Source organism: Gobius niger (assembly GCF_951799975.1).
Source record: "Gobius niger genome assembly, chromosome: 5".
In the NCBI taxonomy this organism is placed as follows: Eukaryota; Metazoa; Chordata; class Actinopteri; order Gobiiformes; family Gobiidae; genus Gobius; species Gobius niger.
This window is the reverse complement of record NC_136856.1, coordinates 7,464,258-7,752,615: the sequence shown is the minus strand read 5'-3', so window position 1 is coordinate 7,752,615 and position 288,358 is coordinate 7,464,258. Positions and strand designations below refer to the sequence as shown.

Here is a 288,358-nt window from a genome sequence, read left to right as displayed (position 1 = left end):
CTACAAAATGGCGCAAAAGGATAGTCCACACTCACTTTCTGTCTTATTTACTTTGACATCCAAACACGGGTGTAGTTTCATGTGGTTATATATATATATGCCTCCATTTAGATTAATACGACCTAATATAAGCAAGTGGAAAAACACAGTCTATGCATGTTTTTCTTACACAACATTTAACCATCCCCTGTATACTTTACTGCATGGAAACTCCGCTGTCATCCCTAAACATTTATGTATCTCAGTAACAAAAGCTGGCGGAGGTGAGGGCCCCGTTTAGCGCCCTTTTTTATTATTTTTTACAATGGTCTCTAATGCTGGTAAAGTTTACTGACTCTGCGCGGCGTTTCATGATCCGCAGACGAGCCGTAAACATCTGAAGGCTCCAGAGAAAGTGAAGTTATTTAGTTAAGAGCCCTTTTACGAGGAGCCCGCCTCTTCCTCGTCCTCCGCTGTGCCGGCGAGTTGAAAGACACGCGGTTCAAACGCAAAGGGACTAATTAAGGATTCGATGCGAGATGGGAGGAAGTGCCTAATCGATCGCACGTGACATGTCTATGTAGTGCGCTAAAGGTGAGTGGATCGACTGGTGGCGAGAAGATTAAAACTCCAAGTCCCATAATGCACTGGTGGTTCGAAGTTTAACATCTGGTTGACTGTAAGACCACAAAAGTGACAGTTACAGAGTGGTATCCCAGGCATTTTTATCGTCAAAGAGTCGTAGACCAAGTAGAATGTGTTCAAGCCTTTTCTCATTCGCTTGATCAAGTGGTTGTTGCTTCTTCTACTGCTGAAGTGCTGTGATCTGTTTTTTTCCCTGCATTTTTAACGACCAAAAATTTTTTTTTTTTAAACAATTCAATTTCCTTTTTAAATGGGACTATACGGAGTTTAAAAATGTTAAAATTAAGTATTTTCTTCCCCCTACATGTTCCAGCCATCTCCTACTGTGTAGAATGAGCCCCAACCTGTTCACCACAAATGCCTCTAAAATCCGGTGCTGTCACTCAAAAAGTTGTTACTTCGGGTCTGAAGTGCCGTCATGCACGAGCTTCAAGGGATATTTCAGAATTTCCTAGTTATCCAGAGTGTTGCTGATTTCTGGAGATATTTTTTTTGGTAATTCATGCAGTTCTTATGTTTAAAGAGTTTCGTGGTGCTCAGCTAGCCTGCATTAAAAACAGTGTGACCCACTCCACAGAGCACCTGAGGCAAATCACTTATAACACCAGACTAACCATATAAATGTCTGTGTCGATAGAATAATGTTTGGAATATAACTGACCTTGCATCACATGAATGATCGTATTTTGAGGGACTATTTTCTAGCAGATCACTCTGCCGCTGCGTAGCTTATACAACCACGAAGCTGATGCTGCTCAAATATAAGTTATTTTAAATGCAAAATGGTTAAAATTACTCCATCGACTCAGACATTTATATGGTTAGTCTGGTGTTATAAGTGATTTGCCTCAGGTGCACTGTGGAGCGGGTCAGACTGTTTTTAATGCAGGCTAGCTGATACCATAGAAATGTGCTAGCCTTGTACTAGCCTAGCGCCACGAAACTCTTTAAATATAAGAACTGCATGAATTACAAAAAAACATCTCCAGAAATCAGCCACACTCTGGATAACTAGGAAATGAGGCCCTATGTCAAAAATACTGAAATATCCCTTTACTATAGAAGCTGCAGATACATGTATGACCTGAGGTGGCAGTAGTGAGTATAAAATGGCCAACTTGCATCTAGTCCCTTTAAATTACCAATACCGGACATTCAATAAATACAAACAACAAAGTACAAATCCATACAACCATCTGTCTCCATCTGTCTGCTTTTTTTCAATTAATAAAAATGGTTATTTTCCAGCTATAAAGGCAAGATTGGTCATTGTACAGTCTCTTTTATTATGTAATTGAGCATCTCTGTAACCCACTAAACAAAGGGTAACATTCAATATTTTTGAAACTACTGTTACTACTTCACGCCCAAAATCCATCCCAGGACCCGCTCTGAGCTGTTAAAGTGTGTGCAAGCTGAAAGGGAGTGCTTGTTTCCATTGTTTTATTGTGTTTTATCGTGTCATTCCCGCTGCTGCCTGCAGAGGGCGCTCCAGGCCAATTTTGAAATCCTGACCAGCCCAGTCTCTCACCCCGCACTGTCTTTATTATTTCATAAAGGCAGTAAAAACAGGGGGAGTCTGTGTGGCTGTTACGGCGAGTGCTTTCACGTCAGATGAGAAGATTAAGCTCAGAGATGACGAAGTGTGTGAAGAGCTTTTTGGGAGCTGTTGCCACCAAAGAAGATCCAAAGATTACCTTAAGATGTGGCAGCTTTATGACATGGGGGAAAAAGCTCTCACTTTTTCTGCTGCATACCTTTCCTCTATCCTTTCTCCCTTTGAAACGTGATTATTTAGTTTCTGGCTTGTGCCTTTGGACCTAATCAGCGCTGGCTTCTCGCTGCCTGTTCTGACCCAGTTTGCCGTTTGCGCGCTTGTGTCATGAAGTAATTGGGGGGGGGGGGGGGCTGCGGCGGAGGGAAGGTGGGGAGGGGGGGAACCTGGGACTTTTCCAAACAATTCGCTTCCTGCTAAATCTAAATCCCCTCTGCTGCTCGCTCCTCGGAGGCTGAGTGCTCCGTACAATGCAGCTCTGCAGGAAGCATGTCATTTCTCACACTGTCAGCTGTGACTGGACGATCAGCAGAAATATATAGCTTTGTGTCGACGGCTGAGCTAAACACCAAATGTAAGTAGTGGTAGCAGAGCGGTGGTGGTGGTGGGGCATAGGTCCATTATATACAACATAATGGTAGGAAGCACGACATTCCTCACTTTGTCAACACTGTATGGACAAAAAAGGTTAAGTAGCAGCAATTGAGGGAGTTGTGGTTGTACTATCAGATGTGGCGGCAACTGTTACACACCGTGGAGATCTACTAAAGGCATTTACTGTTGCCTGACTAAAAGGAAGTATCTAACGACATCTCAGCGAATACCCAAGGAACTAGCATTACGGACAACTCGTATTCCCAGAGCATCAGGCCTACAACAAGGCAAAAGTTTGCTCTACAAACGGGAGTCAAACAGCTACATAACATAATTTAAAGCAGTACGCGTTTACCTTAATAAATCCTTTTCGTAGTCCCTGTGGGGGTAATACAAGTGTTAATGGGATGATTGGAGGGTCTTTCATCTCCCCCTGGTGTCTCTGGCCAGAAAACCGTGTTTGCAACTTGACTGCTACCGGGTCGGAGTCACCAGTACACACTAATGGAATCACGAAGAAGAAGCTAACAGGCTAACGGGCAAAGCTAACAGTATTTACAGCCAAGTTTGAGTGAAAACAATTATTTCCATTGTATAATTGGATGTAGAATAGCCCTCTCTCCCTTCGCCTTTTCTGTCAGCGTAGTATTTACTCTCCAAGACAATTAATAAAAAATCGCAACTTGCTACGACACCTGCAGTTGCGCTTATGGCCTCGAGGGGCAAGCGTTACTTAGTACTGCTTTAAACATCAGACTATTACCGAGCAGATGCATTTACCCTAAGCACAGTGATATGAGAGCATAAAGGAGTCGTTTATGTCCTGCTAAAGTGAACAACAGCGCTGAACCTGGACCGATGTGAACCGTGGTGTGAACATGGACTCACCCGGAGCATTGAGGAGCATCGTCTTTGTTTAGCCTCATTGAAACTCCATAAACACACAGCAGCTTCGGACTTCATCTTGTGTCGCCTGCGAAAAGTCCCGTTTTGAGGAGTCGTCCAAAAAAACAAAGATTATCTGTATAATCCACCAGGGGTTTGCTAGTTTCCCATAGTGTTTTCAGAGACCGCGTGCGAGTGAAAGTAACCAATGAGGAGTCTTCAGCGCGGGGAGCGTGTTCTGTGATAGGCCTGGACTCAGTCCAGGAGCCAAGTGTGTGTGATGTATATGTGTTGGAGGCGGGCCATCTATCAATCACTGTCATATTTCGTGTGCGTTCTCGGGACTAATCATAACTAGCTTTAATTTTGTTCTTGTGTTAAAAAATGTGATCAGATGTATAAAACTGTAATGATTATACACAGTATTGACATTGGGCAATTAGTTGTATAAAATTTAAAGCAGAACTAAGTAACTTGTTTGCCTTAATAAATCCTTCGTAGTCCCTGTGGGGGTAATACAAGGGTTTATGGGATGATTGGGGGGTCTTTCATCTCCCCCTGGTGTCTCTGGCCAGATAACCATGTTTGCAACTTGACTGCCTCTGGACCGGAGCCACCAATACACACTAATGGAATCACGAAGAAGAAGCTAACAGGCTAACGGGCAAAGCTAGCAGTATTTACAGCCAAGTTTGAGTGAAAACAATTATTTCCATTGTATAATTGGATGTAGAATATCCCTCTCTCCCTTCGCCTTTTCTGTCAGCGCAGTATTTACTCTCCAAGACAATTAATAAAAAATCGCAACTTGCTACGACACCTGCAGTTGCGCTTATGGCCTCGAGGGGCAAGCGTTACTTAGTACTGCTTTAAACATCAGACTATTACCGAGCAGATGCATTTACCCTAAGCACAATGATATGAGAGCATAAAGGAGTCGTTTATGTCCTGCTAAAGTGAACAACAGCGCTGAACCTGGACCGATGTGAACCGTGGTGTGAACATTGACTCACCCGGAGCATTGAGGAGCATCGCGTCCTTACGTCTGTTTAGCCTCATTGAAACTCCATAAACACACGGCAGCTTCGGACTTCATTTTGAGGAGTCGTCCAAAGAAACGTAAGAATATTCGTATAATCCACCGGTTTTGCTAGTTTCCCATAGTGTTTTCAGAGACCGCGTGCGAGTGAAAGTAACCAATGAGGAGTCTTCAGCGTGGGGAGCGTGTTCTGTGATAGGCCTGGACTCAGTCCCGGAGCCAAGTGTGTGTGATGTATATGTGTTGGAGGCGGGCCATCTATCAATCACTGTCATATTTCGTGTGCGTTCTCGGGACTAATCATAACTAGCTTTAATTTTGTTCTTGTGTTTATGGGATGATTGGGGGGTCTTTCATCTCCCCCGGTGTCTCTGGCCAGAACCACACTTGCAACTTGACTGCCACCGGACCGGAGCAACCAATACACACTTATAGAATCACGAAGAAGAAGCTAAAATTATAACGGGCAAAGCTAACTGCGGGCTAGCGTCACTTTAAACTGTATTTACAGCCAAGCTTGTGTGAAAACAATTATTTCCATTGTGTAAATGAATGTACAACATCCCTCTCTCCCTTCCCCTTTTCTGTCAGCGTAGGATTTACTCTCCAAGACAATTAAAAAGTAAAAAAAAAACGCATCTTGCTACGACACTTGCAGTTGCGCTTATGGCTCATAGGGGCAAGAATTTCTTCATTCTCGTCACAAAATGATAGGAGGTGCTTAGACCTACTAGTTCATTTAGACCAGCCATCCCTTACCATGAGGAATAATTATATGACTTTTCAAGCTTCTTGTAAATGGTTTTGCATTATTCAGCGATGCACCATCAGCCTTTCTGACCTGCACCAACCATTCAATCACACACTACACTCACAAATAGGCAATGTGGTCGAGGAGTCTTGCCTGAGGACACAACGGCAGATTGCACCAAAACAAGATGAGGATGAGTGCACCTGGTTTCAAATCAGTTAAAAAGTGTGCCCGTGTGCGTTCACCAACATGCGCTGTCCAAACAAACAGCAAGGACAAGGTGATCTTACGGGACAAAGCACGGAATGAGAACATAAGAGACGCCCAGATCTGAAATAAAAGTCTTTTATTGAACTCGGGATGCTTTTGTTCGACGCTTTGTGGTCTTCGTGTTTGGAATGTCAATTGAAATTAAAGTTACTCAAGTATAGGCCTAGCAAGCAACAAGCCCAACGTCATTTTGGGTAATTTAACCTGTTACTTGCCGTACTCCCTGACCAGGGGCTCAGGGTTAGGTTATGTTTGTTAGGATTAGGGTTAGGGACGGCAAATGTGGTGTAAGTTGTTGAAGCCTCATAGTGACAAAGAACAAACGTACAACCACAACATTCACTTAAACCAGGACCATAAACATTAACCAATAGGTCCGTCTTTAAATTTCACTCACAATTGTGGCTTTAACGTTTGTAAATTGTACATTTTTTATTTGAATTCTTCATCAGAATACCTCAGGCGGATTGTACCGGGATTCGCACCTCCTATAGAATCCATGGACAAGTGCAGTAACCGCTATTGGTAGTAGGCAGTAGCAGTAGTACTGGTAAATGTAGGATCAGTAGACGTAGTGATGTAGTAGCAGCTGTAGTAAGAGTAGTAGTAGGTCGTGGGGTTATAGCAGTAGTCATATTAATATAGAGAAGTAGTAATAGTAAAGTAGTGGCAGGTCCATAATGTATAGCAGTAGGTCTTGGTCCATAAAATGCCACAGGAAACATGCCATTTCTCACATTGTCAGAGCTGATTGGTCTATCAGCAAACCCATAGACAGTCTGGCAGCGAGACCCAGGCCTTTGTACCTTATTTCCGAAGCTAAACCAAACACCAAAGGGGGGGCGGGGGAGAAAAAGTCTTTATAAAAACATGTATTTCTCACGCCTGGAGGAGCTGATGTCACGACTGAACCACGGCCAAGTTTAAAGTGAATGGTGGGCCATAATGCTTCGTTGGTTATTGCTTCTCAAGGAGGAATTTTAAACATTACAAGGCACGGAGGAGAGGCGTATACTCTGCTGGCAAAGGCGCGTGTGGGGTCCTGTCAGTGTGAGCCATATGGAAAAGCACAGCACAGGCCATGGCGCAGAACTATAGAAGGACATTGTACTGCATATACTGTAGGTAGTGGCACTATAGTTCTTCTGCTGGTCAGGGAGTTGGAAGTAGTGGAAGAAGAAGACGTTTTGATAAAGTCCACTGTGCAGTTTTTGTCACATTTTATAGGTACTTTGAGTTCATTAATTGAGTAAAAGTACAAATACTGCTGGTGAAGCATTGCTCTAATGCAAGTTGCTCAGTGAAACTATTATTGAAGTTCATAGGTTTTGTGAATAGTAACTTTGTACCTTCAGAAACACTCCCCACATGTGCGGCAACACAACAAACCTTCCTTGTCGTCAGTCAGTGGCTTTGATATCTGCACAGCGCCACCTACTGATCGTCCGCCCTCTTTGCGTTCTATTGACTCAGCTGATACTTTCAAAAGCAACCTTAAGACACATTTATTTGTTCAAGCTTTTGATTAGCTGCTTTTGGGCGGCTATGATTTCTGTGTTGTCTTGACCCTTATACAGTGGGGGAAAAAAGTATTTGGCCAAAATCCAATTCAATGTCTATGTGAAACAGACCAAATACTTTTTTTCCCCACTGTATGTAATTTCTGCTTTGTGTTGTGAAGCACATTTTTTTTATTTTTTTTATTTAGCCTTTATTTAACCAGGTTAGTCCCATTGAGGTCTTAGATCTCTTTTACAAGAGAGACCTGGCCAAGATGGGCAGCAACACTTGGTTTCCATACATTTAAAAACATACACAGCATTAGTTAAAACATTCACACACAGATGATCTGGACTGGACCGACATCACAAGAGAAAACTAAAACTATTCAAAGAAATAAGGTCTGTGATTTTGAAGTCCTTCTGCAGGAGGTTCCATGTAAATGGAGCCGAATATCTGAAAGCATCTTTCCCAAGTCAGTCCGCACAACAGGCACAACACACTGCGAGGTGTCATGAGAATGAAGACGACGCTGACTCTGCTTCACTTTTAAAAGACAAGATAAATAAGAAGACAGCCTTCCAAGAAGCGCCTTGTAAATAAAAACATACCAATGAGAAAGTCGACGAGCCTGAAGTCCAACCCAATTCACTTTAGAGAATAACAAACTTTGTGGCCTTTGTCTGTGAAAGGTGCTATATAAATAAAGATGACTTACTTGCTTCTTACTTACTGTTCTGAATGTGTCTCTTAGAGTTTTTAATTCATTTTTACAACAAAAAAAGTAAAGTATACAGACCCTCACAGAACTTGTTACACACAACATCTGAGTCAGAAGCTCTTACTGGTCCTACTGACAGACATTTTTAATTTTAGTGTGAAATAAACTAAAGTTAGACTTTTCATTTAACTGCAACAATTATTGCAAAAATAGTATGCAGCAATGTCTGTCACATGTCTCTGTCTCTCTCCATTATCACCTCAAATATGTCTTGATTAATCATAAACTTCAACTGAGTGAGATGAGAGCAATGTTTAAGTGGCTTTGGGCTGGAAAATGTCAGCGCCATCCAGTTTCCTGTGAAAATCAATATTGAAACTATCACTTCTAAAATCTTCTTTTCCTTGACGCCAGATTTAGACCGAACCATGAGACACAACAAACTGAGCAGCAGCTGCTTCCTTTTCGCTTCATCGATTCTCCCTGATATCAGGCCGACATGCCCTGGTTTTACATTCAAAGGTTCATCCTGACCATGACCAACATTCGGTAAATATCCTCTGGTTTCCAACACTCCTGAAAACTTATTTTAGTCCCTGCGCTCTTGTTCTGCTGAGACTACTTTGTTTTCTCTCACATCTGTTGGACTTCTCAGCGTATCGGGTTTCTTCGGCGAGCAGCTAATCTCGCCGGGGACGGTTGAGCTAGTGGCAAAATGGAGCAATTACGTGATTGGTCTTTGATTACCCCGCGCTCCCGCTCGTTTGTCAGATGGCTAGACGTTGGAGGGTCAGATCTCATGGGACTTTTCCGACAGGTTTAGTCCAGGTTTAATAACGACACAGACACGAGCTACAGTGGACACATGTGAAAGACATCTTGGTGGCTGCAGTCGCTCCACAGAGTCCAACTGAGCTGTTTTGAAAGGATGGTGCAGTTTATGGAGGCCAAGCCATGAGCCTCTATTGATTGTGCAGCGGGTTTAGGATTAGGATTAAAATACATATTCTGGATAAAGATGGGACACATTCTGCTAAACAGAGGATATTAAAATACATAAATAAAGAATTGCAATCCTTTCCATGTCAATTCTGTTATTTTTTTTAGCCATAGTGGAGATTGGAGTAGAACAGTCACAGGTTTAAATTGTGAGTTTGAAAATACTTCTAAAAATTGGTCGACACAAACTAAATTATCCGAGGTCTGCACGAATCAAGCCCATGCCAGTCGCCCACAGAGCTTGATTAGTCCCGTTTTAAAGGATCTGTATCATGCTAGCCATCCCAAAGTAAAGTATAGGCATTTATATGATATGTTGCACCTCTACCGCTATGGAGTGCTATTTTTTGTGAGAAATATAAGTATTTTCTGGGGGTATTTTGCAAATGCGGAAGACAAGACGCTTCAATTCAGTTAACTCCGCCCCCTCTCTCCGAGCGGATCTGCCCATCCATTATTAGCAGTACAATAAATATAAATATCACAGCAATAAGTGAAGTTACTTCACAATACAGTTATAAGGAGTTTACATCTGCAACACAGCTTCATCATGGCTAACACACACGCTAACACACAAGCTAACACACACGCTAACACACAAGCAAACACACAAGCTAACACACAAGCTAACACACAAGCTAACACACAAGCTAACACACACGCTAACACACACGCTAACACACAAGCTACGACACACAAGCTAACACACAAGCTAACACACAAACTAACACACACGCTAACACACAAGCTAACACACACGCTAACACACATGCTAACACATGTTTTGACTCACCACCGCTCTGTCCTGGCCTCTCCGTCACATTGGGGACTCGCGTTGGTTATAAAAGTTAATCCACTTTGAGAAGATTCCCCAAACCTCCATCAGAGACAGTCACAGAAAAAAACTGCACCAAATGCACTTTTCTCTGTGACATTATCGTTAGGTAAGAATAAAGACCAGGTGTGTCCAGAGTAGGTTAGAAAGAGCTCCTTCTTCACATCCTTCAGTGCAAACATGACATCTGTTCAGACGCTCAGGGGTGCGTTTGTTTTGTGTTTGTTTTCAGGCCTGACGTTTCCTTTTTTTAAATATATATATATATTTTTTTAATGCTGTTTTATAAATTGAAATCAGGCCGTAAGGAATTACATTACAGAAGTTGGGCTCTTCCTGTTTGACAGTATGACGTAAAAAACGTCAGAGTGTCACAACTCAGTGGTTTTCCAGCAGAGGGCGGAGCAGCTGCTCAGAGCAGAATTAAGGAGGATTGCTGAGAACTGCTTGAATGAAGCCAAACACCATATCTTTGATGAGGAAATAGCAGAACAACATGGCTAAAAGCTCCAAAAAGTCGATTTTGCATGATATAGGCCCTTTAAAGTTACGTTACTGTTTCCTATACTTTCCATGCTCAATGCTGCTGCCTAGTGGTGATAAATAATGCTCTCCATGATGTGCTCTCCCTTGAGACTATATTAAACTTTATATTGTTTATATCGACACATTATTACTCCCATCTATCTCCGCGTTGTTAGTCTTGTTCTGTGCAGAGCTGTATGTGACGATATCCAGTCCCTCTCTTCTTTCTGGTCTAAACCCTGAGCTCGGACATTCCCAGGGTATAATTGAAGCCAGGAGCTGAGAAAATCCTGCAGGTAGGACAGGAATCTGCAAAATAAACCAGAGCTCAAATTCCATCACGCAGCGCCCGCTTCCTCACAGCCACCGTAGACTGAGCGAAACGCACTTTGCCTAAATATACCTTAATGCCTGCCATGCATGGGGAGGGACGTTTTAATGTCTGGCACGCACATTAGCATTAGCCCGTAGCTGCTAACCTGTAACAGTTACACAAAGATGTCTCCACCTGTTTACAGCCCAGAGTGGATGTGAAATAAAACAGAACCGCTAGAAATCGTACAGAAGGCAGGAGGGCTTTAAATCTTTATATGGAGAGGGAAACAGGCTCTTAGTGCTTCACTGGAAGAGCATAAAACATTACAGCTGAAAGGGAGAGTAATACTTCTCCAGGAGGATTGTGTTAGATATGAGGAAGCAAGAAATATATACTAATCCAAACAATCCTTGGTGAATGGGCTGTAAGTGAGTTCACCAATTAAAGGCACTATACCTGTTTTTATTGTAATGGAATGAAATGTGTTGGATAAGATAAGATTATCCTTTATTGATCTCACAACAGAGTTAAACAGTTAAATAGTAGAAAAAATCTTATGTACAAGAAGTAAAGCAAAAATATTAGGGGGTGGAATTATAACAATAAGGAAATAATAAATAAAAATGGGATAAAAATTAGGACAGATTATATAGGTAGAATATCGGGGTGAAAGTTACAATCCTAGTGCAGGTTGTCAATAAGAGACGCTGGTACAGGGAATAAAGTGCAGCTGATTATTGCACATGTTGCTTTCCAGTCTTGTTGTACAGTCTGACAGCAGTGGGGATGAAGGACCTGCTCCTTCTTGCACTGAGTGTGTCTCAGTCTGCCACTGAACGAGCTGCTCAGCCGCTCTACAGTCCCGTGCAGTGGGTGGGAGGTGTTGTCCATGATGGAGGTGAGCTTTCCTAATACCCTCCTGTCCCTCACCTCCTCCACAGAGTCCAGGGGGCTGCCCAGGTTTTTTCCTCCTTTAGTATATTGTAAATTCAGACATTTGTGGCAAAATAAAAAGGATGTGCATCTCAGGGCGATGTTGGTAGAGAGGGTTGGGGTTCGAATCGCAGCTCCTGAAGGTGACAAGACACTTCACCAGGGGCGGACTGGGACTTAAAAACGGCCCTGGACTCTGACCAGTGTGGTCAGAGTCCAGGGTCAGAGGTGATTGCAAGTTTTTGTCATGATTTTGTTGTTTTTTCATTACTTTTGTGGCTTTGTCATTGTGTTTTATCACTTTTTTTTGTGGCTTTTTTGTTGCTTTTTTATTGCTTTGTTGCTGTGTTTTTGTCTCTTTTTTGTTGTTGGTTGTTTGTCATGTTTTTGTTGGTTTTTGTCATGTTTATGCCACATTTTTGTCACATTTTTTGTTGCTTTTACTGCACATTTTTGTCCCATGTTCATCCTCATTTTCGTTTTCTTTTCTTTTGAGCTTTTAGATTTGGGCAAAGCTCGGTTAAGGCGTAAGATTAGAGGTTAAGGAGAACATTGAGAGGCCAAACCAGTGGCCCTAGAGCCAGTGGCCCTTCTGTGCTCTTCCAGAATGGACATATGGCCAGTCCGCCCCTGCACTTCACCCTCCTTGCCTCCAGTGTCTGCGTACATTGGTGAATGACAGTTTGAATGGGTGACACTGGTTCCTTACTGTTACGCTCTTTGGGCTTGATGAAGGTAGAAAAGTGCTGTTTAAGACTATTTACCAATTCTAAGCATTTGTATCAATTCCATGAACTCGCAGCTCCATTTCTTGCATTTCTGTGAAAGTGACCCTGCAAGTTGTTAAATGTGTCTCTGTGAAGAATTCTGATGCTACAAATATTCCAGGAGAGTTAAGATCTGAATTTACTAGCTTCTTCTTTCATTGTTTGTAATTTTCCGGTGTGTTGTAGCGGATACAAAACACAGGCTACCAGAGCAGGGCTTTAATAGTGTGACAAACTTTTATAACGTGTGCCTAAAGATGGAACGGCTGCCACTAAATAGGCTTTTTTTTGTGGCCTGTCCTCATCCTCTCACTCCCCACCAGCTGACTCATGGAGAATTGACTCTAATGAGCGTTTTAAGATGACTGCAGACCGCTACGAATGTTTAACTGGATACTCTTGTACGTCGTTGCCGTGTTTTTGTGGAGTTCGGTGGATTTTTTTTTTTTTACTTCAGAGAGTCTTTAGTGGTCCTGAAGTGAACAAAAAGTTAACTTCTCAGCTAAACCCATTTGAGACCCACAAGTTTCTTCTTCTGAGACACTGAAGAGGCACCGAGAGCCCCCACGCCTGCAGCACAGTGGAGGCGTCACAAGAGGAGCACCAAGAAACAAGGAAGGGACACATGAGGAGGTATCCAGGCAAGACTCCCAGCGAAGCCACACATGCCTTCTATTGTTCTGGCTAATGGACATTCACTGGAGAATAAAACAGACTATACCATGGTCTGGGTGAATACTGGATTCCGATTGGCTGGTGCATTATTTTGGTATAACCGCACACGTAGTCCGGTAGTTAAATCACTGGGATATCACTCCGCTGTGGCGTCGCCATAGCAACGCATGACACAGCTGAATCAGATAAAGGCGTAATTAGTGACTGACAGGAACGTATGAGATGGATTTTCTGTTAATTTCAACGTTTTTGGCCAAAACAAAACGTTTGCTAAATGTTTGTAGAGGAGAGTGAGCAGCTAGGTTAGCTACTGTTAATAACATATGAGCTTTACATTTCTATTGAAAACGGTTAAGGCTATTCATCATTTTCAGGCGTACATAAAATGATCCTGCATTGAAGCATATTTGTCTGGATTAGTAAAGTCAAACATAAAAGTTTCAGTTGGGGGGGCCCAGGTGTGAGCGACTCCACCGCAGCTGTTTCCATAAACAGTTGAGCTGGTTGAGCTAGCTAGCTAGCTTCAGGTTAAACGTGGTAAAAGTGAAATAACTCCTGCCCACGAGTGCCGCATATCGGTGTTTACTTCCAGGGAAAAGTGTTTCCGGGTTAGTCCTGTTGTGTTGTGATTCTGTGCTGATGTTGTGTCGTTGAGCCTGACTGAGATCCTCGTAATAGCTGCGGAGAATGACTCGCTCTGAGACCAGCCTTCAGTGACCGGCTAATAACCCACACAAAATAGTCCCGTAGTCTGGCATATTTAGTGAGTTTAGTCAATGAAAAAAACATTTATTATAAATGTTACGTTTGTGGGACCCTGGTATAAGCGGATTAAACAACGAGGAGCCGCATTAGACGTTATAATGCAGGAGGAACAACACTCCACTGCGCGTCGTGCATTATAACCGTCTAATGCACAAAGGCTCCTCGTTGTTTAATCCTTACTTAAATGCTAAGCTCTTCCCAGAATACGGTGAAAGGCTGTTGTGTAGCAGAGGGAGCTACAGGAGGAAGGAGGAGCTGACCAGTGCAGGACACCACGCTCTGAAACAGGGACAAACGCCTCCTGGGTTACCCTAACTCTAACCCTGCACCGTTTCAGAGGTTCAGAGGAGACTGAAAGCAGCCAGCCTGGTTCCCTCTGGGTGCTACGGTTTCCTCTGGGTTCACCAGGTCAGGTCGGTCCACAATGGCGGCAGGGCTCAGTCGCAGCAGCTCAGGACTAACACCTGAACACTATTTCGTTGTACGCTTGTACAATGACAAATAAAGTACTTGCTTACTTATACGTCTGTATTTTGATTCTTTTTTTTTACGCTTTTGGATTTGGGTAAAGCCAAACTGGAGAAAATGTGCTCATTTAAGGCAGGGGTTAAGAGGTTTATGCCCCTAAGCATAAAACAGTATTTACTTCAATGTCCCAGTGCTTAAAGATTAATTAAACCAGCCAATCCCATAGCTAGATATTAAATATAGTTAAAGTATTCACATTTTCGGACTCTGTGCACCTCAGTCGCGTCCTGGTGCACCTTTGAGACTCGGCTTCGGTGCCTCCGAGGCCTCCCACACTTGTCCAAACACGTGTAACTCGATAAATATTGTGGAGCGCGGAGAAAGCAGGAGCTGTTTCCTGATGTTCGCAGCACGGGGTGGACCTCTCTCTTTACTGCGGCACGAATACACACCATGGGAAATCACACTCGCAAGTTTGCAACCTCATGGACGGCTACTGTTTGAAGTTTATCACCTCTGGGTTTCACGCAGGAGAAAGTACAACCGATGAAGTACTCTTAAATCAGATCTGATATAAACAGTCATCATTGAGGAGGAGCTACAGCTGTAAGAGCAATGTAGTTACAGAATGATCTAAGAGTTTGTGATTTGTGGCCCCTCCTCCGGTTCTTGAAGTCTTATTTAGTGCGGCCTGTCTGTTTTTATGCGTGTGCGATGCGGTCTTTGGAGGCGGGAGGAAGCGGAGCTGTGGGGCTGCAGTATTTCTGTGAATCGTTTGAGCTTTAAGGTGTTTTTAAATGAAGTGTGACACCTGCAGTGGACCTCGGAGCAGCTGCGAGTGTGTGGGGAATGTTTTCTCACTCGGTTTATGTGATTTCAGGGTCAAAGTGTAAAATGGGAAAACAGAAATGTCCCGGCCTGTGCGGAGACACGTTCAAATACATTTCTCTGCTCACGGGCCAAATACAGAAATGTGGGTTGAAAATCTGCATCATTATCATCATCATTTGTGAGATTATTGTAATTCTGTGAGTTACTTGCTCTAAAAGGCAACACCTGCTCATTTAGATTGGGTGATATCAGAGATGTTTTGATCCTATACCAAGTTATAGTAGGTCTGGTATTGTGACCATACCGCCTTTTCTCTGCCCAATCCCGTCAGCCCTTGGAAGCTAAGCAGGGAAGGGCCTGGTCGGTACTTGGATGGGAGACACAGGTAACACCAGGAAGCCTAGCGAATGGAGTGAGTGAGTGGTATTAGTCCATGGGCCAGACCAAATATCGGTACCGAAAAGGTGGCAAAGGCTATCGTTGATTTTTAAGTAGGTCCATGTCTGAGGTTTATATTTTTGTATGATAGCCTTTTCAGAGTTACAGCTTTATCATAGTTTTCAGCTGTTGAAGTGAACCAACCCCATGTCAAAAAAGTCGCTTTCGACACTGGTCCATATTTTGGTTTAGGCCATTTCCAGCCCATTAGATACGGATTTACACCATTGTATTTGGTATCATTGTAAAGAAGACAGTTTCATGTTTGATTTGAGCCCAAATTTATTACACTGTGACTATTACCGTGGCAACCATAGCTCCTCAAACTCAAACCTGAGGACGTTTTTTCACCATTTTCGCAAAAACAGTTTTACTTTGTTTAACGCTGTTTCTTCAAGGAACATCACATAGACAAGACTCTGAGGATTCAGGAAATGTATGACATGTCAGTGCTTTCTCAGCTTAAGGCCTCACTGTGAGCCACGAGGTAAAAGAATGTCCACCTCGCATGAGCCTCTCCCATTGGAATAAGACTGGTTACCTCGCCTCCATCAGTCTACACCGGGGCAACTGTGGCTACAATAGTAGTTTACCACCACCGAGTATGGTGTGAAGGAATAATGCAATGTAAAGCGTCTTTGAGTGTCCAGAAAAGTGCTATATAAAACCAATGCATTATTATTTTTACTATTATTGTGATGTTGACCCAAAACCAATGCGTTTTGAACCAAAAAAATGCTTTGAAACCTGTGAAGTTACCAATATTGTTCATTATGCCTCTCGTCTGCGTGAACTGTGTGAAAAGGAAAGAAAAATAGTAAATACTAAGCACTGACCATTAACCATGTGATGAAAAACAACAAAACAGTCAATCAATATGAAAAAATCTATTTAAAGGAACAGGCCAAAGTGTTGATTCGTACCTGCCTGGTCTTCCACGCAGTAATATCTTCACTTTACTTTGCGGACGTCGAAGTGCTGCTGTTTGATTCCGCCTTACAATATAGTACCACTTTTTATCAGCTTAGAAAATCGACATGTAACCACTCACGTGACTGCATCTAAAAAGGTGGAAGAGCTCGGTCGCTTCTAACTTCACCCCCGTTTGGCCCCAGAGAGGAGAGGAGGAGAGGCTAAATTCTAACAACATCTTCGGTCTTTTTTGCGTGACTGAGGTCACGCACAAAAACCAGACAGGTACGCATCAACTCGTCTAAGCTAAGGCAAGAACATATCTCAGTGTGGCCTGTTCCTTTAAGCTGCCACATCACAGCGCTTCAGCCCCTCATGGCTCCTCCTGCAGGTGGGGTGTCGCTTCTTTGGTCTCAGCACCAGGCGCTCTTCATCTGACCTGTCACCTGAAGGGGGCACGAAGCCCTCGACAGCTAAGCTCCGAGGATGAATTGGCTTATCCACTACCTCCACCACAAAGAAGCTAAAGTCTCCAGCTTTAAGGATCAATAGTTTCAGTCTTGGCACCAGTATCAGTGCTGATATCAGTGTGATGCTTTGTCTTATAAATGTTTAATTCCTCTCAGATCATTTTCAGACACTGATTTGAACACGTCCCACTCCTTCTGATCCGAACCGTGGAGTTATTTCCCCTTCACCTCCTGGAATCTCTCCCCTGCCCTCCTCCCTCGGCCCGGGACGACCCCTGCTGCTGCCGCGGGTCAGACGGAGCATGTGAGGGCCCTTTTCCCCCCAATTAGTCCCTGCACTAATGAGGTCCAAGCCTCCAGACCAGCGCTGCCACCCACTCCTTAAACTCTATCCCCCCCCCGGCCCCCCCCAAACACACCCCTGTCCCAAAGCAGCAGACCCCCCCCCCACCACCCCTCCTGCTGAGCGCCGTTACCGCACAGCCGGCCTGTAAAAACCTGCTGCTCTCAACGCTCGATTAGGACCAGGCAGAGCAGGGGTGCATTCTTCAGCTTTCCATGGCCTGCAGTCTGATGACGCTAAAGTGACTCGTAACATGGTCGGACGTGTAAAAATGTTAGAGTTTGGCAACACGTCCACAAATCATTGTCAAGTCGTATGTGGCCAAAAGGAAAGAAAAAATACGATGCGGAATCCCTTGTCGTGTTCGGATATTTAAGTGAGGTGGCTGCTTACTGTTTCGAGAGCGTCACCAGTGCCATTATGTCTTCAAGGCATTAATATTATTGATAATTGAACACAATGATCAAACCACCAGCCACACGATCACGGTTTACACTTTCTCACGTGGGTGAAATGTCTTGCCCCACGACACAAAGGCTGTAAGAACAAGAGTAGAATATAGAGTAAAGGCTACAAGTGTCGGCCGCTGTAAAACCAGAGAAACTGACGCGGCAAGACTTGAATATGTTGATGCTAAACTTAAAACCTGAACCAAGCACATTTTCACAGAAATGTGATAAAAAAGTGATAAAAAAGTGACAGAAATGTGATTAAAAAGTGATAAAAAGTGACAGAAATGTAACAGAAATGTGACAAAAAAGTGATAAAAAAGTGACAAAAAATTGCTAAAAATGTGACAGAAAAGTTCTAAAAAAAAGTGACAAAAAGTGCTAAAAAAAATGACAAAAATCTGACATAAAGTGACAAAAAAGTGTGACAAAAACGCAATAAAAATGTGGCAAAAAATGTTTAAAAAAACATCACCATTTTTTTTTTCATGCGATGAAAAAAAAGTCCAAAAAATGACGACAACGAGGCAACAATGCGAGGAAAAAGCTGTAGCATTTTATATTTGGGTAAAGCTGAACCTTGGTTATAGCGGGGGGTAAGAGATTGTGGATCCCAGTGGAGGAGTTCAAGTATCTCGGGGTCTTGTGTGTGGGAGTGTGAGATCGACAGACGGACTGGTTTGGTCACTGTATCAGAACCGCTGTGGTGAAGGAGTTCTTGATTTGGGGTCATGATCCGGAGATCCCTGTCCTGACTGAAGGGACCAGATCACGGATACAGGCGGTGGCTGGGTCCAACCTTAGAGACAGGGAGAGGAGCTCAGTCAACCGGCACGAGCTCGGAGTAAAGATCTTTCTGTTGTTTTTTCCTGTCTGCCTGTGTGTCCATCTATCTCTCAATCAATCTGCTAAACTGCCCATTAAGCCTAAATGGGCAATCAAAGAGGAGATTAATATGTTCAAAGTGGACCGTAAAGTTTGTTGATGTGAGAAACGAGGAGAGGGTGAAGATGATTAACCGTAACCAAGCAGCCTTTGCACTGTACAATCCCTTTAGCGCCACAATTCAAAAGCTGTCAAAGTCGTGCACCTCTCTGAACCTCGTTTCCTACTTGTGTCATGGTTGAAACAGCCACCCTCCCCGTTTTGCGAAAGGTCATAGGTCCCACTTCCTGTTTCCTGTCTGCGAGGGTCGTAAGTGGGTCGTCCCGTGAGGCCTGGGACCTCCTCTGTTCCTCCTCTCCGCTTTGTCGGCCTGTTTGTTCGGTATGGGAAAGGGTTTTTGGGGGGGGGGTGCCTGTGTGAACCTGTCATTAGCTCTATAAGTTCATCTCTTCACGTGCCCCCCTGCCTCTGCATCCGCCGCCGCCGCATACCTTTCCCTTTCGGAGCTGTGACTTACGGCATTGTCTCCCTCGCCGTTTCCTCCCGCCCCTGCTCCGAACATTTCACTAACAAGACCCAACGCTATGACTGTGATTCGGGCGTTCTGCTCTCCCACAATTTCCTCCACTGAGCGGCGCTGTGATAAAAAATGACACCGTTCGTCTCCTAGCTGTCTCCTGTTACTATCATACTGCATTCAGACTGAAGGCGATGGAGACTTGTCTGTTCTGTTTCATTGCCATAATGGTTTGTGCAGCCCTGTGAGGCGACTCCTGGTGTTATATTGGGCTATAAAACCACGAGTGAGTTTAAATGTGTTTTGAAGCGTAGGAAGGAACTCTTGACTGAACAATAACTGCTGTTTTAGTTATAACTAGTCCCTCTTTGTTACTGCCATGTCCTATGGATCTTCAACTACAGCTCTACACACGATCTACGCAAGGATCTCCCTAGTATTTAAGCACATATCCAGCCCATGTGTCCGAATAAAGGACTATTATTTTTGCCTGTGGACAATGTTTTTTCCAGGTTAGCCCCGTTAGCTTGTTATAATCGCCTACAGCTCATTGTTGATGAAAAGTCCGCAATAAACCACCAATGCGTCGAGCCCGACTCAGTGTGTGATCATCTCAAAGGTTCTGCTCTATATACCCTAAATTCTCTAATACTGGCCTGTATTCCATTAGCGGCCGGGTCTCTGGCAGAGGCCGGGTTTCTGGCAGAGGCCGGGTCTCTGACAGGGGCCGGGTCTCTGACAGAGGCCGGGTCTCTGACAGGGGCCAGGTCTCTGACAGAGGCCGGGTTCGCGGCTGGCGGAGGCAAATTAAAGCCGGTCTCTAAAACAGGCCGGGGCTTTTATTAGAAACTATAGCGGTAGAAATAGTCCCCATGTTAGGAATTTGTCTCATACTCGTGTAAATGAAAACTCACGTGCAGGTGGTGGGTCCAGAGAAGGACGGCCTCATGGTTCTGACCGGGCCTGTTGGTCTCTCATAAGGAGCTTCTGAACCGCTCTTTGTCTGACCCGTCACCTATAGGACCTGTTTGCCATGAGAGAAACTACCAGGGGCACGAAACCCCCGACAACAGAGCTCCCAGGATCATTCAGGTGCTCAAACCCCTCCACCACGTTCCAGGATGAAATTTTGGGAGAGCAGAACGCCCGAATTGGCTTTCTTCCAATTCAAGAGTTTGTTAGTGAAAAACGCCCTCTCGCTCACAGTTTCTGCAGGTTAAACCGTCAAATGCAGACGACAAATCTTTATTTTACAGCCAGTAACGTCATTCTCAACCATAGCTCATTGTTGCCATGTTTAAGAGTTAGCCTGCGATGGGAAATATTAGCAAACAAATCAAAAGAATTACGTTCTCCACACGCTTGTACTGACATCTCCTTGATTCACTTTGTTTTCGAGAATGCCAAAGAGCGAAGTCATCGTAAATAACAACAAGCAGCATATCAACGCAGCTCGAGCTCGTCTTTGGGAACCGCTTCTTCGTTGTTTTGCGGAATCACGAAAGCCGACCGTCCGCTAATTCTGAGAAGAGATTGATTTCTTAACCTCGTCCGACCCTGGGAACCGTACAGCGGATGGACGGCAGACAGAGAGACATTGTCCGGGGGGTCTAATCTGATTTAAGGGAAAAATGGGATGTTTTAAACTATTAAACCTTATGCAGACAATCAGCCACATTCACAGACACAAGTCAAAGCTTTTTCATTGGGGCTGGCCTCCCAAACGAGATGGGAAATTGTTGTCATACCGCGTATATTTCATACCAGAGGGGCTTAACTCTTTTGTGCCTTGATCTCGGACAAACACCCGTGAACTACTGAAGCTGCAACTTGTTTCATCAGCTCTTTCCCACTGTGTAGGGAAGGTTTAGTCGTTTTATTACTTTCCCAAAAAGATAATCCGCCGGGGGAAGAGTCAAAACATCTCCTTGTGTTTCTACCAGAACCGGCGAAATCTGGAAATACAGTGAGTTCAGGAAGTGCTCGTGCCCCTTTGTTAATCCCTATGTTTTTTTTGATGAAATCCAACACTGAAATGATTTTACTGTTATTCCTTGGAAGCCTTTAAAGAGTCTGTCATGGTCAATGGACGCTCAGAAATGAGAGCAATCAGTCTGCAGTTGTTGAAGGTTGTGGGAACTGTGTGTAAACCAGCATTTTGACCCTTTTTTCCCCGTGTCATATCACAGAGGAAAGCCGTAAAAAGAAAGTCTGAAAACCGTCCGAATCGAGTGCAGGTTTATTGAAAATGATGGAGCGGACTCGCCCTCTTTTTTACACGCGACCGGAGACATTTCGATCGTTTCCAAGTAGAATTCAAACCAGGAAATGAGCGCTGTCTGTGAAAGGCGTGTGAGGCGGTGCTGCCGGTGCGTGACACGGTTTGGGACTGAAAGAAGCAGAACAGGAGCAGAAGAAAAGGTACTGGAAAGAAAAAGACAACGATATTTTAACCTCTGGCTTTAAAGAAATAGGCCACTGTTTTTTAAGGATGCACCGATGCCACTTTTTCCGATACCGAATACCGATACGAGTACAAGGCACTTTCTTCAACATACTTCCTTTTTCTTTTTTTTTTTTTACACCAGATTGGTTGTAATTAGTTAATTTACTCACTTACATTTCCTTAAGTAAAGTACGCTACACTTTTGAGAGAAGTTATATCAGAATTGTGCTGATGCCATTTATTTTCGAGTTCATTTCCTCCAGTTCGGCTTTACTTAAATCCAAAAGCTTCTGGAGAGCAATAGTTGAAACGCCTCATTTGAAAGTTAACCTCTTAACTCCCGCCTGAACCGAGAGATCTTTTTCCTCACGTCATCAGATTTTTTTTCCATCACTTTTTTTGTTGGGTGTTCAACTCATTTTTGTCACATTTTTGTCATTTTTTTGTTATTTTTTCGTCAATTTTTTGTAATTTTCTTGTCAAATTTTTATCAAATTTTCATCACATTTTTGTCATTTTTTCGTAATTTTTTTGTAATTTTCTTGTCAAATTTTTATCACATTTTTGTCAATTCCTTGTGACATTTTTGTCACATTTCCATCATTGTTTTCATCTCAGTTTTGTCGCTTTTTTCCAGAAGCTTTTGCACTGGGGTAAAGCCAAACTGGAGAAAATGTGCTCGGTTCAGGTGGGAGTTAAGGGGTTAAGACCTGCAAAAGTGATTGTAGCTTTTTGTCACATTGTCGGAGCAGTTTCTGTTTTGTTTTTGTTGTTTTTTGTGGCTTTTTGCTGTGTTTTCGTTGCTTTTTTTGTCGTTTTTTATCTTGTTTTTGTTGGTTTTTCATTGCATTTTTCATTGCTTTGTTTTTTTCCGCATCTTTACTTTTTTGTTGCTTTTCCGGCACATTTTTGCTCCGTTTTCATCCTCGTTTTCATCGCTATTTTGATTTGATGCTTTTCTTTTCAGCTTTTAGATTTGAGTAAAGCTCGGTTGAGGCGGGGGGTAAGAGGTTAAGGAGAAAACTGAGAGGCCAGACCGGTGGCCCTTCTGTGCTCTCCCAGACATACTATGGCCAGTCCTCCCCTGACCAAGATATTGTTAAATTTCCTTCAAGAAATAATAAAAGCACCTTCAAATTGACCCTGAAACACTGCATTAACCTTAAAACTGATGTCGTTTAGTCTGCATTACAGTCTTAAAACTTGTTCCAAGAGTGGACATAGAGGGCCGCGCTTTGAATGATTTGGATTCAATAAAAGTGGAGACAGAGAGACAGGGAGGGACCGCATTGTTACTGAGTAATATCTGGCCCGAGCGCAGGAGATTTATATCAATGTGTCACAGTGTTAGGGATTATGAAACAGTAAAAGGATTTTTGGCTATTTCCTCTGTTTATATGAAAGAGCAACATTTAATCCTTGCCAGACATTTCATGCAACATTTTTCTTTTAATTGGCAAAAGTGGTGAGTTGAGGTTTTTTTTTACCCACAATTGGAGCCGGTTGTGCCTCCGCTGCTGGTGTTCGTACAGTCACGGAAAAATCACATTTCGAGGCCCTGGAAAAGTTTTGGAATTTTGAGAAACGTACTTAAGAAACTCTGGAAATATAGTAGAAAAAAATGGGCAAATCAAAAGTAAGTTTGGAGTCACGGTGCACATTTATATTCAGGCAGTGGTTCGGACTGCACTATATTTGAGCTGGCTTCATAAATACACGGACACAAGACCAGAGGATGCAAAGTGGAGAAGCGAAAGTTTACTTCAGGATGGTGATTGTTAACCGTGCATGACCGTGGAACTACAGACAACTTGAATTTGGAGATTTTCCTCAGAGGGGTAAAAGAATCAAGGAACTTGTGACTGTGGTTCATCCTCTTTCTATGCTCTTGCATGTAAGTGTTTAAAGGAATGGGCCACCGTTTTTACATACTAGATATGTTCTTACCTTAGCTTTGACGAGTTCTTTAGGACCTGTCTGGTCTTCACCCCTGCCTTCAATCACGCAAACAGGAGTAGTTCGAAATCCGCGCAGTAGGGCTGAAACAACTAATCGATTAATCGACAACTAATCGATTACTAAAATAGTTGTCAACTATTCCAGTAATCGATTAATCGTTTTCTAGTAAACACAGACTAAAATTGAGCAAAAAAGACATGACAGTTATGTATTTTGGATGAAAACCTACTTTGTGTTTTTAAAGTTAGGGTCTGTAGTGTTTTGTACATCGTAAATTTCATAAATATCTGTCTTTGTCTCGTCCAATCAAAGCAGAATTAGCACAAAGAGCCTCCTACAAACGTTTACTTTAAGTTTACTCCATCCACGTGTCCTCAAGCGGCGCCACTTTAGCTTTATGTGATAAAAAAAATGAAAAAAATACCATTTCCATGCACCTTTCACAGCCAAGCGATTAATCGATTAATCGTAAAAATAATCGGTCGATTAATCGATTACCAAAATAATCGTTAGTTGCAGCCCTACCGCGCAGTAATCTTCACTTTACTGCGCAGTATTCTTCACTTTACAGTGCGGATGCCAAATTACTCCTGGTGTTATTACGCCTTACAATATAGTCCCCCCTTTTATCCGCTTAGAAAATCCACATTGTTTAATTTTGTGTAATTATACTTTGTAGTGGAACACTTCACGTAACCATATTTAAATAGGGAAAACGTGGAAGAGCTTGGTAGCTTCTATCTTGACCTGTTTTGGAGCTATAGTGGAGAGAGGGAGAGGCTAAATGCTAACGCCGTCTGCGCTGTGTTTACGTGACTGAAGGCACGGGGGAAGATCAGACAGGTCCAAAAGAACTCGTCAAAGCTAAGGTAAGAACATATCTCAGTATGTAAAAACGGTGGCCTATTCCTTGAAAGGGATATTTCAGGATTTTTGACATAGGGCCTCATTTCCTAGTTATCCAGAGTGTTGCTGATTTGTGGCAATATTTTTTTTGGTAATTCATGCAGTTCGTGGTGTTAGGCTAATGCAAGGCTAGCGCATTTCTATGGTATCAGCTAGCCTGCATTAAAAACAGTGTGACCCGCTCCACAGAGCACCTGAGGCAAATCACTTATAACGCCATATATAGAATAATTTTTGGAATATAACTGAGGGACTATGCATTATGAGGGACTATTTTCTGATGCTTATTTTAAATGCAAAATGGTTAAAATTACTCATTTATATGGTTAGTCTGGTGTTTTAAGTGATTTGCATCAGGTGCACTGTGGAGCGGGTCAGACTGTTTTTAATGCAGGCTAGCTGATACACTCTGGATAACTAGGAAATGAGGCCCTATGTCAAAAATCCTGAAATATCCCTTTAAACTGGTTCCTTCTCTGTATTTTGTCAGTAGTGTAATCTAACGTTACAACCTCACCATCTTATCCGGTTATGAATTTCACGTTGCTGCTCTGTTCCCCGTGGATCGTTCACATTCATCGAGGCTCCACAGCAGTTTCTTGCCTCACTGCTCCGTCATCTCGTCTGCCGTCTCCGGAGCTTCCTCTCATGCTCAGCGCCGGTTTCCTCTGCTGTAATTGTGATACTCAGCAGCAGCTCGTGCACATGCGGGGATTAGGAGCGAGGGGGAGTTAATTTCCTTCTTTATCAAGGAAAAATAGTCTCTGCTGAAAGGGCAACTGTCGGGCTTGCCTAACACTTTGACCGCTGGTATGTGCACTGCTCCGCTGAACATTCGGGTGTAGGCTTTGCTATCAATTAATGCTGGAGTGTGTTACACGGTTTAAACAGCTGACCGCTTGCTTTTCATTCAGCTTAACTCGAAGCTTAAGGGGAAATTATCGTCTGCCTTGATCCGGGGGTGTGTGAAGGGGGAGGCCTGGAATCTACTTGGTCAGTTACAGGCATTATGAGTGTCAGGAAGTTTAATTCAATTTTATCTATAGTAAATTGCAGAACTTTTAACGTAGGGAAATGGACACCACAACATGACATCCAGAATGCTGATGTCAGAGTTTTTAATACTCTTTAAGCCGATCTTGAGCCAGGATGTACTTTAGGTCTATGCGCGCGAGAGACACGTGACTTCCAAGATCTTGCGGCTAATATAAAAAAACAGCACAAAAATTAAACAAAAGTAAGCTGATCCCTGCACTGAAGAGCACCACAGTGAGATCTTTTGAAAGAACCATCCAAGAAGCACTCCTGTGTGTTTTAGTTTTCCTCCCCGTCCATGTTCCAGCAATGCTCTAATGTGTAGAATGAGCCCAGACTTATTCACCATAACTGCCTCTATAATCCTGCACTGTCAGTCAGAAAGGTGTTGATTCGGGTCCGAAGTGCCGTCATGCACGAGCTTAAAGAAATAGGCCACCGTTCCGCGCAGTAATCTTCACTTTACTGCGCGGATGCCAAACTACTCCTGGTATTATTACGCCTTACAATAGTCCCCCCTTTTATCCGTTTAGAAAATCCACATTGTTTAATTTTGTGTAATTATACTTTGTAGTGGAACACTTCACGTAACCATATTTAAATAGGGAAAACGTGGAAGAGCTCGGTAGCTTCTATCTTGACCTGTTTTGGAGCTATAGTGGAGAGAGGGAGAGGCTAAATGCTAACGCCGTCTGCGCTGTGTTTACGTGACTGAAGGCACGGGTGAAGATCAGACAGGTCCTAAAGAACTCGTCAAAGCTAAGGTAAGAACATATCTCAGTATGTAAAAACGGTGGCCCATCCTTCTTCACCACAGCAGCAGAACAACCAGCCCCTTCAGCCTCTGCATCATCTTACTACGGAGGTGTTTATTTTTCTCATCAAATCCTTCTCCACTAATTTGCTGCCGTCTTTGCTTTGACTTCACATCAATCCTGGTCACAGTGACTTTCTGCTGACGTTTTTTTTATCTCCGTTTTTAGATTGAGGTAATTGCCACAGAATTAAACGAGGATTACCCGTTGTTTGGACTTTTCCTAATTGCACTCCAGTAAAGGTTTTATAAGTAATCTCACTAAAGTGGCAGTTGTTTTACAGGCTATAATCTTCAAATTGCCGGGTTTGGTTAACCTGCTCAAAACCTTTGGTCGTTTATATCAAGAAACTGGACGCGAAGAGGAAAATTTGACTCTTCTTTGCTTTTCCTTTTTCATCTTGGCATTTTTGGGGCTGCGTGTTGTGCCATTGTCTTGTCTGGTAACTGGAGGGTCATCGGTTCGAGTCCAGCCTGGGCACATGTATTGTTATGGCCCTTCTAAGGCACATGACGGGTGATGTGTTTGCTGTTTATTTGACAGAGCAGCACAGGGTGAAAAGGGATGAAGAGCGGGGAAAGACATTCGGCAATTTGTTAAAGCCAGGAATCCTACAATGCTGAGGAAAGAACAGCCTTAACCACGAGACTATCGGCCTATTTGTTTAGTATTTTAATCATTATTTGACCTTTATTTGCAGGTACGGCTAGGGCCACTCGATTATAGATACGTATTTGTTGCCTTTAAACAAAATCTTTAATCTAAATATCTTCTATTGACAATTAAAAAAGCCCAAATATTCTCACATGTCTAAACTAATCCTCTTTTAAGGGCTCTATGTCTGTCCTGCCCCCTGCTGGCCAGCCCTCACACCTGCCCAAGCAAACCAAGCTGCGCGGACTCTACACGCTTGATAGCTCAGATTTTAGATGCATTTTCTGTTTGTTCTGAACATGCTGAACATAATCTGTGAACAGTTGGTTCAATATAGTAAAGTCAAGTCACTTTCTTTGAAATACCATCTTGGCAAGTAATTCTCCTGGGTGAACTCCACCTGAGTTGCGTTATGTTTTTGAACATAAGTAGCTCTCCAATGTTCATATTGTGTAAAAGTAGCTCGTTGGGTAAAAAAGGTTGGAGACCCCTGCTGTAGAGGCTTCTAAACTTCTTTTCTGCTTTCAGCAAAAGGTGAGCATTTATCATTAGCATTATCTCAAGAGCTAGTTATAAAAACATATTCAAAAGATCCACAACAAATACAACAGTTCTATAATGCTGCTCTGGTGGTTCAGCTGATCAGACGTGATCACACAAACTGGGCGGGGCGGACTTTCTGCGCTTTGCATGGACAACTGATAGAGCATCCTAAATATTCGTTTTATCCCAATTATGCAATTTTTTGTAATCATTTAGTAGGCGGCTGCATTCATGAAAAAAAAACACCTAACCCCCAAAAAATTGCTACAAAAGGTTTTTCAATGGTTTTCTGTAGCATCAGGTGTGCTTATTAACATACTAAAAGTCTACCAAAATCTGACCACTGGAAAGGTCTCATTTTCAAGATGGCGTCCAAGAGGGTGGCGAGATCCTTAAAATGCCCATTACTCCTTTATTATTCATCCTAGACAAGTAATCCAATGGGCTTGTTCAAATTGTAGTCACATGATCACATAATTGTATAACAGAAATCGTGGACAAATACTCTATATATTAACATTAGCGAGTTTGTCACGGCAACGGCACACATTTTCAACGCAACCTTACATCGCTTCCCAGAGGCTTAGAGGGGCATGGATGGGCTCGTTTTAAAGCCCCGACGCTCTTCTTCCCAACGCAATGAAAGGCACTGAAATGTCTCTACGACATTTACTCGCGGAGATATTCACTAAAGTCTGCGAGGTGAGCGACCACGTCGGCCCTGACATGGTGGACCTGGAAGGGTTTTAGCCTCTCTGTTATCTTAGCATTTTATCAATTAGCATTCGCGTTTGCCGTGACAAACTCGCTAATGTTAATATATAGAGTCTTTGTCCACGATTTCTATTATACAATTATGTGATCATGTGACTACAATTTGAACAAGCCCATTGGATTCCTAGACACCCAAAACATGGGGTTAGACACCAAAATGACTTGTCTAGGATGAATAATAAAGGAGTAATGGGCATTTTAAGGATCTCGCCACCCTCTTGGACGCCATCTTGAAAATTAGACCTTTCCAGTGGTCAGATTTTGGTAGACTTTTAGTATGTTAATAAGCACACCTGATACTACTGAAAACCATTGAAAAACCTTTTGTAGCAATTTTTTTGGGGTCAAACCATATTTTCAGCCGGCTATAATGTAATCATCAAAATCGTACTTGAATTCCGATTACTTCCACAGCCCAAGGTATGGCCAAATTTACATCATTTACAAAGGTGTTTCTGGCCAAGAGAAACACCGACACAGCTAAAAGAATAAAACTCTCAACACAAAACACACACACAGGACAGGTTCAGATATAAAATGTCCGTCTTGGTGTTTTTTCGTTTTTTTTAACGGTGCTGCAGTTTCCCTCATGAGTCGTAAACATGCACAGTAGGCTGGCTAAGATCTGGAGATGGCTCCCCAGGCGATGCACTGCGGTCGCCCACTGCTCGCGACAGATTACCCTCAGGCACCGGGTGAAGGATGAGCGCAATCCAGGGGGCAGATTTCCCTACAGGGAAAATAAACAGAAAAATCGTCATCACAAGGCATGACGCCAGGTCCAGCCACAAGGGGTCAGTAAAAGAAACCGTCAAATAGATTAATTATACAGAGATAAACATGCATAGTCTGCTTTGTGTGCCATCTTTTGATTATGTTTTGGCCAGGTTACTTTTTCTGCTGCAGCCTGTGTCATAGTCTGGGCTTCTCTCGATCAGATGTGCAGAGCGATGTGGGAGGCATTGACACGGCAGCACATATGGGCCCAGTCATAAGAAACTTGTTCGGACATGTCCCGTTCACAGAAGGACATAACATAAACCATGGAGCCACCGAAACCTTCCCCCCCCCTTACACATTTCTTCCCTCCTCTGCGCTCATCCGTCATCCCGGGACGCAGCGGTGAGCGATGAGTTGCTCTGTTGGTATTTCTTAAGGAGATTTCTCATCAGTGTCAGGCTGAAAACATTCACTGAGGTCAGGGCCCGAAATTAAGCTTCATTTGTTAACCCACGTAAGTCAAATAAAGGATTTTTGAAGTTGGCAAGAGAAAAATCAGTGTGACGACGGCTCCAATGAGAAAGACTCATGACCATTTTCATGTCACATGAAGCAAACTCCACTTTTTTCCAGAGTGTTGTTGATTTCTGGATATATATTTGTTAATCCATGCAGCCCTTATATTTGAAGAGTTTAGTGGTGTTAGGCTAATGCGAGGCTAGCACATGTCTATGGTAACTAGTAGCCTGCATTAAAGAGATATTTCAGGATTTTTGACATAGGGCCTCATTCACTAGTTATCCAGAGTGTTGCTAGTTTCTGGAGATATTCTTTTGGTAATTTATGCAGTTCTTCTGTTTGGAGAGTTACGTGGTGCTAGGCTAGTGCAAGGCTAGTGCATTTCTATGGTATCAGCTAGCCTGCATTAAAACAGTCTGACCCGCTCCACAGAGCACCTGAGGCAAATCACTTATAACGCCAGACTAACCAGATAAATGTCTGTGTCCATAGAATCATTTTAACCATTTTGCATTTAAAATACCTTATATTTGAGCAGCATCAGCTTTGTGGTTGTATAAGCTACGCAGCGGCGGAGTGATCTGATAGAAAATAGTCCCTCAACATGCGATCATTCATGTGATGCAGGTCAGTTATATTCCAAAAATTATTCTATCGACACAGACATTTATATGGTTAGTCTGGTGTTATAAGTGATTTGCCTCAGGTGCTCTGTGGAGCGGGTCACACTGTTTTTAATGCAGGCTAGCTGATACCGTAGAAATGCGCTAGCCTAGCACTAGCCTAGCGCCAAGAAACTCTTCAAATATAAGAACTGCATGAAATGCATGGGCGGCACGGTCCCAGGTTCGATTCCCACCAGGACGGGGCCTTTCTGTGTGGAGTTTGCATGTTCTCCCCGTGTCTGCGTAGGTTTCCTCCGGGTGCTCCGGTCTCCCCTACCACTAAAAACATGTGCAATAGGTGAATCCTCCAGCCAGGTGATTCTGACCATCAGCCTGGCTCCACATCATGGAGATGGGTCCCCAGGCACGGCACGGCCGTCGACCACTGCTCCTTACAGGTCGCCCCAGTGGCATCGAAGGATGGGTTAAATGCAGAGGACAAATTTCCCTACGGGGACAATAAAGTATACAAACAAACAAACAAACAAACAGACAATTACAAAAAAAAATATCTCCAGAAATCAGCAACACTCTGGATAACTAGGGAATGAGGCCCTAAGTCAAAAATCCTGAAATATCCCTTTAAAAACCACTTCAAAATCATGGGGTCGTCCTCCAAACGTTGCCATATCTGATTTGTAGAAAAAGCTCCTTTGTGAATTCCATGTGTAGTAGTGCCAGCGGCTGCAGGAAAACAAACTACCGTAGATCCGGTAACCGAGCAGATCACTCCGCCGCCGCGTAGCTACAACCAGGAAGCTGATGCTGCTCAAATATAAGTTATTTTTAATGCGAAATGGTTATATTCAGAACATTAAACAGTCAACGCAGACATTTATATGGGTAGTCTGGTGTTAGAAGTGATTTGCCTTTGACTGTTTTTAATGCAGGCTACTAGTTACCATAGACATGCACTAGCCTAACACTAGCCTAGCACCACGAAACTCTTCAAATATAAGGACTGCATGAATAAAAAAAACGAAAAAAAAAAACTATAGAAATCAACAACACTCTGGATAACTAGGAACTGAGGCCCTTTGTGAAAAATCCTGAAATATCCCTTTAACGCACTGTATTTGAGTTTAGCGTTTGTCATGGATCGCTGACAGTAAAACTCTTTCTCCACAAACAAGATCTCAATATCATCATTTATCATTGTGATGGAAACAACATGGACTTGGCCCTCAGCCTTGCAGATTCACAGATGTAAAGTAAACACACTGGTGACATGTTTAGTCAGCAGGGCTCAGAGCAGTAGCAGTGTTTAGAGGCAGCTGTGGCCCAGGCCCTGACCCTGAGAAGCTCATGTGGAGACGAGGCCACAGTGTCCCGAACATGTGTATCCTCGTATTTGTTCAAAAAAAAAAAAGTGCTTATCCAGTGATGGTCTATAATACAAAATGAATCATGTTTTAAGAGTATATTTTCTCTTGTAGTATCAAAGCTGTTCCTATTGGAGCATCATGCACAATTTTATGTTGCTGAAAAGCATGAAATAATTAAAGACTACCCAAACTATTTAAAAGGTGCTAAAGAGTAAACCTCAATCTAGTGCTGACCAAACATTGCTCAAGCTCCACAGATGCCTGGGAGCTGCACTAGAGTGTTCCACTGACCCTGAAATGTTGCCCCTACACCATTGATGGATGTGTCGAAAGCAGACGGCCAATTTCCGTCTGAGGACATTAAAGTATACACTTTCCATACAGAAGAAAAACAGACGCCACAATATATTCGATATTTCGTTGGACCACATCTGCTGTGGCATTGTTTCAATAAGCTTCTGCAAGGTCAAAAAAGATCTGGACTCTGTGTTGGCCTGTCACTGATAATAATAATAGTAATAATAATAACCAGACATTGACTTATCGTCCAATAAATGACTGAATAGAATCAATATTTATCCTCAGTGCATTTATTTACATTTTCCTTATTTTTTTCATCCTATTTTTGTTCTACAGGTCATTATTTTCTGATAGAGGACCTCTGAAAGAAATAATAACCGCTGCCAATGGTAATGGAGTTTGTGCTTGTAATACAGGTCTTTCATATCACTCCACAAGTAGTAGTAGCGGACACGATCTCTGTCAACGTCTGTGCGAGAGTCCAACTTTAAACTTACCCAGAGATTCACCCCATTCCTCCAACTGCACCTTCAACTAAGTAGCTCGGCTAGCAATAAGTAGCTAGCCTCGCTGCTGCTAGCCTCGCCACACTGCCTGGAATCACAACAAACGTTTCCAAGCAACTCGCAAACTTTTGGGAACTATTTGCCGCGGAAATCATTAAATAAACCTTTCGGCCTTCATAAAAGTGTATGACGTTTATGTTGTGTTTGCAAATGGCCATCTAATAAGCGGGATAATGTATAGAACGCTGGTCATTATCAGGAAAATAAGCACCTTCAGGGCGAACCGGTCTTGTTTCGCCCTGACGGTACTTATTTGTAAATGATTAAAGGGGTTGTTATGCAAAATCGACTTTTTCAAGCTTTCCATCATGTTATTCTGTCACTCCCTCATTAAAAACATGCCTGAAGTGTTGCCTTGGCACATTCACGTATTTTTGAGTAATCTGTAAAAACTCTGATGGCGGCCATTTTAGGGATAGGTTTGCCTGAGTCCTCCTAGGAACGCCCCCACCTCTTGGAGACGCCTCCGAGCTTTCGTCACCAGCCGAGTAACCAACCACTGCTCCTCAGCAGAACCCCCTCCCCACTGATGCCACAGACAGCGTGTGGAGGGGGCGTGTCGGAAAGGGTCAGAGGTTCTTAAAGAGACAGAGGCCTATTTCAAGACATTCACTACAGCCATTTTGAGAGAGACCTTTTATACAAGGCAGTTATTCTTATTTACTGCATTTACAGACCAACAGAAGGTTTGCTCATCATTGTAGTGTGATATAGACTGGTGCTATGTGATTGAAAAAAGCATAATACCCCCTCTTTAAAACTTGCAGTAATGTGGACCATTCAGTCTCAGTATGTTTTGGTCAAATCAAGGCGCAGCAGTGAATTGTTTTGTCTTCATAACAACATTAAAGCAAAAAAAAAAAAGTGGCTTCTTAATTTGTCTTTGTCTCAGAAAGTCTCCAGCCTCTGCCCTGAACCCCTAATTAAAACCACACATATCTCCTTTATCCTCCCCATACTTCCTTTGGGTTTGTGTAATTGCGGCAGACTCCGGTTCACTCCCTCTTGTGGTCACTGCGGATATCCCTCTCGACAGTTCCCCATCGCTCTGGCTCGGGACAGGGGGCATCGGTCCAACTGGCGCGGGCCACAACGAGGGGGTAGAGAGAGGTGCGCGCATGCCAACCCCCTGCTGGGACGGCCCGTCATTATACAGCTCATTTTCTCTGCGGTTTTCCTAAATTCCCAGTCGGCTTGTTACTCTCATCTGCTGCTGTTCACCGCCGCTGTTTCTATTCTCCTTCAAAAACGTGAAAGTCCCCGTTCTGTCACGGGTTTGAAATCCCGGCCAGCGGACCCATTTCTACTTCTGTCTTTGTCTAATCCAAGAATTTGTCTCTAAGGAAATGAGCTGGAGTTCCGAGGACCGGCGCAAACGCATGCAGAATAAATTGTCTTTGAACGCGAACCAGTCGGCGAGGCATTGCGTGAAACTTGTGCGATTTTGGGAAAGCAAATGCATATTTCCCCTCCACAGGATATTGAATCAAAAGAGAAATTTCAAAAGTGGTTTCCAGACATTTGGCCGGGACCTTGTTGAGATTTTATTCTGGTGCCGCAGAGCTTCTTTGGCCTTCGCATGACAAGGCGCGACACCATAGCAATAACTTTTGGGGAAGCGACTGTAGCCTGTGAAGCCGTTGTTATCGTTTCAGACGGGTTTCATTTGGAGTTCGGGATGAAATGTTTTTAACTTGATGCATAGAAACCCAAAGAGCACCGAAACCGCCCTCTTAAAGATTTTAAATGATTTTAGATTAAATTATGATTCTAAAAAGTTGACCGTGTTGGTTCTTCTGGATCTGAGCGCTGCCTTTGATACAGTCGACCACGCTATTCTTTTAACTCGTTTAAAACACATGGGCCTCTCTGGTGCTGCACACAAATGGTTTACTTCCGACCTCACAGACAGGACGTTCATGGTGAGTGTGGATAGATACAGACGGCATCTCGTCATAGAAGGGGGCGTGGCCTCGCCGAGGGGGAAAACACAATTTTTCACTCTTTTTAGCCATCTTCTGGTTTATTATTTATCACATACAAATAAAGTCAAGTGTAAATCGGGTCCATATGGATATTTTCTCACAGCAGATTGTTCAGTAGAAGTGAAAAAATGGCAGTTGTAGCTAGTGCTAGCTAACCGTTAGCATTAGCTCGATGCTAACATGTAGCATCATGTTAGCATTCTCAGTTTTTTTTAATGTTTTTATGGGCTGTTGAACCACTTTGCTGCTCTCCATGTCTTTGTATCTCTATTTAGTAGAAACTATATTCATAATTCAGCATTTGTTAAAGTAGTTTTTGAATAATTAGAAAAAGTTATATTTTTTCAAAATTGTTTTCCCCCTTGACTGTTTTCAAAGATGACCATGTATGGGTGATTCCAGAGATGCCGTCTGTATCTATACCTGCTCCTCTGAGGTGCATGGATGTGGTGTGCCCCAGGGTTCGATTTTAGGCCCAGTGCTTTTTAATCTGTTTATGCTCCCTCTTGGTGATGTCATCAGGAGACACGGGGTCGACTTTCACAGTTATGCTGATACACAGTTATACATCTCCATGTCTCCTGATGACACCAGGCCAATAGATGCACTTTCTAACTGCATTTTAGAATCAAATTCTGGATGGCAGAAAACTGTCTCCAGCTTAACCAGGACAAAACTTAAGTTTTAGTCATCGGTCCTGAGGCCCAGAGAGAGAAACATTTACTTTTTTTTGCTAGATTAGCAGTGTTTTGCTCTATGTTGTTAAAGAGGGGGTATTTTTTTTTCACTCACATAGCACCAGTCTATATCACACTACAATGATGACCAAACCTTCTGTTGGTCTGTAAATGCAGTAAATTAGAATAACTTCTTTGTATAAAATGTCTCTCTCAAAATGGCTGTAGTGAATGTCTTGAAATAGGCCTCTGTCTCTTTAAGAACCTCTGAGCCTTTCCGACACGCCCCCTCCACACGCTGTCTGTGGCATCAGTGGGGAGGGGGTTCTGCTGAGGAGCAGTGGTTGGTTACTCGGCTGGTGACGAAAGCTCGGAGGCGTCTCCAGGAGGTGGGGGCGTTCCTAGGAGGACTCAGGCAAACCTATCCCTAAAATGGCCGCCATCAGAGTTTTTACAGATTACTCAAAAATACGTGAATGTGCCAAGGCAACACTTCAGGCATGTTTTTAATGAGGGAATGACAGAATAACATGATGTAAGGCTTGAAAAAGTCGATTTTGCATAATACCCCCTCTTTAAGAAGCTGTCATGCACCAGAATGACATAGGTTAGCATTAAATTAATAATTATTAAACTATATGCTCATGTATATAATGTTATGAAGTCACATGCCTCTAATTCTGAAGTTTTTTACTCACTATAAGAGTAAAGCATTTTTTGTATGAGCCTTCAACATTATGCTCGGAATAAAACACTCTCCCCTAAAAGTGACAAACAACCCTAATGTTTCTATTTATTAAAAGACCTAGAGGAAGTCACATCTTCTGTATCAAGTCATCTCTTTTTGGTTGACCCTTAAATTATTCTTGGAAAGATTTGTGACTCCTTTGTTCCGAGTGGAGCAGGTGGTTTTAGCGGACAGACTTTTAACCAGCCCCTGTCACTGTTTCCTTCACTTTATATATTCAAAAACTCCCTGAACCACGTCTTTCCCTCGGCTTTACCGCTGTTTGTTTGGTTTTTAATTGGTCTGTGCTGCGCCCCTCCCCTCCCCTGCCCGGGCCGGGACGAAGTTGCCGGGATACGCTCCACAAGAAGGAATTTCAAGACCTCGCTAAATCTGCGGACAAATGCGCATAAATACGGGTGTTTCTATTACAAACGGGGCAGTGCGTTAAAGCAGCATTCATCCGGGCCAGTTCTGTGTCTGTGGGACGAGTGGTCGCGCTCTATGGGACAATTCAGCTGCCTGCACATGTCGTTCACTCTGTATAGGGACCTCGACGGTTGGACGTAGCTTTTTATTCACACAGCTTAACAGGCCCAGAGAGAAGGGCTGCAGAATCCAGGCAGGTGGGTGGTGAGCGATCACACCTCCAAGCAACATGGGTTCAATTTCTGAAAATGTGTGGGACTTTCTGTGTTAAGTTTGCATGTTCTCCACTAGGCTTAGTAATCCTGACCAAAACCTGCAGCACAAGATGTGGAAGAGGTTTGTTGTAATTTAGAAAGTATAAACGAACCTCTAGCTTCTTCGATTTACGGTGTTTGCCCATTTATAACAAAAACACGACTGATAAAAAGCCCAAAAGAAAGTGTCACACGCTCAAATGTTTGATTACAGCATTCACTGTGGCATTGTCACATTTTCATCACTTTTTCATCACATTTTTGTCACTTTTTTGTCACATTTGTGTCACATTTCCATCCATCCATTTTCTTCCGCTTTATCCGGGGCTGGGTCGCGGGGGCAGCAGTCTCAGCAGAGATGTCCACACCTCCTCCAGATGTTCTGGGGGGACCCTGAGGCGACACCAGGCCAGCTCGGAGACATAGTCCCACCAGCGTGTCCTGGGTCTTCCACGAGGCCCTGTCCCACTAGGACATGCCTGGAACACCTCCCGCGGGAGGCGACCAGGAGGTATCCGGAACAGATGCCCGAGCCACCTCAGCTGCTCCTTTCCACGTGAAGGAGCAGCGACTCTACTCCGAGCCGAACAACGATCATTAGGCTATTTCATTTCAAAACCTACTTATTATTTTTTTGATTGTACACTACCGTGATGCACCAAACCTCGGGTCCTGCACCGTGAACCAAACCGTTAGAGCTGAACCCCTAATATTTATCCATAATTATTCCACTGTCTCTTGAATCCTGTTCCCTGAGTTTAGCGAACATATTGTCGTTGTAGTTTATAAGAAAGGAGCACGGGTGCATCAAACACTCCAATTGCTGTTTGTTTGACATTATTTTTAGCATTCATTATTTTACACATTTGTAGTGGCCATAGCTTTTGGAATGGGTTGGGAACCACTGGTCTACAGCTGAACTGTGTGACGGGTTGGACATTTCTTTGTAATCACTCATAATCTCAGATTATCAAATGTGGAGACTAGCGAGGCCCGGCCGAAGGCCGGGTATCAGCTAGTGATTAAATAATAAACAAATACAACCACAAAAGAAAAAAATTACAAACAAATATAAAACTTTTTTGTGGGGTGGTTAGATTTTCACCCCCCATGGAACCGCCACCTTAACGTGGTGGAGGGGTTTGAGTGCCCGAATGATCCTGGGAGCTCTGTTTGGCTAATATGACAAACAGGTCCTAAGTGATGGATCAGACAGTTCAGAAGCTCCTTATGAAAGACCAACAGGACCGGTTTGAACCATGAGGCCGTCCTTCTGTGGACCCACTACTTGCCGGAGGAGCCATAGTTCCATTGTCTCACGAAGAACTCTTTAATTGAGTTTTTAAATACAGTGTAGGTATTCTTAGGTTTTCTTGGTTTATACACAGTACATGAATTGTGATGTACTGGCCTATCTAATAAAGCATTAAAATGATGATGGGAGAGTGTGGCCACTGCGCAAATCCCTCTCCAGCACATCACAAAGATTCTCAATGGGGCTAAGATAAGTGGTCTCAACTTATATAGTGCTTTTCCACCTACATTAGGCACTCAAAGCGCTTTACAGCAAGGACCCACTCACCCATTCATACTCAAGTTTCAAGTTTCAAGTTTAATGGTTTTGTATAGCCCAATATCACAACAGAAGTCGCCTCAAAGGGCTGCAACAAACATCAAGGCAATAAAACACAGCAATAAATATGACAATTAAAAGTTCAGGTGAATCCAGGCAAATATAATGTCCAAAGGTAGCGATGAGCGGCGTGGGCGTCCCCCGTCCTTAGACTCTCCAGTACGGCAAGGAAAAACTCAAAAACCCGGCAGGACAAAAGAGAAACCTTGGGGAGAACCACAGAAGGAGAGATCCACTCCCATGGACGGACAGGCTATAGAGACCCAGGGCCGAAGGATCCCTCAGCAGACGGGCCAAGATCACAGACTGTCCAGTCCTCGGATTCCAGAATGCTAGTTCCTCCGTTCACCCAGGTTCCTCCATTCGATCTAGACAGGCACTCCCGAGGGGGAGTGGGACAGGAGACACCATGTGAATAGTGATGAACAGACTACAGATAAATTAAGTATTGTATCATGATAAAACAAAGTCTGCAGTAAGAAGAAGAGGATAGCGCTCAGTGGACCGTACTTCCCACAGCAGTGTTTCTCCTGAGGCAGCTTTACTTCAGGCTGTGGGTTAGTGCTTTACCTAACTGACCTGATTATAAGCTAATTCGAAGAGGTACGTTTTGAGCCTAGTCTTAAATATAGGGACTGTGTCTGCTTCTTTAACGTGGGCTGGGAGTTTATTCCACAAAACCGGAGCTTGGTAGCTAAAGGCTCTGCCTCCTACAGTAATTTTGGAGACTCGAGGAATTACTAGTAACCCTGGGTTTTGAGAGCGGAGAGCTCTGGTTGGCTGATATGGAATGACAGCGTCTTGGAGATAAAGCGGAGCTAAACCCTTTATGGATTTAAATGTGAGGAGCAGGACTTTAAATTTTATTCTAAACTCAACAGGAAGCCAATGGAGAGACTTTAGCACAGGTGTAATGTGTTCTCTTCTCTTTGTCCGGGTTAACAATCTAGCAGCTGCGTTTTGAACTAATTGAAGACTTTTCAGGGAGCTTTTAGGGCACGCTGCCAGCAGGCTGTTGCAGTAATCCAGCCTTGAAGAGACAAATGCGTGAATAAGTTTTTCTGCATCGCTCTTAGTTAGGATATTTCGTATTTTAGTAATGTTGCGCAGGTGAAAGAACGCTATTTTACAAGCCTGGTTTATATGTGTTTTAAAAGAGAGGTCTTGGTCAAACAGAACTCCGAGGTTTTTTACTGTTGTGCTCGTTGATATGCTAATATTATCCAGGGAGATGATCTGTTGAGATAAAGACTCTCTCAGTCTTTGAGGGCCTAATATAATAACCTCGGTTTTGTCCGGGTTAAGAAGGAGGTAATTTGCTGTCATCCATGTCTTTATGGCTTTTACGCAGGAGCTAAGTGTTTCTAATTTATCTGTCTGACCTGGTTTTATTGATAAATACAGCTGTGTGTCGTCCGCATAACAGTGAAAATTTATATTGTGATTTCGGATTATGTTACCTAATGGAAGAATGTATAGTATGAATAAAATTGGCCCGAGCACTGAACCTTGTGGCACCCCATAGCACACTTTGGAACACGGTGAAGACTTTTGGTTTACATTAACGAATTGTTGCCTGTCAGATAAATAAGATTTAAACCAGGAGAGGGCTGTTCCCCTGATGCCTACGTCACATCCTAACCTCTGCAGGAGAATATTGTGATCGATTGTGTCAAAGGCTGCGCTAAGGTCTAACAAAACTAGGATTGAAGCTAGTCCGGCGTCAGCTGCTAATAACAGGTCATTGGTAACTTTGACTAAGGCGGTCTCTGTGCTATGATAACTTCTGTACCCTGACTGAAATTTTTCAAATAAGTTATTGTCCCGTAGGTGACTGCAAAGCTGCTTAGCCACTACTTTTTCAAGGACTTTTGAGATGAAAGGGAGATTAGATATGGGCCTATAGTTGGCTAAAATGTCAGGATCAAGACTAGGTTTTTTCAAAAGGGGTTTGATAACAGCGTATTTAAAGGACTTTGGCACATAACCGTTTTCTAAAGACGAGTTAATTATTTTCAATATGGTATCTGAGATTTCCGGAGTAATTTCTTTAAGGAGTTTAATTGGAATTGGATCTAGAAGACAAGTTGAAGGTTTTGAGGACATAATGATTGATGATACCTCAGCCTCATCTACAGTTATAAACCTGTCTAAGACTTCAGATGGAGTCAATGACTCAACTAGGTTTAGATCAGGATAAGATAAGGGAAGCTTATCGTTTATTTTATCTCTAATGGTTTTGATTTTATCATTAAAGAATTTAAGGAAGTCATCGCAGCTAAGGGTATTAGGGATTGAAGGTTCTACTGCGCTGTGACTGTTTGTTAGCCGGGCCACAGTACTGAAGAGAAACCTAGGGTTGTTTTTATTTGCTTCAATTAATGAAGAGTAGTAGTTTGTTTTTGCTTTCCTCATGGCTTGCTTATATGCGAGTAGGCATTTGTTCCAATATCTAAGAGATTGTTCAGTGCGCGAATTGCGCCATAACCGCTCTAATTTGCGAGTCTTCCGCTTAAGCGCTCGTGTTTCCGCGTTGTACCAGGGGGCGACACACCTTGGCCGAATAACTTTCTGTTTCAGTGGAGCCGCAACATCAAGGGCTGTTTTTAACGTGAGCATAACGCTGTCCACAAACTCATCACTATCATTTAAATTAGTAAGCGAGCTATTCTCTGTAATGTTAAAGACTGGTTGGATAATTTCTTTAAATTTTAAAACAGATTTTTCAGATAGTGTCCGTTTTAATTTAATTTTATCCTGTGGATTAGTGTAATCTTCAATTAAGAAATTGAATGTAATTAGGAAATGGTCAGAAAGCGCAGGGTTTTGAGGGAGAACGTTTAGGTTGCTAATTTCAATCCCATATGTTAAAACCAAATCAAGGGTGTGTTTATGACAGTGGGTAGGTTTATTCACATTTTGTGTGAAGCCAACCCCGTCCAGCAGGGCACTAAATGCCCTGCTCAGACTGTCACTCTTATTATCGACGTGGATGTTAAAATCACCCACTATTATAATTTTATTCCAGTCCAGCACTATGCTGGCTAAAAACTCTGAAAATTCTGCTAAGAAGTCTGAGTAGGGGCCCGGAGGCCGATAAATAATTGCTAGTAGTAAAGCTTTTTGATTTTTAAATTTGTGACAGGTGAGAGACAGCGTTAGACTTTCAAATGAATTAAACTTTAGGTCGTTTTTGGGATTTAGAACAAGATTAGAGTGCGATATCGCTGCGACCCCACCACCTCGGCCAGTGGTTCTAGCTGCTTGAAAATTGACATAACTAGGAGGAGTAGATTCATTAAGCCTAACATAGTCGTCCTGCTGAAGCCATGTTTCAGTCAGGGCGAGAAGGTTAATATTGTTATCGCAAATTAAGTCATTAACTAAAAGGGATTTTGAAGAGATTGATCTAATATTCAACAACCCAAACGTTATGTGCTTAGCACTTTGTTTATCGTTTTGTTTAATGCTTAGTTTACTTTTGGGTATTTGTATTAGGTTATTTGGTCGTACACCAGCGTTTGTTATGTTAGCTTTTAATGTTTTAGTGCTTGGTGTACGGGGGACAGACACAGTCTTTATTTGCTCCGGTATTTGTATTAAGTTATTTGGACGCACACCAGTGCTTGTTTTGTTAGCTTTTGATATTTTAGTGCTTGGTGTACGGGGGACAGACACAGTCTTTATTTGTTCTGGTATTTGTATTAAGTTATTTGGACGCATACCAGTGCTTGTTATGTTAGCTTTTGATATTTTAGTCTTTGGTTTACGGAGGACAGACACAGTCTTTATTTGTTCTGAAGAATCTACACACTTGATTTGTGACAATCCGGGAGCAGGGTTGGTGGTTACAGAGGAGCGTTCTACACTACTGCTCTGCGCCCGGAGCTCATATCTGGACCGTCAATTTAGGCCGCAACTGAGGCTATCGGCCACATTCTTAGATAAAAGGGATGCACCATCCAAATTTGGATGTATGCCATCCCTGCGCATGAGCTTGGGCTTTCCCCAAAAGGCGCTCCAATTGTTGACATATCCAACATCATTTTGCTCACACCATCTAGACAACCAGCAGTTGAATGATAAATGTCTGCTATACATTTCATCATTGACCAAATTGGGCAGAGGACCAGAGTATATTACGGTATCTGACATCGACTTAGCCAATTCACACACCGCGCCTACTTGCAATTTGAGAATCTCTGACTGTCTCCGCCGAATATCGTTACCACCCGCGTGGATCACGATCTGACGGAACCGCCTCCCTCCCTGCTTTAAGCGCCTAAGGTTACCTTCGATGTCACCAACTCTGGCCCCCGGATAACACCTAACCAAAGCTGCTGGGATCTTCACGTCCCTAACTATGGAGCTTCCAATCACCAGAGTATCAGGTTCAGCCGGTGTGGCGCTGAGGGGAGAAAACCTGTTCTGGACGTGAAGAGTTTGGTGCGCTACGGGTGTGCGCTTAGTACTTCCCCCACCCCGAACAGTCACAAATCCGTCCTGGTCTTGTCCCGGCTGCACGGGACCCGCTGCGGGGCTAGCCTCAGCCTGGCTAACCTCTCTGGCACTGTCAGAGCGGACTGCGGCTACGGTCCCTGTCGCTATCTGACTGTAGCTAACGCTAGCCTTCACCAAAACTCCGGACAGCCGCTCCTCTAACTCGGTCACCCTGGCCTCCAAAGCTGCCACTACACTACACCTAACGCAACTACTCCTATCGTCTTTGAAAGAGGCAGGGTTCTGACTCGACATACGGCAAACTGAGCAGAACAGCACTAAAGAGGCAGAAGTGGACGGGGCAGCCATGGCTAGGCTAGCGGGCTAAGCTAGCCAGCGAGCTACCACGTTACGGAGAAGAGAGAGAAGGGTTTTAATCCACGCAGAAGTGTTGGTTCAAGCGGAGAGTTGGGTCCGCGGAGATAATGGGTCAAATTAGATCTATAACAAGCTAGAGTGGACTCTAAAGCTACGTTTAATACGTGGATTAACAATAGTAACAGAGAGAGCTAATGTTCAACTTGCTCACAACGAGCGTCAAAACAGAATACACTCACCGGATGTGACGATTCCCGGATGTATACTCTCATTCATACACCAATGTACGCAGACACTGGGGGCAATGTGGGTGAAGTGTCTTGCCCAAGGACACAACGACAGTGTGCACCTTCTGGAGGTGAGATTCGAACCCCCGACCTTCTGATCATGAGACGACCCGCTCTACCATCTGCGCCACTGTCGCCCCGGTCTAGACTCAGTGGCCAAATCCATGTGTCAAAATCCCAACGTGAGCCTGATGAATCTTTGCATTGTCATCTTGGAATATATTCCCCTTGCCATCAGGGAAGAAGAAACCCATTGATGGAATAACCTGGTCATTCAGGATGTTTAACTGATCTCATTCTTTGGGCTCTTGCTGAACCGAGACCTGACCAACCGCAGCGACCCCAGAGCAGAACAGTTAGTTAAATCCAGGTGGCAACTTTGTTCTTTGGTCAGGCAGTGTACGTGCTGTTCATTATAAGTCAGCGAATACCACATTGCTTACCTATTCGTCTGCTACAAAAGAACAAAACAGTTAAAAGACCTTCAGCTCTCTGCAGTGCTCATTATCGGCCACACAGTCAGCCCTCGCTTGGAGACAGACAATGCCTCCGACCTGAGACAAAGCCCATATGAAGTTAATTTTCTCCAAAACAAGTGAAAACAACAGAAACACGGCGCTGACGTGTGCAGAGAGGAAGGAACTCATTAAAAGCACCGCCACACGGGAGGAGCGGGGCTTAAAACAGGTCCAGAGTCAGGAATGTCCCACATGTGGCGGTGCACAGGCCTCTCTCAGTCGTCTGTGAGGAGCAGACGGAGCAAGAAGGTTGTCTCCATTTTAACGCACATATGTTTTCTTAGCCAAGACCTTTTCACCTCATCCCAAAGTGATAAAGATTTGTATTTAGCTTTGTTGGTCTCTGTTTCCAAGATTCTGATTCTGAATTTCAACCAAGAAAGTGTTTAGAAAGGCTGGTGTGAGGAATAGTTGACCCAAGAGATTAAAGTAGTGGTTCTTTGACCTCACATGGACATCACTTGAAGGTCAGTTATCATGGCGACACACTAAAGGCCCATGTTCCCTTGTATTTCTGTTGGATTTATTGTCTCCCTCAGGTTTTGGGAACAGTGGTTCTATCAGAAAGACAGAAGTGCTGGTGTCCCTCAGTGACGTCTCCGATCCCACATCCAGATCCTAATCTTAACCTTAACCCAGTTGATGTTCCTTCACTAACGGGCCCAACATCAAACCTCTGACCCCAGTCCTAACCTCTAACCTTAGCTCTTTTCCAAATCCGTGGAGAAAACACTGAGCTAGAGAATCTCGTACTTCTGACGTCTAGAGGTGCCGCTTTTCCCAACCAGGGGCGGACTGGGACTGAAAAACAGCCCTGGACACTTCCACAGATACATAATGTTAAGGTCAGCTCACACTACACGACTTTTATACCCGATTTCGCTCTAATTCTCAGTCGTGCCGAGTCTAATCGAGTCGCGTCTAGTCGAAGGCGGTCACACGGAGTCGGGTCGTGGAGTGTGGGGGGTCACGACTGGACTGACGTTCGAATCGTGTAGTGTGGGCGGCAGAAAGACGCGACTAGACTGTTTGATTTTTAAGCCCGATTTTGGACGCGTGGGTGATTTTACCGTCCCACTGTGAATGACAGAGTGATATAAAGACAGAAAAACACCGCCACGCCTCCTTTTTTCACTTCTCTGTTAAACCAGCGGCACAAACAACTCATTTCCAGCTACATTTCAACCACAAACAGAGTTTAGCGGAACTTACTGTGTTTGGAGATGAACTGTTTAGCTTCACCTCGCTAACGGCAGCTAGCCTCCCTGCTTTCTCCTCCGTCTCCTCCGCTGTCTCCTCCATCCTGAGGTTGACGCCCGTCTCCTTTTCTTATTAAATCCACTGAAACACGTCCCGCTTCTTCATGTCGCCAACTTTTATCTCCATTTGACAGAACTATAGCCCAGTTGAAGCTTCGTAGTAGCATTAGCCTAGCGCTGCGTTGTTGTGACATTGTTGACTCTGTTGACCAATCGGGACACACACGTTATCCCACGCTCACAAACACAGGCCTGTCTTTATGGATTTTGGGGTCAGTTTTGGAAGCCGTAGAGACGACAGACGCGCTGTGTTATAAAACATCAGCTCTTTGTCAGAATCGTGTCGTGAGTCGCTCTTACGATTCTCAGTCGTTAAGTGTGAACCCCCAGACGTTCGAAAATCGCACTGAATCCAGTCGTGTAGTGTGGCCCCCCATTCTATATAAAATCGTTTACGACTAGAAAAGTGTAGTGTGTGCTGGCCTTTATATCAGCTTCTTGATAGATGTTTGTTTGAGAGGTAGATGTTTCTCCTTCTCTTCTACAACCTATGGCCACCTGCGCTGTTATGACGTCCACGTTTGCCCCAGAGTGAGTGGATCAACTCGATTTCTTGTAAACGTTTTTCGCTGACGTCTGCTGTATCATTCGGGAGTTGCTTGTACAGTATCACCGTGGCGACAGTAAACACATCTGCTTCCTGTTTCTCCGAGCGTTATGAGCTCCTGTAAATCACTCTAAATATGAGTCAAACAGCAACCCACATGAATGAATGGAGGCTTAGATGGTTTAATCAAGACATCAGCTTATTTTGTAATTCATCTTAGAGCCTGAAGGTTGTGTTTTCAGCTATGTATGTGTCAAAACAAGTCAAAACAAACACTAGATCAGGACCAAAAGTCAAAAATGTTGACTTCTATCTTTTCTATATAAGGCCTAGTCATATAATGGGGTTATATATCTCTTATAATGAGCTCTTATTTGATTTTCTTAATTCTTTCGCCATGTTTCTACCATCTCCATTCAAAACTTCAGCGCTAACTTCCCCCTCACTTTCTCTCTTGCGATGCCACTTGTCCCTGTTTTGTTGCCTCGAGACGGTGTTTCAGGACAATAAAGTTTTCCAGTAACAACACAATCTGCTGCGGTCTCCCTGCTCCCCTTTTAAACCCCTCCGAGCCACAGCCCTTTCGGTGAATCAGAACCAAAATGTCACCGATAACACCGCAGTTTCCTCTGTGGTTGATGTAATGGCGCTTTAAAAAAACATTTTATTCTGGAAAATCCCCAACTTTGTCATAATAATACACATTTATGTGGAGACGGCTATTTTCACAGCTTTTTTAAAACAGGGCCGTCTGACCTCAAAATGACAGAGGGAGTGTGACTTTTCTCAATGGATTTTTGCTCCTCAAACACTGAAGAGCTTACGTTACGTCAGTGGTGCTCATCTGGTTTGACAAGCCATGAAATGCGACTTAGAAAATTAAATAAGCCAAAAAAGCGTAAATTATTTGTATTAATTAACCCATCATTTCAACAGACTCAAGTGATTCTAATCTATGTATCTATCTTTTTTGATGTACATGAATATTAAAAGATGTTTTCTGGGTAAGGCTTGCGACCACTAAAAACTGTTTGGTGACCCACTTTCCGGTCCCCACTCTCCAGTTGAGAACTGTCTCACTGCAAAAAGTGGATTCTAAGCAAGTAAAAAATGTCTTACTTTAAAAAGTAATAATGTTTTGCCGAGCAAAGTTTTCTTGAGAAAAAAAATCTTGTTTTAGGAAATAAAATCTAGCCATTTCTTGTTCAGATAAATTTGCTAAAAACATGCTAATTTTTCTTGTAACAAGAAAGAAAAACTTTTTGAATCTTCTTCAGCTTTAGACAAAGAATATTATTTCTTATTTTAAGAAAAACTAAGATCACAACAAAGGGGCCTTTCTGTGTGGAGCATGTTCTCCCCGTGTCTGCGTACGTTTCCCCTACCACTAAAACATGTACAATAGGTGAGTCCTCCAGCAGGTGATTCTGACCATCAGCCTGGCTCCACATCATGGAGATGGGTCTCTGGGCGCGGGCAATATTTTCCTTAAATATTAGTATTTATTAAGAACATTTTTCTTAAAAATGTGTGTAATTTAGAACATTTTACTTAAATCAAGCAACATTTAAGTAGAACATCCCACAATTTTTCACTAAATAAGAATGTTTTCCTTAAATTATTCCATTTTCTGAGGACATTTTGCTTAATTCTAGTTATTTATTTGCTTAAATTTAGTGTTTCTTTCTTGTTTTATGATGAGAAAACTATTCTAGAAACAAGAATTCTTAGCAAGAAAAAAATGCTGACCCCATTGGCAGAATTTTTTCTTGTTTTTAGTAGGGCACTTTTTGCAGCGCTTGCCTTAAACTTGTTTTTGGAGAGTTTCTGCTTGGATTTCTTTGCAGGATGTCAGAATAGCCTCCCAGAGCTGCTGTTTGGATGTGAACTGCCTCCCACCCTCATAGAAGTTTTGCTTGTTGAGGCTCCAAAGGTTCTCAATAGGGTTGAGGTCAGGGGAGGAGGGGGTCCACATCATGAGTTTCTCTCCTTTTATGCCCATAGCAGCCAGTGATGCAGAGGTTTTCTTTACAGCAGGACATGGTGCGTTGTCATGATGAAGATGATTTTGTTCGGGAAGACACGGCTATTCTTTTGGAACCATGGAAGAAAGTGGTCAATCAGAAACTGTCATTTTCACACTTTCAGGGATCTTAAAGGGGCCGACCAGCTCTCTCCCCATGATTCTGGCCCAAAACATGACTCCGCCCCCTCCTTACTGACATCACAGCCTTGTTGGGACATTGTGGTCATTCACCAACCATCCACTACTCCATCCATCTGACCATCCAGGGTCACACGGCCTCATCAGTGAACAAGACTGTTTGTAAATGAGTCCTCATGTATTTCTGAGCCACTGCAGCCGTTTCTGTTTCAGCTTCAATGAACAGTTTAGGGGAGGCCAGATAGAAGGTTTTTGCACAACTGCAGCCTCTGGAGGGTCCTACACCTTGATGTTCGGGAGACTCCAGAGGCACCAGCAGCTTCAAATACCTGCTTGCCGCTTTGTAGCTGCTGTTCTCTTATCTGATGTATTTGTCTGGCAGAAACCGTCCTCATTGTGCCTTTATCTGCACAAACCAGAGTGTGTCTGAATCATCCACAACAGTACGATGACAGTAGTATGATGATGATAAGCTTAATCTTTCATGAAATATCGAAGGTTTTCATACCTAGTCCAAGGCATTCAACTTTTTCACTCTTTTCATCAGCAGAGAGGTCTTTTTTCTTTCCCATGTTGCTTGAAAATGGTGTTTACGGAGTTTGAAAATGTTAAAATGATAAACACCCTACATGTTCCAGCAATGTCCACAGCTGCCTCTAAAATCCTGCACTGTCACTCAAAAAGGTGTTAACTCGGGTCCGAAGTGCCGTCATGCATGAGCTTAATATTGAAACTGCAGTTACACATAAGACCTGTGGTGTCAGTAGTGAGTATAAAAACTATGAACTTGCATCTACTACCTTTTTCAGTAGTTTTTTCCCTTAACTCGGCTTACCTGACAACTAATCACGCCAGGAGTCTGAGATCGATATCAGTGATTCCAAGAGCCCTGAGACACAACATCATTCTTGAGCTTCATTGAAAAACTTTTTTTTTTTTTTTTTACCTTTATGACTCTGAAATACATTTACATAATCGTTTGGAACGCAGTGTAATTCCAACATAACTCCTCTCCCTGTTCTTTCCCCAGCTGCTGCGGATGGTGAGCATGTCCGAGAAGCGCTGGAGGGCGCGGTCCCGGCCTGAGGGGGCGGAGGACGGGGGCGACGGCTTCGGGAGCGGGGACTGTGACGATGAGGACGACTGCAGCGGGACGTCCGGACTGGGCCCACCGCCGAGACGCAAACGGCTCAGGGTGTTTGCAGGTCAGTGTTTTTTTGGGATGGGCGAATGAGATCCCACGCTACACAAACTCATCTTTTTTACAAATGCTGTGGCACAAAGTATCCTCTTTGTTTTAGGCTGAAGTTTATGAGCAAACCCTGTGTCATGTGGATGGATCGAGTCTAATAGGTGGCCTTTGATGCTAACGAGTGTTGCTATAGCGATTTGAGCATACAGGACAGCCGGCCCATGTGGTGCCTTTGCAATCAGGATTCAGCCACTTTCATGTATCCGTGTCCTCCTCGCTGCAGGTTCAAAGTTCTCTTTAAGGACAGTCCACTGATGTATTTTAGTATCTGTACTTTTGGTCTTAAGGCGAGACACGGCAGGTGAAAGTATTGATTTTTCATGTCAGATATAAAAATGACAAAACTCACCCGCATGATGTTTATTTTATGATGTTTTGTCTGCGAGGTGGGGGCAACCCGGAAGTAGCTGCTGCGCCGAGTAGAAAGGCCGTCTTTCCCGCGGGTTTTCATTCATAAATATTGACAGATTTTACATCCACGTGTCCTGCTAAGGGGCCCCGTGATGACGCTTTCACCCAAATATGGTGTTTTTCCTCCTACGAGACGCTGGTGCGGAAGAGTCGAAGAACGGGCCGAGCATGCGCACTCGCTACAAAACTTCAGGGCTGGTTTTCTCTGAATGAGAGAAGCCGCACTCGGGCAGAGCCTGAGCCCTTATAGAAGCTCCCACAGACTCCAAACTTTACAGTCGGAGACCTAATGATATTTTGATGTTTTTTTCAGAGGGATTTTTTAATATCTAATTCCTAGCCTGATTTATCCAGCTTTGAAACAAAAAAAAACAGGCGGAATTTGAGTTTTTACAGATTTTTTCACGGAGTGTTTTAAATCTCGTCTTAAGACCCATTTTTATTCTCAGGCTTTTAACACCGCGTGAGTTGTGTGGTCCCCGTGTCTTTTATTTATTTTATCTTGTTGATTTTATTGTTTTATTCAATGTTTTTAATTATTTTATTGTTTTATCTATTTTATTTTTATGAATGTCTTTTACGAACTATTTATTGTTTTATGCAGGTTTTAGTATATTCTTTTTTGTTTTATTTTAAACATTTTTTTTTTTTTTTTGTGGTAGAGCTAATAAGTATTGTATCTGTTTTTAGGATCTCATGTACAGCACTTTGGAAACATTTTTGTTGGTTAAATGTGCTATACAAATAAAGTGGATTGGATTGGATGAACCAGGTCCAAACATTTGCATTTTGACTAGAATTCGCGCCTGTCCCCCTCCATATTAAACTATAGGTTCTTTAGAATGACCTGTTTAAGCTACCAAGTAACTAAACGTGAATGTTGGAACTTTTGACGCTCATGTAACTCCACAGAGGGGGGGAAAAAAGTGTTTGAAATTGTTTCTATGGGTGTTATCCACATGTAGAGGTCAGATATGGTTCATGCGCTGTGACTCACAGTGCAAACACTCTCCCTGCTGTTTACACGGCTTCTGCACACGCTGACCCATCTCCCGCTCTCCTCTGTAAACCTCACATTTCCTCAGGTAGCCGCTTCGCCTCGACCTTTGACCCCAGCCCTGTCAGTCCCCCTCGGAAACACGTCAGACGCGGGGCGAAAAACACAAAGACACAAACCGTCGGAGCCGAAAGAAATCAAACACGCAGGCCACAGAGCCGCCCCAGCTGAGCAAACAGCGCAGAGGGAGTAGCCGGGCGCCGGACGGGATGTTGTGGAAGGAGGTTCTGGGTCTTCCAGGACTTGAAGCGGGGATTTGGGGTTAACTGAAGGGGCGCAGACAGTAGCGGGACGGGCCGTGAGAGACGGCTCCAGACACTGACCGAATTATAGGAAGGGTTAGGACAAGTCGTGGGACAGGATCGGGGTCAAGTGTTTCAGAAGAACCAAAGTAGACATGATTCAACTCCGCAACAATGTCAGAAACTTAGTCCAAATGCTGTCATTGTAATGCTCCAAAAATACACGGTGAAGAAGGTTTCCTCTCGGCAGACTGTTTTCCCCTTTCAAAAGCAGGAAAAAATGCTCCTGAGGCACTGGACGAATGGGCCCGTCACCAGTTTTTTAATTCAATTCACATGTTATCACTCTGTCAGATTTAAGACCAGTCGAGAGCCCATAGAAGTGTCTTTCCTAGATCACGCCTGCTCGGAGAAGAAATGCTGACAGTATCAACAGGTTCTCAGGTCATACCAGCCAAAACCAACTAAAAACAATCAACGTTGAGATGGTCAGTTTGAGAAATATTTTTGCCTCTGCCCTCAGTCTTAAAGAGGGGGTATTATGCTTTTTTCAGTCACATAGCACCAGTCTATATCACACTACAATGATGATGAAACCTTCTGTTGGTCTGTAAATGCAGTAAATTAGAATAACTGCCTTGTATAAAATTGCTCTCTCAAAATGGCTGTAGTGAATGTCTTGAAATAGGCCTCTGTCTCTTTAACCCCTTAACTCCCACCTGAACCGAGCAGATTTTCTCCAGTTTGGCTTTACCCCAGACCAAAAGCTTCTGGAAAAAAGCTGTGAAAATAGCGACAAAACTGAGACGAAAACAATGACAGAAATGTGACAAAAAAGTGAGGAAACATTGATGAAAAAGTGGCAAAAATGTCACAAGAAATTGACAAAAAATGGACAAAAAAATGACAAAAATGTGACAAAAATGTGATAAAAATTTGACAAAAAATTACAAAAATGTGACAAAAAAATTACAAAAAATTGATTAAAAAATGGATGAAAAAATTACAAAAATGTGACAAAATATGACAAAAAGTGACAAAAAAGTTACAAAAATGAGTTGAATACAAGAAAATTATGGGAAAAAAATCTGATGACGTGAGGAAAAAGATCCTCTCGGTTCAGGCGGTTCAGAAAATGTGCACATTTTCTCCAGTTTGGCTTTGCCCCAGTCCAAAAGCTTCTGGAAAAAAGGTGTGAAAATAGCAACAAAACTGAGACGAAAACAATGATGGAAATGTGAGAAAACATTGACAAAAAAGTGACGAAAAATTGATGAAAAAGTGGCAAAAATGTCACAAGAAATTGACAAAAAAATAAGGAAAAATGACAAAAATGTGATAAAAAAATTGACGAAAAAATGACAAAAAAATGACAAAAATGTGACAAAAAATGTCAAAAATATGTCAAAAGTTTGATAAAAAATTGACGAAAAAATGTGACAAAAAATGACAAAAATGTGACAAAAATGTGATAAAAAAATTGACGAAAAAATGACAAAAAAATGACAAAAATGTGACAAAAAATGTCAAAAATATGTCAAAAGTTTGATAAAAAATTGACGAAAAATGTGACAAAAATGTGACAAAAATGTGATAAAAAAATTGACGAAAAAATGACAAAAAAATGACAAAAATGTGACAAAAAATGTCAAAAATATGTCAAACGTTTGATAAAAAATTGACGAAAAAATGTGACAAAAAATGACAAAAATGTGACAAAAATGTGATTAAAAAATTGGACAAAAAAATTACAAAAAAATGACTAAAAAAGACGCACAAAAAAGACAAAAATGTGATAAAAATGACGAAAATATGACAAAAATATGATAAAAATGTGATAAAAAAAGACAAAAAAATGACAAAAATGTGACAAAAATGAGTTGACTACTTAACAAAAAAACGATGGAAAAAAAATCTGATGACGTGAGGAAAAAGATCCTCTCGGTTCAGGCGGGAGTTAAGAGGTTAATAAGAATGTCAAAAAGTGGCTTGTGGAGACACAGACTTGTGAGCACGAGTTATATTAAAAATGTATAGGTACATTAACATTGTATAATTTTGATTAATGTGCTCTGTCCCTTTTCAAATAAATAAATAAATAAATTAAAAACGGAGTCCTAAACTTATGAATTGAGGCCTGTATAAAACATGTAATAATTCGCAGCCGTTCCAACTGTTCTGAACCGGTTTGAGACAGTTTGGGGCTGTTGACACATTAAAAATCAGCTGAGTGAAAGATTATATGAGCTGTTGTTTTTCCTCCTCTCTCTGTGTCTCTGTGGTTCAGATCAGATGTTAGAGTTGCTCAATGGGACTGTTTGCAGACCTTGAGGAGTCCCTTGCTCATTGGCACAGGGTCAGATAGCCCCTGATAGCCCCTGATGACCCGGCTGAAGCACGCTGACCCCGTGCGCACAAGCCCTGCCCCCTTATGGTCAAATGGGGGTCAAAGTTTAACCCACAGAGCATGGGGCCTGGTGGAGGCGCGGAGGGGGGGGCTGTCTGTGCTCCACTGCCCCGGGACGGACCGTCTCTGGTTTCATAAAGACACCACACACACACACACACACACACACAGGAGAAGGGAAGTTCCCACAAGCCTCCCCTCTCTGGACCTATTAACACCGGGTTTGAGCAATTATAGAGTCTCACGGGTTCATTTGTCAAGAGGGGCGCGATTTGAAGTACATTTAAACTTGTAGTTCAAGGGTAAATGCTTTGCACCAGCACTTTCACATTTAACATTTGACTATAACCGGGTCAACAAACTGAAAAACTGTCACGCCCCCTTTTCAGCAGCCAAAACAATCAAGGAAATACAGAAATAAAAAGAGATCAAACTATTATAAAATGTATCAGACACAGTATTGCAAACATTTTGAAGATTGACACATCTCCCGCTGAAATCATGTTGTTTGACGTCTGTGTTGGCTCTCAGTCGTGCAGGAGTTCTCCATCCAAGAACCTTCATTGAACGTGTTGGTTAACGTTTCCCGGTGTTTGATGAAGGGTCTAAGGCAGGGATGTCAAACATACGATCCAGCCCGCGAGACCCTGCCCTGTAAAGCATAACTTCCAGAGTATTTAATAATAATAAAAAAAGTAAGTCTCTAGCCCATTCCTGTGCGGAGTTATGATATTTTAAAAGAATAACCAGAATGCTCATTCTCGCCACTAGGGGGCATTAAATGTGCAAAAAAGGAAAGAGTTCCACACGTGTCCAGCAGAGGGCACTGACATAATAAGAGCTCAGGATTTGAACGCCACATTATATCGCCACGTGGTAAATGGACAGTCTGCCCCAGGACGGCTGTGGCTTCAATAACAGCTTACCACCACCGAGTGTGGAGTGTATAATGACGATTATGTAGTACTTTGAGGAACTTGTGACACACATGGGCGCAGATAGCGGGGGGGACGGGGGGGACATGACGTACCCAGATTTTCATTCACCTGGATCCGTCCCCCTCACTTTTATGAAGAAAAATATCTTGCAAGCATTTTGCAATGTGCGAAACAGCGCCTCCCTTGACCATTCACTTTGATATGCGGCGAGAAACGGTATTGCGCTCATGTGTTTGTTTTGACTGGGCTGTGCGTGTGTCAAAATGCGAAACGCGAGCTGTTGGTTTACTTGGTTATCAGACAGTGTAGCCTACGTCAGGACTGCTTTTTCATACGTCATGTGGCATGCTTGGTGAGTGATTAGAAACCGTACCAATACGCATTATTGTCTTGCAATGATGGGCAATTAAGTTTGATAGGTTGTCATGCCTGAGCAGCTTTGTCCCCCCCAGTTTCAAAAACCTATCTGCGCCCCTGGTGACACAGGCTTGTAAAGTGCAATACAAGTGTAAGTGTACAAGTGTATTAAAGGAATAGGCCACCGTTTTTCCATACTGAGATATGTTCTTACCTGAGCTTTGACGAGTTCTTTAGGACCTGTCTGATCTTCCCCCGTGCCTTCAGTCACGTAAACACAGCGCAGACGGCGTTAGCATTTAGCCTCTCCCCCTCTCCACTATAGCTCCAAAACAGGTCAAGATAGAAGCTACCAAGCTCTTCCACGTTTTCCCTATTTAAATATGGTTACGTGAAGTGTTCCACTACAAAGTATAATTACACAAAATTAAACAATGTGGATTTTCTAAGCGGATAAAAGGGGGGACTATATTGTAAAGCGTAATAATACCAGGAGTAGTTCGAAATCCGCGCAGTAATCTTCACTTTATTGTGCGGATGCCAAACTACTCCTGTATGTTGAAGTTCACAAAGCTGCACCCTCTGCTTTGCACAATAAGATGAAAATGATGATTTATTAGGTCACTGTTGCTTCTCTGGCAGATCTTGTTTGACCTTATCTTGTTCTTGCCAAAATGTGTTCTTGGATTCAGTATTCTGTTGATAAAGCTGTTGCCTAACTCTCATTTCTAAATGCCAAGTCAGTGAGCTAGTGTTTGCGCTTATGTTTAAAAATAATACCTTGATGAAACGACATAAACACGCACGTTTGGAAGTCTCCATTGGCTTCTCCATTTGCCAAATCGTTGTGTCATAAATTGGAAACTTGCATGATTAAGGATGCAGACCGGGGATCTCCAAGTGATATCTCTGCAGTCCTTTCCCTGCCCAGCCGTCCACAACTGCTTTTTGTATCTGGTAAAAGTAGATCCGTCTGGAACTTTGCGAACAGACAGTCAGGATCTGATGTTGAGACGCAGATCTGTTCACTTTAGGCAGTAAAAATTGGCCCATTCCAAACATACATTGATTGAAGCAGCCCATACATATCTAATGTCTCCTCCTCTCATCATAGATCGTTTGTCTCCATGTTTGTTTGTCTTCTTTGTAGAAAAAAAGAAAAAAAATGGAAAAGTTTTGGCTGGCTTTCCATATCTCCCCACATGACCCCATGGATTGGCCACCACAGAGTCCAAATCTGAATTACTTAAAAGTAGCTCACTCCTGTGCTGGGCCGGCTTGTAAAATCAACACAAGCCAAACAAATAATACAAACTGTGACTTAAGTTGTCAAAACTAGCGGGCAGTTTTGGAGCCAAATGAGACAGATCAGGGGCGGAACTGGGACTGAAAAACAGCCCTGGACTCTGACCAGCCTGGCCCAACCACCCGCCTTAACGGAGCGCACTTTCTCCAGTTCGGCTTTACCCAAATCTAAAAGCTTCTCGACTGGAGAGCAACAATGTAACGGCTCATTTGAAAGCTAAGACCTGAAAAAGTGATTGTAACATTTTGTCATATTTTTGTTGTTTTTCATCACTTTATTGTGGCTTTTTATTATATTATTATATTATATTATATTGCGTTTTTGTCACTTTTTTTCTATCATTTTTTGTTGTGTTTTTGTCACTTTTTTTCTATCATTTTTTGTTGTGTTTTTGTCACTTTTTTCTATCATTTTTTTATTGCATTTTTGTCACTTTTTTTCTATCATTTTTTGTTGTGTTTTTGTCACTTTTTTTCTATCATTTTTTATTGTGTTTTTGTCACTTTTTTTCTATCATTTTTTATTGTGTTTTTGTCACGTTTTTGTTTGCTTTTTTCCTTGCTTTGTTGTCGTGTTTTTGTTGACTTTACATCACATTTTTCATCACTTTTTGCGTTGCTTTTCTGGCACATTTTTGCTTTCTTTTCATCCCCTTTTTTGACGCTATTTTTCTTTTTAGCTTTTAGATTCGGGTAAAGCTCAGTTAAGGCGGGACCGGTGGCCCTAGAGCCAGTGGCCCTTCTGTGCTGTTCCAGAATGGACACATGGCCAGTCCGCCCCTGAGACAGATCCCATAGCAGCCCGCTCCCCTCTGGCCCTCAGTCTGAGTCGGGCCCTGTCTGACCCCGCGCTGACCACAGAGCAGTTCCCAAAACCTCTGATGGATCCGTCCTGACACAGATTCCTGCTAATCGCTAACGCTAGCCCAACCACAACACACTTCCCCGTCCCGGCCAATCAAAGGGCCCGCCGCGCATTCCCCAGAGCATACCAGGCCGGGGCTGCTATTCCAGGACAACCCCCCCCCCCCAGCACTGTTACCCAGCCGGAGATACTGATCACTGCAGGCGGGGCTATATGGGTTTAGGGTCCTCTGTTTTGTCATTTTGTCATGAAGATAGAAGATAATAGCACCTTCACAAGAGGAGGGGGAAAACTAATCAAACTAAACTAATCTATATGGCCTTTCATTCACTTTTCCAAAGCACAACAGCGAAATACTCCATTCAGGGGTGGACTGGCCTTATGTCCATTCTGGAAGAGCACAGAAGGGCCACTGGCTCTAGGGCCACCACTGAGCTTTACCCAAATCTAAAAGCTAAAAAGAAAAGCATCAAAATAGCGAGAAAAAGAGGATGAAAACAAAACAAAAATGTGCTGGAAAAGCAACAAAAAAGTCACAAAAAATGTGATAAAAAGGCGACAAAAACATGAGAAAAACACGGACAAAAAAAACTACAAAAACGTGAGAAAAACATGACAAAAAATGATGGAAAAAATAATGAAAAAAAACCAACAGAAATATGACAAAAATTACGTCACAAAAAGTTACCATCACTTTTAGATTTGGGTAAAGCCCAGTGTAAAAAAAAAAAGAATCTAAAAGGAATTCCGTGGAGTATGGTGTGCCACAAGGTTCAATTTCGGGACCATTATTATTTATTATTTATATTAATGATTTTGCTTCTGTTTCTACGACCACCTTTCCCGTTCTTTTTGCTGATGATACCAATAAAAAAATAAATAAAAATAAAAAGTCGACCTGGGGAAAATGCACTCGGTTAAGGCGGGTGGTTAGAGGTTAAAATATGTATTTGTGGAAGTGTCACAGTTACGCTGATTTGGGCCAGGCTGGTCAGAGTCCAGGGCTGTTTTTCAGTCCCAGTCCGGCCCTGACTCCATTCATGATTCGCCATCTTTAAAAATGCTGACCCAGTGTCGCTAACTTAGCCGCTGTAATCGATTATCCGCAGTCCGCACGGTTCAGAGGAAACACACACAGTCACATGATCAAAGACACGCAATCATGTGATCAGTTGCGTTCAGAACCTGCTCTGACGTTTGGCACATTCGCACCGGTCATTACTGAGAAAACAAGAGCGGGTCGACCGTGGCCAGTCAAGGTCCGGCTTCAGGAAAGTGGACGTACGACTGTGCAGACTTTTTGGAGCTGTTAGCATGCGTGTTATGACATTCAGGAGTACAATTTTGCTTTACTCACATATTTTGGAGTAATCCTGTTTACCTGTACCGCTAAAGCACTATCTGTATTTCCTCTGCATACTTTAAGTCCATCAAGTCCATTACCGGTCTGAGATTTCTTTCATTTGTCCCGAAGGATAATTTTCCTACATTTTTGAGGACAGTCTCCTCAAATATGTGCTGTAATATTCTTTTACTTGTTTTTTCTGAAGCGGCGTTCATGTGCAATTCTCTGGGCAAGTGGTATTTACTATAATTACAAGACCACATGAAGGCAGCAGCTAGATACAGACGGCATCTCGTCATAGAAGGGGGCGTGGCTTCGCCGAGGGGGAAAATAGAATCTTTAGAGAAATGTTCCACTCTTTTTAGCCATTTTCTGGTGAAAAATGAACTTATTTATCACACATAAATAGAGTCAAGTCTATATCAGGCCCATATGGATATTTTCTCACAGCAGATTGTTCAGAGAGAAAACAGCACTTGTAGCATTAGCACGATGCTAACATGAAGCATTCTGTTGCATTCTCCGTTATTTATGTATTTATGGGCTGTTGAACCACTTTGCTCCTCCCCATGTCTTTGTATCTTTATTTAGTAGAAACTATATTCATAATTCAGCATTTGTTAAAGTAGTTTTTGAATAATTACAGAAAGTTCAGATTTTTCTCCATATTGTTTTCCCCCTTAACTGTTTTCAAACATGACCATATGTGGATGAGTCCAGAGATGCCGTCTGTATCGATAGGGCTAATATCAGTATCTTTTGTTTTTGTTTTAAAATCCCTTCAGTCGCAAAAGCCTTTGATGCTTATTGGGCTGCAGTCGCTCCAGTACCGGCTTCATTTGGGTCGAGGATCCTCCAGCCAATCAGATTCTCAGGATCAGGGCTGGGGGCCACTTGACTTTTTTGTTCCAAAACCCTCAGGATCTTTTAAGAAATTCAAAATGACTGCGTCTCACCTCAGAGATGGAGCGCTGTGAGAGGCCCTGCTTACAAACAGCTAAACAACCCAAACACCGTCTAACCGAGATTTTTTGTTTGCCTTTGCCATCAGGACATTATGACAGTGTGAATACCTGACAGAAAACAGCACTGAATTTGCACATTACACATTTGCACATTTTTAAACTTTTGAGGGACTGTATTATTTTGTTGCTTAAAGGGGCAAGATGTAAGTTTGCCATTTTATACTCACTACTGCCACCTCAAGCCATATGTGTAACTGCAGTTTCTATATTAAAGAGGGGTATTATGCTTTTTTCAATCACACAGCACCAGTCTATATCACACTACAATGATGAGCAAACCTTCTGTTGGTCTGTAAATGCAGTAAATTAGAATAACTGCCTTGTATAAAATGTCTCTCTTAAAATGGCTGTAGTGAATGTCTTGAAATAGGCCTCTGTCTCTTTAAGAACCTCTGAGCCTTTAGACACGCCCCCTCCACACGCTGTCTGTGGCATCAGTGGGGAGGGGGTTCTGCTGAGGAGCAGTGGTTGGTTACTCGGCTGGTGACGAAAGCTCGGAGGCGTCTCCAGGAGGTGGGGCGTTCCTAGGAGGACTCAGGCAAACCTATCCCTAAAATGGCCGCCATCAGAGTGTTTACAGATTACTCAAAAATATGTGAATGTGCCAAGGCAACACTTCAGGCATGTTTTTAATGAGGGAATGAAATAATAACATGATGGAAAGCTTGAAAAAGTCCATTTTGCATAATACCCCCCCTTTAAGCACGGTGGCGCAGCGGTTAGCGCTCACGCCTCACAGCTAGAAAGTCCCGGGTTCGATTCCCACCTGGACGGGGCCTTTCTGTGTGGAGTTTGCATGTTCTCCCCGTGTCTGCATAGGTTTCCTCCAGGTACTCCGGTTTCCCCTACCACTAAAAACATGTACAATAGATTCCCTTCTGGGGCCAGGACTCCCCTGAAAAAGAGATTCTTAATCTCAGTGGGACTATCCTGGTTAAATAAAGGTCAATAATAATAAAAATAAGCTTGTGTATGATGGCACTTCGGACCCAAAGTAACACCTTTGTGAGTGACAGTGCAGGATTTTAGAGGCAGTTGTGGTGAACAGGTCTGAGCTCATTCTACACATTAGGACATTACTGGAATATGTAGGGGGAGGAAAATATATAATTTTAACATTTTTAAACTCTGTATAGTCCCTTTAAACATCACTTCCTTTTCAGGCTCAAAAAGTTAATTTCATAAAGGTGAAAGCTCAGGAAAAAAATGCGGCCTGTGTCTTTAACTCAATCTTGCTATAACAAAATTGCATTATGGTTTCACATGGAGGCGTTTGGAAGCCAACATTTAACATTTCATAAACAGGATTAGGTGTGGTCAGTTTAATCAACTTGGCCTTTTGGCAAAAACAACTTAATGTGGTTGAAACTATAAAAAAAAAAAATCAGCTTTCCCTTTCCAAATACAACCCAACACTAAAGCTAATAAGCGCCATTTTAGACTTCATTCATGTTAATTACAAATGATTTTTATGTGTTTTTCTGGTTTAGATGTGGTTTTTCTGGTTTAGAGTCCAATTTTATTTGTTGCAGACACTTTTCAGTCCCGGTTTAGTCCTCATTTGATCTCGGCCTCATGTACTGGGAAGGTAAAAGTATATATATAGTACAGCAGGGGTAGGCAACGTCAGGCCCGGCCCTCCTGCACAGACCCTCTGGCCCCCAAGATGAATTTGCTCACAAACTGTACCTGCCAAAGTTGGGGGAAGTTGAGCCACTTTTTGCTTTGGTGGTTATTGTGTAAAAAACAGCATAATATAAATACAAAATGTTACTGTTTACATATGTTTTTGAACCTCTTAACTCCCGCCTGAACTGAGCACATTTCCCCCTGTTTGGCTTTAAACCTAACAGCCTCTTGAAAAGAAGGCATCAAAATGGCATCGAAACACAACAAAGTGACAAAAAAGCGACATAAACACAACAAAAGAATGACTAAAACCTGCCAGAAAAAGCAACAATAATACAACAAAAAAGTGACTAAAGAGCGATAAAAAGTGACGAGAAAAAAGGGCAAAAATACTTACTTAACCTCTTAACTAGATCCTCACGTCATCAGATTTTTTTCCATCATTTTTTTGTGGGGTGTTCAACTCATTTTTATCACTTTTTTGTCATTTTTTTGTCATTTTTTGTCACATTTTTGTCATTTTTTCATCTATTTTTTAATCACATTTTTGTCACATTTTTTTTTTAATTTTTTAGTCAAATTTTGATAAATTTTTTGTCATTTTTTGTCGAATTTTTATCACATTTTTGTCACATTTTAGTCCTTTTTTTTCGTTAATTTTTTTCACACTTTTGTCATTTTTTGTAATTTTTTTGTCACATTTTTGTAATTTTTTTGTCACATTTTTATCACATTTTTGTCATTTTTTCCATCATTTTTTTTTGGGTATTAAACTCATTTTTGTAACTTTTTTGTCATTTTTTTGTCATTTTTTGTCACATTTTTTGTAATTTTTTTTGTCAAATTTTGATTAAATTTTGGTCATTTTTTGTCACATTTTTGCAATTTTTTTGTCGAATTTTTATCACATTTTTGTCCTTTTTTTCGTTAATTTTTTGCACACTTTTGTAATTTTTAGTAATTTTTTGTCACATTTTTGTAATTTTTTTTGTCACATTTTTATCACATTATTGTCATTTTTTTGTCATTTTTTAAAATCAAATTTGTCATTTTTTTGTCACATTTTTATCACATTTTTGTCATTTTTTCGTCATATTTTTGTCATTTTTTCGTCATATTTTTTTATCCCATTTTTGTCATTTTTTGTCAAATTTTTATCACATTTTTGTCATTTTTTTGTCACATTTTTTGTCAATTTCTTGTGCCATTTTTGTGCCATTTTTGCCACTTTTTCATACATTTTTCGTCACTTTTTTGTCAATGTTTTCTCACTTTTTTGTCACATTTCCATCCTTGTTTTCATCTCAGTTTTGTTGCTATTGTCACAGCTTTTTTCCAGAAGCTTTTGGACTGGGGTAAAGCCAAACTGGAGAAAATGTGCTCGTTTCAGGTGGGAGTTAAGGGGTTAAACCTACTTAGAAACCCACAATAAAAACTTCAGACACTTCAAAAATTTGACAAAAGAGCGGCAACAACGCAACAAAAAGCTACAATTACTTCTGCGGGCCTTAGCTTTCAAATGAGGCACTACACTGCACACCACACAAACCTGCCTACCCCTGCAGTACAGTATAGGTGGCACTTGGTGAAACAGTTTTAAAAGTACATGTTTTTCATCTTTAACTTTCCAAGCCTGCACCTGAACCATTTCCCATGTAATAAATGTCCTTTTTTTAATGACCCATTACCAAATCAAAACATAATATTGGAGTCTTTGGGGCTCTAACATTCATAACACAGGCTCAATTCATCAGCGGCCGCAGGATAAAGACGGCCTTTTTGCGGTGAAGCTGCAGCACTCGCATGAACGTGTTAAATTACTTTTTAATGAAGTCTGGAAACGTTAAGTCTGGTTGGTGGTCTAGGTCTAAAGCAGGACTAAACCCGGACTAAACTGGGACAAAACCTGGACTCTGTTGGTCTAAACGCAGGGTCTTTAACTACTTTCCCAGAGTTGTAAATTGCCTCTTAAAATCGGTCCATTACCAATAAAAACACTCATAACAGAGGCTCGATTTAAAACCAACATGGAATAAATACATCATTTTATTTCACGGCAGAATTTAGGTGAAGAAACTGGCTTTTTGATGAAGTTTATAGAGTCTCTGGTCTTGATCACAACTCAATCTAAAACATAAAAGTGATTGATGGAAAACAGACACATAATTCATCTCTATTTACCCAACAGCCATAAAGCAAACACTAAGATCTGGTTTGTTTTGTTCGTGTTTGAGTAATTCTGCATTTTCATTTTTTCCTCATTAAAGGAATAGGCCACCGTTTTTACATACTAAGATATGTTCTTACCTCACTTTAGACGTGTTAATATATCCCCGTCTGGTCTTTGTCCGTGCGCTCTGCCAGGCAAACGGAGCACATACGCAGCCTCTCCCACATGTCACATAGCTCCAAAAAAGCTCACGATAGAAGCTACCAAGCTCTTCCACGTGTTCCCTATTTAAATAAAGTTACGTGAAGTGTTTTCATGCGAAGTATATTTACACAGAAATGTAGCATGTCGATTTTATAAGCAAATAAAAAGGGGGACTATATTGTGAGGCGTAATGATACGAGGAGTAAAACGTCCGCGCAGTAACTCCTAAAGACTTCCCCCGCTCACTTCCGTCAATAACCTTTAGGAGTTACTGCGCGGACGTTTTACTCCTCGTATCATTACGCCTCACAATATAGTCCCCCTTTTTATTTGCTTATAAAATCGACACGTTACATTTCTGTGTAAATATACTTCGCATGAAAACACTTCACGTAACTTTATTTAAATAGGGAACACGTGGAAGAGCTTGGTAGCTTCTATCGTGAGCTTTTTCGGAGCTATGTGACATGTGGGAGAGGCTGCGTATGTGCTCCGTTTGTGTGACAGAGCGCACGGACAAAGACCAGACGGGGATATATTAACTCGGCTAAAGTGAGGTAAGAACATATTTTAGTATGTAAAAACGGTGGCCTATTCCTTTAAGATGCTGTTACATGCGGTGATCTTCTGTGTTTTTAAACTCCATAAACTTGCTCCGCACTCAAATTGCTTTCACTACAAAACATGAGGTTATACTGTAGCAGCTACTGTATCGACACTCCACAATCTTCTGCTGTGAATGGGGCACAGAAGCTTGTTCTCAGTATCTTTTACATACTGTATGTACACAAAGGTTTAAGCTACTTTATTTTATTACAGATATTTTTATAGTTTTTTGTTGGTATTTAGTTTGAAAATACGGAAACCCGAATTAACACCTTTTTGAGTGACAGTGCAGGATTTTAGAGGCAGTTGTGGTGAACAGGTCTGGGCTCATTCTACACATTAGGGCATTGTTGAAACATGTAGGGGAGGAAAATACTTACTTTTAACATTTTTAAACTCTGTATAGTCCCTTTAATGAACATACATGGGTCTCATGCATGTAAACAAGCCACACCGGATTGTAGCCTTTCCATCCATCATCTCCCTTTATTGATAGAGACAATACAATACTTTTATCCAAATAGTTTTTTTATTTTACCTTTATTTAACCAGGAAAGTCCCTCTGAGATGAAGAATGGAGATGGTGCCTTGGTCCTAGAGGAGAATCTATTTTACATGTTTTTAGTTGTAGGGGAAACCGGAGTGCCTGAAACTCCACACAGAAAGGCCCCGTCCAGGTGGGAATCAAACCCGGGACCTTCTTGCTGTGAAGCACGAGCGCGAACCGCTGCTCTACCGCCCAAAATAAATCATCTATAATTGAGGACATTTTACTTTTTCCCATTATATAAATGACCTGTTTTCATGTTTCTTATGACAACACTGGCAACAAAGAGTCAATTCATAACCAGCGCTGAGTAAAGACTCTTATATTGAAGTTTAAATTGCAGGACTGCAGGCACTTGTTAAAGGATTCCTGAAAACATTAGTCTGGTTGGTTGGTTGGTGGTCCGCTGAGTTTTTGCTGAGTTCGTCGAAGTTAAGCCCAAATTCGTGTGAACGGGACCCAGCCCCAGACGCTCGGTCACTGCTGGGCCCCTGAAAGGGGAGGCGGGCTCCCTGTTCCCGGGACGTTTGTGTCGACTGCAGAGGTTAGCCAAATACAAGGTGGAAATATTCGTGTAATGTGAAACACGCAGCACTGGGATCACCTTATGGGGCCACTGCTGACTCCGAGGAGAACAAAGAGGCGAGGAAAAGGTGGGAGTGAGAGACGGGTTTTATAGCAGCCAATGCCTGAGGACTGAGAACAAGTGGTTGATCAGTATCTCTGGAACTATTCACCACTGATGAAATGTCTGGATATAACCTTTGGATTAATGTTCGAAACATCGCGGCTCCAGGGCCCCAATAAAAAGGATTCACTCTTTAACTTATAATGTTATTTTACATATGAAATGACAAATAATGCCCTTGAGTGCCTCAAGGGTCCATTTTAGGCCCTTTGTTATTTTCTCTGTATCTTCTACCCCTTGGTCTGATTTTAGAGAAACACAAAGTTAGTTGTCATTTTTATGCTGACGATCTGCAGATATATATGCCACTAAAGTCTAGCTCTAAGGGATCATTGAATCCTTTGTTGGATTGCATTCAAGAAGTTAAAATATGGATGGAGGCCAACTTTTTAAGTCTAAACAAAGATAAGACAGAAATTGTAATATTTGGACATTCTTCTAATGTTCTTGACAACTGTGACAGCGCCATCGGCCCTCTAGCTTCCTTCTGTCACCCTTTTGCAAGGAATCTCGGTGTGTTTGTAGACAATGAATTTAAATTTGAGAAACATATCATGTTGTCAAATCAAGCTTTTTCCATCTTAAAACTGTAAGCAAGGTAAAAAACTATCTACCTGCCTGTGACTTTGAGAAAGCCATTCATGCTTTTATAACGTCGCGACTTGATTATTGTAATTCTGTGTACACTGGTCTTGGTCAGCGTTCAATTCGTCGCCTCCAGGGGGTACAACATGCAGCTGCTCGTCTCCTTACAGGGACCAGAAAGCGACAGCACATCACCCCTGTCTTAGCTGCTCTACACTGGCTTCCTGTGTGTTATAGGATAAGGTTGTTGTCTTTAAATGTCTCCACGGCGCTGCTCCTCTGTATTTGTCCGAGCTTCTGGTACGTCACGCCCCTGCTCGGGCTCTGAGATCTGCTGATCAGCTGCTTTTAGAGGTTCCTCGCTCCAATTATGTGACCAAAGGGGACAGGGCTTTCTCTGTGGAATGACCTGCCTATCCACATCAGAGCTGCTCAGACACTGGACCAGTTTAAATCGTTGCTTAAGACACACTTTAATGCAAAAGCTTTTAACACTGTCTAGCTCATATCTGGCCAAATCTAAGCTGTCTGTTTTGTATATTGTGTTTTGTTTCTTATTTTTATATTTATATATTTTTTTCTGTACTGTAGACCTTTTGTGAAGCACTTTGGTCAACAGTAGTTGTTTTAAATGTGCTATATAAACACATTTGATTTGATTTGATAATGGCAATAGGATAAATACTGACGTAAATACTGCAGTTCCTCTGATCCCACTCTCCCACTCGTGCCCCAAAGCAGGTTTAAAGGGGGTCTAGACCTGGACTAAACCAAACAAAGTCCGGTCGTGGCGGTGGCTGCAGTGGACGATGGCGGTTTGTGGTCTGATCCACAGACAGACCCGACATTAACTTTCAGTGTGTTGAGTTCAAAGTCGTAAATGCCTTCACGGGCCTGATTGTCTCAGCTACTGCGCTGTCCTGCAGATGTGGCTGCCAGAGCAGGAGTGCGTGCCTCGGGTGAGCGTGAGGCGATCCCAGACGGGACAGATGTGCGTCCCGCTGCAGGTGGACGGGACAGAGGCAGACGGAGGACGATCTGGGCGCCCTCATAGGTTTTCAAAGGGAGGAGCAGGTGATGATACTGTCACTGTTGAAACAGTATCAAACGTTACCACCCTCGTCGGGCCTGTATCAGCGTCTGCTCTGTGGGATTAAAAACAACAGGTGAGCGCCACGAGCCACAGAACCAGGTGTTCACGTTCCCACAGTGACATCATCCGAAACTATTATAAAGCTGTCACTATTTCCAACACAGTCAATCTGATTCCTTTGCTGATTTTTAGGCCCATTTTATATAAGGCCAAACAAATATAGTTTTAGTTTCAGAGATAACAAGGCCTTGTACCAATAGACACAAGTTTATTAGAAATTCACCTTTTTAGTTATAGGAATTTTAGTCTTTTTGCCAAACCAACTTTGTTTCTGAGGATTGTATGACCGATCTCTGAAACAGTGGTTCTCACCTGGTCTGGCTTTGGGACCCTACATTATGGTGACAAACTACGACTCAAATAAAACTGCATTTGTGGTTTCTGTGTTCCACATTGTTTTACGGGATGCTTTGGTACATTTTTGTGGGGTTCGATGGATTTTGTTCACTGCAGAGAGTCCATAATGGTCCTGAAGAAAGCTGCTTCTCAGCTAAACCCATTTGAGACCTGCACAGTGCTTAATTTGTAAATGAGTAGTTTCAGGAACACTTTTGGTCTGATGTGATGGATTCGGGGATCAGGCCAAAACAGTTGCCGGAACACTCTCATTAAACACCATTATATCAGATACAATATTCACCTAAATACAGTAGTTCCCAGTGAGAAAGCTCCTCGGTGGCTCCGGGGGTGGATGAGATTCGTCCTGAGTACCTTAAGTCTCTGGATGTTGTAGGACTGTCTTGGCTGACACGTCTCTGCAACATCGCGTAGCGGTCGGGGACAGTGCCCCTGGATTGGCAGACCGGGGTGGTGGTCCCTCTCTTTAAGAAGGGGGATCGGAGGGTGTGTTCCAATTACAGAGGGATCACCCTCCTCAGCCTCCCCGGTAAGGTCTACTCCGGGGTGCTGGAGAGGAGGATCCGGCCGATAGTCGAACCTCGGATCCAGGAGGAACAATGCGGTTTTCGTCCTGGTCGTAGCACACTGGACCAGCTCTATAGGAAGTTTGGGCATCTCTGCTGAGACTGCTGCTCCCGCGACCCGGCCCCGGATAAAGCGGAAGAAAATGGATGGATGGATGGAGTTCCCAGATCCTTTACCCTGAAAAACTGAAAGGTGGGGTATTCTGCCTTAACTAGTGTGTCAACTAGCTTCACAGAAAGCGAACAGTCTCCAATAAAAGACCAGGAAGCGTCTTGCTGTTATTTACTGAAGGACTGTAAAACTGTAACATACAGACACACAAAGGGTCCATATTACAACATCATTTGGTGGAAAATATAAAATAAGTAGCTCAGAGATAACTAAAACGAAAAAAAAAAACGATCTCATTAGCGAGCGATTAGCACGATGCTAACTTACATGGGAAATAGGGCCATAGGGAAGCTAACGTAATTAGCGCCTAATATATTCTTGGAAATCACGAATTGGAAACTTACTAAAATGACTAAATGTGGTGTCTAATGGAAGCTAACATCAATATAATCTCAATACTTACAGATATTTTTGTAGAGCCAAATTAAAAGGTACAGGCTGGAACACTGTGGAGTTTTAGAGAGATGCTGTCAATGCTTGGAACATTACTCAAGTACGGAAGCACCAAAAGGACAAAATATGAGTTGTTGGGCAAAGCCGAACTGGAGAAAATGCTCACGGTTAAGGTGGGTGGTAAGAGGTTCACCCCTTAACTCCCACCTGAACCGAGCACATTTTCTCCAGTTTGGCTTTACCCCAGTCCAAAAGCTTCTGGAAAAAAGGTGAGAAAATAGCAACAAAGCTGAGACGAAAACAATGATGGAAATGTGTCAAAAAAAATGAGAAAACATTGACAAAAAATTGATGAAAAAGTGGCAAAAATGTCACAGAAATGTCACAAGAAATTGACAAAAAATGGACGAAAAAATGACAAAAATGTGACAAAAAAATGATAAAAATGTGACAAAAAATGACAAAAATGTGATAAAAAAATCGACGAAAAAAATGACAAAAATGTGATAAAAATTTGACAAAAAAATTACAAAAATGAGTTGAATACCCCCCAAAAAAATGATGGAAAAAAAAAATCTGATGACCTGAAGAAAAAGATCCTCTCGGTTCAGGCGGGAGTTGTGGAAGTGTCACATTTATGCTAATTGGGGCCAGGCTGACCAGAGTCCAGGGCTGTATTTCAGTCCCAGTCCACCCCTGTCCATTATTACAAGACTGGCTGGTCATTTTGAGGCCCATTTAAATAATCTATATCAGCTTCAAGACGTCATTACATTTACGGCGCTTTACACGAGACCTGCTTAGTTGTTTCTCACCTGACGCTGTTTACCATTGTTTTTTGGTTATTATTTTCGTCACATTCCAGTGTTCGGCCACTAAATGCGTGCCCCATTTTTGTCGTCAATTCCACCAGCCCACATAAGCGAGGATGAAGCGGAATTTGGCAAAGTTTCGAGCGTTGCCGCCTCTCACAGCGAGACGTTCTCCGTTCCCAAAGTAAATCTGTCTTCGTCTGTCATTAATAATTAGCCAATAAAACCGATCGAACTTGTTCCCACTGGGAGGTTGACAACGCGAACACAAACACGGCTTCTTCAGAGATGCATTTCAAAAGTACAGCAGGAAAACATGGAACGGATTTGATATTTTGAAAGACGTCAAACAGCGCGGACCGCAGAGAAAAGACGTAACTCTCAATGAAAATGATGTATTAGGATCTATCAAACCATTCATTTTCTTTGTTAAAGTCCCTCATTTTCTTGTCAATACCGTTCACCTCGACGGGTTTTTTACTGTTGCTAATAAACAAGTGTGATTTATGTTGTCGGGACAGACAGTGGATGCAGATGAAAGGGCAGATGTGCCGACTGTAAATCAAAGTCCTGACTCAAAAAAGATTAAGAAATGGTTTAAGGTCCAAATGTTTATGCGACTTTTGATTAACTGTGAGTTTAGAGCCTCCTCCTGAAATGCAGATGTCTTTCGGAGATGGCTGAACAGTGGGAGGTTCGAAGGGCTTTTCCGATGAATTACTGAAAGTAGATATGCCATAAACATAGAATTAAACTGATTTAAAGTCAAAAAGGAGTATCAAGCTGCAGGATTCCTGTGCATGTTTTTGGTTTATAGAGGAAGCTGGAGTTAAACCCAAGACATTAGCTCATTTTGCCCCGTCATGTCCACTGTGGTATAGCCTGCGACCCATCTCCAGGTCTTGAGCTGGTCATGAGGTCAGGAGTAGCTATTGTACATGAGGCAAATGCATTGAATAATTTGTAGAACTTTACATCACAATAACAACATGATAGGATGGATTTTGCAGTAATGGGACAACAAGGGATCAATAAAGTGTCACTTTGAAGGAATAGTTTGCCGTTTTTCCATACTGAGATATGTTCTTGCCTGAGCTTAGACGAGTTGATGTGTATAGATACAGACGGCATCTCTGGAATCGCCCATATATGGTCATTTTTGAAAACAGTTAAAGGGGGAAAACAATTTTGAAAAAATGTAAATTTTCTCTAATTATTCAAAAACTACTTTAACAAATGCTGAATTATAAAAATAGTTTCTACTAAATAAAGATACAAAGACATGGGGAGGAGCAAAGTGGTTCAACATCCCATAAATATATGAATAACGGAGAATGCTAACATGAAGCTACATGTTAGCATCGGGCTAATGCTAACGTTTAGCTAGCGCTTGCTACAACTGCCGTTTTTTCACATCTACTGAACAATCTGCTGTGAATAAATATCCAAATGGGCCTGATTTTCACTTGACTTTATTTATGTGATAAATAAGTTGATATTCCACCAGAAAATGGCAAAAAAGAGGGAAAATTGTGTTTCTCTAAAGATTCTATTTTCCCCCTTGGCGAAGCCATGCCCCCTTCTATGACGAGATGCCGTCTGTATCTATAGTGTTTGTCTCATTCCCCATATGTTTGTTTATGTGACATCACGCACAATAATTAGCTACTTCCAGGTTCAAACTGTTGAGAAAGGCAAGGCAACTTTATAATAAACCTTAGATAAACCTAATTCAAATAATATAGCTCATCATTTCTCTCTGCAAAGTGAAGATAAGCCATCATTGTGTTTGGAAAAACTAATTTGATAATTGTCAGAAAAGCATTACTAAAGAAAATCCAGAGTAAATGTGATATTTTAGTTTAGAGTCAGCTCTGCAGGTTATAATCAGCAACATCCCATTATAGTGAATAGGGCTAATATAAAGCTCTGTTTATCTCCATCACTGAACATATTGACATAACATGGTTGGCACGGCAACAGTTTAGAATTGTTTGCCTCCATCTATGTCACTTCCTGTCAGTGTCCAATAAGGAAGTGAAACTAAACGTCACAAAAATGGTCAAACTAAAGAAAGCTGGGTAAAATCTTAAAGAAAATTGTTTTAACAATGTTTTAGCAAAAAATGTGTCTAATGTGTCATATGCACTTTAAAGGCCTGTTTTTTTATTATTACAAACAATGAGCTACTGAATTAAAATGTTTGTTTTGGTCCAAACTCATTCCTAACTTTCCAAACACATTGCGTAGTATCCCAGTCCTTTACAGGGACGATTTTACAGGCATATTTCATTCCTTTCCGGGTCACTTTCAGGGTCACTGTCGCAGAAATGCTCCAAAACTCGCCTGAAACTTCATGGAATTGATACAGTGAGTCTAATTTAAAGATTTAAGAGATTTAGAGTCTATATACAGGACACAGGAGGGGAGAGATGGTGTGATTCGATGTGATGCAATAATGACGGCGTGTGACTGTTTGATTGTGACAAAGAGGTGACAGGAGGAAGCAACCGTGAAATCATGCCACAGCTTCATCAAAAGCGGGGACACATGTTTGCTCCATTTTCACAAATATTTAAATCCCTTTTACATTTTGACACAAACATATTGTTCAAATCACTGTGCGAAAAAGTACGAGTCTCTTAAGAGCCTTTTTATCACTTCAAATACTTGGCCTCGGGTCTCACCTAAATCAGTAACACACGAGGATTACATGTGCGGCCCATGTGCTTCACTCTGACACTCAGGTGCTTCAGGAGCATCTGCAGAGAAGCTCAGGCCTGAATATGACAGTGCTCTGCAAACTTACTTTAGTTTAGCCTTGTGTGCGATTGTTACAGATTTGTTTTGCCCGTGCACTGTAATCGTTCACTTTGCCATTTTGTGGGAAAATCCAGACGGTCTGGCCTGGTCGTGGGGCATCGTTCCAAGATGATTTTGAGACAACATTTTTTACATTGAATTTGATGTACATTTGATTGAAAACACCATTACCCCAGATTTTCAATGTTTTGCACTTTTGATTTTCATAAATGCCAATCACATTTTACAGACGGGGGTCCCAAGTTGGTTGATGTGAATCCCTAGTGTATGGATTCATTGGACTCTGATTAGAAAATGGTAAAGTAAATCAACTTAAAGGAATAGGCCACCATTTTTACATACTGAGATATGTTCTTACCTTAGCTTTGACGAGTTCTTTAGGACCTGTCTGATCTTCACCCGTGCCTTCAGTCACGTAAACACAGCACAGACGGCGTTAGCATTTAGCCTCTCCCTCTCTCCTCTATAGCTCCAAAACAGGTCAAGATAGAAGCTACCAAGCTCTTCCACGTTTTCCCTATTTAAATATGATTACGTGAAGTGTTACACTGCAAAGTATAATTACACAAAATTAAACAATGTGGATTTTCTAAGCAGATAAAAGGGGGAACTATATTGTAAGGCGTCTGCGCTGTGTTTACGTGACTGAAGGCACGGGTGAAGATCAGACAGGTCCTAAAGAACTCGTCAAAGCTAAGGTAAGAACATATCTCAGTATGTAAAAACGGTGGCCTATTCCTTTAAGGGTAAATTGGGCAAAGAGTAACTAAGACTAAAATATGTCAAAACAAAAAGTCACAGTAACGCTTTATAAAAAGGTGTGCTTGTTATATTTATACAGACGGCGTCTCTGGACTCGCCCATATATGGTCATGTTTGAAAACAGGGGGAAAACAATTTGGAGAAAAATCGAAACTTTCTCTAATTATTCAAAAACCACTTCAACAAATGATGAATTATGACTTCAGTTTTCTACTAAATAAAGATACAAAGACATGGGGAGGAGCAAAGTGGTTCAACAGCCCATAAATACATAAATAACAGAGATGCTAATGCCAGCTACGACTGCCATTTTTGTTTTTTTGTTTTCACTTCTTAACAATCTGCTGTGAATAAACATCCATTTGGACCCGATTTAGACTTGACTTTATTTGTATGTGATAAATAAGTTCATATTTCACCAGAAAATGGGTAAAAAAGAGTGAAAAATTTCCCAAACGATTCTGTTTTCCCCTCGGAGAGGCCATGCCCCGTTCTATGCCTTTTCCTGTAGATATTTCAGTCAAAGTTTATGTGAATCTGTAGAAATGACTGTTGTTTTGGTCATAGTTTAAAGCTGTGTTTATTCAAGATTCATTCAACATTAGTTCGTGGTGAAGTGCACCCCAGTTGAGAACCACAGCTTTAGCCTTGTATTTGTGGTGATGTTATTTTGTTGAAACTTCCCCCTCAGTTCCAGTGTGACCCAAACGGTGACAGACTATTCCGGCTGAACTCGTGACTCTGCATTGATGAAGTGTTTTGAGCGAACACTTCTCTGTCGTCATCGGCCTCAGCTCGTAAACACAGTCCAAACCAGGTCCTGCCCTGAAACACCCACCCTCCCCCCTCTCTCACGCCCCTCACAGAAATAATGAACCATATCTCCATCTGTGTCAACACGCCTCGCTCACAGTCCACTCGGCTGAAGACGCAACACAGAAAATACAGGCCTTTGGTCCTCACTTTATGACTTCTTTCTATTTTGCCCTTTTTGGCTTTTATTGATTTCTAATATACAAAAATGACCAAATGTTTAAGCTTCTAACTATGTTCAGTTACGAAAAACTGGAGCTGTGTTTGGTTTAATTCATGCACGTTCAGTCCCACCTGCTGATGTCATGAGGTGTTGCCCTTTTTCTCCAGGAAGTACTTCATGTCCAAACAACTTCCCTCAATCATTCCAGTGCTCAAATAGTGTTCTCTACAGATCTTGTCCTGAGCTTGGCTTCTGAATGGCACAAAATAGTTTGTCATGTCAACAGTCTCAGTCTGAGTCAGTGTTTAAACTGCTCAAGACGTTAGCATGCTACTGGTTAGCAACTGTCAACAACTGTCAATGGCTTCAATTCGATGTGTGTGGCTCACATCTATGAACACTGAGGAAATACTACTTAAAGGTATACAGGAGGATTTTCCCGAATTTTAGGAAAGAACCGCCCTCTCCACTTTAAAAAAAAAAATATGCGCATGCCGCATGCGCAACGCTCTACCTGCCTCCGAGGAGGAAGAATCTCCCAAAAACACTCTGGTCTTGTTTCTCTCTTCTGAAGCCTTTCTCTTCTTCTCATACACTTCGAAGACACTTTTTCTCTTGCCCCTCTGCCATTTTCAAACGACTCGGTGCGTTCTGCGAGCAGCAATGAACGGCTAACTGCGTAACTCTTCGTAACATCTTCTTCTGAGACACTGAACAGTGAAGAGGCACCAAGAGCCCCCACACCTGCAGCACGGAGGAGGCGTCACAAGAGGAGCTACAGGAAACAACAAAAGGGACCAACGAGGAGATGGTGATAGACTGTGGAGGGAGCTGTGCAGGAGGAAGAGGAAGGACGAGGTGGAGCTGACCAGTGCAGGACACCACGCTCTGAGACGGGGACAAGCTCAGGAGGCGGTGCACCGTTTCAGATGATCAGAGGAGACAGAGGGCAGCTACAGTTTCTCCATCCTCCAAGGTCATGCGGGTGGAGTGGCTGAAGGACAACGAGATCATCGACCCGGCCGAGGACAGGAACTTCTACATCACCGTGGACACAACCTGATCATCAAGCAGGCGCGTCTGTCCCACACGGCCAACTACACCTGTGTGGCCAAGAACATCGTGGCCAAGCGCAAGAGCTCCACCGCCGTGGTCATCGTCTACGGATTTCCCATCAACCAGTGCTCCTCCTGTGACCAAAACAGTGAAGATGGCGGCCGCGACACAACGATCTTTCACCAAAGAAAAAAAAGAGTGGTGCGCACTGAATGGGTGCTGCTGCCGGATGCTCTCTCATTGAATGCAATTTCTCCATCTATGAGATCAATAAAGTATCATCTTATCTTATCATCTTATCTTATCTTAACTCACATAGGCTTGAAAGTGCGCATGCGCAGAAATTAACAAGGGGCGAGCACGCACGACGGCTTTACGTAGGCATATCACCAGAATGATTGACAATTAGGAGGACCAATCGTCTTAATGATCCACCCGGAAATAGAACATCCTCCGCTATACCTTTAACAGCTCAGCTCTGACCTCTGTCACATGTTGTAGCCAAGGTTTGGAGTTTGGTTGTTGAAGCTAAATGCTAACCGGTAGCATGCTAACATCTTAAACACTGACTCACTGGTCTCTTCACATAAACGTGCGCTCTTCTTGAGTTATGATTACGAGTACATAAAAATGCTACTGTCCATCAGTTGTCTTTTATACCCTGAGTAGAGCTATTGTTACATGTTGTAGTACTGCATAATTGTACTTCGGCATTCAAAATGGCCGCCATAACAACAAAAGTCATATGACTGAAACGCACGTATACAGGCAACATCAAATGGTAAAGTAAGTGCAACATGCCCACAAAAACGCACCCACTGTTTAGCACCTGCCTTCCCGGAGTGATTTTGTATATTTTCATTAATAACTGGTGGTTTGCTGTCTGCTGTGTGCAATAGTATTTGTCAAATGCATTCGAAGGGCCAGAGGATATATGCCGATAAGTTGGCTACCCCTGATCTATGATGTAAATAGTCTTGAAATAACCTAAAAACCGGCACATCAAAAAAGCATTTCCCAACTTTATGATCGTATTTTAATTGAAATGCGTAGCTTCCAACTCCAACAAATGTAACAGTGGCGCACATGCGGATCAACCACTGAGGGCTATGTGAAACCGTCTGTCAAATATCCATGTATCGGATGTCAAATCCTTCATCCTGATACTACTTGGGCCCGGGACCCTTTGTTGGTCTTCGTCTGTGGATCTGTCCTAAATCCAGCGCGGGATCAACCTAAAGACGGGCTCAGAGGCAGGAAGTACAGTCCTGCTTCTTATTTCAGGGTCTTGACTTCTCTCTTCTCTCCTCTGAGGCCCAGCATTTGCTCCATTCGTATAGAAGAAACAGGTAGAATTACAAATGTGTAGTTTAATAAGTCCCTCACGCTCAAATTTAGCTCATATTTAACTGTTAGCTAATTATATTGAAGATTTTAGTTGACTCGGTGCACTGGTTTTGTTTTTACACTTGATGAAATGGGCTCAGGAAGCGACATAAGAAGAGCTGCAGTTCTATCCTTGGAATGTGGAGTCCATAATTATGTCCATATATGTTTTAGACCATGACAGTGTTAATGTTCATTTGTTCAGTCTATATTCAGTTCATAGTTGGTTTGAGCGCCTTTACCTTTGATTACAGCTCACACTCACTGTGGCATTGTTTCACTTAAAGATCCAGTGTTGTTGCATCAATTTTGTCATCTGCAGGATCTTGTATTGATGATGGGAGAGTGTGACTAGAGCCAGCTTTTTTGCTTCCAATACCGATACGATATGATACGATGCGATACTGGGGGTTTGAGTATGTGCGGATATACAATATTAACCGATACCATCTTAAAAGTGGCTGTCTCTAGGTGGAGAAAAGAGCTCCGCTTATTTTCATTGTGAGATCAATAAACTATTTTCTTGTCATGATGTTACAGATCGATTATCAGTTATATCTATTAATAAACTAATGGAAAAAACATTAAACAAGGATCACAAGGATTTTGACTCTGATTCTGACATTAATAACTCACATAAAGTGAACACTTGGATCCAGCAGTGGCCGATTTAATTTTATTAGGCCACTTTAGGTATTTCTATCATAGTTTCTGACCCAGCCATTAGTTGCCGTTAGCATTGGCATGCTCCCACTAGCTTTAGCATGCTGTTGCTAGCCGCGGCATTTTGCGTGGGCGATCAAAAATACGTTTGCGGAGGTTAAAACTAACTCAGTGATCGAATTCTCCAGGTTCTTCACAGCATGTCCATCCTCACTGAGATTTAGTTGGTGAAAGTTGTGTTTTTAAAGCGGTGAGAGCCAAAACTGGTATCGGATATTTGCAGCTGATCCCGGAGATCATAGTGTTTCCAGTATCGGCTGGTGTCGGATCGGTGCATCCGATACTAGTGTGCCCACTGCAGGGGCGGCCTGGCCATATGTCCATTCTGGAAGAGCACAGAAGGGCCACTGGCTCTAGGGTCACCAGTCCCGCCTCAACTGAGCTTTACCCAAATCTAAAAGCTAAAAAGAAAAGCATCAAAATAGCGAGAAAAAGAGGATGAAAAGAAAACAAAAATGTGTTGAAAAGGCAACAAAAACATGAGAAAAACACAACCAAAAATGATAGAAAAAATAATGATAAAAAACAACACAAATATGCCAAAAATGACGTGACAAAAAGTTTCCATCACTTTTGTAGGTCTTAGCTTTCAAATGAGGCGTTACATTGTTGCTCTCCTGTCGAGAAGCTTTTAGATTTGGGTAAAGCCCAGTATGAAAAAAAACATGAATCTAAAAGGAATTCCGTGGAGTATGGTGCACCACAAGGTTCAATTTTGGGACCATTATTATTTATTATTTATATTAAGGATTTTGCTTCTGTTTCTACGACCACCTTTCCCGTTCTTTTTCCTGATGATACCAATAAAAAAATAAAAAGTCTACCTGGGGAAAATGCACTCGGTTAAGGCGGGTGGTTAGAGGTTAAAATATGTATTTGTGGAAGTGCACAATTACGCTAATTTGGGCCAGGCTGGTCAGAGTCCAGGGCTGTTTTTCAGTCCCAGTCCGCCCCTGGTCCACTGTGCAGGGCCTTCTCCAGCACATCCCAAAGGTCCTCAATGGGTAATTGAGATCTGGACTCTGTGGCCAATCCATGTGTGAAAATAACGTCTCATTCTCACACTCTTTCACAATGTGAGCCCGTCAGCGAAGAAGAAATCCATTTATCAAATAAGCTGGTTTCATTCTTTGGGCACATAGTGTTGCTGAACCCAGTCCTGACCAACTGCAGCCGCCTCAGATCACAACAGTTTGTTAAACACCGGTCAGTCAGTTTATATTCTCTCATAACTGTGTCCTTTCCATTTAGTTTTTTAACACAAACACTTGTACAACATTGACGTGCTTTACTCCAAGGGTTGAATACTCTAACTCCACATACAGAGGGACTCTTCAGTGTTTAAAATATTCCAACTATTTTTCAGCTTCTTGCATGGACGGCCAAGGGGTTTGGCTCAGGCACTCATGCAAATCTCTCTTCTTAATCTACTCCCAGCCCTGAAAGTTTACTGAACGTCTCCTCCCGCTCTTCACACCCACTTCACTCACTCACTGCTCTGTTCTATATAAAGCCTATGAGCAAAGAAACATGCGACGTATTGAACTTCTAAACCTTGTATATTTAGATTTTTACCCTCCGACGCCACTGTACTTGGCATTTTGACCCTCTGAGGCCTCTGTAGTCCTGTTTTCAATTCCTCTCCTCTCGTACATCTGCTCTTGGCAGCGTCTGACGGCCTCCACAGCCCCGTACACTTCTCCATGTTTGCACACGCCTCTTGGAAAACCATGTGTTTGCTCTATGCCGCTTTATTTACATTTGCAGCACTTTTTGGAGGCTCCAAATTGGTTCCAGTCCCGGTCCTGGGCCGTGTCCATCAGCTCAGCGAACAGGGCCGCCTTTCTCTGTCCCCTCACGCCCAAAACACTACCGCCATTTTGAAGGGAATCTCTTAAAAAGCCTGTTGAACTCATTGGTATGTTCCAAGGAAAGTATGTCATGTTTTCTTGGGACTGGAGGACAGTTGTTTTATCGTCTCGAAGCATGTTGTAAAGAGATCATCTGAGAAAGAACAAGATCTTAAAAATCCTTTGACTACATCCTTTTGGAGATTGACATTTAATGCAGGGAAAATATCTGGTTGTAGCGCAAGTAGGTCAATAGTATGTTTGGATAGAGAGAGGTTTTCGCTTTAAGGAGGGGGCATTAGGTTTTCTTTCGCAGGTATTTGGTAATAACGTCAAACAGATAATTGATCTAAAACAGCTAAGGCCCTGTACATACACTGCAAAAAGTAATTTACTAGATTAGTTTAGGTGTCTCAATTTGAGCATAATAATCAAATGTTTTGTTGTTTTGACTAGTTAAGATGTACTTGGGCATTTGACCTAGATTATTTCACTTGTTCTGAGAGGTTTCTGACTCATTTCAATTCATTTCGCCTTTATTTCAAGTAAGTTTCTTTGCCAATGGGGTAAGAAAAATGGTCTTGTTCCACTTGCAGTTTTACTTTCTTATTTCAAGCGAGATTTACCATAGAACCAGTCTGAAATGCCATCAAACTAGCAAAATAATCTTGGTCAGATCCGGAAAAAGGGTCTAAATGAGTGAAAACCCCTCAAAACAACATATATTTCCTCAGTTCAAGTCTTTTAAGCTAATGCTTGATATTTACTTTTTGTAGTGTACGAAGTCAAGCTGAGGACCAAAGATATTTTATCAATCCAGTGTATCGTCCATACGAGCCCGGCGTTTTGGGGTCTGTGAACGAACACTTTCAAAACTACATCCCAGTGGAAAGATCTCAAAATGCCGTTTACGTGGCGCCGTTGTTACGACGTCTCCGCTCCTCTTTGCTCCACTGCAGTCCACAAGCCACAGGAGACAAGAAGTCGTGTCCTGACGAAGACCAGGAGGCGGGACCACATTACACCGGTTTTAGAATCGCTGCATTGGCTCCCCGTGTGTTTCAGAATCGATTTTAAAGTTCTTTTAATGGTTTTTAAATGTCTTAATGGTCTTCGTCCTTCTTATCTTTCAGAACTGCTTTTACCTCACAAACCTTCACGGCCCCTTTGCTCCTCCGGCAGGGGTCTCCTAGTTATTCCTAAACCACCTGAGGAGGAGCTCAAACCTGAGGAGGAGCTCAGGACTGCAGAGAACGTTCATGTTTTTAAGAGCAGGCTCAAGACCCACCTTTTTAGCTTAGCCTTTAACTGAATAATCTATTTATTTAATCTTAATATATAAAATATATATATGGGAGGTTGTCCCAGGCGTATTGTTTTAAATGTTGTAATCTGTAAAGCACTTTGTGATACCTTTCGGTATGAAAAGCGCTTTATAAATAAAGTTTGATTGATTGATTGAAGAAGAAAAACACGGCCGAGTCAGTAAATGTCCGGTAACTGACAGGTTTTTCTGCTTTAGTCCCGTTACGTCTGAAGAAAAAACTCGACTCCTCATCTCTTCTCTAGATCGTAAATCCTTGAATCAGTTTCATTTTCACTGTTTACATTCCACAAAAGTTTACTGTGCCCCTCTTGCTCTATTATCTGTGTTAGCGTCACAGCGCCTCACACAGGCCTGGAAGACCTGAGTCGACCCATGTGGACGCACGCATTTACTGACCTGGCTTCATGCTTACAAAGAAAGTTTCTGAATACGTTTTGTTGTCGTGTGGATATAGGCTAAATATCCAGTGGTTTCTTTACTTCCTGATTATTCAAACGATCTCGCTCTTAGCTCCTCCCCTCTTGCGCTCCTTTGCTGTGCTGTGGGAAACGTAGACCGCTGGCCCGTGTGTGTTTTTGGATCATTTATCATAATACTGTTTGAATCGTGTTGAAACCAGCGATCAACATTAATAGCTTCTCGACAGTCTGGGCACATTCGTCCAGGCCATTTGTCCCCGTCTGTGGTCTGTGCAGCTCGACGGGAGGAATGTGGAGAGTGGAGCATTTGTTGGGACAGCGACAGTGGCACAACAACCTCTGGTCTCAGTCTGTCAGCTGCGTTTCAGAGCCAGAATGTAACAGAGCCGTGTGTGACATTACAGAACCACAACCTGCCTTTTTTTTTCTCTTACATTTGTCTCTTGCAAAAGTGGTGGCAACTGTTCAGTTCTGTTTGCTGGAATTTCATACTGTCATTGTGCCATTGGGCAGGACACCTCACACCCCGTCTATGTGATTGTGATCGCTGGTGGTAGGAGAGGCTGCAAAGTCTTTTAAGTAAAATACAGGGGAACAAAAATAAAGAAATACATTGAAATACACGTAAAAGTTATCAGATGAAAGTTGTGTATAAGGAAAGTATAGAACAGGGGTGTCTAAACCTTTTTCATGAAGGGCCACATATTGAGGCGTACATGGGGCAAAGGGCCACAGCCTCATTACAGTGAAACCTTGTACAGGGTTTAAACCTCTGTTTAGCAGAGATTTAAACCGGGCCCCACACTTTTGTTTTGGCCTGAACCCGTAATGCCAGTTCTGTTTTACAAAAAGGTACATTTTTGAGGTTTTAATCATGTAGAAATATTAAACTTGTAGTAAATAGTGCCACATCTGGTGATGTGTGCCAATTCATCAAGAAGCAAGTGGCACAGTGGTTTGCGCCTCTGCTTCACAGATAGAAGGTCCCGGGTTCGATTCCTACCAGGACGGGGCCTTTCTCTGTGGAGTTTGCATGTTCTCCCCCGTGTAGAACATGGTTTCCTCCGGGTACTCCTGTTTCCCCTGCCCACTAAAAACATGTACAATAGGTGAATTCTCCAGCCAGGTGATTCTGACCATCAGCCTGGCTCCACATCATGGAGATGGGTCCCCGGGCGCGGCACTGCCGTCGACCACTGCTCCTTACGGGTCGCCTCAGCGGCATCAAAGGTTAAACACAGAGGACAAATTTCCCTACGGGGACAATAAAGTATACAAACAAACAAACAAACAAACAAACAAACAAAGCCTGAGGGTCACCAAAAATTGGTCGAAGGGCCGTGTTTGGCCCTGGGGCCGCAGTTTGGGCACCCCTGGTTTAGAAGTATCTTTCAAATGTTTTAGTAAAATATGATACAATTTTACACAGATTTTACATCTGGTGAATGAACCTTCTCCAACCATAAAGAGGATAATATAGAGGATTTAGCTTAGCTTTTAGCTGACATCTATTTATTTGACCCTAATATATAAAATATATGTATGGAAGATTGTGCCAGGCGCATTGTTTTAAATGTTGTAATCTATAAAGAACTTTGTGATACCTTTTGGTATGAAAAGTGCTTTATAAATAAAGTTTGATTGATTGATTGTAAATCAATACTTGCTCTATAGTAATGTATAAGTAAAAAAAAATATATATAAAATGGACAAAAGTAAAGAACAACTAAAGTAAAAGCTCTGTTTTCTCAAGCTTTCACCTGTACTGGATTGTTTAAAGAATGTTAAACAGTTTTAGACATATCCTCATGCAGTTGAGCATAAAATACATTTTATTTCTGACACAACAATGACTTTAACATGTGCCAAAAGAAATAGGAAAAGCACTGACACATAAAATGTATTTATAAAAATACATGCCTTTTTTGAATCGGAGGAACCGCATCGACTGAATCCTCTTTCCTGCCGACCTTTGTCCTCCGCTGTATTAATCCCAGTGTCTGTGACTATGAGAGCCCCCTGCCCCGTCGCCCTCTCCCCTCAGGCCTGAACAGTGACCCTCTCTGCTCCGTGCTCCGCTGGTGTTTCCGCTCTCACCCTGATAAGAGCAGCATTGTCCCGTGTGCGGACAGGGGCGCTGCTTAACTCACCTCTGGACCCCTGCACTGTAAAAAGTAATACGTGCAGCTATGAGAGGCCTCTTTGCTTCAGTCTAAAACTTGATTCTGGGCTCCCCAAGTGCTTCTGCATTGTGGTCGCCCATGTCGTCCCAATGGTATTGAAGGATGGGTCAAATGAAGAGGAAGTATTTTTCACATGAGATAAATGCCCAAAGTGCTTCACAAGAGACAGTTCTTCCTTCACGCCGCCCTCGGTTCATGAAGCTACAGTTTCCTTTAGGGTGGACTGACAGAATCCATCACACCACTCAAACACCACTCACCCTGGCACCTTATAGGACCAATGATATAATGATTTGGAGGCTATTTTATTTAACCTCTTAACTGAGCACATTTTCCCCAGTTTGGCTTGACCCAAATCTAAAAGCTTCTTGAGAAAAGCGTCAAAAGAGCGACAATGAGAGTAACAAATACACAATGAAAGGTTGGCAAAAATACGCAAGGAAAAAGATCAGTTTAGATTTGTTTTGTGGGTCTTAGCTTTCAAATGAGGCGTTACTCTGGCCTATAGGCTGTAAGCTCCAGTAGAGAAGCTTTTAGAATTGGGTAAAAACAAACTGGAGAAAACACACTCGGTTTAGGTGGGGGTTAAGGGGTTAAAGAGTTAAAGCTATACAACTACACCATACTATTCCCTGTCCATTCCACGCAGGATTTAGTCTGGTTACGGAGCAATTGGAGCAGTATGAACGGGCGGGCCTAACGCACTAATCAGCATTTACTGGACGTCCAATTCACAAAATATGAACTGACGAGAAGGCAGAGGCAAACTCCTCGACTGCTGGAGTCATTAGTGACAGTTCTCTGCTGATATTTGATATTGGACATGAGGATTTCAGCTGTCATGGTTTAACAGCTCACTATCTTTTCTCGTAAACTTCTTTCATAATGCTAAACTCTTTGGCTTTGGAGCAAACACTTCCTCTGATTTTGTGATCCCTGCGCGTGTTTGTGTTGTCATGGTGCGGGGGCAGGTGAGGAGTGTGTTGGGAGTGAGGTGGGGGAGGTGTGGAGCTCGTCTCTGCTACTGCAGGACGACGTTAGTGCAATGAGTCCTTCAAAGTCCACATGTAAATACACCAGAGTTTGCTATCATGGCTGATCAATGATTATCATCTGTGGCCTTAGGAAGCTGGAAGACGGGACCAGCCACACGACAAAAGCACAAATTCAAGATTGTATTTAAAGCAGAACTCATGCCCCTGGCAGCAGTGGTAATTTTGACAACATATTTTAGTTTAGTTTTAGTCTTTTGACTAAAATGTAATTTAATTTTAGTCGAGATTTAGTAAAAAAAAAAAAATTCAATTTTAGTCTAGTTTTAGTCGACTAAGATTGCATGTCAATTTAGTCGACTAAATTTAAGACTAATTTAGTCGACTCTGCATTGATAATATTCATCATAATCATATTTAATGTTGTTCCTCTGCTTCATGGAGCTGCTCCACATGAACAAAGCTCAGAGCTGATCCTTTGGCAGAGAATTTACATGATCTGAGGCTCTTTCAGACGGTCAATAGAAGTTTGGATGATTTTAGTCTCTCCTCTTCATTTTTATTTAGTCTTATTTTAGTCGACTAAAATATCTGGACATTTTAGTCATAGTTTTAGTCTCATGAAAAACTTTAAAACTTTAGTTTTAGTCCAATTTTAGTCATCAAAAATATCACTTTGACTAAAATTAAGACTAAATATTTGAATTGACAAAATTAACACTGCCTGGCAGGTAAACGCGCCACTGCAGGTGTCGTAGCATGTTACGGTTTTATACTCATTAACTGTTCCTTTAGAGTAAATATTACGCTGACAGAAAAGACAAAGGGAGAGAGGGATATTGTACATCCAATTAGACAATGGAGATTTTTTTTTTTACTCAAACTTGGCTGTAAACACTGTTTAAGTGGCGCTAGCCCGAAGTTAGCTTTGCCCTTTAGCCTGTTAGCTTCTTCTTCGTGATTCCATTAGTGTGTATTGGTGACTCCGATCCGGTGCAGGGAAGTTACAACTGTGGTTTTCTGGCCAGAGACACCAGGGGGAGATGAAAGACCCCCCAATCATTACATTAACACTTGTATTACCCCCTGAGGGACTAGGGGAAGGATTTATTATGGTAAACAAGTTACTGAGTTCTGCTTTAATTAAACAAGGTGCAATGTTTTTCTCAAAGCTTAAAAGTCCAGTCTAAAGCGGGGTGTCCAGATTGATCCCCCTCTGTATAAAACATATAGAGGGGAATCATTCTAGTCTCACCAGGCGGGGCCTTTAAATTTGTACACCTTACAATTGTGCCAGATAAAAGAACCACTATTTTAAGTAAAACCATAAAATAAGGCTAGTATTTTGTTTCCTAAGTCAAATTTTACAGTGCCTCCCTGAGACCCTGAGACCTCCTCGCTGTCCCGCTCCCGTCCTGAACACTGCCTCTGTATGCGCGGAGCAGAATCCCCTCTTTGTACGTTTGATTTGTTTTGGTTTTTACTCCTCACACAGTTTCCAGACGCGGCGCTCCGAAACGCGACGTCAAATTCACATTTACTCTGCTTCCCGTCTCTCTCGCCCCGATTTCCTCCGTTCGCGCCGTCGCATTAGCCGCGAGCGCGTGCTAAAAATACCTCTTAGTAAATCGAATTTGCGCAGCTGAAGGAGAGGTCAGTGGGTGCAGCGCTTCGGTCATGCTCCTATTTCTCTTTTAAAATAACAGCGCTGTCATGTATTAGCCCGGCACACCACGGTTTGCAAAGCGCAAAAAGTTTTGGGGGGAAGTCCAGAAGGGGAAGTCCAGTGGTTTTGGGTAAGAAGGTTCAAGACTAACTTTCTCATCCGCTTTCTATTTTAGGCAAAACCTGAGTGCTTTGAGAGATATTGCATTCGGAGGCGCTCTTTAAGCAGATCCTTGATATCGTAATCGGCAATAATAATTCAACTGTTCACACAAAGGTCGGTTTTTCAATTCCAGCTTCCTGATGGTACCTGCATATTCCAAGATGACAATGCCAGGATTCAGGGAGCATCAGGCATCAACAGAGTCCAGGTCTTAACCCCTTTGAGAATCTTTAGGATGTGCTGGAGAAGATCTTGGTGATAAATGAACACTGGATCAGGAGTCCAATGTAAATGTTAGAACATGGCGGTGTATGTTAAAGCAGAACTTTGTAACTCATGCCCCTAGAGGCCATAAGCGCCACTGCAGGTGTCGTAGCATGTTACGTTTTTTTCACTCATTAATTGTCCGTGAGAGTAAATACTACGCTGACAGAAAAGACAAAGGGACAGAGGGATATTGTACATACAATTACACAATGGAGATATTCAAGGTCAAGGTCAAGGTCAAAGTTTATTTATAAAGTACATTTAAAATACAGTTGACACTGCCCAAAGTGCTGTACATGTTTCAGTGAGAGACAAATATATATATATACAGTACAAATAACAACATGGAATGATCAACTCAGCTCGTGTTAAAAGCCAATGTGTAGAGGCGTGTTTTTAAGAGTGACTTAAAACTCTCAATGGATGAGGCTGATCGAATGTTCAAAGGGAGCTCGTTCCAAAGTTTGGGTCCAGCGACTGCAAACGCTCTGTCACCTCGGGTTTTTTTCTTAGAGCGGGGACAGGTTAAAAGCTGTTGGTCACATGACCGCAGGGCTCTCACAGGAGAATACAAAGTCAACATTTCAGTCAGATACTCTGGAGCCAGGCCATTCAGTGATTTAAAAACCAACAATAGGATTTTAAATTGTATCCTGAAGGGCACCGGGAGCCAATGAAGAGACAGGAGTGATGTGGTCATAGCGCCTGATGCCTGTTAGGAGGCGTGCAGCTGCGTTCTGTAGTTGCAAACGACGAATGGATGCAGCATCAAGGCCGATAGGAGATATTTTCACTCAAACTTGGCACCATGAGTCTTTTTGTGACTTTAGCAATAACTAGGAGACCCCTGCCGGAGGAGCGAAGGGGCCGTGAAGGTTCGTAAGGTCAAAGCAGTTCTGAAAGATAAGAAGGACCAAGACAATTAAGACATTTAAAAACCATTAAAAGAACTTTAAAATCGATCCTGAAACACACGGGGCCAATGCAGCGATTCTAAAACCGGTGTAATGTGGTCCCGCCTCCTGGTCTTCGTCAGGACACGAGCCGCTGTAAACCTGAGATCCTCTTTTTGGGAAGACCAGAGAGCAGGGCATTACAGTAGTGGATACGACTGGTGATAAAAGCATGCATGAGCGTCTCTGTGTTGGCCCGAGAGAGAATGGGGCGACTCTGGCTATGTTCTTTAGATTGGAGAAACCAATCTTTGTGATATTCTTAATGTGTGGAATAAACGCCAGCTCAGAGTAAAAGATCACACCCAGGTTCTTCAGGACTGTAGTTTGGGTAAAAGTTTCTCTCTCTGGGCCTCAGGGTCGATGATTAACATTTCAGTTTTGTCCTGGTTAAGCTGGAGAAAGTTTTCTGCCATCCAGAATTTGATCTATAATGCAGTTAAAAAGTGCATCTATTGGCCTGGTGTCATCAGGAGACATGGAGATGTATCACTGTGTATCATAATGGCATTGCTCAACTTTTTTTTTTACTGTATAAGCCCCTTGAAAATACAAAACTCATTCAGCTGCAGTTTTGGCTGAAATTTTGCACATTTTTCTGCTCAAAAGTTGCTTGTTGTGTCCAGTTCTTTGCGTTTCCTGTGCATTAAAAAGCATTAAACTTGACTGTTGTAGTAGTAGTAGTAGTAGTAGTAGTAGTAGTAGTAGTAGTAGTAGTAGTAGTAGTAGTAGTAGTAGTAGTAGTAGTGGTGGTAGTAGTTGTAGTAGTAGTAGTAGTAGTAGTAGTAGTAGTAGTAGTAGTAGTAGTAGTAGTAGTAGTAGTGGTGGTAGTAGTAGTAGTAGTAGTAGTAGTAGTAGTAGTAGTAGTAGTAGTAGTAGTAGTAGTAGTAGTAGTAGTAGTAGTAGTAGTAGTAGTAGTAGTAGTAGTAGTAGTAGTAGTAGTTGATTGCTTTTATTCTCTTGCAGTGTTTGTGTGTCTCACCAGTTCATGTACATCCCTGTTTTCCCAAATCCCTTCCTTTCTGAGGCTTATGCAAACACAGGAACTGACCAATTACACGCACTCCCACTGTGTCTCTCTCCCATAGTCCGCTCCTCTGTCCGCTCCCCGGCCTGTGACTCTCTCGTCCCACCGCTTTGCCCTCTGCTGCGTGGGACGTCCCGAGTGCACAATAACAGGGAGAGTCGGCCGGAGAGCCTGCTGCACTGCACAAAGGGAAAGACTAATAATAACATTCTGGAATTTTTAGTTATCCGTTGTCATGTGTTTTTGCTGCATTGAGACTCTGGTCTACACGTCCCTGTCCTCAGAAACCCCATCGTCCCGGAGCTGTCAGGTGTTTTGAGGTGCGCTGAGCAGGTTCATATGCAGCACCTGCGCCGGAGACATTCCTCGCACGTCTGTGGGTGAAAAGCCTTCGTGAGCGGCACATGTGCTGAATCAGAAACTGCTGGGCTTTAACAGTGTGTCAGATCATGATTATGAAGTGGGGCTGCACTCACCTCCAGAGGCTTTGAAGTTCTGATGGATTTATAGCGGCTAAAATATTTGGGATATTTATTATGTAACGCTCTGGCTCGCCATAACTCAACCCTATTGTTTTTGTATTGACTGATATTTGTCAGACGTTTTTGTTGAAATAACTCAACTCTACAGATCGGCACCTGACTTGAAAACTTTGTTTGAAATGTGTAAACTTTTTTTTACATCTCCAATTTTGTCCCGAACAACTGCCTTTAACAGACACTGCACAGAAGGAAAACACGTAGATTGATAATTGTTAAAAAAAAAAAGATGTTCAAACCTGTTGCACATCCAAATGTATCTTCACACTTTGTTTCACAGGCCTGTAGATAATTCAAATGCAAAGAAAGATTTCACTGTGGCCTCCACTTCCACCGCACGTTTATTCAGATTACTACAGTAACTCAAATTTAAAGGAACTAGATGAAAGTTGTCATTTTTATACTCGCTACTGCCTCCTCAGGTCTTACACGTAACTGCTGCTTCTATATTAAGCTCGTGCATGTGCATAGCGGCACTTCGGATCCAAAGTATCAACTTTTTGAGTGACAGTGCAGGATTTTAGTAGCCTGACCACCACCAATTCATGTTCTGGTAGGAGAGGTGTGGTTTACGATCGTCCATAGCCGTTTATTGGGCGATACGAATGTGTCATGCGTCTGCACGAGGCCACAGCCAATCGTATCATCGTATGAGATGACGTATGACGTACCCGCTGTAAACTTTTGAGCTATTTAGAACAAGGTCTAAAGCTTGATCAGAAAATACCATTGCGTCTGCTGCTGTCATGTTGGATCCGTAAATAAACTTTTTTTTTTTTTTTTTTAACTACAAGCTTCCGTATATTGAATAGCGCATCATCGTCTTGCCGTCCCTCCCCGTTCTGTGATTGGTTCCCAAATCCATGCAAAAATTTGGGCCTTGTTCCTTAGGCTGCTGTGCAGTTTCAAATGATTGGAGCGCACACAGCAGCATGGCATTAGCCAGGTTAGGATTTTAGAGGCAGTTGTGGTGAACAGGTCTGACATGGCTGGAGCACATACATACAAACATGCATCATTTAAACATTTCTGTCTAGTCCCTTTAAGATTTACCTTATTGATCCCTGTTTGGACCATCTGCATCATCTCCAGATGTCAAATCAGGCTAATGGTCAGAATCCCCTGGCTATTGAACATGTTTTTAGTGATGGGGAGTTCATGAAAACTCCACAGAGAAAGATCCTCGTCCGGCCCAGCAATCAAACTCAAGACCTTCTCACTGTGATGCACGAGCGCTAACCGCTGTGCCACCGTGCCGCCCAACTTGCAGCACTACTGAGTGCTGGGGGCCAATAAAAGTGTTCAGAGGGCGACGTTTGGCCCCCGGGCCATGGACTAAATCAACCGAAGCTTTGAAATGGTCATCGCAGAACTGTGGCCTGGACCTTCAGCCTGAGCTACACCCCTGCAGAGAGGTCACTGCTGTTCCCTCTCACTCCGGGACAGGCAGGCAGCTCATTGAGTGTCCTCTTTAACCACTGTGTCTCAGAGGGACACAGACATGAGAGTAAATCTAGAGTTTGTGGTTTTGTCCCGGAGCGGCGGAGGTTTAGGGTCGCCCCAGCAGGACAAACAGAGGCGCGTGTGCATCGTAACTCTTCACTTAAAGCCTTTCCTTTGGCCGGACAAGGGAAAAGAAGAAAAACACAGTGGCTTGGACGAAATATAAAGTTTGTTTTTCAGCAAAAGCTCAATGTTTCCAGGCAGAGTGTGACCTTTCAGACGGAACAGAAATCCTTCCTTCAGAAACCAAGTGACAAATCAAAACATTGCAGACTTGCCATTACTGTTGCTATGTTGTGACATCACATGCATAATCTCTACATGCCTTTCAGTGATTGCGATGTGACCTTTGTTGTTATGGCGGCCATTTTGAATACCAAAGTAGAATTATGCAGTACTACAACATGCAACAATATCTCTACTCAGGATATAAAAGAGAGACGACTGATTGACAGTGGCATTTTTTTCTTCTCCTAATCATTTCTCAAGAAGAAAACAGTAAAAACTCGGCCCCAGAGACGCACGTTTATGTGAAGAAACCAGTGAGTCAGTGTTTAAGATGTTAGCATACTAGCATACTACTAGCATTTAGCTTCAACAGCTCAGCTCTGACCTCTCCAAGAGAAAGCCCTGAACCACACGCCAAAACCTTGGCTACAACATGTGACAGAGGTCAGAGCTGAGCTGTTATTGTAGTATTTCCTCAGTGTCACAGATGTGGCCACACATGTGTTTATCAGGTTGAAGCCATTGACAGTTGATTGATGACAGTTGCTAACCGGTAGCATGCTAACGTCTTGAGCAGCTGACTCAGACTGACTCTGTCGACATGACAAATTGTAAGAATCACAGAGAAAGGTTTTCTGTCTCCTCTTTGATGTGTTAATTTAGTCGGAGGAGTGAAGCAGATCTTTTGTAAATCCTGCTGTGTTTTTACTGTTATCTTCATGAGCAATGATTACGAGTTCATAAAAATGCCACTGTCGATCAGTCGTCTTTCATTTATATTCTGAGTAGAGATATTGTTACATGTTGTAGTACTGCATAATGCTACTTTGGGATTCAAAATGGCCTCCGGAACTGTGCGTGATGTCATTGGAAACGCATGTATACAGTAAGGTGTCTCCATTTACCTAAAAGCAAGATTTGTTATGGTCTGCTAACTGCTAAGATAATATAAGCCTTCATTGATCTCACAGTAGAGGAATTCACTTACAGCTCACAGTTTTCCTGGTGATATCTAACCCATGGTGACACAGGGCAGTCCACACGGTCAGTGCAATACTTACAGCAACCAGATTTCCCAGATTAAAAATTTGGACACACATTTGGAAAAGAGGGGGAACTGGGAGAGCGGTGGGTTATTCATTTCAGACAGGGCGCAAAGACATGGAGTTCCAAGCTAAGTGCACTGGGCTTCATTACTTGAGTCCAGATGCAAAAGGTCAGATATTACACCCATAAAAGTATAAGTTGCTCTGTCAAGTACTAAAGTATTTGCTATAGAAAATAGTATTACAGGTAGAACGTCGGTGAATTAAGGTCACACCTGAATTCACCACCTGCACGACAACACAAAGAGGCAAAGCTTTTTTCTGTGTTGTGAGTTTAAGGTTTTTTACTTTTGAGCCTTTTATGTTGTGGAGTAGAAAGAAGTGAATCTTTCAAATGCAGTCGAGTAAAAGTAATCAGTTCTCAATAAAAAATACTAATCCGGTTAAGTACAGATCCTTAAAATAAAGCTAGTTGGTCCTGTCCCCAGCCCTCGCGGCCCGTCTGCTCAGTGTCCCCTCTCTCTGCTGTCTCTGGAGCACAGGTGCCTCTCACTAATTATACAGGAGGATATTATTAGCCCCTCGCTCTATCCCTGAGTGGGACAGAGGGGAGTCAGCATAGCGCTCCGTCCCAGTTGGGCTGTTTAAAACCTGCAGAACAAGGCCTCTCTGTGGGCTGCCCCTTGTCTGACTGTGATTTATTCTGCCGTGAATCTGTGGAGATGGAGAGCTTGGTAAATACAGTAGTAATAGACTTCTGTAAAGTCACGCGGAAAAGCCTAAAGTCTATGCCATTCATTTTTATTTTCAAGCTACCATTGACTTTACCTTTTATCTAGTTCATGTAGGTCAGGACTTCTTCATTGCGATGGGTGAAACGATCAATAATGGCGCAACAAACCTAGACAAACCTGGCTCATGGGGAATAGATAAATCATTCATCTTTTAAAAATATATAAATCACTATTTATTTATTTTAAAGCCGCACTGTGGAACATTCCAGGTTCTATGCCACTGTTTGACATAGAATGATTGACTTTTTCGAGCTTTGAACCAGGTAACAATATTGTTCTTTCATCTAAAACAGACCTGGAGCTGTGTTTTAAAGTACTGACGCATCTTTGAGTGATCTTCGAATCAGCGACAGCTCCCAAAAAGCCCTTCCTCCTGAAGTCCTTCTTATCCACGAAATGAATGCTTTCCTCACCTCTCTCTATTGCTAAGCTTAGTCCATTAATTGCAAAGTACAAACACTTGATATTGTTTCAGGTCTAAAGGCCTGTAATATTTACACAGGTGAAGGGCAGATTTTGCACATTTTTGTGATTCATGCATTTTTTTTTTTAGATACTATTTGTGAAAGTGTAATGCAGTTAATAGGAACAACTGGGTCCAGCATCCAGTGACACCATCACATTCTAGAATCTGAAAACAACCAATAGCTTCATTAGCCACGAGTTAGTTTGCTTAAAGGGGGGGTATTATGCAAAATCGACTTTTTCGAGCTTTCCATCATGTTATTATGTCATTCCCTCATTAAAAACATGCCTGAAGTGTTGCCTTGGCACATTCACGTATTTTTGAGTAATCTGTAAAAACTCTGATGGCGGCCATTTTAGGGACAGGTTTGCCTGAGTCCTCCTAGGAACGCCCCCACCTCCTGGAGACGCCTCCGAGCTTTCGTCACCAGCCGAGTAACCAACCACTGCTCCTCAGCAGAACCCCCTCCCCACTGATGCCACAGACAGCATGTGGAGGGGGCGTGTCTGAAAGGGTCAGAGGTTCTTAAAGAGACAGAGGCCTATTTCAAGACATTCACTACAGCCATTTTGAGAGAGCAATTTTATACAAGGCAGTTATTCTAATTTACTGCATTTACAGACCAACAGAAGGTTTGCTCATCATTGTAGTGTGATATAGACTGGTGCTATGTGACTGAAAAAAGAATAATACCCCCTCTTTAAGTAACCAGGATGTGAAACTGCTTGATATATTTTAGCTGTTTCAGATGCATTTTCTAACTAACAAAGTGGAAGATAGTGATGAGGATGTGTTTGAGATTATTACCAAGATTCAAAAAGTTTTTATTTTTAGATTATAAAAAAAAGGAAGAAGACCTAGCGAGCTGTATTTTAACGTCATGTTTGGCTGCCTGTAATCCAAGCAAATTATGAAAATTGTGCAAAATATTAATTACAAAAACATGTCATATTTTTGTCCGACATAACATGTAAACATTCACAGCAGAAATTCCAAAGGGTTCACATACTTCTCCCTCCCACTGTACCTAAAGAGTTTTGTATTTCGTGCCACGGGCCTCGGCGAAGTGTCTTGCCCAAGGTCTTCCACCGACTGCACCACGACCTGCATCACTTTGGCGACTTCGGCGTAAATTAACATGTCTGATCCCAGCGTTTGAACTCGGGCCCGTGGGGGCGGCTGACTCCTCCCTGCGGCGCTGTCCCGTTTGGGTGTATAGCTCTCTCTTTGGGATGTCCTGAAAGAGCGATTTGTCGGCAGCAGACTGGAGCACTGAGCCAATTAGGCCCGAGGTGCAACTCGATACAGCTTTTATATACAGTGGGATAAGGGAGCGGGGCGGGACGGGGGCGAGGGGGGGGTCGGCATGTGGACATTTGTGACCAGGCGGGAGGGTGTGTGGAGCATTTGTTTGGTATTGTGTGGTGTGCTTTACAGCGGGCATTAATGTGCCCGGGGGAACAGTGGAAGACGTCTTTTCTGGTCATTTGAAAGGAAACTTAACACCAGATCAACCTTTTTCACTGACGAGCTGCAGAAATGTTAAAGGAACAGGCCACCGTTTTTACATACTGAGATATGTTCTTACCTGAGCTGTGACGAGTTCTTTAGGACCTGTCTGATCTTCACCCGTGCCTTCAGTCACGTAAACACAGCGCAGACGGCGTTAGCATTTAGCCTCTCCCTCTCTCCTCTATAGCTCCAAAACAGGTCAAGATAGAAGCTACCAAGCTCTTCCACGTTTTCCCTATTTAAATATGGTTACGTGAAGTGTTCCACTACAAAGTATTATTACACAAAGGGCTAAATGCTAAATGCTAACGCCGTCTGCGCTGTGTTTACGTGACTGAAGGCACGGGTGAAGATCAGACAGGTCCTAAAGAACTCGTCAAAGCTAAGGTAAGAACATATCTCAGTATGTAAAAACGGTGGCCTGTTCCTTTAACTGAGGCCATTTCTTTTTCTGCATCATAAAGTACACTATGTTGGGCTTCCAGACTTTTATTTTGTAATAGATTGAACAGTGCTCCATTTTAAAGCAGTACTAAGTAACGTGTTTATCCTTTTCGTAGTCCCTGTGGGGGTAGTAAGTGCTTATGGGATGATTGGAGGGTCTTTCATCTCCCCCTGGTCACCAATACACACTAGTAGAATCACGAAGAAGAAGCTAGCAGGCTAACGGGCAAAGCTAACTGCGGGCTAGCGTCACTTTAAACAGTATTTACAGCCAAGTTTGAGTGAATTTTTTTAAATTTCCATTGTATAATTGATAAGATAAGATAATCCTTTATTGATCTCACAAAGGAGAAATTCACTTGTTACAGTCGGCGTTCAAGAAGATCACTCAGAGTTGATAAAGTTGGATGTGCAATATCCCGCTCCCCCTTTTCTGTCAGCGTAGTATTTACTCTCCAAGACAATTAATAAGTTAAAAGCAAATGCCCAACTAAATAAAATAAAGTCAAAACAACTAGAATTTGGATTATTATGCTCAAATTGAGACATTTAAACTAATCGAGTTTATCACTTTTCAGCTCAAAAATGTAGATAAAGAAACATTTTTGAATGACATTTTTTAACTCCCCATGGTGCAAAACAGGAACTAACTCAGATCCAAAACAGGGACTAAACTAGGTCCAAAACATGAACCAACTCGGGTCCAAAACAGGAACTAAACCAGGTCAAAAACAGGAACCAACTCGGGTCCAAAACAGGAACTAAACCAGGTCAAAAACAGGAACTGACTCAGGTCCAAAACAGCTAGACCAGTTCAAACCACTAAACTAAGTCTAAACTGGGACTAAACCAGTTCATTGTAGAGAGGTCACTAAAAAATAAAATACTTTTAACCCAATTTACTTACTACACTTCTTCTCACCCCACTTTGACGCTATACGTTCTTGTCCACAACAAGAAGCTTAGAATTTTAGTCTCTTTTTCAAATACAATACAAAAACATTACCGGCGCCCCCCCCTTTCTGCCGTGCGTTTCCTGTTTGACACGGCGCACCACACGAGCAGCTGCCCCGTTACATACAGTTGTTAAAGTCATTACTGTCGGCCACTGCAGCTCTGTCTCCTGTCTCCACCACACTGTATGTTTTGATGGGACACTTCCTCTCAGCTGACCCCCTCCCCCCACTCTCTCCTCGCTCAGCCCCCGGGAGAAACCGCCCCGATCAGATGAGGGCGATAATTTGATTGTGTCTGAGTTATTTTAGGAGGTTTTATATGACAGGGGCGTGTGTCTGAGGAAGGACAGAGGGAGAGCAGGGGAGGAGGTATGTCAGACATGCGACTGTGTCTGGTCTGTGTGGACATGACGAGCTGCAGGGGCTCTGTGGGCTTTCAGAAGGAGAAGACTGCCTTAAACATGTTCTCAATATAGTGCATATAACTGGAATATACTGTATGTAGCGGGTAAATGTCTTTTACTTGATATTCCCATTTTCAAACCATGAAGTTAGTTAAAGAGACTAGATGCAAGTTGGTCATTTTATGCTCACTACTGCCACCTCAGGTCATACATGTAACTGCAGCTTCTATATTAAGCTCATGCATGACGGCACTTCGGACCCGAATTAAAGGAACAGGCCACCGTTTTTCCATACTGAGATATGTTCTTACCTGAGCTTTGACGAGTTCTTTAGGACCTGTCTGATCTTCACCAGTGCCTTCAGTCACGTAAACACAGCGCAGACGGCGTTAGCATTTAGCCTCTCCCTCTCTCCTCTATAGCTCCAAAACAGGTCAAGATAGAAGCTACCAAGCTCTCCCACGTTTTCCCTATTTAAATATGGTTACGTGAAGTGTTCCACTACAAAGTATAATTACACAAAATTAAACAATGTGGAATTTCTAAGCGGATAAAAGGGGGAACTATATTGTAAGGCGTAATAATACCAGGGGTGGTTTGGCATCCGCGCAGTAAAGTGAAGATTACTGCGCGGATTTCAAACTACTCCTAGTATTATCACATTCCCGAACTCTATTAAAAAGTTTTTTGTAGACCTGGAAGTAGAGCTGTGACGTCACCACTTAACAAACGTATAGTCAGTATCTTATTGTGGGGTTAACCTTGTCATTCAGGATGCTGAAATTCCAAGTTATATGTTATATATATTAAAGAGCTCGGCTTAATGCTGATACAAAGCAAACATCTTTTGATCGGTAATACAATATTATTATAAGTAAGAAAAATGCATGTACAAAACTAGTTATTGAAGATGTAAATATTGAATGTGTCTCCGAAATCAAATTTTTGGGGTTTATCCTAGACAGCAAACTTAGCTGGAAGCCTCATATCCACCACATCAAAGGTAAAGTTAGTAAAAAGTATTGGTGTCCTATATAAGGTTAAACACACGTTGGATGAGGCTTCATTACAGCTTTTATACTCAGCCTTAATAGTTCCTTATATAACATACTGTATTGAAGTGTGGAGTAATGCATGCACCAGTTATACAGAAAGGTTGTTCTTACTCCAGAAGAAAGCGATAAGAACTGTGACTCTCAAAGGTCCACGAGACCACACAAACAAATTGTTCATAAAATTGCAGACCTTGAAATTTAATGAATTGGTCAAATTTAAAATACTACAAATTATGTGGAGAGTGAAAAATAAGTTGGTGCCAATACGTATCCAAAACAAATTTGTGTTAATCACAGATAGTAACAACAGAAGAAAGGGCAATTTCTGGGTACCATATTCACACACTTCACAAAAACATAAGGGGTTTCTTGCAAAAGGGATCAGTTTATGGAATTCTTTGGACATTGTTAAAAAATCATGTAACACAATCACTCAATTCAATAAAATGTATTAAAAAAATGTACTTGGAAAATCCGAAGGCAACGAAACATAAGAACCGATGTTTGACAAATTTATAACAGTCATTGATTTAGATGTAAAGTATTATTGTACCTTGATATAGGCTAAAACAAATCAAAAACCGTCTGTTCAGAGCCAGCTCAGATTTTGGAAATGTCTGTCTGTAATATCGCCATGGCTGAATAAAAAATTTGAACTGAACTGAACTGAATATTTGACTCAGTTCATTGTGTGGCTTTAAGGCCTTTCTTTAAATAGACTCTTAAATATAGGCGTAGGTCACACTAATAGAACAGTAGCGCATAGTCACAAGGTGTTTGCAAGTGGATTAGCAGCTCCCACCATAACAGCCACAAAAAATAAGAAAGCAGGGATGTAAACGCAACAAAAAAGTGACAAAAACTCAACAAAAATGTGACAAAAATTCAACAAAAAAATGACAAAAATTCAACAAAAAAGTGACAAAAATTCAACAAAAAAATGACAAAAACTTCACCAAAAAATGACAAAAATTAAACAAAAATTTGACAAAAACTCAACAAAAAATTTCAAAAACTCAACAAAAATGACCAAAAAAAAAATAAAAACACAATAAAAGGTGACACAACACACCTAAATATAGGCGTATGTCACACTAATAGAACAGTAGCGCATAGTCACAAGGTGTTTGCAAGTGGATTAGCAGCTCCACAGTCAGACGTTTAATTACTCAAGGGAACAAAACGTGATCCTTTTTAGATCATTTATAGATTCCTCACAAATTCATCCATCCATTACAGGGCAGCGGAGCAATGATTTGAAATGTGTCACGACGGATCCGCTTTCCTGTCGCCTTTAACGCAGCGTCGGATTGGCTGCTGAGTCATTGTTCCTCGTGATCCCTCTCGTTTCTGACAGCTGCTCTTGCCCCGAGGCTCCGTTTTATATCGTGAGTTTTTTGCCCTGGTTTTTATGACTCGGCGGGGAAGTATTTGAGAAATGTGTTTGCGTCTGCGTGCCGTGCGTCTCATAGCTGGCGTTCCTCCGTGCGCTGCCATTTATTACTGATATCCTCCTCCCGCTGCTGCAGCCTCATAACTTTAACCCACTTACTGCTGTCTGACCGACCCGACGGCGACGCTCGCTCTTCCTCAGTCATTCCCTGGGCATTGGAGATAACTGGGGTCGTCAGCAAGGGAAAGATGAAGGTTTGATCAAGAAGGTGAAATGAGTATTGGCAGTAGTAGAATCTTTTGATCTGTAAATATATATTGTGGTACAGAAATAATATTGTCTCGTAGGTGCCTCTGATGACGCACGGCCGAGGTTACTTAATCTTCTTTATGTGGAAGCATGGCCAGACTTGAATGGTCAGACATAGCACAGTGTGTTCCAATGTCCTGGTCCCTAGGATAAGTAAGGATTAAACAACGAGGAGCCGTGCATTAGACGGTTATAATGCACGGCGTGGAGTGAAGAACACCACGACGCACAGCGGAGTGTTACTCCGCGAAACGCACAAAAAAGTGACAAAAACTCAACAAAAAAGTGACAAAAACTCAACAAAAATGTGACAAAAACTCAACAAAAATGTGACAAAAATGTGACAAAAACTCAACAAAAAAGTGACAAAAACTCAACAAAAATTCAACAAAAACTCAACAAAAATGTGACAAAAATTCAACAAAAATTCAACAAAAAAATGACAAAAATTCAACAAAAATGTGACAAAAATTCAACAAAATAGTGACAAAAATGCAACAAAAAAAATGACAAAATTTAAACAAAAATTCAACAAAAAAATGACAAAAACTCAACCAAAAAGTGACAAAAATTCAACAAAAAAATGACAAAAATTCAACAAAAAAATGACAAAAATTCAACAAAAATGTGACAAAAATTCAACAAAAAAATGACAAAAACTCAACCAAAAAGTGACAAAAATTCAACAAAACAATGACAAAAATTCAACCAAAATGTGACAAAATTTCTACAAAAAAATGACAAAAATTCAACAAAAAAGTGACAAAAACTCAACAAAAGTGAAAAAAAAAGAAAAAGAAAAGTGACACAACACAGCATCAACGTGAGGAAAAAGATCAGTTTTGTGGGTCTTAGCTTTCAAATGAGGTACTACACAGGCCTGTATAAAAGCCAAAGAGGACAGAATGCATTTGGGTTTAGGCGGGTGGTAAGAGGCTGCGGACTGTGTGAGCAGCGCGTGAGAGTGACGTCACAGCAGAGTGTTTAACTTAAGAAGTGCCGCGAAGGGAGTGAGTGAAAGGAGTGGACGTGGGGAGTGTACGGGTTATCATCAGAGCAGATAAGACAGATTTATCAAAGACTCTGCCTCCTGTCCACACGTCCTCACAGGGGGCAGAGGGGGAGCAGAGACCAGGCCCGTCCCGCGCTTTGGGCTTTAGTGGACGGGCTTTCTGACACGTGAGATGTATGGATGGAGGATGTGAAGGCGACAGAAGGTCAAGGGCTGGTGATTCTTTTCCTCTGTCAGATCTCATCAAACCGGGACATGTTTCCTTTTGTGAATTTGAAGCACGGCTTTGTGTTGTTTATGTGGCTCCTGAATCAAAATGTAATTTGCAAAACATTCATTGATTTTAATAAACCAAAATGAAGGGGATTAAATCAATTTCCCCAAATTAAAAAAGACATTGCCTGATCTCATCATAAACATATTTGGTTGTTGGTTGCTGTTGCTGTGTTGGACTTCCTGCATTTTACTGTCCTGTAGGTAGAACCTGGACCTTTGCATGATGATAATTTAATATATTATACGGCTTATTACACGGCTCTTCACAACGTAAGTAGAAGCTCCGTTGATTTGAATGGGATTTCCCAACGTTCTACCGGTCATTATTTTCTGATAAAGGACCTCTGAAAAAAATAATGACGCTGCCCATGGCAACGGAGTTTGTGCTTTCATATCACTCCGCGCGTACGTAGTAGCGACACTATCTGTCCCCGTCACTGCGAGAGAAGTCGGGGGAATCGCTCGTGAAGTTAGCGTGAGTCTGACTTTCAACTTACCCAGAGATTCACCACCATTCCTCCAACTGCGCCTTCAACTAAGTAGCTAGGCTAGCTGCTAGCCTTGCTGCTTCTAGCCTAGAAAAACGTTGCCGAGCAACGCGCAAACTTTTGGGAACTATTTGTCGCGGAAGTCATTAAATAAACCTTTCGACCTTCATAAAAGTGTACGAAGTTTATGTTGTGTGTGTTCAGTTGGCAAATGGTCGTCTAATAAGCGGGATAATGTATAGAACGCTGGTCATTATCGGGAAAATAAGTACCTTCAGGGCGAAACAAGACCCCGACGCGAACCCTGTTGGTGCTTATTTTCCCGATAATGACCAGCGTTCTATACATTATCCCTTACATAGCTTAAGTAGAAGTAAAAATTACAGTGTGATAAAACCCTCATATCATGGTGACACCTAAACAAGCAGCAACCTCCCTCCCTCTTAGTACAGCAGTGTTTTTTTGCTTTCAGCGAACTGCATTTGTAGTTTCTTTGTTCCACATTTTTTTTACTGGATGCTTTTGTACATCTTTGCCTCTGATTTTCAGTGGATTTTTTTTACTCCGTACTAGTCGTGAAGGGAGCCAGGTTTTTTAAAAGTAAACAAAAAGCTATAGTTTATGAGCTAGGGCTGCAACTAACGATTGTTTTGGTAATCGATTAACGCTTGGCTATGAATGATGTATGCAGTTTTTTTTTTCCTGATTTCTGATTGGCTGAGACACAGACAGATATTTAGGAAATTTACACTTTACACACCCTACATGCCCTTTAAAATAAAAAAACAAAGTAGGTTTTCATCAAAATTCCCAAATTTTCATGTATTTTTTGCTCTATTTGCTTGATTAATTGATTACTAGAATAGTTGACTATATCAGTAACTGATGAGTTGTTTCAGCCCTATTATGAGCTAAAGACATTTGAGACCTACACATTTCTTCTCCTGAAACACTGAAGAGGCTCCACGAGCCCCCCCACAGCTGAAGCACAGTCGAGGCTTCACAAGAGGCGCTTCAGGAAACAAAAAAAGGGCAAACGAGGAGGTATCTGGGCAAGACTCAAGATGGTGAAAGACTGAACATACTTACTTAAGGCTCGTTTCCACCAGCCCTACCCTTCTCTTCTCTACTTGGTTTGGTCCTACTCTACTTGGCCTGGTTGTGTTTCCATTATTCTGTAGATACTGTATCCATGGTTACCAGGGCATATTCATGGATATGGCTTTGCTTTTGACTGTATCCATTGGAAGCAGTACCTATACTTTTCTTAGTACCTGCTTGGCCCTGGTACTAACCAGGGCCAAGCAGGTAACCGCGCCATTACTTCCTAAAAAAGTAGTTTCTTCCAAGCTTTACTGAAGTACATGCACTTGAGGAAATGCACTACCTGCCTTTGATGATCATAACAAGGATTGAACCGGCAACTTTTATGAGCAAAAACACTCTTCCAACCAGCCAAACATCACGTAGCGCTACAATAGACAGTCTGACTGGAGTTTGCGGTTTCGCTGACGGCAATCTCCTCACCACAGTCACCCGTGTTGTTATGAATGTCACATTTTCTCTCAATCTGAATTAAATTACCGTTTTACAGCTTCGTCTCCGGAGAGATGTTTGTTTATGGTTTTGGTTTTGACACGGCAGTTATTCACCCAAGTTGAAACAGCTTCTAAATTAAAATTCTGGTAAGCTACTCAACGCTGGGTTTCAAGCGTCTGACCTCAGGATTTAGCAGATGTGATGAATGGAAGTCGTAGATCTCGCTGCAAAATAAGAGTTTTGTCACTTGAATTTTGATTTTGCTCATAGTTTGTTCGTGTCTTGCGTCATCTTCACCACAGCTTTAGAAACATCAGCTTTCTCTCCTTGTTTACCTCTTAAATCTGATACAAGAGGTTAGATATATGTGTCTGCGTCTAAAAGAAACGTTTATACTAGGCCTGTCACGGGAAGAGCTTAAAATGCCGCAGAAACTAACTTAAAAGTTTCAAAATGACAGTAAAGATCTGTTCGAAGAGAAACTGAAATCCCACAACATGAAATACAATGAGACACAACCTACTTTGGGTAAAGAAAAATAAGTATTACATTAAAAAAAATGAAAATAAATGTACTGACACAGAGCCGTGGGAAGATGTTTTAGTTAGGGGTCGCTGAGGGACAAAATTTACCCCCAAAATACTTTTTCTGTGCATGAATCCTATTTATTAATCTCTTAACTCCCGCCTGAACCGAGAGCATTTTCTCCAGTTCAGCTTTACCCAAATCCTGTAGGCCAGTGTAACGCCTCATTTGAAAGACCTACAAAACTAAATTGATCTTTTTCCTCACATCAGATTTTTGTTGTTGTTGGGCAGTCGTCTCATTTTCGTCAAATGCTCGTGGCTTTTTTGTCACTTTTTCGTCAAATTATTCGTATTTTTTTTTTGTCAAATTCAATCACTTTTTCGTCCTTTTTTTCCGCAATTTTTCGTCAAATTTTTCTTACTTTTGTGTCAAATTTTTGTCCATTTTTGTCATTTTTTGTCAAATTTTTGACACTTTTTTCACATTTTCATCCTTGTTTTCGTCTGAGTTTTGTTGCTTTTTTCAAAGCTTTTTTCCCCAGAAGCTTTTGGATTGGGGTATAGCTGGAGAAAATGTGCTCGGTTCAGGTGGGAGTTAAGGGGTTAATATTGCCTGCGGTTCACAAACTATCCGCCAGGGGGTGCTGCAGTGCCCTCAGCACCCCGGGGTCCTACGGCCTTGTACTGACACTAAATATTGAGCCCATTTACTGTCATTTACGGAACGATAGATGGATGGATGGATGGATGGATGGATGGATGGATGGATAGAACTGCAAAGAAATGTGTTGTAAAAAATAAATGAATAAAAAGACAGAGGAAGTTTTGCTGAAGCAGTAGGCCACTAATGGGGTTCTTAATAAACATAAACATTTCTTGGGCGGAGCAGGCCTGAGTAAACAGGAACCGATCAGCGACGGACGGGCTTGTGTCGCTGTTGCGGCGTTTTAGTGATTCCACGTTTATGCTAGAACAGGATTATAAATCACAAAAGTCACACTGTCTATGTCCCGTCATGTGCGAACAACACGTGACGGGAGATAAACGGGAACATTGGAGTTTGTCTGGAGCAGAGAATGAGGCCGTAGTGGTCAGACTGATGTACAGAGGGGTTTCATTCTTCATTCTTACCTAAAACATGTGTATAATTAATTCCCATGAACATTGGGGATGTGCGGGATTGCGTAATCGAGAGAACCCAGAGCCGTCCCTCACATTATCTAAGATCTTAAATCAGCGGGCCCGTTCTGAGCAGGTTGTTGATTTGTTAGCATGCAGTTAGAAGAAAGTGAGGCAATTTTATAATAAGGATACATGAATTCATCCATGAATTCATCATTTGAGTTCATGATGCTTCATGATGAAATACTCATGAATTAACAGGCTCATTAATGATAATAGTTAATTTATCCTGATCATGATGAATTCTTGTTCTGAAAAAAACAGCGGTGGCAAAGACCAAACTTTGTATAAACTAAAAATGATCTCATGATTAGTTCATGGTGACTTCATCATGAATGTGCCCCTGTGTGTTGCAGCTTTGATAACGTGCATAAACATATGAGAAAATAGGTCGGTGGGTTGAATCAAGGCTCCCACATGTGCACACTGTCATTGTGTCCCTGGGCAAGACACTTCACCCCCCTTGCCTTGAGAATGTAGTGTAAGAGTGAACGTGTGGGGGTGATTGGAAAGAGCCGATGGTGCAAATAGGCAGCCTCACTTGTGTCAGTCTACCCCAGGGCAGCTGTAGCTACAACAGTCGTTTACTGCCACTGAGTATGGAGGGAATGAATAATGATCATGATGAATTCATCATTATCCTTTTTGAGTTCATTCTCTGAATTAACGGTGTGAATTCATGTGTTTTCCATCATGACAAATCATGACCTCACATGAATTCATGAAGTAATTCATGATGAAATTATGATGAATTGATGAATTCATGAATGATGAACACCCTTAAAGGGGGGGTATTATGCAAAATGGACTTTTTCAAGCTTTCCATCATGTTATTCTGTCATTCCCTCATTAAAAACATGCCTGAAGTGTTGCCTTGGCACATTCACGTATTTTTGAGTAATCTGTAAAAACTCTGATGGCCATTTTAGGGATAGGTTTGCCTGAGTCCTCCTAGGAACGCCCCCACCTCCTGGAGACGCCTCCGAGCTTTCGTCACCAGCCGAGTAACCAACCACTGCTCCTCAGCAGAACCCCCTCCCCACTGATGCCACAGACAGCGTGTGGAGGGGGCGTGTCGGAAAGGCTCAGAGGTTCTTAAAGAGACAGAGGCCTATTTCAAGACATTCACTACAGCCATTTTGAGAGAGACATTTTATATAAGGCAGTTATTCTAATTTACTGCATTTACAGACCAACAGAAGGTTTGGTCATCATTGTAGTGTGATATAGACTGGTGCTATGTGATTGAAAAAAGCAGAATACCCCCTCTTTAAAGCATTACCAAAAGGGAAACCTAAAACGTGAAATATCAAAGCTGAAGAGCACCAAAGAATGTTTCTGAGCCACATGACTGACTGATTGAGCACTACAACATCACCCCTGAGCTTCTCCCTACCGGAGCCGCAGCACGAGAACTTATATCCTCCATAGGACTGTCCTCTCATTCGTCTGTCTCTGCGTCTCCAGGTTGAAATATACGTCTGTGTGATTCAGCAACAATAACAGGCGACATCTGTTTAAAATGTTGTGCGTTTGTTACATTGTTTTTACAGCTGCGGGAGCCGTCGAGCGCCGAGGACCTGAGACATACCACACATGTTTTCCTGATTCCTCTGACGCTCTCAAACGTCCACAGCCTCTTTCCTCTTAGACACATATTAATCATGCTTTTGCTTATCTGGTGTTTGTGTCTCTGTCTCTGTCCAGAAATCGCAGACAACATGGATGACTTCACTTTCCAAGAGCAGCTCCTGACCCCTGGTCTGGCCACGGGCAGCATCGAGGGCGTGTCGTCGCGAGCCGCCGCCCGGGAACACGCGCCGGCTTTGATATGTTTCATTGTCGCTGGGCTTGGATTTCGGCTGCACTGACCGGCGGCACCTCTCGAGACTCAAAACTGTCCTGGGATGTTAAACATGAGATGGACTTTGGGCCTTTTAGCTGTGTACATATAAAGCTGCTTTTGCATTTTGGAAGCGCAGACAGTGGAGGGATAGTGGACCAGGGGAGGGCGTTAGGACGGGGTGTCGACAGGTGGGAGGACGTTATGTTACGTTAAAGTTCAAAACGACCTTGTGATGCGAAAAGCCTAACCTCTTAACTCCCACCTGAACGGATCACATTTTCTCCAGTTTGGCTTTACCCTAATCAAAAAGCTTCTTGGAAAAAAAGCACCAAATCAGCCACAAAGAAATGAGAAGAAAACAAGGATGTAAACGCAACAAAAAAAATCACAAAAACTGAACAACATTTTGACAAAAATTCAACAAAGATGTGACAAAAATTCAGCAAAGATGTGATCAAAACTCAACCAAAAAGTGACAAAAACAACAGACATAAAAGCTAAATTATTACACCATACCATCACGATACCATCACATAAAATATTTGACCTTCCAAGTACCTCCAGGCCAAGGTTGGTGGATCATGGTTAAATCAGGACTAAACTGGGGCTAAAAAGAGTCTAAAAGTAGATCTGACTTGGACTAAATTATGTCTAAACTGGTTGTAAACATTGAGAACAAAGTGCTTAAAGTCCACTTAAAGGGACGGGCAAACAAAACAAACAATTACAACAAATAGTCACAGTATATACAAGGAATTAAAATAATTAAACATACTATTGAACAGAGCCGTGGGAAGATGTTTTAGTTAGGGGGCGCTGAGGGACAAAATTTACCCCCAAAATACTTTTCTGTGCATAAATCCTATTTATTAACCTCTTAACTCCCGCCTGAACCGAGATTATTTTCTACAGTTCAGCTTTACCCAAATCCTGTAGGCCAGTGTAACGCCTCATTTGAAAGACCGACAAATCTAAATTGATCTTTTTCCTCACGTCAGATTTTTTTTCATCACTTTTTTTGTTGGGCAGTCGTCTCATTTTTGTCAAATTTTCGTGACTTTTTTGTCACTTTTTCGTCAAATTATTTGCATTTTTTTTTGTCAAATTCTTATCACTTTTTCGTGCATTTTTTCTAAATTTTTTGTCTCTTTTTTGTCTCTTTTTTGTCAAATTTTTGTCCATTTTTGTCATTTTTTTGTAAATTTTTTGTCACTTTTTCGTCAATGTTTTCTCACTTTTTTCACATTTTCATCCTTGTTTTCGTCTCAGTTTTGTTAATATTTTCACACCTTTTTTCCTGAAGCTTTTGGATTGGGGTAAAGCTGGAGAAAATGTGCTCGGTTCAGGTGGGAGTTAAGGGGTTAATATTGCCTGCAGTTCACAAACTATCCACCAGGGGGTGCTGCAGCGCCCTCAGCACCCTGGGTTCCCACGGCCTTGCTATTGAAGATGAACATGAGCCAGTGGATGTTCTGATGGGACTCCACGTCTAAACCTGATTAAAAACACCAAACTTAAATGCATTTCTGAAGAATATATTAACTGAAGCCCATTCCACCATTCAGCCTGACAAATATAAAGCCAACGTGAGCTCCTCCTAGCCTCGCCTGGTCCACCGTTTCCACAGCCTCCTCATCTTGACTCTTGTACAGTATAGGCAGCGGACTTTGACGGATCACTTGTTTTTGACGCACATTCAGACTCACTGGGCGTCTTTGCGATGGACAGACCTTTCTAAACCGTCTCTGCGTCCGGTCTGCAGTGAGTTATCGCTGCTCCCGGTCTTCATCTGGAGAAAGAGAGACGTCCCACTGACAAACTGAGGTCAACGTCCTCGTGTAACGCTGCATTGGACCCGAGACCCGTTCATTTTCCCTCGATTGTGTTCAGTGAGAGATGAGGCCACTTCAGATGATCCTCAGTGAGTTTACAAACCAGTCAGTCATTTTGATCTTTATTGGAATAGAAGTAGTTTAGATTTGGCCTAAACATTCAGCCCGACCTGACAAAAAACTATTACGTGGACACAGCTTTTTATATTTGATTAAGTAGATTTTTTGAGGGTCGGTACTTTACTTGAGAAGCTTTTGTGTTGAGAACTTACTACTTTTACTCCACTACATTTGAAAGACAGTTTCTATGAAGGTGTACATGCCTTTCAGTCATGTGACTTTTGTTGTTGTGGCAGCCATTTTGAATACTGAAATAGAATTATGCAGCAAGGCAAGTTTATTTGTAGAGCACAATTCATACACAAGACAATTCAAAGTGCTTCACAGTTGCATAAATACAAGAAAGCAAATAGAATCAATAAAAACATCAACATAAAATTAATCAATTACAGTAAAAGGCAAAAAGAACTGTTTTCAGCCAGGATTTGAACATTGTCAGAGTTGAGGCCTGTCTCACATCCTCGTGAAAACTGTTCCAGATTTTAGCTGCATGAAACTGAAACGCAGCCTCACCGTGTTTATTATTGACTCTGGGAACCACCAGGAGGCCCCTCCCTGAAGTTCTCAGGGCCCGAGATGGTTCATACGGCTGTAACATGTCAGAGATGTACTTTGGTGCTAAACCATGTTGTTACTACAACATGTAACAATATCTCTACTCAGGATATATAAGAAAGACAACTGATTGACAGTGACACTTTTATTTTCTCGCAATCATTGCTCAAGAAGAGAACCGTAAAAACCCGAAGAAACCATTGACAGTTGCTAACCGGTAGCATGCTAACGTCTTGAGCAGCTTAAACACTGACTCAAACTGAGACTCTGTTGACATGACAAACTGTAAAAATTACAGAGAAAGGTTTTCTGTTTCCTCTTTGATGTGTTAATTTAGTGAAGCAGATCTTTAGTATCATTTTTTGGGTTCATTTTGTCAGACACTAGGGTTAGAGATGTTGAAGTCTTTTACCTCTACATGTTTCAGCCTTCAACTGCAGGACGTCAGAAGTATCACCGGCGATACTTATTGGTTGTTCTTACTTCCGAGGCGTGACCAGCCTGACGGTCCCAACAGGTCTGACAGACTGTAACACAAGTAGACACAATGAACGGTACGAAGTTTAAATCTTTAGTAAATCCCGCTGTAGCTCGACAGACAGAGCTGCTACATCTGTGCCACATTGGCCCATGTTTTCACTGTTCCCTTCTTGAGCAATGATTACGAGGACATAAAAATGCCACTGTCAATTAGTTGTCTTTCATTTTCATCCTGAGTAGAGATATTGTTACATGTTGTAGTACTGCATAATGCTACTTCGGTATTCAAAATGGCCGCTGGAACTATGCGTGATGTCATTGGAAACGCATGTATTGTTCATTGTAACAGCCTCCAGGACAGCAGGTGGCGCTGTGTGCAGATGTACAGTCAAAGCCAATGACTCGTGACAAGAAAGAAAGTTTGTCCCCGTCGTGTTGCTGGATTCAGGCGCAATCTAAACTGTAAACCTGCAACATGCACAATAGGCCGAACTTCGAAGTCTGCACAGTAATATCGTCGAAGTGCTCCAGGTGTTTTTACTCCTCACAATGTAGTGACTGAGTAAGTAAGAACATATCTCAGTGTTTAAAGTCTCCGGAGATATCAGCCTTTTTATTGGCCGATATATTAGTCAGAACCTAAAATCTAAATAATGGACAGAGCCAGGTTTATATGTGAGGTTTTTTATTTTATTTTGCGACATATAAGTTGTGAATAAGAATTGCACAGAGGGATTTTGAATTGAGTGTTTCTTGGGGTTCAAAGCAAAAAAAATAAAATAATAATAATTGGAGAAAAGCTATTGAGCAGAAAACATGTTTAAAGGCCACTGGATGTGTAGAGTGTACACATAATATCTCCACTTAAAACTTTTAAAGAGCCTTTATTTGTAAATCTTGAGCAAACAGGAAGCTTTCAATGACACAGGAGACTTTATCGAAATCTCTCACAGCTAAAGACATAGGTTGTTCTTAGCTTTTTCTGCTTTAGTCAAACGCTAACATGAACACAAGCAGCTTTAACACGCAGAAGATGGAAAACCCTGCACCGATCACCGACTGCGTCACGCTGCGTCCCACGTCCACCCTGACTTTGGTTTGGGAAAGGACCCTTCGTCACGTCTGTCAGAGCTGCAAATGGCTCTCAAACAGCCTTACGCTCGGTACAGGCAGCTCCCAGACAAAACTGATGGAGCAAACTGGCCTCCTTACACCCATTCTGCGCTGTGGGAACTGCTCAGACCAAGAAGGAAGCGAAGAGAAGAGCATCCACTGCTCTGCTGCAGAAAATGGGCTACAACGTCCCAGAAAAAGACCTGCTGGACGTAACTCCAGCAGCAGGGGACAGGTCACTGCAGAACCTGTCCAAAAACACTGCTCCATCAGCCTTCAAGAGGAACACGGGGTCCTGCGTCCCGGCTGTCCACATCGGGCCGGACTTTGGCTTGGGAAAAGATCCCAGCTCTCGCCTTTCGGAGCTACAGATGCTACGCAGAGAGAAATACGGCGTGTACTGCACGTTGGAGGAGAAAATGGTGAAAAACAACTGTTTATTCACCATCGAGGCGTCGCTGAACCAGTTTACTGCGACAGGAACCGCCTTCATTAAGAAAGAAGCCAAGAGGAAAGCGTCTACAGCTCTGCTCTTAAAAATGGGCTTCACCGTCCCAGAGGAGGACCTGAACGTTCTCCAGAAACAGGTCACTCCTCCAGGAGAAGCTGTGGTAATGGACGAGACCGCTGAACGTTACTCCAGAGAGGAGCAACGTTTAGGAGAAATATCTCCTTCACAAGAGCAAGTAGGGGCCCTCCATAGTTCAGACATGAACGCCCTGGACCTCCAGGCTGACGATTACCAGAGCCAACAGGAGCATGGCACAAACTCTGAATGTGCAGAGAGTCTTGGGGAGACCCTAATCCCACAGGATGTCGAAGTCCTCGAGAAAACAGAACTCCCAGAAGACCCCACAGAGCAAGAAGGTCTGGAGGAAGAACTTTACAAAGTCACAGAGAGAGCTGGAGAGATCCTCCCTGACCAATCAGTGAAAAACATCTCTGTCACTTCAGCAGAGTCCAAAACTGGACTCAAAATCAGAAACCCAGAAGAGACCAGCTCCACCTCAGAGGACCTCCGCTCTATCTGCGCTGACAAGCTCTGGTTTGATGGGATTTCAAAGATATCCCAAAGTCCAGAGCTCTGTTTTGAATTTCACAGGTTAGACAGTCTTTTAAACACCTTCCAAAGTCTGGTGGAGGTCCCAGAAGGAGAGAGTGAGGAGGAAATCAGAGAGATGTCAGCAGACATTAGCTCTGAGGGCCGTCAAAGCCCATCAGAGACACAATGTCCAGAGGAACGAGAGATTCTGGACAAAAGCACAAACTCTGAAACAGCGAGAGTCTTGTGGAGACCCTAATCCCACAGTACATCGAGATCCGAGAGGAAGCCCCGGAGAAATCTGCTCTCAGGGCCACCAAAGCCTGGATCAGAGCCAAGATCCAGAACCAGCAAATCCAGTGGAGACCATAGTCCTAGATGGTCCCACAGCTGAAGAGGACTCCACAGAGAAACTTCTCACAGTCCCAGAGTTCACTGAAGCTCCTGACACTGTCCCTGACCGCACAACGTGATCTGGGTCATGGTGAAGAAGCTCTTCAAACATGAGCCGGCCCATTTGAGGTCCTACCACGACACACTGGTGGACCTGCTGGAGAAGGCCGCCCTGGACCACTTCGTAATCCCTGAAGGAGTCCGCCTCAAAGCGAAGGACGTGCAGAAGCTGGGCAAAGCTGCCGCCCGGGACTTGATGCACGAGTACGGAGGCTCCTTTAAGGTTCTTTTCGCCGCCGTGGGAACCAAGACCACGGAGCTCCAGGAGGACAGCGTGAAACATCTCAAAATCCGCCTCAACGCCTTCAATGAAGCGACTCTTCTCCAAATGGGACAAGCCGTATTATTAGAGCTCCAGCGTCGCCTCAGATCAGTTTTTATTAAGTTCAACCTATATTTTTTTTCATGTGTCTTTGGGTTAAGTTCATCTCTTTTATTTTAAGATAAGATAATCCTTTAATATGGTTTTGTTTGACTCAGCAGATCCAGGAACCTTCTTCACTTTCAGTTTGCTGACTTTGGGGGAGACCTGTGTTCTTGAAGTCAGCAAACGAATCCTGAAGAAGAGTCCTGGTTCTGCCGAGAAAAAAGACAACACAATCTAAAACTAAAATGGAATCAAACAAACTAAAACTTAACCCAGAGCAGATTCCAAATTCCTTTTTGCAGTTTAGTTTCCTTTAGGTCTAGCTTTTCTTAGTGACGCTGGACTCGCTTTAACCCCGTCTGCTTTGGGAGGAGTTCGCTCTGACGGATGATGATTCATCATTCACGACACAAACAATAAATACATCAATTTATGAATGAAAATTGTTCTTGTCACTTGTGGGTTTTTTTTCCAGACAAATAATTTCTTGATATAAAAGGTCATATTTTTCTCCTTTTCTCTGCCAAAAGACGCTATGTTGGAGTAATGTTGAAATATCAGACTCAAAGATGCAAAGGGAGAAAACAACACTATGGGACTGATATTGAAAAACGTGCTCCATCTTGTTCCATAACTAATAAAAAGAGTCTGTAACTGTCTGACAAATCATCTTTAGTACCTTTAGCTTTGACTTTAGTGTATAAAGCGTTCACTCGTGTGGCCTGCTCCATTGTTGGGCTTCGGGGGAGTTCTGGATCAAATTGACTGAACAAAAAGATCCGTCTCCTTTCACTATTGAGATCCGGTTCGAACCGTTCACCTGAAAGAGCCGCTCAAAAAAGCCACTCGGTCATTAACGTCACTGCTTTTACTGCAACATACAGGTTAAGGCTTTACAATTACTGGTAATGTGAACACCAGGGTTGCCAGGTCCACAGTTAAACGACAGGTTTCAGGCCAGTCACTTAGTCATACATCAGCTTGTTTAAATTTGTCCCAGTGCTCCAGAAATGGATCATATCAGATGAAAATCATGTTTCCTTTTAGTTCGAATTTGATTTTTTCCAATTGGACATGTTTCATTACATCATGCAGCAAATTAATAAAGGTTGGAGTTTTTTATTTATTACAATCTAATAGGATCTGTCTTCTAGCTTGCACTGAGACAAATCTAATGACAGTTTTCTGCATGTTAGCAGTTACTGGATGTCCTCCAAAAAGCACATGGTCAGGGTGTAACCGTTACAAACATCAGACATCAAGTAAACTGTGATGTTGTGTTAGAAGCCTGTTCTTGGCCACACGATCACAAGCTGTGTTCACCTCATGGAACATTTTGGAAAGCCGTACTTTGGAGAGGTGTAGCCTGTGCAGAACGTTGATGATGAGTGGACGTCGTCTTGAGCTTTAGTCCATGGAGATGCAGTGATGTTTTTTCCAGTGTCCTATTGCCAAATTTCTTTTAGGTGATCAAGAGAAGGCCTGTATTCCATGTCTGACAGTTCATTACATTACATTCATGTCTGAGCTGGGAGGCTGATGAGGAAAAGATGGGAAGTGCTGGGTTGAACTCATGCTTAATTCTGGGTTAATACTGAAATGTCTTGCCATTTAGAATGTTTTCTAATTTGATGCCAAATGTTTTACAGTATGAGAGACAACAAGACTTCTGGCTTTGGGAGCAGTTAGTCTTTAAAGAAGAATCAATCAATGCTTGTAACGAGGTAGTGACAACTCTGATTCTCCATCTCAGCTCACTCAGCTCCCTTTGCTTTACACCAGAAAGATCGTTTCAATATAATTATTATATAATAACGGTTACTCAAGTACTACCCGCCTCTGCTATACATGCCTTTCAGTCATGTGACTTTTGTTCTTATGGCGGCCATTTTGAATACCAAAGTAGAATTATGCAGTACTACAACATGTAACAATATCTCTACTTGGGTTATAAATGAAAGACAACTGATCGACAGTGGCATTTTTGTGTACTCGTAATCATTGCTCAAGAAGATAACAGTTAAAACTCGGCCCCAGAGATGCACGTTTATGTGAAGAAACCAGTGAGTCAGTGTTTAAGCTGATGTTAGCATGCTACCGGTTAGCATTTAGCTTCAACAGCTCAGGTCTGACCTCTCCTAAAGAAAGCCTTGGATAGAACATGTGACAGAGGTCAGAGCTGAGCCGTTACTGTAGAATTTCCTCAGTGTCATAGATGTTGCTAACCAGTAGCATGCTAACGTCTTGAGCAGTTTAAACACTGACTCAGACTGATACTCTGTTGACATGACAAACTGTAAAAATCACTGTGAAAGGATTCCTTTCTCTCTTTGATGTGTTCATTTAGTCTTCAGAGTGAAGCAGAGCTAAATCCTGCTGTTGTTCGACAGACAGAGCTGCTACGTCTGTGCCACATTTGCTGCTTATATGCGTCTCTGGGGCCGTGTTTTAACTGTTATCTTCTTGAGCAATGATTATGAGAACATAAAAATGCCACTGTCAATCAGTTGTCTTTCACTTTCATCCTGAGAAGAGATATTGTTGCATGTTGTTGTACTGCATAATGCTACTTTGGTATTCAAAATGGCCGCCGGAACTATGGAATGCATGTATAGGCCAATCTTCCTGATCAAGGTCAATATTTTCATTTTTTTTTGTTTTAATATAAGAAGAATACAAACTTATCTTACCAAAGTTTTTTCCATTATAACAATTATACTTTTTGCTCAACCAAACACAATGGTTTATTTCTCTTCTATTTGGTGTCTGTAAAAGCCTGAGCATCACCTGTAAACTCACTGACTGGTCTTTTTCTCCATCTATAACTTACAAAACAGCACGAGGCCTGTTTTCTCTCTCTCACCCTGTACATATGAAAGTTGATGTGCTTTTTTCCATGTTTACACGTTTTCTGTTCGGAGGCAGATTTCACAAGAGTCTGTGGGTTGTGGGACGACCGGGGTCTCTTTTAAAGCGACTGTACATAAAACTATATTTATTCACGTCGTGATTTTTAAAGGCTTGTTTTGAACTGCGCTTCGATGTAAATAGAGAAACAAATGCTGCATTCAAGTCCCCCCCGAGATCCAAGGACCCAGCGACTTTCTCAGCGATTTTGTATCAGATTGTGGAGAGAAAAAAAGTCAGCGCTGAACTTTATTTATGAACTTGGACCTTTGTTTTTCCATTTAGGACTAACTTTAAACCAAGACAAGACGGTTTATTTGTGAATTATTAACCAGCTTCATATGGAAATACAGTTATTATGTAAGTATGTTTCTCCTGTTTGTTAAAGCTACTTCCAGAGCAATTTCTTCCGAAGTATTAACCTCATTACAGTATGTGGGTCATTTCTCATTTTATTTTCAATAGAGCTCAACCGTTTCACACAAACCTGCTCTGGATCAGAAAGAACAATTCATATTCATTTGTCTAATAGACTTTTTGAAACAATTGAAGCAGAAAGAGCTCAAAGACACTGAGACAGATGCTGATCAGACGCATGGATATAGCACTGGTGCCTTTGGCTGTCTACAATAAAAGGACACTCTGAGATGTCCAGTTTGGCTGTATTGCGTGAACACAGGTGCCTTTTGTTGATGGGGTTTTTAATGACATGTCCCCCATTGAGCATGTTTGGGATGTTCTGGATTAGAGGTCGACCGATGTGGGTTATTCTAAGATCGATGCCGATTTTTGACCAATATTTTCCAAATGTTTGGTTCATAATCCTGTAAAAACAAAAACTTGGCCGCTCCAGCAGTGGCCGATTTTATTTTATTGCTTAAAGCTTACCTTGATAAATCCTTTCCGTAGTCCCTCTGGGGGTAATACAAGTCTTAATGGGATGATTGGGGGGGTTTCCTCTCCCCCTGGTGTCTCTGGCCCGAAAACCACAATTGCAACTTGACTGCCACCGGACCGGAGCCACCAATACACACTAATGGAATCACGAAGAGGAAGCTAACAGGCTAAAGGGCAACGCTAACTGCGGGCTAGCGCCACTTTAAACAGTACTTACAGCCAAGTTTGAGTGAAATAAATGATTTCCATTGTGTCATTGGATGCACAATATCCCTCTGTCCCTTTGTCTTTTCTGTCAGCGTAGTATTTACTCTCCAAGACAATTAATAATAAAAAAATCGCAATATGCTATGACCCCTGCAGTTGCGCTTGTGGCCTCTAGGGGCATGAGTTACTTAGTACTGCTTTAAGGTGATTCAGTCATAGTTTCTGCCGTTAGCATTAGCATACTTTGCCTTTTGTGCGGCGATCTGAACTATAATCCTCCAGACTCTGTGCTTCAAAATGACCTGCAGTAAATCCATAATCACCGCGTTTAACACATTGTAGCTAACCAGTTTTCATCACAATGTCTCTCTGTTCCCCTGAGGCCTTGAACAATGAAATCTGTGACTTTGCTCTTTCCAATACAAAAAACGTCTCTGTCACGTTTGGTCCCGAAGATATCGACTTTTTTCGGCGCTAGATCGGCCGATAGCCGATATTGCAAAATCCCCAAATAGACCTGCGTAAACGATAACCGAATGCTCCAGTGAAGCCAAACTGAACAGTTCAGAGTGTTCTTTTATTGTAGACAGCCCAAGGCATCAGCATGTTGATTTGCCACACCGGTGTGGGGGGGTGGATCCTCTGAACAAAGGAGAAGTGTTTGCAGATTTATGGTGAGCTCACACCATGAAAAATGAGAGCAAAAACAAAAGTGTAGCATTAAAATTTTTCTTCAATTTGTTTCCATCGGGGTTTTTTTTTTAAAAACAATAAATGTGATTTTTATTTCCGGATACAGAGCAAGACTGTTGAGCTCCGTTGTTTTTGTTTTTCATATTGATAAATCCTGCTTTTTCTCCAAGCACCCGCCAAATGTTCGCCAGATTTATCACCCATGACAAAAATATAAAATAGTTGAATGTAATTTGTAACTTTTGGTTTAATGCTTTATCTCGTAGCCAATCATCAAAAAACATGCAAACCGAAATAATGCATCGACTTCAGCTTTGTCCTCATTCTGCAGCTCTGATGGCAGCCTATAACTAACCGTGTACAGCCAGTGTTGTGTTTTCTATTTATGGAAAAAGAAATCCTGTAAAATAAACCCTTCATTGCTTTACTGTCTGTGTGTCTTCACTGGAATCAGATTATTTGTCTCTTAAAGCAGCCTCTGTGTTTCCCATCGTTAGACATGTAGATCCTCAAGTGTGAAATCTGTTACCTTTAAACACATTGTTACTTTGAGGGGGAAGGAAAGAGGTGATAATGGCCTCAAGCGTCACACCTAAGTCAGACTAGATAAATAATGAATGTAGATTTAATTAGGTTCTGTTGACAGGGGAACAGTTTAACCACAAGTGTCGGTGAGATCAATGACTGGGCACGACTTCTGTAAATGTATATCTGCCATGTTTTTGTACAGCCTTTGTGCAGATGAGAAAACCTCCATGGGGCAACTCTTTTATCGCAGTGCATGTTTTTTCATGTATTTTTAATATTTCAGAATGAAATGAAAACTATCCAACTATATTCATTCTATGGTTAATTTCTACAGTTACAGTCGATCAAGCTTCCTCTTTGCCCACATCAACTTCTGAACCACAAACGTGCAGTAAATAGAGAAATACATGAACATTAAAGTGGACATTTTTACACTGGAAAAGCAGTTAGTTTGTTTTATGTTGAAATACACCATAGTTACGTCCATCTCTTGGGTGATATTGTGAGACGTTTGAGGCGGAGACTGACCTCGCGCATCTGGACATAGTTTTACAATCAATGCTTGTCATTCATCCAAGGAAAACCAAAGTTATTTCATCATCCAGTTACGTCTCAACCCGACCCGATGCTTTAAAGTCATAAAACAGAGATCGCTTTTTAGTTTCCCCCCTGTAACTGTACATATTCTTACATGAGCCTCAGACTGAGTGAGCTACACTGTCGTCCGCTCAGAGTTTTACAGATCTGGGTCAGTGTTTCCCCTGAAACAGAAGAGAGCGCGGAGTGAGTGATGGGACTCCGTGGAGCGTCTGGACTGGACTCGCTATGTTTCAAGTTTGGATGTAACGGAGATGGGACCCCTGTGAGGACTCTGGGTAATGTGAGTGAGAACACAGGCCTTTTTGATAATACGTGTCGCAATCTCCCTGGTGTTATTAAAGGGTCTGTTCAGCTACATTTTGTATTAACACTTACAACCACGCTGTTTTGTTCGGAAAGGAGCAGCAGCACAGACATTTTTGGAATATTTCTAATCTTTATTGTCTCTCTCGGGGGTATTTGTTCTGGTCACATGGTGCAGAAGCAGCTGACAACAAATACCTGTGAGTGTCGTGGTTTGAAGGTGGAACGAGGAAACAAAACCCAAAAAGCAGGACTAAATCTGGTGATGTTTAATAATAACGGAGAGATAAGATGATAAACTGGTGAAACAGAAGCTCAAAGGAACCAGGGCTGACACTGACAAAGGGAAACATGGAGGTATAAATACATGAGGTAACAAGGCACTGGTGTATAGTGTTGGGGGCAACGTATTACTAAAGGGTTGCACAAATATCTTACTTTTTTCAGTAACTAAGGAATAACATATTACTTAAAGGGACTATACAGAGTTTAAAAATGTTAAAATTAAGTATTTTCCTCCCCCTACATGCTCCAACAATGTCTTAAAGGAATAGGCCACTGTTTTTACATACTGAGATATGTTCTTACCTTAGCTTTGACGAGTTCTTTAGGACCTGTCTGATCTTCACCCGTGCCTTCACCGTAAACACAGCGGCGTTAGCATTTAGCCTCTCCCCCTCTCCACTATAGCTCCAAAACAAGTCAAGATAGAAGCTACCAAGCTCTTCCACGTTCTCCCTATTTAAATATGGTTACGTGAAGTGTTCCACTACAAAGTATAATTACACAAAATTAAACTATGTGGATTTTCTAACCGGATAAAAGGGGGAACTATATTGTAAGGCGTAATAATACCAGGAGTAGTTTGGCATCCGCACAGTAAAGTGAAGATTACTGCGCCCCCCCCCCTAAAAGGCAGTGCTTCCAAACTTGTCAAACATCGTCACTGAGCCATATTAATAGGAATCTTTGTTTTAGTTGTTTTGTTTTTGTAACTGTAGATCAGTCTCTGATCTCCACTCACTGCTGTTCTGGAATAAGTTCTGGAAAGAGCAGACCGACCATTTTCTGATTGTTGTTCAGTGAAACATCCGACATAAATAAGACGAGAAACATTGTGTGTTTCCGTCAGGACACATAAATGTGGCTCACTAATAAGTCTCCATAGACAGACTGAAGCTCTGTTCTGATCGCACAATGTGAAGATCTCCACATGAAGTTGGTGGGGACACCTTGGCCATCCTGAAATATAGGTGACGACATGTTCCCATGGTCCCCACGCAAACCTACGCCCATGCATTTTAATGTAGAAACATGTAGAGAAAATTGAAGTCTAAAGTGATTGTGATACGTATCCACAGTGCCATATATGCTATTTAGGAAATGGTCTCAGCTAATATAGCGCTTTTCCACCTACATTAGAGGCTCTCAAAGCAAGAGACCACTCACCCCTTCACACTCTCATTCACACACCAATAAAACCCCCTTTGAGGTGACACAAACCACTGGCTTCATGTCCTCCACTTACACAGCGGGATGAATGATCCTCTCACATATTCTCTGTTACATTAAAAACCACAGTCGTTTGAGGAGTGCGCCCGTCTGTGGTTTCGAACACAGGCGAGGCCCTCTGAGCACCATCTGAACACCATGTAGACCCTCTGTTTAGATCGGGTTCAAAGCTGCGGTGACTGCAGTGATTTATGAGTGTGGATGAACTCCTCTGGGCACACGTGTTCTCCTCGTGTCGGTCTTTTCTCTTCTGCAGCCAACGATCCCCCATCGGGGCCACCCTGGACATCCCTGCTCCGTCATCTGGTGCAGCAACGGGAAACAAATGTATTTATGGTGCTGTGGTGGAAGGTGTTGCTAAAGTCTTAATGTTAATGTCTACTTAAAGGGTCATTTTATACTCACTACTGCCACCTCAGGTCTTACGCGACTTTTTGAGTGTCAGTGCAGGATTTTAGAGGCAGTTGTGGTGAACAGGCCTGAGCTCATTCTACACATTAGGACATGGCTGGAACATGTAGAGGGAGGAAAATACTTACTTTTAACATTTTTAAACCCTGTATAGTCCCTTTAACCTGTTACCTGCCGTCCCTCCGATCCGGGGGCTTGGGTTCGGGTTAGTTAACCCTAATCAGGGTTATGATCAGGGTTTGGAAGGGCAAAGGTGATGTAAGTTGTGTTTCTCTCACCCAGATCTCACACATATTTTTAGAAACTAGAAGGTCTTGGCTTTCAAATGAGGCATCACACTGGCATTCAGGCTGTAGGCTCCAGTTAATATGCTTTAAGATGTGGATATAAATAATTGCTATCCCGAACCCTAAGGTGGCAGGGAACAGGTTAAAGGGAGACAGAGCAGGTAAGTATTTTCAGATTTTGGTCCAATTTGCTCCGGTAACATATAGATTTATTTGGGAAACAGTATTTGCACTTACAAAAGCATCTACAGACACCAAATTTACCAACTTATTGAGCTTTGAACCCCATAAAACAAGTGGAATTCTTGCTGATTTCTACAGCAATAACCAGTTTATTAAAAAACTAAACAAGATGAGATAGAAAAGAGATAAGGAAATTCAAGAAGTTCAAAAATACATATTATCTGATTTCAGAGCTGAAGGTATACACTTTGGTCATTGAATGCTTAAAAGCAGGGCCGGCTCGAGCCAATTTGGTGCCCTAGGCAAAACTGAACTTTTGTTACCCCCCCTGGGTTTTTCTATCCCAATCCTTTTGGACACACTTTAGGTATGGAAAAGGCTAGTTATATTTTATGTTATTAAGATTATCCATCCATCCATTTTCTTCCAGTCGTCCGTTTCCAGGTCGTGGGGGCAGTTGGAGCTGCCCAAATCACATTGCACCAGCCCTTATGGAGGTGGTGGGTCCACAGAAGGACGGCCTCATGGTTCTAACCGGGCCTGTTTGCCATGGGAGACGCTACCAGGGGCACGAGGCCCCCGACAACAGAGCTCCCAGGATCATCCAGGTGCTCAAACTCCTCCACCACGTTAAGGCGGTGGTTCTAGGAGGGGATTAAGATTATCTATTCATTTAAAAAAAAGAGAACATGTGCAATCATGAACCGTGAGCACAACATTTAGGGAGGAACCTCTACTACTGAACAAAATTTACAAATTTTCCTCTCGAGGTTACACGGCCCCCCCTCAGGCGTAGAAGGACCAAAAGACCACACGTCTCTATGAGTATCTTCCAACGTTATATCCGATTATCTGCGATGTTGTCGGGACCTCATGGGGTTCGAAATTAAAGTGTAATACGGTGCCCCCTCCAGCAGATGGCGCAGGGTCCAGGGCTGCCCTGCTTAAAAGACCGAATATCACAGGAAAACTTATTACATGAAGTATTCTCACACGTTTTTCCTCATATTCAAGTCAGTGAGCTACAGCTAAAATGTCAAATTGAAATCTCCACATGCTTATTTCCCCCCTGTTCACCTGCGGCGTCCTGCCTTAATACTTCACACGCCACAATTCAGAAAGTTTCCCCCTACCCCACTCTCAAATCCTCAAATTAACACCGTCTTACCGTCTTGCTGTGCTTTCTGACCCTGAACTCAAAGGCTTCCCTGAACAAGAGCCCGCGTCGGGAGATGGACTGCGGATGGACCGCGGCCGCAGACTTGGGGAGGAGGGGGACCTGCGAATGCTAATGCCGGGGAATAGGGCAAACGTCCCATTGACATGCAGAGCCCGCCTGTTTTCTTAGGGAAATAGGGCCAGTGTCTTCAGGCATTAGGCGAGCGAAAGGTCAGTTTGGAGCTGGTCAGAGGGAGCAGACGAGAGCTGACCACCAGGAATTGTTCCATTTCATGCCCCGCTGCCCAGAGCCGCATGAATATGGATAGAAAGGCCACACAGGGGTTAAACAATGCGATCGGGCTTCACATCAGTCATAACAAACGCTGGATCACATTGGATTACCATTATTTATGATCTCTTCAGAGGAGCCATGGAACAACCTCGCGAAAGGCTAGTCGTGATGTTGCATATGTAGGAAATCCAAGAACTTATAACAGTAGATGTGTAAAAGAGATGGTTTACAGTTAGCTCAACCATATACTTAAGCACAATTTAGCTTGATTTAAACCCTTTTTAGACCCAGATCAGTCCTAATTTGATCTCCGGTAGTTATAGAGTTGTTGTGAAAAGTGGGCCCAGACTTCATCACCTTAGCATAATATGGTTTTATCTGCATTCTGATTTTTTAAGTTTTTAAGTTTAAGTCATGAAGCCTGTTCCAAATTAGTATGCAAATTGTATTTCAGTGTCATAAAGGTAAAAAGTTTTCAATGAAACTCATGGATGGTGTTGTGTCTCAGGGCTCTTTGAATCGCAATTTCAGACGCCTGGGATGAGTAGTTGTCAGGTGAGCCCAGTTACGGGAAATTTTCAAGCAATATGAGAAAGAAAAATGATCTCTCTGCTGATGAAATAGTTGATTGCCTTGAACTAGGTATGAAAACCTTCGATATTTCACAAAAGATTTAAGTGTAATCATCCTACTGATAAGAGATTTGTGGCTGATTCAGACACACACGGGTTTGTGCAGATAAAGGCACAATGAGGACGGTTTCTGCCAGACAAACACATCAGATTAAGAGAACAGCTGCTACAAAGCTGCAAACGGGTATTTGAAGCTGCTGGTGCCTCTGGAGTCTCACGAACATCAAGGTGTAGGACCCTCCAGAGGCTGCAGTTGCGCATGCTGAAGCGTACACAGAGTGAAGGGCCATAGATCGGTGGTTAGTGCCGCGAAACCTTTGACTAGCAGAGGTTTCAACTGTGCCTCATACCTATATTTCTGCTTTAAACCTTCATGCCAGCTCTGTCTCACAATAAAATGTTAGTTGTTAGGTTAGAATTGTGTTAAATTATTACATTTCAAGTAAAAGGGACCTTCTCTGATGATGTGTACCAATTCAGCGAGAGTCTGAGGGCCGCATTTGGACACTTTGGACACCCCTGTTCAAAACTGTTCATTGAAGCTCATGAACAGAAACTGCAGTGGCCCAGAAAGACATGAAGACTCATTTTCAAACAGTCTTGTTCACTGATGAGGCCGTGTATCCCTGGATGGTCCAGATAGATGGAGGAGTGGATGGTTGGTGATAAATGCTGAAATACTGTGATCATTGGGAGGTTTTTTCAATCACATTCATAATATTCTCGAACAGTTAAAGGCTTGAAAATTATGCCGACTGTCCTTTGGGTTGACAATTTAGGAAATCTGAGAAAAACGGCATTTGCATTAGAATTTGGAACACTGGGATTTGAGATTTGGGTAATGACCGAAAGGACAAGATCGCGAATACAAGCGAGCGAAATGAGTTTCCTTCGCAGGGTGGCTGGGCGGACCCTTCGAGATCGGGTGAGGAGCTCAGTTTCCCGGGAGGAGCTCGGAGTAGAGTCGCTGCTCCGGTTCGGGCATCTGTTCCGGATGCCTCCTGGTCGCCTCCCGCGGGAGGTGTTCCAGGCATGTCCTAGTGGGACAAGGCCTCGTGAAAGACCCAGGACACGGTGGTGGGACTATGTCTCCGAGCTGGCCTGGTGTCGCCTCGGGGTCAGAACAGCTGGAGGAGGTGTGTGTGGATCGGGAAGTCTGGGCATCTCTGCTGAGACTGCTGCCCCCGCGACCCGGCCCCGGATAAAGCGGAAGAAAATGGATGGATGGATTTGGAACATTCATTCGCCTTAAAAGCCTTAAAAATGCTCCTAAATCTGCAAAACTTTGATGAATCCGGGAACAAGAATTTGTGGATATCTCAGCAAATGCTTTTTGGCCAACGGTGTAGCGGTGTGTTTGACTTTTTCCATTTCACATCATGGGCAACTGACTCTAATGGGTAATGCAGACAGGAGGAAATTATGTAACACAATTTGCACATCTTAACAGAGTAAAAACTATGACAAATTGATAGAAATTGAGTCGTTCTTTGCCCTTTTTGAGAATTCTGAGAGTAATTGCCAGATATAATCTTCCAAACTCCTCTAGCCTCTCTGAATCCTGCATGTTGGTGTCTGATTTTGGAGTTCCTCCCTCACTCTTGACGTTGGAATTCCTCCGGGGCGGCCGCGGCGGGGGGAGACTTGTCACATCGTTCAAAGCTCATTCACGTCCGATTATTACCGCGGCTCTGGCCCCACTCCTCCGCCTTTTGTTGTCCTCCCATTGAGCCCCGCGTCAGCCCCGCACTCGAGCACGCCGCCTAGCCCCAACACAGCGCCCCTGTCCGGCCCAATCAGCGCGGACGTCGGAGGAATGCGCCCCACAAAAGGCGGCGCAGGAATGTCATTCGGCCGCGCGGACACCCCCCACCGCGGCATCTTGGCTTATGGGGAGAGTGGTGGGCCCGTCCCCAATCAAGGGAGGGAGGGGAAAAGTCTACACCGATCCACCCAAAAAAAAAAAAAAAAAAACACCCAAAAGCAACGGGAAGGGTTGGAGACGAGTCGAGGAGCCGAAATGTGCCAACCACAAGTCCAGGCTTGTCCCAAAGCACTGAGGGTAAGAACGCCGTTAAAAGTTATGGTGATAATGATAGTGATTTGGAGACAATAAAAGGGAAAGTCGGGATCGGTGTTATTCAGGAATGACGGGAATTTGAAAGTGAATGCTGAAATCTTCGGGAAACATAATCACAAAGATGGGTTTAGTTTGATCGTTGCTCCGACACATGACTCGTGGAGCGGTTCAGTCTGTAAAGAGTAGATAAACTTCAGGAGGAAAAGTAAACAGGACAACTCAAAACCTGTGTGAATGAAGCAAAGTCGTGCCGGTGTTTATGAGGAGGGAACAATGGTTAAAAGCTGTTGTAGAGAAGGGTGTTTAAGTCCTCATTTAGAGAGTATTGAGCAACGTTTCGCACAGGGTGACCAGATTGTAAACATTAAAAACCGGGAAACAGTGGGAATGTAGGGCAGGACTTCAAAAGTGACATTTCCCCCCCAGGTTGAGCAGTTAGATTGTTTGTAAAAGTGTAATGTCACATGAATGGACCATAGACTTTTCAGCATTGGTCACTGGTGGAAAAACAACTGGGACAGAGCTTGTATAAAACTATGAGAAATCCAAGGGGACATGAGACAAACTCTTCAAAAGTGGGACTGTCCCGTGTAAATGTCTGGTGACCCTTTTCGCCTTTTACCATGAAGGCCAGGGGCGGACTGGGACTGAAAAACAGCCCTGGACTCTGACCAGCCTGGCCCAAATTAGCGTAATTGTGACACTTCCACAAATACATATTTTAACCTCTAACCACCCGCCTTAACCGAGTGCATTTTCTCCAGTTCGCCTTTTTATTTTTTTATTTTTTTTATTGGTATCGTCAGCAAAAGAACGGAAAAGGTGGTCATAGAAACAGAAGCAAAATCATTAATATAAATAATAAATAATAACGGTCCCAAAATTGAACCTTGTGGTACACCATACTCCACGGAATTCCGTTTAGATTCATATTTTTTTTTATACTGGGCTTTACCCAAATCTAAAAGCTTCTCGACTGGAGAGCGACAATGTAACGCCTCATTTGAAAGCTAAGACCTACAAAAGTGATGGTAACTTTTTGTCACATCATTTTTGTCATATTGTTGTTGTTTTTTTCATTATTTTTTCTATCATTTTTTGTCCATGTTTTTATCATGTTTTTGTTGCCTTTTCATCACATTTTTTGTCACATTTTTGTTGCTTTTCCAGCACATTTTTGTTTTGTTTTCATCCTCTTTTTCTTGCTATTTTGATGCTTTTCTTTTTAGCTTTTAGATGTGGGTAAAGCTCAGTTGAGGCGGGACTGGTGGCCCTTCTGTGCTCTTCCAGAATGGACATATGGCCAGTCCGCCCCTGATGAAGTCCACTGTGGCACATTGAGTTGATGGCACTTTTCCCTCAGTGCAAACACATGATGGTTTTTGACGGACTGTGTGGGTCTTAATGTGGGAATTTTGCATCTTCTCTCCGTGTCCGGGTGGATTTTCCCCAATAAGCAACACAAAACATGCACAATAAGGTACATCCTTCCAGCGTTGTCAAGGCCTATGTGGTGAAAGGAGAAACATACACTACTCTAAACAACCAGTACAGACGGTGTTTCAAAAAACCTTTCTGTCCAGTATGACCTTTTATGAACCTAAACATATGGATCACGTCCCCTTTGAATTGACAAGACACTCACTCTGTGTTAAAGGTTCATGGATGCAAAGTGCCATGTCAGATCATCAGGGCAGACGTTAATTAGAAACTTTCTTTACGCTAAATCATTTCCTTAGCAAAGGATTTTGATCTGTCTAACCCCTTTCAACATAAAAAGCCTATGCTCCATACAGTCTCAAAACTCTATTGTATTTTCCATTGGCTCTAAGTTGAATGCAATAAAGTACTTTTAGTCTGTATTCATTTTGTGAACACATTTCAGTTCAAGTCTAAGGAATTGTTTATGTGAATCAAAATACAATGCACAAGATATTGAAAAAAATTCCGTATTGCGATATCATGTGATGCAAAGAAGCCACATTACATTGAAGAAGAAGATCTTTATTTATATAGCGCCTTTCACAGACATGGTCACAAAGCGCTTTACATGAGACAATTGTACGTTCACTCCATACTCGGTGGTGGTAAACTATGTTTATAGCTTCAGTTTCCCCTGGGGGAAGAAGCGCTTTCACGACTGCGCCAACGGACCCTCTGACCACCACCATACATTCACTCACACACATCATTCATCCTGGCCTATTGTGCATGTTTTTAGTGGTAGGGGAAACCGGAGTACCCGGAGGAAACCTACGCAGACACGGGGAGAACATGCAAACTCCACACAGAAAGGCCCCGTGCAGGTGGGAATCGAACCCGGACCTTCTAGCCGTAAAGCGAGAGCACTAACCGCTGCGCTATCGTGCCGCCGCTGGCCACATTGCAAAGTCAGTAAAGTTTTCCATCATAAGTTCAGTTTCAGTTCCTCTTACAATCCTGGTTAGACCGATGGCTTTAGTTCAGTCTGGACTTGAGGAGTCCTGACTTTGTCCTTGGTCAATGCCTTTTTATAGCCTCGTTTTGGCGACAAAGTTTCCAGATTGAGATGGTTTGGGCATGTGCAGAGGAGGAACAGGGAATATTTAGCCACACTACATTGCAAAGTCACTAAAGTCTTCCATCATAAGTTCAGTTTCAGCTCAAATTGCGCAACATTTTGGACTATACTTTTGCCAACCAAACAGAACAGCTCCTAATGACCAGCTCGACTCAGAAAATGCTTTGTCTGGACTGGGTAATAAAATAATAGATTTGGATGAGGATCTAACTGTTAAACCTCATGTTTGGCTGCCTTTAGTCAGCATCACCATGGAGACGAGCTGCAGACGTCCCGCTCCCAGTACAGTCACAGTCAGGCCTTAGGAGAGACACATTTGTGATTCACTTGAGCTATCGCTTCATTTCTGTGGGACCCTGCTGATCGAGAATGCAAAAGATAGGAAGGACAGCGCCATAGAGCCCATTGAATGTCACAAGTTTTGTTCCCGTTTCGTTCAGCCCTACAGATTGGTAGCTCTTCTAAATCAGAGGACAAAACTAACTTTTCTTAACCCCTTAACTCCCGCCTGAACCGATCACATTTTCTCCAGTTTGGGTTTACCCCAGACCAAAAGCTTTTGGATAAAAAGCTTTGAAAATAGCAACAAAACTGAGACGAAAACAATGATGGAAATGTGACAAAAAAGTGAGAAAACATTGACAAAAAAGTGACGAAAAAGTGATAGAAAAAGTGGCAAAAATGTCACAAGAAATTGACCAAAAAATTGACCAAAAAATGACCAAAAATGACCAAAAATTGATTAAAAAAATTACTAAAAAAATTACAAAAATGTGACAAAAATGTGACAAAAAATTGACCAAAAAATTGACCAAAAAATGACAAAAATGTGACAAAAAATTGATAAAAAATGGACGAAAAAATGGATGAAAAAATGGACGAAAAAATGACAAAATGTGACAAAAAAATTACAAAAATGTGACAAACAATTGATAGAAAATGGACGAAAAAATGGACGAAAAAATGACAAAAATGTGACAAAAAAATTCCAAAAATGTGACAAAAAAATTCCAAAAATGTGACAAAAAAATTACAAAAATGTGACAAACAATTGATAAAAAATGGACGAAAAAATGGACGAAAAAATGGACGAAAATGTGACAAAATGTGACAAAAAAATTACAAAAATGTGATAAAAAATGACAAAAAAGTTACAAAAATGAGTTGAATACCCAACAAAAAAATGATGGGAAAAAAATCTGATGACGTGAGGAAAAAGATCCTCTCGGTTCAGGCGGGAGTTAAGAGGTTAAAGCTTTGGCTTATGAAACTGTCATTTTGCAAAGCAGGACTGAACCCAGCACTAAAACAAGACTCAACCGAGACCCAAACGGGACCAGTGTAAACCCTTGACCCCTGGACTAATTTGGGACTCATCTCAGACAGAGGACCCCGGAGTTTATCAGCTCAGTCCACACAAGTCCAGACCTGCTCTACATCCAACAAGTGCCATGTTAAAATACATTTGTCCAACATGGCCCTGACCCAGGTGACTTCAGGTTTCAACATTAAACTTTGCAATAGTTTTAAGTTTTGTCCCTTTAAAGTCATTCATCTGTGTCCTATTGGAGGGGATTTCTATATGTTTTTCCCTCTCACCGAAGAATCTGCTGCTCTCGACTCAAATTTCCCAATATTTCCCCTGCGCTGTTTGCTCATTCTATTCTCAGAAGCGGTTTGTTTGACTGTACCTTCACCTTTCACCCCGGAGCCAGCGCTGTTGTTTTAACATTAGCAACGACGATTTATTTGGAACGAGACCGTTGCATTCCCTCAAGACATCAAAGAGAAACTCCATCTGTTCTCAAGAAACAACCGGGTTTTCGACGCAGGCACAAGATCAGTCCTGATTTAGACTCGGTTTAGGTCCTCGTTGAGTTCCATGTTTATGCTGGTTTACGTTAAATCCTCTTATAATCCTGGTTAGTCCGACAGCTTTAGTTTAGTCTGAACTTGGTCTGCTGTAGCTAAGTCCTGATTTCGTCCTTGGTCAACGCCTTTTGTTGTCTTGTCGGTTCTTGTTTTGGCGACAAAGTTTCCAGAGAGAGATGGTTTGGGCATGTGCAGAGGAGGGACAGTGAATGTTTGGGTAAAAAGATGCTGAGGTTGGAGCTGCCAGGAAACAGGCAGCCTAAAGGAAGATCAGAGATGAGATTTGTAGATGTGGTGAAAGAGGATGAGAAGTCGTCTCAGCGAGGGCTACATTTGTCCAGAGGAATTAGTCAGATAAGGAACTCAAGGATCCAAAAGTTTATAGAGTTCGGGAAATTCCACAGTTACCATGGAGATCCGCCATCTTTGCAGCTGTTATCATGCATTTCCATTGACTAACATTAGCTAATATCGGTATAAAAAGTGGAGAAAATAGCCGTGGAACAACTCCGTTAGCTGCTGAGTTACTGTTGGTAGATACATCCAACTCACTGTGGTGTTCAAGTGTTTTAATGTGAAGAATAACTCCAGTATTTTAACTTTTAAAATCTCCATTAGTTTACAATTGCTGCTATTCCCATAATGCTTAGCGAAATGACATCACATTCCCGAACTCTATACCCTGCCCCCACCATCCAAGAAGCTCTTATATTTAGTTGGACCTCCTCTAACTTTGACTACATTCACTTTAGCATCGTTTCAACACATGCCTTCCAGTCATGTGACTTTTGTTGTGGTGGCGAAGTAGAATTATGCAGTACTGCAACATGTAACAGTATCTCTACTCTGGATATAAAAGAAAGACATCCGATTGACAATGGCATTATAATGTGCTCGTGATCATTGCTCAAGAAGATAAGGGTAAAAACACGGCCCCAGAGATGCACGTTTATGCAAAGAAACCAGTGAGTCAGTGTTTAAGACGTTAGCGTGCTACCGGTTAGCATTTAGCTTCAACAGGTCAGCACTGATCTCTCCAAGAGAAAGCCCTGAACCAAACTCCAAACCTTGGCTACAACATGTGACAGAGGTCAGAGCTGAGCTGTTACTGTAGTATTTCGATGTGAGCCACACATGTGTTTATCAGGTTGAAGACACTGACAGTTGTTGACAGTTGCTAACCGGTAGCATGCTAACGTCTTGAGCAGCTTAAACACCGACTCAGACTGAGACTCTGTTGACATGACAAACTGTGAAAATCACAGAGAAAGGTTTTGTGTCTACTCTTTGATGTGTTAATTTAGTCTTCAGAGTGAAGCAGATCTTAAGTAAATCCTGCTGTAGCTCGACAGACGGAGCTGCTACGTCTGTGCCACATTTGCTGCTTATATCACATAAACATGCGTCTCTGGGGCCGTGTTTTTACTCTTATCTTCTTGAGCAATGATTTCGAGTTCATAAAAATGCCACTGTCGATCAGTTGTTTTTCATTTTCATCCTGAGTAGAGATATTGTTACATGTCGTAGTACTGCATAATTCTACTTCGGTATTCAAAATGGCCGCCAGAACAATGTGTGATGTCGTTGGAAACGCATGTACGAGCTTCTGCAATGTCCAAAGATCCAGTGTGATATTAAAGGCATGAAATTTATCGAGCAGTGGAACAAATTTAGTTTTGTCCTCCTCCTTTAGTATATAGTAACTCAAACACCGTGCATCTAATTATAAAGCTTTTGTATCAACTTCTTGAACTTGCGGCCGAGTTTTCCAGCATTTCTGTAAAAGTGACCCTGAAAATGTGTGAGATGTGGCGATAAACTTGTCCCCATGCGACAAATGTGTTAGGAAAGTAAGGAATGAGTTTGGACACAATGAACAATAACATGACAGTGCAGGATTTTAGAGGCTCATTCTACACATTAAGACATGGCTGGAACATGTAGGGGGAGGAAAATATTTTGTTTTAACATTTTTAAACTCCGTATAGTCCCTTTAAAATCACGATTAGACTAAAATTAACTCATGGTTTTCATTACTTTAACGCCTTAACTCCCACCTGAACCGAGCACATTTTCTCCAGTTTGGCTTTACCCCAGTCCAAAGGCTTCTGGAAAAAAGCTGTGAAAATAGCAACAAAACTGAAATGAAAACAATGATGGAAATGTGACAAAAATGTGAGAAAACATTGACAAAAAAGTGACGAACAATTGATGGAAAAGTGGCAAAAATGTCACAAGATATTGACAAAAAATTGACGAACAAATTACAAAAATGTGACAAAAAAACGACAAAAATGTGACAAAAAAATGACAAAAATGTGACAAAAAAATGACAAAAATGTGATAAAAAATGTACCAAAAAATGACAAAAATGTGACAAAAAGAAGACAAAAATTTGATAAAACAATGTGACAAAAAAATACAAAAATGTGATAAACAATTGACAAAAAATTGACAAAAATGTGATAAAAAAAATGACCAAAATGTGACAAAAAATGACCAAAATGTGAGAAAAAAATGCCAAAAATGTGATTAAAAAATGTGACAAAAAATACAAAGATGTGATAGAAAATTGACCAAAAAGAAGTCAAAAATGTGACAAAAAAAATGACAAAAATGTGATAAAAAATGGATGAAAAAATGACCAAAATGTGACAAAAAATGACAAAAATGTGACAAAGAGAAGACAAATTTGATTTAAAAAAAAAAAGTGACAAAAAATACAAAGATGTGATAAAAAATTGACCAAAAAAAAGACAAAAATGTGATTAAAAAAATGGATGAAAAAATGACAAAAAATGACAAAAAAGTTACAAAAATGAGTTGACTACCCAATAAAAAAAAATTATGGAAACAAAATCTGATGACGTGAGGAAAAAGATCCTCTCGGTTCAGGCGGGAGTTAAGAGGTTCATTTCAGCAACCTCACTTTGACATGCTTGTACCTTCGAGTGCATACTTCAAATACTTCTCCTATACCTCTCCCTGTGTGTCATGTTTATGCAGCCAAACAATGCATTTCCCAGAATCTCCCTGCAATTATCAGCCTTTAAGAATCATGTCCGCGCTGTATACTTAGCCCTCCTCCCTCATCGGATCTCTCGCTCGGCCTTATTAAGGTTTCAACAGGCACTTTACTGTCTTTGGTAATAACTGTAACGCAGCTGCCGCGTTGCTAACTCGGCCGTGTTTGTGTTGCGAGCGCAGGTCTGTAATTTGCACTCCTTGGATACTGCGGAGCCGGTGTGGTTTTTGTTTTCAGACACGACCCGTGGAGAGCGGAGGTAAAATCGCTGCTTAACAAAGACCTGCTTGTTGCGCCGCCACCCGCTCCTTTGTTCAAATAAAAACTACCTGTAAGAGGATTACGACTGTGTGAAGGTTATGGGGGCTCTCCAACCACCAAGTGCGTTACTGCAGTGGTGATTTAAAGTTTGGTCACGTGGTTATAAAAGTGATAATTAACACCGCTTTGAGTAATTGTTTCCTTTGGGATCTTCAATGGGAAGCGGATCACAGGCAAAGTCATTATGTTTGCTTTGAATGTGATTGTTATTATGCTAGTTTTTCTGTCATTTTTTTAATTCACACTTTTTGCACTTAATAACACAAGAACACTTTGACAAGATGGGAATAGCATTGTATCTATGGGATAAATGTGGCTAATGCATTTTGTAGCAATGTAATCACTACAAATTCAATGGAAATGGTGTGGCAAGTAAGGATTAAACAACGAGGAGCCGTGCATTAGGTAAGGGATAATGTATAGAACGCTGGTCATTATCGGGAAAATAAGCACCGACAGGACCCCGACGCGAAGCGGAGGGGTCTTGTTTCGCCCTTATTATACGGCCATTTGCCAACTGAACACACACAACATAAACGTCGTACACTTTTATGAAGGTCGAAAGGTTTATTTAATGACTTCCGCGACAAATAGTTCCCAAAAGTTTGCGCGTTGCTCGGCAACGTTTGGCTAGGCTAGAAGCAGCAAGGCTAGTAGCTAGCCTAGCTACTTAGTTGAAAGTGCAGTTGGAGAGGAGGAATAGTGGTGAATCTCTTGGTAAGTTGAAAGTCAGACTCACGCTAACTTCACGAGCGATTCCCCGACTTCTCTCGCAGTGACGGGACAGATAGTGTCGCTACTACGTACGCGCGGAGTGATATGAAAGCACCAACTCCGTTGCCATTGGCAGCGGTCATTATTTTTCTCAGAGGTCCTTTATCAGAAAATAATGACCGGAAGAACGTTGGGAAATCGCATTCAAATCAACGGAGCTTCTACTTACGTTGTGAAGAGCCGTGTAATAAACGGTTATAATGCACGACGCGCAGTGGAGTTACTCCTGCATTATAAGCGTCTAATGCGGCTCCTCGTTGTTTAATCCGCTTATACCAGGGTCCCACAAACGTAACATTTATAATAAATGTTTTTTTCATTTACTAAACTCACTAAATATGCCAGACTCCGGGACTATTTTGTGTGGGTTATTAGCCGGTCACTGAAGGCTGGTCTCAGAGCGAGTCATTCTGCGCTGCTATTACGAGGATCTCAGTCAGGCTCAACGACACAACATCAGCACAGAATCACAACACAACAGGACTAACCCGGAAACACTTTTCCCTGGAAGTAAACACCGATATGCGGCACTCGTGGGCAGGAGTTATTACACTTTTACTCTGTTTAACCTGAAGCTAGCTAGCTAGCTCAACCAGCTCAACTGTTTATGGAAACAGCTGCGGTGGAGTCGCTCACACCTGGGCCCCCCCAACTGAAACTTTTATGTTTGACTTTACTAATCCAGACAAATATGCTTCAATGCAGGATCATTTTATGTACGCCTGAAAATGATGAATAGCCTTAACCGTTTTCAATAGAAATGTAAAGCTCATATGTTATTAACAGTAGCTAACCTAGCTGCTCACTCTCCTCTACAAACATTTATCAAACGTTTTGTTTTGGCCAAAAACGTTGAAATTAACACAAAATCCATCTCATACGTTCCTGTCAGTCACTAATTACGCCTTTATCTGATTCAGCTGTGTCATGCGTTGCTATGGCGACGCCACAGCGGAGTGATATCCCAGTGATTTAACGACCGGACTACGTGTGCGGTTATACCAAAATAATGCACCAGCCAATCGGAATCCAGTATTCACCCAGACCAGGGTATAATGTGTATTAATTTAGATTAAATAACAATATAATATAACAATTATAATAATAATGTCATTGTTTCACAAAATAAATCAATTATCATAATTACCGTGATTAGTTTGACACTTTTAAGCAAATTAAGTGACTTTTTAACATTTCTTTTTGTGTAGAAGGTTGCGAAGGTTCTTGAGTCATCGACTGTACTCTGCAGTTGAAGTACAATTACATAAACTTTATTAATCCCGAAGGAAGACAGTGCAGAGAATAAATAAATACATTTAATTTATATAAATAAGAATTTCTCCCTCATATCCAAAAGGTTTTGTCAGCAACACTAAGGTTTCAGCTGACATGTGGACGAGATAAAGACCAAAGGTCACTCTCAACCTAAACTACCTTTATTCTTCTCACCTGAGTTTTAAATGGAGGCTCAGTGAGATTAAGTCCGTTGGAATAATAAAGGTTGTTTACCTACAGGTTGAGAGTAGCCTTTGAATAAGTGGGAGGGGCTTAGCCAAGCCAACCTCCCAGTCGTCTTTATCTAGTCTGCGTGTGAGCCGGAATCCTTAGTGTTGCTGACAAAGCCTTATGGATGAAAAGGCGAAACATCCTACATTTCGACTACAGAGTACAGACGACAACTCGAACCTTCCTCTAAGATACATTGTTTGTTGTATTTTCTTTTCTTCTGTTATCTGTCGAGGGAATACGGCTCGAATATGATCAATAATCAAGATAAGTACCTGTGCGGTAAAGTAGAATGGAACAGTTTAAGAGCAGGTTGCCTCATGATCAGAAGGTCAGGGGTTTGAGTCCCAGCTCCAGCAGGTGCACACGGCCATCGTGTCCTTGGGCAGGACACTTCACCCTCCTGGCCCCCAGTGTCTGCGTACATGAACGAGAGTGTGAATGGGTGAGTGGATCCTTCATGTAAAAGCGCTTTGGATAAAAGTGCTTGGATTAAACTTGCCTTATTGTTCCCTTATCAAAAAGAATAAATAATCAATTTATATTTATCAAGTGTTTTGTGGCATAAAACATCTTAAACTAAATGTACATACTAATACTAATGTTTCAATTGCAAGACAGGTCCAGTGCCTTGGTGGAGGTCTACGCCATGAGTTTAGTTCAAATGTTATTTCTGACACGCTCTTAGTTTCTCATAATCGTGCAATATAATCAATGCTTATATAACTGAAACTTTATGGAGTTGTTCACCTCTTTAGGGCAGGGTAATGCTATCTTTTTAAATCAATAGGTTATCAGAAGTACATGGAAGTTAAGTAACATGAGGCAACATATAAGGACAGATCTACACTGCAAAAAGTGGATTCTAAGCAAGTAAAAAATGTCTTACTTTAAGAAATAAGTTCTTATTTTTTCCCTAAAAAGTAATAACGTCTTGCTGAGCAAAGTTTTCTTGAGAAAAAAAATCTTATTTTAGGAAATAAAATCTAGCCATTTCTTGTTCAGATATATTTGCTAAAAACATGCTCATTTTTCTTGTAACAAGAAAGAAAAACGTTTTGAATCTTCTTCAGCTTTAGACAAAGAAGATTTTTCTTATTTTAAGAAAAACTAAGATCAACAACTCTTAATGTAAGAACTGATTCTCACAGAGAGATAATACATTCCATTCTTTAAAGTGTGCGGCTCGGTGGCACAGCGGTTAGAGCTCAAAGGTCCTGGGTTCGATTTCCACCAGGACGGGGCTTTTCTGTGTGGAGCATGTTCTCCCCATGTCTACCATGAATCCTCTAGCAGGTGATTCTGACCATCAGCCTGGCTCCACATCATGGAGACGGGGCGCGGGTAATATTATTTATTAAGAACATTTTGCTCAAAAATGTGTGTAATTTAGAACATTTTGCTTAAATCAAGCAACATTTAAGTAAAAATATCCCACATTTTTTCACTAAATAATTCCTTAAATTATTCCATTTTCTGAGGACATTTTGCTTAATTCTAGCTATTTATTTGCTTAAATTTAGTGTTTCTTTCTTGTTTTATGATGAGAAAAATATTCTAGAAATAAGAATTCTTAGCAAGAAAAAAATGCTGACCCCATTGGCAGAAGACAAAATGTCTTATTTTAAGATTTTTTTCCTTGTTTTTAGTAGGGCACTTTTTGCAGTGTATAGAGTAAACTAGGTGCAAACCACACAAAATCATTTTTTTCAAATATTTCTAACCTACCACTAGAAAAGTATCAGATAAAGGCCTTCTAACTCATCCTGCTTGGTCTTATGTCTCTCTGATGACACTTTGGGTTGTCGTAACTTGTCCTTGTTGATCAATAGTTAGTATTTGCAAGTCCAACGTTCAGAGAAGCAGGTCAGCGCTAACTTTAGCTTTCTTCAATTTCCCGAATAAACAACATCATGCCATAAAACCCTCAGCGCTTTATTGCCCCTCTTCCTGAAATCAAATCTTGCTTATCTCCGGGGCATTTGGGTGTTTGGGTCCTGAATTGGTCCCTAATAAACCCTGTGATGAACGCAGTTACTCGACATTAGGGCGGTGATTCGGCGAAGGCATCACGGTGAGTTCAAAGCACTTTTATCAGAGCGTTTTTTCTCCACACTGACCGCGAGGACAGATAAGATGTTTGGGTCTGTCTGCACCAGGCGTTTGCACGGACCGGGTTTATCTGATGTTCAGAGCGGGGCGGTGGGAGTCCTCTGGGGTCGGTCCTGGTTCAGTCTCTCGGTTTAGTCCAAATTTAGTCCAGGTTAATTTTGGCACAAGAAATCCTGTCCAGTCGGTGGTCTAAATTTAGCCCCGGCTTCACGTTGACCTGATGAATTTCAAGGTTGTTCTCGATTCGTGTGCAACATTATAGGTCTTAGTCTTGATGAGGTCATTTCTGTGTTTGGGAAGTTCTTACCAAGGTTGGGTGGTTATTAATGAGGGGGTATCATGCTTTTTTCAGTCACATAGCACCGGTCTATATCACACTACAATGATGACCAAACCTTCTGTTGGTCTGTAAATGCAGTAAATTAGAATAACTGCCTTGCATAAAATGTCTCTCTCAAAATGGCTGCAGAGAATGTCTTGAAATAGGCCTCTGTCTCTTTAAGAACCTCTGACCCTTTCCGACACGCCCCCTCCACACGCTGTCTGTGCAATGGGCGCTCCTTGCCCTGCTTTTTGACCACGAACGTGGGGGCCGCCATTGCTGTAGTACCTCCATAATCGCCGCTAGGCTCCCATTGAAAAGCATTGGACTTTAGACACGTTAAAAACTACTTTAAAGCCTGGTTTCAATTGTTTCAACACTAGACTAGGCTAGATATTCCTCCTGAGATAACGCTGGGTTAGTCACAATATATGAAACCAGGCTGGTTTTCGTAATATGAATTTTTGAAATCTCGTACTTAATGAGGGTCGGACTGTTAGCATTGGAGCAGCGCGAGCTACACGTCACACAAGGGCGGAGTCTACGGTGAAAATCCCGCCTGTATGTCCTTTTTAGGAACATGCTTCGTCAGAGCTGGGGAGGAGGAGTCTGTAAATCCGCCATGAATTCCCCCACGGTCGTGGTCATTATGGTAAACGGGGAGGAGTGAGCAGAAGACGTCCATTTACATGTACAGTCTATGGGTCTGTGGCATCAGTGGGGAGGGGGTTCTGCTGAGGAGCAGTGGTTGGTTACTCGGCTGGTGACGAAAGCTCGGAGGCGTCTCCAGGAGGTGGGGGCGTTCCTAGGAGGACTCAGGCAAACCTATCCCTAAAATGCCCGCCATCGGAGTTTTTACAGATGACTCAAAAATACGTGAATGTGCCAAGGCAACACTTCAGGCATGTTTTTAATGAGGGAATGACATAATAACATGTAGCGCTTGAAAAAGTCAATTTTGCATAATACCCCCTCTTTAAATCATAATGAAGTTAATCTGGACCATTTTGTTCGCCATTACTTTTGCAGATTTGGTCACGGTAACTGTTACTGTTTAAGCAAATTCAACTTGAGTTAAATATTCAACAAGGACTGCATTAAAAAGTAAAGCAGCAAAGGGTTTGATTTGTGAACCGTGTGAGACTTTGGTAACGCTTTAGATTACAGCCTGCAAGTTCCATGTGTAGGTACAAGGAACAGTAATTACACAAGTAAGTAATTACACATGAAAGTGCAAGATTTAGTAACGGTGTACAAAGAGTAATAAAGGTGCACAACATGTAGGTGTACGTGTAACAAAGGCTTAAGTTGATACTGACGGCATCGCGTCATAGAAGGGGGCGTGGCTTCGCCGAGGGGGAAAATAGAATATTTTGGGAAACACAATTTTCCACTCTTTTTAGCCATTTTCTGGTGGAATATAAACATATTTATCACAAACAAACAAATTCAAGTGTAAATCGGCTCCATATGGATATTTTCTCACCGCAGATAAATCAGAAGAAGTGAAAAAAACGGCAGCCGTAGCTCGCGCAAGCTAGCGTTAGCAAGTAGCATGATGCTAACATGATGCATCATGCTCGCATTCTCCGTTATTTATGTATTTATGGGCTGTTGAACCACTTTGCTCCTCTCCATGTCTCTGTATCTTTATTTAGTAGAAAACTATATTCATAGTTCAGAATTTGTTAAAGTAGTTTTTGAATAATTAGAGAAAGTTTAAATTTTTCTCCAAGTTGTTTTCCCCCTTAACTGTTTTCAAACATGACCATATATGGGTGATTCCTGAGGTGCCGTCTGTATCTATCCCAGGGCACTCCGGTTTCCCCTACCACTAAAAACATGCGCAATAGGTGAATCCTCCAGCCAGGTGATTCTGATCATCAGCCTGGCTCCACATCATGGAGGTGGCCCCAGGCGCCCACTGCTCCTTACGGGTCGCCCAGTGGCATCGAGGGATGGGTCAAATGCAGAGGACAAATTTCCCTACGGGGACAAAGAAGTATACAAACAAACAAACAAACACACAAACAAACAAACAAACAAACAAACAAACAAACAAACAAGCAAACAAACACACAAACAAAATACACACAAGGTATGGTGTATGTGCACATTAGTGACACCTTTATTATGCTTTGTACACCTTTATTAAACATTGCATTTTAGTGTATTCACCTGGGTTTGTCCCTTTTTCAGAGCGTGGTGTCCTGCACTGGTCAGCTCCTCCTGCTTCTTCCTCCTCCTGCGCAGCTTCCTCCGCTCCACGACAGTCTTTCACCTCCTCCTTTGTCCCTTCCTTGTTTCCTGTAGCGCCTCTTGTGACGCCTCCACTGTGCTGCAGGTGTGGGGGGCTCTTCAGTGTTTCAGAAGAAGAAATGTGTCGGTCTCAAATGTGTGTGATAATGTAAAGCGTCTTTGAGAGTCCAGAAAAGCTCTGAATGAAACCAATGCATTATTAAAGCCAAAACAACTGCAACTAAACTTTGTGCCCTTTTGTGTCACTTTGTTTACAATATTAAACCTTGCACTTACATGTGTAATTACCTGTACTTACATGTGTAATTACCTGTACTTACATGTGTAATTACCTGTACTTACATGTGTAATTACCTGTACTTACATGTGTAATTACCTGTACTTACATGTGTAATTACCTGTACTTACATGTGTAATTACCTGTACTTACATGTGTAATTACCTGTACTTACATGTGTAATCACTTTCTTGTTCCCTATACCTGCATGTGGAGCTGACGGGCTATAATCTACAATGTCATCGAACCTTTCTGTGTCAACTTGAATGTTCTCCCTGTTTCTGAATGAGTTCCTTCTGGAAATACTATGGGGCCAGAATAATGTCTCCTTGTTTTAGTGTAACGGAACGTCAATGTGGCAGTTGTCTTCACTGTTTTATAAAAGAAACAAAAACAGTTATGTTCCCCATGTTTGTCCCCACAGAGAAACTCCACCCCGCGCTCCACTCCTGATTTTCTCACCTTTTTAACCTCTTAACCCCCACCTCAAACTAAAAATTGCATTGTCGCCACATTTTTGTCGTGTTTTTGTCTCTTTTTTCTGGTTTTCGTAGTTTTTTTGGTGTGTTTTTTTCATTTTTTGTTGCTTTCGCCATCACTTTTTTCTTTGTTTTTTTTGTCATGTCACTTTTAGCCGTGTTTTAGTTGTTTTTTCTCTTTTGTTTCCTTTTTGTGGCTCTTTTATTTTTGCTTTTTCATCACTTTTTAATATGGTTTGAAAGATGTTGGTCTGTGTCCTGTGGCTCAGTTTACCCCACGACCGGGGGAAGTTGAACCACCCGATTTAAAGGTGTAGTTGACTAAACCACATAAAGTCTTATTATTTACATAATCCATTTTATTAAAAAAGTCTATTTTTCCTTCTGCTCCTTCTGCAGATTATGACATTTTGTCTAAAAAAAATAATTAAAAAAATAAAAATGTAGGCCTATTATTTAATTTGCTTGGCTCTACTAGACCCAGTACCAGCAGCAAACAATGCAAAAAGTATAGAATTGTACTTTAACATTTTTTATTGTTTCTTTCTGCTTTTACACCTTTAGCTCCACAGTCCCACCCACTCCCGGTCACGTGTCCGGGTCCAACATAAAAAATCCCATGTATTATTAGCACTGACTTTTCAAAAAAGTCAACTATTAACTATTAAGAGTAATAATCAGCTACGTGCTAACTCACGCACATGAAACATACAAGGTAAAACTGAAGATTTGTCTAAAACGTTGTGAACTGCAAAATTATAACAGTAATTTTGGCGTATTTTCAAGTATTGTTTGTTTCTTTCTTGTAAAATACCCGCGCAGGTGTCGGTAGTTAGCACGTAGCTGATTAGCGGTGTCGTGCCATTAAACTCTTAATAATTGACTTATTCGAAAAGTCAACGCTAAAAATACATGGGATTTTCTGGGACCGGGAGTGGGTGGGATTGTGGAGCTCTGTAACAAAATGACCAACCAACACCAGCAAAAAATAAATAAAAAATACCTACATTTATTTGTTCTGTTGTAACAATAGTTTTAGTGATTGGGCCAAACACTTTTTACATAAACTGTGGCGTTTCCACATTTTTTTGTCAAGTTCAAAACATGTAAAAAAAACATGTATCAAATCTGGGCGGCACGGTGGCACAGCGGTTAGCTCTCGTGCTTCAGGTCCGGGTTCGATTCCCACCAGGACGGGGCCTTTCTGTGTGGAGTTTGCATGTTCTCCCCGTGTCTGCGTAGGTTTCCTCCGGGTACTCCGGTTTTCCCTACCACTAAAAACATGTACAATAGGCCAGGGTGAATGTGAGCGTGTTTGTGAGTGTGCATGTTTCTTCCTCATCACTTTTTTTCCTTGCTTTTTTGTTTAAAATTGTGATATTGTTGCTTTTCCAGCACATTTTTGTTGCTCTTTTGTTTCGTTTTTGTGGCTCTTTTTTCCCCATCACTTTTTAATGTGGTTTTAAATGTTGGTCTCCAGATTTAAAGGTGAAATTGACACTAAACCTCATAAAGTCTTATTATTTTTGTACATTTTACTGTTTCCCATTAGGGATTTTATTTAACCTCTTAACTCCCGACTGAACCGAGAGATCTTTTTCCTCACGTCATCAGATTTTTTTTCCATCATTTTTTTGTTGGGTATTCAACTCATTTTTGTAACTTTTTTGTCATTTTATTGTCATTTTTTGGTCCATTTTTTGTCAATTTTTTATCACATTTTTGTCATTTTTATCGTACATTTTTTGTACTTTTCTTGTCACATTTTTATCAAATTTTGGTCACATTTTTGGCATTTTTTCGTCACATTTTTGTAATTTTTTTGTAATTTTTTCGTCACATTTTTATAATTTTTTGGTAATTTTTTTGCCATTTTTTCGTCAATTTTTTCGTCAATTTTTTGTCAATTTCTTGTGACATTTTTGTGACATTTTCATCATTGTTTTCGTCTCAGTTTTGTTGCTATTTCCTCCCCTTTTTTCCAGAAGCTTTTGGATTGGGGTAAAGCCAAACTGGAGAAAATGTGCTCGGTTCAGGTGGGAGTTAAGGGGTTAAAAGGGTGGCTCCTCTTACCCCACTCTCCCCTAACACCAAACTGGAAAAAAAAAAAAAAAAAAGGTTCTCAAATAAAGCGCTTACATCCCCACTTTGTTGTAAACCTGCTTCCACGCGCCCCGGCTCCACTTCCCCCCGCAGCTCCACCCCGTGTGTTTCGCCTCTCCTTTTCGCCTTTGTCCCCCCGGAAGCGCAGGGCTGTCCCACCGCAGCGGCTTTTCTGCTCGCATCTGGATCCGCACACACACAGTCCCAACAACTCCTCGCCTTCTTCCCCAACCAACTCACCCAAACCTTTTTTACGCGCAGGCCGAGCTGATCTGTTTCCACGCCGCTCAGTCTGCGCAAGGAAAGAAAAGAAGAAGAAGACGCAACGACGCAAACGCGCTAAGGGAGAAGTTTGGAGGACACTCACTGGCTACTTTTTCTTTCTTTTTTTCCCTTTTACCCTGGGTCATACTTTCGTCGAAACCAAGAGGCAGCTGCTGCACAGAGCGAGGAAGAGAGAGAGAGAGAGAGGAGCAGAGAGTGTCGCCTCAAGTTAAAAGTTTGTTACGTCGTCGTGTTTTTACGCTCGTGCCGCTCACCGTGTGCGCGTCTTCTCAAACAACCTTGGCTACTTTGCATCGAACGCGTTGTTTTCTCCCCCCTCACTCGACTCTTTTTTTCCCCTTCTTTTTGAATGAAGTTTGCGTCGGGAAGTGGAAGAAGCCGCAGCGTCTCCATGAAGAAGGAGCTCAACGTGGGACAGGCGCAAACTTTGTCCTAACTTTTACGAACGCACCTGGGGCGACTATTCCCCCCACCCCCCTCCCCTCCTCGAGTTTGCGCGTCTCTGTGTTGTTGTTTTTTTAATTCTATCTGAACGCAATGAAGTCGCTGTTGTTGCTGTCCGCGGCTTGCACTCTGGTCGCCTTGGCTTTTTCCACCACCGCGGAGCAAAAGCTGAGGAACTGCAACGACGTGCGCGCCGCGTACAGCTCCAAGGGATTCAACGTGAACGACGTGCCCAACAAATACGTAAACGGTAAGAAGTCTTTTTTTTTTTTTACTATTATCTGGGGGTATGGGGGGGGTTTCGAGCTTGGAGGAGCCGAGAGAGACCCCCCACAGGTCGGGGAAAGGTGTCCTTGTTTTAGGGGGGTTCCCAAGCGGCGGAGGCGGAGGTGCAACTTCGTCTGTTGTGTTGTTTCAGGCCAGTGGTGAACTTTTTGAGAGACTCCTATGCAGGGAGTTGGTGTCAGAGCTTCTCACAGTGAGCGTCCTCGCGAGACAGGCCGTTTCACCTTCCCAGTCCCACCACTAGGCTAGAGAAGAAAGGTCTAAAAAAGAGCCTTGGATAGAGCCTAAAGGGAAGCCGAAAACATGTCCTCTTAACCCAAGCCTGAACCAGCTTTCTCAGCTTTACCCGAATCTAAGCGGGCACCTCATTTGAAAGCTAAGACCTTCCAAGCGGACATCCTTTTCCTTGCATCGTTGCTGCGTTTTTATCCATTTTTTTTGTCACTTTTTCATCAAAATTTCCTCAATTTGTCGCCACTTTTGTTGCGTTTTCATCTAGGGCTGAAACAACTAATCGATTAATCGACGACTAATCGATTATTGAAATAGTCGACAACTATTTTAGTAATCGATTAATCGTTTTCTGGTTCACACAGACTCAAATAGAGGGCAAAATACATGAAAATTTAGTATTTTTGTGTATGTAGTGCACTTTGTACATTGTAAATTTCATGAATATCTGTTTGTGTCTCATCCAATCAGAAGCAGAATTAGCACCAAGAGCCTCCAACAAACATTTACTTTACGTTTACTCCATCAACACGTCCTCAAGCGGATCCACTTTAGCTTCATGTGATAAAAAAAAAAGGAAAAAATAAAATGTTCCTACACCATTCATAACCAAGCGACTAATCGATTAATCGTAAAAATAGTCGATAGATTAATCGATTAGAAAAGAATCGTTAGTTGCAGCCCAATTTTCATCCTCGTTTTGCTCTGATTTTGACACTTTTTTTTCCAAGACGCTTTTAAATTTGGGTAAAGCTGGAAATGATGCACTCGGTTAACGGCCCTGTACCTGATTTTTTCATTTCAAACAATGACAGAGGAAACCACCAAATTAAAATGTTAGCTGAGGTGCAAACTAGGGCTGAAAGATATATCGTTATCAGATATGAGCATTCGAAACATTAAAATCATAAAAAGCAACATATAAACGATACAGATTTTCATGAACAAATCTGCTCTCTTTTTTATTATGTCTTTATTTTTCTGGAAAGTGCTTGTTTTTCACCTTATATCGAGACATCTGGCATGAATATCGAGATATGAAGTTTTGGTCCTAGTACAAGCTCATCCCCAGTCTTCCTAACACATTTGTAGCATCACAGTTCTTCACGGGGACACGTTTTATCAGCACATTTCACAATTTTCAGGTTCACGTAGACAAAGATGCTTAAAAAACTATCATGAACTATCAAAACTTTCCTGAAATTGTTTCAAATGCTTTAGATCTACAGTGTTTTCCCACAAGTTCTTCTCCTTGTCCTTTTCCTTGTCCTTCTTCTTGTCTTTCTTCTGGTCCTTCTTGTTGTCCTTCTTCTTCTTGTCCTTCTTTTTCTTCTTCTTGTCCTTCTTCTTCTTCTTGTCCTTCTCCTTGTCCTTCTTCTTCTTCTTGTCCTTCTTCTTCTTCTTCTTCTTTTCCATGTGATTCAAATGCTTTAGATCTACAGTGTCTGAGTGTGCAGTTTACTAAAGGAAGACAAAACAAATTTCATTCCATAACTTGAAAAAAATTATCAGGAGGTTAAGAGATGTTTGACCGAGAAGAAAACCTAACTTTAATTAAAGTGCAGACGACCCCAAGTACCCCCGGCTAAACCCTGTATAATCTCTATTCAATCCTGGCTTTGAACCTGTTCTCGGGTAAAAGGTGATATGTTTTTGTTTATGTGTTTGGCCTGTCAATAGAACACTTAGTGCAGCTCTACATGAAGAATGGGTTGTTAGCTCTCCCTAGTTATAATAAATCTACCTCTTTACAATGCCACACAGACGCCTCATTATCATCATCATCACTCTTACCTGCCCGGGCGACCAAGATGTTCAGTTTTCCGCCATGAAGATCTTCCTTGTAGGGAGTTCCTTCAAACGTTTGAGCGTCACTGTCCCGAATCCAACCAGGAATGTGTTGGAGCCCCAAGAGTGACCCGGGCCGGGCGAAAGGGCATCCGCAACACTGCGCTTTTTGTTCAGCGGCGACACTCGACATTGCGTTCACGGCGGCTATTTGTCAATTCTGTGGTAAAATGCGAGATGAAGCCGGTGTCGAGGCGCTCGAGTTGATTGTTTTTTGTGTCTGGATTAGAGAGAGGTGAAAGAAGGTGTTGTGTGAAATGTCAGAGTTTAGATTAGAAAGGGATATTTCAGGATTTTTGACATAGGGTCTCATTTCCTAGCTATCCAGAGTGTTGCTGGTTACTGGAGATATTATTGTTGTAATTCATGCAGTTCTTATGTTTGAAGAGCTACGTGGCGCTAGGCTAGTGCTAGGCTAGCGCATTTCTATGGTATCAGCTAGCCTGCATTAAAAACAGTCTGACCTCCACAGTGCACCTGAGGCAAATCACTTATAACACCAGACTAACCATATAAATGTTCACCTGGAAACAAACAATATGTAATCTTCACAATAACATGTTTAAATATTGCACTGATTCAATGTTTCCCCGTAGATTTATGTGGGAAATCGTAGTTTCAAGGTCCCTTTTCTCAAAATGCATTTTTCTCTCTTTATCTCCACATCAGTAGCAACTAAACCTTGGACTGAACCATATTTTGAAGATTTTTTCAGAGGGATTTTTAAATATGTAAATCCTAGCCTGATTTATTGATTTTTAAATGTCAAAAAAATAAGGCGAAAGATTCAATTTCTACAGATTTCAGATCAAAGTTTATTTAAAAACTAAGCAAGGAATCCACAATCCCCTCTGAAAAGGTCTTGGCAACTCATTTATCAATAAAATAAAACCATACATTTGAATGCATCTCAATCCGTTATTCAGATTGTGGCCATTTTCAGGCATAAAACAACTTGTTTTTATATGAAAACGTCTAATGACAATATTTTTTCTTCTCACATTTATGCCAGTAATCTACAGCAAAAGTTTCAAAGTGATATCTGCGAATTTGCTCATTTTCACCGGCAGTTTCTCACCAGAAGTTTCATTTTGATACAATCTGATGAGAAAACGCATTGCTCATGAGTTCTGCTTGAATATAGTGGACGATCAAACTGTTTTTATCATTGTCTTGAGAATTATAAAACAAAATGGCAATGTTCATAAAGGCCATTCAAGCCTCTCCGTTTTTGCAAGCAGTTTTATCATTTAACTTCTTTTCCAGCTTCAGTGCCATAACTTTGATTCCGCTTTAGCTTTAGCCCCAGTTGCTTCTGTATCCAGACGTCGCCCTAAGGTTTAAAGGACTGACAGTTTACTTATTGCCTGTAGTTCACGTGGAGAGCCCCCGTGAACAACAATACAGCTGTTTAGGGGCATGTGCTAAAAGTTGCGGCGCACTGTTAGCTGAGAGGAAGCAGCTCTGAAACATTTGGGTATCTGGAGCTGAGAGGAAGCAGCTCTGAAACATTTGGGTATCTGGAGCTGAGAGGAAGCGGCTCTGAAACATTTGGGTATCTGGAGCTGAGAGGAAGCGGCTCTGAAACATTTGGGTATCTGGAGCTGAGAGGAAGCGGCTCTGAAACATTTGGGTATCTGGTTTTGCCTCGGGCCAAAAGTGCAGCTGCCGGCGGGCGGGCGGCTCGGTGCGAGGAGTAAATATAGGCTTCATTTAGGAAACGCTTGTAGCTCATTCATAACAATAAGGGCCATAATCAGCGCAGCGCCCCCACCGAAACAAGCTGCTGTGTTTACTCCCAGGCTTCCTCAGCGGAGACGGGCGCGCTGTGAAGTGTGCGGCTCGTTCTGTAAACAACTGCCCCGCGCTTTAGCCACAGCAGCAGATACCTGTGAGCTGTGCCATCGCGGTTCGTGTTGTAACGCTGTTCTTGAGTTTAGAACATGCCTGCAGAAGTCTGAACCTTTCATTTTTTCCTCCACTTGTCTCAATCGACTTTGCAAAGTGAAAGCCCATGGCCACGCTTCTTGTTTTTAATCAAGTTTTGGTCACTTTTTTAATCAAGTTTTTCGTCACTTTTTGAAACAAGTTTTGGTCACTTTTTAATCAAGTTTTGGTCACTTGTTTAATCAAGTTTTTCGTCACTTTTTGAAACACGTTTTGGTCACTTTTTAATCAAGTTTTGGTCACTTGTTTAATCAAGTTTTGGTCACTTTTTGAAACAAGTTTTGGTCACTTTTTTAATCAAGTTTTGGTCACTTGTTGAAACAAGTTTTGGCCACTGTTTTAATCAAGTTTTGGTCCCTTTTTAATCAAGTTTTGGTCACTTGTTGAAACAAGTTTTGGTCCCTTTTTTAATCAAGTTTTGGTCCCTTTTTAATCAAGTTTTGGTCACTTGTTGAAACAAGTTTTGGTCCCTTTTTTAATCAAGTTTTGGTCCCTTTTTTAATCAAGTTTTGGTCACTTTTTAAATCAAGTTTAGGTCACTCTGGTGGCTGCCGAGGTTTTATTTTTCACATAAAAAGTTACCTTCTTCTTCTTCTTCTTGTCCTTCTTGTTGTCCTTGTCCTCCTCCTTCTTCTTCTTGTCCTTTTTCTTGTCCTTCTTCTTCTTCTTCTTCTTCTTCTTCTTGTCCTTGTCCTTGTCCTTCTTCTTCTTCTTCTAATTCTTCTTCTAATGAGGTGTATATAGCTCTCCAGTCAAGAAGCTTTTAGATTTGGGTAAAGCTGACTTGGAGAATTCATGCTTGGGTAAAGTTGGGGTCAAGAGGTTAAAAGCGCATTATAAAGCATTTTAAGGAAGACATCCTGACTTCCTTGAATCACCTTTATATCCAAACAGAAAGCAGTAAACATTCCTCAGTCACAATAACTCCTGTTGCCAACAACAGGTGACTTTGACTGAACTTTCCAATGCAATTTCTGCCATAAAAAAAAAGCAAAAGAACACAAAAAGTCTTTCTCAAACCTCTAGAGTCATAAGAGTAAAGATTTAATACCCATCACAGTCAGCTGGCTTTATTCATCTGATTTAGAGATTATTGCATCAATGGTTTAGTCATGGATTTTAGACACAATTTAGTCTATTTGAGGTCAACTTTGTCAAACTTTGTAACCTCTTAACCCACGCCTTTTCCGACTGGAGTGTTTTCTCCAGTTCAGCGTTTCTCAAATCCAAAAGCTTCTTGACCGGAGAGTTTCCAGCCTACAGTGTAATGGCTCATTTGAAAGCTAAGGCCTACAAAACTCATTTAAACTGATCTTTTTCCTCGTGTTGTTGTTTCTTGTGTGGCTTTTTTGTTGCAGTTTCTGTCGTCACTTTTTTAATCAAGTTTTGGTCACTTTTTTAATCAGGTTTTCTGTCACTTTTTTTTATCAAGTTTTGGTCACTTTTTAAAATCAAGTTTTGGTCACTTTTTAAATCAAGTTTTGGTCACTTTTTAAATCAAGTTTTGGTCACTTTTTTTAATCAAGTTTTGGTCACTTTTTAATCAAGTTTTTCGTCACTTTTTAAATCAAGTTTTGGTCACTTGTTTAATCAAGTTTTGGTCATTTTTTTAGCAACTTTTTCATCACTTTTTTTCATCAACTTTTTGTCACTTTTGTGGTCACTTTTTTCTCTCTTTTTTGTCACGGTTCTATTTGTTGCTTGCTGCGTTTTCATCATTTCCATCGCTTTCTTCCAGCACGTTTCAGATTTGAGCAAACTGGAGAAAAAGTGCTTGGTTCAGGAGAGGGTTTAGAGGCTCAGCTTGTTCCTAAATCTTGATCTTGCTCCGGTGGGACTTGGAAGGTCAGACGCTTTATGGGATGGTGCTCGGTTTGAGAAGCCCAGGTCTAATCATGAGTTCAGTTGCTGCGGCCTGATGCGGGAGGTTGTTAACACAGGACGTCCCGTTGTAGAGCGAGGAGGAGGAGGAGGAGGGCTGGAAATTCCTCTGTGCCCCGCATACTTCAAATCCCTCCTTCTCCCATTTCCTTTTCATTTTTTTCATGGTACCTTAAGTGAATATGCACACACTCACTTCATTCATTTTTTTCTGTCGGATGTTTACGGAGATGCAAGAAGTAGATGGTGGACTTGGCTCCTTTTTTGATTCTCTCACAATTTCAAAGTTAATATGTTCATCAAGTCCTCACTTTTGGCTAACTCTAAACCCGACAAACCTGGTGTTCTTGGTAATTGAGGACAGTGCTTTAACAGACAGGTGGTCCCTGCACTGGAAGTTTGTTGGAACATAACTTCTTATTATTTCTGCTTTATAGGAGATCTTTTAGGGCTAGAATATGGCTTTTACGTCTGAATCTGAAATGTCAGTGAAGAAGTGTTTATAGGATGATTGGTGTCTCTGGCCAGAAAACACACTTACAACTTTCCCTGCGCCGGGTCGGCAGCGCAATACACACTAATGGAATCACGAAGAAGAGGCTAACAGGCTAACGGGCAAGGTTTTATTTTTCACATAAAAAGTTACCTTCTTCTCCTTGTCCTTCTTGTTGTCCTTCTTCTTCTCCTTGTCCTTCTTCTTGTCCTTCTTCTTCTTCTTGTCCTTCTTGTTGTCCTTGTCCTTCTCCTTGTCCTTCTCCTTGTCCTTCTTCTTGTCCTTCTTCTTCTTCTTCTTCTTCTTCTTCTTCTTGTCCTTCTTGTTGTCCTTGTCCTTCTCCTTGTCCTTCTTCTTGGCCTTCTTCTTCTTGTCCTTCTTCTTCTTGTCCTTCTTGTTGTCCTTGTCCTTCTCCTTGTCCTTCTTCTTGTCCTTCTTCTTCTTGTTGTTGTCCTTCTTGTTGTCCATGTCCTTCTCCTTGTCCTTCTTGTCCTTCTTCTTCTTGTCCTTCTTCTTCTTGTTGTTGTCCTTGTCCTTGTTCTTCTCCTTGTTCTTCTCCTTGTTCTTTTTCTTCTCCTTCTTCTTCTTCTTCTTCTTGGAACATGTAAGGGGAGGAAAATACCTCATTTTAACAATTTTAAACTCGGTGTATAGTCCCTTCAATTGAAATCGATAGTGATTAATCACTGCTTGATTCCTCGGCTGAGCTTTTGTTTATTGCATAATCATCTTTGTGCTGATCTGATTATAGTTTTGAAGCGCTCGACCATAAACACAGGCCGACCCAGCCTCCAATTATCACCATCTTTACTGTGAAACTAGTGGAAGTAAGAGGTAAAAGTGCAGATACAGGGGCAGAGACTTTTCTTCGGTTAAAGCTAATCAGATAGAAACGTAAGATATATGAAACCCCTTTTAGCCTGTGTTATTTTTACAGAGAAATGTGCTCTTGTTAAGCAGAAGAGACTGAATGTGCCGCTGGCGTTTTCAGACTTTATTATCGCAATGTTTCACAGCAGAACGACTTTACTGCTTTAGATTCACTCGCAAAAATAAATGCGTTTAAACCACAGATCAAAACACTACGACTTTTATTTCCAGTAAAGAAATGCATTGGCTCCATTTTTACTCTGGCTGTCACTTAAACGCCAACATTTCTTTCTTTTCTTTTTTGTTTTCTCCCAACTTTCACCCAAACAAACCTTTTATCAAAGTCCCGGCGCCTCGTCCTCGTGACAGGTACGGCCAATCTGTATGTGGCCCTTTTTTCATTGTCACCACGCTTCTTTTATGAGTTTACTTTGCACATTAAAAGGTCTTTCCTCTTCTCACTCATTACCATAGCACTGGGCGTAGCTGCCACATCTTCGCCTGAACTGCCGGGCCTATCGCCTCCTTTGTTTCCGCATGTATCTGCCTTTGTGATGCTAAACGTCATTGAAAGCGGGGCCGAGATCGTCTGCATATATAGGGCTTGTCTTGATTGTTCGGCATCTCCATGTGGTGAAAGGGGGAATGCGTAAATGAATGAACTCGGTGGTTTTTTATTGCGCACATTTTACAAAGTCTGAACACGTGCCGGGCTTTTGCTGTAGTTTTTAGGTCAGGCAGACTTTGTCATCGAGAGGAACGGGAGATAATTGGGCAAAAGCATCTGACGCTGTAGGCGGCAGAAGAGTGAGCAATGTAAATGATATCAGGCTTGTGATGTGGAGCATGTGCACTTACTGTTTTCAAACAGAGGGAAGTTTGGCTGCATGAATTTGTCTGATTAGATTTCAGTTTAAAGCCTAAAACCCAAGACTCTGACGTTTCTTATTGGCAATAATGGTAGTGGCTGGATATGAGAGGCAAGACTCGAAAAAGTAAAGAACAAGTTAATTATTGTAGACCTATTTGTGAATAAATCAACATTACATTTGTCACCAGTGAATTAGATATTTGATTCAGACATATCTACTTCATATAATCATGTAGATAGAGAGGAAATGTTTGTGAATGTTAAAAATAATCGTGCGTAATGTCCTTTTTAAAACATGCAGTTCAGAAAAGTTTTAAAACACCTAATGCCCACAAATGGCTGCAGTCACAGGGAAAACCAAGAGGAAAAAGAATAAGTCTTTCTGCTATTACTCCACCACTGCTTTAACTTCTCAACCCCCGCCTTCACCGAGCACGTTTTCTCCAGTTCAGCTTGTTCTTTCAGTATTTTGTTGCTTTTTTGGCACGTTTTGGTCACATCTTACACAAAAATGTGACATAAACATGACAAAAAGTGTGGAATATGCATCAGAAACACAAGGAAAATCAGGGGAAAATATGCAGGAAAAGCAACAATAACACGACTAAAAAAAGTGATGAAAAAGCTCCAAAAATGTGTAAAAAATGGAGTTTCGATCAGTTTTGCAGGTCCTAGTTACGCTGTAAACTCTCTTAAAACTCTTAAAGGGTTAACAACACAGAATCATGGATGTATTTTGTTCTAATACACTGAGACAAGCAAAGTGGAGAATGCTAATGCTAACGTTCGCTTCACGCTGCAGCGGCTGAGTTCAATTTTACTCCCAGTGAACAATCTGCTTTGTACAAACATTTATATTGAACATTGAATATTGTGTGCTACCTATTTGTATAGTCCAGAAAACTTATTAAAAGGTTGATTAAAAATAACCCTTCCTTCCCCCTGGCTACTCCGAGCCCCCATTGACTGGACAAAGTCAAAAGCCTTACAAAACTTTGAGAACGACATGTTTTTAAATCAAATAAATTGACCATAAGTATTTTTAAAGCCTATTTTATTTTTTGTAAAGCATCGGAAACACTGTCGGCTCTGTGCAATGTCTCTGCCATAGAGTTACCATGGAGATCCGCCATCTTTGCTGCATACATTTTCCATAGACTAGCTCCGTTAGCTGCTGAGTCACTGCTGGTAAATACATCTAACTCACTGTAGCGTCCAAGTGTTTTAATGTGAACAATAACTCCAGTGTTTTCACTTTTAAAATCTCCATTAGTTTATAATTGCTGCTAATCCCATGTTGCTTATTGATATGACATCACATTCCTGAACTCTATAAGCACTTTTCACCATTCAAAACAGGTAATATTTTGTTTGAATCCCTAATTTGACTTCTAAATGGTCCTTATAAAACCCGTCTGTGCCGTGATGTTGATTTGACTCATTTGGCTCATTTTATTTTACATCAAATTCCTTTTTCCCTCTCTGATTTGCATGACACGTTGCTTCATGCTGTTGAAATGTTGCCGTTAATGTCAACATGATGTTTCGTTATCGTCCAACATCATCTGTGAGGTTATTCCAGGCCTGCGCTCTCTCAGGCTCAGACTCAAAACACAGATTTCTATATTTTGCTTTACTCGCTGGGACCTGGTGGATGTCCTGAGGGCGAGAGCGGTTCACATGAGGCCTGAACCGCATTACAAAAACACGGCATGTCATTGTTGAGTAATCTGATGACGATATGACTGGTAACGTCTGACCGCGAGTCCGGAGGTGCAATACGCGTTTTATATTAGGCAGAAGAAATGCATTCAGAACGCTCGGGACCAATTGTTTTTTTGTGGAATACATAAATTAAACATTAAGTGAAGAAATGTATGAAGCCTGAACATGGTTTCCATTTATTGCAATTGCCACTTTTAACTTTTGTTTTTCTTTTGAAAGCACTTGAATAGTTATTGGAGTCATCGGTGTAAGCTTTACTCGACTTGACTTGACGTTGATTTCTGGCTTTGTAGCTAAAAAGGCTCCATGTTTGATTCCTGGACCGTCTGTGTGGGACCCCGGAGTTTCTGCAGGGCATTAATCTGTTTCCTGCGAGCTTAGGGTTGAAACTGTGTGTAAGATCTGAGTGAGTGAAACTTGCATCTTATTTGCTGTTCCTAATCATAACCCCTGACCCTAAACCTAAACCTAAACCTACGGCAAGTAACAGGTTAAAAAGTCATTCAGTTAGTTTGGCCAAAATCAAAGCCATTAAAGGCATCACTTTATTTTACAGTATCTTGATACATAACTAAATTTAGTACAATGTAATGTGCTCTGTACATGGGCATATGTCCTAGATTATTTCCCTTGTTCTGAGATGTTTCTGACTCGTTTCGATGCATTCCGTCCTTATTTCAGGTAATTTTCTTTGCCAATGGGGTAAGAAAATTGTTCTTATCTCATTGACAATTTTACTTTCTTATTTCAAGCGAGATTTACCCTAGAACTGGTCTGAAATGTCCTCAAACAAGCAAAGTAAACTTGGTCCGATCAGGAAAAGTGTCTAAATGAGTGAAAACCGCTCAAAACAAGATACATTTCCTCAAATCAAGTCATTTAAGCCAATGCTTGATATTTACTTTTTGCAGTGTAACAATGTGTAATAACGTGTACTTATGGGCTAGATACACAATGGAATAACGTGTGTTAGTACTTTGTTGGTATAATGTAATGGGACACGAGAGCCTTATTTACAGGGTTAGGGTTAGAGTTATGTCTTATTACATTATGTACCTACAAACTACAAATACATATTATTCCATTGTGTATCTAACCCATAGGTATAAGTTATTACACATTGTTACAGAGCCCATTACATTGTACTAAATTACAGGTACAATGTATCAGGGTACTGTAAAATAAAGCGTTACCGCATTAAATCTACATTTCTTATCGGGTAAGACTTTATTTTACACTACCTTGAATCATTGCACCCAACTAGTACAGTGTAATCTGCTCTGTAACACTGTGTAATAACTTGTACCTGTAATACAAACACAATGGAATAAAGTGTATTAGTACTTTGCAGGTACATAATGTAATAAGACATAAGGGTTAAGGGTTAGGGCTTGAGGTGAGGGTTAGTCTTATGTCTGTCATGTGTTATCAAGGGTAGTGTAAAATAAAGTGTTGCCCATTATTGTAATAACATTTTTTGCTGCATATATTTGTTAAAAACACAAAAAAACTACGATTTAAAATGGCTCCAGTTCTGACTGAAATTTGACACAATCTTTTGCTCAAAAGTTGCCCGTTGTGTACAATTCAGTTTTCAATATTAGAAATTCCCCATATTCCTCTGTTTGATTGAATGTTTATAAATCTTGCACAATAAAACAGATTGTTGCATTTAGGGCTGAAACAACTAATCGATTAATCGACAACTAATCGATTACTAAAATAGTTGTCAACTATTTTAGTAATCGATTAATCGTTTTCTAGTAAACACAGACTAAAATAGAGCTAAAAAGACATGACAATTATGTATTTTGGATGAAAACCTACTTTGTTTTTAAAGTTAGGATCTCCGGTGTTTTGTACATTGTAAATTTCATAAATATCTGTCTTTGTCAGAAAGCAGAATTAGCACAAAGAGCCTCCTACAAATGTTTACTTTAAGTTTACTCCATCAACATGTCCTCAAGCCGTGCCACTTTAGCTCTATGTGATAAAAAATTTGAAAAATGTGTGGCATTAAATATATTTAGTCTCTGTGAGGAGCAGTTTTTGAGCTACTTATACGTGACAAAAATGGCAGAAAGTTACTACATGAGCTTCAAAGACAATTGTGACGTAGGTTCGTAGCCAAGATGATGTTTCAAAATGTCAGATAACTTCATGCTTCACTATATTCAAGTAAATGTTTTCAGGTTTCGTCTTTGTGGAGCTACTTGTAAAGGATCAGAGAGCTGCTCATAGTTGTTCTCCCCAAATTTGATCTAAAACATGCACAATGAGATAATTCCCCTGAGCACAAACCTAGCTGAAGGTTCGGAGATAACCTCATCAGTATCATGACGTCTTAGATAATCCGTAGCTCTTTTTAATGCAGGGATGTGTCGCCTCCCGGTGATGTTCCCGGTGCACCGGTCCCGCCAGCGCTGAGGAGAGAGAAAGGAGGCGGTTTTGTGTTGGAAATGCCGCAGAAAGCGACTCCAGATGTTTTGGTTTATTTGAACTTGACGCATGTTTGTCAGATCCTCACTTTGTAACGGGTCAAACTCCAAACCCTGATCTCCCTCTTCGCCAAAACACGGGCCCGGAGCCGGAGCCGAGCTTTCGCAACAGGATCACGCGCATTAATTACAAGCATATTCTGTCCTTGTTTGTTTCCTTCAGCTCAAGAAGTCGAGGGAATGATGTTTGACAGCTGTCGGATCGGGCCGAATGTATGACATAGCTGTGGTCAAAACATTCAGAAGGCTGTGTGTGTGTTGAATATTACTCGTGTATAAAGGCGTAAAAGGACTCAAAAGTTTTATATAGGTAAAGGTTTACATTGACTATTATTTCGTCTATTTTTACTGTCAAACATATGAGGAAAAGCAAGCTCCTTTTACTCACAACAGCTGCTTAGCCCTTTAATGTTACTCTCTACACCCTTTTTTGTATTTAAAAAGCTTTTTTTTTTCATAGACCTGCTTTAAACCAGTCCAAACCTGTCCAGCCAGACCTGATCTAAACCTGGTCAAAACCAATCAAAACCTGCTCTAAACCAGTAAAAAAAAACAGCTCTAAACCTGTGAAAATCAGCATAAACCAGTCTAAAATCTGGTCTAAACCAGTCTAATTCTGGTCTAAATCAGTCTAAATCTGGTCTAAACCAGTCTAAATCTGGTTGAAACCAGTCCAAACAAGGTCTAAAACCAGTCTTAAACTTCTCACCTGGTAAAAACCAGTCCAAACCTGTCCAGGCCTGATCTAAACATGGTCAAAACCAATCAAAACCTGCTCTAAACCAGTAAAAAAAAAAAAGTTCTAAACCTGTGAAAACCAGCATAAACTAGTCTAATTCTGGTCTAAACCAGTCCAAACCAGGTCTAAACCAGTCTTAAACCTCTCAAAACCGGTACAAACCAGTCCAAAACTGCTTTAAACCGGTGCAAACTAGGTCGGAACTGGCCCAAACCGGCTCTAAACCAGCATAAACCCGTCCAAATCAGTCCAAACCAGGTCTAAACCAGTCTTAAACCTCTCAAAACCGGTACAAACCAGTCCAAAACTGTTTTAAACCGGTGCAAACTAGGTCGGAACCAGCCCAAACCTGCTCTAAACCAGCATAAACCAGTCCAAACTAGTCCGACCCCAACCTATACTAGTCCAAACTGGATATTTTGAGTATTACAAACTTGAACCGAATGGTAGCGAGAGGCAGGATTAGAAACAAGACATGATTCGATAAAGTTTGCTCTACCAGACGGTTGAGCAAACTATTAAAGGGTTAAAGGTCCTGTACCTAATCTTATGACTCATAGTAGATTAGAAATGTGTTTTTTCCTTCAGTATCTTTTAAAAGCAGAGATATTGCACCCTGAAAGCTGTGAAACATTCTTAAACGGACTCCCTTGTGAAGCATTGGGATGCTAGAAATGCGTTTGGAAAGTTTGGAAGGACTTTTGTGAACCACAGCTTTAAACCAGGGCTGCCCAAACCTTTGTCTTTCCTCGAGGGCTGAAGTGAAGTGTTTACAGCGTGGACGGCCACAGGTCTGTCGTCAATCCAGTCAAACATTAACTTTGTGCATTGAAGAGAGGCTGGGAACCTTAACGCCAGCTCTGCCTCACAAGAAAGTTACATTTTGAGGTGTTAATCGTGTGGAATAACTAACCCTGCAGCACAAAGTAACATCTGCGGCGATTTGTGCCAATTCAACAAGAAAACTGGGACGCATTTTGGGTGACATGTTTAATTTGGGTGACATGTTTAATTTTGTGTAACTCTACTTGGATTGTGTAACTACTCACAGAACCATATTTAAATGGGGAAAACGTGGAGGAGCTTCCATTTCAAACTCGCCTTGCAGTGTTCTCAAGTACTTCTGACTTCATTTGATCTGAGATGAAAACAATGATGAAGATGTGAGAAAAAAGTGAGAAAACTTTGACAAAAAAGTGACGAAAAAATGACAAAAATGTGACAAAAATGACAAAAAAAGTGACAAAAAATTATAAAAAAAAAAAAAAGTGACAAAAAATTTGACACAAAATGTGACAAAAACTGACAAAAAAATTACAAAAAATTGACAAAAAATGATTAAAAAAAGACAAAAAATGTGACAAAAAAAAGACAAAAAATGGACAAAAAAATGACAAAAAATGTGACACAAAAAGACAAAAAAATGACAAAAAAATGGACAAAAAATGATTAAAAAAAGACAAAAAATGTGACAAAAAAAAGACAAAAAATGGACAAAAAAATGACAAAAAATGTGACACAAAAAGACAAAAAATGTGACAAAAAATGTGACAAAAAATGATTTGAAAAAATGACAATAAATGTGACAAAAATGAGGCAAAAAATGACAAAAAATTTGATCCATTGATAAACCTTTTTCTGAACATAAAACGACTCTCTTTCTTAAAACCGATTTCAGGGCTTGTTTTATTAGCGACAGCAGACTTCAAACTATCCTTTTCTTTTCTCTTTTTATAAGCACATTGTTTTTCTTGGCCGGGCGCAGATAAGAATGTTCGGATCCGTTTTACCGCCGCATTTGGCCTCGGCTCGCTAGACGCTCTCCAAATTCAATAAGATGGTTTTAATGCTATAAAAGTGCAACGGAGAGCCTGATTACTTGCGCACAGCCCGGATTAAGTGACGCAGACTGGAGCAGCAGGGCCCGGTTGGCAAATTCCTGCCCGGTCCCAACGGTATCCATCTTTTAGCGCGTACAGTATGTGAAAAGAACCAAGGTTTTGGAAGAGGGAGAAAAAAAACGTCCAGTCTATGGATGTCTTGGGGTTGTTTAAAAGCTGTGGTTGAGTTTTACTGGGGGATAAATGCTGCTCTCAGTTGGGACGGTGACAGATTGAAGCGGCTCGTGAATGTACAGCGTGCGGTTGGACTGAAGATGTGCTAATGGTGGGGCTGCGCGCGGGACCAAAGCATTGTCAGAGCGATAGCGGCGAGCGGGGCCAAGATACATAAACCAGAGACTATGTGAACAGCGCTGCGAAGCACAGTGAGATGGAACCAGGACCAAGTGGGTATCTGGTGGAGTTTGGTGTTGACGTGGGAGCGGGAGCAAAAGCCCGAGCTTTAAAAAACGAAGTCCAGATGCTTTTGTCGATAATTAGATTCACATTGATTGGTTCTTGTGCGATGACGTTGATTGAACTTCTGTGTAATGTACAAGTTGAATATTGAAACACATTTTGGAACCAGCAAAAGGGTCATTATTCAGACCCTACACGGTAAAAGAGAAGACTGTGTATGCCATGTAATATTGTATGAACTTTTTTGTGACTTATATGAACAAAAAATAGTCTCTTATCAATTTGATCAAAATGTTTAATCTTAATCATGTTAATTATTGATGACGTTTTAGGTGCAATAACAAATTGTTAGACATTTATGTTTTATCAGGTTTTTTTTGTGTCTTTCATGACACTAATAAACAATTTTTTTAGTGTAATTTTTTTTAGTGTAATGTGTTATATGGTAGTAATTTAGATCAGTGTTAGCCTGGCCTTTGTCATCCGTAAACTCTGGTCAATTATCAGTGGCCGCGTTACATCGGCTGAATTTCAACCTACCATTCAGCGAGTGGGGGAGGCGGGGCTTGTCGGCGACATCAAGCATTTGCGTATTTGCTGGTTGTAGTTTGGCAATGGTGGCGGATACGAAAGAAATGAAAGCTCTTCAATCCGTTCTGGCTCGGCTCCAAATATCCAGAAATTAATAATCAAAGGAGTTCACCCGTGGTTCTCAACAGGTGGGTTCAGACCCTTGACTGTAAAATTAATAGACTCCATCTGCTCACTCCTCCCCGTTTACCTTAATAACCACATTCAAAAGGGAATCCATGGTGGATTTACAGACTCCTCCTACCCTGCTTCGACCGAGCATGTTCCTTAAAAGGGCAAAAGGGCGGGATCTTCACTGTATACTCAGCCCTCGCCCCCTGTTAACGGCCTGTCAATCAAAGTCCGGCCCTCATTAGTATACAAGGTTTCTAAAATGATTTCTAAAACTTTAATTGTGCTGAACCCAGCGTTATCACAGGAGCAACATCGAGTTGTAGAAAGTTTTAGGCTTTACTGTTGTCTAAAGTGCAATGCTTTCTAATGGAAAACTAGCTTGTTCTGCCGCCCATATATGGAGGTATTACAGCAATGGCGGCCCCTAGCGCCGCAGTCATGAAGCAGAGCGATTGGTTGGGGCCCAAATGTGGAACCGTTTCCAGTGGGCCGTGAGCCATTCTTTAAATGTTTATCTACTGAAATAGTATGGACATTTTAGGCTTTTTTACAGCTCATTCAGCAATAATGTGTGGGTTGAATTCAGTATTTTACATGATAAGAAAGTCTATTATTTGGGTGGTGGCTTGTCATCGTGGGGTAAAGGTGGGTCTCAACGCCACACCAGTTGAGGACCTCTGATCTAGAAGTGGCTAATCCAGAATTGTGAGGTGGTTTAAGGGCTTGATTTACATTTACAAAGTGGTGCAAAAAGCAGGTTTACAGTTGGGATTTTCTGCTAAAAGGCCACAGCACAAACTCTTTCATATATCAGATTTACACCACTGATGACATAACAGTTTTGGATGCGCTCATTGAACATTTAACGCTTGGCTTAGTAAATCAGGACCTGTGCTTATTTATGAGGAAGCAAGAATGCAAACTAATTCTTGCTTCCTTTCTGTTCCTGTTTTACAAGACAGTTGATCCCCCCTCTGTGCCTTTGGTTTGCAGACACGCCGATAGCATTTTCTCAAACACATTCCCTTCATGGCGGATCCTTCCTTCCCTCGCTGGTAGCGCCTGACCTCTGTGTTCGATTGAGCGATGATTCCTCGATCCTTATCTTAAACGCTGCATGTCAGTGCGAGCCCCCGCCGCCGCTGAACGTTTAACACTGACCAGATCGGTATCTGGCTGGGGCCGGCTGCTCCGTCAGGTCCGGATCTGTTCCTGTTTTCTCTGTCTCCGCGGGCGAAGTCATGCTTCAGGTATGGGACAAAGAGATGAAGATGAAAGCTCCGAGCGCCTTGTTTCTACAAGCGGCACGAAGGCTGGAGCGTCCCGGGCCGGGCCCAGCCAGTTCACCGCATTCGCACCGACACCCGTCCTTTGAAGTCCGGACAGTTTCTCTCGCTCCCATTGGCCTGTGTTGTAACTGAGCAATTTGTAAGAAAACCAAAGTGAAAACAGATTGCACACACTGTTCGTATCAGTGATTAAGTGGGATTAAGTGAAGTTGTTCAAAAGACTGGCGCCTTTTTATATTATTGTTTTATAGACTCACGCATATAACTCAGATTATATAAGACGTGATCGCTCACAGTGTTGGGCAAGTGTCTTAAAAAATTTAATATATTCTATATGAGTGATTACAGAAAAAGCTGTGAAAATAGCGGCAAAACTGAGACCAAAACAATGATGGAAATGTGACAAAAAAGTGAGAAAACATTGACAAAAAAGTGACGAAACATGGATGAAAAAATGGCAAAAATGTCACAAAAATGTCACAAGAAATTGACCAAAAATTGACGAAAAAAATGACAAAAATGTGACCAAAAAAATTACAAAAATGTGAGAAAAAATGACAAAAAAATACAAAAATGAGATAAAAATGTGACAAAAAATGACAAAAATGTTACAAAAAAATGACAAAAATTTGATTAAAAAAAAATTTACGAAAAAATGACAAAAATGTGACAAAAAATTTACAAAAATGACAAAAATGTGAGAAAAAATGACAAAAAAATGTGAGAAAAACTTGACCAAAAAAAGACAAAAATGTGAGAAAAAATGACAAAAAAAATGACAAAAAAAATGACAAAAAAGTTACAAAAATGAGTTAAACACCCAACAAAAAAATGATGAAAAAAAATCTGATAACGTGAGGAAACTTGCATCTAGCCCCTTTCAGCAATATGTTTTTCTATAGTTACTGAAAAAAGTAACGCGCGACTTTAGTAGTACACGTTGCCCCCAACACTGATCACTAATAGGATTGAAATCTTTAAATGACAAAGGGACAGATTTTTACACTTTGAAAAACATTTGTTAATGAAAAGCGTCAGACTTTTAGTGCAAAAAGGCTTCACTTGTGCTTTGTTGTTGTGCTGATTCTCCCGTTCGTTCAGGGGAGTTCTGGGTCAGATTTATTGAATTAAAGACCTGGTTCTTTTCACAACCTTCAAGAGCCGTTCAGAAGAGCAGACTCAGTCCTAAATGTTGCACCTCTAGTTCGTTTTTTAAGTGCATGATGACCTAATGAGTCTAAATCGGTGCAATGTATATCTATAGCGGTCCAAAAATCCATCGAACAGACTGGATTTGCGATTTTCATGGCTTGCAAATAGGAGGAAATGTAGCGTCAATGTGCATGTAGTATTTCCAGGACAAAAACAAATCACTTTACTGCTAATGCTGCATAGTTCAGACAAAACGGTGGTGGTTCTTTTTCCTTTTCTTCCTCCTGGCTCCCCCACTCTCCCCTTCTTCCCTTTCGTGTGTGGCTGCCTGTCCCACATTATTACAGTCACGGGTAAATAACAGGTTTGTGTTGTTGGAGATGAGATAAAGGGGGCGACGGAGGGCACACAGTCTACAGCAGGTTTCTACGGCTCTGAGGGCAATAGCTGAACGCCTTTGTGTCGCTTTGTGCTTCGTCTAAAATGATGGGGTCGTGGGCGACAGCGGCTCGACGGGCAGGGCGTTTAACCCCTTAACTCCCACCTGAACCGAGGACATTTTCTCCAGTTTGGCTTTACCCCAATCCAAAAGCTTCTGGAAAAAAGGTGGGAAAATAGCGACAGGACTGAGATGAAAACAATGAAGATGTGACAAAAAAGTGAGAAAACTTTGACAAAAAAGTGACAAAAAAAGACAAAGAAATGACCTAAAAAAGACAAAAAATGTGACAAAAATGTGGAAAAAATGTGACAAAAAATGACAAGAAATTGATTTAAAAAGACAAAAAATGACCAAAAAAATGGACAAAAAAATGACAAAAAATGGACAAAAAAAAGACCCAAAAAATGTGACAAAAAATGACAAAGAATGTGACAAAAAATGACAAGAAATTGATTTAAAAAAGACAAAAAATGTGACAAAAATGTGATAGAAAAAGACAAAAAATGTGACAAAAAATTGATTAAAAAAATATGACAAAAATGTGACAAAAAATGACAAAAAATTAATTAAAAAAAGACAAAAAATCGACAAAAAATGTGACAAAAATTGACAAAAAATGTGACAATAAAGTGGCAAAAAAATGACAAAAAATTTATTTAAAAATGACAAATAAGCTACAAAATGAGTTGAAAACCCCCCAAAAAAGATGGAAAAAAATCTGATGACTTGAGGAAAAAGATCCATTTAGATGAGTTTTGTAGATCTTCGCTTTCAAATGAGGTGTTACACTGGCCTACAGGATTTGGGCAAAGCTGAACTGGAGAAAACGCTCTCGGTTCAGGCGGGAGTTAAGAGGTTAAAGCAGCTTCGAGCGTCTGTGAAAGCACCATATAAGGCTGATGTATTCTTCATTGTTTGTTTTAAAGCATGAACAGTTTTCTCAACCGGGGCACACGATCTGCAGCTCGAAGTGCACGATCTGACTCGAAGCTTGGTATTTTAACGCCTGTAATAATTAACTAATAAACGTCTCCACGAGCGGCGTGTTTGTCTGACAAGGTCAAACCCGTAAAAGTTCAAACTGAATGAGCCTCCTTGTTGGAACAGTAGACGTCTTATCGCGGGCGATATCGGCCTCTCGGTATCGGGGCAGATTTTCTAAGAAAGTTGGCGGAACAGAGCGAGCCTTATTAAATGAAACATCCTCATAAAAATAGACGGGGTTTTGGTGGAACAACAGGTTTCATAACGAGCAGCAGGATCGCAGGTCTGAGCCCGTGCAGCCAACTCTGAGCTGTACGTGCGGTGGAGGGTCAGCGGCGGCTTCAGACGGGGTTTTCTTCACAAAAATGTTTTCTGTGTTACTAAACTGAAATCGTTATGTCATGGTGCTGAGTTTTATTGAACAGCTTAAAAGTGAAAACTGCAGCAAGCTTTTATAACAGTGTGTGTTTTGAGGAAGAGAATCTGGCTTTTCTGCACCACCTGACCCACGGAAAAATACTATTATTATTTTGCTGTGGCGTTGTTTCAATAAGCTTCTGCAACGTCAAAAGATCCAGAGTTACATACATTTTTTTTACCAGGGTCTTGTATCTGTGATGGGAGAGTGTAACCATTGTGCCAAGCCTACTCCAGCACATCCCAACGCTTCTCAATGAGTGTGTTTACATGCGCTCGAGTAACCTGGTTATTAGTCATATCCTGGTTATGACAGTGTTACATGTGTGAAACCAGGACATTCATATCTCTGTTTACATGAGCAACTGCTCCCTGAGAACTTCAGGGAGGGGTCTCCTGGTGGTTCCCAGAGTCAGGACTAAACATGGTGAGGCTGCGTTTCAGTTTCATGCTGCTAAAATCTGGAACAGTCTTCATGAGGATGTGAGACAGGCCTCGACTCTGACAAGGTTCAAATCCAGGCTGAAAACAGTTCTTTTTGCCCGAGCACTGAAAGTACTTGCCTTTTACTGTAATTGATTAATTTTATGTTGACGTCCAGAGGAGAAGGAGCGACAAAACAGAGGTTAGGTAACTTTGTGTGAACGAGCAAGTAAAAATAGTGCTCAAGACAGAGCGAGTCCAAACAAGACTTAAAAATGCATATAACAAAGTATTTTATCTGCACTCTTGCCTCTTACTGTAATTGATTAATTTTATGTTGATGTTTTTATTGATTCTATTTCCTTTCTTGTATTTATGCAACTGTGAAACACTTTGAATTGCCTTGTGTATGAATTGTGCTCTACAAATAAACTTGCCTTGCCTTGCCTACACTATCCTGGATATTTAGGCTCCAGAGAGGGGCGGAGCTACTCACGAATATGGTAACAAGCTAAATACTTTAGTAATGTTGCTAAAGCATGGCTTTTTCTGACATTTCTCTAGCACAGGGAGATCTGTCCTAGGAAGTGCTTAAAACAGGAGAGTTCTTTCCCAGCTTCAGAGACGGACGTGAGAATTAATAAAAAATAGAATAAAAATGTGGTATAAATAAAAGTAACAAAAGCAATGGTGAAGAACTAGATATTGGCTTATCCAGGAAACTGAAACCACACTACAAAAAGTAAATATCAAGCATTGGCTTAAATGACTTGAATTGAGGAAATGTATCTTGTTTTGAGCGGTTTTCACTCATTTAGACACTTTTCCTGATCGGACCAAGTTTACTTTGCTTGTTTGAGGACATTTCAGACCAGTTCTAGGGTAAATCTCGCTTGAAATAAGAAAATAAAATTGTCAATGAGATAAGACCAATTTTCTTTCCCCATTGGCAAAGAAAATGACCTGAAATAAGGACGAAATGTATCGAAACGAGTCAGAAACATCTCAGAACAAGTGAAATAATCTAGGACAAATGCCCTAGAACTTCTTAACTAGTCAAAACAACTGAAATTTGGATTATTATGCTCAAATTGAGATGTTTAAATACTTTTTGCAGTGCAGGATTCTGTGTTTACATGAACCAGACAGAACCAGGAAGCTTAAAATCCCCATTAATAACCTGGACACTCGAGTGCATGTGAACGCACTCGGGTTAAGATCTGGACTCTGTGATGTCTTGATGAGCTAAAACGACTGGATTAAGAATATTTGACCCTAATATGAGTAATTTAGTTCAAAGTAGAGAAAGTAAAGTAGTTCCATCCATCCATCTTCTTCCACTTTTCCGTTTCCGGGTCGTGGGATCACATTGCACCCGCCCCTTGTGGCTCCTCCTGCAGGTGGTGGGTCCACAGAAGGTCGGCCTCATGGTTCTAACCGGGCCTGTTGGTCTCTCATAAGGGGCTTCTGAACCGCTCTTTGTCTGACCCGTCACCTATAGGACCTGTTTGCCCTGGGAGACCCTACCAGGGGCACGGTTCGCAAACTCCTCCACCACGTTAAGGTGGCGGTTCCAGGAGGGGGAGAGAAAGTAGTATGAGATTTATTATCTAATTTTAAGCACTCTAAGATCATTTTTCTTGTTTCATGTGCATAAATACTTAGGGTGTATTCAGACCAGGAAAGTCCTTTGCTCCGCTTGTTTGTTCCGGATCAGAAGCAAACTTTTTTTTTCCGTTTGGTGCAGTTCGTGTTCAGACTGTACTTTTTTTTAAGAGAACTATATTTTGTAAACACGTGTGTGACGATCGAGGCTCCCATTGGATGGCAAGGACCACAACAAATGAAATAAAAATGAAAATTTGACACTTACTTTGATAATAAAAGAAGCGTGAGAGGCTAAACCACTGACCTTTAACCTCAGCTTCACCGGAGCAGCTGGAGGAAGAGGAGTTTTGTGTGGATGAAGGGTCGTCTGCTGAGCTGTTTGTTTCCATTATGTCCACGGGACAAACTGTTGGTCTTGATCCTCTACTTTTCTTTAATGCGTCTCGTACTTTCATTGAAGTTTGGCGAAGTTTTTTCCACTTTGACGCCGCGGCTGTTCAGGAGACGCTAGAAGCCCGTCTGCTTAATTTTCTCGCTAAACTCGAACTAATTTTTGTGTGTCTTTTCTCGCAGTTGTGTTTGTGCATCTGCCCAAATATCCAGGAGCTCCAGGTCGGTCCACGGCTCATTGTTTGTAGCATCCATCCAGTATTAGCGTTAGCAGCCGCGAAAGGATAACTTTTCTCACGGTGTCTTGCCACGGTGGCTTGTTAAGCCCAAAAAGGCGCATGTTTCCCGCAGTTGTTTCGGATCAACAGTGGTTTATAGTCACACCTGGAGCAAACTGGACCAGAGTGCGTTTGGATGCCGGACCGAGACCACCTGAAAAATTGGGTCTCGGTCTTTGATCCGCAACAGGATTCGTTTGTTGTTTTCACACCTGCATAAAAAATTCGGAGCAGCGTTCAAAACCAACCCCGATCCGTTTAAAGTGGACCGAACAGTTCTGGTCTGAATACACCCTTAGTGTTCAAAGTCTGCCTTTAGTTTAAATCACACGATATACTACCTGTTCTAATGACATTTTGAAAACTTTCACTCAGCATCAACCCGACACACAAAACCCTCACGCGACGTAATTGTATCCCAGGCCTGGCGCTGGTGGGAAACGGTGAGAAGTACAGTAACCGTAACCATAACTCTGCCTAAAACCAAACCGTGGATAAACCGGTCTGACTCACGGTGGCGTTGCCTGGACGTGAATATGAAGTCACCAGAGCTGAAGGCGACAGCGGAGCCTGACGGATGAGTCAGGGCGCATTAAGTCGTGCGATAAAACACTCCAGCGCTGCCCCATTTTACAACGTTTAACCCCATAACTCCCCCCTGAACCGAGCACATTTTCTCCAGCTTTACCCCAATCCAAAAGCTTCTGGAAAAAAGGTGTGAAAATGGCAACAAAACTGAGACGAAAACAATGATGAAGATGTGAAAAAAGTGAGGAAAAAATGGACGAAAAAGCGACAAAAAATGTGCAAAAAATGTGCAAAAAAATGACAAAAATTGACAAAAAATTGACAAAAATTGACACAAATTTGACGAAAAAGTGAGAAAAAATGGACGAAAAAGTGACAAAAAATGGACAAAAAGTGATAAGAATTTGACAAAAAAGTCACGAAAATTTGACAAAAATGAGACGACTGCCCAACAAAAAAAAGTGATGAAAAAAATTCTGGAGGTTAATGCACTTTATTTGAGCAGGACTTTGACTGCAAACATGGATCCGCTCACACTCAGATCTGTATGATAACATTACCGTGATCAGCTTCAGCTCTAAGTGTTGGTTAATGCAGTTGTTTTGCTGATGTCGTGCTGGCGTGTGAGATGGTGACGCTCCTGCCTCTCAGCCAGAAGGTCTTGGGTCGGATCCAAGGCCCGGCGGTGCCTTTCTGTGTTTGCGTGTTCTGCCCGTGTCTGCGCAGGTTTTCCCATGCCACTAAAAACATGTAAAACGGAGTCCCCTCTTGGGCCAGCGCTGCCCTGAAAGAAGAGAGTCTGAAATGTCTCAACCAAGTGCGTTTTCTCCAGTTCAGCTTTACCCAAATCTAAAAAAGTTTCAAGTTTAATGGTTTTGTATAGCCCAATATCACAACAGAAGTCGCCTCACAGCTGCACCAAACATTAAGGCAATAAAACAGAGCAATAGATATGACAATTTAAAGTTCAGGTGAATCCAGGCAAATATAATGTCCAATAGGAGGGAGCGGTGAGAAATTTGACATTTTTATCAATGTATCAAGAAACATTCAAGCTTTATTAAACTTATGCTGCATTCCTATAGATACAGACGGCATCTCGTCATAGAAGGGGGCGTGGCTTTGCCGAGGGGGAAAATAGAATCTTTAGGGAAACTCAATTTTCCCTCTTTTTAGCCATTTTCTGGTGGAATATGAACTTATTTATCACATACAAATACAGTCCATTGTAAATCGGGCCCATATGGATATTTTCTCACAGCAGTTTGTTCTGTGGAAGTGAAAAAACGGCAGTTGTAGCTCGCGCTAGCTAACCGTTAACATTAGCCCGATGCTAACATGTACCATTACGTTGGCATTCTCCGTTATTTATGTATTTAAGGGCTGTTGAACCACTTTGCTCCTCTCCATGTTTTTGTATCTTTTATTTAGTAGAAACTATATTCATATTTCAGCATTTGTTAAAGTAGTTTTTGAATAATTAGAGAAAGTTGAGATTTTTTTTAAATTGTTTTCCCCCTTAACTGTTTTCAAACATGACCATATATGGGCGACTCCAGAGATTCTTTCAATTCGGCAGAGGCTGAAAATAATTTAGAGATTGTGATTCTGCGAGAGAGGAGGAGAGAGCGCAAGGGGGGGGTTAGTTTTGACTGGGACGTCCCATTTCCAGATAGGCCTGTCCTTGCACACAGCGGCAGGGCGTCTGCGCGTGCCAGACTCTATCTCGGCGGCGGCTCTTATCTGCTTCCTCCCTCCCCGCCTTGTATTTTGTTTTTTGGTGTCCCGTTTTTGTCTTATCTCCAACAAACCCCCCCAACAAATCGGCTTATCGCGGTTTGTCGCCTAAAATAGTGGCGTTTTTGTTTTCCGACGGCGTTCGCTCGGTAATCTTGTTTTAAGCATGTAAATGAAATGAATGTTGAGGAGCCTTCTTGGTATGCCTTTGGTGTTTACCGTCCATTCAAACCCGTGCATCCCACCCCCCCACCCCCCGCCCCGTCTTCGCATCTCTTTGCCACTTTCCCCCAAATGTTTTAAGTGAGTCCTGTAGTGGCGGAGGGGGGGCGGTCGATGCAATGTGTGGGAACAATTGGGCATCCTTTTTTTAGCGCTGTCCTGCCCGGCCCCCCCTTTTCCCCCTCAGCCGCATTCCTGAGCGGGACCACCAAGACCCTCCTCAGCACGGGACGCCGTGGCTGCTGAGAAAGGGAGATCGGCCGAGGCATGCCCACAGCGGGGTTTGACTGACGGGCCAAAGAGGGCGGGGAACTCTGGGGGGGGAAGAGCGGAGAGAGTCACTCAGTGAAGTTATACAGGCGAGTAGGATTGGAAATGGTTCGGAAAGTTCCCCCCAAAACATTCATTATTATTTACCGTAAATGCTCTAATAGAGGCCGGGGCCTTTATTTCCTCAAGGGCATCTAGGACCAGGCCTTTACTGGAACCAGGCCACAATTAGAGACAGGCCTTTATTTCTATTTGAGCAAAAAGGACGACCAGGAAAATTAAGAAAAATGAGATTTGTGTCCATTTGCACCTAAAATATTAGGTTCATTTATTAAGGCGAGACACTGCAGGTGAATAGGGAAAAAATGTAAATTTACGGATATCAATTTGAAGCTTTTGCTGTAGATTATTGGCATAAATGTGAGAACAAAAATACATGGCAAGTTTTCTGTCATTTTATCTTTTCATATAAGAACAAGGTGTTTTATGCCTAAAAATGCCCCAAATTTCCCATCTTGTCGGCGACTAAATCTGAATAATGTATAGAGCTGCATTCAAATTTATGGTTTCATTTTATTGATAAATGAGTTACCAAGACGTTTTCAGAGGGGATTTTGGATTTCTTGTTTAGTTTTAAAATAAGCTGTTTTTTAGTGGAAAATGTGTAAAAATGTAATTTCCGCCTTATTTTTTGACATTCAAAACTCAATAAATGGGGCTTAGGGATTAAATAATAAAAAAAATCCCTCTGAAAAAATCTCAAATATTGTTCAGTCCAAGGCTGGAAAATGTGAAGTCTTTAGGTCCGACTGACGTGGACATAGTGTCGCCACAATGACAGAAAAATGTGCTTTGAGAAAAAGGCCCTTGAAATTGCATTGTCCCATATAAGTCTATGGGGGAACATTGAATCAGCGCAATATTTAAACATGTTATTGTGAAGATTAGGCATATTTTTCGTTTCCGGGTGAAAGCTTGTATGTTCAGAGACCAATTTGGCCCAAAACCTGAAAACTGAAAAGATTTAGTTTTGCCTGTAGTGTCTCCCCTTAATGAACATTTCAAACCCTCTCCCAGCGGCTGGAACATTGACGCCTTTTATTTTGTCGGGACAACAGGAAGTGTTTCGTTGCTGTTAGCGGAGCTTTGACATCAATGTCACTGCAGGTTTCTGTTTCGTTTTTACCGCGGACCGGATTATTTGTTGTTTTCTTGTGTAAAAGGCGAGTGTAGACGGAGCGTTTGTGTTTGTGATCGATCAAATATTGACAAGCTTTATCGGCTGGCCAATATATCAGTCGGGGCCTAAACACGTCAAATTAAGGGAAATTTTTATTAAGAAACCAACGGCAAACATTTGAAATGACCTAAAAAAATCTGTTCAGCCCCAAATAGCGCAAGTTGTTTTCATACAATTGATCCACAAGCACGATCGCCCGGTTGCCTGAGGCGGTTGACGGAGGGCAGTGTAACGACAACAACAACAAAAAGCATTGTGACAGACTTCAACATGGGGACAAAGACACAAAAAAATCCCCTGAAAGTTTTCTCTCGTCAGCCGATCGGAGCTGGAGACGGCACAGGAGGAGGCAGTGGATGACACACTCTGATAGAATCCAGTGACTCACCTTCCAGCTCATCAGCATCAGTCCGACACGCAGCCTCTGAGCTCACTCCCAACCAATAGAACAACACGATCCCTAAACAAGGGAACGGCTTAAAGTGGGATTTGAACCAAAAAGTCATCAAAACAGAAGATATGAATACTGAAAGTCGTCTTATAAGCGGCCGGTGCTGGTCCTTAACACATGCAGAGTAGGTGTAAAGCCTTTGCTCCACTCCTTTTAGTGCCTTTGTTCCTGGTGCTTTCTCTTCGTGTTTTCTTGGTCTTGGTGTGAAACGTGAGCTCATATCGGCTCCTTTTGTGCGTATCGCCTCAGAGCAGCGACGCCGGGCCAGCTGTGAGACGCTGCCAGTCCCTCATCCTGAGCGAGAGTGTGCGAAGGAAACGACAGTGTGCGCCCAGTCGTGTTTAATGAAGCTAATGGTGAAAATGAATGATCCAAAAATGCACTTTCTACTTAATCGCAGTCAAATTTGAAAGACTGCATCATATTGGACTTGATGAACTGCTCATTTATGTTTCTGGGCTCGCTGCAATGCGTTTGTTTGGGTGAAATCCAACTGTTCTCGCTGAGGGGCTGCCGATTTGGGAGTTTTATTCAGTCGTACTTGCTCCACAGTTAACCAGAAGTGTCGCTATTGGCAAAGATCTTGGCTAGAGGTCGATCCATATGGGTTTTTCTAAGGCTGATGCAGAGTTTAGGGGATGTTGATTGGCCGATGCCGATATGCACTGTCCGATATCTTTGGTTGATTTTTATAAATGTCTCTATAATCCTCTGTATGATGCTTCTAAACTGTAAAATGTGTCTGTGTTGAACTGTGACAGCAGGGGGCGCTTTATTAGAGGCACAGGCTGATTTATTTAGTTGTTGTTCAGCAGGTACAAAAATCAGCAGATTCCAAAACAAAACTCTAACTCTTTCTGCCATGGTCTGCAACAAAAAGTACATAATAGTTCGATTCTAGGTGTACAAACTTGAGACTGATTTTCATTGCAATGTTTCTCAGCTCCCTGAATCCTAGGATGCTATTTTTTAAGGAATAGGCCAAAGTTTTTGCATACTGAGATATGTTCTTACCGTAGACGAGTTGATGCGTACCTGTCTGGTCTTCACGCGTGTGCACAGTCACTCAAAAACACCGAGCATTGTTAGCATTTAGCTTCTCCTCCTCTCCTCTATGGGGCCAAACGGGGGTGAAGTTAGAAGTGACCAAGCTACGTTTTCTCTATTTAAATACGGTTACGTCAGTAGTTGCACGATTCAAGTCTAGTCACACAAAACGCAACAAAAACGGGAACTATATTGTAAGGCGTAGTAACACCTTAGGAGTGCTTCGTCCACGCAGTAGAGGAGAGGAGCGGCTAAATGCTAACAACATGTTTGGTGTTTTTGCATGACTGAGCGCACACATAAAGACCTGACAGGTACACATCAACTCGTCTAAGCTAAGGTAAGAACGTATCCCAGTATGGAAAAACGGTGGCCTGTTCCTTTAAGGCTCTGAACTCTTTTCAATGCAACGAATGAGAAGTCTCTATCACTTTCAGTTCCGTAGATATTTTAATTTTTTCATTTATTTATTCATTTGAGCAGAAAAAGTATGTCAACATTTTACAGAATGAAAAAATACAAAACAAGACTTTGTGCTCAAAAGGAGTAGGAAGAAGTTCTAAGAACTTATAGTAAACCTGCCCCTTATCTCTCATTCAAGTAATCATCACATAAACTTTCCGCTAGACTCATGCAGGAAATCGATGCATGAGTCTGTGCTTACATGTTGATCTAAATCGTTTATGATCGTACAAAATATCAAAGAATTTCATCATTTACAGTTACCAAAAAATAAAAGTAAATGATTTATCATTTACAGCCGTAAATAAATAAATACACCATATGAGTTATACCAAGGCACATCTCTCTTTCGTTCTGATCATACAAAAATATATATAATATCGCTCGGCCCTGCTGTACCAACTAATCGTATATATATCTTGTATGTATAAATATATCAATATATATCAAATATCAATATATCGTAGATGTTTAATCAGCTCCCGACACATCGCTCGACCTCTAATCTTGGTAAAGGTCTTGTTTACACCCTGCCCCTCTCCGAAAGCAAAGAATAACACATCTACTGTATAAAAGATCTGGATTCCTGCGCTGATGCAGTTGTTTTGTTCAATGTCGCTTTTAAGACAGTGGAATTGTGGGTAGTGTCTGTGATGGTGACAGCGCCTCAGATGGATCACTGCTCCCACACATTTGTAGTGTATTTGTAGTGCAGTAGCTGAAAGAAAATGTGCACAGGTGGATGTGTCTTTTCCCTTTATTTATTTTTTTACTAAAGGTTTGCACCACTTCATAATCCAAGACAAAACTTCCCCTTTCAGCTGGACACTAGACATTTGAACATTTCCCTCAACCACAGAGCAAGAAGTGTATCAAAAATAAAAGAAGGTTTATGTTGCCCTTACATTATTCCACACAGGACTTGTTCTTGAGTTGCCAAGTGTGTAATAATCTGCTAGAAGTGATGTGGCTACACAGTGATGAGCTGCAATTATTATCAAAATACCTCTCACCTAATTCTGAGACTTTCTTTAGGTGCTCTTTGATTCAAATCCAACCTACATTGGCTTATTGTGCTATATTAATCATACAAAAGCAGCCGCGCTAAATCCCCGCAGTGCATTCGATACCCGCGCTGATGTTCGTAATCATTATTAGACTCTGCTGGACTCACCAGGGGCCTGTGTGGTTCAGACGGGGATCAGAGCCAGGGCTCGTCTTGGTCTCAGGGTCTGGGTTCAGTCCAGACTGTCCGTAATCCCTGCTAATTACTCCCCAGGCCTGCATCAAAACCGGCCTCGCTCACGCTTAGCTCACTTTTCCAAACTGGGGTTGGCCTAATGGCTTTTGTAATGCTCGCCCCATCCCTCCGCAGCCTGCGCACATCATTTATTTTCATGCAAGTTATATTGTTCGGCAGCGCATCAAAAGGAGTTCCCGACTGAAGTGGTTTGAGAAGCGGGAGGTGGATCTTTGAGCTCGGCGTGCAGCGTCGAATCCCCAGACGCTCACACCAAAAGGAAGTCAAGAAGAATCTAAAGGGGAGGCACAAAAGGAGAAAACCTTCTGCTTGTAGGTGTGAGAAAATGTTGTAAAGTTGATGCTGATAGTAGATGCTGAAGTTGATAAAAATGTCATGAACATTTTAAAGCAGTACTAAGTAACTCGTGCCCCTAGAGGCCATAAGCGCCACTGCACACTGCAAAAAGTAATTAACTAGATCAGTATAAACATCTCAATTTGAGCACAATAATCCAAATTTTAGCTGTTTTGACTAGTTAAGAAGTTGTTGGGCATTTGTCCTAGATTATTTCACTTGTTCTGAGATGTTTCTGACTCGTTTCGATACATTTCGTCCTTATTTCAGGTAATTTTCTTTGCCAATGGGGTAAGAAAATTGGTCTCATCTCATTGGCAGTTTTACTTTCTTATTTCAAGCGAGATTTACCTTAGAACTGGTCTGAAATGTCCTCAAACAAGCAAAGTAAACTTGGTCCGATCAGGAAAAGTGTCTAAATGAGTGAAAACCGCTCAAAACAAGATGCATTTCCTCAATTCAAGTCATTTAAGCCAATGCTTGATATTCACTTTTTGCAGTGCAGGTGTCGTAGCATGTTGAGTTTTTTTTACTCATTAATTGTCTGTGAGAGTAAATACTACGCTGACAGAAAAGACAAAGGCAGAGAGGGATATTGTTCATCCAATAACACGATGAAGATAACTTTTTTCACTCAATCTTGGCTGTAAATACTGTTTCAGTGGCGCTAGCCCGCTGTTAGCTTTGCCCGTTAGCCTGTTAGCTTCTCCTTTGTGATTCCATTAGTGCAGGGGTAGGCAAGTTTGTGTGATGGAGGGCCGATTTTCTTCATCGCCAAAACACCAAGGGCCGAAACTCACAATTTTCGCCCAAAGTAAAGCACCTCTTCTCTACAAATAGAAGTTTTGCTCATAATATATGACCTAATGGGGGTGTTTTACAGGGAAATGTGAAAATATTGACAGTATTATCCACATTTTGGCATTGTAATTGGTCAATGTAAAGAAGATATGAATATTGAAAGTCAAAATGTTTGAAAGTGTAAATGTTTCTTCAAATTTCTCTTGAGGGGCCAAAGGTTTTATGCTGGAGGGCCGAATTTGGCCCCCTGGCCTGACGTTGCCTACCTCTGCATTAGTGTGTATTGGTGACTTCGACCCGGTGCAGGGAAGTTGCAATTGGGATTGGGATTTTCTGGCTAGAGACACCAGGGGGAGATAAAAGACCCTCCAATCATCCCATTAACACTTGTATTACCTCCGGAGGGACTACGAAAAGGATTTATTAAGGTACACAAGTTACTTAGTGCTGCTTTAAGATATATTGAAATGACCAGAAAGATAATAAAGCTCTTCAAGCTCTTTCCAACAAGTCACTAAACCCCCCTTTACTCAAAGTACTAGACAAATAAACTACATGTTTGTTGTTTTGGTGAGTTATTTGCGAAACATTCTCTTCCGGGTCACAAATTTAGTCTTTGCAGCGCGGTTGTGTCGTGTTGTGGATTTGTCCATAGTATCCGTCTTTTTGTTCAAATGTATCGGAGCGTTCTGTGTTGAAATGGTGCATCTTCTGTAGCTCGGCTGAAGATTTATCTCCGCCTCTTCTGAATGCCTGGTTCAAACATCAAGGACCGTGCGATCTCTTTGATTCTGCTGCCGTTGCGTTTTGCCGGTGTCCAGTTTCCGTAAAGGCCCAACAGGTGAATGTCCCAACCTTTGTGCCGTTTTGTGATGTTTTCGTGTCTTTTCGCTGTGAAGAAATGTGATCTTGTACCTGACCTCACCGAGCCTGGGGGGGTCGACAACATCTGGTGAACCTCGGCTGATCTGGACCAATGGGGTTCATGTTGTGAAAGTGCCTCATGTCTTAAGGACGGCTTTGACAGACTTGGACACGCAGAGACTGATAAATGTGCTTTCTGTTCCAAGATGGGCCTAAGTTTGTTTGTTTGTTTGTTTGTATACTTTATTGTCCCCGTAGGGAAATGTGTCCTCTGCATTTAACCCATCCAAGTTCTGACTACATTTTTGCTCTGATGGCCAAATATTCACTCTTTGACGGATAGAGTGGCGCAATAATATCTTGTGTATGTTTTCCAATTGCTGTTCGATTTGTGATTCACGTGTATTATTGTAAGATGAGCTGTCCTGCCCATTGAAAGCTGGTGCAGCGTTCACCATCCCTTAATTATAGGCCTTGCTCAGTTTCGCAGCTGCCCAAAGCAGTTAAGCCTCGGTTAACAAGGATGTCCAATAAAATGAAGAGAGGGGGGAAGGGAATCTTATTTGTATAGCACTTTTCACAGACGCGAGCCTCCAAAAGGGGTTCATAAGGGACAATTATGACTTCCCTCCCGACCTAATGTCGGTAAGCTTTGTGTATATATGTCTGGGATAAGCCCAATCCTGCGTATCTTCTGAGATCGAAGTAGTGATGTGACGTTTGTGACCAAATCGGTGACATTGTCAGGCAGTTGTCGACCCTTTTATTAATTGTGGAACAAAGTTTTAGCTACATAATATCATGGCTTTGACGATAATTACTATATCAACTTATCGTTCAATAAATGACAGATAAACTATGCATTTTTAGGGTCAAAAGTTATCATCTGTATACTTTTTTCTAATGTAATACTTTAATTTGTACCCTAAGTAGTTTGTGTTTCATTGGAGTTCACCTTTATAGTGTGGTATTTTTGTGGCTTTGTAGTTAGTTTCTTCGGCATTTAAGAAGAACTGAACAATTTGTTTACCTTAATGAATCCTTTTCGTAGTCCCTCTGGGGGTAATGCAAGTGTTAATGGGATGATCGGAGGGTCTTTTATCTCCCCCTTGCAACTTCGCTGCATCGGGTTGGCGGTGCAATACACACTAGTGGAATCATGAAGAAGAAGCTAGGCTAGCGGGCAAAGCTAGCTGCGGGCTAGCGCCACTTAAACAGCATTTACAGCCAAGTTTGAGTGAAAAACATGTGACGACATCTGCGTTCATGGGCCTTTAGGGGCATGAGTTACTTAGTACTGCTTTAAAAGGTCTTCAATAATATTGTTTATCCCAATATTTATTGTGGCTCAGTTTATCTAACTTTGAATTCTGTTATCGTGAGAGGCCTACATAACAAAACGACTTAATTCAGAGCTTAAAATTTGTCTTTTTTCCAACAAAAATATGTACGCATTGGCGCATTGAGTTGCCTTGTGTACGAAATGCCTTGCCTACCTGAGACCAATTGCATTTTTTTTGGCTTCCTTCTTTAAAAATAATATTTTTAAAAATAATATTTTTAAAGAAGTGACTACAAAGATTTGTGTCTCAATAATGAGCCTTAAAGACCATAAGCGACAAAACAACTTCAAAGCCAGATCTAGAGCTAGAAATGTCACATAAAGCTATTTTTGATGCTTGGATTACAACCATTGCACCAAGTAACACCTCACATAATATCTGGCAGTGCGTGTATCTTCTAAACCAGGACTGGACCAGCTCTAAACCAGCCTGAAAGCCGCCTCCTCATGCCTCATCCAGTCCATAGTGGAGTCTATGTGGCGCCTGTGTCTCGAGTGGTGGCTGAAGCAGGTCTTATACGGCCCCCATTGTACCTCTGTCTCTCCGACCGCCGCTCAGTGTTTGCTCAGCGTCCCGCGGCAGAGCACTTGGCCTTAAATAAAGTGGGTTTTTTCATGCGCCTCCTTTTTTAAAGCTTGTTTTCATTTGTTTTGGTATGAGTCAGTGGAAAGACGCGAGGCCGGCTGACAAGGGACCCACCACTCAAGGCTTTTGTGGCTTGTCGTCTTTCCCCCCTTTTTTTTTTTTTCTTCTAACATTTGTTGCTTTCTTCTGTTGATAATGTGCTGCAACTTGTCCCATGCTGAAGCTTTCGGCCTGTTGCTGCACATCACAGACCTACAGGAAAAAAAAAAAAAGGAAAACAAGATGGCGGCTCTTCAAAGGGATGTATAGAGAGAGAAGGATGAGGAAAGGGTGAAGAGTGAGCCGCTTGTCTGAATGAGTCACAGCTTCTAAAGGAGTGGGATTTTAGCTCGGAGCAAATGGTAACTATTTACTTAGAACGTGCCGCTGTGCAATTTATTTTGACTCATCGAGCAGTGTTGGTGTTTGAGGCAACTGTCTCATCTGTTTGATCTGGAATATTTGGAAAAGCATCAAGTTGAGATGTTGTACAATGTTGTGATTGCGATTGGAACTGAAAAGAAGTGCTAGACATGAGAAATGATGTGCTCCTACAAAACTACTAATGGATTTATAATTTTCTGGTTTACAAAGACTCAAGCACAGAAAATGACATGAAGATTTAGTATTTTTGATAAACTACTTTGGACAGTTATCCAATCAGAAAGCAGAATTAACTCCAGTCTTATTGTTGCCAGTTTTAAACCAGTTTGGAAATAAGCTTCCTCAATTCCAGCTCTGTCCTCGATAAAGCGCCAGTGCAGCCTCCGGTCATTAAGGCTTTGAACTCTGGAGGTTCTTAGCTTTCAAATGAGGAATGAGCAAACCAAGTTCAGCTGTAGTTAGGGCTTATCGTTCAATAAATAGATAAACGATACATTTTTGGGCTTGATATTTATCTTTTCTTTGTTAGAAATCAAAGTTTTACAAAGGAAATCGAGTTACATTATATTTCATGTTCATTGCAGCTTGTGTGGTGTTTTAGGATATGATTATCCACTTTTAGAACAAAGGTTTACTGTCATTTTTGCGCCTGAGAGTTGACAGTGTCTAGTATCGTTGGAGTCAATAATATCGTTTATCGCGATACTTTCCTGCCTCAATATATCGAACTTCAAATTTATTTCACGATTTGTTGCCGAGCTGTAGTGACTTTTTCAAAGCGCTAAGAACCTACAAACATCACGTCCTCAAATCTTCGAGAAAATAGCTTTTTCATGCGCCTTTTACAGCCAATTGACCAAAATAATTGTTCGTTTCCGCCCTTGTAGGAAGTAGTTCATGTTTTGGGAGTCACTATAAACATATTTATCACACACAGATAAAGTCGAGTCAAAATCAGGCCCATTTGGATGTTTTTTCATGGCAGATTGTCCAGTAGAAGTGAAAAACCAACCGTTAGCATATCTAGCATTGAGCTAACATTAGAGTCATGGTTAGCATCCCCTAATATTTATGTATCTATGGGCTGTTGAATCACCTTTCTCCTCTCTGTTAGTCTGCTGAAGTAGTTTTGGAGTAACGGGTGAAAGAGTATTTTTTTTTCCTCTACCTTGTTTTCCCCCTCTGGCAGCTTCCAACGCGTATCGGCAAACTTATTCCAAGATGGTCCAAACCTGCTCAAAATCGGCATGTATTTTCTTCTTTCAGGCACTTTTTAGGCAATTTAGCATGAAAGACAACATGGGAAGTTTTGGAATATTAACCCTTTGAGAAAATGTTGGAATATGAGCTGCTAAAGTCAAACAAGAATCCCATGCATTTCCCAACAAGTTCGTAGAGGTTTAAAGTTCAAGGTCAGCAACTTTTACAACTATACATTCCTAGATAGTACAGGGCTAATGTTGTTTGCAAAGGATGTTGTACTGCCCAAATAACTGCCATCTTTTTGGTTTGCTAATGCCAACCACCAAATAATCTACTGTTATTGCAATCATGTTACCGCTGAAACCTGCCTTTTGGCATCGGGGCAGCTTCCTGGTGTGTTTACCGGGGGAAGTTAATAGTTACAAATCTAATCTTTCCAAAACTCCGTCTGGTTCAAACCACTCGCTTGTTTATTGTGAGTGACCTCTCCCTCGTCCCATGATCGCATTTAGTTCATAATCATGTAAATTAGCTGATAAAAGAGCTTGCCTTGCCTGGTTGTAAGAGAGGATGTACACAATAGACATTTTAAGGGACTGTACAGAGTTTAAAAATGTTAAATGATGTATTTTCCTCCCCCTACATGCTTCAGCCATGTCATAATGCAGCGGTCGGCAAGTTTGCTCGGTGGAGGCCCGGTTTTCTTCAGGGGGCCGGACCCTCCAGTTGAAGCAATTGAAGTAAAGCATCACTTTCTACGTATGCCAGCGTTGTACATCATATACACTGGAAAAATGTCCATCGTAAATTAGATAAATTGCTTAAAATCGCTTGAAATTTGAGCCGGTTTGAACTAATCTAAGATCAGATAAAAACACCAATGCCAACTGAACACTGGAAATCAGACAAATGAACTTTTACTTGAAATTCTACATTATAATATGAATTTATTGGCAAGAATAGGTTTTATCTGCTAAGGCCTGAACAAATCTACTCAATCTTTAGATTTAATCTCTTAATGCAAGTAGATTTAAGTCATTTCTTAGTATTCTTAGCAGAACACCCTTTTAGGCCATAATCCTAAAATAATACTCTAAGACATTTTAAGGAATTGACAGTATTTGCTAAGTTTCCAGTTTCAAGTTTAATGGTTTTGTATCGCCCAATATCACAACAGAAGTCGCCTCACAGCTGCACCAAACATTAAGGCAATAAAACAGACCAATAAATATGACAATTTAAAGTTCAGGTGAATCCAGGCAAATATAATGTCCAATAGGAGGTAGCGACGAGCAGCGTTGGCGTCCCCCGTCCTTAGACTCTCCAGCACGGCAAGGAAAAACTCAAAAACCTGGCAGGAGAAGAGAGAAACCTTGGGGAGAACCACAGAAGGAGAGATCCACTCCCATGGACGGACAGGCTATAGAGACCCAGGGCCGAAGGATCCCTCAGCAGACGGGCCAAGATCACAGACCGTCCAGTCCTCAGATTCCAGAATGCAGGTTCCTCCGTTCACCCAGGTTCCTCCGTTCGATCTAGACAGGCGCTCCCGAGGGGGGCGGGACAGGAGACACCATGTGAATAGTGATGAACAGACGACAGATAAATTAAATATTGTATCACGATAAGACAAAGTCTGCAGCAAGAAGAAGAGGATAGCTCTCAGTGGACCGTACTTCCCATAGCAGTGTTCCTCCTACATTTTAGAGTACTTTAACAGGCATTTGATCTCTGATTTGGGTCATAATATTTCTCAAAATCACCTCGAGGGCCAGAGTTTGATGATGGAGGGCCGGTTTTGGCCCCCGGGCCTGACGTTGCCTACCCCTGTCCTAATCTATAGAATGAGCTCTGATTTGTTCACCACAACTGCCTCTAAAATCCTGCACTGTCACTCAAAAAGGTGTTAATTTGGGTCCGAAGTGTCGTCATGCGTGAGCTTAATATAGAAGCTGCAGTTACGCGTAAGACCTGAGGCGGCAGTAGTGAGTATAAAATGACTAACTTGCATCTCGCCCCTTTAAGACTATTTATGACTGCTTTCACTTACCGACATCATGGTTCTGTTTTGAGTGATTTAACCACTTTTGGAAACCACTGGGTTGACAAAAGAGACGTCAGACTTTGTTCCAGTTTTCGTTTCATGTGAACACGCCCTGTAATTACTGAGATATTAACTGCTAACAGGGTCAAAACATCAGCAATCGTGCAAAGAAAAAGGTTAATTCCACCATTGAATTCTTGGCTGCTCATCGCCTCAGTTTTGTGTCGCGATGTCACGTGAAAACAACCTTTTAAACCCCGGGACCAACAGTCTGTGACGTCCTTTCAAAGAGGAGTTTGACATTTTTGCCTTTGTTTCCGTAAAGAAAATTAACCCGTTTTATGTCTGCGCGGCCTTCGCTTTTGTAACGAGCGACAGAGACGCACTAATGACCGCTAATCCCCCTCTGTCTCCACGTTTACCAGCTACAGGTCAACCGCTTTCACCAGACTTTTACGACCCGAGGGTCACTAAATGTTACCCAATTGTCATTTTCAAAGAATGGCCGTGTTAGATCTGGTAAACGAGACTGGTCGATCAGTCACACAGATGGCTCTTTTCTTTTTTGCTTTCACTGATAACGTTTGTGTTTTGCTAACCTTCACGTAAATGTCATTTTGTAATTGAAGAGATTAGAGCTGCACGGTATGAGGGGAAAAAGTGTCTTGAATATACGAATGGAAATCTGTTATGGTGTCTTTACATGCATGCGACCCATGTATGTTCATTAAAGAGTCTATGCAGAGTTTAAACATGTTAAAATTATGTATTTTCCTCCCCTTACATGTTCCAGCCATGTCCTGACCTAATATATAGAATGAGCTCAGACCTGTTCACCACAACTGCCTCTAAAATCCTGCACTGTCACTCAGAAAGGTGTTCGGGTCTGAAGTGCCGTCATGCACGAGCTTAAAGGAATAGGCCACTGTTGTTACATACTGAGATATGTTCTTACCTTAGCTTTGACGAGTTCTTTAGGACCTGTCTGATCTTCCCCCGTGCCTTCAGTCACGTAAACACAGCGCAGACGGCGTTAGCATTTAGCCTCTCCCTCTCTCCTCTATAGCTCCAAAACTGGTCAAGATAGAAGCTACCAAGCTCTTCCACGTTTTCCCTATTTAAATATGGTTACGTGAAGTGTTCCACTACAAAGTATAGTTACACAAAATTAAACAATGTGGATTTTCTAAGCGGATAAAAGGGGGAACTATATTGTAAGGCGTAATAATACTAGGAGTAATTTGGCATCCGCACAGTAAAGAGAAGATTACTGCGTGGATTTCGAACTAGCCCGCAGTTAGCTTTGCCCGTTAGCCTGCTAGCTTCTTCTTCGTGATTCCATTAGTGTGTGTTGGGGCTGGGAAAGTTGCAATTATGGTTGTCTGGCCAGAGACACCAGGGGGAACTTGTTTACCTTAATACATCCTTTTCTTAATTCATCCTTTTAGAAAAAAAAGAGTGGTGCGCACTGAATGGGTGCTGCTGCCGGATGCTCTCTCATCGAATGCAATTTCTCCATCTGTGAGATCAATAAAGTACCATCTTATCTTATCTTATCTTTCGTAGTCCCTCTGGGGGTAATGCAAGTTACTTAGTTCTGCTTTAAAGGATCTTGCGAGAGTTTGAAGGGGGGTATTATGCAAAATGGACTTTTTCAAGCTTTACATCATGTTATTATGTCATTCCCTCATTAAAAACATGCCTGAAGTGTTGCCTTGGCACATTCACGTATTTGTGAGTAATCTGTAAAAACTCTGATGGCGGCCATTTTAGGGATAGGTTTGCCTGAGTCCTCCTAGGAACGCCCCCACCTCCTGGAGACGCCTCCGAGCTTTCGTCACCAGCCGAGTAACCAACCACTGCTCCTCAGCAGAAGCCCCTCCCCACTGATGCCACAGACAGCGTGTGGAGGGGGCGTGTCGGAAAGAGTCAGAGGTTCTTAAAGAGACAGAGGCCTATTTCAAGACATTCACTACAGCTATTTTGAGAGAGACATTTTATACAAGGCAGTTATTCTAATTTACTGCATTTACAGACCAACAGAAGGTTTGCTCATCATTGTAGTGTGATATAGACTGGTGCTATGTGACTGAAAAAAGCAGAATACCCCCTCTTTAAACTGTTAGTTGTGGTCCACACTCCTAACGCATTTCTCCACAGGGATGAGTTTCCTGGCACGTTTCTCAACTTTCAGGGTCACTTGGTAACTTGCTGTAATACTTTAGCAAAAACTAGCCTGCAAGCTAACAATCGATTAAAAACTACAGTCAAAAACACTGCAAACGTATTCAATATACTGAAGGAGGACAACATTCCCTTCACTACCAGAAGTATCGCGTGCCTGGCCTGTAATAAGACCCCACTGAGAGCAGATTTCCATGTTTTGCAAGGAATCTGGCACAACATAAATACCTGCAACCATTGAAATTGCGTTGGCGATCTGCAGCCCGTACTGTCAGCTATACCTTTCCCTTCGCCCACTCCTTGTCGTCTAAAGGTCATCGAGTGAAAGCCTGTCTCATTCTCTCCACTCCGGGGGCAGTCTCTCAGGAGTGGGCCCACCAGAGGGGCTCCGATCTGGGCATTTGGTTTCCGATTCGCTGGCCGGCGGTTGGTGTTTGGTCGGAGGCTTTTTCTCGGGGAATGCGGCGGCGAGTTGAACTTCTTAACAATGGACTGACCTGGGAAGTGGTGTAGGCAGGAGGCTTTTGTGATCGGATAAAGGGGGAAGGAAAAAGGAGAGAAGGAGGGGAGGGAAGGGGGAGGGGGGGAGTTGAGGAGTATGAGGGTGAGAAAGTGAATAAACGAGTCTGCGGGGTGAGGGAATGAGAGAGACGGGGCTAAAGTGCTGGAGGAGGAATGTCCCCTGGGAATTCGGGCTCAGCGTTCACGGGTGACAGCGTCCAGGAATGTGCACAAATGGGGAGGTTTAATTGGTCGGTTTGGAAATCTGACTGGAACATGTTGATAGAGGAAGACGCACGGGGGCCAAGTGCAAAATCGTATCAAATAAGTTGTTTCTCTTGAGCGCAAAACTGTTAATTACCATCAATGTGGGGTTAGTGCAGTTGGTCAGGACTGGGTTCAGGAACACTATGTGCCCAAAGAATCAACATCAACCCGAACGATGTTGAAGTAGCTAGCGATTTCAACACAATAATTTCCTCTCCTCTCCATGGAGACGTGACTGAAATCCGCCGAATCTGGGATTTAAGCAGGTTTGGTTTGATTGCTCATTGCAGTAATAGCATTTTCTGTGTTGAGCTGGTCGTTGGGCGCATGTTTTGTACTGATATGTCAACAGTGTAGTCCAAAATGTTACACAGTGTGGCTTTAAACGCAAACACACAATTTAACCTCTTAACTCCCACCTGAACGGATCCCATTTTCTCCAGTTTGGTTTTACCCTTATCACAAAGCTTCTTGGGAAAAAAAGCACCAAAATAGCCACAAAAAATGAGAAGAACACAAGGTGTAAACGCAACAAAAGTGTGACAAAAATTCAACCAAAAAGTGAGAAAAAATTCTACAAAAATGTGACTTTTTTTTTTTAAAATACGACAAAAATTCAACAAAAATGTGACAAAAATTCAACCAAAACGTGACAAAATTTTTTAAAAAAGCGACAAAACTCAACAAAAATATGTCAAAAACTGAACAAAAATGTGACAAAAATGTGACAAAAATTCAACAAAAATGCAACAAAAAATGACAAAAATGTGACAAAAACGGGACAAAAATTCAACAAAAATTCAACAAAAATGTGACAAAAATGTGACAAAAAAGTGACAAAAATGCAACAAAAAATGACAAAAAAGTGACAAAAACGGGACAAAAATGCAACAAAAAATGACAAAAATGTGACAAAAACGGGACAAAAATTCAACAAAAATGTGACAAAAACGGGACAAAAATTCAACAAAAATGTGACAAAAACTCAACAAAAAAGTGACAAAAATTCAACAAAAATGTGACTAAAAAGTGACAAAAATTCAACAAAAATGTGACTAAAAAGTGACAAAAATTCTACAAAAATGTGACAAAAACTCGACAAAAATGTAAAAAAAAAATCAGTTTTGTGGGTCTTAGCTTTCAAATGAGGTGGCCTATAGCCAAAGAGGACAGCATGCATTCAATTTAGGCGGGTGGTAAGAGGTTAAATGCAAAATGGTTAAAATTAGTCTATCAACACAGACATTTATATGGTCAGACTGTTTTTAATGCAGGCTAGCTGATACCGTAGAAATGCACTAGCCTTGCACTAGCACTAGCCTAGCGCCACATAACTCTTCAAATATAAGAACTGTATGAATTACCCAAAAAATATCTCCAGAAATTAGCAACACTCTGGATAACTAAATGAGGCTCTATGTCAAAAATCCTGAAACATCCCTTTAACACCAATTGTTCCTCATGAGAAACACGGACCGACCTCCCACGGAGACGGGGCGTTTTTGTTGACAGAGGACTTTAGCTTACCTTTACTTGCTAATGCGACCGTATTAATCGCCATTCGCTTTGATTACACTTTCAGCTTTTATTACACCTTTCACAGCAAAGCAAAAGCCAAAACTGTGGCTTGGGCTGACTTAGCGCTGGAGTCGAATAAAAATAACACTGGATGTGAAGATTGATGTTGATGTAGCTCATTGGGGCTTTTTCTAAAACGACAGAGGCCACAAATTCCTGCTCCTGGTTAGAAGCACTTGCCGGGATCGCTCTGGTTTCGCCTGCGTCTCCTCACGGCCGCTCACGCTGACAACACTCTGGCAGCTCACGGTTATGACAGCTGTGTTCGTGGCACGGATTTTAATTCACGATTTATTTAAGGAAAGCTCTCGTGCTGCGCCGTCTGAATGACTTGACAGCGAGACGGGGGGAAAAATCTCCTTATGACAAAAGATGGTTTTGCTTCGTAGGAATAAGACTGCACTGTATTACGAGCCCAAACCAATACAAGTGTTATTTACATTCTCTACAGTCACGCCAAGTTTCAGACTGAAAAAATCAGAACTAATGGTCAAAATAACAGGGCGACACTGGCTAAGATTCTAGATCCCGACTTAGCTGTGAATGAAGTAGCGATAAACTCAAGGAAATTCAGTTTATCAGCTTCATACATCACTAGGGCTGGGACAAAATATCGGATTGTATCGCAATACTTTTCGCCACAAAACCAATAGGCGGCTTCATATATGAAAAAAAAAAAAAAACACCTAACCCCAAAAAAATTGCTACAAAACGTTTAGGGCTGAAACAACTAATCGATTAATCGACGACTAATCGATTATTGAAATAGTCGACAACTATTTTAGTAATCGATTAATTGTTTTCTGGTTCACACAGACTCAAATAGAGCAAAAAATACATGAAAATGTGGTATTTTTGATGAAAACCTACTTTGTTTTTATAGTAAGTGTATGTAGTTCACTTTGTACATTGCACATTTCATGAATATCTGTTTGTGTCTCATCCAATCAGAAGCAGAATTGGCACCAAGAGCCTCCAACAAACATTTACTTTACGTTTACTCCTTCAACACGTCCTCAAGCGGATCCACTTTAGCTTTATGTGATTAAAAAAAAGGAAAAAATAAAATTTTCTTACACCATTCATAGCCAAGCGACTAATCGATTAATTGTAAAAATAGTCGTTAGATTAATCGATTGGAAAATAATCGTTAATTGCAGCCCTAAAAAGGTTTTTCAATGGTTTTCTGTAGTATCAGGTGTGCTTATTAACATGCTAAAAGTCTACCAAAATCTGACCACTGGAAAGGTCTCATTTTCAAGATGGCGTCCAAGAGGGTGGCGAGATCCTTAAAATGCCCATTACTCCTTTATTATTCATCCTAGACAAGTCATTTTGGTCAAGTCTAACCCCGTGTTTTGGGTGTCTAGGAATCCAATGGGCTTGTTCAAATTGTAGTCACATGATCACATAATTGTATAATAGAAATCGTGGACAAATACTCTATATATTAACATTAGCGAGTTTGTCACGGCAACGGCACACATTTTCAACACAACCTTACATCGCTTCCCAGAGGCTTAGCGGGGCCTGGATGGGCTCGTTTTAAAGCCCCAACCCTCGTCTTCCCAACGCAATAAAGGGCAAGTCTCTGCGACATTTACCCGCGGAGATATTCACTAAAGTCTGCGAGGTGACCCTGACATGGTGGACCTGGAAGGGTTTTAGCCTCTCTGTTATCTTAGCTTTTTATCAATTAGCATTTGTAATATATAGAGTATTTGTCCACGATTTCTATTATACAATTATGTGATCATGTGACTACAATTTGAACAAGCCCATTGGATTCCTTGTCTAGGATGAATAATAAAGGAGCAATGGGCATTTTAAGGATCTCGCCACCCTCTTGGACGCCATCTTGAAAATGAGACCTTTCCAGTGGTCAGATTTTGGTAGACTTTTAGTATGTTAATAAGCACACCTGATACTACAGAAAACCATTGAAAAACCTTTTGTAGCAATTTTTTTTGGGGTCAAACCATATTTTCAGCCGGGTATATTATGTTACTTTATGAAGAGCTCATTGAGATTCAAACTATCAGTTAAATCCGCGTAAAGTGTAATTACCTCTAGATCCAAGGCCAACAAACAATGGCCTCATGCTCAGTGTTTCACCTGTTTACTCTCACGCCTCCAAAATGTGACCGATTGACTTAACAATGAAATGAATCACTGATCTGTCGTATCCATTCTCTTTTGTCTTTTGTTTTGGTTTACTCACCTTTTGTCTCATCTAAACGCAGTAAAATCTATAAATACTGCCTGAAGTCACCGAGGGAAAGGCTTCTTTTTCTGGTGGCTGTTTAGTCATAGGCCAGAGGTCACATGACTCACAGGTGTCGGCTGACTGCATGGATTGAGTGACAGGCGGCTGAATGAAAATAGAAAACGAACACAAAACACGGGAGTAAGAGAGGTGGAATTTATCGCTATGGGAAACTTTTATCCATGTGCAAAAGTTCAGTTTTAGTCTCGATTTGAGATTTCCCAGTGGTGGAAAGTAAAAAGTACAAATGATAGGTACTTTTGCTTTACTTATGTAGATTTTATGATGAATGCTTTTTACATTACTACATTTTAGAGCCTGTATCTGTACTTTCTACTCCAGTGCATTTTTAAATTGGGTTAAAAGTATTTTATTCTTGTAGTGACCTCTCTACAATGAACTGGTTTAGTCCCAGTTTAGACTTAGTTTAGTGGTTTGAACTGGTTTAGCTGTTTTGGACCTGAGTCAGTTCCTGTTTTTGACCTGGTTTAGTCCCTGTTTTGGACCCGAGTTGGTTCCTGTGTTGGGCCTGGTTTAGTTCCTGTTTTGGACCTAGTTTAGTTCCTGTTTTAGACCCAAGTTAGTTCCTGTTTTGGACCCAAGTAGGTACCTGTTTTGGATCTGTGTTTGTTCCCTTTTTTGACCCGAGTTTTTGACCTGGTTTTGTTCCTGTTTTTGACCCGAATTACTTCCTGTTTTGGACCTGAGTCAGTTTCTGTTTTTGACCTGGTTTAGTTCCTGTTTTTGACCCGAATTACTTCCTGTTTTGGACCTGAGTCAGTTCCTGTTTTTGACCTGATTTAGTTCCTGTTTTTGACCTGGTTTAGTCCCTGTTTTGGGCCTGGTTTAGTTCCTGTTTTTGACCTGATTTAGCTCCTGTTTTGGACTTGGTTTAGTCCCTGTTTTTGACCTGAGTTTGTGGTTTACTCGTTTTGATCTGGTTTGATTTGAATGATTTAATCCCTTAAATACTTTTACTTTTTACTTATAAAGTACATTTTACAATACATACATTCACACTTTTACCTAAATAAAAAAAATATCAGATACTTTTACTTTTACTTAAATACATTTTTGGTCCTGTACCTGCACTTTTACTTATAAGTAAGAGTATTGTAAGAGTAATCCTAACACATTTGGTTAGATTTACTGCATTGTACTTTATTTAAATGATTTGTCTCGTATTATAACCATCAAATATTTCAGTGTTTCCTTCTGCAGGCACAGCTTTACACTGAATTCCTTTTTTATATCGAAGTATTTTTGGGGCTTCATTTGAAAAGTATTTTAATTGGTTTGCCTGATATTTCCACAGCCCCGTCCACGGTTCCCCAGTGAACCCGGTCTAATATATTCACCGAGACAAACATCCAGATGTCGGAGCTACGACTCCCGGCTCCTGCTAAAGCCATCGACTGTGTTTTTCAGCCCATGTGTTAAAAGCCGCTGGTCTCTTTGGAGTCCCGGCCCATTGGTGAAAACAGGGGGAAAGTTATGGGGCGACTCCAGTCTTCCCTCTAATACGTTTGGTTAATGCCGTTCTGTGGTCGGTGTGGGACGTTTCCAGCTCGTGTCAGCATCCGATCCAAAGGAATATCGGGGGGGGGGAAGCGATCTTTCTTGTTGACGTTAAGTAGCCCCTTAAAATGAATGGGACAAGTCAAAAGTAACGGGTTTTGTCGCAGACTGGGCTACGGTTTGAGAAGTTTACAGAATGAACATTTCCTCTGGTTTTGTCTGGCTTTTTTTTCATCAGAGCTGGGCTGCAGTATTTTTAAAAAGCGATATGTGATTCGGGTGTGCGCTAGTGCAATATTTTACAAAACCTTTCCCTCGTTTTAAACAAATCATAAGCAGGTAGTTTTTCAGCAAATTGTGTCCAAACAAGAATATAAACAAAACTCTGGTTATGTTTATCCTAATTTAGTTTTACTCTTAGCCTCTTTTTTGGTCCAGTTTGAGAAGTAACTGTGCTTTTTCATGCATTGTGTTTCACTTCTACTTGAGTCATTTTAGATATGTGTACTTTTACTTGAGTAAAAACAGTGAAAAATCAGAATTTTGACATAAAATAGATGTATTTTTGTGTTTTGCTTACTTAAAGAAAACCTCAGTCACTTGTTTGACTTAATATAGTCTTTCCGTAGTCAGTCTGGGGGTAATACAAGTGTTATTGGGATGATTGGAGAGTCTTTCATCTCCCCCTGGTGTCTCTGGCCAGAAAACCACAGTTGCAGCTTTCCCTGCACCGGGTCGGAGGCGCAATACACACTAATGTAATCATGAAGATGAAGCTAACAGGCTAATGGACAAAGCTAACTGCGGGCTAGCACCACTTAAACAGTATTTACAGCCAAGTTTGAGTGAAAAAAATTATCTCCATTGATACAATGGAGATATATTTTTTTTTTTAATTGAAAAGACAAAGGGATGTACAATATCCCTTTGTCTTTTCTGTCAGTGTAGTATTTACTCTCACGGACAATGAGTAAAAAACCACAACATGCTACGGCACCTGCAGTGGCGCTTATGGCCTCTAGGAGTTACTGAGTTCTGCTTTAAATCTTCATAATTTTTTTCATATGTTTTTAAGGGAACTGAAACACATAAAACTTTTACGCTCAGGACTCACTTTTTTACTCTTACTTTAGTAAATATTCGGGTCACTACTCTTAGAACTAGAGTAAGATTATTTTAAAGTAGCGTTACTCTTACTTGAGTTAATATGTTGGCTACTCTAAGCAACTCCGATGTTTTTTTTTGTCCTTTATGAGACCTTGCATTTTTGTCAGATGGAAGATTCTGCAATATTCTGTCACTTCCCGCGATATTGCAGTGCCTTGTATTTTGATACAATATTTTTGGCGATATTTTGTCCACCCCGAAGGCCAAGTGCAGTCCATATTTAGTCCTCCTTTTGACCTCATGTACTTCCTGTTAAGCCCCGTCTTAGTCCCTTAATCTCTTAACCCCCACCTGAATTGAGCACATTCTCTCCAGTTTGACATTAAAGTTTCTTGAAATAAAAGTGACAGAATAGCGACAAAACGAGGCTGAAAACGCAACAAAAAAGTATCAAAAGAGCAACAAAAAGTGATGAAGGCGCAGCAAAAAAGTGACAAAACTCAAGAATAGTGATGAAAATTAGATTGAAAAAGAATATGAAGAAAGTGATGACAACAAGGAAAAAGTTTAGATCCGTTTTGTAGGTCTTAGCGTTGTGTTCCTCTGGCCTATAAGGCTGTACGCTCCTGTCGAGAAGCTTTTAGATTTGGGTAAACTTGTCCACCCAAACCTTCCCTTTGCATCTCGAGCGCTAATGGCCTCTCGAAGTCTACGCCGCTGCTGTGCGAGCCACGGTTCGCTTGTACGTTTTGGTGAAGCACTTCGCTGGCACCGCTGTCCTGCTTCAAAAACACTTCAGTCACTTTCAGGAAGCCGCTGCCAACACATACCCCGAAAGCTACGCGCCGAAAAGACATTACTGGCTTGGCTCGCGACGCAATAAAGTTGTCATTACGCTATATGCGAAGGAGGTGGATGTAAAGCCGCCGCACCCTGGTTTAGTTCATATGAAGGGAAAAAAAAATCCGCCTCTAATAGTAATTTTAGCCGTTAGCGTGTTGTGGTGACAGCGTTGTGTTGGCCAAGTCCGCCCAGGAAACGGACTCTGGGATGTGAGTAACACATGGAGTTGCCTGCGTCGCTTTGGACACGAGGGAACTGTAAAAGTTTGTAGCTTTAGGCCCCGCCCATTTGCACTGAAACTAATTAATTTAACAGAAAGGACGATGGCGGGTCGAAGAGAACGCCCTTTTTTTTGGGATTTCTGGACCAATCGAATGATGAGTTAACAATGAGTTTAGGATTTTAGAGATTGGTGAAGTTTAAAATGTCTTCTGAGATTAGATGTTCTGCTGTTTTTGTTGATTATTCTGGGTGAATCCAGCCCAACCCAGAGAATATGGGATGGGTGACCTTGTTTTTTGATTGTTGGTCCTTTAGGATGAATTAAAATGCTTTGGGCTTTGATTTGCTCTTCTTGCTTGCTGGTGTAAAGTGGATTTTTCTTTTCTTTCATATTTGACAACATTTTGGCTTCAACTTATTGCTACTACTACTACTACTACTACTACTACTACTACTACTACTACTACTACTACTACTACTACTACTACTACTACTACTACTACTACTACTACTACTACTACTACTACTACTATTACTACAACTACACTGTAACATCATAGTTTTGGATTATTGCAATTTTTCCGAATCGTTCTGTAATCGCACTGGAAAAAGAACATACAAATCTGTTTAATAAAGTGATTAAATCTCAAGTTTGAGTAGATTTGGTCTCACCTCGTATTGCCAATGGAACAAGTACATTTTCTTCAGATTATTTTGTATGATTTCAAGTAAAAACAAATCTTATGAGAAGTAAAAGTGAATTTGTCTGATTTCAAGTGGCATTTAAGCTCGTTCCACTGGCACTTTAATCTTAGTTTAGTTCAAACTGAATCAAATTCAACATGAAGCACCTTAATTCATGCAGTTTTAAAGCAGAACTAAGTAACTTGTTTACCTTAATAAATCCTGTCCGTCGTCCCGTAATACAAGTGTTAATGGGATGATTGGGGGGGTCTTTCATCTCCCCCTGGTGTCTCTGGCCAGAAAACCACTCTTGCAACTTTCCTGCCCCCGGGTCGGAGCCACCAATACACAATAATAGAATCACGAAGAAGAAGCTAATGAGCAAAGCTAACGGCGGGTTAGCGCCACTTTAGCAGTGTTTACAGCCAAGTTTGCGTGAAAAAAAAAAGATCTCCATTGTGTAATTGAGTTGTGGCACAATGTTCAGTATCCCTCTCTCCCTTTGTCTTTTCTGTCAGTGTGGTATTTACTCTCACGGACAATTAATGAGTATAAAAACCCAGCATTTCCCAGTGTGGATGTGCTTTTTCTGTTCTAAAAGGACATGTTGTTCAGTGTTCAAAACTACAGGAGTAGCAACATGAACATGATAAAAACCTCTTGGAGACAGGATATGGATTCATACTTTGCGACTTGCTAATTGTGACCATTCTTATTTCAATTCCATTTTCACAGAAAGTTGTCTAAAATGTTCCATGTAACCTCTTTTGAGTCAACATCGGGCCAGTTACATTTCCATACTGTCCTTGTTTGTTCTACAGCGTCTGCCAGATATTTTTAACACTCCATAAAGAAGCAGTTGCACAATTCTCCTGGACTGACCCCGCTTCTTTGGGACCTCTTTACGTTTCGCTCGTACTGGGGAAGCCTGTGCTCTGCCTGAAGTGAACAAGCCGTTCCTCTCCGTGTTTGTTCTTGGTTCTGGCTGCGTGCCCTCGAGCAACAGTCTGCGGTCGAACCAGCGGCAGCCAAAGTGCTTGTGACCGAGCGGCTTTCACTCGCAGCGACGCCTTCGGGTTGTAAATAAGAGCGAGGCCCATTAGTTAAACGGTGGTTTTGAACGGAGAGGGCAGATTTCAGTCAACTGCTTTCACGCGCCCTGTGGTCGAAGGGCTTTCTGTGGGAAGAGTCGCTCGCAAAATATTGACTTAATGTGAGATTTAAATGAAATGAAAACTCGTCACCGCTCGGATTTTTTGCTCCAGTCGCCTCAATGGGCAAAATCTGAAAGGAAGGAATGACGTGGCTTTGGCCAAGATCTCCAGATATTTAGAATTATTATTAAAAGTTGCAATGTGAGCCCTCAAATGTGTCCTTAATGCTTAAAGGAATGGGCCACCGTTTTTACATACTGAGATATGTTCTTACCTGAGCTTTGACGAGTTCTTTAGGACCTGTCTGATCTTCACCCGTGCCTTCAGTCACGTAAACACAGCGCAGACGGCGTTAGCATTTAGCCTCTCCCTCTCTCCTCTATAGCTCCAAAACAGGTCAAGATAGAAGCTACCAAGCTCTTCCACGTTTTCCCTATTTAAATATGGTTACGTGAAGTGTTCCACTACAAAGTATAATTACACAAAATTAAACAATGTGGATTTTCTAAGCGGATAAAAGGGGGAACTATATTGTAAGGCGTAATAATACCAGGAGTAGTTTGAAATCCGCGCAGTAATCTTCACTTTACTGTGCGGATGCACAGTTATTGAAGTGTTAAGATTGAAAGTGCATTAACACAAAATGTAACAAAGTGCTGTTACTGGAACATAAAGGAGTGCAGGAAGAAAATGCCTCCAAACACAAGTATTGAAAGTATTGCGATACTTGAAAAAGTATCGACACTTGGTATTGCAGCACAAAGTTTGCGATCCAAATCCAATCCAATATTTTGTCCCAGCCCTAGTAAACACACCACGCCGGATTGGGCTTATTTGCGTCCGTCGTCTCACACTGTGATTCATTCTGGCCTATTGTACATGTTTTTAGTTGTAGGTGAAACTGGAGTACCCGGAGGAAACCTACGCATACCCGGGGAGAGCATGCAAACTACACATAGAAAGGCCCGGCCTGGGATCGCACCTGGGACCTTCTAGCTGTGAAGCACAAACGTTAACCGCAGCTCCACCGAGAGTTTGATACTCGGGGTGCTCCAAGTGTGGTCAGAGGGCCAAATGCGGCCCTCAGACCAGTGTTTGGAGGCCCTTGGGCTTCTTGTTAAATTGGCACACTGCCACTTTAATAATTCCAGCCAATTAAAGCCTCAAAAGCTAACTTGTTGTGAGGCAAAGCTGGCATTACATTTCGATCACGGTTTAAACCTTTCTTAAATATGTGACGACAAACCCTGTGAACGGTCAGCTGATGAACATTTTACTGCCTTTGTAGCTTTATGCAACTAGTTTATGCACCACCAAGAAATTCATTTTTGAGAATCCAGACGTCCCATTATGACTGGAACTAACTACAAGGCCCTTTAAGAGTAGAAATTAGAGACGGTGGGGGAAATGATAGAGCCATTTGGAAACAAGCTTCAACTGGAGAGGCTTTTCAGAAGGCTGAGCTTGTTTTTGGTGACTGAAAATACTAATATGAGTTCTTCTTTGTACACATTAAAGTAAATTGTACTGTTTGACTGAGACTCCCAGCTTCATGTGACGGGTGCACGACAGTACAACCCAACGCCGTCCCCTCCCGTGGATAATTGCCCCTTTGCACTGGGACGAGGACAGCTCTGTCTGGAGCTTCAGGGCAGACTTTACTACAGTCTGGTTCACATGTTACAGCAGGGAGCCGCGTGCTAATTAGCAGCAAATCTTCATGTCCTCAAGCTTCGTCTACGGCGGCAAAGGGAGACATCACGGGAGGACTGGGTTTGTCTGGTCCGACTGTGGCAAACACTCAACAATTTAGGGAAAAAAAGTTATCATTGGACAAAGAAAACAGTGGCTAATTTGACTTGGTGATATAATATTTGCTTTGAATACCTTCCATTCATAGCAGCAAGTCTTACAGTAAACAGTGAGCACACGGAGTACCAGCGTAAACAGTGTCAGTAGGTAATAATTATCTCAATGAGCAGCCGACGCATCACATGACCTCCGTGGGACAGGTTAAGACCTCAAGACCTCCCCTAGACCTCAACCACACAATCAGCTACTGTGCGACTTTACTCGACTGGAAATGGGTCTGCAGTCATTGTTGAAAGTCCATGGAAAGACTTTCTTTTTTGTTTATCTGTGCCGCATTTAAAACACTTATGACAAGGCAAGGTGAGCACATGTTTTTTTCTGGAGGATAGGATTTACTTTGTTGATGTGCTTTATACAAAACATGATTCAATGCACCGATCCAGCTTTTTTGCTACCGATGCCGATACTGGGGTTTGAGTATCTGCTGATATCCGATATTTACCGATACCAAGAGACTTTCTTAAAAGTGGCTTTTTCTGAGTAATTTTCTCCATTGTAGGATCAATAAAGTCATAATTTATTGTCATGTCACAGATTATATTATCCATTACATGTTTTAATAATCTCTGGGATAAACATTTAACAAGGATAGCTTTGGGTATATGACAGTCTTTAGATTACATTAATATAAACAACTCACATGAAGTGATCTGATTATAACAAATATGTCAGATCAGTTATTTCTTAAAAAAAATACTAAAATACAAACACTTGGCTTCAGCAGTGGTTGTTTATGTTATTAGGCTACTTTAGGTATTTCTATCATAGTTTCTGACCCAGCCTTGATTAGTTTTCATTAGCCTGCTAGCTTTAGCATGCTATTGCTAACCGCAGATTTTCGTGCGGCAATCAAAAATACAATTGCGGAGTTTAGAACTCACTGGTTGAATTCTTCTGGTTCTTACCGCCGTTACCATGGAGACCCGCCATGTTTGCAGCTGTTCGTGACCCCCCGCCCGGGTCACACCGTGAGAAATTGGAAGAAAAAAACAAATGGCTAAATCAAATTTCATCAAATTACGAATTGCACTCTGGTATAATAGCACACACATGTGACAATAAAAAATATGTATATTTTATCTACATGATCTGGCAACCCCCCAAATTTGTCTCGCGACCCCCTTGGGGGTCCCGACCCCCAGGTTGAGAACCACTGCACTAGGTGGTAAAAGTGGTGTATTTAAGGCGTTGAGGCTGAGAGCCAAATCTAATATCGGTTCAGTATTTGTTGCCGATACCCGATATTTTGATCGCATCGGTGCATACCTATTTCGCACTTTTAACACCACGTAAAAGCACCAGTGATTCATGACTTTTACTTTCATTTGACCTTTATTTAACCAGGAAGGTTCCAATATGATGACAACGTTTGAAGTATTGAGCTGGGAAAATATAGGGATAAACAAGATCACTAAAACAAAACGGTCCTTATTAACATATCTTTTTATAATACACGAAACTCAATAATATACAAAATATATTAGTGAATGTTCTGACGATACATAAATGTTTTCCTGTCATTTATTGAACGATAAGTCGATATAGTCATTATTGTCACAGACCGAGGCACCAGTGATTGTTGTAAGCGCCTCAAAGCAAAAACAATCTAGTTCAGATGAAGCCTTGTCGGCCTTGTCGTTCAATCCTTGGAATATGTATATATATATATATATGGAACTTCCCTGCTGTAAAACTACACGGCATAACGTAATTAGAGGAGGTGATAATCAGAAAAGCATGTTGCCTGTCACCCGCTTTAAGCATTTATCTCGATGCCGTCTGAAATAATCTGAACCATGCCTCTGTAATCTCCGCCGTGGCCTCCTGTGCTGCGTACAGTTTGTTTAAACGGTGCACATGTGTTCGAGCGTGTGAAAGTCCAGACTCCAATTAGTGAGAGAGTCTTTCCCCCGCGGCCTCTGAGACGCGTCGGTGAAGCTTCACTCGCGTCCAGGAGGAAACGTCTTGTCGTTTAGACACATGACATGGAGGTGCTGAAGTTGTTAGTGCGTAATCATCATGGAGCTGTTTTACATTTTTTACAACTCGATCAAAGTCTTGGGGTCTGTGTTTGAATTGATCAGTGACGACGATATTAAAGTGGACCTGAGCGAGCGCTTTTGGACAAACGTGGCTTAAAGTGCATATCACAGATTAGACGCCATTTTTGTTAAAACATAGTTAACACGATTATATTTAAGATTTTGCTAAAGATTGTTCCCAGCTTTCTTTAGTTTGACCATTTTTGTGATGTTTATGGTTTCACATCCTTATTGGACACCGACAGGAAATGACATAGAAGAAGGTAAACAATTTTGAACTGTTGCCATGCCAACCATGTTAAGTCAATGGCAAATGAGTCAAACTGCTGTGGAACTCATGGTGCGTTCCAGGCAACTGGTAAATCTACCACTTCCCACTTGGAAAAATGCCTTGGAGCCGCTCGAACTGGTAATTACAACTTGTAAACTCGGACACCTCAAGACTGCAACAAGTTTGTATACGAGATGAAGACAGTAATAGCGCCCCCCAGTGGAGCAGCGCCGCTAATGCTAAAATTGTAACAAAACCACTACATCAGTGATGCGAATGTTGCTTTTGGTCACAGCTTCAACATAACGTTGTGTCGCATGTTTGTAATTAGATCTGGTTTGAAGAAACGTTCATATAACGTTAGCATCGTATAAGCTAACTGTTGTAGCATTAGCAGTTTTGTTTACATACGACTTCAATCACCTGGAACGCACCATTAACCTTCTTCGGCATCTCTGGAATTGTCCATATATGGTCATGTTTGAAAACAGTTAAGGGGGAAAACAATTTGAAGAAAACTTTCTCTAATTATTCAAAAACTACTTTAACAAATGCTGAATTATGAATATAGTTTCCTACTAAATAAAGAAACAAAACATGGAGTGGAGCAAAGGGTTTCAACAGCCCATAAATACATAAATAACGGAGAATGCTAACATGAAGCATCATGTTAGCATCGTGCTAATGCTAACGGCTAGCTAGTGCTAGCTACATCTAGCATTTTTTTGCTTCTACTGAACAATCTGCTGTGAGAAAATATCCACATGGGCCTATTTTTACACTTGGCTTTATTTATGTGTGGTAAATAAGTTCATATTCCACCAGAAAATGGTTAAAGAGTGAAAAATTGTCTTTCCCAAAAGATTCTATTTTCTATTTACAATGTCGTCCGTATCTATGTCACTTCTTGTCAGCAGCTTAAAAATTCTAATAAAAATAAGTAACATTTCTTCATTAAATTGCTGCTTCACTAAAATAAAATGATAATAACTTACTTACAACAGGATGTTCTTCATCTAAATAAGTCATGTTTTCAAAAGCATTGAAACCTGTGATATGCACTTTAAAGAGGCACAACGTCGGTCTTTTTATTTTTCAATGGAAAGCTCCAAAATACGTTTCTAGGCCTCCCCGCCTGAGGCCGGCATTACCTGCACAAACAATTTCCCTTTGAATCCTTTATATAGAAAATACAGCGTGTTCTTGTTTCTCAGGAGGCATTTTAACGGTTAAAACTACAAACTGTTCAAGCTGATCGGACATAAAACTTCATGAATCATATCAGAGGTGGGTGGAGTGAGACTAAATAAACTCCAGACTGGTTTATAAAGAGCTTAGACTCACATTAATGTTTAGTCAGACTTTATATAGGATTTGTCAAAAGTAGAACAAGATGAAGTGACAAATCTTTCGAAAAGCCGCCTCTGATCGCGCACCAGTCCTAGTGTGTTGTTGTTTGCTTCATTTGGAGTTTCCTTTCGCCTCTTCTTAGTTTATATTTACTCTTTGTTAAGATCTAATTCAGGCTTTGCTTTTGTGAAAACATTTGGAGGAGCTGTGAAGAGCTGGGACTAATTGAAGGCTCTCCTCTTGCCACAACTTCCCGATCCAGAGTGGCTCGCTCCCTAATTGGGGGGTATGTTGCTGTGTGTGGTGGCGCATTTTGGGGGTCAGGACCTCTCTCACAGGAGCGGCTGTTAACCTTTGCCCCCCCCCTCTGCGTTAAAACGTCCCGGGGCAGTGGGAGGTTGTCTGCTCCGCTCTGGGGTTTGGAAACTGAAATCATAATCCATTTCCGAACCTGTATTTTGTCACTTTTAAATTGACTTGGCTTGGAGATCGTGCCCACTTCTACGGGATAATGGTGGTCAGAAGAGACATGTGTGGATTGTTCTTTTGGATATTTCTCATGAAAATATCACCAAAGTAATTGAATACTGGGAAATTTGTCTCTCAAAGTGCCACCAGACCTTAAAGAAGTCCACAAAAAGGACAATGCCAGGGCTAATCCAGGCCTTACTGATAATAATGTTGAAAGCAATGCAAAATATCCAATCTAATCCAAGCTTTATATCTCATATTTCATTCATTTATTTTATTCCTTGACAAGAAACATTAAAACAGCAGCCTGATTTTAAAGCAGTTCTAAGTAACTCTTCCCCCTAGAGGCCATAAGCGCAACTACTACTTATTAATTGTCTTGGAGAGTAAATGCTACGCTAACAGAAAAGGCGAAGGGACAGAGGGATATTGTACATCTGATTATACAGTGGAAATCATTTTTTTCACTCAAACTTGGCTGTAAATACTGTTTAAAGTGGCGCTAGCCCGCAGTTAGCTTTGCCCGTTAGCATGTTGGCTTCTTCTTTGTGATTCTGTTAGTGTGTATTGGTGGCTCCGGCCCGGTGGCAGTCAAGTTGCAAACATGGTTTTCTGGCCAGAGACACCAGGGGGCGATGAAAGACTAAGGTTAAGGTCAACACGTTGCTTTGCACTGCAAAAAGTAATTTACTAGATCAGTATAAACATCTCAATTTGAGCACAATAATCCAAATTTTAGTTGTTTTGACTAGTTCAAGAAGTTCTTGGGCATTTGTCCTAGATTATTTCACTTGTTCTGAGATGTTTCTGACTCGTTTCGATACATTTCGTCCTTATTTCATGTAATTTTACCCTAGAACTGGTCTGAAATGTCCTCAAACAAGCAAAGTAAACTTGGTCCGATCAGGAAAAGTGTCTAAATGAGTGAAAACCGCTCAAAACAAGATACATTTCCTCAATTCAAGTCATTTAAGCTAATGCTTGATATTTACTTTTTGCAGTGTGTCCTGCTTTAAGAAAGAAAAAAGTACATTTGTGCTTTTATTGCAAACCTGTGCACACTTTTTTGTTATTGTCTGCACCAAGACTTGTTCTCCAGTGTGAGATTAACAAAGTCTTATCTTATGCAGTGATTTCTACAGTTTTTTAGTCTTTCCCGGTTCATTTCCCTTTTTGAATAACACATTAACCACATGCCAAGTCATTTACATGCACATTTCTTATGATTTTCAAGGAATACTGGATTTCCCTCATCGAGAAAGTCCCCAAAATGTTGATGATCATTTCCGTAAATATCTCCGACCCCCCTGGCCCTGACATGTCTAAAGCCCGGGTCCCGGGGCAGCACACGATGGTACCCCAGTGTTTCCCCTTAATCTGTTTTTTGTCCAGTCAGGCGCCCCCTCCCTCCCTCCCTCCCTCCCTCCTCTGGGAACAGGTCTCCAGGCAGGACAATGTCAAAGGGAAGTGACTTGTTTTATGATCCATTTAAAAGAGGGGGCGACCGCGGCGGTGCTGCTCCACAGAAAAGGGCCCTGAATGCCACAAAACTCGGTCACAAGTTTGTTTACAAGACGGGGACCGACTGTTTGGAGAAAGTGGTAAAAGCGCCGTGTTCCTCTTCAATGCGCCGCCCCCGACGTCCCCAAACAAGTGCGTCCCGGCCGGTTCCATTGTGGAAGACGGATTCATCCACGGCCGCTTTGTTTTGATAAAGGGGCTGAAATTTCAAATCTGGATTCCTGTTCACGGTGCCATGTTTCCTTCCTCACTGTGTTATAATTTGTCTTGTGTAGTTGTTGTACCTGATGGTCAGAGAGCCACGTTGTTCGCCAGTTAGCCGTGGGGCAGTTGTGGCTGCAGTAGTATGTATGTGTAAAGTGTCCTGAAAGGTAATGAAAAAGTGAGAGCAGGTGCAAGTTTGCAATTCGATATATTGAGGCAGGAAAGTATCGCGATAAACAATATTATTGACTCTAGCGATACTAGATTCTGTCAACGCTCAGGCATAAAAATGACAGTGAACCTTTGTTCTAAAAGTGTATCATGTATCCTAAAATACCACACAAGCTGCAATAAACATGAAATATAATGTAACTCAAGTTTTACAAAGAATGAATGGGGGGAAATGCTAATAAATGTACAGACGATAAATATCGGGCCCAAAAATGTATCGTTTATCTGTTATTTATTGAACGATAAGTCGATATAGTAATTATCGTGACAGCCCTATGCGTTGTAGAGGTCGTGTCTAATACTCGTATAACTTAGAAAATTGAATCTCTCGCACACTGTAAATCTTGCAGTGTAACGTTTCAGCAGCTAGGCCTCTTCAGGCAAATTTTCCTGATGTAAATGTAAATAAATATCACTTTTTGTAAGATTTACAGTGTGCCGGAGATTCCATTGTCTAAATAAAAAGTGAGAAAAAGATTTTTATTAAAAGCTGTTCATGTGTTACTGAATGATAACCAGACAAAATTTCACAAGTTATGTTTAGTCTGGGGACACCAATTCATTTTCTCATAGGAAAGGTGTGGTTTACGATCGTCCATAGCCGTTTATTGGGCGCTACGAATGTCTATCATGCGTCTGCACGAGGCCACAGCCAATCGTACCAGATGACGTAGGACGTACCCGCTGTGAACTTTCGAGCTAAACTATATAGAACAAGCCTGATCAAAATATGGAATATTCTTTAAAAAAATGTCCGTAAAACAAACGAATAGTGCGTCATCGTCTTGCCGTCCCTCCTCGTTCTGTGATTGGTCCCAAATCCTTGCGAAAATTTCGGCCATGGTCCCCAGCCTCCACACAGCTCACACAGCAGCCTGGAAATTCCCAGGCTAACTCAATGTCGTGTAGAGCAGTCATTCTCAAAGTTCAGAGAGTCGTGGTGTATTGAGTTCATGAGTTTAAAGAAGCTTCTTGGATGTAGGGCTGCAACTAACGATTATTTTGTAATCGATTAATCTAACGACTATCTTTATGATTAATCGATTAATCGCTTAGCCGTGAAAATTTTTGTTTTTAATTTTTTAATTTTTTTTTATCATATAACGCTAAAGTGGCACAGCTTGAGATGGAGTAAACTTAGTGAGTGTTTGTTGCAGGCTAATTCTGCTTTCTGATTGGATGAGACACAGACAGATATTCAAGAAATTTACAGTGTACAAAACACTACAGAGTACAGACCCTATAAAAACAAAATAGGTTTTCATCAAAAATACTACATTTCATGTAATTTTTGCTTTATTTGACTCTGTGTGAACCAGAAAACGATTAATCGTTTACTAAAATAGTTGTCGACTATTTCAATAATCGATTTGTCGTAGATTAATCGATTAGTTGTTTCACCCCTACTTGGATGCGAAGCAGCTTCAACAGAAAACCCAGTCCAGGCTATGGGTGGGCCATATCGTATCACATGTTGTGATATCATTTTTTTATATCATTGTGAACACGATATAATTTATGTTACACTCAGCTCCATCAGAGCAGCATAAAAACTGACTGTGTAGGACACAAGTGCTTAAAAGTAAAATGAAATGTTGCTTGAGTAGATCATTCCTGGGAGGAAATGAGTGTGGTGCTAAAGAAAGTAATTTGTCAATTATATCATCAAATATATTGTTTTTCTTTTTTTAGGCCATATCGCCCTGCCCTTGTCCAGGCGACCACTTTAAAAACCTCTACAACCCTTAACTAAACAATGAGTCTAAGGAAAAGGCCCTGTCATTTAATCTAGCTCCAAATGCCGACCTAATCCAACATAAAACAAAGTATCACTCATTTCTTCACACCATCCAACCCCACGTATCCCGTGTCTGCGCTCTGTCCCACCAGTCGACAGCCCTTTTCCTCTCATGCTGTGGGACCCTGCAGCTTCAGGCCCCCAAAAGAGCCTGAGAACTCGCTCCCCTCTGTCTCCCCCCATGGCTCACTGTATATCTATAGTCCAATATCAGATACATTCGCCTTACAGGGCTGTGCCGTCTGTATAAGCAAACTCTGCCCCCCATTAGCCGGCTCTAAATATGGAAAACCTCTCACGACTTTTCACGTTGCTGCTGCTAAAAGTTCTTCAGGGCTTTTTCCAGTGTTTTGTCTATTCATTACCGCGGTCACAGAGGTTATGTTTTGGCAAGATAAGTCACAATTTTGGCAATGTGGGATTTTGACGGCATGCTTGAGAAAGGCAAGTAAATCCAGCATTTTCTACCTTTTGTGGGGGACGGATAACCAAACTGTCAGCTGGTACAGCAGGAAAGCTGGACAACTGTTGGATATGGAGCGTCAATGAAATATATCAGTGGTTGGTTGATCTTCAAATCAGTTCCCAAAGCTCATTCCTGGGCTTATGATGCCTAAACAAGCGATACTGACTATGCTATTTTGGAAGGAGTTATCGAAATAAAGCGTTTTAAAGGGGACATGTGTACTTAAAAAAAGCGCTTCAGCATTGGTGTTTTTTTTTAATTATCTGTCTAAGAATTGAATAATGAAATACGCAGGCACTAGAGCTGCTGAGGACTTTGCCTGGGGCTCCTCCTGCTGGTGGCTGTGGGAATTACTTATTAAACATGTACTTTCAGTTTCGATTTACGGTGTGGTTTACGGCTTCAGCACGGCGAGATAAACACACTTCACTAAAAATGTTTAAGTATTTGGGGAAAGATAAGAACAAAGACCCAAATGTTTAGATGATTAATATTGAAATGCATTGTTTTTGTCTTTTATTGAACAGTCAATATGAGAGGTCGATGTGGGTTTTTCTAAGGCCGATGCCGATATTTTAGGCCTTTTATTGCCCGATTTTTCCGAATGTCTGGTCTATAATCCTGTAAAAACATAAATACTTGGCCGCTCCAGCAGTGGCAGATTTTATTTGATTACTTTTGGTCATTCAATCATAGTTTTTGTCCCAGCTTTGATTAGCCGCCGTTAGCATTAGCATACTGTTGCTAGCCTTGACGATAAAAAACACAACTCCGGGAATTAAAACTAACTCCCCAATTGAATTCTCCAACTTAAAGGGGCAAGATGCAAGTTGGCCGTTTTATACTCACTGCTGCCACTTCAGGTCATACGTGTAACTGCAGGTTCTATATTAAACTCGTGCAACTTTTTGAGTGACTGTGCAGGATTTTAGAGGCAGTTGCCGTGAACAGGTCTGGGCTCATTCTACACATTAGGACATGGCTGGAACATGTAGAGGAGGAAAATACTTAATTTTAACATTTTCAAACTCTGCGTAGTCCCTTTAACAAACTTGTTGCCGACCAATTTCCATCTCGATGTTTCTCTGTTCCCCTGAGGCCGTGGGAGTTTTGAGAGGGCTCGTTTTGAAGCCCTGACTTTGCTCTTTCCAATGCAAAACATGGGACGTCTCTATCGCTTTCAGTCCTGGAGAAATAGCTGAATATACCGGTCGACCTCTAGGCAATATAGTAATGATCGTGACAGGTCGAATTATCGGCTTTGTTGGTGTTTCGCTGATCTTTACACATTTGTTACTCTACACCAAGATTTAACTTGGAATATCTGCTTTAAGTGACTAGTTTTCGTCCAAGAACAACTTACCCTCGACCAGAAAATGCCTTTTTCTCTTCACACGTTGCGAGAGATGAGTTGAACACCTTTTTTTGTGCTTAACCTCTTAACTCCCGCCTGAACCGAGAGGATCTTTTTCCTCACGTCATCAGATTTTTTTTTCATCATTTTTTGTCAAATTTTTATCAATTTTTTTGTCATTTTTTGGTCATTTTTTCATCCATTTTTTTGTCATTTTTTCGTCATTTTTTCGTCCATTTTTTATAAATTTTTTGTCATTTTTTTGTCAATTTTTCGTCAATTTCTTGTGACATTTTTGTGACATTTTCGCCACTTTTTCATCCATTTTTCATCACTTTTTTGCCAATGTTTTCTCACTTTTTTGTCACATTTCCATCATTGTTTTCGTCTCACTTTTGTTGCTATATTTTCACACCTTTTCTCCAGAAGCTTTTGGACTGGGGTAAAGCCAAACTGGAGAAAATGTGCTCGGTTCAGGTGGGAGTTAAGGGCTTAAAGTTTATATGAAATCTCCATCTCGCTGCATCTTTCCCCGTTTGAAAAACCTGCTGCCAAACGTCTCTCCCGGGAGTCGCCCGCGCTAACTCACCCTATTACTTTTACACGGCCCTAATCCTTTGCGCTAACAATGTAACGCTTGTCCCTGCGCTCCCCCCTGCATTCCTCTGAAATACTGACCATCTCACTTTTATTTGTGTACTTTGGTAACTAGGCCCATTTTCCACGTGCACGCAGAGCCGTTTTCATTGGCCCGCGTGTCTCCAAAACCAGGGGGTGACTGTGGGGGAGGAGGTGTTTCCCCCCCCCGACTGAAAGCTAGAAGTGTTTTTTGGAAGTTGACGGTGCTACAAAGAGCCGTGTGTTGCAAAGTAATGTAGGGATTCATATCCTTGGGCCGGGACTGCCAACTGTGCCTGGATACATAGGTTCCCTCTGTTTTATGACGTGGCAGCCCGCACTAAAATCTTATTGATTGGTTTTTAAAGCAACACTTGACCACGGCTGCGCTGACACTGTGGTCGCATTGTTTGTTTTGGACGTCTCCGCATTGATGTTTTACGATTGATAACACAAAAATCCTCTTTATGAATAGTACAGTGACGGTTTGCGTCTCGATGTTTGGTTTTAGCGCCCTCTGCAGAAAGTAGTGGGAATTGTCGGTCACACACTTTCATTTTGACTATAACAGTGTGTTTTTAAATCTGTGACACTGTGTTCTATGGCACAACAATGTCCAAATTAAAGAGCTTAAACAGTAGTGGAAGAAAAGCCCAAATTAAGCATGAAAGAAGGAAATTTGTGAAGGGAGTCGAGGCTTTGTCAATGAAGATGGGTCTTAAAGGAACAGGCCACCGTTTTTCCATACTGAGATATGTTCTTACCTGAGCTTTGACGAGTTCTTTAGGACCTGTCTGATCTTCCCCCGTGCCTTCAGTCACGTAAACACAGCGCAGACGGCGTTAGCATTTAGCCTCTCCCTCTCTCCTCTATAGCTCCAAAACAGGTCAAGATAGAAGCTACCGAGCTCTTCCACGTTTTCCCTATTTAAATATGGTTACGTGAAGTGTTACACTACAAAGTATAATTACACAAAATTAAACAATGTGGATTTTCTAAGCGGATAAAAGGGGGAACTATATTGTAAAGTGTAATAATACCAGGAGTAGTTTGGCATCCGCACAGTAAAGTGAAGATTACTGCGCGGATTTCGAACTACTCCTGGACGATTAATTGACTGTGCTGCTGCTCCACCTTTGCATGTGCTACTAAATTTGTAACTGACCCCCTTAAAAGTATTCAGACCCTCCTCAAAAGCAGACCAGGTCCTCCTCTCAAACATTAATACAAAGCTCAGGTCTGTGGTAAATTCAATGTATTGCCTGTGATACAGTAAGGTACAGCCTTCTGCTCCGGTTCGACTCGACCGGTTACGAATTTGACTTTTTAAATGTCTCCGAAGTAGAAAAATGTGATCCCAGCGAGTTTCCATAAACAAGCCGGAGGCAAATAAACTGCAGCGGTCCGGCGACGTCAGGCTGGAGGTATTGACTGCCCTGAATGTTCTGATGAAGGAAAGTGAGAGAAGAAAGTGCCTCGTCCTGATTTCTGTAACGGCAGAACATAAATTACAAGGTATTTCAATCCGGTTGTTGATTGTTTAATCCATGCACAAAAAGCCACAAGACCAAACAGTTCGATCTTTGCTCCAGTACACGTCAACCACAAACTTTTCCTGCTGATTTTTGTGACCAGTGAAGTGGTTTTCAAAGTAGACGATGTAAATTTGTGGGTTTACATTTCAATAGATTTACCTTTAAGGATAATGGTGATCCGATGTATTTTACCATTTGGAATATAAACTTCAATTACTGTCACACTAAGGCTGCAAAATCTATAGCCATACATCATAGTATTGCTGTTTTGGGGATGCAATGTGCCACCAAAGGCCACAGTATATTCCATTTCCATTTATTGGATATCAACATTGCTCTCATACACTCATATTTTAAAATACAGTTCTTTTTTTCACCATTTGTGCAATTAGGACAGTAAACATTATTGTACAGATACAATGCGTCATGCTAGGGAACAGTTTTTCACAGTTTTTCACATTTTCTGGTGGACTTTCTGGTGCAGATTTAGCTCGCACACAGATAAAGTCGAGTTCAAATCGGGTCCTCTTGAATGTTTTGTCTTATTCTGATGTTTGAAAATTGAGCAGATTGTCCAGTTAATGTGAAGAATCGTCACTCGAAGCTAGTGGTTAGCATGAAGATAACGTTAGCATCATGGCTAGCTGTCTCTGTTATAGATACAGACGGCATCTCGTCATAGAAGGGGGCGTGGCCTCGCCGAGGGGGAAAATAGAATCTTTTGGGAAACACAATTTTTCCCTCTTTTTAGCCATTTTCTGGTGGAATATCAACTTATTTATCACATAAATAAAGTCAAGCGTAAATCAGGCCCATATGGATATTTTCTCTCAGCAGATTGTTCAGTAGAAGTGAAAAAACGGCAGTTGTAGCTAGCACTAGCTAACGTTAGCATTAGCCCGATGCTAACATGTTGCATTATGTTAGCATTCTTCTTTTTATGTATTTATGGGCTGTTGAACCACTTTGCTCCTCTCCATGTCTTTGTATCTTTATCTAATAGAAAACTATATTCATAATTCAGCATTTGTTAAAGTAGTTTTTGAATAATATGGTCATGTTTGAAAACAGTTAAGGGGGGAAACAATTTTGAAAAAATCTAAACTTTCTTTAATTATTCAAAAACTACGTTAACAAATGCTAAATATGAATATAGTTTTCCACTAAATAATGATACAAAGACATGGAGAGGAGCAAAGTGGTTTAACAGCCCATAAATACATAAATAACAGAGAATGCTAACTTGATGCTACATGTTAGCATCAGGCTATTGCTAACAGTTAGCTAGTGCTAGCTACAACTGCCGTTTTTTCACTTTTACTGAACAATCTGCTGTGAGAAAATATCCATAAGGGCCCGATTTACACTTGGCTTTATATTTGTGTTATAAATAAGTTCATATTCCACCAGAAAATGGCTAAAAAGAGTGTGACGAGATGCCGTCTGTATCTATCGTTAGCATTTGTGGGCGTTTCCATGGAGACACAAGTCCGCCAAAACTGTTTACAAGGAACAATTAGGCATTCGCTTTATTTGGTCGGACGGAAGCCAAAATATCAAAGTTATGGGTTTGCAGTTACATTTTTCAGTAGGTTTGTTGTTACATAGTCTCGATATCTTCTATAAATGGCCTGAGCCGTCGGGAAAAGATGAAGTAACCGCTAACACTCGCGCCAGGACATTAGATCCTCATGAAGCTTTGAAATCATCTCTTTTTTTTATAAACAGGTCTGAGCAGCATCTGAGATAACACCGAAAGTATGCGCAGGCGTTATCATCCGGACAGGCTTTGTAATGAAAACGGATGAGCGCTTGTTATTGCAACAACAAAGAAATAATGAAAACAGGTTTTTGGAGAAAGCGCTCGACGACGGCCCGAGGGTTGAGGACCCAGAAATCCCCTCAAACCCGGGCACAGTTCGATAAGAGCGAGGCAGAGATAAGGATGTATTTTTAATTAATCGTGTGAACTTTAACCCGTTTACTAAGGCTGTCAACTGCTCTGCAAAAATGTAAGAACATTTACTAGATCAGGGATGTTCAGTTTGTTATTGAGCTGCACATTTCAGGACAAAAAAGTCATGAAATAAATACTATACTTATACTATTTCCCTTTTCAGAATTTGATCTAAAATGTTTTGGCTTGTGTAGATTATCTATTTGGAAAAATGTTGGAATTGTAACTCTGGTTCTATGAGTGGAGGAACAATCTCTCCAGACCATTACATAATGGAGTGTAGAGATTTTTTGGACGAAAATCGAATTCAATTTTAGTCGAGATTTAATAAAAAAAATAGATTTTAGTCGACTAAAATTGCAGGTAAATGTAGTCGACTAAAATTGTCTTAAATTTAGAATATTCATTATAATCGTATTTAATCTTGTTCCTCTGCTTCATGGAGCTCCATGGACAACACCTCCCACCCACTGCACGGGACTGTAGAAGAGCTGAGCAGCTCTCTCAGTGGAAGACTGAGACACCCTCAGTGCAGGACGGAGCAGGGCCTTCATCCCCACTGCTGTCAGAATGTACAATAAGACTGTAAAGTAACCTGTGCAATAATCTCTGTATCAGCTGCACTTTATTAACTCTTCTTCTTGAACGCCGAGTGAATTTCTCCTTTGTGAGATCAATAAAGGATAATCTTATCTTATCTTATGAAAAACTTAATTTAGTTTTAGTCCAATTTTAGTCGCCAAAAATCACTTTGACTAAAATTAAGACAAAATGTTTTAGTCGACGAAATTAACACTGCTTTGAACACTTTAAACTATAAGGCTGTAAGACTATAAGGGCCGGCGTGAAAAGATTACATTTAAACTATGATAAAGACAACAACAATTTGACATAGAGCAGCAGCATGAGTGTATTTTCAGATGTACAGGTGCAAATATGAGTGAGGACAAACCACATGGTGCCATAGAGCAGATTACACGAGTCTGTAACGGAGTTAATTTCGTCGACTAAAATATTGAGTCTTAATCTTATGGCCTCTAGGGGCAAGAGTTACTTAGTACTGCTTTAATTCTTCTAAAATATACCGTTTTCAATAAAAAAGATGATTAAATTTAATGTAAAAAGTATCAGTTGTCGATGTTGTAAAGGGAAATAGAAACGTAAAGCATGATAATCATCTTGTTCTTTTAGTTCTTGTGCCTTTGGGCTCGACTCTCCTCTAGTTTGTGATAATGCTGGAGGTGGTGTGTCTTAAAAAGCGCAGTATGAGCTTTACGTTCTCAGCCGTGCATCATCCAAACCGCTCGCCTTAATGTCCGAGAGCAGCGGCGTGGGAGTCGTGAGGCGTAGGCGGTGCCGCAGGTAAGACAGGCCTCAGTCACTGAACTGCGCTGGAAAACCAAACATCTGCCCTGAAAGCCCCCTCTGTTCCTCACCTCTGCACCAACGTTTTCACAGCTGCGGCCGGGCCTCGCCTCCCGTCCGCCGCCCTCGCCATTAGCCCCAATCAAAGCCCGTGTGCGCCGTCTGCCGATATCGCTTTGGATTAGAAGTGTAAATGATGAGCAGTGACTTTCAAATCCCACGTCTGAACGTCAGGAGCGTTTAAAGGGTTTCGCCGACGGACAGGACGAGGTTCTCACGCGAGTCTGGGGGGTTTTCAACAAGTGCATTCCTGAAGTCCAAACCCGAAAGAGCAGTTTGACCTGAGGATGAGTGCGTTTTATAAATGTGCATGTACTTCAGTAACGTTCTGGAGTACCTGTACTTCTGGGAGTTGTTCTTTCACACAGTACTATTTACTCTTCCACTGAACAAATCTTCATTCATTGTTGTATCTCAGTCATTAGGAACTTTTAACGTCATTTCTGTTGGAAATATCAGTGCTTTTTTTGTTCTTATTGCACCTATGCACCAACACATTTTTATTTCTCCTTAATTAAAAGTATTAGGTAGCACTTTATTTTACACAACCCTCAATACATTGTACCTATCTCAATTTAGTACAATGTAATGTGCTCTGTAACAATGTGTAATAACTTTTACCTATGGGTTAGATACACAGTGGCATAATATAGGTACATAATGTAATAAGACAGTGCTGTATCTCTAACCTTAAGCCCGCCCCCAAACCCTAGGGGCATCGTGTCCTATTACATTATGTACCTACAAACTACTATTCCATTGTGTATCTAACCCTTTGGTACAAGTTGTCACAGATTCTTACAGAGCACATTACACATTGTACTACATTTATTTAGGTACAATGCATCAAGATGCTGTAAAATAAGGTGATACCAAGTATTATAAAGTTAGAGTAAACAGTTTGGCTACTGTGTCCACCTCTCATAAGAAATCGCAGGATCATAATAAAGTTCTAAAATTGGGTTTATGTTGTGGGACTAATTTTCTGCCTAGTGTTTTTTAAATGTGTTTTGCATTTTTGTAAAGCACTTTCTGTTGCCTTAATTGTGCACGAATGGTGCTCTATACCAGTGGTTCACAACCTGGGGGTCGCGAGATAGATTTGGGGGGTCGCCAGGTCTTGTAGATATTTTTTTATTAGCAGACAATGTAATATTTTATTAGAGCATGTGTGTCTTATTTATGGATCGGGAAGTCGGGGCATCTCTGCTGAGACTGCTGCCCCCGCGACCCCGCCCTGGGTAAAGCGGAAGAAAATGGATGGATGGATGGATGTGTCCTATTTTACCATATTGCCATTATTTGTTCTTAATTTTGTAAATGTTATTTTTGCCATTGTTTTTTTTTTTTCTTTTTTTTAAAGAATTATAAAGGCTAATGTCCCTATTACTCATGATAAGACCCGGGCAGGCATCACGAACCCCTTTATCTGTCATGATAGGGGTCGCGACTTCAAAAGGTTGAGAACCACTGCTCGAGCTGGCACGGTATCGCAGCGGTTAGCGCTCTCGCTTCACAGCTAGAAGGTCCCGGGTTCGATTCCCACCTGGACGGGGCCTTTCTGTGTGGAGTTTGCATGTTCTCCCCGTGTCTGCGTAGGTTTCCTCCGGGCACTCCGGTTTCCCCTACCAATAACATGTACAAGAGACTCCCCTCTGGGGCCAGGACTCGCCTGAAAAAGAGATTCTTAATCTCAGTGGGACTATCCTGGTTAAATAAAGGTCAATAAAATAAAATAAAAAACTGTACATAAATTCGCCCTCTGATGATGAGTTAGTTAGCTAGTTACTACTATACAACAAGCGATCATGACCGTTCGATAAACAATAATAGTTCTATGATAGGCATAAGCAATGTTCACAAACGGGGCATTGCGTCCCTTGTGCTGTAACAGATCAGTCATTTTCTAAAACAGCGATAGAGGCCTGGATGTGTCAGCTGTTTCCTTCCATTCGACGATTGCTCGTATTGAAAAGTAAAGATTTAAATGGTCATTATCAATACATTTCAATACAAGAAATGAATGTGACATCAATCAGGTTACAAAATACTACAGGAGAGCAGAAAAGAAACACGTCTGTTTAACTCTGATCTCATCCTATTGCGTGTTCGCGCTGCAATAAGCCGCCCATTAGCCTTAATATGTCTGAACGGGCGAGACATGACTGTATTAGCAGGAAGCGTCAAAATGCTGGAGTCGAGACGGGATTTGACAACTTAATCACAGCCGCGCTCTGGCCTGGTATGAATAAATAAAGCGGGGCATTTTTCCACAGCGGGCCACATTCAGCCTAAACACTGTCAGGCTTCAGACCTCAGACTGAAGCGCTGCCCAGAGTCTCCGCTGCCGTCCAAGAGATTTCAGACGGGTTTTTGGGGCATATTTCACCGTAAAACGTGGCAAGAGGATCATGTTTTTGGAGTCGGGAGAAGTCGGCCATTTTGGAAAAGTCATTGCGTTTTACCCGAGCACTTTAAACTTGTCCAGGTTCATCAACGTTTGAGAGAAGATGGAAATATGAACTGGTTAACCCCTTAACTCCCACATGAACGGATCCCATTTTCTCCAGTTTGGGGAAAGAAGCACCAAAACAGCCACAAAAAATGAGAAGAAAACATGGATGTAAATGCAACAAAAATTCAACAAAGATGTGACAAAAACTCAACAAAGATGTGACAAAAAGTGACAAAAACAACTAAAAAGTGACAAAAATTCAATAAAAAAGTGACAAAAATTCAACAAAGATGTGACATAAAAACTCAACAAAAAGTGACAAAAACTCAACAAAAATGTGACAAAAAAGTGACAAAAACTCAACAAAAATGTGACAAAAACTCAACAAAGATGTGACAAACATTCAACAAAAATGTGACAAAAACTCAACCAAAAAATTACAAAAACTAAACAAAAATGTGACAAAAATTCAACAAAAATGTGACAAAAACTCAACCAAAATGTGATAAAAATGTGACAAAAATTCAACCAAAATGTGACAAAAACTCAACAAAGATGTGACAAACATTCAACAAAAATGTGACAAAAACTCAACCAAAATGTGACAAAAATGTGACAAAAATTCAACCAAAATGTGACAAAAATGTGACAAAAACTCAACAAAAATGTGACAAAAATTCAACCAAAATGTGACAAAAAAGTGACAAAAACAACAAAAAAATGTGACAAAAACTCAACAAAAAAGTGACAAAACAACAACAAAAAGTTTTGTGGGTCTTAGCTTTCAAATGAGGTGTTACACAGGCCTATAGCCAAAGAGGACAGAAGGCATTCGGTTTAGGCGGGTGGTAAGAGGTTAACTAGTACAAGAATGACATGCGTTTCCAAAAACCATGTTTAATTGTGACATTGTGCTTCTCTCCCGCTCTAACCCGTCATCTTCCTCGTCTCTTGCAGGAGCTCCTCTGAAGGTGTGTCCGCAGGGCTACTCCTGCTGCACGGTGGAGATGGAGGAGAAGCTGAGCCAGCAGAGCCACACGGAAATCAAGGCCCCGGTGTCCCGCCTCAGCTCCAACATGCAGTCCACGTTCAGGCAGAGGCACGACCACTTCGACAGTGAGTAACGCACAAACGGGACGGGACGGCTTTGGCGGCTGAAATGGGAACTGCAGGACGACAGGGTTTGCAGGTTTCTGTACATTCGAGAACACATCTGTGTGAGAGAGAATATGTTGTTGTTTGCAGAGGAAATTGACTTTTTGTTATTAAGTCTAACCATTTAACTGGAGCCCTGTATTAGAGATGAATGAGCAAAGCACATGTGTAGCTCATTCCCTGGACTCCCTTATAGTTTAATGTACAAAACATTGACAGTACTTTGGGGTAGTGGCTTTGTTCCATTTGTTGAAGAAGGGCACTTTTTACCAGGTGTCTTCTTAGTCAGTTAGTCATGGTAGATATCAGTTTTAAAGCAGAACTAAGTAACCCATGCCCCTAGAGGCCAAAAGCGCCACTGCAGGTGTCGTAGCAAGTTGCATTTTTTTACTCATTAATTGTCCGTGAGAGTAAATACTACGCTGACAGAAAAGACAAAGGGAGAGAGGGATACTGCACATCCAATCACACAATGGAGATAATCTTTCTCACTCAAACTTGGCTGTAAATACTGTTTCAGTGGCGCTAGCCCGCAGTTAGCTTTGCCCGTTTGCTGCTTCTTTGTGATTCTATTCGTGTGTATTGCACCTCTGACCTGGAGGCAGCGAAGTTGCAATGTTTTCTGGCCAGAGACACCGGGGGAGATGAAAGTCCCCCAAACATCCCATTAACACTTGTATTACCCCCAGAGGGACTAATGAAAGGATTTATTAAGGTAAACAAGTTGCTTAGTACTGCTTTATTATACGGCTCTTCACAACGTAAGTAGAAGCTCCGTTGATTTGAATGGGATTTCCCAACGTTCTACCGGTCATTATTTTCTGATAAAGGACCTGAAAAAAATAATGACGCTGCCAATGGCAACGGAGTTGGTGCTTTCATATCACTCCGCGCGTACGTAGTAGCGACACTATCTGTCCCGTCACTGAGAGAGAAGTCGGGGAATCGCTCGTGAAGTTAGCGTGAGTCTGACTTTCAACTTACCCAGAGATTCACCACCATTCCTCCAACTGCGCCTTCAACTAAGTAGCTAGGCTAGCTGCTAGCCTTGCTGCTTCTAGCCTAGCCAAACGTTGCCGAGCAACGCACAAACTTTTGGGAACTATTTGTCGCGGAAGTCATTAAATAAACCTTTCGACCTTCATAAAAGTGTACGAAGTTTATGTTGTGTGTGTTCAGTTGGCAAATGGCCGTATAATCCGGTTATTTTCCCGATAATGACCAGCGTTCTACACATTACTTTACACATTACACATTACGTTCTACACTTACTTAATGAGCCGAAGCATTGACATTGCAGCTTTTTGTATCTAAGGAACTACCTAGGAAATAATAAGGTTCAACATATGTGACTTAAAACATTCATTATGTTAAATGCCAAAGTGACAAAATTAAGGCCTGAAATGTTATTAAAGAAGTATTATCAAGCTTATACATCAATGCATGTACACATTCAGCAGCAGTTTTGGCTGTTTTGTTTCCCATAAGATTCTCGATCACATCAAAAACAGGATCAAAAATGCAAATCAGAACTAAAACATTGAATTCAATTAGAAAAATCAAGACTAAAATGAACATTTGCTCATTTTAAGTAAGTAAGTAAGCAAGTGTAAGTGTAGTTCCTTCTGGATGTTAGCGTCACTTAATAACGCTAGTTTCACCGGACATGTATTGGACGTCAACACATTAAAATCTCCGCTGTCTTGAATTTTCGTATTTGACGGACGCCCCCACCTGTCCCCTCATGGAGACGCTCTGTCTGACCGTCCACCTGTCCCCCAGCGTCTCTGCTTCCTGCCCCAGCAGCACCGCCTCACACTCGCGCCCGCACCGGACCACACACGGCCGGGGCTGCTCCGTCCCCGCGCCTCCCTGTGCAGGCCGGTGTCGGGTTTCTCTGGCGGAGGGCGGGAGCTGCCTGGGAACCAGTGCTGAGTCACGAAAGAGAGCGAGGGGGGGGGGAGGGGTTTCATTCCTGGGGCGGCCGACCGTAGCTCCTCCGCTGCTGCTGCTGCTGCTGCTGCTCGGTCTGATAAGATTGATGTGAGTTGGTGCTTTTCTTGTGCTAAGGACCAGCAGAGTGAAGGCGTGTTTGAGAACTTACAATTTGGCCCCATTCAAACTTGTTCAGAACAGTTTGTAGACGTTTTGTTTCTTTTTTACTCGTTAAAGGAACAGTCCACTGTTTTTACATACTGAGATATGTTCTTACCTTAGCTTTGACGAGTTCTTCAGGACCTGTCTGATCTTCCCCCGTGCCTTCAGTCACGTAAACACAGCGCAGACGGCGTTAGCATTTAGCCTCTCCCTCTCTCCTCTATAGCTCCAAAACAGGTCAAGATAGAAGCTACCAAGCTCTTCCACGTTTTCCCTATTTAAATATGGTTACGTGAAGTGTTACACTACAAAGTATAATTACACAAAATTAAACAATGTGGATTTTCTAAGCGGATAAAAGGGGGAACTATATTGTAAGGCGTAATAATACCAGGAGTAATTCGAAATCAGTAATCTTCACTTTACTGTGCGGATGCCAAATTACTCCTGGTATTATTACGCCTTACAATATAGTTCCCCCTTTTATCCGCTTAGAAAATCCACATTGTTTAATTTTGTGTAATTATACTTTGTAGTGTAACACTTCACGTAACCATATTTAAATAGGGAAAACGTGGAAGAGCTTGGTAGCTTCTATCTTGACCTGTTTTGGAGCTATAGAGGAGAGAGGGAGAGGCTAAATGCTAACGCCGTCTGCGCTGTGTTTACGTGACTGAAGGCACGGGGGAAGATCAGACAGGTCCTAAAGAACTCGTCACAGCTAAGGTAAGAACATATCTCAGTATGTAAAAACGGTGGCCTATTCCTTTAAGACGAATTTAGTCGACTCTGCATTGATATTATTCATTATAATCATATTTAATGTTGTTCCTCTGCTTCATGGAGCTGCTCCACATGAACAAAGCTCAGAGCTGATCCTTTAACAGAGAATTTACATGATTTTAGTCTCTCCTTTTCATTTTTATTTAGTCTTATTTTAGTCGACTAAAATATCTGGACATTTCAGTCATAGTTTTAGTCTCATTAGAAACTTTTAATTTAGTTTTAGTCCAATTTGAGTCGTCAAAAATATCACTTTCACTAAAATTAAGACTCAATATTTTAGTCGACGAAATTAACACTGCTACACACTATAGCATCAAAATGTACCTTTCTATCCGGTTGTTCAATTTACCCAAAGACCTGGTTCAGCTTCGCTCCAGGGGTAAAATGAGCTAAAAGACAATTAGAAAACATCCGAAAATGTAGGTAAATAGTAACATTTTGTATCTATTTTATACTGTTTTTACACAAAATCAAAAAGTGGCTCGTCTTACCCCTCTCTCTTTTCTCACAAACATAGACCTGGGGTGGTGTTTTCCTTCTGTCCCGACTATTTCACCAACCCTGTATGTTTAGTCTGTCCATGTGTGCAGTAGGAGTGAGGTGTTGCTGGGGAATAAAGCTGTGTGTAGAGTTGTGCGCCCTCTGGTGGTGTATTGTATAGCTACAGTCCACAACATCATAGATTCTAGTGTTTTTTTTGTAGACACGACATTGTTTTATAATCTGTACGACTAAAATGTGAAGGCTTAGGGCTTAAATAGGACACTTAGTTTTAAATTGACCCTCACGCTGTCCCAGAATCAGTCTCAGGACGTCCTAACCACTGCCACTCTCGCTTATCTGCGCTACTGCTCGGATCTGACCCGTGTCTTCCTCTCTAAGCAACAAGAAGCATGTTTTCGTGGCCCCCGGTCCTCTCGTGCACGCTCCCCTCGTGCGCGCCGCTGCCCCGCGAGGTCAGGTCCCAGGGCTCGTATGCGAGTGCGAAGGCGGTCTGAGCTGTCAGGACGGGGCAGCGTGTGTATTGCAGCCAGATGTGAACAGGAATTTGACGTGGAGGAATGTTATAGCCGCCGCTTCGGGACGTCCCGCCTCCTTTTTTTTCTTCTTTCTGCCCTTTGTCCCGAACCTCAGGCCCCCCCCCCTCTCCGTCACTGACCCCCTGTTCGCATGTTTCAGGTGAAGAATGCTCGCTCTTCTGGGAAAACGTCACGGCTCATGGTTCAAAGCAAAACGAGATGTACAGTCCTTAAGAAAACAGGAGCTGTGACGCAGTAATGGCGTCAACAAAGTACAGAATATACAGATACTTAGTCATTAGATCTTTTAGATGTATTAACGATCCCCGCATTAACTTCAAAGCGCAGTCATAAAATCCAGAAAGGCAATAAGTTGTGTTATTGTACTTTTCATAGAGGGTGTATTTTGCAAAAGCACATTTTTAGAGCTTTTGCTAATGTTGTTCTCGCATCAAAATCATACCTGGAGTTGTTCTTTCACCCACTCTCACAGCTTTGAGTAATCTTTCAATCCTCCTTCGACAGCTCCTGAGGTCCAGCATATCCAGGACACGCGTTCATTCAGACCAAAGCTTGTAAATGATTAGACTGATTCAGGACTCTACTTTACTCTCTCACTTTGCGGGGGGAAAAAATTGGGTTATATATCATATATCGATATTCAACCTAATTATATCGGGATGTGACTTTTGGTCCATATCGCCCAGCCCTAGTTTGAGCTATATCAATATTCCATTTTTAACCTCTTACCACCCGCCTAAACCGAATGTGTAACACCTCATTTGAAAGCTAAGACCCACAAAACTGATCTTTTTTCCTTGCGTTGTTGCTGTGTTGTGTCACCTTTTTTATGTTTTTGTTTTTTTGTCACATTTTTGTTGTTTTTGTTATTTTTTGGTGAATTTTTGTCACTTTTTGGTTGAATTTTTGTCATATTTTGGTTGAGTTTTTGTTGATTTTTTGTTAAATTTTTGTTGATTTTTGTTGAATTTTTGTTGATTTTTTAGTTGAATTTTTGTTGAATTTTTGTCACATTTTTGTTGAATTTTTGTCACTTTTTGTTGAATTTCTGTCACTTTTTTGTTGAATTTTTGTTGAATTTTTGTCATATTTTTGATGATTTTTTGTCACATTTTTGTTACATTTTTGTTGAATTTTTGTCACTTTTTGTTGAATTTTTGTCACTTTTTGATGAATTTTTGTCACTTTTTGATGAATTTTTGTCACTTTTTGATGAATTTTTGTCACTTTTTGGTTGAAATTTTGTTGAATTTTTGTCACATTTTTATTGAATTTTTGTTGAATTTGTCACATTTTTGTTGAATTTTTGTCACTTTTTGTTACATTTTTGTTGAATTTTTGTCATATTTTTGATGATTTTTTGTCACATTTTTGTTACATTTTTGTTGAATTTTTGTCACTTTTTGGTTGAATTTTTGTCACTTTTTGGTTGAATTTTTGTCACTTTTTGTTGAATTTTTGTCACATTTTTGTTGAATTTTTGTCACATTTTTGTTGAATTTTTGTTGAATTTTTGTCACATTTTTGCTGAATTTTTTGTTGAATTTTTGTCACTTTTTTGTTGCGTTTACATCCTTGTTTTCTTCTCATTCTTTCCCCAAGAAGCTTTTTGATTAGGGTAAAGCCAAGCTGGAGAAAATGGGATCCGTTCAGGTGGGAGTAAAGCATAAGATCGTGATAAAGATGTTTTTCATGGTAGGGGAAACCGGAGTACCCGGAGGAAACCTACACAGGCAGGGAGAGAACATGCAAACTCCACAGAGAAAGGCCCCGTCCTGGTGGGAATCGAACCCAGGACCTTCTAGTCTCCCACTACACCTGTCCCTTTTCTACATGTTACTTCAGTCAGTCACTTCAGTAGTAATATTCCCCTTCGCGCCTCTATTCGCCCCAAAGCTACAGAAACAGAGTCAGTGTGTGTCGGCGCAGCCTCTCGTGTCCCGTTACTGTTTATGTTGCGTGTGTGAAGTTGGCGAACATATGAGCGCTTATAGCTTCGGCCGCGGGGCACATCCTGTCTGTCTCGGCCCCTATCCCGTTACTGGAGGCAGGTCGCCGGTGTGTTTTTGAACTTGTTAGATGTGGGCTCCGCTTACAAAGTGCCGCGCTGCCTTTAAAGAGTTCTGAGGGAGGGATTGAGTGACGGGTTCTGGAGTGTCCCATGTTTTGTACAGAGGGACGCGAGGGCGGGATAGACGGAGGGCAGACGCATCCCGCGGTGAAAGGGAAGGAGGAAGTGCGCGTCGGTGTGGGGTGTCACCGGCTGAGAGGGATGATGTCATCACGTGAGGCCTATACCATAACCATAGCTCCGCATCGTTACTGTAGGGGACACGCCCACACATGGGGATGGGACGATTCCTTATTCACGTTTAGCAGCTGTTGTTAAAAACTTTCTGCCAAAACAATGAAGTAAAATATTCTCTTTGGTGTCATTTTTAGACAACGTTGCTAAAATTTCCCTCCTGGAACAATGTGAACAAAGTGTGTTGCTGAAGTCAGTCACCTCTTAACCCCCGCCTTAACTGAGTGTGTTTTCTCTAGTTCGTCACTTTCTGGTCACTTTTTTTGTCATGTTTTTATATATTTTCGTCACTTTTTCGTCATGTTTATGTCACTTTTTCGTCATTTTTTCGTCACTTTTTTTGTCATGTTTTCGTCACTTTTTTTGTCATTTTTTTGTTTTGTTTCTATCACTTTGTCGTCACCTTTTTCATCATGTTTTCGTCACTTTTTTCATCATGTTTTCGTCACTTTTTTCGTCATGTTTTCGTCACTTTTTTCGTCATGTTTTCGTCACTTTTTTGTAATTTTTTTGTAATTTTTTTGTTTTGTTTCCATCACTTTGTCGTCACTTTTTTGTCCCTTTTTTGTCATGTTTTTGTCACTTTTTCGTCAGTTTTTCGTCATGTTTTTGGGCATTTTCATCCTTGTTTTTGTCTCATTTTACTGCCATTGACACATTTTCAGATTTGGGTAAAGCCAAACTGGAGGAAAAAAAATGCTCGGTCCAGGCGGGGGTGAAGAGGTTAAAGTCTTTCCTAGTCTCCAAGTTTTCGGGTCCGAAACCTTTACCTTTAGCCTTTTAAGCATTTAAGGAAACTTTTCTTTATATTTTCGTTTGCTCAGTATCTCCATGATTAATATGACTTCATGTTTGCATTTCTATCCATTTATTCAAACTATAAAATGAAGCAGGTTCTTTGTATCCTGGATAAATGTGATAAGACTGAGAATAAACCAGGAAACACATGAGTCAAAGCCATTAACGTGATTCATTTGTGCAGCTAAACAAACTTATCACTGTCCCGGTGAAGACGTGGGACTCGGCAGACTTTACTTTATGGAGCCAGAGGTTTCACCATATTTGGAAACGGGTCAAAGTTCAGAGCTGACAGAGTTAGCAGCGCAACGAGCGGCTCAGGTTTAAGCAATCGAGGCCGAGCGACTTGATGATTGAAGAGAATCCCTATTAGCTCATTGGTCCACAAATCCAAAGGTCGTCAAGACAGGTTAGTTTGTAGAACACGATTAGAGAGCGTCACAGTTACATCCAAATACAAGAAGGGCAATATCATCAACTAAAACATAAATACCGTAAATGCTCTAATACAGGCCGGGGCCTTTATTTACTCGAGGGCATCTGGGACCAGGCCTTTATTGGAACCAGGCCACAATTAGAGACAGGCCTTTATTTCTATTTGAGCAAAACGGACGACCAGGAAAACGAAGAAAAACAGATTTGTGTCCATTTGCACCTAAAATATTAGGTTCATTTATTAATGAACATTTCAAACCCTCTCCCAGCGGCTGGAACATTGACGCCTTTTATTTTGTCGGGACAACAGGAAGTGTTTCGTTGCTGTTAGCGGAGCTTTGACATCAATGTCACTGCAGGTTTCTGTTTCGTTTTTACCGCGGACCGGATTATTTGTTGTTATCTTGTGTAAAAGGCGAGTTTAGACGGAGCGCTTGTGTTTGTGTCATGTCAATTTTAGTCGACTAAATTTAAGACGAATTTAGTTGACTTTGCATTGATAATATTCATTATACTTTTTCTTTTATTACATTCATTGTGTCTTCTTGAGTGATAAACTTTTTGGTTTCTTTTTAAAAGACACTAGGTTGAAACAAACAAAAGCTGTTCAATTACCTTACGCGTTTCAATGGACAAGGGAACTACTTCCATCTTCGTCAGAGGCGTCTCCCGACGTGCATGATGCGTCTCTTATTGGGATTGGGATGTTGTTATTCCCAGTTAATATTCATTATAATCATATTTAATCTTGTTCCTCTGCTTCATGGAGCTGCTCCACATGAACAAAGCTCAGAGCTGATCCTTTGGCAGAGAATTTATATGATCTGAGGCTCTTTCAGACGGTCAATAGAAGTTTGGATGATTTTAGTCTCTCCTTTTCATTTTTATTTACTCTCATTTTAGTCGACTAAAATATATATGGACATTATCTGGACATTTTAGTCATAGTTTTAGTCTCATGAAAAACTTTTAATTTAGTTTTAGTCCAATTTTAGTCGTCAAAAATATCACTTTGACTAAAATTAAGACTAAATATTTTAGTCGACGAAATTAACACTGATACATAAACAAACCACAAGCTTCCGTTTGTCGAATAGCGCGTCATCGTCTTGCCGTCCCTCCTCGTGCTGTGATTGGTTCCTAAAGATTTGGTCCGTGGTCCCCAGGCTGCCGTGCAGTTCCAAACGCAGTCTGGCGTTCGCCGTTTCCTCCTTCGCTCTGCCCTTATATGGTCGCTCTTCCTGCTCCACGATGTCCATTAGGCTCCAGCGGGGGCTTCCCAGGGCCGCCCGCCGTCTCCTGTACATGCATCTCCGCCGACGTCGCGTTCATTAAGAGCGGTTTGTTGTCCTGTCTGTGGAGCTGCATAAACACAGCTGCCCAGTTCAGAGCCAGACGCCGCGCGCACCAACAAACTCAGGAAATCGTGGACGTGATTAGGTTCTGGGGCCGCAGCAAAGCAGTCACGGCCAATTAAGAGCGCGCTAGAAATAGTCCTCCCCTGTGCAGCGTGTTTGTCCTGCTAAAGTGACCTATGCGCTCCCCCCTATAGAGCGCACAGGGACGTAAAGCAAAGGCCACGGGTCTCCCAGAGTCGGGCTATTGAAGTAACGCCGTAAAACGATTTAAATGGGTCTAAATCGGGACGGACTGGTCTTATTCTAAGCTAAACCTGGGCAGGACAAATAAGTCTCAGGGATATTTCAGGATTTTTGACATAAGGCCTCATTTCCTAGTTATCCAGAGTGCTGTTGATTTCTGGAGATTCATGCAGTCCTTATATTTGAAGAGTTTTGTGTTGCTAGGCTAATGCTAGGCTAGTGCATGTCTATGGTAACTAGTAGCCTGCATTAAAAACAGTCTGACCCAAGCACAGAGCACCTGAGGCAAATCACTCATAACACAAGACTACCCATATAAATGTCTGTGTTGACTGAATAAGTTTTACAATACAACCATTTTGCATTTAAAATAACTTTGAGCAGCATCAGCTTCCTGGTTGTAGCTACGCAGTGGCGGAGTGATCTGCTCGGTTACCGGATCTACAGTTTGTTTACCTGCTGCCGGCTTTACTACACGTGGAATTCACAAAGGAGCTTTCTACAAATCAGACATGGCAACGTTTGGAGGACGACCCCATGATTTTGAAGAGGTTTTTAACCTCTTAACTCCCACCTGAACCGAGATTTTTTTTCTATCATTTTTTTGTTAGGTATTCAACTCATTTTTGTAACTTTTTTGTCATTTTTTTAATCACATTTTTGTCATTTTTTCGCCATTATTTTATCAACTTTTTGTCACATTTTGTCACATTTTTTGTCATTTTTTTGTCACATTTTGTCAAATTTTTTGTCATTTTTTTGTCAATTTTTTTGTCATTTTTTCGTCAATATTTTATCAACTTTTTGTCATTTTTTTGTCAAATTTTTGTCCTTTTTTGGTCAAATATTTGTCAATTTCTTGTGACATTTTTGTGACATTTTTTGCCACTTTTTCATCCATTTTTCGGCACTTTTTTGTCACATTTCCATCATTGTTTTCGTCTCAGTTCTGTAGCTATTCTCTCACCTTTTTTCCAGAAGCTTTTGGACTGGGGTAAAGCCAAACTGGAGAAAATGTTCTCGTTCAGGTGGGAGCTAAGGGGTTAATGCAGGCTACTAGTTACCATAGACATGCGCTTGCCTAGCACTAGCCTAGCAACACTAAACTCTTCAAATATAAGGACTGCAAAAAAATCTCCAGAAATCAACAACACTCTGGATAACAAGGAAATGAGGCCCTATGTCAAAAATCCTGAAACATCCCTTTAAGCAATAAACCCGCCAAATACTTTCCCCCTAACTCCTTTAACTCAACCTACCTGTCCTGCCAGCAACAGGGAGACCCCCCAAAAACGTCATCCCGAGAGAGAGAGCGGGAGAATCTGATGGCCTAATTTTGCGGCAAATGGGATGAAATTACTGCCTGGGACGGGACAGGCTTACGGGGGTTAGAAGGAGGGGGTAGGGTTTAGCAGAGGAAGTAGGAGGGGACCGGAGGATCATGATGGATTGGGGCGCAGATCATCACTCAAATCCTTTTATAGTGGTTTCTCTTTGCGGGTTACTGTGTTTCCGCTGTTGTAGCAGGCGGCGTCTGACCCACAGGATCTGTCAGACGAGAGGACGGGGCCTAGGGCGGGTTTTTTTTTTGTTATTTGTATAGTTATTATGTGTCACAATCTCGGTGGACTATCACGGCCTTGGGTCTTCTGCTTTCCACCCTCAAACTGTGGCCGTTTTTACATTTTAATCAGTGGGGAGCAATTGGCCAGTCCAGAGTTTAAAAAGCTCAACCTTTTTGTCCGTTTTGTTCCCCTCGGTCTGTCTAAACGGTGCTTTTGGCAGACGACGAGGCAAAGGGGCGTTTGGAGGGTCAAGTTACCACAAATGTCATGGAAAAGCGGCTTAAGAGAGTCTGAAATTCAGCACTGCTTTGCAACAAGTGGAAATGTTGACAGGATATAGTTGGAATGAAGAAGAAGTGACAGATGCGTTTAGAGCCAGGGCTAAATCAGGACTGGACTTGGACGAAATCGGTCTTAAATGTGACTAAAAGTGGACTTGAGGGTCGAGCTCACACTGACTTAGGCCCAAAGCAGGACTTAACCGGGACTAGGCTGCAAAAAACTGGCTTAACTCTGATATTTAGCACGGATTAAGCAAGTTTAACTCAAATTACGACTGAACAAGGTCTTGGCATATCTTTCCTAAACATAGATTATTTTATGAACTAGAGAAAAACTAAAATGGAAATAGATCTAAATGTAAGTAAAGCAAAACATTTTAAATCTTAACCCCCGACTTAACGAAGCAAATTTTCTCGAGTTCGGCTTTACCCAAACCCAAAAGCTTCTCGACTATATTTTTCGTCACTTTTTTGTCGCTTTTTGTCCATTTTTAAAACTTTTTGTTGTTGTTGCTTTTCCAAGGTTTTTTCTCGCTTTTTTAGCTTTTTTTTTTTTGCTTTTGCAACATTTTTTGTCACATTTTTGTTGCATTTTTTGTACATTTTTTGACATTTTTTTGTAACTTTTTTGTCGCTTTTTGTTGCATTTTTTGTAACTTGTTTGACGCTTTTTTGTTGCATTATTGACACTTTTTTCAAGTAGTTTTTAGTTAAAGGAATAGGCCACCGTTTTTACATACTAAGATATGTTCTTACCTCACTTTAGTCGAGTTAATATATCCCCGTCTGGTCTTTGTCCGTGCGCTCTGCCAGGCAAACGGAGCACATACGCAGCCTCTCCCACATGTCACATAGCTCCAAAAAAGCTCACGATAGAAGCTACCAAGCTCTTCCACGTGTTCCCTATTTAAATAAAGTTACGTGAAGTATTTTCATGCGAAGTATATTTACACAGAAATGTAACATGTCGATTTTATAAGCAAATAAAAAGGGGGACTATATTGTGAGGCGTAATGATACGAGGAGCACAGCGTCCGCGTAGTAACTCCTAAAGACTTCCCCCGCTCACTTCCGTCAATAACCTTTAGGAGTTACTGCGCGGACGTATTACTCCTCGTATCATTACGCCTCACAATATAGTACCCCTTTTTATTTGCTTATAAAATCGACATGCTACATTTCTGTGTAAATATACTTTGCATGAAAACACTTCACGTAACTTTATTTAAATAGGGAACACGTGGAAGAGCTTGGTAGCTTCTATCGTGAGCTTTTTCGGAGCTATGTGACATATGGGAGAGGCTGCGTATGTGCTCCGTTTGCGTGACAGAGCGCACGGACAAAGACCAGACGGGGATATATTAACACGTCTAAAGTGAGGTAAGAACATATCTTAGTATGTAAAAACGGTGGCCTATTCCTTTAAGCCAAACTGCAGAAAATGTGCTGGGTTCAGGTGGGGGGGTAAGAGTTAACAGTTTATTCACCTAAAGAGACAAGAACATATACTTCCCATAAAATGTACCAACAAATCAAAGCTGGTCGTAGGGATGTCACGGTTACCGGTGTAGCGTAAACCCCGGAAAAAAGTTGACAATAATAATTACCGTCTTGTTTTTGAAAAATTATTTTATCTCGGTGGATTACCGCGCCCGCGGTTTAGGCAAAATGAGCCTCATGAGCCGCCGTCTCATCTGCTGAAGTTTCCGCGCAGGCGCCTCTGTAGCTACAACCAAAACAAAACTTTCTCGAAGCTGGAATCATGTCCGAGACGGAAAAAAAGTTACAAAAATGAGTTGAATACCCAACAAAAAAATGATGGAAAAAAAATCTGATGACGTGAGGAAAGAGATCCTCTCGGTTCAGGCGGGAGTTAAGAGGTTGAATATTTACACCAAGATGCTTTAAGTTGGCGAAGAAATCTCTCTCGCCCTGAACACGACTACACTAGGTCAAAACATGGGCTGAGTCACGTCTGAAATGGCCATAAAGAGGTCAAAAGGTCAAATTATGAATTGTCTTCTTTTGTTTTTACACTTTCTGTGCTTCTTGTGCTTTGCTATCGTCTTCACTATACAAAACAGCAGCACAGGTCCAGATTCAGATGGGCCTGACTGTCTTTAAACGCCCCGCACATGTAGCCGGCGCTGAGCAACGTGACCTTTCACCCACTTCTCGTCTGGACAGCCCGGGCTCTCTTAATGGAAAAATCCCCGTGGACTCGCGCTCTCTCTCGGGCCGTTGTTGGCAGACCGCTGCATGTCATAAACTGTTTTTAATGACAATGCAAGATGCCTGTTTCCCCCCCCCCCCCCTTTTCCTAACCTCCGGGACGTCCTGAAGCGGGGGGAGCGAGCAGTGAAGTAGCCTTTAACTCTCCACTCAGACTTTAAATCTGTAACATGATTCTACATTGAAAACTAATGGGACAAATGTTGATTGTGATCGTGGGGGGGGGGGGGGGGGGGGGTTCCGAAATTCCAGGATCAGAATGTTTCCGGTTTCCTTGGTAACACAGCGGGGGACTTCGCATTAACTCCGCCTCAGACTCCACCCAAAGTTCAACTCTTTTGAGCGCGTCAGTCTGAAGTGGAAGTGACAGCTCCGCTCAGGACGCACCGGCAGAAAGAAGGGGGTGCAAGGACCCCCCCTAACCCCCCCCGACAAGACGAGCTGAGGGGAACTTAGCATTTCAAAGACGCTCGGACAGATGCTGCAACACCACATTTAAGTACTGCATTTGCCTTTTCATTCAGAGGCGGGGATTCAGTTTTACTTATTTTTTAGTTTTACTTACTTTACTGGCTTATGGGTTAGGCTTGGTCATTTTATACTCACTACTGCCACCTCAGGTCTTGCGCGTAGCTGCAGCTTCTGTATTAAGCTCGAGGCACTTCAGACCCGAATGAACACCTTTTTGAGTGTCAGTGCAGGATTTTAGAGGCAGTTGTGGTGAACAGGTCTGAGCTCATTCTACACTTTAGGCTGGAACATGTAGGGGGAGAGAAATACTTAATTTTAACATTTTTAAACTCTGTATAGTCCCGTATTGTGAGCAGTGTTAATTTTGACAACATATTTTAATTTAGTTTTAGTTTTAGTCTTTTGACTAAAATGTAATGTAATTTTAGTCGAGATTTAGTCAAAAAAATCTTTTCAATTTTAGTCTAGTTTTAGTCGATTAAAATGAGACTAATTTAGTCATCAAAAATATCACTTTGACTGAAATTAAGACTAAATATTTTTGTCGACGAAATTAACACTGATTGTGAGTAACTGTTTGAGGTTGAAAGTTGAATTTATGTTTCAGTCATGACATAGATGAGAAACAAAACATGAAATGTCATGTGAAAAGGCTTTGTCTGTATTTTTTTTTAAATGTAACAAGCACTGTTAAACTTTTTTGAAACTATTTCAGTTTGTGCAGGACTATCAATGCTTTCTGAACATAGTAACACACATTTAAAAAAAATACCGCGATAATACCGAAAACCGTGATAATTTTGGTCACAATAACCGTGAGGTAAACATTTCATACCGTGACTTTTCATATTTTTCCACTCCAGAGTACTTTGTAGAGCGTATATTTGCAAGTCCCGTCGTTTCATAGAAAAGCACATGTGGAGTGGCACCTTTGGAACCCGTTGTGCCGCTCACCTTTTTTATCTGTATTGACTAATAATTGAAGTATATTATAACATACAATTTAAGCTCATCATTTAGACCTCACTTACTTTACAATCTTGATCATCAGAACTCTATAATTTCACATGCAGACTTTTTGAGCGATACCGTCATGAACAACCACTGGGTTCTCCAAACTTTTTCCTCCTGTGAATCCACTATAGATCTGCAGAGGATACTTGAGTAACTCTGGGACTTAGTTTGACAAGATGAACGTATGGAAAAGACTTGTGGCACAGTCGTCGTTTCAGAAAGACGTTCATCATCGGCTTACACATTTGACACATCAAGTTTTGGCAAAAATGTGTAACTCTTGGGGAACTTTCCGAGCTGGAGTTGGAGACCCCCGTGTTGCAGCCTCTGTTTGCAGGACGTGGGTGACAAAGTAGTTTTCCGTGAGCAGATTTCCCATGATAATGATCTTGTCCTGAGTGAATCCGTGCGCTCTGAGGAGTTTCACGGTTTAAGTTCAGCCTCTGCGTTGACCACCATCGGCGGCATTTCTCTGTCACATTCCATTCATTTTCCTTTCCTCTGGGACTGTCCTTCACTGCCACTTTCAATCGGATTTAACCCCCCCCCCCATACACACACACACACACACTCCCCCCTCTCTTCTCCCTCTCTCTGTATGTCTCCCTTTCACCTCATCACTTTCTTCGTACTCCTCATTGGAGACGCTAAACAATAACCTACTTCATCCCGAGGAATGTCCGTGTCAGCCCCCCCTCCCCTCCCCACAGCTCCCGTCCATGTCCCGAAACGTTCTTAATCTGGGCAAAATGAGAATTCCTCAGAGCCACGGACGAATGTTTCACCTCAGCCAGGTTAGCGTCTTACATGTTCACCTTACATACGCTACAGCGGGGGTAGGCAACGTCAGGCCCGGGGGCCAAATCCGGCCCTCCGGTACAGAACCTCTGGCCCTCAAGATGATTTTGAGAAACACTATTACACAAATCACAGAGCACTTTTAACATTAGTCGGGTTAAATGGGAGAAAAATAGGTAGAAATACTGTCAACACACCGAATTAGGTCATAACACTGGCATTTGAAAGAATAATCGTTTTAAGGAAGACATAAATCGACTTGAATTAAGAGATTAAATCTAAGGTTTGAGTAGATTTGGTCTGGTCTTGGATGAGATCAAACCTCTAGTAGTTATTCTCTTAATTCAGATAATTTTGTGTCATTTCAAGTGAAAAACAATTATTTGTCTGATTCCAAGTGGGTTTTATTCTTGTTCCATTGGCGCTTTAGCATTTGTATCTTGGATTAGTTCAAACCGACTCAAATTCAACATAGACGAACTTTAATTCAAGCATTTATCTCATGATGGTGTTTTTTCCAGTGTTGGGCTTTACTTTGGGCGAATAATCAGTGGCTTCGGCCCTCGGTCTATTCACAATAAAGAAAATCGGCCCTCCGCCAAGAAAACTTGCCTACCCCTGCTCTGGAGCAACCCTTATCAGTTTGCGGTGGTGTATTTGGACGTTTTCTTATCAGTAATGAAGTGACTGGATCTTGTATTTTGGATTTTCTTCTCTCTTCGGACCCATTTTGACAGATTCTGGCCAGTGCTGCAGACTGGAAGCACCTCACATGACTTGCAGATTTGGCAGTGATTTTACTCAATCATCTGACCTTCGTTTTGACGTGTGACGAAATAAAGCTGACACTGACATTGACCTTTGTTTTAAAGGAATAGGCCACTGTTTTTACATACTGAGATATGTTCTTACCTGAGCTTTGACGAGTTCTTTAGGACCTGTCTGATCTTCACCCGTGCCTTCAGTCACGTAAACACAGCGCAGACGGCGTTAGCATTTAGCCTCTCCCTCTCTCCTCTATAGCTCCAAAACAGGTCAAGATAGAAGCTACCAAGCTCTTCCACGTTTTCCCTATTTAAATATGGTTATGTGAAGTGTTCCACTACAAAGTATAATTACACAAAATTAAACAATGTGGATTTTCTAAGCGGATAAAAGGGGGAACTATATTGTAAGGCGTAATAATACCAGGAGTAGTTTGGCATCCGCACAGTAACCTTCACTTTACTGTGCGGATGCCAAATGCCAAATATCTCCATTGTGTATTTGGATGAACAATATCCCTCTCGCTCTTTGTCTTTTCTGTCAGCGTAGTATTTACTCTCACGGACAATTCATGAGTAAAAGAAAACGTGATGTTCTACGACACCTGCAGCGGCGCTTATGTCCTCTAGGGGCACGAGTTACTTAGTCCTGCTTTTTCTTGCAGGCTAGTTTTCCTCTAGCGTTCATGTCAAAGAGACCCTGTCCCTGTGAAGAACTGGGATGCCGCAAATATGTTCGGAAGTTTAGGAATGAGTTTGGACCACACAGAAAATGCTTCTAAAATGTGGCCTTTCAAGCGTGTGGAGAAAGTCTTTGGCGAAGCAACCAAGAGAGGGCGGCTGGTTTGAGATCCCTGGTCTAAAGCCCGCCGTCTCTGTAGCTTTGTTATTTGTCGTTAATTGTTAATTGAGTCTTCGCTAATGCTCACCACTACAGCTTTTTTGCCTTGTTCGAACAGACTTGTTTTTAAATCTACTCTCGGAGGGTGTGCGCTTACATACTTTTCATTTTAAACAGAACCTTGAGTGAATCTTTGGAACAGTCTGGATATACAGCAGATTTAAACTGTTATATAAACATCTGGTCTGGCCACAATATAATATAGAGAGAGGGTTCTGTGTCTTATTACATGTGCTCGTCATTTCCTTACCATTGTTGGAATATTATCCATTACATTGTTGGTATGTCGTCTTTTACCGTGTTGTTACAATTGAATATCTGTGAACCTATTGGAAGAAACAGTGAAGCTCATTGTGTTTATACTGATGGGAAAAAGGGCTGGGATTAAATAATAATAAGTTCCTTCCACTCCCTTTCAGGCAGAATCGGAGCGTCTTATCTGCATGTTCAATATTACTTTATTAGAATATGACCCAAACTGTGTGGCTTTTTCGTCGGCCTTGTAAGCCTCTGTACTATTGGCTGAGATAATGAATGAAAAAATGAAATAAACATAGCCGACATAGACACAGACAGAGTGTGATAATATATCGATTTTCCAAAATATATCGCAATATTTTGCAGGACGATGCCGATGTTTTATCGATACTCCACAGTTGTCAGTGAATTGAGGCCGATAATGATTAATAAGTCAGACCAGTCGAGGGCAGCACTTGGACCAAACACTGTCACACAAATACATTACTTTTAATGAGAGTTTTTATAAGATTAACTTGGTGTTGACTTGTTGCTTTTGAAATAGGACTGTGGTTTCTTGTTGTTTAAATGTAAATGAAGTGATGCTACTGATAGATCAATGACCCATTTTCAGTGTGTAAGTCAGGGATCATATTCAGTTACCTATTTAAAAAAAAGAAGGTTCTAATACACCTTATATATGGTTTTGGCAGCTCTGTGATGAACAGAAGTGAAATAAATGAAGATATATATATTATTGCGTTTGTTTTCATTTTTTCTTAGTCTGAGGGTGCGTGGTGTTGCGTACGAACAGCTGTAAACCCGACACTTCTCTCTCGCTCTCTGGAGCGTTTGACAAAGCAGAGCGGCTTCACATGGACAGATCAAAACAAGGTCCAAGGACGATCGATCGATAACACGCGGTGTTTCAAAACGTGTCAATAATGTTGTCATTAAAAAAACTGACTTGAAACAGAGATATTTGGGCATTTGCCTCTTCACATAACTTTAGTGTCCGTCCAGAGAGGAGGAGAGAGGAGTTAATCAGAAAGGAGAGTGTCCCTGTTATCTCCATTTCTGGAAAAAATCTGTGATTTTGATCAAAACTAGCCTCTGTTTAGCTTTGGTTTCTCAGGAACCGAGGCACGTAGAATTACAGAGTTTTCACCTATGGAGAGCTTAGAGTCTCTCCTTTCAAACAAGCCATAGCTTGTGTCCATAGCTATAACATAGAATACGCTTTGGTGCTACAAATATCATGAAAAATGATGTATCATAGTTTTTGTTTTGCAATATATCGATTATCGCAGTATCGGTACATCGTAAAGTTATCGTTATCGTGAGCCAAGTATCGCATATTGTACCAAATCGTGAGGTGCCCAGAGGTTCCCACCCTATTAGACACTCAGTTGGTTTCTCTTTCACACCCGCTTCATGTGCTTTTGTTTGTATCTGTAGCTGTAACACCTCTGTCTCTTCTTCTTGTAGCTGTAACACCTCTGTCTCTTCTTCTTCTTGTAGTTGTAACACCTCTGTCTCTTCTTCTTCTTGTAGTTGTAACACCTCTGTCTCTTCTTCTTCTTGTAGTTGTAACACCTCTGTCTCTTCTTCTTGTAGCTGTAACACCTCTGTCTCTTCTTGTTGTAGCTGTAACACCTCTGTCTCTTCTTCTTGTAGTTGTAACACCTCTGTCTCTTCTTCTTGTAGTTGTAACACCTCTGTCTCTTCTTCTTGTAGTTGTAACACCTCTGTCTCTTCTTCTTGTAGCTGTAACACCTCTGTCTCTTCTTCTTGTAGCTGTAACACCTCTGTCTCTTCTTCTTGTAGTTGTAACACCTCTGTCTCTTCTTCTTGTAGTTGTAACACCTCTGTCTCTTCTTCTTGTCGCTGTAACACCTCTGTCTCTTCTTCTTGTAGCTGTAACACCTCTGTCTCTTCTTCTTGTAGCTGTAACACCTCTGTCTCTTCTTCTTGTCGCTGTAACACCTCTGTCTCTTCTTCTTGTAGTTGTAACACCTCTGTCTCTTCTTCTTGTCGCTGTAACACCTCTGTCTCTTCTTCTTGTAGTTGTAACACCTCTGTCTCTTCTTCTTGTAGTTGTAACACCTCTGTCTCTTCTTCTTGTAGCTGTAACACCTCTGTCTCTTCTTCTTGTAGTTGTAACACCTCTGTCTCTTCTTGTTGTAGCTGTAACACCTCTGTCTCTTCTTCTTGTAGTTGTAACACCTCTGTCTCTTCTTCTTGTAGCTGTAACACCTCTGTCTCTTCTTCTTGTAGTTGTAACACCTCTGTCTCTTCTTCTTGGAGCTGTAACACCTCTGTCTCTTCTTCTTGTAGTTGTAACACCTCTGTCTCTTCTTCTTGTAGTTGTAACACCTCTGTCTCTTCTTCTTGTAGTTGTAACCCCTCTGTCTCTTCTTCTTGTAGTTGTAACACCTCTGTCTCGTCTTCTTGTAGTTGTAGCTCCTCTGTCTCTTCTTCTTGTAGCTGTAACACCTCTGTCTCTTCTTCTTGTAGTTGTAACACCTCTGTCTCTTCTTCTTGTAGTTGTAACACCTCTGTCTCTTCTTCTTGTAGTTGTAACACCTCTGTCTCTTCTTCTTGTAGTTGTAACACCTCTGTCTCGTCTTCTTGTAGTTGTAGCTCCTCTGTCTCTTCTTCTTGTAGCTGTAACACCTCTGTCTCTTCTTCTTGTAGTTGTAACACCTCTGTAACACCTCTGTCTCTTCTTCTTGTAGTTGTAACACCTCCGTCTCTTCTTCTCCTCAGGGTATTTCAAGGAGCTGCTGCTGAACTCGGAGAAGTCCCTGCACAAGATGTTCACGCGCACCTACGGCATGATGTACGTCCAGAACTCGGAGCTCTTCAAGAACTTCTTCGCGGACCTGACGCGGTACTACGTGAGCGGCAGCGCGACCATCAACCTGGAGACCATGATGGCGGACTTCTGGGCGGAGCTGCTGGAGCGCATGTTCCGCCTGGTCAACGTGCAGTACGAGTTCAGCGACGCCTACATGGAGTGCGTGAGCCGGCACACGGAGCAGCTGCTGCCGTTCGGGGACGTCCCGCGCAAGCTGAAGATCCAGATCACCCGGTCCTTCGTGGCGGCGCGGACGTTCACCAAGGGCCTGGCGCTCATGCCCCAAGTGGTCAACAAAGTGTCCGCAGTGAGTACGACCACCAACGTCAGGGGTTTCTGTGGGAAACGAGACGGAAATGTTGTGGACAATGTATTCAGTTGCAGTTTTGGCTGAACTTGACTTTTTTGCTCAGAAGTTCCACTGTTTGATGAAAGGTTTGCAAATCTTTTTTTGCGTTTGTGGCACTAAAATGTATTAAAATGGCATTACATGTGCCTAGTTTCTGCGTGTATAAACCCTGATGATAAACCTGATTGAATATCAACAGATACTGATAACATTTCACTGTAGAAATAAAAAGGATAAGCAGAGTTGGATTCTAACTCATTTGGACAGCAAGTTGGTCCGTTAGCCTGCTCAATGTATTTTCCCTATAGCCGTGAGCTTTAGCCTTCAAACATCGCAAATTATGAACGACCCCGATGTTTTCAGCTGTTGTCGACCCATCGAACACATGCAGGTCAAAGCCTCGTTGGAAATCATTAAAGGAACAGGCCACCGTTTTTACATACTGAGATATGTCCTTACCTTAGCTTTGATGAGTTCTTTAGGACCTGTCTGATCTTCCCCCGTGCCTTCAGTCACGTAAACACAGCGCAGACGGCGTCAGCATTTAGCCTCTCCCTCTCTCCTCTATAGCTCCAAAACAGGTCAAGATAGAAGCTACCAAGCTCTTCCACGTTTTCCCTATTTAAATATGGTTACGTGAAGTGTTCCACTACAAAGTATAATTACACAAAATTAAACAATGTGGATTTTCTAAGCGGATAAAAGGGGGAACTATATTGTAAGGCGTAATAATACCAGGAGTAGTTCGAAATCCGCGCAGTGAAGTGAAGATTACTGCGCGGATTTCGAACTACTCCTTGTATTTTCCTATCCTTGTTTAATTTTGTGTAATTATACTTTGTAGTGGAACACAACAAGCTCATTCTACACATGGCTGGAACATGTAGGGCAGGGGTAGGAAAATACTTAGTTTAACATTTTTAAACTCCGTATAGTGTAGGGCTGAAACGACTAATTGATTAGTCGACCACTAATCGATTATTGAAATAGTCGACAACTATTTTAGTTATCGAGTAATCGTTTTCTGGTTCACACAGACTCAAATAGAGCAAAACTGACATGAAAATGTAGTATTTTTCGATGAAAACCTACTTTGTTTTTCATAGTAAGGGTCTGTAGTGTTTCGTATATTGTAAATTTCATAAATATCCGTCTGTGTCTCGTCTAATCAGAAGCAGAATTAGCGCCAAGAGCCTCCAACAAACATTTACTTTAAGTTTCCTCCATCAACACGTCCTCAAGCGACGCCACTTTAGCTTTATGTGTTTTTTTTTTGTTTTGTTTTTTAATCCAATTTTCCTACAACATTCACAGCCAAGCGATTAATCGATTAATCGATTAATCGTAAAAATATCGATAGATTAATCAATGACAAAATAATCGTTAGTTGCAGCCCTAGTATAGTGCCTTTAAGTTCAATAACAGAAATAAATGTACTTTTGAACAATGTAAACACAATGAAAAGGACAAAACAGACCTCCCCATACGTTAGTGTTGCCCCCGGCTTCCCGAGTCATTTATATGAGGAGAGAAATCTCAATTTGAACGGCTGGGATTCAATGACAAACATGATGTGTGCATTTGTAGGAACAGGCTCAGATACTAAAGGCATTTGACATTTCAACATATTATAGCTAAAGTTAATTAGCTCAGTATCTGTAAGTTCCTCTTGTGATGTGCCAAAAATAGCCACATAAGCCATGTACTTTTCCCTCTGCTAATGGGCAGTAGCTACCTCTGCTGAAGCCAGTAATTCATGTTTAAATAAACGTAAGCCTCTGTGTCTGAGTTCATATCTTTTTAAGGGAAAATGCCTTCATTCTTTCGCTCCTGTTCCAACAACAAATCCCACTTTTAGAGCAACTTATTTTTCCACTGCATGATTCATGGATGATTGCATTACGCTGCGGGGACTGGGGAGACTTATTGAATTGCCTCTTCAGCCCTTTTTTACACATGTCCATAAATATTTTCACTCTGACCGCGCTGCGAGCATAACAAGCTTGCCCTCTGGTGTTTCAGGTCAGCGCGTCTCCCAGCTGTGTGCGCGCCGCCATGAAGATGTTGTACTGCCCCTACTGTTCGGGGCAGGTGGCGCTGAAGCCCTGCCAGAACTACTGTCTGAACGTGCTGCGCGGCTGCCTCGCCAACCAGGCCGACCTGGACGCGGAGTGGAACAACTTCCTCGGTGAGTGGCCGTTTTCATCAGTGTCGAAGCAAAGACAGCATTTCATAACTAATTTATCTGTCAGGGGTGCTCAAACTTTTTGTCTCCGAGGGCCAAAATTGAAAAGTGCCTGTGAGTCGTCGGCCAAACACTGCGATGTCAACCACGAAAAACACGTATAACTGCAAATTATAAAGTTCCTTTTTTTATTTCCTTTTTATTTCTTTTTTTAGATAGAATCAAATGCAAATGTATCTAATCTATCTATGCAAATAACATGCTATACTAAAACAAATGGTAACTATGGCAAAAGCCTAATTTTAGTAAAACAAAATCAACAATTGTAGCAATTTAGTGCAAAAAACAAACAAACACCTGCATCTACAGCACCTACAGTAACTTTACCTCATTCGTTCACTCAAAGAAAATGCCACATTAGATTATTTTGAAAGTGTCAGTTCAGCATCAATTCTTTTTTAAGTCTTTTTTAACATATACTGTTGTCGATGTAACAACCTTTGCAATAAAAGTTGGAAAACTGTGAAAGTCGCTGCTACAACGCTCTGTGATTGATAAACACCAAGACACCACAACAGTGTTTCCTTAACTTTGCGAAAGGAGTGAAACAGCGCCCCCAACATGACGCTGGTGGTCAAAAAGTGTACTGCATCCATATTTACCATTGAGAATGAATGGAAGAGAGTTAGTATTAACCAGTGCAAAAGTAGGTCACTCTCTGGCGGCCCACAGAATTGTTTCAGAGGGCCAAATCTGGCCCGCGAGCCCCACTTTGGGCACCCCTGATATATATAAACACAGACCCTTGTTTGGCTTCGGCTACTGTGACATTAGTGGAGAGAAGAGATAAGAGGTCGCTTTATTGATCCCCAGTGAGGAAACCAGTGAGGTTTATGGCTGGATGTTTTTGGAAAATGACACATTTAAAACCTGCCCTGGAGAGTTAGCATTTGAGAGACGACTAGAATATGAATGGGTAAAGTCATGCAAGAATTACATGCATTTCAGGACATGTTTGAACCCCTAAACTACTGTTTCTCAGCGAGGAGCCCCTGGTGGTTCTTAACCTCTAACCCCCACCTGAACCGAGCACATTTTCTCCAGTTTGGCTTTACCCAAACCTAAAAGCTTGAGAAAAAAAAGCATAAAAATAGCGAAGAAAACGAGGATGAAAACGTAGCAAGAATGTGAAAAAAAGAGCGATAAAAACATGCAGGAAAAGCCACAAAAAGTGATGGAAAAACCAAAACAAACTGACAAAAACATGAAAAAAGAGACGAAAAAACAACAAAAAATGTCACTTTTGCAGGTCTTAGCTTTCAAAGAAAAGTGAATTAAAAGTCTAATAAAGAAGTTCCCGCACACCATCAAATCCTTGGAGAAGGTTTATTTAAATTGCCAATCCATTAATTTAAATAAACCTTCTCCAAGGATTTGATGGTGTGCGGGAACTTCTTTATTAGACTTTGCTTTCAGCCTTCATCCTATCTCCAATCGATGTGTGAAGTCCCCTTACTTTTGACGTCTTTCAGCAAAAGCTTTGAATTTGAGAATAGTTTAGCTTTATTTTGAACCAAACATTCATAATGCATCTTAGTTTAGTTGATTACTTTGTGAACATATTCGCAGGATTGACGCAAAGCATAAATGAAACACTCGAGGACACAAGATAAAAAAAGGTTGTGACCCACTGCTGATTTAGATGATTTTATACACTAGACCGGCGGTTCCCAAAGTGGGGGACGGGGGACACTGAAGTGGAGGTCACAAGAGGATTTGAAAAAAATATATATCTTTATTTACATTTCTGGCATTGAATTTTATTTTGATTGAAAACAGCATATTTTTTCCACACTGAGATATGTTCTTACCTGAGCTTAGACGAGTTGATTCTGGTCTTCTGGTCTTTGTGCCCGTGGAAGAGCGTTGTTCCTTCCAACTTCACCCCCGTTTTTAGCTATAGCAATACTTTGGGAGAGGCCAAATGCTTGACTGATGACTGAGCACACGCACAAAGACCAGACAGGTACGCATCAACTCGTCTAAGCTCAGGTAAGAACATATCTCAGTCTGGAGATATATGAAAAACCGTGGCCTGTTCCTTTAACTTAGGCCATATATCAAAATACAGTATCTAGACTAACATCATTAACCTCTTAACCCCCACCTGAACCAAACACTTCTTCTCCCCTTCGGCTTTACCCAAATCGAAAAGGTTCTTGAAAACAAAGCATCAAATTAGCGACGAAAACGAGACGTAAACAAGAAGGAAAGTGCAACAAAAACAATGACAAAAAGGTAACAAAAAAGTGGAAAAAAGCGACAAATACGTGATGTAAACGTGACAAAAAAAAAGCAACGAAAAAGCTTCAGTAAATTGCAGCAACTTTTGACCTCCTAATCCCCACCTTGACCAGTTCGACTTGACCCAAATCTAAAAGCTTCTTGTAAAAAGCGTCACAAACGAGACATAAATAAGCAACAAAATGGTTACAAAAAAGCAACAGAAATGCAACAAAGCAGACGTCAAAAAAAGTGAGAAAAGTGATGAAAAAGCAAACAGTTACAAGACGCTCAGGGTTTTGCACAGGTAGAAGCATCTTGGTCACATTTAATGCTTTTTCGTGCTCTTTTACTGCCCAAACACTATACTTTTAATGACACCGACACAAAAAGGGATTTCACATTTCAATCCTAAAGAGAAATGAGGAGAAACATCATATCCAAAAGCAAAATTGTATGAACATTTGTGCACAATTTCCGCCAGAAATGCAGTAACACAAGTCGATTATTGCCTTTTTCCTCCTATTGTGCAGAAAAACCATTACAGCCTTATCTACCATCCTATCACTCTCTCTGCTGCTGTATATTTATCGCCGACATGCCAAAACAAGGCTAACTGTTTTGCGCTTTCCCTTTGAACCCGCGCTCCCCCCTCAGCTCTGTCTAAATTGAACAAAGGGCCGTAGCTGCTGCTCATTGTGGAAAATCTTGTCCAAACACGTCACCTATTCTCCAGCACGTCGAGCAGGTTAAATGGACGGGGAGGAGCCGGAGACTGAACCGAGAACCTCTTTTGTTTTGGGGGACTTTGTATCGTTTTCATGACTTCGTGCAGTAAAAGCCCTGGTGTTTTTCGTGAAGATGTTTTTCCCATTATTGAATCTGACGGACTCCGGGGACGTGAAACTGTTTCTAGTTTTACAATCTGCTGTTGGTCTGTGCTACTGTGGCGTCTGGAGTTGTGCCCAGGAAAGCTTCAAGGCCATGGTTTCAGCTTCAAATGAGGAGCTGTGGCGCCCTCTGGTGGTGGAAGCGAATTTTACACACTATGCATTTGTTAGTATTTATATTCTTTTGCCCCTTTATATCGAGTTTCTATTCTTCATCGTATATAAGATGCCTCGATTTACTATTACCTGTTTGTGCATTACCCTGTTCTAAATATTTCCCTGACCATTTGCTCCTTAAATAGTAGTTGCGCTGGTACAGACTCAGAAAAGGTTTTATTGGCCTGGTTTGAGGACAGGTTCACAAACTAGGAATTTTTCTCGGTGCAGACGTGCGACATAAAACATATAACACAGAATTAAGATTAAAAATAAGCAAAAAAACGTCCAACTATACGCAGGGGCGGACTGGGACTGGAAAACAGCCCTGGACTCGGACCAGCCTGGCCCAAATTAGCGTAGTTGTGACACTTCCACAAATACATATTTTAAACTTTTACCACCCGCCTTAACCAAATGCATTCTGTCCTCTTTTGGCTCACCTGATTTGAAAGCTAAGACCCACAAAACTGACCTTTTTCCTCGCGCTGTTGCTGTGTTGTGTCACCTATTGTATGTTTTTTTTTTCTTTTTCATTTTTGTCACATTTTTGTTGAGTTTTCGTCACATTTTTGTTGATTTTTTTGTGACATTTTTGTTGAATTTTTGTCACTCTTTGGTTATGTTTTTGTCACATTTTTGTTGAATTTTTGTCACATTTTTGTTGAATTTTTGTCACATTTTTGTTGCATTTTTGTCACATTTTTGTTGAATTTTTGTGACATTTTTGTTGAATTTTTGTCACATTTTTATTGAATTTTTGTCACTCTTTGGTTATGTTTTTGTCACATTTTTTTTGCATTTTTAATTATTTTTTCTATCATTTTTTGTTGTGTTTTTTTGTCCGTGTTTTTCTCATGTTTTCATCCTCTTTTTCTCGTTATTTTGATGCTTTTCTTTTTAGCTTTTAGATTTGGGTAAAGCTCAGTTGAGGCCAGACCGGTGGCCCTAGAGCCTGTGGCCCTTCTGTGCTCTTCCAGAATGGACATATGGCCAGTCCGCCCCTGACTATAAGGTTATAGGGGGCAAATAAATAAGATAAAATGAAAAGTGACATATGGTAAGACAACAACAATTTAAAAATTGGAACAACAGCGGGATTGTATTTACAGATGTGTAGGCGTATACAGTCATATAAAGTGATATAAAGTGATATGAAGTGATATGAAGCGATTAAGTGATGAGTCCGTAACTAAGCTATAGAGACTTTTTTGTTTTGTTTTGATGTTTTTTGTTCATGAGTCTGATGGTGGAGGGGAAACAACTGTTCAAGCGGCGGGATCCATGGGTCTTGATAGACCGTAGCCTCCTGCCTTAGGGGAGGGGGTGAATAGTCCGTGTCAAGGGTGAGAAGGGTCAGCTGTGATCCGACCCACACACCTCCAGGCCCTGGAGACATGGGAGCTCACAGCCAATCATCTTCTCAGCAGCACAATGCGCTGCAGTCCATACTTGTCCCCGTCTGCAGCACCGGGGTGACACGCGGTGATTCAGGGTGAACAATGTGAGGCCTAAGGGCATTTATTTTACATTTTTGGCAACACTGCTTCTATCAACGTTGCCAAGCCAAATTCTTGCGTTAACATGGTCACATCAGTCATACAGTGAGGGCAATGGGCATGTTGAAAAGAAGAATTGGGCTTGGCAACATTGATATTTGAAATCAACACCCTCAAATTAGTACAAATACATGTGTTTCCATGTCAAAACACAAAACTAAATAGTTTACCATATATGGTCTAATCGGTCATACTTGAAGAGTGATTAGACCATGTTCAATGGGCTTGACCAGGGGGGCCCAAACATTTTGTCTCCAAGGGCCACAATGGAAAAGTGCCTGTGAGTCGCGGGCCAAACGCGGCGATGTCAAGCATGAAAAACACATATAACTGCAAATTGTAAAGTTCGATAGCCTCCATTTGCATTTGATTCTATCCATGCAAATAACATGTTATATCAAAACAAATGGTAGCTATGGCAAAAGCCTAGTTTTAGTAGACAAACAATTTAGTGCCAAAAAAAAACACCTGTATCTACGGCACCTACAGTGACTTTACCTCATTCGTTAACTCAAAGAAAATGCCACATTAGATTATTTTGAAAGTGTCAGTTCAGCATCAATTCTTTTATAAGTCACTTTTTAACATATACTGTTGTCGATGTAACAACAAAAAATGAAAAACTGTGAAAGTTGATGCTACAGCGCTCTGTAATTGATAAATACCAAGACACCACAACAGTGTTTCCTTAACATTGTGAAAGGAGTGAAACAGCACCCCCAATTTGATGCTGGTGGTCAAAAAGTGTACTGCATCCATATTTACCATTGAGAATGAATGGAAGAGAGTTAGTGTTAACCACAGGCAGCGCAAAAGTTGGTCACTCTCTGGCAGGCCAACAGAATTGTTTCGGCGGGCCAAATTTAGCCCGCGGGCCCCACTTTGGGCACCCCTGGGCTAGACGCAAGTTGGCCATTTTATACTCACTACTGCCACCTCAGGTCATACGTGTAACTGCAGGTTCTATATTAAGCTCGTGCATGACGGCACTTCGGACCAGAATTAACACAGTTTTTAGTGACAGTGCAGGATTTTAGAGGCAGTTGTGGTGAACAGGTCTGGGCTCATTCTACACATTAGGACATTGTTGGAACATGTAGGGGGAGGAAAATACTTAGTTTTAACATTTTTAAACTCCGTATAGTCCCTTTAATGCAAGAATTGGGCTTGGAAACGTGGAGTTTTTTCATTCAGCACCCTTGAATTAGTAAAGGTAGCTACTGTATGTTGCCAAAAATCAGAAAGAAATGCCCGTGAGTCCGTTTTTAAAGCGCATTCTTTGAATTTTTGACTATATTACACTGAAGACGAGTTACAAAGGGGGCGTGGTTTCCTTTTCCGTCTCTTTTCTGTTGTGAAAACCTCAAGCACCACATTAACAAAAGAAATTCCTCTTCATGCTTTCACAGACGCCATGTTGGGTTTGGCCGATCGCCTCGAGGGCCCCTTTAACTTCGAGTCGGTGATCGAGCCCATCGACGTGAAGCTTTCTGACGCCATCATGAACATGCAGGAGAACAGCATGCAGGTTTCTCAGAAGGTGCGGATCTCACATTATCCTGTGAATGTGTTTCTCTTGTTTGGCTCAGTGGTTTGAACGTCTAAAATTTGGCGACTCCTTCAGACATTCGTCCTCATTCGTTTTCTTCTTCCTCCTTCCTCCCGCAGGTGTTCCAGGGATGTGGGCAGCCCAAACCGAGCACGGCGTTCAGAACCAAGCGTGCGATCAAAGAGACCGCGTTCACGGGGCGATTCAGACCCTACAATCCCGAAGCCCGGCCCACCACAGCCGCAGGCACCACCTTAGACCGACTGGTAAGTGGAGCTCCCCCGCGTTTGCACAAGGCCGTGGGAACCCAGGGTGCTGAGGGCGCTGCAGCACCCCCTGGTGGATAGTTTGTGAACTGCAGGCAATATCAACCCCTTAACTCCCACCTGAATTGAGCACATTTTCTCCAGCTTTACCCCCAGTCCAAAAGCTTCTGGAAAAAAGCTGTGAAAAAGCGAAAACCAGGATGAAAATGTGAAAAAAGTGAGAAAAAATTGACGAAAAAGTGACAAAAATGGACAAAAATTTGACAAAAAAATGGAGAAAAATTTGACGAAAAATTGAGGAAAAAATGGACGAAAAAGTGATAAGAATTCGACCAAAAAATGTGAATAATTTGACGAAAAAGTGACAAAAAAATGGAGAAAAAATTACAAAAATGGACAAAAATTAGACAAAAAAGTGAGAAAAATTTGAGGAAAAATTGAGAAAAAATGGACGAAAAAATGACAAAAAAATTTGAATAATTTGACGAAAAAGTGACAGAAAAAGTGACAAAAAATGACAAAAATTTGACAAAAAAAGTGATGAAAAAAATCAATTTAGTTTTGTAGGTCTTTCAAATGAGGTGTTACACTGACCTACAGGATTTGGGTAAAGCTGAACTGGAGAAAATGCTCTCGGTTTAGGCGTGAGTTAAGAGGTTAATAAATAGGATTTATGCACAGAAAAAGTATTTTGGGGGTAAATGTTGTCCCTCAGCGCCCCTTAACTAAAGTATCTTCCCACGGCTCTGCGTTTGCAGGTTGACGGGGATAAATGGCGATGTTTTGGTTGTAACTAAACATCTACATCATTGTTTCTGACGTGCCTACTTTGTCATCGTTGTTTTTAAAGGTGACTGACGTGAAGAAGAAGCTGAAACACGCAAAGAAGTTCTGGTCCACGCTGCCCGAGACGGTGTGCGCGGGAGAGCGGATCGCACCGGGAGACGAGTGCTGGAACGGCACGGCAAAGAGCAGGCAAGAACCACGAGACCCAATGAAATCTAGGACGAAAGTTGGACGAAAGATGCTTGAGCCGCTGTTCTCTGTGTGCGTCAATAACATTCGGCTCTTCTGATTCTCAGGTACGAGTCCGACGTCATGGGCAACGGCCTGGCCAATCAGGTGTCGAACCCCGACGTGGACGTGGACATCACGAAGCCGGACATCGTGATTCGGACTCAGATCGCGGTGCTGAAGGAGATGACCAGCTGGCTCAAAGCGGCGCACAGCGGCAACGACATCTCCTTTGAAACCGGTAAAGTTTAATAGAGTTTGTGAAGTATTGTCGGGGGGAAAAAAAGATTTATATTGCATTTACCGTACTTTCCGGACTATAAGTCGCTCTAGCCAAAAAATGCATAATGAAGAAGAAAACAACGATGGCCAAAAAACTTGGCGCTCCGGAGCTTGTATCGCTCTTCCTCGTCCATATAGTGATGTAAATCATTAGTCATAAATAAATGTGCTGTATTTCCTCCATTTCCCATTTAACCGCGTTCATGTGGAGAAAGTGGCTGCACTGCAAAAATGAAATATCAAGCATTGTCTTAAATGACTTGAATTGAGGAAATATATCTTTTTTTGAGCGGTTTTCACTCATTTAGACACTTTTTCTAATCGGACCAAGTTTACTTTGCTTGTTTGAGGACATTTCAGACCAGTTCTAGGGTAAATCTCGCTTGAAATAAGAAAGTAAATTTGCCAATGAGATAAGACCAATTTTCTTACCCCATTGGCAAAGAAAATGACCTGAAATAAGGACAAAATGTATCGAAACGAGTCAGAAACATCTCAGAACAAGTGAAATAATCTGGGACAAATGCCCAAGAACTTCTTAACTAGTCAAAACAACTAACATTTGGATTATTATGCTCAAATTGAGATGTTTATACTGATCTAGTTCATTACTTTTTGCAGTGTGTGGGCCAGAATACATTTTATATGTTATATATTTTCTTATTCTTTACAAAGTCCTGCTTTTGAACAGATACTAAAGCAGGCGTGGAGCTGATCAGGCGAGGGAAACGTAAGGAGCATCTACAGCAAATAGTGTCAAAATGAGCTCCGACTGAATGAAGTAAAAAGATCGCGCATTGATGTCCTGCCTTTAACAGCAGAGCCGCAGGTGACTGAAGCCCCGCCCACTGAGGCCCCGCCCACTGGAGCTCCGAGAAGCACAGACCCACATTACAAAGAAAATTACTCTTATTTATCAGCCTATGATTGATTTGATCTTTCAAACATCAATATAAGGCTGTAATAACAAAAGTGGCACACGTCTGTTTGAAACTTCTCTCCCACGTGATTGTGTCGGTGCTTCAGTCTCGTTTATGAGAAGTCACGCTAATAAAGTTTGTCCACAAGAGGTCAGTGTTCAAAGAGAATGAAACGACTCAGAGACTTAAAAGCATATGACACTTTTTTGCAGGAAAGCCTCAAATTGTTACAAGGCTTCACCCATCACCACCTTTTCACTTTATTTTCTCTTCATTAGGCATGTTTTGTCTGGTGCGTTTTATACTCCGGAGCGACTTATAATCCAGAAAATGCAGTAGCTTCTTTTGTTTTCTTCTTTCAGAGTAGCCTCCACTTTCTCACTCCAAACTTTCTTTCTGCTCCTCGATTAGCCTGCAGTGCCCTCTTGTGGCATGTGAATTTATATGTTTGAATTGGCTTGTTGCACAATGTGGCTACGCTAGTTCCTCTGAGCTGAAGTTGTGGGCGCTAGTACTTCCTGTTTGTATTAATTTCCATTAAGATTAGCTTAGACGCGTTCGAATCATCGTATTTCCTAAAGATTCTGTGGTGGACAGTGAGTTCCTGGTAGACGATCACTTCCTACAGTGTAAATATTTCTGTAGAGGAGACGTGTTTTTAAGGATCAGTGAGTTTGTCTTGAAGCTAATGACTAACATTAATTTCATGCATTACACAATTTAAAATAGTGCCTTTTATTTAAAAAAAAAAAAAAAGTATAGCATGTTAGCCTTTAGCTTCAAGGCAAACTATCAATCCTTTATGATCACAGGTGTCTCCTCTGAACTCGTTACATCAAGATTTGAACACACAGTAAATGATCATCTACCGGGAACTTTAGAAAATATGATTATTATTCCAGGAAAAGAACAGACAGGAAGTACCGGCGCTCACAACTTCAGGTCAGAGGAACTAGCATAGCCATACCGTGCAACAAGCCAATTAAAAATAAATAAATACATAAAATCACATATTAGTCTCTCCGGAGTATAAGACGCCTGCCAAACTATGAAAAAAAGGTTGACTTATAGTCCGGAAAATACGGTACCAATACAGAGCTCCAGTCGAGAAGCTTTTAGATTTGGGTAAAACTGAACCAGAGAAAATGTGCTCGGTTAAGGAGTGGAATTAATATTTTCGATCCCCGTTCTTTTGTGCAGACGAAGAGGCCAGCGGAGGCGAGGAGAGCGGCAGCGGCTGCGACCCCCCGTCCTGCGCCACCGATCAGGACATCTACTTCTCCACGCCCCCCACCCCTCGCTTCGTCCCGGTGGGCAAACCCTCGGGCGGCGCCGTCTCCACGCGGGGCAGCCTGCTCGCGGCGCTCTGCGGCCTCGCCCTGGCTCTGCTCGCCCCCCACTGGAGATAAAGACTGCGAAAAACACAACCCCGGAAAACCAAAAAAAAACGACAACGCAGCGAAAAGGGGAAAAGACTGTCCTAAAGAGAGAGACTTGAAAAGACTGCTACCAAGACTTTGGATAGGGGGCGCTGTTCCTAATATTACTTCACTTTTAATTACTGTTTGCTTCCATGGACTCGAGTGAAGCCAACCTTTCCCCCCCGCCCCTAAACCTTTTTAGTTCTTGCTGGACCTGCCTACATCAAAACAGACTTATTTTATCGTCTTATTCTGGCAGTTGCTAAACATCTCTCGTGCCTTTCTTCACTAATTACCAAACGAACAAGCAAAAGTGGTTCCGACGTGCCCCGTTTCCCGTTTCTAACAACGTAGCATAAGTCATAACAATCATCTTTTCCTTTCGCTTCTTTTTGAATGTGCAAAAATACTATCTTCGACATTGTACATACACATGAAAGTTATTATGAAGCTTACCAGGGACCATCTTGTGTGAAATATGGCAATTTTTGCATTACCGGTGTTTTTGTTCTCCTCCCCCCCATCCCCGAGGAGTTTGCTTCTTGGGACGCTTATCCTGAATCAGTAATTTCTCAAATAGCAGTTTAAATCTGGCTTCTGCAGTACACGGTAGTCAGTTATACCTCGCGCTCAATGTCAATGCAATCATAAGGAAGTGGTACAAAATAGGACCTGGAGACAGTCCTAGTGGAGGGACTTTTAAAGACGTTTGGCTCCCTCTAGTGGTCACTGTAGGCTTTATACAGTTGTCTAACGAGGGGGTGGAATATTCGGGGGGAGAAAAAGTGGAATAAAAAGGCAGTGTGTTGATATGAAAGGAAAGATTATTTTAATACAGGGTTTTATATTGTGGAGTTGTAATTTTTAGCTGGTATGAAGATATACATTAGGTACTACAGTGGTGTTTACTGCTAGTTTTTTTTTTTTAGGTGGCGGAAAGTCGTGCACAGAAGAAGAAGAAACGGGGGACACTGGCGGTGTCTTGCGGTGCGCAGTATTCTGGGCTGAAAAGATGTGTTTTTGTTTCGTTTATATCGTCGTTTCTATTCGGCCCGAAACCCCCGTCCGATCATCACCACACACTCGTACCTCCAACATGGCCGACGGCAGTATCGTTCGTTTAAAAGGAAAAGGAAAAAAAAAAAAAACATTTGATTTTTAGTTTGTTTGATCGGTTTTGATTTCTCACCGCGTTGGCTGTTGTCGGGACGTTTTTTTCCGCAACCCAAACGAATGCAATGTTTGATTTTCTTTTCTTTTTTTTACCTAAAATTGTTCAAATGAGTGAGTGTAAGATATGAGTGTGTTGAAGTTACAAAGGCCCTGGTGGTTTGTTGTTACGAAAGCAGATGAGCGCAACACTATATTGTATCTTTTATTTAATAATCTGGATTTCTTTTCTACTTTTTACTCGCTGTGCTGCCTTATGCGGGGTTTCCAAAACACAAGTCATTCACGTCATCCAAAACGAAGAGTGTTTTGAAATGAAAGCGACACGATTTCGGGATGTTTGCTAAAGTATCCTGCACAATACTCATGAAGTCATCACCCGAAAATGTACTTTATAATGTTAAAACAAAGTATAACACAGTGTTTCCCCACAGTCCCCTCACGATAACTCAAAAGAAAATGTATCTGTATTGCAAAGTACATTATTGTTTTAGTTCATTATGTTAAAGGGGCTTTTCCATCTTCCCCGTATGATCTTTGAAGTTAACAAATACTAACTTATGTTTCAAAGGTTGCCTATGTTGCTTGAAATGTACTTAAATCACAAACTGTTTCAGATCGGGATGCGCTTGTTTCAAAATATCAACGGAAGACTCATTTTTTTTTGGCCTGATTCGAAAGTGACAAATTGATTGTACGTGGATTTTTTTTGTAACAAGTGCTTTTCAAACCCAGGGGGGAAAAATAATAATCTATGCAACCCGAAAGAAGAAAACAACAAAAAAGCCTTAATTTGAATAAGCAGCTTGATTTGGCGATGATTTTCTATCGACTGAGTGCCAGCGACATTTCAAAAGGGCTTGTGTTCATTGAGTGGACAAGAGGTGTAGACGGGAGGAGCCCTGTGTGTTATTGGGTTAGAGGATGGGGGGGGGTGGCGTCTGAGCTTGCGGGGCACAGCAGGAGCAGCGTTCACGACCGGCGGGAGTCGGTCCGGTCCGGAAATGCTGTCGTTGCGGTCTAGCTTTCGAGAGTCTTGGGACTTTAAAAAGTGGAGTTGGACAACAAGCCAGTGGGGGCCCCCCCGTCTCAGGACCGGAACGGACTCTTTTTATTGAGAACTGACTGAAAAAATAAAAAGAAGAAAAAGTGTAAATACAGAGCAGCCGTTTTTTTTTTAGATGATGTCTCTAAAAGAGGCCGTAACCCTTCATCAGATTTTTACTGTCAGAGTATCGCCTAAATGTTATGGAAAAACCAGATGAAATAGATGCTAAATTGTAAGAGAAAATGTATATTAAACAACATTTCTTAGTCTTGTTGAAATAAAGACTGCCATATTTAAACTACGGTGTCTGTTTGTGTCCTGATTCCACTCACTTTTTCCACACGTCATCGCTCCAACCTGTGGGAACTGCCAAAGGAAATCTGGTAGCAAATAATATTTAAAAATGAATAGCGTTAAAGGTGCTTCATGCAACTTTTTTATGCAGATTTTTTAATATATTTGAGGGCATTTGACCTTGTAGTGCCAGTGGTCAGCGTGGTGCCTTCCCTTTCCATCACAGTGGTCTCTACAACGCTCCAGGATCACTTGTTTGGAAGGTTTTCACTGCTGACAGATCCTCTCACCTCTCATAAAAGTTGCATAATGCGCCTTTAACCCTAGAACGCTATAGCCGGGTTTTTTTCACCCGAGCAAATACATTTATGTGATTTTCATTATGCTGTGTTGTTCTGAGTGTCCTGGGTCTCTGTCTTTGACATCTTTGATGGCCTGGGTGTTTTCCTCCAAAACACACTTTTTCTACAGACACATGTCTGGGTGATTTTCACCCAGCGATAGTGATAGAAGATAGGGCAGGGTTAAAGAGGGAGTAATACGTTTTTTCAATCACATAGCACCAGTCTATATCACACTACAATGATGACCAAACCTTCAGTTGGTCTGTAAATGCAGTAAATTAGAATAACTGCCTTGTATAAAATGTCTCTCTCAAAATGGCTGTGGTGAATGTCTTGAAATAGGCCTCTGTCTCTTTAAGAACCTCTGAGCCTTTCCGACACGCCCCCTCCACACGCTGTCTGTGGCATCAGTGGGGAGGGGGTTCTGCTGAGGAGCAGTGGTTGGTTACTCGGCTGGTGACGAAAGCTCGGAGGCGTCTCCAGGAGGTGGGGGCGTTCCTAGAAGGACTCAGGCAAACCTATCCCTAAAATGGCCGCCATCAGAGTTTTTACAGATTACTCAAAAATACGTGAATGTGCCAAGGCAACACTTCAGGCATGTTTTTAATGAGGGAATGACATAATAACATGACGTTAAGCTTAAAAAAGTCGATTTTGCATAATACCCCCCCTTTAATGTATTTAATCAGGCTCTTGCCCCCTTTCAAGTATGACATTCAGGGCTGCCACATTTACTTTGTGACTTCAACTCCAGCTTTGCTCCTGTCACAGAGCTCGGTGTCTCTGGCCTCACAGTAAGTGAGGAGCACACAGTTATTTTAGTCAGCTGCTCATTTACACCCACTCAAAATATGACATATTTAGTTTCTCTCTCGTGTGGCTGTTTGTGCACCAAGGACACTGAGCTTTGCCAGAAGTCTCACATATCCCAGGAATGGATGGACCAAAAACCAAGTTTCCGTCTTCATTACTTTATTTTTTTAGGGATTTTTTTCCCCCAAATTTCGAATTTTCCAGTAATTTTGGAGCATTTTTATCTGGTCCTCTTATGATGCTTTTTATTTCATTTTATCAGACATGGCACAGTTTAATATAAAAGAACACAACTCAAACGTGTCATGTATTGTCATGTTTTGATAGATGTTGATGACAAGTACTTTTTATCGGGTGTATTAGCCTATCTTGAGTAATAATCACCCGGCGTTTTAGTGATGGTGTTGTGAGTTTGAGTTCAAGGGTTAAAAACACGGATAAGTTCATAATAAATGATTTGGCGTTCACAGAGATCGATATCAGATACATTATTGGTCAATTAAAATGGTGCTGGGTGGGGGGTGGGGAAGGACAGGGATCTAATGTTAATAGCAAAATGAATTTAGTGATTCATTATTTAGAAATAATGGATTCCAGACCAACTAGTAAAATACTATGGCATCCTTTTGGCATAATTCATGAGGTAAATAGGTTTTTAATTTAGGCGTAAGTCAGATTTGTGTCTTTTGGTAATGCTTAAATGTAGAATGGCGCAACAAAACAATAAAAGTTGCCAAATCCTAACTGAATGTGAGGCTTCAGTTCTCCATGGAAACCTCCGCTCGGTTGACTTCCGGTCCGTGTGCGCCGCTGAATGTGCTCCGGCGGAAGTGAGCTGCGGCCTCCTCACAAAAGAAATGGCGAGCGGTATCGGGAGTAAGTGTCATTTTTGTGTCTTTTTTTACTTTGTATTACAACGAAAACTTGTGACAATAAGCAAAATACCGATGAATGAGGAAAACTAACGCACTGAAACTATCGCAATGTGGCACCGTTTATGTATCAAGTCGCTTTTATGTCATGTGTGCCCCATCATAGTGTCCCCCGTATCTGCAGTGCTGAGCTAATGCTCTTGTTTAACAATAAGTACATGTTGTAATTATTCTGCCCACACAATGTACTTTAATGTACTGTGTTTGATCTTATTTTAAGGAATCGTGACACATATCCCAGTGGAGAGTTTGTAGAAAGTGCTATTTGTGCATCCGTTGTATCAGTTTCGAGAACATGCTAACGTAAACTAGCCTCACCGTCAACAAAACAAAGCTCTGGTTTATTGTTGCTGCTCATGTTGTGTGTCCATGTCTCGTGTAGTAGCAACAATTTACACTTCAGTTTGGTATAACATTGTTCTTGTATTCAATTATGAACTGCAACTATATTTTGTTGTCTCTTTCTTACATGTAGTTTGCTTTATTTCATAATTATTAACCTTAGATAGTCAGGTAAATATTTGTGATCTACTAATATGTTCTAATAAGACACCAGAATACAGGAAATATAATCCACTGTTTTAAAAAAAAGCTCAAACACAATCACCATATTATGTTGAGTATCTCAGTAACATCAGTGACTTTGTGACCAGTGTTAATTTTGACAACATATTTTATTTTAGTTTTAGTCTTTTGACTAAAATATAATTTAATTTTAGTCAAGATTTAGTCAAAAAAAAACTTTTCTAAAGCTGAGTCAGACTCCATTGCCTTCATCTCACTTTTGGCCCGTCAAATTATTTTATTCAAATGGAGAGATCGCCTGCCATATGCACAGTGGGTTCATGATTTTCTTTTTTTTTCTAAAACTTGAAAAAATTAAGTTTACCCTGCGCGGAAACTTAAATGCTTTTTATGTCCAGTGGAATCCATATCTGTCTAAAACAATGTGTTCTGCAACCTCCAACTTAATCTTTCTAATACATATGTACAACGAATCGTATCCATAGCCCATGAATTAGCCTTTGTCTGTACTTGTATGTGAGAGAACGTGTGTGACTGCGCTATTAGTATTATTTTTTATTTATTTATTTTTTCTCTTCTTTCATATTTCTTATTATTTAGTTATTTTTTTTCTTTCCATTTGTTTGCTCTAACTTTTTTGTATCTGTTCTATGTTTTAACCAATATCATTCCCCATGTACAACTAATGAAGTTAAAAGAAAAATAATGAAAATATATTTTTGAAAACTTTTCAATTTTAGTCTAGTTTTAGTCGACTAAAATTGCATGTCAATTTAGTCGACTAGAAAATTAAGACTAATTTAGTTGACTTATATTTGAGGCTCTTTCAGATGGTCAATAGAAGTTTGGATGATTTTAGTCTCTCCTTTTCATTTTTATTTAGTCTTATTTTAGTCGACTAAAATATCTGGACATTTTAGTCATAGTTTTAGTCTCATGAGAAACTTTTAATTTAGTTTTAGTCCAATTTTAGTCGGCAAAAATAACACTTTGACTAAAATTAAGACTAAATATTTTAGTCGACGAAATTAACACTGTTTGTGACTGTACCGACTTTAACAAGTGTTCTCTACAGTGCCCTCATACATTATTACATTATTACAATCCATACATTAAGGACAATAATTGCCCTCATACATTATTACATTATTACAATTATTAAGGACAATAATATGTGACCCAGAGTAATTTATTTGATCTTCTCAGCATTTGTGAAACCTGCCTCACCATTATCCTAACAGTTTGATCTTTTCCCCCAGAGCACAAGATCGTGAACGTGGGGCCGACAGAGCCATGGTCCGTCAGAGAGAAACTGTGCCTGGCTTCCTCCGTCTTGAGGAGCGGAGACCAAAACTGGTGAGCCCAGCCAAAACCGTGCTCTAATGACAGCATATGACGAGTTTATGAAGTAATGCAGCATTTTGAATCGAGGAACTGCACATTTAGCTTTGTTACTAAGCGTGATGACCAAAAGTGCCGTTTCTTTCTCTCATGCCTATACAGTGGGGAAAAAAAGTATTTGGCCAAAATCCAATAGAATGTCTTTGTGAAACTGACCAAATACTTTTTTTCCCCACTATAGTTGTTAATATTTTTAATATTTAGCAGCACATATTCCATTGTCAATGCTGTGGGATCTGTGAGTTATCAAACAATTGTTAACCTTTAGCTAAATCTTTATTATGTTACGTAATACTTACTGATTATCCTGCATAGACATACTGTTTTGTGATTTTAATTTTCCCTTTCACACATTATTATCGCAATATCAGGCAAAGCACTTTAGTATGTCACTGAATGTTGCAATTTATTCTCTGTATCATCCTGACCAATATTATTGCTCTATTATGTCATTATTGTTGTTGTACTTTGAAGGTAATCTACAAACTATATTGTTAGTATTCTGGTGACAGGAGGCTCAGATGGTAGGACAGGTCCCGCAGGTACAGCCTGTTGTTGTTTCCTTGGGAGAGACACTGCCCCCACCTTGTCTATGTCAGACTGTGTTGAGCAGGGGTGTAGGTTTGGTGTCATTATTAGTGGGGACACTTCACCAGCGCAACACGCCGCTGTCAAATCCTCTCTTCTCGTCCTGCACTTGACTTTAGGGCTGAAACAACTAATCGATTAATCGACGACTAATCGATTATTGAAATAGTCGACAACTATTTTAGTAACGATTAATCGTTTTCGAGTTCACACAGACTCAAATAGAGCAAAAATTACATGAAAACTTAGTATTTTTGATGAAAACCTACTTTGTTTTTATAGCAAGTGTGTGTAGTGCACTTTGTACATTGTAAATTTCATGAATATCTGTTTGTGTCTCATCCAATCAGAAGCAGAATTAGCACCAAGAGCCTCCAACAAACATTTACTTTACGTTTACTCCATCAACACGTCCTCAAGCGGATCCACTTTAGCTTTATGTGATAAAAAAAATAGAAAAAATAAAATTTTCCTACATCATTCATAGCCAAGCGACTAATCGATTAATTGTAAAAATAGTCGATAGATTAATCGATTACAGAATAATCGTTAGTTGCAGCCCTACTTGACTTTTCAATAAGTAATGGAAAGAGCAACTATTTTCTGATCGTTTTTGAGTAAAACATCTAATCAAATTAAACTACAGACATCTCATAGGTTTCCTCCGAGCACTACGGTTTCCCCGACCACTAAAAACATGTATAACAGGCCAGGATGAATGAGAGTGTGTTTTAGAGTCTACAATCCGGTGTGGGGTGTTTACATGCATGAGACCCATGTATGTTCATTAACATGCACTGTCCCGACCAAATAAACCAATAGCCTAGTTGCAACCCGAAAATATAACAAATGAATATTGCACTATTTAACATGAAACAATAAGTGTTGTGATGCTCAGTGTCCTCTCCCCAAGCCCAAAGTGCCCACTTCAGTGTTGTTAGGCTTTTGTGTCCCCGACGCCCCTCACATCACAGTGGGGGCAGTTGGACCCTTGCGCATCATTGACTCAAAGACGCTCTGAACTCTGTCCAGATACTGCTGCTGCTCGAGTTACTGTCCGCAAATGTAAATGCCCAGAAAGGAAAAGGTGTGAAATACTGGTGAGGACAGTCCCGTTCAGGCCAGAGTTGATGGGGACATGTCCACACCAGACCTTATTAAGCCATGGTGGTGAGAGAGAGTGGTGGAGATTGGCAGTGTTGCTTCCATCAGTCTTTTCCAGGGCAGCTATAGTATCTTACCACCACCGTTGAGCATGAAGTGAATGAACAATGCAATGGAAAGCGTTTTCGAGCGTCCAGAAAGCGCTTTATAAAATCAATTATTACAGCAGTATCATCATTATTTTAAATTAAGCCATTTGTTTTTCAGGGTGTCTGTAAGTCGAGCCATCAAGCCTTTTTCGGAGTCGGGACGACCTCCAGACTGGTTCTCACAAAAAGTAAGACATTTGCCATTCTGCCCCAGTCCATGAGATGTTTGTGTCCTTCCTGTCACCACAATAATAACATGTTTGTTCTCAGCACTGTGCCTCTCAATACTCCGAGCTGCTGGAAGCCACAGAAGCACCAAAGTCAGTACAAAAATACTCTCGCACAGTCATCGTGATGTCGTGCCGTCGAAAATGTAAACGTGAACCTTTGTCTTCAGGCGAAAACGTGGAGAGAAGGGAGAAGTGGTGGAGACCATTGAAGATGTGATTGTCCGTCGTCTGACCACAGAGAGGATAGAGGAGCTGAAGAAGCTGCTCAGAGACACGCAAGAGCAATACAGGTTAAACAATGTGATGAAAACCCAGTCAGTCGAGGAAATATCAAGAAATCCATCATCAATGAATCTAGTCATTTATGCAATATTAATAAACAAATAAAACTAATGATACTATACGTAGATGAAGCACCCAAGAGAAAACACATTATTTGTCATAGGAATAGACATATATTTATTGCTGCTTTTTATGATGACTGAATGAAATGTTTTCTACGTTTTTCTCTTTTTTCCCAACAGGAAGTTGAAGAAAGAGGTCGACATAATCCAGGCTGGTCATATGGACTCTCAACTGAAGGACCTACTCACAGAAATAACACTGTAAGAAGCACTGACCTGTGTTTGATTTAGAAATTGTCCAATGTTTGTTTATCTGTTGCACATTGTATTACAGAAAGAAGAAGCGGGATGAGGAGGAGGCAGAGCAGAAGAGAAAAGCCACAGAAACGGCGTATCTAGGTGAGGTGTATAGGCAAAAGTTAGCCTTGTTTGAGAGTTTTAATGCTGCGTATTAAAAATGTGGATGTATTCATTCTTTTGTCTGCTTACAGCTCGTCAGGCCATTAAAAACACACCAAAGCGAATGCCCAGTGTCACAGTGCGTTCCCCTTTAGGAGCCAGCCCCTCCTCCCTGGACCCTCCAGCTGAGTCCACTGTCCCCGCTCCGTCCATGGACACAGGAGCGCCCCCGCCTGAGGAGACCGGGCTCCATAATGTTGTAAGACTCTCACTGCAGCAAAAGGCTTTGGGTTAACTGTACATATCATTTGATTGTGATCTTAAATATTTCTCTGGTTGTCTTTCCCAGGCACAGGGCGTGGGGGTGTTCATGCCCGCAGACCCAGCGGGACCGAAAGAAACCACGCTGGCCGCTCTCATGGACGACTCACCTCAGAAAAGGCTCCTGGCTCAGAAAGCAACTCCTCCTCCGTCTCCTCTGCTCTCAGAGCTGCTGAAGAAAAGCAACCTCATCTCAGCCAGCCCGCGCCTGGTGAGAAGCCTTTATGTAAGGGATAATGTATAGAACGCTGGTCATTATCGGGAAAATAAGCACCAACAGGGCGAACGTCTTGTTTCGGTGCTTATTTTCCCGATAATGACCAGCGTTCTATACATTATCCAGCTTATTATACGGCCATTTGCCAACTGAACACACACAACATAAACTTGGTACACTTTTATGAAGGTCGAATGGTTTATTTAATGACTTCCGCGACAAATAGTTCCCAAAAGTTTGCGCGTTGCTCGCAGCTAGCAGCTAGCCTAGCTACTTAGTTGAAGGCGCAGTTGGAGAAATGGTGGTGAATCTTTGGGTAAGTTGAAAGTCAGACTCACGCTAACTTCACGAGCGATTCCCCCGACTTCTCTCGCAGTGACGGGGACAGATAGTGTCGCTACTACGTACGCGTGGAGTGATATGAAAGCACCAACTCCGTTGCCATTGGCAGCGTCATTATTTTTTTCAGAGGTCCTTTATCAGAAAATAATGACCAGTAGAACATTGGGAAATCCCATTCAAATCAACGGAGCTTCTACTTACGTTGTGAAGAGCCGTATAATAAGAGCATTGAAACAGACTTAAGAAAAACGTGATTTGTTTTTCCTAGTATAAAGCAGGATTGGTTTGGTCCTGCTTTACACTAGGGAAAAAAATATCTTTTGCAGAGGAAATGCCCAATAAAAACAGTACATCCACAGACATACAAGACAATCAACATGTGCTATAATAAATACATGAAAAACAATACAGTGGGCCTGTAATAGACCAAGGTCCACACAGTCACTTATTCAGCAGGCGGATGGAGGTTGGGAGGAAAGTGGAGGTCGCCGTCTTTGTCCCCAGAGGGAGGGACCTGAACCTGCGCCCTGATGGTGACAGGGCGTAGTGAGAGTGCAGAGTATGTGAGGAGTCTGTGGAGGTCTGGGTTCCTTTTCGCAGAACTCTGGAGTCATAGATGGTGCTGAGTGAATCTTGCTCCTGACTGACAATTTTATTGCTGATTTTTATCATTTTATTGAGCACGTTGCGGTGAGTGAGATTGAATGTGAGGATGGATTCAATTAAACGTTTATAAAAGAATGGATTGTTGGAGTTTGCGGAGCTTGCTTCAAGTCCAGCTTACTCTACATATTTTTACATTAATTTGTGTTAAAGCATTTGCTGCATTAGAACTTAATTGCACATAATAATCACTGCATCTCGACGCGAAGTCACAGAAAAAGCAGATTATCACAGATGGGTCACATCATTCTTTGAGTCTGAATTTCTCTGTCTCTTTTCTCTCTTTTTTTGGTAGCTTTGTTTTAGTCTTCACTTTGTTTTTATTTCAGGTTTCTGAAGGTGATGCCTCTGGAAATCTGTCCAACGGCGTGCAGACGGCTACAGCCACCGCATTACCCGCCACTCACGACATTATCACCGGTAATTCTCCTCCACACAAACGCCAAACTGTTGTTGATTGTTCGTCAGTGGCACCACAATGGTCCGCGTCATCTGCTCTGTTTGAAAACCCCTGCCCAAACTTTACTGTCATGTCGTAATATTAGCTTACACCACGAGGAGATGGTTTATTTTGTACAGGGCTTAGTGACTCAGGTTCAAACATAGTATTTATCTAAAGGGCGCTGTTATTTGTGGGAGTAAGTGGTTGTGAAGTACTTTGGGTGACTTACACTCTTCCCTTCTCTTATTTTAGCCCTCCAGCATGAGTATTATTAGCAACATTCTACATTTATCCAATAAATCCCTTTGAGATTCTGAATTTTGTTAACCAGCACAAATCCGTAAATACGCCTGGTCCTCTGAATGCAGGTTGTTTGGTTGCAGACGTGGAGGTGAAGGCGGAGCTCGAGGAGGACACGGGGCTGGTGGAGGAGGACCTGGTGGCCGTGTCCTACATGGGAGACGAACTGGACCTGGAGACGGTGGGAGACATCATCGCCATCATCGAGGAGAAGGTGATTGCCAACGTGAAGCAGGGGTGTTGAGCTTTTTCCTGGAGGAACGCTGTATTGATCTAAAAAGGCTTAATCGGAATAGGCCACAGTTTTTACATACTGAGATATGTTCTTACCTTAGCTGTGACGAGTTCTTTAGGACCTGTCTGATCTTCCCCCGTGCCTTCAATCACGTAAACACAGCGTAGACGGCGTTAGCATTTAGCCTCTCCCTCTCTCCTCTATAGCTCCAAAACAGGTCAAGATAGAAGCTACCAAGCTCTTCCACGTGTTCCCTATTTAAATATGGTTGCGTGAAGTGTTACACTACAAAGTATAATTACACAAAATTAAACTGTGGATTTTCTAAGCGGATAAAAGGGGGAACTATATTGTAAGGCGTAATAATACCAGGAGTAGTTTGGCATCCGCACAGTAAAGTGAAGATTACTGCGCAGTAAAGTGAAGATTACTGCACGGATTTCGAACTATTCCTGGTATTATTACGCCTTACAATATAGTTCCCCCTTTTATCCGCTTAGAAAATCCACATTGTTTAATTTTGTGTAATTATACTTTGTAGTGGAACACTTCACGTAACCATATTTAAATAGGGAAAACGTGGAAGAGCTTGGTAGCTTCTATCTTGACCTGTTTTGGAGCTATAGAGGAGAGAGGGAGAGGCTAAATGCTAACGCCGTCTGCGCTGTGTTTACGTGACTGAAGGCACGGGGGAAGATCAGACAGGTCCTAAAGAACTCGTCAAAGCTAAGCTAAGAACATATCTCAGTATGTAAAAACGGTGGCCTATTCCTTTAACTGAATCTTGACAAAGCTAAATTAGAATACATTTAACGCTGCCCTGGGTCGTGTGGTGTAAAACTGTGTCCCGTATGTTTTTGGTGATGTTTGGATACGTTCTTGTCGACAGGTGGACGACTCTGTGGAGGCGCTGGATGCCGCTGCAGTCGAAGCCGCCCTGTCTCTGTGTGAAGAGGCCCACGCTCTCCCCGGACCCTGGGACCCCCACCCCCCGGACCACACCCCCGTCCCGGTCCAGGATCCTCCCAGGCAGGACCCTCAGGACGGGGCGACCATGACCGCCCCGAACCCGCAAACCACATCAGCCACGAACACAGCGGACACCGAGCTCCAGCCCGAAGCTAAGACGGAGGGCGACTGCGAGGGGGCAGAGGCGACGGGGAGCGACGTGGCCCCTGAGGAGACGGGGAGCGAGGTCACGGAAGAGGGCGGGGCATCGGGGAAGGAGGTTACCGAGGCGACGGTGAAGAGCGAAGCCGAGGAGTGGAGTCAAGCGGAGGCCAATCCGCCATGTTTAGGTCTGTCGGCAGAAAGGGGGGATTTAACAGGATAATGACGTGAATCTAAATCCGTTTTCTGTCGATAGATTCTGAGGACAGCTCCGTGTCGGGGAGAGAGTCGAAGGTAACTCTTATTTTAACTCAAAATCAGTTCATTGTTTTGTCTTTGAACTTGCACCAAATCACAAACTGAAGGAAAAAGCTCAGATTCCCCCACAAAAGTGCACAATCCTGTACATTAGGGAGCTTTGACTTTTGAACTTTAAAATATATTGTTTATGTATTTAGAAATGTTATTATTTGCAATTTAAAACCAGTAATTGTTTAGTTTGTTTATGTGATGCAGATTTACAGATTTAACTCAATATAAGGAACTGTAAAGCATTTTGATGATGTAGGAAACAACACTATGTTTAGAAAGTCTGAGTGTGGAACTAGGGCTGCTCGATTATAGAAAAAATAATAATCACGATTATTATAGTAATAATTGAAATCACGATTATTAAAAAGATTATTTGTTGCCTTAAAAAAATTTTTATTTTATTTATTCATTTTTATTATTATTTTAAAAAACAACTATGGACTACATTTTCTTGGGACAATAAAAGCATTTTTTTTTAATACGCTCACGTTTCTAAACTAATCCTATAGGGACACCTGCCCCCTGCTGGCCAGCCCTCACACCTGTCCAACAGCACACAGCGCAAACCAAAGCCTGAGCCTTTAGCTCGTGAAATGCGAAGGGAACAGAAACAATCATCTCAGCAGCATGAAGTAATAAGAGTTTGTTTGAGCTCCGTTGATCTGCTCCTGAAGAAGAGTTTTAGACTTTTCTACTAAACAAAACCAGTGTCTGAGCAAAGGATGTCGAGGCTTCTAAACAGCTGTTCTCCTTTCAGCACAAGGTGAGCTCTTAACAGCGGCGTTATCTCAAGAGTTAGGTATAAAAATATGAGTATGATATTATTTACAGTTCTGTCAGGCTGCGCTGGTGTTTCAGCTGATCAGACGCGTCACACAAACCGCGCAGGACGAGCAGGAGGGCATCTTTAATAATCGTTTGTTCTCGATTATGCTATTTTTGTGATCGTCTAGTGTAATAATCGAAATCGTAATCGAATTCCGATTAATTGCACAGCCCTATGTGGAACATACTATTATAAGATTAATATAGGCTACCATTATTACATTTTTCCATGAGTGTTTGGATTGTCCTCATATTCAGGTTTAATATTAAAAACTTGGACTGTATTGAGCAGCGTAGTATCTCATAAAACACAAAACGGAATGGATTTGCGGAATGGATTTGGTAAAGACGCTAACAGGAAGTTGAAGAAAGAGGTGGGCCTAATACAGGTCCTGACAGGGCAGGGGTGCTGATGGTGGGGGAAGCCCGCCCTGCCAAAGTAATGGGAGGGGAAACACTGCTAATAGTGCAGGTCATTGATAAAGTGTCTCTGATATTTGCAAATACAGAGGTAATTATAACAAAACAGGACAGTATGTATTAAAAGTCATTCATTTAATCAAAATCAACGCCTTAACTGTCATTAAAAGCATTGAATTCGATTCAAACTGGCATTACATCTAAATTAATTGGAAAAATTTACTGTGTATATTCATGTAAAATACCAGAATTATGGTCTAAAACATAATCAGTTGCAGTTATTGCTGAAATTTACCACATTTCATCTAAGTCTCTTTCCTCTCTTTGAAGGAATGTTTGCAAATCTTACGAAACGAAATATGTGAAGATTTTTTCATGTGTTTGTTGCATTAAGATATTGTATTTGAACTTTAAAAGTTGTGTTTTAAAAGCATTACATTTGACATCTTCTGTCCTATCAACTCAAATCTAACGGTTGCTCAAGTGCTTTTCCAAGTAATCATCCTCACGACTCTCCTATTCTACAGGTCCTTCTCAAAAAATTAGCATATTGTGATGAAGTTCATTCTTTTCCATAATGTAATGATAAAAATTGAAAAACTTTCATATATTTTAGATTCATTGCACACCAACCGAAATATTTCAGGTCTTTTATTGTTTTAAAACTGATGATTTTGGCATACAGCTCATGAAAACCCCAAATTCCTAACTAAAAAAAAATAGCATATCATGAAAAAGTTCTCAAAACAAGCTGTTAACCTAATCATCTGAATCAACTCATTAACTCGAAACACCTGCAAAAGATTCCTAAGGCTTTTAAAAACTCCCAGCCTGGTTCATTACTCAAAACCGCAATCATGGGTAAGACTGCCGACCTGACAGTGTCCAGAAGGCCATCACTGACACCCTCAAGCCTAACCCCATAGAGAATCTGTGGGATATTGTGAAGAGAAAGTTGAGAGACCCAACACTCTGGATGAGCTTAAGGCCGCTATCGAAGCATCCTGGGCCTCCAGAACACCTCAGCAGTGCCACAGGCTGATTACCTCCATGCCACGCCGCATTGAAGCAGTTATTTCTGCAAAAGGATTCCCGACCAAGTATTGAGTGCATAACTGAACATAATTATTTGAAGGTTGACTTTTTTTGTATTAAAAACACTTTTCTTTTATTGGTCGGATGAAATATGCTAATTTTTTTAGATAGAAATTTGGGGTTTTTGATGAGCTGTATGCCAAAATCATCCTTTTTAAAACAATAAAAGACCAGAAATATTTCAGTTGGTGTGCAATGAATCTAAAGTATATGAAAGTTTAATTTTTATCATTACATTATGGAAAAGAATGAACTTTATCACAATATGCTAATTTTTTGAGAAGGACCTGTACAGTCAATAACCCAAAAGGCTCCTCCATTAAAGGATAAAGCCGCGTTAACCCTTTCTTTCCCGCCTGTCCCCGCAGGGCGTGAAGGAGGAGGAGGCATGCAGCGAGGCCGACGCAGACGACGGCTCGGAGCTGAAGGAGGATCCCGCGGACGGCTCGTACCTGTCGGAGGCCGAGCCCGCGGCCAGCGAGAGCGAGGACGGATACGGACCCCCCTCCCAGAGATACACCGCGGACTCACTGGCCAGCAGCCCCGCCTCGTCCTCCCAGCTGTGAGAGCTTTGGTGTTGTACCGGGAGGGGAGGGAGGATAAGGAGCAGGAATCCCACTATCGCTGCAAACTAGGAAGCATTAGAGTGTCATACGCAGGTTTTTTTCTGCAGCTTGAGTGAGAAAAGCTGCTGAAACTAACATAAGCTTAGGCAAGAATACTTCAGCGGCTCTTTTTCTCTGACCTCAGCAAACTCCAGGCGCTGACTCGACACTGGCTTTTCTCTGCGCCAGTGATTCTTAGAAACGCATCACCCTAACAGACCGAATGATTAGACGGTTGTGGCTTCTGTTCCGCGTTTTGCTTTGTTTCTGATAATGTACTTCTCTTTCCTGCCTCATGGATTTTCTTGTGGCTGTGTCTTCCTCAGGTCGACGTGCGGCGAGGACCAGGAGGCTGTGCAGGCCCAAAAAATCTGGAAAAAAGCCATAATGCTGGTGTGGAGGGCTGCGGCCAATCACAGGTGAAAACACTTTGGAAAATACATCACAGAGGCCTTTTTGAAATATAATAATGGATATTTAAGGTGAAGCTTATTGACACAGCTCATGAGTGTATTAAAAACAGTTTTGCCGTATTTAATCTTCTAAAACATCTTGGTCTCTTTCAGATACGCCAGCGTGTTCCTGCAGCCAGTGTCTGATGATATTGCTCCCGGATACCACAGCATTGTTCACAGGTACGGCCTCATCTTGTGGCCAACACAGCCAGTAACACTGAGCGCTGCCCCATTCATTCAACAGACAAAACTAGGGATGCATACTGGTATCGGGCCGATACCACATGCTTGTACTCATACTCGTACTTACTCATGAGGTCCCGATACCAAAAACCGATACCATTTAGCATGCGGCCAACGCAGCTACGAGGTGCAGCTCTCTGCTGAGGAGAGAAGAAGCAACAAACTGGAGAATTCTTTAGTGTAAATACAATAATCCGCATAGAGCTGACTTTATTACAGACTGCGCTCTCTAAATCTGAGTCTGAGCTGGATTTAACCAGAGCTAAATGTTGTTAGTGCTGTAGCGTCTGCAGTGTTTACAACATACAGGCTAACGTTGCTAACTCGCGGCTAGCAGTTTTGGCCATTCTGACGCCGTTTTATGCCCAGGGGTTTATTCATCTGAAAAACTAACCCAGCGACTAAAAAGTCCTCAGAAAATCCAAATTAAAGACATACAGCATGTTTATATTGAGCGAAAATGAGCTGCAGCAGAACAATGAAAACACTGTAGCTACTCGCTAAGTTACTACAAACACACGAGAAAATCTACAGGAGCTGAAGTAAAGACGAAAAGAGACCATTTACAGACCAAGTAACACCTCAATACTATTGTTAAATAAAAATAAGAAGAAGAAAGAAGAAAATGCCTTGTACTCGTATCGGTTTTAGAAAAAGTGGTATCGGTGCATCCCTAGACAAAACTTAAAGGGACTAAATGCAAGTTGGTCATTTTTATACTCACTTCTGCCACCTCAGGTCTTTCGCGTAACTGCAGGTTCGAAGCTCGTGCATGACGGCACTTCAGACCCGAATTAACACCTTTTTAAGAGACAGTGCAGGATTTTAGAGGCAGTTGTGGTGAACAGGTCTGAGCTCATTCTAGGAGCTGCTAGATCAGAAAGTGCTCTCCTACTCAAAATTTTACACTATAGTCTGCGCTATGAAACACAAGATTGTGCTCTTGTTTTAGTCGCATTTTGGTCTTTTCCAACTGTGTTTTAGTCAGCAAAAACTCAAAAGGTTTTAGTTGTATTTTAGTCTAGTTTTAGTCACTTTCATTAAATGACCAGACACCGCGTGTGTTCTCCAGCTCTGATCTGACAAATCACTTTCTCACATTTTTGTCAACAAAAACCCAGAAACGTCTTTTTTTAGCTTGTCATTGTTATGCACATTGAGTTGCCTTGTGTGCGAAATGCGTGCTATAAATAAAGTTGCCTTGCCTTGCCTTACGTCATCATAAAAAAAAGGCAATGATTTTGTTATAGTCTTTGTTGACTGCGTCACTTTTTAAAATCTAATTGTTGACACGTCTTGCAGCCTGTGGCGACTTCATGGTTCTCAGATGAGTCTGGATTTTGGTCTATCTTGTTCATCCATATTTGTAAAAGCCAGATTTATTCATCAAGTTTATTTAAAGCAGCTTTTAGGATTCGAAAGTGGTGGAGCCAATGCCAAGGACGACCGCTCCACAGAGAACAGTACGATTCCAGTCTGCGGCGACTAAATCTGATCTGAACTTTCTTACGGTGAACATTTTTTATTCTAAAACGACCCAGTACGGATCAGTGTTGTTGTTTTTTTAATGACAATAACATAACGATGATGAGCTAAAAATAGCTCTTCGGGGACTAAACATGACCAGACGAGTTTACGTCAATGAGACGACAGAGATGAAAATGAAAAAATGTGGTTCGTACGCGGAGCGAGAGAACACACCCGGTAAACGTGACTCAGAGCTGCACCGACTCGCGCTGTTCAAAGATTCTTTATTTGTCAAACCATTTGTTTATGATTTGACATTGATCTATTTCTCTCAACCTTGATTGTGGAACGGGGGGTGGGTTGAGTGGCCAGGGAGGGCAGGGAGTTCAGCTTCCTGATGGCCTGGTGTATGAAACTGTGCTTCAGTCAACTGGACCTGGGCCGTAGATTCCGCAGTCTCCTCCCTGAAGGCATTACCTTGAAGAGACTGCGTGATGTGACGGATCTCTGGTAATTCTGACTGCTTTGGAGTACGTGTCTTTAATGGAGGGGAGAGGGGCTCCGCAGATCTTCTCTGATGCTCTCAGCCGGAGGCTCCTTGCGCCGTGCCACACAGTGATGGAGCTGGTCAGGATGCTCTCTATAGTCCCTCTGTAGAATTGGGGACTCTGGCTCGTGATGCGACCGAGCTGCAGAGCCTCTTTTTCTCTCCCCCTCTTTCCACGCACCGCTATTATAGGGGTCTTTCCACAGGCAGGCACGGATCAGCCCAATGCCTGGTCAACCCGGTTTGACGAGCTTTTCCACAGCGGAGGCCAGGGCCAAACCGGTCTGACCAGGTATAAGTGACTAATATGACGTGAACAGACTCTGGCCTCTGATTGGCAACGAGAGAGAGAACAGCCCCCGACACGCAGGTCATACGGCTTTAATATTTCACAACATCATCCCGCTGTTCTAAAGGGGATTTTGACAATATTAGCATTTAGCCGCTGCTAGCACAACTTTAGCTGGTGTTAAGTATAACATTTGCATGTAGCTTACCTTCATAGTTCGGAGTTTTGCGGTTTCTTTTTTGTTTTATTATAGCTTGGTACCTCTGAATGATTCCATAAGTCCCACCAGAAGGCAGCATTTGTCCACATTTGTTCTCATCGCAGCTTGCAAAACTTTTAATAACGTTCAGTACAGCGTGCTCCTCTGTGCAGGCCCCGCCCACAACAACTGCGGTTGTGTCGTGGAAACATGAGCGTGTTCTGGGTAGAGTCGATTCGCACGCGGTTAGCTGCGCTCTGTGGAACAGTGTATGTTATCAGTGTACGTCCTTCATGGAGCGTCTGACAGCGATGTCACAGGGACTTTATCTTTTCTCAGGGCAGTTTTAAATACTGTATCAGATGAATACAGAAAGCTGTTGAACGAATGTGCAGACGGCAGTGTTGGTAAAAACACTTTTTTGGGAAAAGTCCTGTTCACAATGACACTTCTACCAGTGCCTATTGTGCTGTAATCTGTCAAAACCTATATAGAGTTCGGGATATTCCACAGTTACCATGGAGATCCGCCATTTTTGCAGCTTTTAGCATACATTTCTATTGAATAACATTAGCTAAAAACAGTATAAAAAGTGGAGAAAATAGCTGTGGAAGTGTTTTAGTGTTTTAATGTGAACAATAACTCCACTATTTTAACTTTTAAAATCTCCATTAGTTTACAATTGCTGCTAATCCCATAATGCTTAGTGATATGACGTCACACTCCCGAAGTCTATAAAGCCAAGAGAAAACTATTATTTATCCCAATTTCCACTATATATAAAAATTAACTAACTTTTTAAAATGAACTCAAACCTTTTTAATGTTCGGCTGATTAAAACGTGAACGTGATCACATTTAGAAATGACTTAAATGTGACTAAAACTAAAAGTGCTACAATACTGGTACAGATGACGGATTGGAAACCACACTCTACACACTGTTTACATTTGTTTTCAATAGGAAAAGATAAATGGGATTGAAAATTGAAATCAATAAACAGGAAAAACACTTGCCCTGATCCTAACGCGCCCTCTTCCCCCGTCCCGCTCAGACCCATGGACCTGTCCGCCATCAAGAAGAACATCGAGTCGGGGGTGATCCGCACCACGGCGGAGTTCCAGCGGGACATAATGCTGATGTTCCAGAACGCCGTCATGTACAACTCGTCCGACCACGACGTGTTCCACATGGCCCTGGAGATGCAGCGGGACGTCCTGGAGCACGTGCAGCAGTTCCTCGCCACGCAGCTCATCATGCAGACCTCGGAGAGCGCCATCTCCGCCAAGAGCCTGAGGGGCCGAGAGGGCGTGAGGAAGCCAGGGGAGCCCGCGGAGAAGGTGAGCGGGGGAGAGGGGTTTGGATAGTTCTAATACTCTTCTAGTCAGAGGTTCCGCTAGACTTTTTTTTTGTCGGCCACTTTGCCCGGCTGGGTCGTAAAATGTCGGCCATTCGCAAAAATTACCGGCCATTAAAAATATATATACATTATGAATGTGGCTTATTATCAACAACAATCTACATGTAGACAGAGCTACACGAGTGCTTTAGTTGATTCCAAAACACGGCTATTTCTAATTAAAGACTGACGTGAGAAAAATGTAGCAACAGCGAAAATCAAAACATGAAGTTGTGCGCGTGGAGACGGTGGAGCAGCAGGTGTCACGCTGATATACACCACTCATCTGCACTTCAACTCAGACAGAAAGTAGCCGATATCTACGACCCTAACGCCGTCCTTATCCAGGTCTGACCAGCTGCTCAGCGAGGGCTGGGCTGTAGATGCCCTTCCGTGCTTTTACGTGGCTTCAGGTGTAAAAAAAATTATTAAGTCCCTCACCACGGAAATATTATGGAGAGACAAATCGACAGCACTAAAATCACAAAAGTCAGTCTCGAGTGATTCAAAACGGACCCAGCTCTGCCGTGCTTTAGAGCGGCTCCAACACCGGTAACTGAGCCGAGGCGTCTGCGCAGACTGACCGAGGGAAGCGTCTCTAAACCCGGCCACTCTCCCAGGAAGAGCCGCTGTGGGACAGCGCGTCAGTCTGACTGAACACACGCGCGTTTCAAGAATATCCTAATCAAACGTATTAGCTGCTGAGTTCTTAACACACTTATATAAAAGTAAATGTACCTGTAGTTCGCCGTTTTCTTGGAAAATGTGACGAAGCATGAAGAAAAAGCGTTACATTTTCAGACAGCGATGATGGCGCTTCGACTGCGCTTTGTAAAACGGGCTAGGGGCGTAAATCAAAACTTTTTTGATAGAAATATTGAACCTTTTTTAATATTTAGGCCTGTCTCGAAAACACTTTGTTATGTTAGTCACTGACTTAGGTGACATGTTTAATATATTTTTCTATATTCTCTCTTTTTTACTGTCGGCCAATTTGGCCGATGGACATAATTTTTACCGGCCATTTGCTTTTCAAACCGGCCAAAAGCCGGCTACAGCCGGCTAACGGAAACCCTGCTTCTAGTATAATCAGTACAGTGTAGGCCAGTGGTTCTCAAACTGTGGTGCTGAGCCTATAATGGAGTCATCACTGATTAAGATAAGAAAAGATAATCCTTTATTGATCTTTATTTATTACCTCACAGGTTTTTGTTTTTACTTTACTCTGAAATCTGGTCATGTAGAAACCAAAACCTTTTGCTCCTTTGCTGCCTAGAAATGGAACAATGTACGATATCTCTTAAAACTATAACTCTTTAACCTTTAACCCCCACATGAACCGAGCACAGTTTTCTTTAGTTTGGCTTTACCCAAATCTAAAAGCGTCTTGAAAAAACGTGCCAACAATGACACAATAATATATTATGGACCTATCAAAGGACTAAGAAAATGCTTGGTAAATGTTTATGTATTCCTTTCCACTTTTTAAATGTAGAATTTGTACGATCATACACGAATACAAATAGATGTTAGCATCTATGGGATCCTGGTGCCTTTCAATAGTTTACTGTAAACCACTTTTGTAAAGTGAAAATCTATGTTACAAACTGCAGCTTCATGTGTGATAGTTCAGGGTTAGGTTTTACATAAGTTCTGTAAACTTCAACCTACTCCTTTTGAGTGCAAATTCTCTCCTCTTCCTGTGATAACATCTGTTATCTGTTATCTTTGTTTGCTGCTCAAATAAAGTAATAAACTCAGCTGAGCAAAAATAAGATACAAAAACAAGACTAAAAAGCAACCAAAAAAACTGCAAAAGAGCGACCAAAGACGTGACAAAAAATAGAGGAAAAACTGATGTAAACACAATAAAAAAGGCCTAAAAAAAGATGAAAAGCAAAAGAGAAAACAGAAGAGACAAAAACACGACAAAAAAAACACGACAAAAAAAAACGCTTCAAAAACGTGGATTAAAAAAGCAGCGACGAAAAGATGAACATATAATAACAGATCATTTCATTTATGTTTAATTGTTTTAAAAAAACTTGGTAAGAGGTTTTTGTCGAGTCTCTTTAGACCTGGTTTTGGTCTCGCTCTGGTGGCACCGGGACGGTTATTTGTTTTAGGAGGCGGTGCCTGGTGTGAAAAGTTTGAGAATCACTCGTTTATCACTGGTGTATAACTCATAATGCAGAATTATTCAGTCATTATTCTGCATTATTCTGTACATTATGGGGTGAAAATCAGAAAGCATTAACTAACTATACCAGCTTGTTTTCTTATAGTGGAACGAACTTAGTTTTGTCCTCCTTTGGTGTATTATACACTCAGACTTTTGTGGGGAAAATTGTAGTATAATAAATACTTCTAAAGCATTTGTTTTAATTTCATGAACTTACAGGTGAGTTTTCTTGCAGTTGTAAAATGTGCCGAAAAACTCGTCCCTGTGAAGAAATGCTACAAAAAAATTAACAAGCTTCTTCTTTCATTGTTTGTAAAAAAGAAAAAAAGAAAATGTAGGTATAGAGCCTTTAAGCCATTAAATACATTGTAGCAAAATTAAGGCCTTAAAAGTCGTTTGAAAAAGTATTAAATCAGATTCAAAATGGCATTAAATCTACTTTTTTTTAGAGACTGAACCCACAACAATGACATTTCTCAACTGTTTTTACTACATTCGCCAAAACAACATAAACAAATATGGGTTTAAACATATTTTAAGCATATTTTATTTGTATTTGTGGCATTAAAAATAAGGTATTTAGGCATTAAAGTGGTGTTAAAAAGCTTTGATCCTGTGTTGTATTAGCTGCTAATCTGTCATATCAGACACTACAAACATCACCAAAATGTTGCAGGTTTTTCCGATCCACATCTGACCATGTTTTCATATCCAGGCCCTAAAATGGAAAATGATTCTGGATTTTTTTTTTCTCATGACATTTCAGCCTTTGCAAACTTTGACTAAGCGTTTGCACTTTTCTAACGCGCGTCATTGGACATGAGCGTTTGAGTCATGGTTTTGTCATGTGACGAGCTGCTCTGACCGAAGCTCCTGGCGTTCGGCTGATTCACCTCCATGAGCCGGGACTGTTGTTCTGGCCATAAGTCGGTCTGTGTGTCAGAGAAATGAGGAAGTTTAATATGTGTGAGAAAGTTTTTTCATTGGTTTGGGTCGATGAATCACATTTAGTCAGAAATTCTAAATAATCGCTCTATATCTTTGGGTGAATAAGTGGTAGATGTAAACCTTTATTATTGCCACTCTAAAAGGACTTCCTAAACCTTGCACTGTACGATTCTTTTTCACTTCTTTGACCTTTCCAACATGGCGGCTAAACGCACACAGGTAAACACTGCTGTCTGACCTCCTGGTTTCTGTTTCTGCCTCTGTGCCTGTGCTAAACCTTTTGTTTCCAGCTCCGATGTGTGGTATAGACTCTCCTCATAGACCTGTGTGACCTGCCTCTCACTCCTCTGTGTTTCACTGTGTCCTCCTCAGGACAGTGTCCCAATGGCCTCTCCTGCTTTCCTTCTCTCTCTCTTTGTAAGTATTTAAGGCTCCGCTCCTGTTTCGACAGAACCGGCCTCAGACTCCAATGCTCCACGTGTGTTTGTGTTTCTCATCCTTTTCTTTTGTTCATCTCGTCTCTTTCTTTGGTTTTAAAGTGGCAACTGTAATAATATGATCACACGGGCAGAACAGCGGCTCCTGATCTTTACTGGTTTCATTTATTACACGGTGGTTCAGGTGCTAGAGCAGCGCTCTTATAACCACAAGGTCGGCAGTTTGGTTCCAGCCTGTGCATGCTTTATTATCGATCGATCTCATTTGTATTTGTTTATATTAAACGAAAACATTTACTAAAAGGCTGTGGTGGATGAACTTAGGGCTGCTCGATTATTGAAAAAATAATAATCACGATTATTTTTGTCATAATTGAAATCACGATTATTAAAACGATTATTTGTTGCCCTTTTATTTATTTATTAATTAATTAAAAAAAACTGCTGAATATTTTCTGTTTTCTGAACAGTCATAAAAGTACAAATGATTTCAAGTTTGTCTCGATTAAGGAGAGGTCTCTGTTTCACACCTGCCCCCTGCTGGCCAGCCCTCACACCTGCGCAAGCAAACTGAGCAGCGCAGCCTGATGACATCATCACTCAGCGCCGTTTTTTATGTCAGGCAAAAGCATGAGCCATGGCACGTGAAATGCGAAGGGAAAATAATCCCAGCGCCGTGAAATAATGCAAGTCTGCCTTGCAAAAAAAAAGAAAAAAGTGAAAAAATAATTGCACAGCCCTAGATGAACTTATTTTGCTTAAAGCAGTACTAAGTAACTTATTTACCTTAATAAATCCTTTCCGTAGTCCCTGTGGGGGTAATACAAGTGTTTATGGGATGATTGGAGGGTCTTTCCTCTCCCCCTGGTGTCTCTGGCCAGAAAACCATGTTTGCAACTTGACTGCCCCCGGTGCGGAAAAAGCAATACACACTAATGTAATCACGAAGAAGAAGCTAACATGCTAACGGGCAAAGCTAACTGCGGGCTAACGTCACTTTAAACAGTATTTACAGCCAAGTTTGAGTGAAAAAAAATATTTCCATTGTATAATTGGATGCACAGTAACCCTCTCTGCCTTCGCCTTTCCTGTCAGCGTAGTATTTACTCTCCAAGACAATTAATAAATTAAAAAATTGTAACTTGCTACTACACCTGCAGTTGCACTTATGGCCTCTAGAGGGAAGAGTTACTTAGTACTGCTTTAAGGCTACACAGGGTAACATTTCATCCAATAAAATAGAACAGAATACAAGCATTTATTTTATTACAGATATTTTTTATCATTGAAAATCAGCTTTCAAAAAAAGAACAAACCGGCTCAGCTCTGCTCAAACTAGACTGACTTTACTGGAGCGGGACGTCTCCTCTCATCTCCATGGAGATTTTGAATAAAATATAATACATAACATATGAGATGTTCAGTTTAAACTCGGAAAATTAGAATATGGTTAAAAAGTGCATTTGTTTCTGTTGTTCAACTTAAACTCTGAAACTGACATGATATAGACTCATTACATGCAAAGTGAGACGTGTATAGCCTTTATTTATTACACAGAACCATTTTTAGACCCGGTTTAGACCTGATTTGATCTTAGACCTGATTGGAGGGTCAAATACTTCAGAGTTGGTACATGATGAATATGAGAACCACAGCCTTAAGTGTCCAGCTCTTTAGTCCAGCTCTTTAGCCCCGGTTAACTAAGCCATCTGTGCCTTTTTATTTCAGTGATTTGTGTTACTTTTGCATGCTTTAACCTTATTTACCTTTCCGTTAACCTTATTTTTATTTTCTCATTTGCCAAACCAAGCTTTGAGGCGTCAACATGTGTTTTGTGAAGACCCCAATACTCCTCGATGCTTTCCCGAACTCTTCCTTTCTCTTAATCCACATTCTTTGTGCTGTGTCTTTGCTGCAGGACGGGGGCACTAGAGGGCGCCGCAGTGCCATGGAGGCCGATATGAAAATGAAGAAGTAGACTCAGTCGGGACAGTTGCTGGTCACGGAGGGTCATGGTCTTCTGCGATCGGACTTGACCCTCTCTGCGCCTGCTGCGTCGAGTCGCCTCGGTCTGTAGGGGGCAGTGTGGGGGATCTTTCCGTAAAGAGCCGGGTACGTCGGGTCGGCACGTCCTGAGGGTTTACGCACGATGAGATCGGGCGGAAAGTAAAGTAAAAAAAGGACGTCCCCACTCAAGGTTCCTCATCAGATCTAGATTGATATTTTCTGGCAAATTGAAGAAATTAGCAAAGTTCTTCTCGGTGAATTTGTGATTAATAGCAGATTTTCACCAAACATCCCCCGATCAAAGAGAAAAAGTATTTGCCCTTTACTGTTACCCCTACACCTCCTTTTTCTGTATTTTCTAACCATTTCAGGGACAGACATCAATGTTTTTATTTTCTTTATTTTTAGACCTCTTAGTTACCCGATCTAACCCAGTCAAAACCAGTCCAGACTTGATCTAAACCAGTCAAAACCTGTCCGGACTTGATCTAACCCAGTCAAAACCAGTCCAGGCCTGATCTAAACCAGTCAAAACCAGTCCTGACCTGATCTAACCGAGTCAAAACCAGTCCAGGCCTGATCTAACCGAGTCAAAACCTGTCCAGACATGAGCTAAACCAGTCAAAACCTGTCCAGACATGAGCTAACCCAGTCAAAACCAGTCTGGACCTGATCTAGACCAGTCAAAACCAGTCCAGACCTGATCTAACCGAGTCAAAACCTGTCCAGACATGAGCTAAACCAGTCAAAACCTGTCCAGACATGAGCTAACCCAGTCAAAACCAGTCCGGACCTGATCTAACCCTGACAAAACCAGTCTGGACCTGATCTAGACCTGATCTAGACCAGTCCAGACCTGATCTAACCCTGACAAAACCAGTCCAGACCTGAACTAAACCAGTCAAACCCAGTCCGGACCTGATCTAAACCAGTCAAAACCAGTCCAGACCTGAACTAAACCAGTCAAACCCAGTCCGGACCTGATCTAAACCAATCAAAACCAGTCCGGACTTGATCTAAACCAGTCAAAACCAGTCCGGACCTGACCTAAACTAGTCAAAACCAGTTTGGACCTGGGATAAACACCCTCTCAGAGCATCATTCTGATACACAAGAGTCTGAGCACCACAGTCAAGGCTATGACAGAGATAGTACGACTTTACAGCTTGACCCAGTATGGTAAATAGAGATTTAATTTTATCCTCTAACACTGAGGTGCACAAAAGCAGATTTGTAAGCCCCAAATAAGTTTACAAATGACATACTTTAGGCTCTTTAATTGCTGATCCTTGTAATAAAATCAGCTTATTTTCCAAGAAGGAAGTTGGATGTTTGGGAACTTAACTTAAAGTCCATGCGAGAGTATTTCCTCATTACTTTTCTCCAGGCGTTTGTGGACTTCAGCCGGCGTTTCCCCGAACAGGACGGTGGTAAACCCCGGGCGAGGTGCCGACCCGACGCATCGTAAAACACCAGGCCTTTAAGCGCGACCGGTCAAAGTCACAAAAAACACGACTTCCCCGTTTCATTTTCACCAGCGATGACCGTAGAGCTCATCATCTTTCTGGAAACGAACGTATTCACCAGCAATTATATCAGTGAACTAGTCGACTTTATATTATTTATCACAGACGCATCGATACTGCCACATCCTCAGAGATTACAGGGATTGGCCAGGGATATTTGTCGACCTTGTACAAATGAAAGCAAGATCCAAGCTTCGAATGAGCCTCATATTATTTAAATTTGCTGCGAAAGGAACAAGTCAGAGCTTTGTCCGTGTGGGGGAAGCTCCATGAAGCAGAATACACCAATATGAATGTAAAGTTGGCTGTGTCTGATGTTGTAAAAACTGTTTCTCTGAGGGTTTTCGGGGCAGTATCGACGCGTCCCGGGACATTTCACCGTAGGATGTAGCTGAATGTTTGGTGTGAGTAGGACTTGCCTGTTCGAGTCGTAGAGGGAAGTAGGTTTGTGACGCTTCTGTGATGGACAAAGTAGAGCTATTCATGTTTCTGTTGTACATTTTGTTAAATAAAAGATTATTCTTTTTTGACTCAAAGCCCTCGGTGTGAGAGTCTTGCTTCTTTTTTCTTGTTGTGTTGTTTTGTTGGGAAGATGTTTTAGTTAGGGGGCGCTGAGGGACAAAATTTACCCCCAAAATACTTTTTCTGTGCATAAATCCTATTTATTAACCTCTTAACTCCCGCCTGAACCGAGAGCATTTTCGCCAGTTCAGCTTTACCCAAATCCTGTAGGCCAGTGTAACGCCTCATTTGAAAGCTAAGACCTACAAAACTGAATGGGTCTTTTTTTCTCACATCAGATTTTTTTTCATCACTTTTTTTGTTGGGCAGTCGTCTCATTTTTGTCAAATTTTCGTGACTTTTTTGTCACTTTTTCGTCAAATTATTCGCATTTTTTTGTCAAATTTTTGTCATTTTTTGTACATTTTTTGTCACATTATTCGTCAAATTATTCTCACTTTTTTGTCAAATTTTTGTCCATTTTTGTCATTTTTTTGGTAAATTTTTTGTACATTTTTTGTCACTTTTTCGTCAATGTTTTCTCGCTTTTTTCACATTTTCATCCTTGTTTTCATCTCAGTTTTGTTGCTATTTTCACACCTTTTTTTCCAGAAGCTTTTGGATTGGGGTAAAGCTGGAGAAAATGTGCTCGGTTCAGGTGGGAGTTAATATTGCCTGCAGTTCACAAACTATCCACCAGGGGGTGCTGCAGCGCCCTCAGCACCCTGGGTTCCCACGGCCTTGTTTGTTCTTGTCCATTTCAAGGTTTATTTTCCTTGAGTGTCTTAAAAAGGAGTATTCTTATGCTTGTTTCAGTATTTCTTAAAGTCGTTTTTATTGTGGCTATACATCTTTTCGATAACTTAGTTTCTTAGAGCCCAAATTACAAGTATTCATTTCAATATGTGTTTTTATTGGTGTAAAATACCTTAACCTGAAAGGAACAGGCCACCGTTTTTCCATTCTGAAATATGTTGTTACCTGAGCTTAGACGAGTTGATACGTACTCAGTCACGCACAAAGACCAAAGATGTTGTTAGCATTTGGCCTCTCGCAGTGTATTCCTATGGCTCCAAACAGAGGTGAAGTTGGAAGCCACCACGCTCTTCCACGGGCACAAAGACCAGACGGGTACACATCAACTCGTCTAAGCTCAGGTAAGAACACATCACAGTGTGGAAAAACGGTGGCCTGTTCCTTTAAAGTGCCACCTTAACTGAGGGCATTTTCTCCAGGTCAGGTTTACCCAAATCTAAAAGCTTCTCAACTGCTAAGCTAAGAAGCTAATCCTACAGAACTGATTGTGACTTTTTAGTTGTTGCTTTGTCGCCGCGTTTTTGCCATATTTATTCGTCTCTTTTTTTTGTCTGGCTTTCATCTGGTTTCGTCTTGTTTTTACCGGTCTTTTGTCTTGTTTGTGTCATTTTTTGTTGCTTTCTTCATCACTTTTTTCCCTGCTTTTTGGCACTTTTTTTGTCATATTTTCATCCCATTTTTCATCGGGTTTTTGTCGCTTTTTTTTATTGTGGTATCGTTGCTTGTCCTGCACATTTTTGCTGCTTCTTTGTCTCTTTTTGTTTGCGTTTTTGTCACTTTCTTTGGTGTTTCTTTGGTGTTTGTCAGAACCAGTCCAGATCTGATCTAAACCAATCAAAACCAGTCCAGACCTGATCTAAACCTGTCTAAACCATTCCAGACATGATCTAAACCAGTCAAAACCAGTCCAGACCTGAGCTAAACCTGTTTAAACAAGTCCAGACATGATCTAAACCAGTCAAAACCAGTCCAGACCTGAGCTAAACCAGTCCAGACCTGATCAAAACCAGTCTAGACTTTTTTTTATTGTGGTATTGTTGCTTGTCCGTCACATTTTTGTTGCTGCTTTGTCTCGTTTTGTTTGCGTTTTTGTCACTTTCTTTGTCGTATTTTCATCCTCGTTTTCGTCTCTATTTTGACGCTTTGTTCAAGAAGCCTTCTGATTTGGGTAAAGCCAAACTGGAGAAAATGTGCTTGGTTCAGGCGGAGTTTAAGATGTAAGACAGTGTTTCTGTGGGGCATTAAGGGGAGACACTACAGGCAAAACTCAATTTTTTCAGTTTTCAGGTTTTGGGCCAAATTGGTCTCTGAACATATAAGCTTTCACCCAGAAACAGAAAATATGCCTAATCTTCACAATAACATGTTTAAATATTGCGCTGATTCAATGTTCCCCCATAGACTTATATGGGAGAACGCAATTTCAAGGGCCTTTTTCTCAAAACACATTTTTCTGTCATTGTGGCGACACTATGTTCACGTCAGTCGGACCTAAAGACTTCACATTTTCCAGCCTTGGACTGAACAATATTTGGAAGATTTTTGAGGGATTTTTTATTATTTAATCCCTAAGCCCCATTTATTGAGTTTTGAATGTCAAAAAATAAGGCGAAAATTAAATTTGTACAAAATTTTCCTCTTAAAAACAGCTTATTTTAAAACTAAACAAGATATCCTAAATCCACTCTGAAAACGTCTTGATAACTCATTTATCAGTAACTCATTTATCACTCATTTATCACTCATTTATCAGTTTATCAGTAATTAAGCCATAAATTTGTAGCTTTATACATTATTCAGATTTCGTCGCCAAAAAGATGGGAAATTTGGGGCATTTTTAGGCATAAAACACCTTGTTCTTATATGAAAAGATAAAATGACAGAAAACTTGCAATGTATTTTTTTCTTACATTTATGCCAGTGATCTACAGCAAAAGTCTCAAATTGATATCTGTAAATATACATGTTTTCCCTATTCACCTGCAGTGTCTCGCCATCATAAAACGAATTGTGCCAAAATTAAGGCCTTAAAAGTCAGTAAATATAAAGGTTTTGCTGCTTTAGTGACATAGAACCTGGAATGTCCCGCAGTGTGGCTTTAAATATAACAAAGCCTATTCAAAGATGATCCGACCTAACCAGAAATAATCATACTTTGTTAACATGAAGTCGTTTAGTTGAATCGACTGTAGACGACATTGTCAAACTCACAAAACTTCAGAGCTTAGTCGTGTTTTAGGGACTTTCCTGGTGCCGGTCTTTACAATGAAAGCGGTGACCGGTGCATCATGAGGTGTGTGAGTCAGGTACGACGCGTCACCGCTTGGATTTGGTCCAAACGGCAACACGTCACTTATGCTCAGTCTGTTTATGCTCTGGGACATTTCACTGGGTCTGAATGGGTTTAGCGAAGCTCTGTGAATATTGGGCTGCATTATTGAAAACTTCCATTTTTTCACAGTATTTGCAGGTGAATTGGGAAAAAATGTATATTTACAGATATCAATTTGAAACTTTTGCTGTAGATCACTGGCATAAATGTTAGAAAATAAATACATCGCAAGTTTTCTGTCATTTTATCTTTTCATATAAGAACAAGGTGTTTTATGCCTAAAAATGCCCCAAATTTCCCATCTTTTCGGCGACGAAATCTGAATAATGGATAGAGCTACATTCAAATTTATGTTTTCATTTTATTGATGAATGAGTTGCCAAGACTTTCTCAGAGCGGATTTTGGATTTCTTGTTTAGTTTTAAAATAAGCTGTTTTTTAGTGGAAAAATTTAATTTTCGCCTTATTTTTTGACATTCAAAACTCAATAAACGGGGCTTAGGGATTAAAATAATAAAAAATCCCTCTGAAAAAATCTTCCAAATATTGTTCAGTCCAAGGCTGGAAAATGTGAAGTCTTTAGGTCCGACTGACGTGGACATAGTGTCGCCACAATGACAAAAAAATGTGTTTTGAGAAAAAGGCCCTTGAAATTGCATTGTCCCATATAAGTCTATGGGGGAACATTGAATCAGCGCAATATTTAAACATGTTATTGTGAAGATTAGGCATATTTTTGGTTTCCGGGTGAAAGTTTTTATGTTCAGAGACCAATTTGGCCCAAAACCTGAAAACTGAAAAAATTTAGTTTTGCCTGTAGTGGGGGAAAAGCCCCTTTAATGCACTTGTTTTTAATTTACCGTTTTATCCAAATTGTTCATGGTTTAGAGAAGGGTTAGAAATATACTTACCGGGGTTTATACAGACAGCTGGACGTCAAATTCAATGCTTAACCATCTTAATCCCAAAATTCTATATTTCTAATCCCACAGACAAAGTAATCTGCGCATATTTCATTTCTAAAGATTCGTAAACATTTAATTCAAAGCGAGAATCCTAAGAAAAAATTGCGTATAATTTCATCCAAAACTGAGTGTTTTAGAATTTACGTCATTTTTTCCCAAGAAGTTTTGATTTCATAACTTTGAATCCAATTCAATGCTTTAATCAAGGTTAATTAAGATTTAAGGCTTTAGTTCATTACCACGGAAACCCTGGATTAAGTTGGTCAATTTTCCATATCGTTGAATTGATGGACTTGAAGGGCAGAGATGCTAAACTGGGACCCCATTCTAGCGTTGTACATCAGATTTACAAAGAGGATCCACACTTTGTTTTAATTGACAATATTCTGGGGCCACTCCTGGAACCACCACCCTAATGTGGAGGTGTTTGAGCGCCCGAATGATCCTGCACTGCAAAAGAAAAAATTCTGCCAATGGGGTCAGCATTTTTTTCTTGCTAAGAATTTTTATTTCTAGAATATTTTTCTTATCATAAAACAAGAAAGAAACACTAAATTTAAGCAAAAAAAAAGGTAGAATTAAGCAAAATGTCCTCAGAAAATTGAATAATTTAAGGAAAACATTCTTATTTAGTGAAAAATTGTGGGATATTTTACTTAAATGTTGCTTGATTTAAGTAAAATGTTCTAAATTACACACATTTTTGAGCAAAATGTTCTAAATACTAATATTTAAGGTAAATATTGCCCATGCCCAGAGACCCATCTCCATGATGTGGAGCCAGGCTGATGGTCAGAATCACCTGCTGGAGGATTCACCTATTGTACATGTTTTTAGTGGTAGACACGGGGAGAACATGCTCCCCACACAGAAAGGCGCCTTTGGGAATCGAACCCAGGACCTTTGAGCTGTGAAGCTGAGGCTCTAACCGCTGTGCCACCGAGCCGCCCACTTTAAAGAATGGAATGTATTTTCTCTCTGTGGGAATCAGTTCTTACATTAAGAGTTGTTGTGATCTTAGTTTTTCTTAAAATAAAAAAATATTCTTTGTCTAAAGCTGAAGAAGATTCGAAAAATTATGTTTTTAGCAATTATATCTGAACAAGAAATGGCTAGATTTTATTTCCTAAAACAAGATTTTTATTCTCAAGAAAACTTTGCTCAGCAAGACATTACTTTTTAGGGAAAAAATAAGAACTTATTTCTTAAAGACATTTTTTACTTTCTTAGAATCCACTTTTTCCAGTGTGGGAGTTCTGCTGTCGGGGGCTTTGTTCCCCTGGTAGGTTCTCCCATGGCAAACAGGTCCTTATGAGGGACCAACAGGCCTGGTTAGAACCATGAGGCCGTCCTTCTGTGGACCCACCACCTGCATGAGGAGCCATAGGGGCTGGTGCACGACCAGGCAACGGACAAGTGGAAGAAAATGGATGGATGGATAATATTCTGTACCTGCTGTTGCTTCTCCCCGGTACAGATTTGAGAGCTCAACAACGTATAATAAAACACTTGCCAGTAATTAGTGTAAAAAAGATTTATTTTCTACAAATCCATAAATAAACAGACACTTCAGGGATGAGTCCTGCCCATTTCATGAAGGCACGTTTTCATGTGTACGCTCTACATTCAACCGCTCTGTGCAAAATACAGTGGTCAGACCTTCGAGACCGACGACACAGTGAGAAAAATAACCTTTCGTGGTCCAACATTCACGCTTTAAATAATAATAAAAAAATACACCTAAAAAACCCTACATTTCCAGTGCAGGAACATGAGTAAACATTGCACACAGTGTTCTAGTTGAAATCGTGGATGACCGGGCTGGCGGAGGAGTAAAGCTTCCTCTTGATCAGCCTGTACTCCGGTCTCAGCTTCACCACTTTGCCCTGGTCAAAGATGTGCCTCAGCGGCCAGCCACTTTGCTCAATCCTGAACACCACGGACAGCTCGAAGGTGGGGGTGACGCTCTGGTCGGGGGAGAAGGCGCCCAGGGACTTGAGCCCGTCCTTCGCCTCGACGTAGACTCGGATCGAGGCCCCACGGAGGCCGCAGGGTTCGTCCACGGAGGAGCGCACCACGTCCCGGCCCACGCGGGAGGTCATCCGGCACGGGAGCAGCAGCGCCTGGCAGTGCAGGGCGGACGACTTGGCAGCGGTTAAACACAGCTCCAACTGTCGGACCACGGCGTCCTGGAGGAGGCGCTCCTCATCCTCCAGAGTGGCATCGAAGGTACCACCTGCCAAGAGACAAAGATATGAGTGAGTAACATCATTAACAGGAAGTCTTCAGTCAAATTCCTCATTATGGCACTATTACTAGTTGAAGCCATGACTCAGCACTAAAAGAAAGTTATTAAGTCAATCAAATCCTTGTATTGATTGTACATCCACTTGGTCTAACACCCATTTCGAATGCTGAGAAAATTGTCTAAAATTACATTGATTTTATAATGAATATTGACATTAAATATTTATATGAAGTCACACGTAACAAATACATCGAGTAAAAACAAGGCCGTGGGAACCCAGGGTTCTGAGGGCGCTGCAGCACCCCCTGGTGGATAGTTTGTGAACTGCAGGCAATATTAACCCCATCATTAGGTTTAACACTTATGATTGTTAACCCCTTAACTCCCACCTGAACCGAGCACATTTTCTCCAGCTTTACCCCAGTCCAAAAGCTTCTGGAAAAAAGGTGTGAAAATAGCAACAAAACTGAGACGAAAACAAGGATGAAAATGTGACAAAAAAGTGAGAAAACGTTGACGAAAATGTGACAAAAAAGTGAGAAAACGTTGACGAAAAAGTGACAAAAAATTGACAAAAATTTGACAAAAAAGTGAGAAAAATTTGAGGAAAAATGGAGAAAAAAATGGACGAAAAAGTGATAAGAATTTGACAAAAAAAATGTGAATAATTTGACGAAAAAGTGACAAAAAATGGCGAAAAAATTACAAAAATGGACAAAATTAGACAAAAAAGTGAGAAAAATTTGAGGAAAAAATGGACGAAAAAGTGATAAGAATTTGACAAAAAAAATTTGAATAATTTGACGAAAAAGCGACAAAAAAATTACAAAAATGGACAAACATTTGACAAAAAAGTGATAAGAATTTGACAAAAAAAAATTGCGAATAATTTGACGAAAAAGACACACAAATTTGACCAAAATGAGATGAGTGCCCAACAAAAAAAGTGATGAAAAAAAATCTGATGTAAGGAAAAAGATCAATTTAATTTTGTAGGTCCTTCAAATGAGGATTTGGATAAAGCTGAACTGGAGAAAATGCTCTCGGTTCAGGCGGGAGTTAAGAGGTTAATAAATAGGTAAAAGTATTTCGGGGGTAAATTTTGATAATATAATTTTGAACATGTCTGGACATGTTCCATCAGAAACCAATCGTCTTGACAAGCGTCCGCCACGAAAACTAGTCCCACCTTTTCATTCATTCTGACGTTGGCGGAGTGATATTTCTTTAAAAGTTAAGAATCAAACGCAGCGAATAACTAAATAAACCTCACATAAAAACAGCTAAACCCCTGTGTAACTTACAGAGAGACTGGTTGTCCGTCTCCTCGTAGCTCTCGACGCTTCCCCTCCGGGTTGTCCGACCCTCCATCATCCTGTCCTTTTCGCCGGTTGTTGAGTTCTTGGGGATGAAGCAGCTCAGGTCAACGCTGCCGCTTTCCTCCGAGAGCACCGGGAGTCCGTGGGCGAAGAGAAAAGCCGCGGTATACACCATCCTGATTCTCTTTTGTTGAGCTCCAGTGCCTCCTCCGAGCGTTTTGTCAACAGTCTATCCATGTATGAAGTAAAGCCGAGACGACCGGCGGAGACGGCGAGCGCAGGCTTTTTATACCCGAGGTGACGCCGGTTGCATCAGCTGAGCGAGTGACGTGACGTGACGTGACGTGGGCGGGGCTTCGAGAAACTTCCTGAAAAAATAAAAAACAGCATCACGCAACAAATCCCAGCGTTGCAATGAAGCTAAACAAAAATATAATGATCATAATCTTAACAAGAATTATAACAAAATGATAATAATAATAAATACTAATACTAATAAATAATAATAAAAAATAATAATAATTAAATAATAATAATAATCAAAGCCGAGCAATAATATTATGTTGACATGACAGCACTGATGATATGAATGTCCAAACCATAGATTTGAGCCCTTGACAAAAAAAAAAAAATGGTGTTGGTATTAGTATTAGTATATATCTCCTTTTGTGGCTTGCAGAAATCTGATGCAACAAAACAGCTTCTTGAAAGTACAGAGAGAGAGAGCTGTGAGACTGACACCATACATATTTTTTCCAGTTCCAGTTGATGTAAAACATACATATAATTATCCAAACCAGTAAAAAATGAATAGATTGCGTTTTTTCATACCTTTATTCAAACACCACACACCACATCTAAAACCTATGATGCAAGATTTAAGCATGTTCTGTCCACAACAACATTTAAAGCCACCATCACTATAATAGACACATGTTTTATTCATAACCAGGGGCGGACTGGGACTGAAAAACAGCCCTGGACTCTGACCAGCCCTGGCCCAAATGAGCGTAAATGTGCACTTACCACCCGCCTTAACGGAGCGCATTTTCTCCAGTTTAGCTTTACCCAAATCTAAAAGCTTCTCGACTGAAGAGCAACAGTGTAGCGCCTCATTTGAAAGCTGAGACCTACAAAAGTGATTGTAGCTTTTTGTCAAGTCGCCGCATTTTTGTCATATTTTTGTTGTTTTTTCAGTACTTTTTTGTGGCTTTTTGTTGTGTTTTTGTCACGTTTTTTTCTATATTTTTTTGTTGTGTTTTTTTCACGTTTTTTCTATATTTTTTTGTGTTTTTGTCACATTTTTTCTATTATTCTTTGTTGTGTTTTTGTCACATTTTTTCTATATTTTTTTGTTGTGTTTTGTCACATTTTTTCTATAATTCTTTGTTGTGTTTTTGTCACGTTTTTCTATAATTTTTTGTTGTGTTTTTGTCACATTTTTTCTATATTTTTTTGTTGTGTTTTTGTCACGTTTTTTCTATATTTTTTGTTGTGTTTTTGTCACACTTTTTCTATAATTTTTTGTTGTGTTTTTGTCACATTTTTTCTATCATTTTTTTGTGTGTTTTTGTCACACTTTTTCTATAATTTTTTGTTGTGTTTTTGTCACATTTTTTCTATCATTTTTTTGTGTGTTTTTGTCACACTTTTTCTATAATTTTTTGTTGTGTTTTTGTCACATTTTTTCTATATTTTTTTTTGGTGTTTTGTCACATTTTTTCAATAATTTTTTGTTGTGTTTTTGTCACATTTTTTCTATATTTTTTGTTGTGTTTTTGTCACATTTTTTCTATAATTCTTTGTTGTGTTTTTGTCACATTTTTTCTATAATTCTTTGTTGTGTTTTTGTCACATTTTTTCTATAATTCTTTGTTGTGTTTTTGTCATGTTTTTTCTATAATTTTTTGTTGTGTTTTTGTCACACTTTTTCTATAATTTTTTGTTGTGTTTTTGTCACACTTTTTCTATATTTTTTTGTTGTTGTAGTTTGTTGTTATTGTTTCACTCATTTACATTTACTAAAAACATGCTGTAAGTTTCCCCGCAGTTACTAAAAGGTTTTTGCTGACGTCTTCTTGCCGATGGTGCAACAACAACCTTTGCTAACCATTTCTGCTGTGGCAATGTCGGTACTTTTCAATGATTAGCCTCAGCATTAGACTTTGAAATGCTACTAAGGCTTTACGCGAGTTATATTTAGTTAATTTTCACCTGATTGCATTACCACTGCCAGAGTGCGACACAGTGGAAACGTACCAGCCAGTTACTCACATCTAGGTCACTCGTGTCCTCTGGCTTTTGCTGCGTCACACAAGATTGATGTGTAAGAAAGTGCAGTAAGTCGAATGATGAAAGATATAGGTTACAGAGAAGAAGAGTTTTTTTTTTTATTTGCCTGCCAACCAAATCACAAAGCTTCTCTTTTCTGTTATTAACTCTCCACTCCTAAGAGGAATTTGCTTTGGCATCTAGTGCATTTGCTGAGTAACTAAAAAATACATTAGCAAGTCAGTGTCAGAACTAACAAGCCTTGACTTTCAGCTATTTTCCCACCAGTGTGCTTTGAAAATATTTCTTATCACCAATTACACGTAAGTCATCTGTTTCAAGTGATTTAATACAGTATATAATTAAATGTATAGATGCTTCCTGGTGACTTCTTTTGCAGGGTCCTTAAAATTAATCTCAGACTTTTACAAATACTGTCGGATAATTTCTAGTTCCCCCAGTTTTCAATGGAAATTATTTAGATATTTACTTCCTGGTGACTTTGTGGAATAGAATGAACCTGTTTTGGTCCAATCACAGTGACTAAACTACCATTTGGTCATTACTCTTCTCCAGGCTGCCTCTAAAATCGTGCACTGTGTCAAAAAGGTCTGAAGTGCCGTCATGCACGAGCTTAAAGGGATATTTCAGGATTTTTCACATAGAGCCTCATTCCCTATAGTTATCCAGAGTGTTGCTGATTTCTGGAGATTTTTTTTTGTGTGATTCATGCAGTTTTTATATTTGAAGAGTTTCGTGGTGCTAGGCTAGTGCAATGCTAGTGCATTTCTATGGTATCAGCTAGCCTGCATTAAAAACAGTGTGACCCGCTCCACAGAGCACCTGAGGCAAATCACTTATAACACCAGACTAACCATATAAATGTCTGTGTCCATAGAGTAATTTTTGGAATATAACTGACCTTGCATCACATGAATGATCACATTTCGAGGGACTATTTTCTAGCAGATCACTCCGCCGCTGCGTAGCTTATACAACCACGAATATAAGTTATTTTAAATGCAAAATCTATCGACACAGACATTTATATGGTTAGTCTGGTGTTATAAGTGATTTGCCTCAGGTGCTCTGTGGAGCGGGTCAGGCTGTTTTTAATGCAGGCTAGTTGATACCATAGAAATGTGCTAGCCTTGCACTAGCCTAGCACCACGGAACTCTTCAAATATAAGAACTGCATGAATTACCAAAAAAAAAAAATGTCTCCGGAAATCAACAACACTCTGGATAACTAGGAAATGAGGCCCTATCAAAAATCCTGAAATATCCCTTTAATATAGACGGTGCAGTTACAAGTATGGCCTGATGTGGCAGTAGAGAGTATGAAATAGTCAAGTTATATTTCTTAGTTACAGAAAAAAGTTATACATTTTTGTAATACGTTTCCCCCAACACTGCAAATAAGCGACAAAACGGTGATGAAAACATGACGAAAACACGACACAAAAGTAACTAGAAAAGCGATTAGAAAAAAGCCACAAAAAGTGACAAAAGAGCAACAAAAACGTGGCGAAAACATGACAAGAAAGCAACAAAAAAAGGGACAAAAACACGCCAAAACAGCGACAACATGACAAAAAAGCTACGATCACTTTTAATTTCAATTGAGGCGTTACACTGTTCCTCTTGTTTAGAAGCTTTTAGATTTGGGTAAAGCCGAACTGGAGAAAATGTGCTCGGTTCAGGCCGGGGGTAAGAGAGAGAGTCCCCTCCCTGTACTGCACTTCTACTTTAAATTGTACAACAGGGTAACATTTATGGTTAATAATACAAACTTAATGTGTTTTCAGTATAAAAGTCATCACATAGAAGTATCTTTATTAGAGCTGCTGTATAACTGTGTCAGGTTTAGCCCAGTCCAGACCAGTCTTGTCTGGCTCTGTTTCTCTGTATTCAGGGCAGGATCACGTGTAAACTGGCTTTAAACGGCTCCAGGCCCAGCAACAGCCCTCACGTTCTACCTCCTCATAAATAACGTCCCGTGTTTCTCTTCCACAGAGCTGCAGAGTCAGAGGGAAGTGTGGGAGTTCGGTGCGGGTTGAGACACAGCGCTGAGTCAAAGGCGAGCGAGACACCTGGAGCGCCTCAGGGCTCACAGTGAGGGAGGAGAGATAACTCAGCTCAGATCAGGGCAAACGGTGACAGTTTATTCGATATGTAGGGCAAATGTTTGACAAATGTAGTTCAAAAGGCCTGTAGCATTTACAAAACAGAATATAACGTGGCAGATAAATGTTGAACTTATTATACAGTGCTCTACATGAGTGCACACGCTTTAACAAGTCACATTTTAAACAAAATCGCAGTAAACACAAAATGAAATTCGAAACCTTTGGTAAGGTTAAGTTTAATATAACATCTGTTTAACGTATAACATGGAAACATGGAGGTTCATTTTATAACTTAGTTAACACATTTTTCAGTTTTTTTATTATTCACCTTTGGTTTCATCAGTCCCCTCCTGGAACCGCCATCTTGACGTGGTGGAGGGGTTTGAGCACCTGAATGATCCTGGAGCTCTGTTGTCGGGGGCTTCGTGCCCCTGGTCTGGTCTCCCGAGGCAAACAGGGCCTATAGGTGACGGGTCAGACAAAGAGTGGTGAGAATCGTGAGGTCATGGAGCCACCACCTGAGGAGCCGTAGGGGCTGGTGCAATGTGACTTGGGCAGTTCCAACAGCTGCCCCACGACCCGGCAACGGAAAAGTGGAAGAAAATGGATGGATTGATGGTTTCATCAGTCCACAGAATATTTTGCCAGTAGTGCTGTGGAGCATCCAAGAGCTCTTTCGCAAAACCCTGTCCCCACTGTGAAGCCTGTTGCAGGGGCAACATGGTGTGGGGCTGTTATGTCAATAGAAAAATGAATTTTCAAGTTCATCAAGATATTTTAGAAAAACCTGAGACATTCACAATAAGAAAGGAATAAGTAAGTGAACCCTTACTTGGCTGGCTGACTCTTCTTTTGCAGCAGTAACTGCTTTTCTGTAGATGCAGATTAGATGCTCAAAACAATCAGGATGAATCTTGGATCATTCCTCTTTACAAAACTTCTGCAGTTCAGTGAGATTCAGTGGGTGTACTAATTTATGCACCACCATAATTTAATTAAAACTGAAAAATGCTTAAACCAAATTATAAAATTAACCTTATTTCCATGTTACAAACGGTTCTGATCTGGAGTTAGTTGGTCAGGTCTAGGTTCAGCAACACTGAGTCCAAAGAGTGAGATCGTCTGACGACCTGAACATCTTGAGTGTTGGATTTCTTCTTTCCTGACGGGCATATTCCAAGATGACAAAGCCGGGATTCATTGGGCTGTCATTGTGAAAGAGCGGTTCAGGGAGCATGATATGGATTAGCCGGGACAGAGTCCAGATTTAAACCCACTGAGAATCTTAGGGATGTGCTGGAGAAGGCTTTGCACTACGGTCAGACTCTCCCATCATCAATAAAGATCTTGCAGTTAACCTCTTAACCCCCACCTGAACCGAGCACGTGTTCTCCAGTTTGGCTTTACCCAAATCTAAAAGCTGGAAAGCTGGAATCAAAGCGGGGCCAATCAAATATCAGAGCTTGTGAACCTTTTTTTTGTGGCGATGTTATAACAAGTGCTGGGACAGAAGACTGACAGAAACGTCTGTGGCCACTGCCAACCACTCACTGACCACACTCACATGACCCACTGTCCGTCCGTCTGTCACACGGGTGTCTTTCAGCAGAGCGGTGCGGGTTACGTGAGCGCTTACGTGTTTTTAATCAAATCAAATCAAATCAAATCAAATCAAATTTATTTATATAGCACATTTAAAACAACTGCTGTTGACCAAAGTGCTTCAC

General features: G+C 41.5%; 4 protein-coding genes and 1 long non-coding RNA gene across 8 annotated transcripts in view; 3 read left to right on the top strand and 2 right to left on the bottom strand.

The window, feature by feature from the left end:
• gpc3 (glypican 3) overlaps positions 1-105,002 on the top strand; it is a 414,131-nt gene extending 309,129 nt beyond the window's left edge. The window contains exons 8-9 of the mRNA XM_079556226.1: positions 48,683-48,857; positions 104,691-105,002. Coding sequence (XP_079412352.1) covers positions 48,683-48,857; positions 104,691-104,854 — 339 coding nt within the window. The 3' untranslated portion in view covers positions 104,855-105,002. The remainder of the gene's footprint in view (positions 1-48,682; positions 48,858-104,690) is intronic.
• A 36,707-nt stretch (positions 105,003-141,709) lies between these two features.
• gpc4 (glypican 4) lies at positions 141,710-246,784 on the top strand. Its single transcript, XM_079556310.1, has 9 exons — positions 141,710-142,073; positions 212,868-213,026; positions 233,160-233,557; positions 235,622-235,787; positions 242,082-242,212; positions 242,341-242,487; positions 243,338-243,462; positions 243,570-243,742; positions 245,904-246,784. Exons 1-9 carry the CDS (start codon positions 141,917-141,919, stop codon positions 246,110-246,112), a joined length of 1,665 nt encoding a protein of 554 aa, XP_079412436.1. The 5' UTR covers positions 141,710-141,916; the 3' UTR covers positions 246,113-246,784.
• Positions 246,785-250,589: 3,805 nt separating this feature from the next.
• Positions 250,590-272,672, top strand: brd8b (bromodomain containing 8b). 3 transcript variants are annotated; one of them, XM_079556836.1, is made up of 19 exons: positions 250,590-250,669; positions 252,510-252,606; positions 254,611-254,680; positions 254,763-254,812; positions 254,890-255,012; positions 255,247-255,327; positions 255,401-255,465; positions 255,558-255,724; positions 255,815-255,997; positions 257,338-257,428; positions 257,834-257,964; positions 258,875-259,283; positions 259,352-259,389; positions 262,116-262,309; positions 262,679-262,771; positions 262,919-262,987; positions 266,606-266,891; positions 270,453-270,497; positions 272,436-272,672. In XM_079556836.1, the coding sequence occupies exons 1-19, from the start codon at positions 250,651-250,653 to the stop codon at positions 272,493-272,495; spliced, it is 2,271 nt and encodes a 756-aa protein (XP_079412962.1). In that variant the 5' UTR covers positions 250,590-250,650; the 3' UTR covers positions 272,496-272,672. The 3 variants fall into 3 exon arrangements, with proteins under 3 accessions (XP_079412962.1, XP_079412961.1, XP_079412963.1); XM_079556835.1 differs by having other exon boundaries at positions 257,819-257,964; XM_079556837.1 differs by lacking the exon at positions 270,453-270,497 and having other exon boundaries at positions 257,819-257,964.
• Positions 272,673-272,950: 278 nt separating this feature from the next.
• On the bottom strand, positions 272,951-273,564 carry LOC306962935. 2 transcript variants are annotated; one of them, XR_013792868.1, is made up of 3 exons: positions 273,360-273,564; positions 273,173-273,276; positions 272,951-272,997 (listed from the first exon to the last, which is right to left on the bottom strand). It is a non-coding gene; the product is annotated as an uncharacterized lncRNA (long non-coding RNA). The 2 variants fall into 2 exon arrangements; XR_013792869.1 differs by lacking the exon at positions 272,951-272,997 and adding an exon at positions 273,028-273,121.
• A 6,638-nt stretch (positions 273,565-280,202) lies between these two features.
• Positions 280,203-282,512, bottom strand: LOC306963317 (DNA damage-inducible transcript 4-like protein). Its single transcript, XM_079556845.1, has 2 exons — positions 282,217-282,512; positions 280,203-280,900 (listed from the first exon to the last, which is right to left on the bottom strand). Exons 1-2 carry the CDS (start codon positions 282,404-282,406, stop codon positions 280,461-280,463), a joined length of 630 nt encoding a protein of 209 aa, XP_079412971.1. The 5' UTR covers positions 282,407-282,512; the 3' UTR covers positions 280,203-280,460.
• Between the last annotated feature and the right edge of the window lie 5,846 nt (positions 282,513-288,358).

Excerpts from the sequence above, each read along its gene's own strand:
- gpc4 (XM_079556310.1), top strand. The coding sequence starts at position 141,917 with ATGAAGTCGCTGTTGTTGCTGTCCGCGGCTTGCACTCTGGTCGCCTTG. Across the intron at positions 142,074-212,867 it reads GCCCAACAAATACGTAAACG|GAGCTCCTCTGAAGGTGTGT; the intron begins GTAAGAAGTCTT and ends CGTCTCTTGCAG. Across the intron at positions 243,463-243,569 it reads AACGGCACGGCAAAGAGCAG|GTACGAGTCCGACGTCATGG; the intron begins GCAAGAACCACG and ends TCTGATTCTCAG.
- brd8b (XM_079556835.1), top strand. Across the intron at positions 262,772-262,918 it reads AGGGCTGCGGCCAATCACAG|ATACGCCAGCGTGTTCCTGC; the intron begins GTGAAAACACTT and ends GGTCTCTTTCAG. Across the intron at positions 262,988-266,605 it reads TACCACAGCATTGTTCACAG|ACCCATGGACCTGTCCGCCA; the intron begins GTACGGCCTCAT and ends CGTCCCGCTCAG.
- LOC306963317 (XM_079556845.1), bottom strand. The coding sequence starts at position 282,406 with ATGGTGTATACCGCGGCTTTTCTCTTCGCCCACGGACTCCCGGTGCTC. Across the intron at positions 280,901-282,216 it reads GACGGACAACCAGTCTCTCT|GTGGTACCTTCGATGCCACT; the intron begins GTAAGTTACACA and ends GTCTCTTGGCAG.